This window comes from Neolamprologus multifasciatus, chromosome 14 (assembly GCF_963576455.1).
Source record: "Neolamprologus multifasciatus chromosome 14, fNeoMul1.2, whole genome shotgun sequence".
Lineage (NCBI taxonomy): Eukaryota > Metazoa > Chordata > Actinopteri > Cichliformes > Cichlidae > Neolamprologus > Neolamprologus multifasciatus.
Window position 1 is genome coordinate 34754746 of NC_140452.1, and position 288358 is coordinate 35043103.

Consider the following 288358-nt stretch of genomic DNA (forward strand, 5'->3'; position numbering starts at 1 on the left):
CTGGCCACATCAGGGGAACAGGATTTTTGAATTATTTTTCCATTTATCATCATTTATTTCGAGCATGTGTACATATACGCAAAATAGAGCATATACACAGGAAGGAAAATACAGTCCTGCAGTACAATAGGTGCTCGAAAAGGAGTTGGAAGAAGTAAAACTTATGTACTCCCCATCCGCTTCACGTGATGATTAAGTTGGTCCAAGCTGAAATACAAATAAACAACCCTGATCCTTGCTTTCACAGTTTACAACAGCAATTGACATCAGCAGATCACGTCTACTATGAAATCATCTCAAATTCTTAGAGTGAAGATTAACCTGATAACAAAAAGTTCAAAGTGCTCTGTACTTGTGTCTCGGTCAAAGGTCATTTGGTAAATGAGCACTTTACACAACTTGTGCATTCACACCCATTCGCACAAGCGCATTTTTCTAAGTGCTTTATAGCTAACATTCACACACATTCATACTCCGATGGATGCATCGGAGAGCAATTTGGGGTTAGTACTTGCCCAAGGATATTTTTAATGCAGACTAGGGAATCGAACCACCAACCTTCCGATCAGTAGATGACCTGCTCTACCACATTTGAGAGATGGGAACCACCACTCGATCTTTGATCATTTTGTTCATAGCTGGACTGGCCATCGGGCATTTGCCTGGTGGGCCGATGGGCCGATGGGTTTTGTTTGGGTTTTTTTTTTTTTTCCCGTAATGGTATAAACACTGAAAGGTGATGGATTGGCCAGATGCTGGGAGATGTGTAAATATAATTCAATTGTTTGGTGGTGGCTATTGCGGAGCTTCCACAGATTCAGTAACATTAGCAAGTGGTGGAGGCAAGCAGATGCAACACGCTGGCAGGTGGATGACGGAAAGGCAGGAGGAGCAGAGACCCGAGGCGGTGAACTGAACTTCAGGTAAGAAGTTATAACCTGCAGTCTATCTGGGTCAGATATAAACCAAGTTTAGGTGGAGTTTATTTTTGTTATGCTGACTTTTTTACAGTCAGTTACAATAACTCGTACTGCGTACTCGCTAGCATGACGGAGTTTCTATACAGCTGGGCGGGTGCTATGATGTTAACCTTGTTTTATCTTATTTTATTTATAAGGTTCGTTATTAGAGTTTCCAACCGTCCCGTAAAAAACGGAATCGTCTCGTATTCAGAAAATATTGCGTTTTTGGTATTGAGGTGAAAAGGAACACAGTTTGTCACGGACTTCAGCTACAATGAAAGACACAAAGCTTGAGTTATTCTGTGTTTTTGCTGCACAGCTGCCTCTTCTTCTTCTCTCATTCTGCCCCTCCCTCTCCTGTTTCTACTTCAATCATGAAACTGATCAATGATCAGCTGATCGGCTTTTCTCTCTTGTTTGTTTATCGCCCACTTTGCGCCAGAACGGGGAAACCGGCGGATGTCGCGCTAAACAACAGCAGCACGTTTAAGCTTGATCAGCTGTTGTTAGAATTTATTTAATATTAATTTCTAGGATCAGCTGATGTTTGCTGGAGCCACAGCTGCAAAAAAGCTGCTGGTCATGATGTCGGTTTGGTTATCTGGTGAGAGGGAAACATGAAGATGAAACCAGGAGATGTCCTTACTGAATCATCAGAGCTGAACAGGTGATGGAGAAACAGGTTTACCTTTTAGGTGACAGGAATGAGTTGAAGGGAAGTTATGAACTGTTTCTGAGAGACAAATAACACCAGGATCCTTTTCTATGTAGCTGACAGCAGGTAACGGTGCAGGGGCGGGTCTAGCAAAGTTTTGTCAGGGGGCCAGGTAGGGCATTAACAGGGAAAGGGGGGCACAAAGAAATACTTTTCTAAAATGTCTCACTTTTAACAAATAATTATCTGAATCTTACAACAAACATTTTCATCTGATGTAAAATGTATAGAAATTCATTATTGTACATAGTAATTTTTTTTAGGGTCCCATCATAATTTTTTTCAGAAGTAGCTTTATGGTTTTTCCTATAATACCTGGTGAGCCGGTCTCTAGTCAAAATGCCCGGGCCGATTTTTTGTCCCAGTCCAGCCCTGATTTTGTTAGAACGATAGTCTCCATCAAAGTGCATCATGTCAGCTTAAATTTCATTTATTATTAAGGTCAGCAGTTTCAGATGGTGATGCCACAGTGTGGCGGTTTACACATCTTCCCAACAAGCAAAGGATTGAAGCAGGAAGGGCACCTGGCATACAAATGTCCTCTGAACAGGGATGTTAAAAAATTTTCAGATGATAGATTAATGGTCATTTCACGCCTGACATGCCAACAAGTATTTTTTTAGATGACTTTGTGGCTTAGTCACAAACTATGGCAACTAAGTGGATGACAAATGTAGATAGTGCTTTCCCTAAAACTTTGATCAGTAATAAAAAAAGGTCATACTAAATGCTAATCTAATCTAAAGATCCAAATTTACAACCCATAGAACAATTGTGCAGTGTTTCATGGTGGACTGGAGAGCTTAAAGAAGGTGAAAGCAGATTAGAAAAAAACAAATCACTTTGGAGAAAAACAGGCAAGAAACTAGAGAAATAGAGAAGGGAGGTGATTGATGGGTGAGAAGTAGATTAGCTGCAGAATTAACCAGTTAACAATCAAGTCACACACTCTAACTGCAACTTAGATCTAGTGGTCAGACCTTCAAACAAAGTGTGTTTAATGTGCATCTTTGATGCCTGTATGTTCCTGCATGTTTTCTGTAGTGTGCCCATAGTATCCACTCCGTTTGTTTGTGTGTGTGTGTTAGTGGGAAGACTAATCGTATGTTGTGGTGAGAGTGCAGAGGGGTGTTCAAAGGCACACAGTCATTCTCCCAGGGGGAAAGAATGCTGTGGAATTTGTTTGCAGAAACAGAAAAACAACAACAGCAAGACAGAAATGCACAAATTTGTTACAAAGGAAGGAGGAAAAAAAAACAAACAAAAAAAAAACAAAAAACACGAGAACTAAAAGTAGAGAGCAAAGAAGTCGCTGCCACATCCAGAAGCTCTGTAAGTAGGTGCCGAAGCGAGCTGCACACCACAAAAAGGTAGAAAGTTAAAGACCAGCAGAGTTACGCCCCATTGTAATGTGATGCTAAATTAAACAGGGCCCTCACAGCTCTTCTGTTAAAACATGCCAGAAAAAGTCAGTGGCATCCGTTTTACAGCTTACTGCTATATCCAAAGAACTGTGTCTAACAGTGAGACACACACAGCTGGGTCTCAGTGACATAAACGCAGGTAAAATAACAACGAGTCAGAAGGTGTTTGTCTGTCTGCATGTGGGTTTACTTCTGCTGATGTGTGCTAGAGGGTTTATTTTAATAGCAGTGACTTCTCAGACTTAATCTTTCTCTTTTCTCTCCAGTGTCACATCACATTACACAATCCATCACACACACACACACACGATTGTAGCGCCCAGTCTTGCCTTTGCTACAGCAAAGCTCAATTACAGTTATGTACTGTGGATGTGGTTGTTCAAATGACTACAGGGGTGCTAAGGAATGACAAATTGAAGAAAGCAGCGACACGTTTTGTTTACTTAGCCCTGAATTTGACATCTAATGTTCCTTGACTAATCAGCAAAGAGGACTGTGCTTGCATAACACCTGTTCTTTGAGGGGAGCACATCTGAGAGACCGCATCAATATACTTTTAATCTGTGAAGTCTGACAAGTGTGTGAACAGCATGAAATATACCAAAAGGGCTGACACACTCTTACAAAAATGTCCATCTTTCACAATATTTAAATAGGATATTAGTCAGCCTTTACTCTAAAGCCAGCAGAAGCTACTGCACCACCAACATCACCAACAACAGTCGCCTCAAGGTGTTAGAATTGTATGGTATAGATTGGGTTCTAATCAAACCATCAGGTGCGCCCCTTTGAGCAAGCACTTGGTGACAAGTAGGGAGGAAAAACTCCGTTAACAAGAAGAAACCTCCAGAAGAATCAGGCTCAGGGAGGGGCAGCTATTTACCACAAAGAGAAGAACAAAAGACGATAGAGCGACAGGGGAGTAAACTATGGAGGAGGACACCCACCCCAACCGGCCATGGCAGATGACCACCACTCCCTGAGCCTTGTTTCTTCATGTTAAAGGGGGTTTTTCCTTCCCACTGTCACTAAGTGCGTGTCATGGGGTTTTCAAATGATTGTTGGGGTTTTCTCTGTATTATTGTAGGTTCTTTACTTTATAATATAAAGCGCATTGTTGTTGGTGTTACTAAAACTGACTTGAACAAATGACATGCACATCATGAGTGAAAAAAGAAGGAAACAACAATGGCAAAATTTTAAGAAAATAAAATAACAAAATCTTACAGGAATTTAACTTTCAAATTTAGACATCAGAATAAACCTCCTACTTGGATTTATCCCAGCTCATAATGGTTTTTATTGTCATTACTATTATAGTGATGATGACACTCATTTACTTTATGGAATTTTCCATCATTAACACACACATTGCCTATACCAGATGCAATTGTTGCATCTGGTTGATGCATTGTTATAATGTTCTAATATATGATGTTATAATGATCTGTTGTACATCTGTTGCCAAGCTTTTATTGTGGTGGCTGTTGAATTATTTTATTCGCCTGTTTCTGTTTGTTTTGTAATTAAAAAAATAAATAAATACAACAAAACAAAGAACAAATACCGATAGTTGCAGATAAAGGGTAACAAACTGTAAGACATAAAAAATATATCTAAATTATAACCTACTGGCCTTATCCTCTTTAACATGTTTGTATTCCATTATTGCAGTAATTTGTTTTAAATCATCAGCCAATCAGCATATAATGTGCCATGTCTAGTTAAAAAACTAATTAAAAACTCATTACACTGTGTAAAGCTATAAAACGAAAAAATCCAAATTAAAAGCCAGAAACATTATCGCTAAATTAAATAAATAAATTAAATTTTCTCTTCAATTTGTGCACAAAGAAGAGCCTGTTCTCCATGCATGTATGTAGCTTGTTGCTGGTTCTCCATGCATGTAATAAAGTCTTGAGCCCCCCCTCATTTCTTTACACTTTGCAAGGAAAATGAGAAACTTGTCCAGTGATTTACTGAGACATACAAACGAACATGGAAATACAGTGTACAAAGCAAAAAATACAGTTTATACAATTATCACTCTCCAAGTAGTTTTTAGGAACAGTTCTCAAGGCTTCTTGAAGGACATTCATGCCAACGTCCTTTGGATGTTGGCTGTTTAGTAAAATTCCATCTTGTAAATGATTCATCAATAATAAAAATAAGAATAAAGTAATAAAGTTACTTATCAAAAAGGGCTTGCCAACAACACAACACTAAAAGGCAATCAACAGGCAGAGATGAAAAGATTTAACAACTCAAGGACAATTTTTTCCAGTTTAAAAACACAGTGAGTGCACTTCAAAAACAAAATACAATGTTACTCTATGGATAAGCACAAACTTATTTCCATGTGTCCACTAATTAATAAATAAACTAATTTTACTTTAGGAAACATTTCTAGGAAAGCAAAATGCCGGAAAAATATGCTGGACACACAAAGTAGTGATGAAATACAAAAACAAACATAATACATAAAGCCGATTAACTCCTAACATTATAAATAATAAATTGTGACGTTCTGGGCTGATTGCAACACTGATGTTAAACAATCTGGCACCGTGTGAGACAAAAAAAAAAAAATTTCTTCATTTGATAAAAAGAAAAACAAACAAAAACAAAAAAACCTGTTTGAATACACAGTCTTCCACAGTCCTGACATTTCAAGAGGCTCAACTTCACTGGAGAAACTAACAGCAGTTTAAATGATCTAGATAACAATCCTTATCAACGCCTACACAGTTAATGTACTTTTTTTTTTAAACTCCTATATGCAAAATTAAAAGTGAAAGTCTGCAATTCAATCTTATCTTGTTTGTTTGATTTTAAAATGTACTGAGGAAGTGTACAGAGGAAAATCTGTGCCAAAGCAGAAGTTGACTCTTCACAGGGATACTGTTAGCTACATCATACACTGTCATCATAGACACAGTGCAGTAGCAAGGATTTGTTTGAAGGAAAGGGTTTGGTCAATATCAAAAAAAAAAACAAAAAAACAACAACAGTTTAGTATCCAATGTTAAAAGGTCAAACAGCCGGCACACAGTAAAACTTTGAAAGAAACCCTCGCATCAGCACCATATTATCAACAAGAACGGGCAAGTTACGCTCAGTCCCAGCGACCGGGAATGGTAGGGGGACAAAGAGAAAGAAAGTAAAGATGGGGACAGCCATGCGGAAAGTGAGAACAAACCCAGGCCCTCAAACACTTGAGACAGGACAGCAAAGTGGCTCGTTTGCATAAAATTTAATCTACTGTGTTCTGATTGGATGCGCAGAGCTGCACCCTCTTAGCAACAGTTTGCCTCTGCACAGCAACGGGATGAACAGCACGAGGTATAAAGAGTCATGGATGGTACAAATAAACAGATGGGCTGTGCACGAGTGCAGATGTGTTAATGTGTCCACGTCACACCTCCCTGCATGCCGTTGTCTAAAGAGCTGCATGTAAGCAAAAGGCCAAGTGCCTATTAGTGAGACGGTGTGTGTGCTAAGAGTTCTGTATAGCCTGCTGATAAACAACATTTGGTGCAACGAAGCACCTTCCATCGTCCCTTCCAATCTGTCAGCACAGGGACCGCTGTGTCTCAGCTGCCAAGAGCAGCGTTGATCAACTTCATCGGGGGCTAAACACCGCCAAGCGTCTGTTTAATTACACTCCATCTAACGGCAATTAGACATCAGGCAGCTGAGGGGGAAGAGTTACTGTAATTCTAGGCTTATGAACTGATTTTGTACAGTACGCAGATTTCACAAGCAACAAGCACACAGGAGTGTTGTGTTTGTGTGTGTGGCATTTACACAGTTACCTTGCAGTTGAGGCAGATAAATGTGTTAGTCTTGGTTTATTTTAAAGTGCACTAAAACGCAGGGCTATTAGAAGCACATTAGCGGCTTATCAGAAACATAGGAGACGTAAACCTTTTCAGAATCAATACTAACCATAAAGCAGCTGAGCTTGGTTTGATTCATGTTGAACAGTAAATTCTTTAAAGCAAACCTTCAGAAACACTGTCATGTCCAGGCTCTGCTGGTGCATGATTTACAATTTAATAAAGTCCCTATTTATCTTAAAATGGTCCTTTGAGAAAGCCCTCGGGTTAGCCTCTGTCTTGAATGGGTTGTTTTAGCTCTTCAAGGCCCCACTTCTAAGCCCGCTCTGTTCTGATTGGGCAGCTTTCGAAAGATGCCACAGGCTACAGAAAAAAAAAAAAAAAAAAAAAAACGGAAACAGATCAGCAATAGATGCAAAGAGGCTGTGATTTAGAACTTCTTAAGGCTGTTGACAGGCACAAGACAAGTAATAAAAGAAAGAAAATAACAAACAACAACAACATGATCTTACGGGCCTTCTTTTCTGTGCTTTCCATCTCTTTCAGCTCCTTCAGTAGATGCCAAACTTCATTGTGCACAGGTCATGAATGGCACCAACTTTGATGATCCCCTGGCTTTTCCTCCTTTGTCACATATATTAGCAAATACCTACAAGACTACTGACAGTCCCATGAGCTTCAGATGTACTTTGTGTTTAGCGGTAATGCTACAACCCGTTACTTTACCAGTTCCACTGGGAATACTTTTTACAGGAATAAGTATAATTTCTTACCTACATTTCTCTTTCTTTAAAACTCTCTAAAATTTATATAAATTGAAAACTTTAAGAACTAAAGCTGTAAATGGAAAGCAGAACTTAAAAAAAAAAAACAACAAAAAAAAAAAAAACCCAGCTGTGTGAGATGAACCCATACAAAATTCTTGAGGGTCAATATTCAACAATACTCCCAGACTCATCAATACAGTTTCTCTTTTCCTCCGGCCTGGACAAAGATTGTTAAACATGTCCAAAACCATCTCAACCTTGAGCTGTCCCTCTGATGTACTTATTTCTAATCCTGCCAATTCTGGTCACACCAAATCAAAATATTATCTTCACTTCTGCTACCTCCAGTTTGGCTTCCTGTCTTTTTTGCCCCCAGTACCACCAACTGCTGCATATCCTTTCCAGCTTACTCTTTATGACCTGCATGTTTAATTTGGCTAGATTTTATGTCAGATGCTCTTCCTGACGCAATCCTCACCATTTGTCTGGGCTTTGGATCAGCACCAGGAGTATACTGGCTTGTGGCTCCCTGTCACTGGGTTGTCATTCAAAGAAGGCAAAGGGCTTCAAAAAAACCCCAAAGAGAACAAATACTATTTTGACCATTTAAAACTTTGTGTGTTCCAAGTCAACACTGATGACTATAAATAACCCTAACTGAAAGACTGATAATGAGTTTAGGTGCAGCATTTAGATGAAGCACTTTCAAAAGCCAAAAATCTAACACTAGGCACTGGGGTAGTTAGGCCAAACAAGGTGAAGAAGTCTGGGATCTTTTTCATTACACAGAGTTGATGCATCAACAAGAATTCCTTTATCAAAAAGGTGTTTGAAGTAAAAGCAGCTCCAGGCATGGAAAATCTCCCAGCAAACAAACACACAGTCACACATAGTACTGATAGTGGACTGAACATCCGCTGATGTGTCAACGCTAAAAAAATAAATAAACAAAAAATCCAGCTAAGTCACTTTGAGGTGACTGAGTGCCATGATCCAATACCAAAGTCAGACTCCCCATTTGCTTGAACCCACCAAATTCAGACCGTGTCCGCCTAGTTGATGGTGATTCCTGGATAGCTCAGAGAAAGATTTATAGAACTCACTCAAAGGTGCACAGTTAACAGTTGTGTAGGGGTTAGGCTGGAGTCCCAAATAAATCAATAAAATTTCCAGCATATAAACCATCTAACCAATAATAAATCACAATGCACTTTGATATTTGCCCCTTAGATAACTAGTAATTTCCTTAGAGTTGATAAATACCCATTATATACCCATTATCTTGCCATCACCAGTGTATGAATGTGTGGATGACTGGATGTGTAAAGCGCTTTGGGGTCCTTAGTGACTAGTAAAGCGCTATACAAATACAGGCCATTTACCATTTTTACCATTAGAAATTGCTTAACAAAAAAAAAAAAAAACAACCCAACTACAATTTCTTATTTTATTGTATTGTATTAAACATGGTTGTGAAATGTTACAATTAATGCTCATCTTCTAGATTTTTGTTTTAGTTTTAAACTAACATTGCATTTTATAAATAAGCAGATTACATAGTTATTTACATCTAACAATGTTTCACCATTGTTAGATGTAAATAAGGTCATTGAGGTTCAACCTCAATTACACTTTAAAGGGAAACAACTTGTGCAATGCAAGTTGTGCACAACATTTGATTTAATCATTTATATCAGTTTTCCTATGAGAAACACTATCGCAAAAGCAAACAGAAGACTCATGGGACTCGTAATGTTTAACTTTAAATTCTTAATTTACCAGTGTTGTCATCATTTTTTCTGTTGTGTTTTGACTTCAGTTCCTGAACATGTGAGATAATGTTTCGAGGACACTGAAGGTTTAGCCGGCATAACAGACTCCTGTAGTGATTGTTTAAATGTAGGGTTGTTGTTCACCTATCACCTGTGTGGTGGATGGGTCACATGAAACACTTCTTTCCTTACTAATAATCCGTAAGATCTATTGCTGGGTTTTCTGATTTCTTTTTTTAAGTTTATAGTTGTATGTACTTAAAAATTACATTTTTTGTGACTTAACCTCCAAGTACCTCATGCTTAAACAAGTGAATGCACTGGAGCGTGCCTCTCTGAAGTTAACATAATGCTACAAACTGTCTAGGGAAAACAGTGCTTGGACACTGCAGCACAATCAAAATTATTGCAGCTGTGTGAGATGAACTTGTTATCCTATCTCCTTTGAAATTGTTGTTTTTTAGATGGGGACAAGGTCTGCAACCACTCGCAGTCAGTTCAAAGTGATTTCAGTGGATCAAGAAGGAAATAAAATAGCAATAAGTTGGATTGTCAGTCTGCAGTCATTGGTGATAACTGTGATAAACTAGTGAAAATCACAAATCAGAGTCTAGCCAGAACCTCACAAATTTGAAAAAGAAATTCAAAATGATATAGGTACTTGGCAAACACACTATCCAGAACAGAGCCAGCTGGAAACCAGCTGGATCAAGTCCCACAGTTGCAAAAGGCATGTAGATGAATTGCACTCATCAGTGCAGATTGCCAACACATTGCAGTCAATCTTTCTGCATTTATAAATTAGACAGCAATTATTTGCAACCTTAGGCCAATCTGACTCATCTGAGTTGGACCGCTATTGTTTGAAGACAGATCTCTCAAAAAACCGCCTTGAGGTCAAAAGTGATTGCCCGGAGGTTGAGGTTTTTGCACAGGGCAACCAGCTTGTCACCACAACTACTTTTAAATGCAATAACCAGACAACCACCAATTTTTCCTACTCACAAGAAGTCTGCTGTCCTATTTTTATTTCAATTTCACTGACCAATTACCATTTTTTATTTATTTATTTATTTATTTTTTAAACAAAGAGTCTGCAGATGTTTAAGGTAAAGCAAAAAGTGTTTTCTGAAAAACACAGCAATACGTTTCTCATATGACATCTTATACACTGGACTATGTTAGATTAATTTAGCAAAGTGATGAGACACTAAAGGTTTAAAGGGTAAGAATTACCAGAATTCTAACATAAGTTCAGACCGAAGGAGTTAATCTAGAGATGGGACAGGTAGTTATGATGTGAACTTATCATATCAAAGTATGCATTCCTTTCTACTTTGATTAGGAAGTCTTCACAAACTGAGAAAGTGTGAAATAAATATCTGTGGAGACACTCATATAAACAGAAATGCTTACATTTTTGCCCTTGAAAAGCATACGTGCTGATATGGGTGTAAACAGTAAACACTGGTTCTTTGGATGCAATCTGATGTTATAGGTCAAGAAAGTAAAAATGAGTTTTTACTGTGACATCCTCACATTTTATTTCTTCCTTCTTTTAAGATAAAGTAGTTTAATTACCCTTTACCACAAGCTACTATATGTATGTACACCATTTACTTTTGTTGCGTTCCAGTTGACTTGGATATTTTGTGAGCAAGGCCCATCATTCTGCTTTTGTGACTGACAGCGTTTTCAGACAGAATTTAACAGTCAAAGTAAGGAAACATTTAGCCATCTGCTACAGTTCCTAAAATGATCAATATTACAACAGTTAAAAAAAAAAAATGAATAGAATAGCCTTCAAACCAGTTTGGCAGACTTTTATAGTGGATGCCCTTTCTGAGACAACCTCCCAAAAAGATTTCCCTTGTCCCAGTCTAAAAATCAGGGATCTTTCACTTGTTAGGCACATGTGTAAACCAACATCCAACACCAAAATAGTACATAAAAGTACTAAAGAAGTGAATTCCTTCAGTGGACTGGTTTCAGTCATTATGCAAATGTACTGTTTATAAGATTGAGGAAACCTGCAGTCAGCTGAGACTGAAGAAGTCACTTGGATGAGCGACGAAACGTTTCTCCCACAAAGCGTTACGTCCAGATGAACAGAATCAACTTTTGGAGATTTACTTTCCTGGATGATTGAGAATGCATCAAGAAGCTAAACTAAATATTTCTACTACTGTTGAACAGTAGATTTTTTTTGCCACAACTTGCACTGCACAGTCTAAAGCACAGCATCACACACGATCTGTTGTGCTCCACATCATGCTGTGCACTCCCACTGTCCTTTATTACCACTTTATCGCCATTAAGTGCATTATCAGGTTACACCAAGTGACTGACAAAATCCATCCATTCTTTTCCTATTATCCATTTCAGGGTTGTGGGGGGCTGGAGCCCAGCTGTCTTAGGGCGAGATGCGGGATACACCCGGGACAGGTCACCAGTCTGACGCAGTGACTGACAAAATTGTACAGTTAATTTAAACATGATGAATTCCTCTCTTTTTTACCTGCACAGGTTTTAAAACATAACTAATTTTTAACAAGAAGAGCTCCAGCAGAGCAAACCTCTACCAAGACAGCTTCCTCTCTGGGCAGTATTTACTTTTAAGGGAATAATATTTTATTCTGTATTCATTTGTCATATTTTCTTTGTTCTTTTAAAGTGTACTTTAAGTTTGTAGTGCAGTAAAAATTAGATGCGGGTAGCATGACAGAGGTTTACTTTGATTACACAAATATGATGTAGGAGTCGGTCATGGATAATAGGTATTGATTGGGACAGGAATAACTTGAGCTTATTATATAATATTACACTACAGTATATTTCTCACTAAGTAGGCAGCTCATTCTCTCTCTTGACAATACTTTCTTTGAAGATATAACACATCTTGGGGTCATCTTGAAAGAAAGACAGATGTGAAATGTAAAAGAGAGATCACTGAGTTCACGTGGACACAAAACAACATTGTGATATTTAGAATCCCCATAGATCATTCCCTATATGCCCATATGTCGTCAGTACAAACAATAGCAGTCAGAAATATAGTTTTAAATAGTTCTGTATAGCATTATTATCCCTTTTACCTCTCCTTCAGGGTCAACAGCTTGATCTGAAGGTCAAAAGTCAAATGTTTCAAATAATATTTACATTTTTTTATACTGTACACACTATATGGTGACAATACTTATCCTTAGTCAGGTACTCAAACCACCTCAGCTGGCTCCTTTCAATGTGGAGGAGCAGCGGCTCTACTCTGAGCCCCTCCCAGATGGCTGAACTATCTCAACCCATCTCTAAGGGAGAGGCCAGCCACCCTTTGGAGGAAGCTCATTTCTGCCGCTTGTATCCGCGATCTCGTTCTTTCGGTCACTACCCACAGCTCGTGACCATAGGTGAGGGTAGGGAGATCCTAGATCGACCGGTAAATTGACAGCTTCGCTTTTACACTCAGCTCTCTCTTCACCACAACAGACCAGTACAGCATCCGCATCACTGCAGCCGCAGCACCAATCCATCTGTCGATCTCCTGCTGCCTTCTCCCATCACTTGTGAACAAGACCCCAATAACCCCTACCTCTGCAAGCCTGCACACACACAGACACTATTACAGGCCAGCACAGTTAAAAGGTATGTAGTGCAGCACCATAGCAAAACTCAAGGTTTCCTAATTGCTGTTGGCTAGAGAACTGTTCCTGTCATCTCATTACAGCCAGTTTCATACCACTCTTTGCAGTCAAGTGAATGTGCTTTGTGTTTTATATTTGTTATCCATTCTTTTTTCTTTTTCTTTTTTAAAATTGACATCACCTCGTTGAGAGTTTCTAATCAGCTCTGCTGAATCTCCCGTATTTGCCTAAGATCTGTTTTTGATCTCTTCTCTGATCCATATTTGTTAAGGACTCAAGAGAAGTAAGAAAAAAAACAATTGTGTGGCACTAATCACGAGACACGCCTCAACACTAAAAACTGCCTCATCCTTTTAATCTAATGGCCTATCGAGCTTAACCTTTCCCTCCCGCCATCTCTGGGTGATTAATAATCAACACAACCAGGCCTGCATGATCAATGCATCTTAGAACAAAGCGTAAGTCGCACAAACACATCCCAGCTTTTGTTTTACCTAAAAAGGCCCGGCCACCATTTGTCCCGGCCTGTGAAGTGATTGCCAAATGCACCGTTACTATGTGTGGTTTCGTCATTAACAGGTTTAAGAATTTTGCTTTTGTGAAACCATCCTCAAGAGCCCTTAACACCAAGAGGCAAATCCATTACAACTGTTTGTGAAAGAGTAAATACAGGTGGACACATCAGTTTATGAAAGTGAAAAGAAACTAAATGCTTGATCTCTTGTGACAGAAAGAAAACTTGTTAGAGGCTTTTGAAGCTTATCTGCAGTTAGAGCCAGCTTAGGTTATGCAAACAGCCCTTTCTGCACACAGTCAAAAGCAGGGGGTCAAGTAGCTATTGACCTGTCTGCAAAAAGAAAAAGAAAAAAAGAAGAAGAAGAAAAAACTTCACCCACAAGGCATAATGAAGCAGAGAGAGATCCAGTAAAGGGAAATTTCCACTATGAATGCTGGGAAGCAAGCTTCAAACAAAAAATTACCACAGCGAGGCAAAAGACACAAGGTTACAAATGATTCTGTGTCACAGCAAGACAAATGGACACAACCCACAGAGCCACCCCACAAACACAGGGAAATATGGACTCGCAAATTATGAAGTCTCCATATTTCTTTAGCTGACACTTTCACTTCCTCATCGTTTTCAAAAAAGCCTTCGGTCAGTATAATAATGGCAGCACATTCCCAATCAGAAGACCAAAATACGCCTGCCCGTAACTTCCCTTCCAATGAAACAGTCTGACTGAAATAAGGTTCCAGCGTTGCCTTTGTAGCATCCTGCATCACCATAGACGAGCGCAATCAGTGACCATCTTTAACTCTGAATTCGCTTGTTGTCCTATCACTCATATCTGAATTACTGAACATGCACGCCCAACAACCACACCGATACGGGTTCTGGAATAGCTGGTCGTAAGCCTCCACGCATACCATGTCACACTGTAATAGCAAGCCATCTAAGCCAGTGAGTGAGATAAAAGGGCAAAGGTGGTGATCAGCTGGCTGTCCACAATGTTAGGACTCTAACGTCTAACAATGCCACACCTTTATACACTACACAATTTACTCAGTCACTTAGTGGGGAAAGTTGCCCATTCAGTGCTGCAAATTCCACATTAAGAAAAGTTGAAAACTTTTTTCAACACTAGAATATCAGGGTGAGAAGCAGTGTCTTCCAGTCAGACTTTACCAGAATCAGTACAGGAGTGTACCCGTCAAACATTTTATAATAGGTCACGCTCCAATATGAACATCTTTGACACTCTACAGAAAATGTATCTTTAAAGTTTCCTGCTTTATATTAGTTTATAGTCAAGCCATCTCTGGATGGTAGCGCTGGATGGTAGCCAGCGCTACCCTTAGCTTTCATAGCCTCTAAGCCAAGCCTCTGCTGATTTCATTATTTTCATCTAATAGTAAAAATACATGATCCAATGTGTAGACGTCTCATTGTTAAATGGACAGTGACTTTTTTGGACAAAAAAAAAAAATTTGTAAAAAAGGGAACGTTTTGATAAAAACAGTGTTATTGGGAACATTTTTCTTTAGAAGAAGAAGAACTATTTTTCATCTGTTTTTTCTGGCCCCTGATTGTTCTTTGAAGACTTCGCAATCTTGAAAAGCAGAAAAAAAGTAAATAGACAACATATCTGATAGCACAGGGTTAAGGTTAGAAATATTTAAGTCTCAGGGGGTTCATTTTTTTTAAAAAAAATGAATAAATAACATACGTGTTAGCATCTTACAATTAACATAATGCAACGTGATGGAATCTCTTGTTGCCACCAACTCCCTTTAAAAACTCTAATTTAAACTCCAGATTGCAACAGAGACACTTTCCATTATGTCCTTTGTTCAGGGTTATTTTTGGAATCTTTATAGCTGCAGGAGACATTACAACACTTTATTAGCATTCCTCGTGACGAGTAAACCAACTGTTTTAGCGCCTCCAAGAAGCTCGCGTGTCGCGTGCACTCCGTGTTTGGCACCAGTGTGATCGTTCTGTTAATTATTACATGTTCGCACAGTTTTGCAAATAAATTGGAGCAACACCGACAAACAGGATTTCACTTTATTGCTTATGATAGCGGTCGCCACGGAAAATGTCATAAATATTAGCCTGTGACATCTGATAGGCTGCTCACACCACTGTACAAGACCTATTAAAACCTTATGTTTGAGCTAAAAAAAAATGGAAAAAACAAAACCCTTAAACTGCCATCAAACAGTTTTGTTACAACTTCTTGGAAGAAGTCTTTAACATTTACTCAGTTATTTATTCTCTTGCTCATTTCATAAATGATTTGCTAATGTTAACCTTGCAATTGACAGTTATGAAGGTCAAAAATATTACTTCTTGACTGAAGGTGTCATTTGCTGATAGTTCGTGCAACAAAAGATGTGCGTATGCTTACGTAACTTTATACACTAGATTCACACCGTGTACCATTCAAACGCGCAAATGTAACTTTATGTTCTTGAAACAGCAGAAAATCAGCTACACGCACAAACTGACGTGTTAGTCTGATGTTAGCCGACAATATGTTGAGGCTGCTTTTCTGCCAGTGTTTCTGTACAGCCAGCCTTTCAGCTTTCCTAACAGCCAAACTACACTGGCCTCTTTGAGCATCTACTGCCCACAACAAAACCCACACAACCACCACGACTGCCAATATTGCACAAAGACACCATGTTACTACAACCCACGGCGAGGGGATGGGGGCAGAGAGAGAACTCATTTATGATAAAAGAGGTTATTCGCACACTGGAGCTATTTTTATTTGATTCCATTTCACAATTTTTGTTCCTGTAGCAATCTTCTATATGCTGTGAAGTAAGCCGAGATTAACAAAGGAAGTAGTCTGAACACGTTTTTTCTTCCTCCTTCTTTCTTTCCGAGAGCTGAAGGAACGGGCACGAGACCCTGCCAGGGTGACAGAGCGTCCAGCGCTGAATCAGCGGGTCGCAAGTTGTGTAATCTCACACACAAACACACACACACACACACACAGACAGATTAGCAGAGGCAGGGTGGACAGAGCCGAGTGTGTCTGTGTGTGCGTGTTTGTGCAAAGAAACTTCAAGAAAAAAGAAACAGAGGCCCAAACAAGTGTTACAGTTGTGGCTCCTCTTAATTTAAAGCCTCAGTGCTGCTGAATGGATCCAGTTGGCCTATAAGACGAGTCTCTTCAAACAGCCAATTCTTTAGGCTTGACCAAAGTTTTGTTTTTGTCAGGGAAAGTTCAACCACACACACACGAGGGGGACTCTCGGCTTAAAGCCTGCCCTGTAACCATTCTGAGGGATGTGCTCAAATTTACCAATTAAAAGCCCTCACTTAGTCCTCTTATGGAGTGGGAACCTACAGGCCCTGATCTCTATTCATTTGAGGCTCTGTGGCATTAAAATGTGTGGGAGCCCCCTGCTGTTTAAATCAGGTCTAAAAGCAGTCATCCAAAGCTGCATGAAGACTTTCTATGACTTCTGACAACTGCTTGTGTAATGTGTAATAAAAAAAAAAAAAGCAAGATAAAGAAGATGGCCTACAATAACAATGGTGAGCCAGATGTGGGTGCTGCACACTTGCACAGCTGCCAGCTGCATCACAACCTGCTGTGCATGCACACAGCAGGTTGCTTCTGCACCCAAGCCGCTAATCAACGATGAATTGATCAATTGTCTGATGCTGGTGGTTGTATACACATCCAGAGCTCCTGACACTACCAGTAATCCATATGACATGTGCATGTTTACCCAAACTATCTAACAGGCATTTAATTTATTTGCCAAATGGCGCTTGCATTGTAGCAATTTAAATCTTGACAAAAAGCTGTCCAGCAAGATTCATTTACTTATTGGCAGTCAGATATGCATTGCAAAATTGACATTTAGCTAATAAAGCATCTAATAGTGCGGTTGCGTTCATCGGTTGGAAATGGATGCAGTATTGTTTGATGCAAACTGGTATAATTTGTATGCCGAATTAATAAACTCACTTACACATTAAAACTGCAATTAAGTAAGTAACTTTTTATATGGTATTATGACAATACAGACGAGTCTTACGGCCAGATTATTTTTTTTAACAGTGGAGTTTGGCTAAACTCTTGCGTGGCTGTTATCGGCTGCTACCTGTTGACAGAGCCAAATCCAGATGTTCGGACAAACACCTTTACTTCCAGAACTACAGCGACGCCGCAAGCCGGAGAAATTCAGTGTGTGATGTTCACCAGTTTAGGAATTAGCTCATGTTCATTCACAAGAATACATGACTTGCAATTAAAGAATTAAGGACACATTAGCAGGACACAGCAGGCTTCCGACACCGCAAACCTCGACCATTCACGTGAGTTCACCCGGAGGTTGAACTTCGTTTAAAAAGTGACAATTTATACTTAAAACTTATGTTTTATACCGCATACACACTCCACAAGAAATTTCCACAGTCACATAGGCACACCGTTGAATTCGGCACGTACATACTGCCCCACACTTCATTCATTTCTATTCCAGCTTTTGGCCACACTCGGCTCACACGTTGCTCTTTATCGTTGTCTCCAACAGTTTAACGAGCAAAAAGGGCACACGGTGGCTTCTCCGCCAACCCAAGAGAAGTGGACGCACTGTCGAACAAGGGAACAAAGTTCAGAGTGGTGACAAGCGCAGACTTACAAGAGTTTGTTCATATTGCAGCGCCCGCTGATCTGACCCGTCTCCTGCCATGGTTCAGCTCGCGGTTTTCAGGTCGCCAAAGGAAAAGCCGACAGCGCTATTGTTCTGTGTTCTCACTGATTAAAGCATTAGATTTACTGTAGTTTCTGTTAAGGAGTTCACAAACGGAACTCCAAGTAAAGACTGTGAACTGGTTACAGTAAGTTCCTTCATTTTATAGCCTCAAGTTCTCAACAAGATAGAAGGCTGAGGCGGAGCTTTTGGTTTGCTAGTTTAAGTGGGAGGTGTCAGTCAAGCCAGAAGGAACCTTTCGGTTGTTCACGGTTTTTCTTTTACCTTGAATCCTTTATTTTCTTTAGATAAAAATTAAAACCAAACCAAAACAGTCTAGTTTAGTATATATGCTTGTGTTGTTGTTGTTGTGTATGTAATCAGGGAATTCATTAAAGGTTAAATAATATGAGTAATTTTTTAATTAAAGCCTTCTGAGCTGGTCCAAGCTTCTTCAGGACCAAAAACCAAAGGACAATCAATCTAACCGTGTTCATAAGGAACGGTGCTGTAGTCATATGGTAGAGCTCCTAATGACTCCTCATCTCACAGCAAACATTTAGACTTATAACAGGAAGTGCACAGGTTAAAGTGTGCCCCACTGTGTCTGAATGCACAATAACAGAGCCCTGGGACTGAACAAAATGTGACAATTTTTAATGTTAGAAATAGAAATGTCTGCATTTTGGTGGGACAAAGCTCTTTTGAGTTCAGCTTTCAATTGTGCTCTGAAAAAATAACTCAGACAGATCTACGGTGTAGGAATGCACAATTTTATGCTCACAAATCACAATGGGCATTTTCCAAATTACTGAGGTTAAATCAGTGAATGACACAGGCTGCCTGAAACACAGTATGTGTGAAGTGTTCTCTTTGGTGTCATATCTCTTTACTAAATAGTGAAATCTATATCTCATTTTAGCTTTTTATTTCTGCATTAAGCTAGCTGCTAAAAAAACAACAACAATGCACCAGAAGCTCCAGTGATAGGACAGGTGTTCTACAAGGAATGCAATCTCTGAAATATCTCTGACACAGATGAATCCATCTTTTCTTTTTTTTTCTTTTTTTTTTTAAGTATGATTAATGCAAATTTTTCCCTGGCATGACCCAATCTTTAAAGGTTGCTTAAACCCTGATGTATCGCATCGCAGTGATGTCAGCTAAAGTTAAAACATTGTCAGGCTGTATTCTCATGTAATATGAACTGGAACCACATCGAGTCCAGAATTTGTACCTAATTCGCGTTACTGTTTAGCCTGTAGGTACAAGACCAGAGATGATGCAGTTTAGAAGCATTAGGTTAGGTAGAAATCGTCTGTTAGGAAGTAAATAATTTTAAAAGTACATAGAAGTATGTAATCCCGGTTGGGGTGGACAACTACACTTAATGTTTTTGGTAAAATGCTACAACCTTGTGGTGAAAGTTTCCATTTAATATTGTTTTCCATTTAAATGTATTTGATAAGGTAACTGAAAACCTCTGAAGATTTGTTTGGCCTCTAACCGCACTTTCAAAGAATTTGTGTTTAAGTGACTATCTGCAGATATAATTCATGGTGACCTAATGCAATCTATCTGATGGTTTTGCCACATATTTACTACAGTATTTGAGGCTTTAGTGAAGTATTATACCATAATTATACCAGCTGACCTGTCAATACTGACAACCAACAAGCTACACTGTGTGAAGTATTCATTAAAATTCCATGTGCCTTAATATACCCTGTTATGGTAGTCCATGTAGCTGATGCATTTCACTCTGTTTTAAGGGATGAAAGATATGACATTTTCACAAAGCTACACTTCCAGCGAGAGTAAAATTTGGAGCAGTTCATTAAAATCTCTAAGATTATGTAATCTAATCCTTTTTCCATTTTCTGATGCCAGGAGGAAGTGTAATTTTATTTTGCCATTGTTTTATACATAATATTTACAGACACAGCAAGCTAGTTTATTCAAATCTAATAACATTCTGTATATTTTCTTAGCATTTGTTACTTGCTAGCACAAATGCTAACATGCTAAAGTAGAAAACTAAAATGGTTCATATTATAAAAAAGAACAATTCCAAATGTTGCAAACATCAATATGTTGCCAGTGCAGACATGTTTGCATGCCAGGATGCTAGAACTTTAATTATGAAGCTGCATCAACACAAGGATGACAATGAGGGATTCACTCATCATGTATCACTTTGAAGGTGATGGTTAGTCTCTATTGGACATTCCAGCCTGTGGCTACCCAGGTAACCCTCTAATGTATTTGCTGGCAGGTTATCTGTGAGTCACCGGTATCGTGCTCTCTCATCAGCAGTCGCTCAAATACTTGTCTCAAAGTTTATCTTGGGACCCGTCAAATTTACATCGCCTTCTGTGTAGATGTAACCAATAGGACCATACCATTGGATTACCATTTTGAACCCACCAAGCTAGGCAACTTTGAGAGTTCAAATTACCGTTGACTTTTTCTTTTTCTTTTTTAAAACAATGAAACCAATTTTCTACCCCAATTCAGATTTATGTTTTATATTCCTTGGGGAGAGGAAACGTCTGTAACAGTTGTATGTTTTTTGTTTGTTTTTTTTCAATGTGGGAGACGTAATGAATGCTTGGAGACAGAGAATTTGGCTTTGGAGTAGATTCAAACCCAGCAATCACCTGCTTACCCCAGTGAGCAATAGCAGTGCCCGGGATGTTTGATTTTGTCTTTTTAGCTGGTGTTACCATGTTAGGATAAGAAAGCTTCTCTCAACAGATGGCACTCTCAAGCTGCGAGCTTTTTAGAAATTAGCGAATTTTGTTTAATTGTATGCTATACAGCAATGTTCTGAAGACAGTTAAACTTGTCAGGTAGTGATGTCCAGCAGGTGAACATGCAAGCTCCATGAACATGCACAGCTATGGATTCCAGCTGCGTTCATAGTTCTGCAAACTTTGACCCCCACAGAGTCGAGGTTTTCACTTCAATCAGCTGCATTTCGATGTCGCATTAACTGGCATTAACTCAGCCAGTTAATGCGAGACAAATCCAGCTGCTTATTAAAGCTTTCTGGTTTGATCAGAAAAGAAAACATTGGTCCATATGCCTGAAAGTCCTGAAAACACATTGTGAATTCTGTCTCGAGTCTACGGATGTAGCCGTGTATTTCCACGGTGCTGATGCTGCACTGAGCTCCTGAAGCATTTGAAGTGTTGGAATGTGGAAATTTCAACATCGCTTGCAAAAACTGCCAGCTAGCAACGTCCCTCTCACCGGTAGGCTAAGTTATTTTTAGCCAATTACAAGTTGAATCTGGTAGTTGGGGTTGTTAGCTAAGATACCGTCATTAAGAAGCAGCACAACTAATGTGTGTATGTCAGCTAATTTGCGATGTGCACCGCTGGCCCAGCCATTTATTTTTTAATGCACCTTCTCAGTTTAATTCACTGTGTGTCGTGCCCAGGGCTGGACTGGGACAAAAAAATGGGCCTAGGCACTTTGACCGGCCCACCAGGTATTATAGGGAAAGCCATAAAACCTTTGAATGAAAACAAATGCTGTTGTGACAGTGATGTAGAGTCTTGTTGGTATATGTATGATTTCTATGCATTTTACAACAGATAAAAACTTTGGTTGTAAGATTCAGATAATTATTTATTAAAAGCGAGACATTTTAAATGAGAATAAGTAAGAAAAGTATTTCTTTGTGCTCCCCTTTCCCTGTTAAGCTCACTCTCATTCGGTATCACTTGAACAAACCTTTTCATGTGCAGAGGTTAACCATTCTAAAGATATCAACTGCTATCCAGTTGAACAAAGATAACTCTTCCTGAGGTCAATAATGTGTTAGATTTAATTTGTCTTCAGAAACCTGATACTGAGAAACTCAGGTGTTTGATGTTCTTTTGCAGTGATGTGAAACAAATACTAGGAACCTATTCATAGCTGTCAGCAGGGAGTCCAACCTGAGATGAAACTCTACAAAAATACACACTTGAGCTCACTGCTGTTGGACAGAAGAGGTTAATCATTAGAATAGCACTGCTTTGTGTGAATCTTGTTTGAAAGCGACAACCTTTGTAGATTCAGCTCCTATCTTGTGGAGCTGCTGTTTTTAAGGTTACGCAAGGGTTCACATTCTTGAAACTCATGACTCACAATGGAAAATGACTGGAGGTATGTGATAAGCAGAAACACCAGCTGATCAACAGCAGTCGTCCATCTATTTTCTACCACTTATCCAGATCTGGGCAGTGATGGCACAAAACATTTATTGAGGGATCTATCTTCCCTACTACATCCTCCATCTCTAATCAGAGTGAACCGAGGTATTTCTAGGGCATCTGGAGTATAAGTAATGCCTCTGGGTCTCTGGCCTCTGCCTGGTTCACTTGTTGTATTTGAGAGCGTCCAGAATACTTTCACAAAGCAATGGTTGTATATAGAGATTGAAAAAGAAAATCAACCACTTGTGCAGTTATATTTGTCTAGTTGTCATCCAAAGTGCATGTTTGTTAGTAAGAGCTGAAAGGAGTCACAGGTCTGAAAATGGTGACAGCTGAAAAACAAAACTGGAGCCTTTAAAACAGCACGCCACGCACCAAAACGGAGGCTATGTCCCTTTTTTGTTATATTAATCTGTTTTGAGAGAGTTGGCTAAACTGTCATGAAATGCAGACTCTGACACAGATGGGTGAAATTGAAACGTATTGTACATTTCATGATTGCTTTTTAGGTTACATAGTCCAAAGGAACAACATCCAGCCGGAAAGAAGTCAAAGAGGCAGAATAAACTGAAACAAGGATAATAGGCAAACTCAAAACAAGAACAACAACAAACAAAGGATAACAAAACTAAAAGTGAGAATGAAAACTCACAGCAAAATTCCAAAAACTCCAAACACTGGGTCAAAGACCTATGACCATGACATAAATGATGAGGCAGCTAGTCTGAAATAATTTGCACATTGTTCTTAAGGAGACCACAAAGTTTATCAAGGTTTATTTTGTCATTAAAAGTATGCAAATTAAATATGTTACCCTCAAGAAGAGCAGTTTTTCTCTGATCACCATTATGCATCGTTCTCCAAATATTGCCCCTGTAGTACCTTGATGGAAATGCATTATTAAAACTTAGTGAAACTTGCTGAGTCACATTTTCCAGTTCAGAGATTTTACTGCCATGTACAGGTATATCATTTTACACAGAACAAGATTTGGGGCTAGGTCCAAATTCAGTCTAAACAGTGTATGTAGAATCTTGTCCAATGTCCATATTGTAGCTGGCTATCACGTATATATCTGAATAACTTTTCTTCATTTCTATTGTTGCTGACGAAAATGGAAATATAACTTTCAGTCTTTTATTGAGATATGTCTTTGACAGTGTTGGGGAGTAACGGAATACATGTACCGCCGTTACGTATTTAAAATACAAAATATGAGTAACTGTATTCCGTTACAGTTACCGTTTAAAAAGGTGGTATTTAGAATACAGTTACTTTGTTGAAATAAATGGATTACACGGCGGTACTTCCCTGTTTCATATTGTGGCGGGTCAGGACTGTTTGGGTTTTGTTTGACAGCTATGTTCTGTTGTTCCAGGCGGCAGCGTTACGGTTGCCATGGTTACAAGGTGACGCTCTCTCTCTCTGCGTGTTTCCTGGGTGAGAGAGCGCCTTTTTGTTGTTGTTGTGCTAAGCTAATAGGCAGAATGCTACAGGTATAGCTATAAAGAATGTAGCATCATAGGCAGTGTAGTCCGTGCTGCAGGGAGAATGGACTGCCATACCCGTTATGTGTCTGTGAGCGAGGGAGGGATAAAAAGGAAAAGTACGAGCTGTCATCAAGCAAAAACGGGAGCTGGAAGCATGTAAATATAATAATAACCACTGCAGCCAAGAAGAGTGTCTGACGAGCCCAGTTGTAAGTAAGCTATTAAGACTCGACTGTACACCATGTTCGTGTTTTCCTCTAAAAACAATAAGTTCCTTTGGAGCAGCCGTTCAACGCCTCTCTCGCAAGCAGAGTTGACCCAGACAACAAAGTAAAGCTAGTTTTCCGGCTACGAGCCCGACACAGAACCCACCGTATTAGCCAGAGGTCCCTTTACTACGGTTCGGAGCCGCGGACCTTCAGTAACAGTAATAAATCACAGCAATAGTACATTCATGTAGTTGTAAAAAACATGATAATATATTAAGTAATCCAAAGTATTCAGAATACGTTACTCTCATTGAGTAACGTAACGGACTACGTTACAGAATACTTTTCGGGGCATGTATTCTGTAATGGAATACATTTTAAAAGTAACCTTCCCAACACTGGTCTTTGAAAGATTTCAAGAATTCATCTTTTTTGTTTTTGCACTCTTTTTATTTGCCATTCTTCAACCACATTAAATAAAGCTGGCACTGCTGTTTCCGCTCTCTCTCTCTCAGTCTCTCTGTTTAGAACAACCTTATCTGAATATCCTCGTGTTCCTTTTGCCTTAGTCTAAATCAGGGGTAGGCAACCTTTCTGATGATGAGTGCCATCTAAAATTTCCTCAGCAGTCAATGTGCCGTATGATTGCATTAGCAATAAATTTAAAAACGCTCTATATTAACAGTTACACACTATATAGAACAACTTTATAGAATTATATTTGTTCACAGATGTTGGCAGCTATCAGTGAATGGTTATCATTTATTTTGAAACAAAAAAAAAATACACTATTTATCCATAACAAGAACAGCAAATGAACTGTACAACAGAAAATGCAAATGCTCTCCTCACAACAATGATAAGAAAAATAAACTGGGCCAATATGGCATGTTTGTTAATACAGAGATACACATGTTAATGTGATCTATCCTCTCCCACTCAGAGACACAGGTCTCCGAGTGTCCAGCATTCAGGCGGCTACCTGAGGACACTCTTCGTGTGTGAGAAAATCTGCTCACACAGATATGTAGAGCCAAATACTGTCAATAAGGCCTTTGCAATGTTCTGAAGACAGTTAAACTTGTCAGGTAGTGATGTCCAGCAGGTGAAAATGCAAGCTCCATGAACACGCACAGCTATGGATTCCAGCTGCGTTCATAGTTCTGCAAACTTTGACCCCCACAAAGTCAAGGTTTTCACTTCAATCAGCTGCATTTTGATGTCACATTAACTGGCATTAACTCAGCCAGTTAATGCGAGACAAATCCAGCTGCTCATTAAAGCTTTCTGGTTTGATCAGAAAAGAAAACATTGCAGAAAACATACGCCTGAAAGTCCTGAAAACACATTGTGAATTCTGTCTCGAGTCTACGGATGTAGCCGTGTATTTCCACGGTGCTGATGCTGCACTGAGCTCCTAAAGCATTTGAAGTGTTGGAATGTGGAAATTTCAACATCGCTTGCAAAAACTGCCAGCTAGCAACGTCCCTCTCACCGGTAGGCTAAGTTATTTTTAGCCAATTACAAGTTGAATCTGGTAGTTGGGGTTGTTAGCTAAGATACCGTCATTAAGAAGCAGCACAACTAATGTGTGTATGTCAGCTAATTTGCGATGTGCACCGCTGGCCCGGCCATTTATTTTTTAATGCACCTTCTCAGATTAATTCACTGTGTGTCGTGCCCAGGGCTGGACTGGGACAAAAAAATGGGCCTGGGCACTTTTACTAGAGACCGGCCCACCAGGTATTATAGGGAAAGCCATAAAGCCTTTGAATGAAAACAAACGCTGTTGTGACAGTGATGTGTACTGTCTTGTTGGTATATGTATGATTTCTATGCATTTTACATCAGATAAAAACTTTGGTTGTAAGATTCAGATAATAGGGGAGAGAATGAGAGAAGAAGAGGCAGCTAAAGACAAAGAATAACTCCAGCTTTGCGTCTTTTTTCCATTCTAGCTGAAGTCCGGGACAAACTGTGTTCCTTGTCAGCTCAATGCGAAATGCATAATATTTTCTCTGAATACGGGACGATTTCGTTTTTTACCGGACGGTTGGCAATTCTACTAACTAACCTTATGAATAAAATAAAGTTCACTATCAGTAACATCATAGCACCCACCCAGCTGTATAGCAACTCCGTCGTGCTAGCTAGAACGCAGTACGAGTTATTGTAACTGATTGTAAAAAGTCAGCACAACGAAAATAAACTACACCTAAACTTGGTTTATATCTGACCCAGATAGACTGCAGGTCATAACTTCTTACCTGAAGTTCAGTTCACCTGATACTCGGACCGGCGGCCGCCTCCGGTCTCTCCTCCTCCTGCCTCCACTTTCCCTCATTCACCTGCTGGCCTTTGTGGAAGCTCCGCCATAGCCACCACCAAACAACTGACTTATTTTTACACATCGGCCAGACGAAATAAACAATTTCATTGTTTATACCGTTACAAAAAAATAAAAATAAAAATCATAAAAATCATAAAAACGAAAAATCACCACAGGCATCGGTGATTTTGCCTGTGCAAGCTAGCTGGACAGATACAGTAACTGTCCAGCTAGCTTGCACTTGAGAGTAACTGTGCCTAGGACTTGATCTTCGTGCCTCCGAAAGCAACGACCTGCAATGACCTGCAATTCCAAGTTCTAAAACACGATGTCCAATCCATTATCGGACTAAAGGACAGTTTTCTAATGAAACTGGTTAGTTTCAGCAAGGAAGTCTACCATGTGGACACAGATCAGGATGAGACACTGGCACAGAAAGTGTTTCATGAATACGCAGACCTGTTTAAAGATGAAGTGGGTGACTTACTGTAACCTACTCAATGAAACTCACTCCAAACGTGTCACCTGTCGTCAACCCTCCAAGGTGCGTTCCTGTTCCCATGCAGAAAAGAGTTAAAGAGGAACCCCAAAGAATGCAGGCCTTGGGAGTAATTGAACCAGTGGAGGAGCCCACAGAATGGCTATCCAACATGGTCGCAACACACAAAAAGAATACCGATGATATTCGTATCTGCATTGAGCCAAAGGATCTGAACAAGTCACTAATACGACCTCACCATCCCATGCGAACTGTGGAGGAAGTAGCTGCTCATATGTCTGGAGCAACCATCTTCTCAGTCCTCCTCAGAGCTCCTTCTAGCAAATCAAACTAGATCCCGCCTCATCTCTTCTCACTACATTTGCAACACCTTTCGGCAGCTTCAAATTCGTGAGGGTGCCCTTTGGCATCAACAGCGCTTCTGAAGTCTTCCAGAGTGCCATGGAACAGATATTCATGGGATATCCATGCGCAGTGATTATGGACGACATCCTAGTGGGAGGCAAAGGAATAGAGGAGCATGACAAAAATTTGAAAAAAGTCCTGGAGCGGGCCAGACAAGTAAAACTCAGACTGAATCCAAAAAAGTTCAGACTTAAACAAGTGAGCTACGTGGGACACATATTCACTGACAAAGGACTAAAAGCAGATCCAACTAAAATTACCGCAATCAATGAAATGCCACCACCAGAGGACAAGACGTCTCTCCAGCGTTTCCTGGGAATGATCAATTACCTGGGCAAGTTCATCCCAAACTTAAGTGAACTGTCAGCACCACTTCGTCAGTTGCTTCACAAGGATGTGGTGTGGAGCTGAACTCAACATCAGCAGGATGCTTTCAACAAACTTAAAGCGTGCCTCACCAGCCCACCAGTACTTCAATACTATGACATGCAGAAAACAGCGACTCTCACATGTGATGCTTCCCAGCACGGTCTGGGAGCTGCATGCCTTCAGGACGACAAACCTGTGGCGTATGCATCAAGAACTTTAACTCCAACAGAGAGAAGGTACGCTCAGATAGAGAAGGAGTTACTAGCTGTAGTGTTCGCATGTTACAGGTTTTATGACTACATCTACGGAAAGCCAGTGGTGATTGAAACCGACCACCAGCCTTTGGTCACAATCCAAAACAAACCTTTCCACACAGTTCCGGCACGGCTACAGCGCATGATGCTACGATTACAAAAGTTCAACTTGACTCTTGTATACAAGAAAGGCCAACACCTTTCCATTGCAGACACACTCTCTTGCACACCAATGCTGGATGAGCAACCTCTAAAAGAAGAGGGGCGCGACTTCAAGGTAATGTCACTTCAGCTCGTCTCACGCCTACAAGAGCTTGCCGAACACACCTCTAAGGACGCTACTCTACAGACACTTGCTCGTTACATCCAGCAGGGATGGCCAAAACAAGTGAGTAGTGTATCAAACCATTCTTCAGCTACCACGATGAACTAATCATCGACAACAATGTCATTATGAAAGGCAACAGAACCATCATTCCAGCATCACTACATGACACCTATCTACAGGAACTACACAAGGGACATCCAGGCATGGAGTCTACAAAAAGGACAGCAAGGGACAGTGTGTTCTGGTTGACAATAAACTCTGACATTGAGAACAAAGTCAAATCATGCAGCATTTGCAACAGTCTAAAGCCTCACCAACAAAAACAACCCCTGAAACTACACCAAATTCCTGATCTTCCCTGGTCCATCACAGCCACAGACATATTCGAATGGGACAACCGCCACTACCTTGTGCTCGTGGATTTGTATTCTGGATGGTTTGAAATAGATAAACTTGAAAACCTAACATTTGCCTCAGTCATTAACAAACTTAAACGCCACTTCTCAGTACATGGGATACCACAGAAACTGTACTCAGACAATGGCACCCAGTTCACCAGCCAGACCTTTCGTGAGTTTGCCACACACAGGGGATTTGTACATGTCCGGAGTGCTAAAAGACTCCTTGAAACATCAAAAAGAGATGGAACTGATTTCTATTTGAACCAGCAAGCTGCTCAGTCCATTAACACCAAACCAGGTGGTGAGATTACAAACACAGAGAGGACATGACAAGATTGGAGTTGTAAGTAAGGTATGTGCTGAACCTCGCTGTTATGTAGTTGAGTCGGATGGAAAGGAATACAGGCGCAAAGACAACATCTTCTGCCTGTGAAGCTCGCTACAACACAAAATGAACTGGACACATCTCGACGAGCGGATGAAACTGAACCCAATAAAGCACAAACCAACAAACATGAAACAATTCAAGTTCAACTTGACCCACCACAACTTGGCACAAAACAGTCTGAACAAGTGATCACACCTACAAAATGCCAAGTACGCTCTGATGACAACTTGTACCGAACCAGATCTGGTAGAGTGTCTAAGCACACTGATGCTGTATTTTCTGTTTTGAAATGTGTTTTCTCTCATGTTATGTTGTTGCATATTTGTTGCATTTATGACAATGATTACTGTGAATTTCATTTGACATTTGAACCTTTATTTTTTGTGTAATCCATAACCTGATAAGTTCTTCCATTACAGTGGTGTTGTTTGATTTGGGTTTGCCTAAGAAGTGCAAAACTAAAAGAGAAAAAAAAAATGAAAAGAGGGATGTAGATAACAGTAATGTTATCCTTGTCTATACTGCCTGCCGTTGCTGCTGTTACGGAGGTTTCCAGCATATGTCGCTATGGTTCTAACTTGCCTATGACAGTACTTCCTGTTACGAGTGTACGAACGTTCATGTTGGCTGCTAATAAACGGCTGGCATACAGTTACAGCGGACTGATTATTATAAGCAAACCTACAACGACCAAGGCAGTGTGATGGCTTGGGTGTGCATGGCTCACAGTGGCACTGGGACACTAGTGTTTACTGATTGTCATGGTCCTGGACCATGTTGGCCCAGTATTCTTAGTTTTTGTGTGTTTTGTATTTTGTTCTTTATTTATGCCTTGGTTCCTAGGTTGTTTAGTTAAGATGTTCCTTATTTGGTTACCCCCTGTGTGCCCCTCTGTGTATCTGTGAATCCTTGTTTTCCCCTCCTTGTGTTTTATTCCATGTTTTCCCCAGCCCGTTATGTCCATGCTCTCTCTCCTCCTGTTTGAACCTCTGTGTACTTCCTGTTTTACTTTGACAGTCTCCCGTCAGTGCTGCATTTACTCCTGCCGTGTCTTGTTGTGATTATCAGTGTCACCTGTGTTCCCCGTGTGCTCCCACTTCCCTCATTAACCCTCTGTGTATTTATGTCTGCATCTCCCTCAGTTCTGTGTCGCGCCCTCCCTCATGACTGTGTGCCCCTCTGTGTGTTTCCTCGTGAGTCAGTTCCTTAGTACTTCCCAGTTTAGTTTCATATTATTTTGTATCGCCTTTATCCTCTGTCAGCAATAAAGCTGTATTTTGAGTTCAGTTTTCCTGTGAGTTTGCGTTTGGGTCCTCTCCTGCCTGCACACAGCCTGATCATGACAACTGATGATGTGACACAGGACAGAAGGTAATTAATTCTAAGGTGTTCAGAGACATACAGTCATAATACAGATGGACAATTACCCAAAACATACAGCCAAAGCAACCCAGGAGTTTATTAAAGCAAAAGAAAAAATTTTTTTTCCTTCAATGGTCAAGTCACCTGATCTTAACCCAGTTGAGCATGCATTTTACTTGTTGAAGACTAAACTTCAGACAGAAAGTCCCACAAACAAACAGCAACTGAAAGGTGCTGCAGTAAAGGCCTGGCAGAGCATTAAAAAGGAGGAAAACCAGCATCTGAGAGTTCAAGACTTCAGGCTTTCATTGCCAGCAAATGTTTTCAACCAAGTATTAGACATGAACATTTTATTTTCAGTTATTTAGTTTGTGCAATTACTTTAGATCCCTTGAAATGAAGGGATTGTGTTAAAAATAATTTAGTCCTCACATTTTCATGCAATCCTTTTGTTCAGCTCACTAAAAGTCTGCACTTTAACTGCATCTAAGTTGTTTCAAATTCATTGTGATAATTTACAGAACCAAATATTTATGGACTTAACTGTACATGTCTGCTATTCTAATTATCAACTTTGACATGTAGGAAAAGAAGAAATGGAAAGAATTTTTTGTTATTTGGAAGAAAAGTTGACCCCCAATGTCAACTGAGACCAAACCATAAGAGATGGAAAAATACTTGATGTTAGTCAAGTGCGAATACCAAACTCAAGGAATAAAATCTAAAGACAAATAAACAAAGGCTTAATGCCCTGTTTTTCCATTCTTTTTTCTCTTCTATTTAATGCACAAAACGTGTTTGTCACACCCATATTAACGTAAAAGCCATCACTCACAAGTGCTAATGCAAAAGCTCATGGCTATTATTTGACTGTGCGACAGCTTGTTTGCTGGAGGCATGTAAGTGTGACAGATTCGGCCGAGAAGCGGTAAACACACCTACAGAACACTGAATTAGAAAGCTGGCACCCAAGCATTTGAACAATTCGCTGGTAATTTCCTTTTTACGCAATTAATGTTTGTATGTGTTTGCGTGTTTTGAATGTAAGTTCTTGAATAATCATATTCTGTTAGAACACAAAGAAAGCTTCGAACACTGTGGCAGGAACACTCAGCGTCTCTGAGTCTAATGGTTAAACCAAATGCTGGCTAAATGCTCAGTGTCTTGCACAACAGAACTGGTCAGTGGGAGAAGCGGAGGCCTGAGTAGTGACAGGGCTAAAAAAAAATGAACTTTACACGTGAGAGACTCCCATAGGTGAACACCTTTTGTGACAGGAGGTGCTCAGTTGCGACGGCTCTGCCCTTCACCAGATTTCTCCTTTCCACACAGTCTGTGTCAATAAGACGAATCAGTTTGGTAGCAGGAAAAACCACCACATTTCACTCTTTCTCATTCCTCTTTTGACTTCTGTGAAAGACACACCTGGCATCCTCCAGCAGATCTGCTGCTCTCCATCTCCATAGCCTGCAAGTGCCTACTGTTATACATCTGTCATTGGAGTACAAGTGGGGTTTTCTGGTAGCTGGATCTTGGATTTTATTCTGCTTTATACCTCTACTTCACTGCTCCAGAATTTTATTCAGAAAAACTCTCAAACATCCACCAAGAAAACTTCATCTTATTGTATCATTAATGTTTATTTATAGTATATATCAATATTGATCATAATTAGCAACTTTATGATTGTAAATAGATTTTTTTTTTAACTTTTAAATGTAAATTTACCAGACATTTGTGAAGTGCGCTTCAAAGAGTCCGCTGTCTTTTTCTTTGAACGATGATAATTATAAAAATAAAATAAAACAAAGAGATAAAATTAGAAATATGAGATGTTTAATGTTTACAGTCCTACCTTAAAAAATCTTTTTTTTTCTTCTCTTAACTAATTGAAGCCTTTCATTGAACTACCAAATAAACAAATTGGTACCCTCTTTCTGGCTGCACTTCTGCTATAATTTTGTTTGTATTTAGCAAAATAAAAATGCAGACATACGTATAAACATTAGTTTTTGACTAATAGTGAAAATCGTTTCCTTTACCAACAACTCTCTCACTGAACTAACACAGCCAATCCCTCAACATGTTTGTACTCTCCGCTCATATTGCCTTCATATTAAATTATTTTTTGTTTTTTAAAGAACTTTTTTTAAACATTGCACACAACAACAAACCAATCCTCCCTAACAAAAGAAGTAACTTCAATGGCCAAATTGCTATCTATCTATCTATTAGGGGTGCAACGATACTCGTATCGATATTGAACCGTTCGATACAGTGCTTTTGGTTCGGTACGCATATGTATCGAACAATATAACATTTTAAATTTATTTTATCAACTTTTAAAAACAGTAAGACAGTATGTCAGATGTGCCACGCAATGCTCAATTACATGGTGGGAACTACTGCGTTAGCGCAGTTAGCTTTTTAACGTGTTGACGCTGTCCAGCCCCACGCACGGGGCGATCCGCGGTAGCTCGTTAACGGAGATTTGCCGTGTTGTGGCGTTAACGTCATTTCAGATTTACGCTGACAGCACTAGTGGGAACACAACGAATATGACTGCACATTTACTCCAACATCATCCTAGTGCAAAGACAAGTGGAAGCAGACAAAAACAACAAGCACGCATGCTACAAACTTTACCCGAGTCATTTAGACAGCCGTTAGCACATGATTCTCCTTATGGGGACCTGATATGTTTAATATGCTGCTGAGAATATAGCCCAGAAGAAGCGTATAGTATAGCTTTTATTTTGGAAAGAGCCATTTCTCTGTAATAAACTCTCTTTTTCAAAGATGAGTGATTTCTCAATCAGATAGATTTATTATTTTATCCCTTTGTTGTTTCAGCAACATTAAATTTAAAAACTGTACGTTTGAGTTAAAATATATATTTATAATTTTAATAAATGACAAATTAAAAAAGCATGAACATTTTTTTGTATCAAAAAAATATCGAACCGTGACACCAAAGTATTGAACCGAACCGTGAATTTTGTGTATCGTTGCACCCCTACTATCTATCTATACCTAATGTAAGTGAAGCACCAATAGTTTACTGTTAGTTTCAGCGTGTACACCTGACAGAAACATATGAAAAAATAAAGGAATAATGGAATTTATATCTGAACCCTTTTCATCAATAAATTGCGACAGCTATTCTTTACCTGTATTTCATAAGTAAAACCGTCATAAATCCTCTGTTTTAAACCACTGTATAAGTTTGTTAGCCTTTAAAAAGGTCATCACTTTTCTGAGTATTATTATCCCTTCAAGCTTTGTTCCGCTCTCACCCACGAGGATCTGATGTGCGGTAAACCAATTAAAAAGATTCTAAACACATGTCTCACAGCTGTGGATGCTGCTGCTTTCTTTTTATTTTGATTTATATCATGAACTTTTTTTTTAAAACAAAAATTTTTCATATTTCTGTGGCTTTTATTGTTGTATTTATTTTTGAATGGAGCATTTGCGTGCACACTTTCTTTTAAGTGTGATATTTCCACTTAAAACTTTATTATTCCTCTCCGCTGACCTTCTCTGACTTTAAAGGGCCATAATGCATCCTCCACCCCTTAATTTGTTTATTCTTGGTTTGAATGAGTGTGTTTGTGCATATACATATTGTGTGAGTGTAAGTGTGCTATAGTAGAGCCCATTTCATGCAAAGCTGCTCTCCGCTAGCATGTGATGCTGTTTGTCTCAGTCTTGACACTTTTATGTCTTTCTCTCTGTGTTAATAACCAGAGAAATCAAACTTGCGATCTTTGAGGCTTAGAGGACCTCCTTATCCTCCTCGCAGCATGTGCAGAACTCAAAAACATCCTGCAGCCATGTGTGGTTTCTCTTGGTGTATCTAAAAAGCTGCTCAAAGGACTGCCGGACAATAGATCATTTGCAACAATGGAGTGTGTTGTGTGTTGTTCTGTGGTTGCAACAATTAGGCTCATTCACACAGTGGTAACACTGCAACAGTGACCCCTTTTGTTGGCTTCACAGCGTACACATATAATTTAAATTCTGCATATCTAATGAACATCTGACTATATATAGGTTGTTCCATGTTCTGATTAATCTCTGAGAAAATCTTCACAAAATATGACAGAATGGTGCATATACTACATCTCTCCAGTCTGCTAAGGAACATCAAATTCTGGAGTTTGCATATTCTTTCCGGGTACTCCAGTTTAATTCCACAGTCCAAAGACATGCAATTAGTAGGGTTGGGTTAATTGACAATTCTAAATTTCCCATAAGTGTAAAGGCGTACATGAATTGTTGTCTGTCTCTCTGTGTTTGACCTGTGACTTGCAACCCAGGGTGTACCCAGTCCTATGGGAGTTAGGATAGGTTCCTGCCTCCCATGACTCTGAAACGAGTAAGTGGAAGAGGATGGATGGATGAATAAAACCTAATATTCAGTCTACTGATTAGCTAACTCCTAGTCCAAATGTTGGTTGGTGGTTCAATCCCAGTGGCTTCTGTCTCCAAGTGTTCTTTGAGCTACTGCAAGATACTGAACCTGAAACTCCCCCTGATACATTGATCTGAGTGTAAATATATGAGAATGGCAGACAAAACGTAGGTATAGCAAAAAAAAAATTCTTGTTTGAATATGTGTTTCTCTGGTAAATGAAACTTGTAGTAAAAACAACAAAGGGACAAAAAAAACTGTCCTCTTACATCCACGTGAAACTAGAAAACAATGTTTAGATTGCCGAAGCAATCAACAGCTTCTTAAAACTGAACCTGGGGATACAAAGGTTTGCATTTTACACACTTGGAAGGATATTGCATGTGGGCGTGCACCATTAACAATGTTAAAAAAAGTTTTTCTCAGTAGACAAGTGGTGGTTAATGTTTTTTTGTTCTTTAGATATGACACATATGATTCACCTAGCGATTCTCAACCCTCTACAACCTCACAGGTGATGGTCAGGTGCAATGTTCCCTCTAGTTTGTTTTTTGTTCATGACCTGTGTAGTATGTTAACACTATTGGAAATAAAAAAAAAATAACTTGAACTCCAATTTTGAAAACACAACTTTCTGTTTTATTTTTATTTTTTTTATAAAGCTCCGACTGAAAGCTCTGAGTCTGTGGTCTGGGAGAGAGTCCTGTAACTCTCTGTCTGCAAAATACAGTATATAATGACCAATGTTGGGCAATTAATTATATAGTTACTTCTTCAAAAAAGTAACTGAGCTATGCAAAAAACAAAGGTTTTTGCAGCTGTTTACCTAAAAATGCAGCCAAGGTGTTTTTTTAAATAAACATTTCAAACTATTTACAGAACAATCAGCTGTTCTGCATCAAATCTGATGCCACACAAATTATTTGTGCCACTCCAAAACATAATTTCTGCCCACTATGAGATAAAGGAGAACAACAGCCTGATACCTGCAGGCCTGACAACAGGAGATGTATCACTCCTGTAACACCTGTAACATTCAGCAGTCGCCTCATTGTTCTGACACACACAACAAAACTATTGACTACACTACACACTAACTACACAAGATTTGCGCTAAACGTTGCAAATCTCTCAGATCTCCATACACCGCTGTCACTCCTAAAACTTCCCTCTTCCTAAACTACTAAATGCCATGTTGCCATATCATTTTTGATTGGTCGACATGGTACTTTTTTCGACCAATAGGAAAGGGTGGGTTTTGTTTTTGCTCACAGGCAGAGAGTGTTTTTAAGCTCTTTCCTTATAAAACGCCGTTTTTATCGTTTCTTCCCGCAGCAAATATAAACAACGATAGTATTCAGGAAGAAAACCAAACATTGCAGATATTTTTATCATAACTCTGGTTTTACGTGGCCTATCAACACAATTTAAAAACTGGTATAAAGTCCACACTTTTTCCATCAATTGTTCCATCTGTCCTGCTCACATCTCCAATGGTTGTACACGTTGTCATTAATGTGGCTTCACTCCACATCAAACATGCCGCTTTGCTAGCTAAAACACCGGTGTCGGCACATAAAGACGCTGTCATAGCCTGTCAACGACGTTGATTAGCTGCGTATATACGAATGTGAATCGCATTATTGGCTGGACTATGGGATAAGGTGGCATCGTTCTAATCCCATACGGGAGCAGCCAGTCACTTACTGACTAACACTGTAAAACAGAATTGTTAAAGTTTTAATTTTAATTTCAATTCAGGTTAGATTTTTTTTTTTTGTGGGCAACGCAAGGGGAAAGGGGAATGTAACCTCTGTTTGTTTAAGGCCAAAAAGGGTCTTATTTAGGCTCAGGGAATCATCACTGTATTCAGTAAAACAGATGATATGTCTGGGCATGCTGGGAGTAATAAACACACTGTAAATATTGTGGAACACAATCCACAGTGACCTCTCTCTTTTTTATGGGTTTTTTACATACCTCTCCTTGTTTTCCCCTTTGGTCCTGTCATAATTACAATAATAATAATAATAGCTTATCTTAGAGTAAGCCTAGATTTTATCTCACCTATTGTGAGACCACTGTGGCTGTCATATGGAACACCACAATGCACACATAAACACATTTTTCTTTTGTTCTTCACCATTTGTATACACAGTAGTTTTTCACAGCTGCAACTTAATTACATCAACCAGGTTATGTGGTTGATTCAGCTTCTCTGTTTGTTTGTGGGACTAATCAAAAAGTTGCGGCTTGATTTATGTCAGATGAACAGTTGGGTGCTCTGGAGGTAAGTAATGTTAATACAGAGCTCAAAACAAAACATCTGTGTCATAGCAACATATTGTTGAATGTTATGGTTTCCCGATTTAACCACTGTGGATTTGTTTCACTGATTATTGACTTTAAGTCACTAAAACAAATAAAAACAGATCTTAACACTCATCATTTATAGAGTCAAAGAAGTCAAATATTCAAAGCAGAGAATGATCTAAATAAAACTGTCAAAAGCAGATATTGTTCTTGCTTTGACCAAAACTTTCAAATGTAAAGACTTACTGTCCGATTCAAATTTTTTATGTATTTACATTTTTCAAAATTATATACTTAAATATATAAAATTCATCAGTAAATACAGCTGGATAAAGTTTGGAAAGCATACTTGTCTAAATCTAAAAAAGAGCAGTAACCCTCACAAAAGGAAAGGTCGGAGTTGACAGCACAAATTATTCTATTAAATTTCTAAATTAGTCTTTTAATCATACTGAAATTGTTACATTAAATCTTAGGTTTCCCCTACCTGCCAAATCCCTTTTTAGCCCAGCCCATTAACACATGGATACTCTATGACAGAAATTAAAAAACAGTGAAGTAAACATGTAGAAACACAAGGATTCTGATTCTTAACTATTTCATTTATTTCTATATTTTGTTTTTATTCATTTTTTACTTTTTGTCTTCCATACATTCCAGAGTTATTATACAGTATATATAACTTATGATATAAGTTTGCACATTTCCAGGACATACAGAATGCTATAAGTCTATTTGTGTGACAGGACCCACGGGAGTCACACAACTCGAAATGAATAATTCAGAGTGTGTTCAGGCAGCAGCAGACTGACCATCTGCACAGCAAATCCAGCATGTCCAAATTAACACTGTCAGATTTGATTTCAACACTTTTAAAGTGTCTATATGGGTCCACACCAGAGAGTGTTAATTTAACTCTTTTTGGAGAGTTGGTATGTTAACTCTGATTTAGTGTTAAACACCAAATCTCTCTGGAGTTGATAATTTAACACTTGGTGTTAAGAGTTTATATATTAACTCTCAAAGAGTATTTTAGTTTAACTACGTAAGAGTTATCTTCTAATTAATTCTAAAAAGCGGGAATTTTACTGTTCTGAACTTCTAGAAATTTCTTTTGGAAATAAACATTTACTAAAAAGACGCACTGGTTTTTGAAAAACATTTATTCTGAACTGTGCACCACAATTTCAAAACATTTTCTGAAAGATGTAACAGTGTACATGTTCTCACTTTCATTAGAATTTCGTTTATCAAAAGGTCTGACATAGGTGAGCTGGTAAATGCAAATAACAGCATTCTCATCACTTATTTCAATAAATACAAAATACAATATGCATGTCCTTCATTCATCACTTTGTGGAACTTCAACGCACTTCTGCTCTCCCCCATATTCCATCTTCACAAGCATATCCTATGTGGAGATTGAATAAAAATTAGTTGACACTAATTAATGGCACAAATCAATTGAAGCACAGTAAAAAAAACAAACAAACAAAGGAATCCTTTTTGAGCCATTACTTGTGTAAAGTATTTTCCCAAAAGACAAGGACACAGACAACAGGTAATACTGAACTAAATGTAAAACCTCAACCTTTTTCATTTTTACCTAAACTGTGTGCACAAAACTCTGGAGGGATCTAAGTGCTAACATAGAACTCAGTCGGGACTCGGGACATCTGCTACTGCTGTTTGCTCGTTTTTTATGGGAAATCGTTTTCAGGCTTCAAGTAGCACCATTATATCAACATTTCACATTCTAGACATTGTTTTAAGTGTATTTGACCAAGAAATTTGACTGAAAATTCACATGCAAGCTTTTTTTCAAGGCTGTGGTATTTGCCGAAAACAATACCTTTCAGCTAGCTAAAACAGAATATTATGCTATCAGCGAGCAACACGGCTAATGCCTTCCACACAGCTTTGTCTCAACTCCAAAGAGCCACAGAAGTAAAAGCTAATAACAATAATTGAAACAATCTTTGAAAACATGACTTACCAAGCATGGCAAACAACTCAAATATGTAGAGCAAAATGTTCTGAAACGGCTTCACTTCAGCTTCGATTGGAGCCGTGCTGGGGGCGGAGTCTGTGAATTTACTCTATTGGTGTCATAGCCCCTGTAGGAGTTCAGAGTTAAGAGGTCAAGAGTTAATGTTTCCATTGTAACACCTCCAGATTTGAAATAGAAACACTCATTTTTAACACTCGATTTTAACTACTGTCATTTTACACCTCAGAGTTACATTAAAAGAATGTGACTCTACTTAGAGTAAAATTAACTCTAAGACTACTAACACCAAAACATTTAACACTTTTGAATTTGCTGTGTGGAGGTTCTGGAGAACAGCGAGCACCAGGAGGTCTGCTCGGTCCAATCAGCACTACATTAGGCCTGAATGAAACCACATTTGGTGTTACCTTTATAAAATATAACATTACTTATAACCAGGGCGGATCTAGAGAAATTCATAGGGTGGCATGAGGGTGGCAAAGAAATCAAATGGGGTGGCAAAATCAAAGCCTTTTTTTCCAAACACATATGCAGGTGGTGAAAAATTATGCACACATTTTGTGAACATATACAACTGTTTATCTAAAAATGCAGCCAATACACCTGCCATTTTTATTTTATTTTGCACAACCATTTAAAAATATTACTCTAACTAAAATGAGAGAACAATCAGGTCTCGCAATAGGATGCTCCACAAATTGTGTGTGCCAGTAAAAAAAAGTTTGTCCACCACAAGACAGAGGAGAACACCACAGGGATAAATCTGCTGGCCTGACAACAGGAGGTGCATCACTCCTTCATTAGTGCCCTCACTGACACACAAAACAAAACAGCGACTACAAAACAGACTAACTGCACAAGACAACACAACACACTAACTACATACTCCACACTAAATGTCAGAAATCTCCCACTTCTAAAAACTCGCTATCTCACTCGCTCGCTCTGTCTCGCTGCCGTTACCGTCACTCCCAAAACTTTCCCCTCTGTGTAAACAACCAAATCCCACGTGTTGACTTATTTTTTAATTGGTCAAAATGGTACATTTTCCCACCAATAGGAAAGAGGTGTCTTTTTTCCCCTTTCTTTACTGTTTTCTCACTGTATTTAGAAAATGCTTAACCCCCCCCCCCTCCCGCCCCCCAAAAAAACCGTGATGATAAATGTATATATGTATGTATATATATATAAACATTAGGGGTGCAACGATACTCGTATCGATATTGAACCGTTCGATACAGTGCTTTCGGTTCGGTACGCATATGTATCGCACAATACAAAATTTTTAATTTATTTTATCAACTTTCCTTCTGACGATGCTGTCTGTATTAAGCGCTCAGTGGATCTGCGCTCGACAGTGCAGCCTAGGCAGAGTAGTCAAACGAAGATTCACTGAGCGCAGGGCAAGCTAGCGAGACAGAAGTTAAGCTCGTTGCAACATGGCAAATTGAACCTCCCACACCCTCATTCAGATCTGGCGTTTGGAACTATTTTGGTTTTCATGTGAAGTATGACCCTGAAGGTAAGCGCGTCATGGACTAAAGTAAAACAGTATGTTGGATGTGCCAGCAATGCTCAATTACATTGGTGGGAACTAGTGTGTTAGCGCAGTTAACATGTTGGCCGTCCAGCCCCACGCACGGGGCGATCCGCGGTAGCTCGTTAACGGAGATTAGCCGTGTTGTGGCGTTAACATCATTTCAATGAGATTTACTCTGACAGCACTAGTGGGAACACAACAAATATGACTGCACATTTACACTGACATCATCCTAGTGCAAAGACAAGTGGAAGCAGACAAAACAACAAGCACGCATGCTACAAACTTTACCCGAGTCATTTAGACAGCCGTTAGCACATGATTCTCCTTATGGGGACCTGATATGTTTAATATGCCTCTGAGAATATAGCCCAGAAGAAGCGTATAGTATAGCTCTTATTTTAGAAAGAGCCATTTCTCTGTAATAAACTCTCTTTTCCAAAGATGAGTGATTCCTCAATCAGATACAGGGCTCGAAAAATCGCTAGCCCGACGTCCCGGGGCTAGCGATTTTTCCAGTCGGGCTACCAAAATCTATCTCTGCCCTGCCCGTCGGGCTATCGTAGGAAGGAAAAATATATGTTAATGCTTATGCATTCTTTTGGAAATGTAGCTGGGTAATTATGTCATTAGCATCGGTGAGCCACTGTCAATATGTGACATATTGAAATTGCGTTTGAATTTGCGCTTGTTTTTTGCTTTCACTTTGCAATCGCGCGAACTGTGTATAGAGAGCGACAGCACTGATTGGTGAGTGACGATAATTTGCGCACCAATTCCTCTGACATCGTCTTATCAATCGTTAGCTTACTATGCAAACATGACAAATGAAATCTCCCGCAGCAAGCTTAAACATGTGAGAGGTTGATCGCGCAGAGAATCGCTGAGCGTTATGTGAGTGTGTGTGTAAAAGCAGCAGGATATATATTTTAGTTCTGCTGAGCCAAATAAGACAGGTCAGGGTGAAGAAGTGACAGCCAAAGAAAAGCTTACCACAAAACGGAAAAGTTATGACAAATCAGACTATAAGGCAAAAAGAAAGTGCAGCTTTATGGTTTCATGGACAAAATAATTTCTGTGGCTGCAATATGACGAGCTAAATAACCAGGGCTGCACATAAGTGGTCCGCAGGTGCGCATTCGCTGTCAAAATAAAAAACGTGCACAAGATAAGAAGTTGCAACGTGTGTTTGCGTACATAAGATTTTCTGGAGGACAGACATTTGTTTAGAACTTTTAAAGATGTCGAAGAAGCTCCTTTAAGCAATTACTTTGGCGTTCCTCCACCTCCAAAGAAATGTCAGGAGTCCTGACCTGTCTTTGGCTCAGCAGAACTAAAATATATATCCTGCTGCTTTTACACAGGCACTCACATAACGCTCAGCGATTCTCTGCGCGATCAACCTCTCACATGTTTAAGCTTGCTGTGGGAGATTTCACTTGTCATGAAGATGTCACGTGAAGCCACGTTAATGACAACGTGTACAACCATTGGAGATGTGAGCAGGACAGACGGAACAATTGACGAAAAAAATGTGGACTTGTGGACTACCAGTTTTTAAATTGTGTTGATAGGCCACGTAAAACCAGAGTTGTGATAAAAATATGCAATGTTTGGTTTTCTTCCTGAATACTATCGTTGTTTATATTTACTGCGGGAAGAAACGGTAAAAACAGCGTTTTATACGGAAAACGCTTGAAAACACTCGGCCTGTGAGCAAAAACGAAACCAAAAATCCCCACCCTTTCCTATTGGTGGAAAAATGTACTGTGTCGACCAATCAAAACATGGCATTTGTTGTTTAGGGAGGGTGGAATTTTAGAAGTGACAGGGGTGTTTTGAGATGTGAGAGATTTGCCATGTTTAGCGCAAATCTTGTGTAGTTAGTGTGTAGTGTAGTCAATAGTTTTGTTGTGTGTGTCAGAACAATGAGGCGACTGCTGAATGTTACAGGTTTTACAGGAGTGATACAACTCCTGTTGTCAGGCCTGCAGGTATCAGGCTGTTGTTCTCCTTTATCTCATAGTGGGCAAAAATTATGTTTTGGAGTGGCACAAATAATTTGTGTGGCATCAGATTTGATGCAGAACAGCTGATTGTTCTGTAAATTTTTTGAAATGTTTATTTAAAAAAACACCTTGGCTGCATTTTTAGGCAAACAGCTGCAAAAAACTTTGTTGTTTGCAAAACTCAGTTACTTTTTTGAAGAAGTAACTATATAATTAATTGCCCAACATTGGTCATTATATACTATATTTTGCAGAGAGAGAGAGTTACAGGACTCTCTCCCAGACTACAGACTCATAATACAAGTCAGAGCTTTATAAAAAAGAAAGAAAGAAAGTTGTGTTTTCAAAATTGGAGTTCAAGTTTTTTTTTTTTTACTTCCAATAGTGTTAACATACTACACAGGTCATGGACGAGATTTTTTTTAAATTTTCATTATAAGTGGGCTAAAGCAGTTAATTAAAAGTAGTCTAACATAAATGCTGTAATTTGATTATTTTAATAAACCATGTAACTTGAATGGATTCGATGCTGGCGTGACCACAGTGCACACATCTGCTGTCGCTCAAGGTGGTCCGAGGGACCGCTCAGGGAGCTTGTGTGTTTGCTCAGACACATGAAAAATTAGAGAGAACATTGGTAATACGATGCAGTTAGCATTTATGTTCACTGTTAACTGTAACTACGCTCAAAGTGTTAATGCTATCTTATTTTAATAAACAACACTGTCATATGCGAAACTAGGGTGGCACTTGGGGTGGCAAGAGATCATTTTAGGGTGGCACTTGCCACCCCATGCCAGCCTTCTAGATCCGCCCCTACTTATAACATTTTTATTTTCTAAAACAGAACAATTCCTGTTTCACCAGCAAAAAACAATGAAGAAGCGCTTGTCAATTGAGGCAAATCCACAGTCTTTCCTTGGTTTTTAACTCATGAAAATCTATGAGCAGGCCATAGGACAGTCCTTGGTAACCTCTTTCGTAGAGATAGCGTGAGAAGCTTAATGTTTCAGAAGGGAATAGAATACGCTGCTAATCCTCCACATCAATAGGAACCAGTTGAGGTGGTTCAGGTGTAAAACTAGCTGGTTGTGTGCATCCCCACCCCTCTTACTTTAGTGTTCCCGGTCACAATGGACTGGTCAGTTTTAACAGCTCTTAAATTAACACAAAAAACATTTTTCACCACCAAATTCAGTTCAGTGGGTAGTTCAATGGGTCATTCAGTGGGTCTTTCATTTATTTGGTCATTCAGTGGGCCATTCAGGGGGTCAGAGGCCAAAGGGGGTGTGGGGGGATTGCCATTTCTTTACTATGGTGGAACATTATAGATGTAACAAAGTTGATTACTTAGAGGTCACCTTAGAAAAGCTGTAGGAGGTTCCCCTTGAAGAGATAAGTCTGAGCTTCTTTGCTAGATGCTCCTGCAAACTGAACCCAGGTAAGCATCAGAAAATGGATGGATGAATGGAAAAATCAATCAAATTCATTGATATAGACAAGGGCAATACAACAGTGATCCTCTTAGTTCTCTTTTTAGCTTTAGTTCTCTTATTTTCAGTTAGGTCCACACGTACACGGGTATTTTTGAAAACGGAGATTTTCCGTTTTCGTTTTAAAAAATTATACCGTCCACACGTAAACGCAGAAATGAAGGAAAACGCTGCTAGGAACATGCCAAAGCAACAGGTGGCAATATATTCCTAACCGTGTAGAAATGATGGCCAATCAGAAGTCTAGAAGCCTCGGTGGGAAATAGTAAACAAAGCTGGGGCATAGAAGCAGAACCGAGTCGTATGTGTGGAGGGACAGTAACTGTGTGTGCATATGTAAGCATTTAAACACTGCAGAGAGTACAATTAACAGTAACAGTATTGTAGAAATTCATTTCACTGAAACAATAACGTGGCGCACGGTGTGACGTCAAAAAAGGCGCACACCTTTGACACTGCGTTTTCTCCGTTTTTCTCGTCCACACGTAAATGCAAAAACTGAGTTTTCGGAAGTATCCACCCTGGCAGGCATTTTTAGAAATCTCAGTTTTCAGTGACTGAAAACGCCGTTTACGTGTGGATGAAAGGCGCAAACGCATAGAAAAATCTGTGTTTTCAAAAATACCCGGGTACGTGTGGACGTAGCCTGAGGCTCATTGTGGCTGAGTGTTTATGTAACTGCAAGACAAGAATAAAGATACTTAATCATAATGTAGACAGAGTTGGCACAAGTACTGACATTCTGTACTTAAATAGAAGTACAAATAGTACTGTTAAAAAGAAAGAAAAAGTTGGAAGTACTGATTCAACTAATTTACTCAAGATAAAGGAAAAAAAGTTGAAACTCTGAAATGTCAAAGTAAGAAAATAAAAAGTAGGTCTTTGGAGGACGTCTCTATTTTTGTGAAAGCTAACTAAGCCTTGTGCTATATTGACATAATGATGAAATAATATCAGTAGATGGGAATCCAAAAAAAGACAAGGAATGACTTAAAACACACAGACTAAATACACACAGGAGGCTAATGACGGAAGTTGGAACACATGAGGAAACAGCTAACACACAAGAACATAACGACATCACAAGGGGAGAGTAAGGGCCTGTCTCAATATGCATACTTGTGCGTACTTGCGTTCTCGTGATACATCATCAGTTGGAGACCAAGTACTGTTCCAATTCAAAGTAGGCATCAAGCCGAGAACCCGAAAAATTCCCGGATGTGTTCTCACTCCGCCTGTTTTATTGAGCATGCATCGGTGGTGACTTGTGTGTACTTGGTACAGCTAAATATCCCAGAATGCATTTCGTCCAAAACCCAAACGTGGCAATGGCTGAGGAGCGCAGCTAAAAACTTTTATTACTCTTTCTGGGTCACAAAATAAACTTTGAAGTTATTTTCAAGCGAGAATGTAGCTGTGTACGCTTCAAATATCTGCTCGATTTATCTAGATATTATATATTTCCAAATGTGCTCTGACGTTTTCGGAGACGTCTGTTACCCACCAGCTCCATAGCAGACCGGGAGGTCGAGGATCACTTGAGCCGGCGAGAACAGTGGCCTCCCGGCACATCGTTTTCAACCCCTCCGCGGTCTTTCGCTTCTCAGGTTAAACATGATATATAAGTCTCTTAGATGACTTCGAAATGTTAATGTTCAGTTTATTTCAGTGTTTTATTTGTTCCTGGCTGAGATATATTTCAATTCAGGAGGAGACATTTTCAAAAACAAAAACAAAAACAGCATGTTAATATGTGGAGATTCTGAAGGATGCTTCAAAATGATCAGATTATATTTTAAATATTTGTTCAGTTCTCTTCCAAACCCCAGCAGCTGTCTATTGTAGTTTTTGAGTGTCCACTAAAATAAAAATAAAAGCCTTCTAACATCTCACTTGTTTGTTTTTATTAAGGCATACATGTACATTATTTTTATTAATAGAGATTTCACTACTGAGGTTAAACACAATATATAAGTCACTTAGATCACTTCTAAATGTTAATGTTTGGTTTATTTCAGTGTTTTATTTGCTCCTGAGTAAATCGGTTTGGCTGAGATTAAAGTTAAGCTTCATGACATATTAATCACAGTTAAATCACAGCAGTAAAAACTCCGGACCCGTGACATCGTCAAGTACGCTGGTGTTCCAATTGTACAAATCTTAAGTCTGTGCTCGCGTTCTCGGCAAGTCCAGACTCGCAGAGAAAGCGAGTACAGACTTGCGTACTTGAGAATTGAGGAAGGCCTTAAAGCTAAACACATAGACAACAGGAACATAGGACCTCTTCAAAATAAAACAGGAAACATAATGAAACGCAGACATGACAACATGAACTTGACAACAAAAAATATGCAGACATGAAACACAAAGGACAAGGAAGATTATCAGAGGGATTGAAAACACAAGGGGAATCTAATAAACAAATGAACTTAGATAACCTAATGAACTTAAACATAACCCATAAACATCAAAATAAACTAAAACTCAAAACGTTGGGTCGAAAGACCCAGGATCGTGACACCTGCTGCTCTTTTTGGATGTACACACCTGAATTCAACCAGATATGTGCAGATGTTTCATGAGTTCCTGGCTAATTTCCATCCTCTGCACTTACAGTATACTATTTATGTTGCCTTTTTTTCTAGATGGTATAAAGTTGGTATGAAGGTGGAATTCATCAGCTAAAATCAGTATGAATCTCTGCTACACTTGATGTAACCTAACACTGACCATGAAACCACAGCCACTGTGCACCAGTCACACACTGTTCTTTACTTTAAACCCACCACAGTACAGCAAGCAAACCTGTTTATCCTGCACTAACTGCTTTTCATATAATCTTTAAATAAAACAGTCTACCTCAGTTTGTTTTGCAGCACATTTCAAAATATGAAAAAACATGTCACATGTACAGACCCAATATCTGATTTAAAAACATAAAGACTTACATGTAAGCTTTACATTTTCAGTTTATCAAGCACCACTGAGCATTCTTACCTTTAATTTTAAGCTCTCTTCTTTCTCTCCTTTACTGTCTGTATTATCATTCTCCATCTCTGAGTGAAGTTAGCACTCCTTGTTTTCTCTCCCTGTGAAATACATCAGCTGGATCTTTAGCTAGGAAGCTAGGTCCTTTATGTTCAGTCCTCTTCTGTGGGGCTACCTAGATGCTGAAGTACCATACCCTGTAACTTATGGACACCTGCAGTTAGTCTGGTGTTGTGCAAAAGCAAAAGTATTTGTACTTCGTTACTTCTCATCCCTAAAAGAAAATTTACATATGTATGACAAGTCCAACTTGTTCAGCAGGATTCCCAGTACTTCTTCTCTATGACTTATGAACTTGTCTATGACTAAAATGTGTATTCAAAGTACAAGTGTGTGACTCAATCCAGAAAGTATGCTATTAAGTGACCTTTTTTATTATTTTAAAATGATTCTTAAAATAATATCCCAAACAACTATCATAGTTTTTTTTCTCACTGTGATTGTGTTGTGTATGGAAAATCTGCACTTGAATTTAAATGTCAGAATCAGCTTGCAACTTTTGAAAAACGTCAATCTTCATGACATGGAAAACACCAATAATCTGAGTCTTAAACTATTTATTCTGCTTGCTTTCAACTCCACATTCTTATTCTTGGACTCCTATGGAATGGCTTTGTATGATTTAAGTTCACAATAATCCTTATGTATTCACTATCTAAAAACCAGGTAAGTCCATGCATTTCTGTTTAAGTCAACTTTCTTTTGGTTGGCTGTTCCTCATAAACAATAGGTTTGAATGGAATGTGGGCGGGGCTTTTGCCCTGAAAGCCAAAGGTGTGTTAGAGTCAGTCTAAGAGACCAATCCACTTCCTGTTAAACTCACTGCACAAAACTCAAAAGAGTGAAATGTAAAATGGCTAAAGCAATTCTTGATTACTGCTTTTACACAAAAATCCAACTGTTCTTTGTTTGTTTTTTGTTTCATTAGTGGATGAAGATACTGCACTGATAATATGTGGAATCCAAGTTATATAAAATTAATTTCATTATTTTTTACTAATATGCCAATTTGACCATAAAATGCTAGCATTACATCCTGGGAGTTCTCAGTTATATTAGAAGTTATCTGGTTGAGTTACTGAGATGGGTACACTAAGGGACGTATAATCTCAATGATATTATAAAAAAGCCAAGAGTAAAAAAAACACAAAAAACATTGTTGATTGGTGAGTCTAAATCCTGTGTGTTTGGCTCAAAGGAAGCACTTCTACATGCATTGAACTCTAAAAATGTATGTGAATCTTTGACCATTTTTAGTATGAGCACTATAAGAGCATACATATGACAGAAATTTGCGTTTTGAATTCACTTTCACAGGAAAGTTATGGATATAAATAAGCCTGAAAGACTTGGCATAGGTAATCTTTAAAGATTTCTTGTCCAGTAGGTTTTCAAATACAATTTCAAATGAGTTTCTGTAAACATAACAGAGATGGACCTTTGTTTATGGCTCCAACAAAGACTAAACTGATAAATATGCAGTTTGGCAGTGTAACAAAAGGCAGTTTGGTGAACGAGGCCCACTGTCTTTCCAGAAGATAAAATTATCACAGTGCTGTCTTTCTTTGTATCTCTCCATTAACCTTTGCTCTGTCATGCTCTCACTGACTAGCAATCATTCTCTGCAGACCCTCCCTAACATCATATACTGTGAATGCACATCCCAAGCCTCTTTTGTCTCAGTCACATTAGAGTGAGAATGGTACAGTGACCAGCTTGTGAGTAAAAAAACTGGTGGTTGCAAGGTGACTGCACTGATTTTTTTTGTCTGTGCTGTTGGAGACCACTTGTAAGAAGAAGACACTATCTGGTCATCTAGTTGAGCATGCCTCTGGGAGACCACTTTCAACTGCAAGGCAATTGCACAGTTCATCTGGTGGGTGACAACCTGTCTCCAAAGCCTGACTCAGACTGACTGCAATCACTCTCAGACAGATTGTCAGCATGTTGCAATCAATCAGAGTTATTCTGGGGCTTCGATGCTGGTCATATTCTGGTTATATTCATATATAAGCGGAAAGTTGCTGAGTACATCTATGTCATTTTGCAAATAAATGACTCCTGCAGCTCCTACGTCACTATTTCTGGAAGAATTCGGAATTTCTGTTTCATCTGTTTGATCAGATTTCTGAGTTTTGCCAAATGATCACAGTTAATTGCCGTATCATCACGAGCAAAAAGATTGCATGTACTTGTGCCCCCTTGCAATTGCCAATTTGATGTTTTATCACCATCTTACAGCACTAAAGTTACTTGGCAGACTGTGAGTAGTCACATTTCAAAGCCAACGGAAAATTTGGCATTTTGGCAATTTGTTTTCCCCAGTGCGACTCTAACCCTATCCTGAAACCAAGCACACTTAACATTAGTCACATTTTGCACACACACTAACTGCTTGAACACAGTTAGGTCTAATAATACAAGTTTTGTAGTTTTTGGCACCATTCATTACCACAGGGGTTTTAAAATATTTGAAAGATGTGATTGAAGTTTCAGTGTTCAATTATTTAGTTGTCTAAATCTACTGTTAGTAGCTCCTACTGCATTCATTAAGGCTATTGTCTTTTAAATGTGTTCTAATTATTTATATCATATTTGATTTTATATAAGTTTAAAACCTTGCGCTGTAACATTAGCCCATGGGCTCACAGTTTGGTGGACACCAAATACTTGAATGCTTTAGAAAAGAATTACCCCAAGGCTAACCAAAATTTTAATGGGTACATCGAACTTAGGAATTTTTATAGTGAGACATCCAAAATCATATTAATGACTAACCTCATTCTGGGGATTGGTCATCTTAGATGCTCCCTCGACTGAAGTGTGGCCTGTTTTCTGCATTTTTTCCCTGTTATACGATTGTATTTATCTCTGCCCATCAGGGATTCTCACATTAACTTTTGTTAAGTTAACGCTCATTCTCCATTTTTAAGGTTGTAATGTATTTATATTATCCTAGCAATAGCTCTGTAGCTAGCCGCCAGGTAGCATGCCACTATATGCCAGCTAGCTCAACTTCAGTAACCTCCCTAATATGCTATCAAATTTACTTACAGGTATAAATAAAGTAACCTTGGACCTACAAACATTGCTGTTTAATTTTCTGTTTTCATTTATGTCCGAAGTGATAGCAGAGCTGTCCATTTTTACTTTTTGGAAATCCCTGAGTCAGAACATGGTATATCATCTTTAGGCGAGCTAACTTCCTGCTCTTATCAAACTCCATTAAACTTCACTAATCCTCTTATTAATGAATATTTGAATATTAACTTTTTTGTAGCACCTGAACAACAGCCAAGATCATTTTCATTAAAGATGAAAGAAAAACTCCTCAAGATGGGTGGTGACCATTGTGGCCATTTAGAAGTCGGCCATCTTATGCCTGCTTCATCCCTGGGGGACAGGGCTATGGCTCTCTACATCCTCTTGCAGACCATTACATGGGGAAACCATTTGAATACAAGCGCGCCGATCCACACAGGTGTGCACACGGGTGTTCACTGTTCGTAGACTCAAATCACACCTTTCTTGGCTGCTACTTCAAAGCACATTGTGCGCTGTCTGTCCTGCGTGCTGCACAACAACATTCAATATTTAGTATTTACTGCTGTTTACACTTAGCTAGATTAATGCGATGGTGTTGTGTATAGTATGTTGCTTTGTTTTGTTTTTTTTGCTTGTTTTCTCTTCTTTTTCTCTCAACAGGTGATCCCGGAGATATTTTTTTTCTCCCTTTCTCACTGTCCCTCTCCCCTTCTGTTTTTCTTTTCCTTCCTCTTTCTTTCTCCCTTTCCTATCCCTCACTCATGTCTGTCCCGTCTGTAACAACTGAAAATAAAATAAAATAAATAATAAAAACAAAGGTCGATCAAATGGACCAATACGGCAATATGGCAATGCCATGATGATCCATTTAGCAAAATAAATCCACTGGGTATGCTTGTTGGTCTTCAGACAACAATTCTGACGGCTAAAGAACCAAATGGGACAGGCAAAAAAAAAAAAAAGGAGAGTCTTGGAGTTCCCACCGACGCGGGATCATTGTGTGAGACTCCACGAGAAGTGTGGAGCGCCAGACAGCAGCCAGCATGAGGAGTGCTGAAACACGGACTGTTCACGGAGAGACACGACACGGGAGTCAGGGGAAACCACGGGGATTTATTGTTGTTATTTCCACACACTGTAAATAAACGCACTGTTTATACACAGAGAAAAAAAAAAAAGAAGTCGGCCATCTTGGATACAACTTTTGTTTTTTCAATAGGAAGAGGGCCATGTGACACACACTTATTGGTAATGTCACAAGAAAAACAATGGTGTGCTTGGTTTCAACGTAACTTTCATGAGTTATTTACAAGTTTCTCTTTGTTCACAGCCATTGACATGTCAAAGAGGTTAACACGTGAGGAGCGGATCGAAATTCTGGTGAACGCAGTAACCGGGTCATTGCAGCAGATTTCAATGCAAGACACCCTACGAGACCACCCATCTCCCATGCTACAGTTAGCAAACTGCTTGCTAAGTTTCGTGAAACTGGTTTAGTGTTGGATTTGCCAAAATGTGGACGCAAGCAAACTGTCACTAATGAAGAAACATCAGTGGCTGTCCTAGCTTCATTCAGCAAGAGCCCACAGCGTAGCACTCGCCGCATGTCACTGGAGAGTGGAATTAGTCTAACATCTCTTCGGTGGATATTAGCTACTCACAAATGGCACCCTTACAAACTCCAGCTACTGCAGCATCTCAACGAGGATGACACAGATCGGTGCACAGAATTTGCAGAATGGGCAAAACAAAAATTGGAACAGGACCCTCAGTTCACGCAGAAGATTTTGTTCAGTGATGAGGCAAACTTTTATGTGAATGGTGAAGTTGACAAACAAAACCACCGCTATTGGTCTGACACTGACCCACATTGGATGGATCCCTCCAAGACTGCTGGAACAACAAAAGTGATGGTTTGGTGTGGTATATGGGGTACAACGATAGTGGGTCCATTTTTCATCAATGGAAACCTCAAGGCCACTGGATATTGTCAGGGTCCCTGTGCCTACCTGGTCGACTCAGTATGGCTACATATGTTTTTATTTTCATTCTTGTTCCTGCTCTCTCCCTTCCTCTCTCTCCCTCCTCCCTCTGCCTGGGCGGAGCTCACCTGTGGGCTCCTGCCCTTGGCCTACGCACCTGGTTGCAATCACGCACCTGTGGCTCATCACCTTAGAGTGTTCCAGCTCCTTTTTAAGATGGCAGCTCTGTGTTTCTCGTCGCTGGACTGTTGCCGACCCTCGCCAGTGTAACCCCAGCTCAGTTCACTCTAGAGTGTTTCTCAGCGATCTTCCTTTGTAATCCCTTCGTGTCTCTGTGTACAGATTCCCTGGACCAACCCCTGTGTTACCTGAGTGATCGAGTGTGCGAGGAGTGTGAAGAGGAGCGTGAGGCGTGGATGGAGTGTGTGTGTGGACTTTCTGCGTCTTTCCCCGTTTGTGTGTGGACCCCCGGAGCCTGGCTTTCCCCTCACCTTTGTAAATAGATCACCTGGTGTTGCTGTAATAAAGACTCTTGTGTTTTCAAAACTTAGAGCCTGCGCGTGAGTCCGTGCAGTCCCGTTGTGACAGATATTTGAAATTGCTACATGATGATGTGTTTCCCTCTTTATGCACTGAAGCTGGCACGTTCCCTGAGTTTTTCCAACAAGATGGTGCACCACCACATTATGGGTGCCAGGTCCGAGCATTCCTAGAAGAACAGTTTCCTGGAAAGTGGATTGGTCGTCGTGGGCCAGTTGAATGGCCCCCAAGGTCTCCCGATCTGACCCCCTTAGACTTTTATCTTTGGGGTCATCAGAAGGCAATTGTCTAGATACGAGAAGATGTGAAGATACGAGATGTGCAGCACCTGAAACTACGGATACTGGATGCCTGTGCTGGCATTTCTCCTGCGGTGTTGCTATCAGTGTGTGAAGAGTGGGAGAAGAGGGTTGCATTGACAATCCAACATAATGAGCAGCACATTGAACACATTTTATAAGTGGTCAGAAACTTGTAAATAACTCATGAAAGAATAAAGTTACGTTGAAACCAAGCACACCATTGTTTTTCTTGTGACGTTACCAATAAGTTTGATGTGTCACATGGCCCTCTTCCTATTGAAAAAACAAAAGTTGTCTCCAAGATGGCCGACTTCTAAATGGCCACCATGGTCACCACCCATCTTGAGGAGTTTGCCCCCTCACATATACTAATGTGCCACAAACAGGACTTTGATATCACCAACCATTCCCATGTTATTACGGTGTATCCGTAATAAATAAATAAAGTATAAATGGCCCACCCTGTAGATTCAGTTGTGATCTAAAGAAAAAAAAAAGGCTGAACCCTGGCATGCTAAGATTTATCTTTTGAGGTGAGACTGTAATGTGACCCTGTGACTCTGTGACTACATTAGCGTCGCTGCAGGGTGATTAAAGCGCACACACAAACTGCAATACACAGTGCAGGTAACAGTCTATCATCAGGACTATCACATGCATTGCCAAACGGTGTTATAAATAAATATCAGCCTGAGAGTATAAATGTGCACATGCAAATAAACACTCTAGAAAAACCAGTAAGCTTGGGGTAGGTTTTTTTTCTTTTTGCAGCCCTCACTGCAAACTCTACAACAAACACTTTTTGACTTCAGTTTCCTCCCTGGTATACAACAAAGCGCATAGCACCGTGAGGGTGCAGTCATATTTCAAGCTGTGAAAATGCTGGGAGTTGGACACTGGAGCCTTTTTGCTATTACATCTTCAGTTTTTCTTTATTTTTTTCCATTTGTTATTAGCACTGGTTCTATCCAACTGTCAAACTAACTTTTCTAGCTGCATATGAATGAGCTTCTTTTTTTTTTCTCTTTCTCCCATCAGCTGAGCTACATTGAATAAATCATCCCGCAAATCCCCTGGGCCAGACGGGCACACTGTCTAGGTTCACAAAGCACTCGTGATTCTCCTGTCACTAGCTTTGCAGGAAATGTGCAATGACAACTGGAGAGGAGAGGTAGCCTATTTTAAATGCAGTGTGTATAATTTTGCAAACAGTTTGCTTTGAGATTACAGACACTTCAGCAAGACAACTGTCAGAAACAGGTGATGATTTTTTTTTTTAAAGATCAGTCACTCTATAAGATACACTGTAAAAAATCTGTAAAATACTGGTAATGTTTTTTTGCCAAAATGTTATGTGTTTTTCTGCTGACTTTTTTTTTTTTTTTACATTTCTATCAACCTCAATACATATAATTCTGTAAATTTATTGTACAATTTCCCTACCGATTATGGATACTTTTGTGAATTCCAATATGGAAAAATTTCCTCATATAAAAACAGCAGATTATAGCATGCTTGTAGGGATTTTTTTTTTACAGTGTAATAAATTGCCTCCTAAAGTTTCTTAAACTCAAACACAATTGTATTGACACTCCATACTTCTCACACTGTGCTACTCTAAAGTCACACCATTATAAACGTCAGCTCTTTAAGATAAAAGGTCTGTTAATTTGGCTGCCTTCCATTGTGATCATCAGATTTATCAATGGCACCAGCTGTGACAAGCAGCTTGAAGAGGCTGTCAGGTTATTAAGAGCCTTATTAAGAGCCTTTAGTGCCTTTAGTGCCTAATTCAAGTCCAAAACAGAATAGCTGATGTGACATCATATATCTGCTTAGTGATCAGAGAACAAACAAGCATCTTGGTTTTGAGCTTCTGGGGAAGAAGGATTTCTTATCTAGTGTTGCATGCTTTGTTGTGTTGTAATGTTGAGTGTATTTTAGTGTTGCATGCTTTGTTGTGTTTTAATGTTGAGTGTATTTTAGTGTTGCATGCTTTTATTGTATTTATTGGAGCTTCTTCTTTTTTATTTTGTTTAGTTTTACATTCTTTTAATTATTCTTTCCCCTGGTCAGGATACATTTTATGCTGTAAATAAAGTATATATTTTATTAATTATTTTAACCAGATTTTACATGTCTTTCTGTTCCCGTGATCATCCCCTGCCGCTCTTCCCGTTTTAGAAGGGGTTCCCTTCTAACTTACACCCGTGACATTTTCAGGCATTTGAGTCTTGACCCAGAGCAGTTTTGATGTCCTAAAACTGTCCCGACCAGCCACTATAAGGGATCAGTTATCCTATTTTGAGGTGGGAAACCATTACATTTTTCTTTTTAATTGTTAAAAGCATTTCCCTCCTCTCTCTCCGTCCTCCCCCTCCCCCCCAATCTCTTCTTGTAACAGTCAGCAGTCAAATTTCTATACTTTTGAAAACCTGCAGTACGTTCAGGAAAAGGTTCAGTATTGTCTTACTGAAATAAGCAATACCATCTATAGAAGAGAAAAAAGAAACATCTGGATGACAGAGTGTGTTGCTACAAAATATGTATGTGTCATTCATTTTAAATGAGCCCTTTGCAGATGTGCTATCAATTCCATGTGCATTAGTGTGCACCATCATCACAGTGTGCTTATAAAAAGCTAGCGTCCCTCTCCTCTTTAGCTTGGAGGGCACAGCATCTATGCGTTCCAAAATGATTTTCAGATTTTCCACTTAATCTCAGTCCATTTTAAATTAGGTTATAGGTCCAAAGAAGGTATTTCTGGATCTTGTTTATGTATGTATTTTTCTCATATTTTAGAGTTTTGACTTGCCCATTTTTTTGTAATAAAAAACCCCCAATATATATTATTATAAACATATCAATATCCATCTTCCCTTAGGGGATTCTCTTTTTATACCCATATATGTCTTTGGTCCGATTTCACTTCAATATATGATTTAAATGATTTGAAAATCAACGTATCTTTTCCACAGCCTCACGCATTGTACACAGCCTCCCAACTTCTCAGGAGGCTGTGTGTAGTTTGGTTTCACTGCACGTGCTCTTTCTTTCTTTTCTGCAGCACGTCTATTTGTTTTGGGAGTTATCCCACTTAATCCATTTAATAATCAAACAGCTGAAAATCCTTGTCAGCAAAATCTACTTTATCTAAGTCACGTGCAAAGACAAAGAGTGGAACAAAGACTTGCATCTGCTATGACCTGCTGCTACTTTGAATATGTCTTGTCATTCTCTACACTAGTTTCATTTAGTGCTGTTCTGGTACAGTGAACAGCTGAGTGTTGAATTAGCAAATAAGAAAAGTGCGTAAAAGAGTGTATTCCTTGTATTTTGAAGCATCTACTCATGTCCATTCAATGGTGACCTTGTGCAAGCTGCCTGAGCTCTGCTGAGGTTAAAGGCGTTGAGATGATTCAATTAAAGGAAATAAAGATTCTCTGATCTATAAGAATGTGCGTGGGTCCAGGTGTGTTCGTGTGTGTGTGTCACTTTGCAAGAAAGAAGCAGGTATGACTGCATTGTGTGTGTATAGCATCTGCATTGTGTGCATGTCTACCTGAAAATGCTCTGCCTATGAAAGTAATGCTCTCCAGACAAAAAGAGCTTTATTTCTCAACAACACCCTCACTGATGTTTACAAGGAAGGTATTTGTATGCTGGGAGGTGGACTCATTGTTATCCCCATAAATTATTTTTCTTGGCTCTCAAAGCGACTCCATAGTAATGACTGTTACACCTGAGGACCCCCTAACTTACTTGCAGCCTCTGGATTGATGGAATAAGTATACATATGCCCAAAAAAGGAGACTCCCGGTCTTACACTACAGATTAAAACCATTCACAGTGAACAGGTTCACCTGAAAATAGGGTGATTCAGGAGTTGGCAGTTTTTAAAAATGAATCATCCTCCCTCAAATGTGGCAGCTGAGGCCATTTTTTCTGTACCTCTCATTTCTTTTCAGGGTTATAAGTAAGTTAGGGATATATATATATATATATATATATATATATATATATATATATGTGTGTGTGTGTATAAACTTCCAATTGATCTTTATCCCTGCAGAGATCAAACTAGAGAGCCTTTGATTGTGAACCTATGCCTGTCCAATTTTGGTGAGCCAATACAAACTAGCCTCACTTTCTTGGGTTTCTTTGGTCACCCAGTGCAATCTTCTGCTGCTGTAGCCCAGACAGAGTGGTCTGAAAGAATGATAGAAACAAAGGATTGACCTTATTGTGCTAATATCGAGCAGGTCAATACCAGTGCTGGTATCAATACTATTGATATCTGGATCAATCCACCCACCTCGACTGCATAGCTAAAGCAAGCCAATATAGCTAGCTGTAATCTTGATTTGAATAACAGGAGCTTGTTAGGCTTTCAGATTGTATTATGGCATTAAATGACTATGTATATACTTTCTCAGAAATCTAATATCAGCAAGGCCACAATGGAAATACACTAGTACAGTGGCCAAGGATGCTGACACCCCGACCCCCATCTCCTTTATAGGTAGTGTCCGTTTGCCCTTTGTCTGCCCCTCACTCTCAGTAACTCTTGCTTCCTGCCCTGGGGGTGGGGGTTGATTGTCCTCCTGTCCTGCACCCCAGTTCTTTGTTCCCATTCCAGGCCTATTTTCTATTTTGTATTCTTACACCCATTAACCGCAATATTATAATGTTGCAAGCAATCACAAACTATATTCTCTTTAACTCTGATGTATATTAAGGAATCTATTCTCAACAGTAGCAATGTAGAATTAAACCAATCTCAATTAAGCTCTTATTTCTAGACCCCAACCCGCCCCAAATAGATGAACTTCATTAAAACTGCCTTTCTGTCATGTGAAGGCTGTGTGCAGGCGGGAAAAGGACCCAAAATGCAGACTCACGGAAATAAAAGGTGAACTTAAATACAGCTTTAATGCTGGACAGCAAGATAGAAAACTGGCTGAATTAGAATACAAAATAAATTAACGCAGCAGGCTGGCAGAGAGAACACACACAGTACAATATGATGGTAGCCAAACCAACCAAAGGCTTAAATGCACAGAGGGAGCAATCAGGGAATGGGTAACAGGAGGGAAACACAGCTGGGGCTAATCAGGCCTAACGAAACAGGGGAAGCAAAACCAGATACATTAACATAAGGCATGACCCTTCAAAGTAAAACAAGAAACATAACACAGAGACGCAGACTTGACACGGGGATACAGCAACTATGGAACAGAACAGAAACCAGAAGGCACAACTCTGACAAAGAAACCAAAAGACTAGAAATGATAAATAAAGGCAAAAATCAAAGTACAATAATAATGAAAACTCAAAACGACCCAGGCACCCGAACACTTTCTGTTAGCAGAAGTAGCTGAAAACAAAACAGTCTGTCTGATCTCCTCTTCACTTCACGTGTTCGAGCACTTCATGATGCAGCACACTCTGGCTCACTCTTTAAGGCCATCAAAGTAGAAGCAAGATTCAAAGATCAATAATAAATACTGGGAGCAGTCCAACCCTCCCCCCACCACCACCACATTGCACCTTTCTGTCTTCCTGTCTCAACAAGACTCACACTATCCCTCGAGTGGTGAACTTTAAAGGAAAATCCAATGCACGTCCACTGACACACTCAGTCTTTATTTGCTGGTGGACAACTCTATTACAGTTGTGATATGTTGAAGTGAAAACTCCCTCCAGGCCTGCAGTGCAGACCTGCGGCTCTTTGCCAGCTCGGCTGATGCCTCACCTAATTGTTTCACATTTAAATGTCAACTACGGCGTTAATGGAATGTGTCTAAAGAGCCCGTGACTGAAGGGAAGTAAATGTTTTACAGAACCATGGAGAAAGCCAACATGCAGGGCAAGATTTATGGTTTCCTAATACAGAACTGGTCTCATTTCACAATTCAAGGAGCAACTCGATCACACTTACACAATGTGTTTAACCCCGTACATGTTTAAGGAATGTCCTTTTAACTTTAGTAATGTATTTTAGTTGGCAGTGAGCTTTGTGCCTGCCCGTTCTCAATACTGCCTCTCTGTCATTAGGCATTCGATACAAAGTGTCCAGCCATGGCAACAACGAAACAGTCTCACTACCAATTAGCCACAAACGGCATATAGGACACACAGGTTCAGTGCTAAAAGGGGTCTTCTAATCCAAACTCTGAACCTTTCCTAAGTTGTCATTGATACCTTATCTCACCCTTTGGTTATGTTAAGGCTTAAAGTAACCAAAGGGTGAGATAAAAGAATGTAGAATCCATTATACTCAAAGCCTAGAAAACTAGTGATTTATACTACTATCGATCCTTTCAGCATGCTTACACGGCAACAGTCTCATGGCATGGTATCACTTCTATTTTATCTATCCTATCTATAGATTCATCTGCAGATACATGAAGTGCGGTTTTGCAGGAAAAAGAAGGACGCAGGAAGACACTGGAGGTTAGAGGGGCTAGAGGAACTGGTAAGTTCATTCATCTTCCCAAGCAAAGACCACAGCTCAAGGAAATATTTTTTTTAATAATCTTGTGTTTGTGAGATGTTGAGCGAGTGTTATTAGCAGTTCAGTTGCTGTTTTGAATTTTGAATATGAATTTTGAATTTCAGTTGCTGTTTTTAAATCATAGTTTATGTTTAAAAAACAAACAAACAACAATGGTAAGAATCAGGTCAGGTCTTTTCTCACATGTTGCACACAGCAAGAGGTTCTTTTCATCAGATGTGTTCTCACTTTTGGAGATATTCAGCAGGTTTAAAAGACAGTGCTCACTGCTCACTGAGTAAAGCTTTTAGGAAGCAAAAGATACAATACCCACTTGCTAGCTACGGATTCAAAACTCTGTTACTTGTGCTGTTCTGATGCAGCTGCAACCGGAAATCACATTGCCTTTGTCCCAGACATCTGACACATTAAACACCACAGTCGAACGAAGCTGTGGCAACAGCAAGTGCAATGCAACTTATGTCCCAGTACTGGTACCCAGTATTGGTGAAAGTTCGGGGACGTCCACATCGCCACCATCTCCCACCCTTGCACTACAGTTTGAGCATGGAGATTTTGTGCATGTTAAACTTATTCACAGTTGGTTTTGATCTACACAAAGACAAAAATCTGAGTCCAAGACCAGGAATACAACTAATTTTTCCATATGGTAACAAAACAGACATTATCTGCCACCCCAGAAAACCCCAAACAGATTCTAAATGTAATCTACTTAGAAATTCAGATTTTTTTTAAGATATTGCAAAGGGCTGTATAATGTCTGAGGATCAAAATGGAATCAATCCAAATTGAATTTCATGAAAGGAAGGTCAAAATCAGCTTTGTATTTGCAGGTAGGAAGCAAAACAATCTCAGCAAGTCAGTGTGCAGAAATAGGATATTTAGGCGTATGTATTCGCCATTAAACTGAGTGCTGACACAGTTTTTGGAAAAAGTCACTTAACTGATGCCGTTTCTCAAGAAACAAAATGCAGGAGTAATAAATCACATTTCATGGTTTCTGTGTCTGTGAACATACATATAACACACACTTCTAGCGACACTACAATCACACAAAAGGATGTGTTGCACTTCTACAAACTATTACTCTGACCTCCTGTCAGTGAGCTGACAGCTGACAGGCTATGCAGTTTTCTGCAGACATACTAGAAAATTTGCATTTGAACTACTTGTTTTGATACATGTGCTGTCAGCACAGGACACCTCACATATTGTGCTAAATCTGGATGTCCATATTAGATCGCGGATATGATGAATGTTGATTCTGCTTCTGGAGGAAGGGAATTCTTCTTCCCCACTCTCACCAAATTATTCCTTTATTCCTTATTCCTTACAGGGATCGATACATTTTGAGAGGATTTTCGCTCTAATGTTGTAGGGTAATTACCTTACAATACAGAGTGAACTAGTGCTAGAAAACTTATAAAATGAATTGAATCAAACTACAGTTCGTATTTAAAAGAAACCATGTGATCAGGGCTCACCTGTATATTTCCCTGCAGACATTGCTGCGCCTATTTTGGGCTTCTTTGGGTACAGTTACACCACTGAGGGTCAGTCCTGGGCTGGACTTGATCTGAGTTACAGCTAGCACTGTGTGGAGTCGATCTAATCTCATTGTCGCAACAGATCTGACATCCATTCAGCGCGGACACATGGCATGAGCCACGTGAATCAGTGCCATCAGTTCAGGCTAAATGTGACAACATTTGGGCCACACCCGGAGTGCTACCTGGCTTTTGTCCGATACAACTTTTAACAAAGTATATTTAAACAACATTAGCAGGACCACAGAGGAAGAAGACTTGAATACCAAAGTTGTCATGTAAGCAGTTTCTTTCTACTTCAGTTTGCTTTTCATATAAACAAACGTACACGTTTCAATGATAACTTCATTCTCGAATCACATTAATTCAAAGGAATTTCGTACATAAAATGACACGAAATGTCTAATTTGAAGTCAAAACTCTCAGTAGCTCCTTATTTGAAATGTAAATAATGGCGCCAGATTCTGTTGTTAGTTCTTAAAAATGTCAGAATTCGTTCCAAGACCGAGAAACACCTCTGAGAAGTCCCACTTATGTGAGAGCTCTCACTTTTCCAACTTCTCCCACTGTCGCAGCATATTTAGCCGTGTAATCAGATGACTGATACACACTGAGATAAACTGGCAAACCGAATTAAAGAACGATTAGTGGAAGTTCCCAGATCGATCATATCTGAATGTGTGTGGGAAGCCCTGTAACACGGATGCTCTGGGCCCCCTGGTGGGACAATCCAGGTACAGCTGGTCCTTGTGTAACCACTCTGAAGTATTCATCACAGTTAAGTAGCGGGACCTGCGGAGAGTTCACGCTCTGCGCAACAGGAAGCGCTCCGCTTTGATTCCACTCGGACAAAACCAAAAAGGGCGACTGGTGGCCTCGGGCCCACTCAGAACTGTGTCAAGAGTCTCCGTATTTGGAGGCATGACTAAAACCACAAGGCGCACAAATTAAAAGAGTTTTTTCTCCCCTCTCTTTTCTTGAAAGGGTGAAGCACATGATCACTTCCCTATTAAAACAGATAATGTGTGAAGCGCTGTGGCCCTCGGAAAGGCCGTCTTGTGATTTGAGAGCTCGCAGCTGATGTGCAGATAGCATTATCTGTCCCGTGACAAGAAAAGGACGCGGGGGGGGGGGGGGGGGCGTGTGTGTGAGGGACAGTAGGAGGTAAGGAAGTTGAGGGAAAAAGCAAAAGATGCTTGGTAACACGCGCGCGCGCACATGCACGCAGTTACGCGTGCAAGGACACTCATCAGTCGCGCAGTGCGCAGGTTACTCACCGTCCTTCGTCGGGGCCCTGGGTGTCCCCCAGTGGAACCAGTGAAACCCCCGGCAGGCGTCCTGAAGCGGCGGTGAGCGGTCAGTCACCTGCTGCTCTCCATCTCTAGACCCTCCGAGCGCTGAGGGCAGAGGAGGAGGGGAGGAGGGGAAGGAAGAAGAGGAGGAGGGTGCTCGGGAGGAAAGAGGTCGAAAAATCCCGCAAGTTCAAAGGCAAAGTTTGATTCGAGGCAACAGTTTATCCTCCGCTGGAACTTGTCTGCTGCTGCTGCTGCAAAGATTCCAGGCTCCTGTCCGGATGCCGCCGTTTCAGGCTGCCGGGTGAAATCCTGTTGGCTGCAACAAACAGCCCCAACTTCCAAGACGCGTGTAAAAACTCCCTCCACCCAAAACACCCCCTCCCTGTTACCGTGTGAAGAGACGTCCTGATAAATGGAACAGCGTGCTCACCTGTCTGTTCAATAAACACGGAGCGCAGAGAGAGAGAGACAGAGAGAGAGAGAGATGCTCCTCACACATTCAACAGCCGCTCCTGTGTTGCAATGCGGGTGCTACTGCTGCCGTGGCAAAAAACAAAAAGAACAAAAAACAAAAACAAATCTCTCTCTCTAACACACACACACCAACACACACACACCCCTCCTCGGCTGCCCATGCAACCCCCAGATGTGCTGCCTCCAGCGCCCGGAGCTGACCAGGACAGACGGGGATGCGGCGAGCAGCGAGCGTGTGGAGGAGGGTGGAGGAGAGCTCACTGTTGGAGGAGGCATGGGAGCTGGATGAGAGAGCGCGATGGGGATACCTGAGGGAGATTTGGGTGAAATTAGGTGGCATGCAGACAAAGACGGGTGATCAGTAAAGTGGCGGAGGAGCATCTGTGCGTGCCGCGCGTCAGTGCGCCTTAACCGGCGTTCCTGCACACGTAGAGCTTTCATGGTCCTTTCATTTAAATCTAGAAGTAATCGAGTTCTTTGAATGAAAGAGCATGCGGTCTCTTATGCAATAAGTGATTCATTTAGGAAATTATTTTGTTATCTTGATATAGATAAGCTTGGGATTTGTTTCTGAGCATTCTTTCTGCTTCAATTTATGATTTAAATAATAAATCATAAATAAAATAAATTTAAATAAATCTTCATTTATACACACACACACACACACACATATATATCTATCTATCTATCTATCTATCTATATATATATATATATATATATATGTGTGTGTGTGTGTGTGTGTGTGTGTGTGTGTGTGTGTGTGTGTGTGTGTGTATGTGTGTATATGTAACCCCCTCCCAATTGGAAGAGATCAGTTGAGGGTAAGGGGAGAAAGACAGGACGTGTGTAAGTCTGTGTACGTGTGTGAGTGGGAAATCACATTTACATGCAAAAGATTTAGTGGCTGTATGAACACATAAGTCTTAATCATATTTTGGGAGTAAAAAAAGTGCAGACTCACTCCCGTCTGGGGCATTGTTGCTTTGCAGAGTAATGTTGGGGTTTCAAGTAATTCCTCTGCTTTTGTTTTGTTCTAATTGTGGAAGGTGAAATGCCTGCACCCTGCTCCCTTTGAAACAATCACTTATGTAGCTAGGTGTTGTTACAGTTTGGTAATTAGACTTTGTACAAATTTGTTACAAGGCTGTATAAAAAACCCCACCAGTTTGCCAAAATGCGTTTACTCTTTAGTAAATAATCTATTATTTGCTATTGTAAGCATTTAAACCCTCTGGAAATCTTTGTTTTGACTTGACTTTACAGCGCTGAACTTTTATGGTTTTAGGAGAACAGATAACAGTTACTGCTGGTGAAGTACATCATCGATTGCTGTTTGAGAAGCTGGAAAATCTTTGACCACTTCAGAAACCAATTTGGTTAAATGTCAGTATTTAGTGTTTCAATAAATTCACAAGATAAGTATGAGTTATGAGTGTGCAGTCCTCCTATTTCCCTCTTTACCACTTACATCAACTAAAATATTTTTTATAACTTTTTTCAGCCATCATCATTTACGTTATTCACTTCAATTTAGTTGTATTTATACAGCGCCAAATTACAACAACGCTTTATATTATAAGGTAAAGACCCTACAATAGAAACCTCCAGCAGAACCAGGCTCAGGGAGGGCCCGCCATCTGCCGCAACCAGTTTGGAGTCAGGCAAGGAAGACAGAACAAAGACACACCGTGAAAAACTAATAAATAAATAAATTCAGAGTGGTCTATAAACACATAGTTAGTGGAAAAAAACAGATCTGAACTGCTGATTGTTGCCAGCACTGTTTGTATCTCATTGTATGAGGTTACCGTGATGCATTCCAGCATTTGAAACCTCATTATTAACAACCACCCAAAAAAGCTTTATCAGGGCATATAACTCATATCTTCAGTCTTATTAAATCATTGTAAAAAAAAAAAAAAAAGCACTAATTTTACCATTTTTACAGCTTAACTTAATGGACAATGGTGCTGCAGGGAAATAGAATATCTGTAATTTTTGTTTGGAGCATAAAAACATACACAAAAGCTCCATAGGAGATTATTTCAGCAAGGCTTTTACACTTTTTAAAGGGATTTGGTCACATTAAAATGAACAGAAGAGTTTGATTCTGGATCCGTGGACCTTTTTATGTTATGAGGTTACGTTGGACTTGATACATATTAACTAAGGAAACAAATGTCAGTCCACTTTTGTATGCCACGACATATATTGCACAGATACTTGTCTTTTTATATTTCTGCGTATATTTATACCTATATCTCTATATTTATCTTTTTATCGTAATATTTATCTATCATAACTCAGTTTCAACACTCATTTTATATGAGTCCTTGTTGTTTGTTGTATATTTGCTGCTATGACAACCCAATTTCGCTCTGGGATTAATAAAGTTTTTCTGATTCTGAAATGTTTTTCTTACATCACATTATGTTGTTAATCCTGCATTGAAATAAGTGAAATCGTTGTTTCAGTAAAGTCATGCTATGTGTACATACTTCTCTTCTTACATGTATTAGTTTTTCATACATAAAACATTAGAAAACATACTGCTGAGAAGTGTCTGTTGTTCTTAGTGAAAAAGAAAAAAGCGAACCTTGAAGGGTTTCCAGAGTTTCGATTATCCAATTCTGATTTTCCTTTGCAGTCATGCGCAGAAAGTCTTTCCAGTTAAAACCTTCAATCTAATAGTATCTGGTCTGAGACATATCTGAAGTGTTTGACTGTAAAAGTAAAAGCTTATGAGACCCTTTTTTAATATCAGCACAGCACAGGGGTTTTATATTTCTAAATGTGACTCTCTGCTATGGGCCGCATGGGTGAAAATAAGCAGCAGAGTAATGGGAACAAAAAACAAGAGAAATATCATCCCAAAATAACTTAAAGTGCAGACTGAGCTACTTTTTTTTTACACAGAGAAATAATTCAGAGGTTCATGAGACATTTGTGTTGATATATTGCAATAAAAATGCATTTGTGTTTATAAGACAGGCAATCGTAAATTGCCTTTTTCAGGCCTAAAGAATTTCCAACGGAAAATGGTGTGTGGGCTGCTTTTATGTAGCTCGTCTGTAGCCTTATCGGCAAATCCAAGCACTTTAAAGCAGAAAAGCTCCTGCACCTCTAAGAGCCCCCCCCCCCCCCCCCCCCCCCTAAGAGTTAAAGATGCTATATATTAGATTTCCACATTAATAATTATTCTGACATTATTTTAAAAAACTTTAGCATATCAATAAATAAGACAAGACTGGCCTGCTCTTTTGGTATCAACCTACCCTTTTAATTTACTTTATCCACACAAACAAGAAAAATCAGGAAAAGCCCAGGATGATCCCGCTGTTATACCAGTGCCACATAATTCGAGTCCTTATTTAGACTTTTAGTTGTAGTTGAAGGGGTTTAACAAAAGTATTTTGTTAACAGTTTAGAAATTATATTTTTATACGTAGTTTTCAGAGGCTCAAAATGAGGCTAATTGGACAAGCTAACATAATTTTTAACGTAAGGATTGTTTTTATTATTTGGATGAAAATCCGTACCACTTACTGACTGCTTCAAAATCTAGAACCCACAGTATAACCAGATTCTGTCTTTCCTCCGCTGAGATGCTCTGCCAGGCCTTTAGGTTGTTTGCTTGTTTGTGGGTTTCTGCATTCAGTTGTGTATTTAATAAATGAAAAGCATGCTCTGTTGGGTTGAATCATGCTGTATTAATCTGAAGCACACATGAAGGCAAGCACACTCCAAATGTGCGGTTGTGAAAGTCTGCAGTATGAAGACAGCAAAATAAATAGTAAAATAAGCTTTTGGCTGTAGTGCAGGATTAGATGTCATTGAATCAATTCCTCAGCTAATCCAGTCTGTTTGCCTAAGTATCCTCGGGCAAAATACTTAAGCTCAAGTTGTGAGTGTGCATGAGGATGTTAGCTCTTAGACATAAAAAAAAACAAAGCGATTGTGTGATTGGATAAATGAGGCTTATAGTAAAAAGCAATTTAAGCACTCAGTTAGAGTAGAAGTGCTCCATATCAGCACCAGTCCATTTAAATGTTGGCAATGCCATGTGATGTAGTTCGACTAGAAAAGTTAACTAAACAACAGTGATGTAAGACAGCAGGGTTTAGCTAAGAAGACATATATAGTGAACTAAGCAGTATAGACAACTGTAATGTGAACATCTGACAAATAATGTTGACAATAACCGGGGTACTGGAATTCAAACCCATATACATGTGAGACATTATTTGTTTTGGAGCCTTTGACAATGTATGCCCGACTCTTTTTCCACAGCCCTTCTTCAGACACATAGCAGAAAGCAGAAAGAAGTCAATAAAGTAATTTGTAACACCACTGCATTGGCTCGCTGTGATCTCACTCAATTATCCCGTAGATCAGTGAGCCAGCTGCTTCACAACCCCAAAGCAGATTCATTTATGCACTGTAGAAGGCCTGCCTTGAAAAATGCACCAGGGCTGACGGGTATATGAGAATGTGAACTCTATAAGTCCCAATTAGAGCCTGATATCCCACACTGAGGTGTGTAAGGTTATGAGGTTACAATTAAGTGAACAGGAAGCTTACTTGCTTTGTTTTTCCTCAGCTCCTTTCTCATTTGCAGCACCTGAGACTGTCTTGCATAGATAGACTCACCTCACTGCTTTCCTTTAGCTTGTGGACTTTTTAGCAACTGTCTGCGTACTATAATTTCCAGGCTTATTTGCATATCCTTTTGAGACAATAATGAATAATATGGCCTTATATGGTAACAGCTGGTATGATACCTTTGTACCTTTTCAAAAATATAAGCTATTCACAATAAACAAAAACAATCTATATAACCATTTATGCAAATATAGTTAGTAACTGTATGCTTGAAGAACACCTGCAACATCTAGACAGTTGAATTGACAGAAGCTTGCATAGATCACATGTAGTCTACAGCAGAGTTATTCTCTGCTGGAGGGAGATATGGTATAATTTTCTCTGTCTGCATGCTTCGATAAGCACAGTGAAATACTAGACAATACCAGATAGAGTGCAGCACATTTGAACCTTTGGAAATGAACCGCTCAACTTGTAAGAGGTCTGTTATAACGTATTACAGGAGCTGGGAATGAGTATGTGTTTCAGGAAAAGCAACTGGCTCCCTTAGACTGTGTTTTCATCCACAATGGATGCGGCTTGTCCTGTGTTTGTGATAAAACTCATTGTGCTGTCAAAACTAGCCAAAAATCAGCCTAGAGTAGGAATCAAGTTTTGTTTTTGCAGTATCAGTACAATAAGACAAAATAAACAACTACAAGTGTATATTCAGCAACTCCAATATTATTTCTAATTGATGCTTAAAAACAATTGGTTTTTCTAATGTGCAATGTTACAGACAAAATAATATCCCAATGCAAAAATGAATCAAAGCAGCATTAATGTTGCATTATGTTATTTCTAGACATTTCCCTTTATTTTATTTTCCCTTTTATCTTTACAACGTACTTACCTTGGACTTAAATGCTGGTTGTCTTTCTTGCTAAACTGCTTTCCTAGTTAACGTGATTCAAGATACTAGCTTATGTATAATGTCAGATGGTGGTGACTTTGCCTAACCAAGTGAAAAGCATGCTCAATTCATTTTTGCTTTCATTCAACAATTTCAAATAGACAAAATGTGTCAAAAGTCAATTCTGTAGCCATGGAAACTAACCCCCCACCCCACCCCCAAAAGAAAATGTGATTACAAACCTATCTATCTGTCTCTCAGAAGGTGACTTAAGCCATAATCTTTAGCCATTGTATTTGGTTTTAAATGTTTCTTTTTATTCATAATTTGGTACTTGTAATATAATGGATGTTATGACTGATACAGTTTCAAATTTGTGGCTCATTGAGCAGTACAGAAAGTTATAGACAGAAGGTTATAAGTCTTATAGGCTTTAAAAAATACTTGGGACATCTATTCAACATCTAACAAAAAAAAACCCACAAAAAAACAAAACACAGCGATAATGCAAATCCATCTCTAACCACGTTGAAATAACCAATCCTGCTATTTTTATATCTGAAAATGTCAGCTGTTGTTTTGGCAAGAATAATGGAAAACACTCTTTGCTTTCCAGTCTAACCTCTGTGCTCGGGCTGAAGATAATGGCTGCAGACGCTGTAGGAGTAATGATAATCTGACTTTACCATATCTGGCCCTGCTGTCTCTGATGAGGGCACAACAGAGTTACAAGCTGCAATAAACCCCTGCAGGAAATAATGAATGATGCCATATCCAGCTGGCAATGGAAACATGCTGGGAGGTAGCACCATTATGTTCAATAACTGCTCTTCTTACTCGTAAACATCATTCTTCCATCAATATAAAAAACGGGAATTCCACGCAGGACCTGTGTCAAGCCTCTGTCTGTTCAGTTTGACATTAGATAAACAAATAAAAAAAGCGATTTTATATGTTAATTTCTTCCACAGTAATTTACTATTTATTAAGACATATCAGACAGGTTTACATTTCCGTACAGCCAGAGCTGCTTGTAGATTAAAACATAGATTTGGGGGAACTGAACAGCATGTGTACCTCAGTCTGTCGTACCTGTGGTTCTGCTTCCTGCACACAGAAAATAGAGAGAGTTAATCCAATCTGTAAACCGTATCCTCTGGCTATCTATCTACACACTTGTCAAAAATCACTGTTACAAGGTGACGCCTGTGCAGAGTGGCAGAAAATGAACTGCCAGCAGAAGGAGTTTTTTCCTCTGAGTACTGCTCAAAACTAAAGACCTGCATGATAGAGGAGCAATATTAGGATAAGGCATGGCATAACATAGCGAACTGTAAATAATGATACTAGGCAGAAGTGTTACGTGCCACAAGGTAAGGCAAGCGACTACTTGAGCCCCAGGCCAGTAAGGGGAAGCCTTGAGGCAAGCTACAGCAGGGGAAATGTGCAAAGCTTGTGTTGACAGTTGAAGAGACCTAACCTTGCTAAGGGGGCCCCAGCTGCCTCCACTCTCTTCCACTACAAAGGGCATTTATGATTAGGCTTAAAAGAAAATAACTGTTGCCCTTCTGGAAGAGGAAAAAGCAAGACAGTGGTGAGCAGAGCAGACATTAACGATTAAGAATATTGCTAAGTAATTACATGGTGCTAGTCTGTGATGTCACTCCCACCAGCATCACGTTATTCCTTTTGCTTGCGTTCACACTTAACATTGTTAACCAAGCTAGCACAGCTGCCTGGTATGTCCATGTCTGCTGGCTGTGATTTGAGGGAGTCGAGTGAGTGCAGCCAAGAGTCAAATCAGGACACCAGCAGTTGACATGTTAGGATAGCTAGCAGGCTGAAAAACTGTAGAAGTTGGAAGTTGCAGGATTAACACTTTATAACCAGTCAGTTTGAGCTTGGACATTGATACTGAAATAAACATGGTCTCTAGAGTGATGTTTTACCTGTTGTTTCATAGGAAACCTGTAATGGAGAGCAGGCATCCATGCACAGCTCTCTTCAGATCCTACCACAGAATTTCAGTCAGGTTCAGGTCTCGGCTATGACTGGGCCTTTGCAACATCTTAGTTTCTTTCTTCTTCAGCCATTCTGTTGTAAATTTGGAGATTAACTGGTATGCTTGGGATCATTGCCCTGTTGCACCACCCATTCTGGGAAAGCTTAAGTATTCTAGATAGCCTCTCCAATACTTTGGGATCCAGAGGAGTTCATGGTCAACTCAGTATCTGAAAGGTGCCCAAGCCCTGGGGCTGCAAAACAAATGTAAACGATCACTTTTCAGTCATAAGCTGTTTGTGCTGATATGCTGTTTTTGGTTTTCACCAAACGTGGTGCTGTCTATTATGGCCAGACATCTCCATTTTGGTCTTGTCTGTCCAAGCAACATTATTTCAGGAGTCTTCAGTTCAATTCAATTATATTCATATACAACAACAGTGACAACAGCTGCCTCAAGGCACTTAATACTGTAAGGTAAAGACCCTACAATAATACACACAGTAAATCTTGTGATTTGTTTGTTTGAAACTTTGCAAAGCCAAGCTGTTATCTTCTTTTTTAAGATAAAATGCTTTCTCTGAGAACCTTTTCCAACAAACTGTTGTTCAGGGTTTTGTAACTGTACCATTTTGCTATTTGCATTGCGTGCTGTCACTTTGCTGGGATGCCCCCCGCCCCCAAGAAGATTTTGGTTAAGACTCAGTTGTTAAGACTCACCTGACTCCTCCAGACCAGCAGAGTGCCAACTGTAAAGGTGTTCACACTTCAGGTAATCAAGTGCATTTGATTACCAGAACTTAGTTGCCGCTGCTTACTTTGTAATACCTATGGAGCCAGTAAGATGTACTTATGACACTGTGCTTTGCTTTGCTGTCATTTCACTTTCCCCAGCTAAATGAAAGAAACAATGAGCAGGGGCCTTTTAGGAAAAGATTATGGTTTGGGTCCAAGAGCAACTGGTCTCATTACTGAGATACTTACACATCTTTAAGACGCGAGAGGCTTTGACTACAAACAGCTGCATTTGACACCATCATATCATAATAAACTAAATATTAGTATAGATAGTAAATATAGCAATAGTACAGGGTGGGCCATTTATATGGATACACCATATTAACATGGGAATGGTTGGTGATATTAAAGTCCTGTTTGTGGCACATTAGTATATGTGAGGGGGCAAACTCCTCAAGGTGGGTGGTGACCATGGTGGCCATTTAGAAGTCGGCCATCTTGGATACAACTTTTGTTTTTTCAATAGGAAGAGGGCCATGTGACACATCAAACTTATTGGTAACGTCACAAGAAAAACAATGGTGTGCTTGGTTTCAACGTAACTTTATTCCATATAAATGGCCCACCCAGTATAGATAACCATCAGTTTAGCATTACGGTTATTATAAAATGTCACCCATAAAAACTCATTTAGAGTCATTCCATTAAATGAAAGACAGCAACATAGTTGTCATCATGACTCTCTAGTGCTCCCTTGTGAAACAGCTATTGTGCTGGTAATCAGTCCTCATCCATGAATAAAAGATGCCACATCTGCATTACTAATTACAGGCAAAGAAGTTAAATGCACACGGGGAGAATGAGAGGAGGTGGAAGAGGGGCTGTTTTCTATTGTAAAAAAATGCTAGTTTCTTGGAAGATATCCCCCCTTTTCTCAAACCTGAAAACACAAAACCCAATTTTTGAATACACACACAAAATATGCAAGACTTCTGGCATATCCAGTTTTTTCAATACAGTTTTTTCTCTGCTCAAGACCACAGCCAGCCAGCGTCAAAACAACGCTGAGCATTCATTTCACACTGAATCAAAAAACAAAAATGGAGAAAACAGTGCTTACAGTGTTTTCAGCAAACTTACCTTCAGAGAGTAGTATGTTCCCTTGCTACATGTCTGCACCTTCTTGCTCTGGAGAAATCAGAGGTTGACACTGTTGACTCTGTCAACAAACTGATGTTCTTCAACAATAGTTCAACAATATTCTGCGATTCACCAAAATTGCTGACACTGACGTCAGCAATGAAAGCCGGTTGCCGTTGTGATAACACAGGAATTACATTTCCTCCTCTCTGTGGTGACTACACAGACTCTTTGTTCTGTTTTCTTTGTTGTCATTTCATGAACAAGAACATGGTTCATCACAGGTGCTTAAAATTCACCCGAAACTATATTCTCATTCTTCTTCTTGTCTCTGTTTTACTGATTTGTAATGTGAGGTAGATTTAAGATTTTACCAGACTAATTACTGATTTGCTTATTGTCCCGAGGATACTGAGGACCTGGTTCAGAGATCAGAATTTAGAAATCAAGTGAAATTAAGTGAAAACCAACAACAATTATATTTCTATATAAAAACTACTGCAGATGAAATAACGTTTCTTGAAACATTAGATCATTTGGCATGCTTTAAATCTGTCTAGATGAAAAAGCCCTGCAAGAATCCGACTGACTGATGTAACCGCGGAAACATCAGACTCTACGTGCCGTGCATAAATCTCACCCTACGGCCACCCAAGAAGGAAATCCAGCAACCAATTACCTGTGAGTGGCAAATCTGAAGTTTGATCCCTCAGCACTCCAAATGTCTTAAGTGTTCTTGAGTTTGCACCTTTAATGTTTTCTTTCCAAGGCTATATCACAAATAAACGCTGAAGCGAACTTGACATGGAGCGAAGGAGCTGCTTGAAAAATACATTCATGATTCATGGTTACATACAATCACTGTATAGGTGCATTAATACGAACTGGAAGTACTTTGTTCTGTTGGCCCTGTTTTTACTGCATAAATGTGAATAACTTGTCTTCTCATATGTATTTATAGTTTTCAAGTGGCCACATCCGAGGCTGAAAAACGAAGCCAAATAATAATAATAATAATAATAATAATAATAATAATAATAATAATAATAATAATAATAATAATAATAATAATAATAAAAAGCTTCCTCTTATAATCACTTAAGGCAGGGCCAAACAGCAAGTGAGTCCTCACAAACTACAAGGTAAAATCCCCAACTTTACAGGCAGGGCTGTAACCTGGGTTTAAAAATGAGTGAGCCCCAGAATTTTTCAATCTTTCCCTGTATTTAAAGTGTAGCATCTGTGCTCCATTGAGCAGCAAGACAAGGCTACACTTAAAAAAAGACAAGATTAGAAATGCAATACAACTAAAACTAACTAAAAATTTTAAATTAATTTTGTATGGCTTTCCACTTTTGCAAGAGCAACTGTGTTTATAAAGATATGGAAGATCTATGTTAAGCTGAGCCTTAAGTCACAGTTTTCAATGTCATAAAGGTAGCTCCCTTTATACTTGGCTAGCTTATCATAGCAATTATGCTAAAAAAAAAATGAATTGACAAACTAAAGCTATGGGGCAGAGTCAGAGCTGAACACAGTGATAACCTGCAGAGTTCTAATGCGAAGCTGCCACATTAGAAAGAAACAGCAGCCCCAAGAGCATACTGAGTGGTAGTATAAATATATTAACATACTTCTTTTAAAGCCTGGGCTAAAGTTGGTAACCGCTTGATACCTGTTGTTTCTGAGTTGGATTTTTGGTTTTATCACATCAGCAATTGTGAAGAAAGCCTGGCGCTTTCTGTCCCAGAAATCGTGACCTTTGGGGAGGCTTGGAACAGATATGTGACAGATTAAGTTTTATTACAGTTTACCAGCAGGATGTGTAGAATGGTTATCAGCTGTAGATCAGCTGCCTGAACAAACACAGTGCTCACATAAATAGCACTGAAGTGCATCTCTTAATGTCCTTTAGTAATCTATGGCTTACAGATATAGATTTGTCATATACAATCACTTCTGTCATCCCCACTTCATGTTTGTTTGTCAAAAGGTACTACTCTTTCTGCTGTAATGGTGCTGCGAGGCCTCAAATCAAAGTCTTTTCAAAAGAAATCTTAGATTAATATGACATTTATACAGCAAACAGACATAACCTTGCAAAATCCAAAATACCAGCAAAGATCAGCTAACTGAGAGAGTCAGTTACCTTGTCAGTCATACTCAGAAGTTTTGTAAAGAGAGAAGGTCATAAAGCAAACTTTTGCCCACCTTAAAAAGGCTTTATACAGTTTCCTTGCCATATATAACTATAGATAGATAAATCATCAAGTGCTTCTTTTTCATCCTTAACCCCAGAGGGTGTTTCGTTGCTTGAGGCACAGTCTAAACACAAAGCTGAATTTCCAAAAGAATTATAGTCAAAATCCGTTTGATATGATAGTTTAGTTTCTGCACCTTTGTCTGCTTTTTCTTCAGATACAGCTGGACTCGCTTGTGTGTGGAGAGGGTGCCTGAAGGTTAGCTCTCACACACACAGAAAACATACAAAAAGAAAGTTTATTTTCTCTGCTGCAAGCCCTTGAGCGAGGCATTTACCCTTGAAAATGCAGAAGTGGAGCAGGTAGGCTGTGTGTTTTGTGAATAGCTTTACAGGGGCAGGACCGGACTCAGAAGTAGGGGTGGGTTTTTATAATCGATTTATCGATTAAAATCGATTCTGGCTTGGATAACGTAAAATCGATTCATTAAAATCCTGAATCGATTTTTTAATATAAATTTATTTTGCCCGAAATGCCAGAATCTCTGGGGAAATCTCACAAAATTTCAACAACCACCAAACAGCTAAGACAGTAAATGAGAGCAGGAACACGGATTCTGCACAAAGACTTAAACACACAGCGCAGCCCGCGGATCAGAATCAGTGAGATGTTGCCTTTCTCACAGTTGGGGCTGAAAGCCGACAGCTCGCTGATTCTGATCTGTCGGCGGGTCCGCGCTTTGTGTTCATGCCCTTTATGCGCTGATTCTAAAGCTGTTAGTTTGATCTCTCTCCAAACAATATTGACCGAACCAGCAGCAAAAGAAGATCCAAACTACAATTCACATAAACATCGTCATGTATTCACTCTTACTTTTACTGTTTTGCTTCAACCACGATGCACAGCTCTCTCTCTCGCTCTCCCCCTCTCTCTCTCTGTACTGTTTTCTGCATTATTCGCTTGCTTGTTATGCACAAGTCTACCGTTGTTTACAGCACTGTCCGCCGATGGGTTTTTTTTTTTTCGTTTTATATACTTCCGAAAAGAAAACCTAATTTCTGCCGTTCAATACTGAACAAATTTAAACTTTTTAGAATTATGCAAAATGCAAAACGCTTAGCCGTGTCTCTAATAAAACCGCTGTAACTTCAGAGGTAATGTTCATGTGTTGATTAATGGTTTTCTTTCGTTTTTGATGTACTGCAGAATATTTTTATAAAATCCCAGAACAGGAAAATCGCCTTCATGTTTTTCTGTGCTTTATCCTCAGCTACTTTGACACAAAGGCATCTGCTGTGATGCTCAGACCTTGGATAAAGTCTTGCATGTGTCAGCTTCCTTTTTATAGATACCAAAATATGTAACTGTACTGATCTGAATTATAATATTTCTGACTGTCAAAATTTCCCAGATTCAAATCGAAGTGAATCGAATCGAATCGAATCGAATTAAATCGAATCGTGGATCGAATCGATTCGGGACCTTGCGAATCGGAATTGAATCGATTCTAGAAATCAGTGACGATACCCAGCCCTACTCAGAAGGGTCTTTATGGTGTGAAAGGCTTCTGCTGTGGCAGTGAAGCAGGAACTATTTTATGAGGCTATATGAGGCTCATGAAATAGCCTTATATAGCTATGGCCGATTAAACAGTGTAAATCCCCATTTTAGGGCTGTGATTTAAAATGTCAGTTCAGCTGTTCACAGCAGAGGGCAGCAGTGGTAAAATATTGATGAGCCTTGCTCACACTATCTAGAGTCATTTCAGTGACCTGATAATCAGCCTTATGTGAATCTATTCCTAACACACCTTTCAAAGTACTACACATATTTAATCTTTCTAATTAAAAATGTCCAAATGGAACCTCTTTTGTCCAGCTTGTGCCATTACTTACAAACTCGCGCATGCATCAAATCTTCAGTGCACAAATTCTTATTAACTTCTTTAACAAATCAGAATCTGTCATAGATTTGAAGGAGAAATTCAGAAATTCATCCACAAATCGTGACGTAGTTGCTGCAGGAGAGAAAATCATGGAAATGGATTACTGGAGATGCCAAAGTTTAAAAAGATACCAAATCCAGGAAATGTGTAGACTGGCTTGTAAAATAACTAAACACTAAAGACACTTTTTTCACAGGCGATGTCACGGTTCTGGGTCCGTTCGACCCAGTATTTTGAATTCTGATGTTTTGGTTTATTTTTGAATGTTTGTTGTGTTTTTCGGGTCCTATGATTACTATTATTATTATTATTATTAGAATTCCATGTTTCTGTTTATTTGTGTTTCAGGATTTGTGTCTCATGTTTAGCATTGAGTTCCATGTGTTATATTCTGTCTCTCTCTCAGTGTTGTGTCTGCGTCTTTGTGTAGTGTTTTCTTGTTTCCTGTTTTATTGTGAAGGTCTGCGTCTCATGTGAGTGTGTTCACTTTACCTCCCTTGTCTCGTCACGTTAATTACTCCCAGCTGTGTCCCCCACCTGTGTGTAATCTCCCTGTGTTTCTCTGAGTGTCTTCTGTCATTGGCTGTATCCCAATTCAGGGTCTGCAGCCTTAAAGGCCGCATTTTAAGGCCGATTACGTCACCGCGACGTGACAAAGGCTGTCCCAATTCAAAGGCTGCTCGAAATGCGGCCCTCAAATGCGTCCTTAATTTCCCTGAATTTTAAGGACGTGGCGGTGTAGATTTCGTGGCCCAACATATCCCAGAATGCATAGCGCGGCGGTGGGTGTGGATAATTTTGCCGAAAAAAACGGAGGGTGAGGGGCGTAAACTTTAAGTAAGTACTGAATATCATGTCACTTATTTATGTGCAAATGTTTAATAACGAAGAACATGAAAACATTACTGTTGGCCACATGTCGCCAAAGTTATGTGACATAAGTGATGTTTGTACTAACTTGGTTTTACAGCCTTTACTTTAAAATATACGCAGTTCAATAGCTGAGCTTAATCTTACAGAGAATGATCAGAGCTCATCTAGAAACAAACAAGCAAATGAACAAGAGTTTCTTCTTCATTTCTGTCAAACAAAGCTGTATGAAACGTTTCCAGCTGTTAGTATCATGGTTGCTAGGCAATGGAGGCTAGACCGTCCCATTTCACAAGCCTCGCACTTCCGGCCTTAGCGATCTTTGAGTACGCGGCCCTTGAGGATCGTTGAGGCTGCGTACTTTAAGGCTGCAGACCCTGAATTGGGATACAATTCAATTTGGGATACCATTGTATCCACCTGTGTGGATCCATCTGTGTATCCACCATGCTTCATCTGTGTGTTCTACCTGCTGTCAACCGTCATTTACCTCCGTCCATCCTCCTTCGTGTTTATGTCCTGGTTTGTGTTCAGTAGTTTAGTTGTTCTCAGTTTAGGTAGTCTTCTGTCCCGTTTGCCTTTTCTCCATTTGCATTTTGTGTTCAATAAACCACCTCACCTTCACGAGTGCCTGCGACTGGATTCTCCTTTAATATTTCCACACGGCTCATCTCACTCGCCATGACAGGCGACATAATAACCAAAGTAGACAAGTGAGACTCTATTAAATTGTCACAGCCTTCAGAGCCAAGAACTAATACTTTGGAGAGAAAGTGGAATAATTTTCTATCATTTCTCAAAAACAGGGAAGTAAAAATATTTTTAGATTCATTTAATGCCTTGCTCAGTAATAAAGTTACATTTACATTTGATTCCATGTATTATGGAGTCAAATGTTTCCTGCTGTATTCACATTAGGGAAAACAGAGGTCCACGGTAGAGATAATATTAATGAAAAGGGTTGCTTCGTAAACAGAAGCCAGGTCTGTGATCTGTCGCATTCACTTCCTGTCACCACATAATGGATATAAAATGGCAATAAGGCAGTCAGTCTGCTATCAGTCTGAGTGAATGGGGTCAAGTTGGCAGTTACATGCAATCTGTTTGTGATAATGTAGTGAATAACTGTAAAAATGTAGCAACACTGTAAATCTGTTGTTGAGTCCATAAACAGAAATTCACACTATAGCTACTTAAATTCAGAGACACCTGTTGTCACCAGAGACTCGTCAGACGAGTTGTGCTAATGGAAACAGACCCACTCAGATTGTTTGTGTTGGCAGTCTCTCTGTGTAACTGAGTAACTGAAATATAAAAAAACAAATAATTATGGAAAAGGTGCTTAGTGTAAACAAGATGTATGCAAGCAAGTTTCATTTGACCAGGTTCCATTAAATGTATCATTTTACTTATATAACAAGATTACACAGAAACGTTAGGTGTGATCAGTTACTTAAAGTCAATATTTTGGGCATAAATATTTTATTGGGTTACAATAAAAATCTTATTAGGTATTTTGGGTCACAGTGTAGTATAAACATACACCCATTCATAACATTTTACACATGGTCAAAAATCATAGGAAATAATTAGTTATATAAATCTAGTTTTACTGGTTGCTTGTGTATGTGTGAGCGATTTTTGTTTTTCCTTGATGAGCAACAATAACAAAAATTGATTCATAAGTGCAGCTGTATTCCTTATTCCTTTCCCCCTGTTATAATCTGTCTCCTGTGTATTAATGAAAAGTTGTAATATTGTTATTACTGATAAGTTGCACCGTCAGCTTTTTTTCACAGCTTTCTTTCCAGGCTTCAAATAGACTGTATTGCAGAAACACATTCCAACAGGCTTTTAACACTAACCTGCTGCACATTGCTTTCCCTCTCACACAAACTCAGCTGCTGTGTTGCCTTTAGTCTGTATTGTGTTGAACCTTTTCATACTTTTACTCATAGTATACTTTTATCTTCCTCTTGCACACTTATCTTGACTGGATATCACACTTAAAAACAAGCACACTTATCCGTGTTTGTGATCGGCAGTAGCGGTTTTTGATACGGGCGACACGGGCGGTTGCGAGGTGCGCCTGCTGCTTGCCGCAGTGGGAGGAGAGGGCGGGGCGGCGGGGGATTCTCTGGCTGGCTGGAGCAGCATCTAATAACCAACTCGCAAAATGAAACAAAATAAAAACAAAACTGCAAACACGAAAACACCAGACATTATAATAAAGACTTATAATTTGCACCGATGTTTTTTCGAAATTCTATACGCGAAAAGTGAGCGCGAGAGCCCTCGGTGCGCCTGCTCGGTGCTGAAGTCAAAGTAAACTTTGTCATCTCCGCTACATACAGTCCAGTATATAGAGAGACGAGACGACAAGGCTCCAGTTACAGAAGAGTAAGAAAATAAATATACACTTTAGGACTAGGGGTAAAGGGATCAATAACAATTTACATTTTATAATTTACAGCTTGCTGATTTAAAGTCTCACACACAACCCGTTGAAAGGGGAGGCGGGCCGGCCGCTTCCAAATAGAGCACATTTCATTCATAATGATGTAAATCCAAGCCCATTATGTATTCATGATTTGAATCCTGGGTTGTGTGAAATCCCATAAATACACCTTAGACAAAGTGAATCTGTGAACTAAGGTGTAGGTCTGTTAGGTTATGTTGTGGTGACTCTCGAGTTGGGGGATTTGTGTTCATACTGGAGTGCAAAATTAAAACCAATGGAAGATGGACAAGAAAAGTTCAAAACCATCAGGTCCTCAGTTTAGAAAAAATTGAAAAGAAGAGGAGGAGAAACGAGCAAAAGATACAGGTAAGCAGATGTATCATTGGATAATGGCAGGTCATCCTGAAACAATCAGAATCAGAATGCTTTATTAATCCCTAAGGAAATAATGTGGATTACAGTTGCTCCAAAAAGAAATGGTAAAAATAGTAACAGTAACAGACTAAACTCCAAACAATACATTATGTTACAGATTTTAATATTAATTAGTCATTGTCAATTGTTGATTTGTCCTGTTCTCATTGTATGACAAATTATGATGGCTGTTTGGTAGCCGTTTGCATACAATGCATACTCTCTCCCTCTTCGTGTGTGTGTGTGTGTCTCTGGTGAAATTCAGTATGGTTTCGACAACAGTTTTATGTTAATGCATAATCCTTGATATGTTTTATGTGTGTGTGTGTGTGTGGGGGGGGGGGGGGCAGAGGGAGTGTTCCCCCAGGGAGCCAAACAGGCTAGGACCGCCACTGCTGATCGATCATGTTTCCAATGCCATCCATATTACAGGAACGTGCAGGAGAAACTCTTACCGAGCTCAGCCTGACTGCAGATGTTTGGTGAAGTGAATCCAGACAACAGAACGATAACCTGGGTATTCTGAACTGAGTATGACAAATAGCCATAAAAGAGCATTCGGTTTCTGTCCATGGACATCACGCTCAGCATAACTATGAACTGAATGTATTTCAAAGAGGAACATTTTGTGTCTGCAGCACGTATGCTTTGGGGACTCTTTGAAGAGAAAATGTGGAAAAAAGTGGAAACACTCATATTTTAACCAAAGCTATGGTGGCTCTGAGAGATCAAACAGAGCAATGTAAGAAAACACCAGCAAGTAAACGCTGCAAAAAAAAAGGCTCACAAAACACAACATGAGTGATTTAGGGGAGACAATAACATGATATGTAAACAACTGATAGTAAAGCTATATCAACAAAATTATTATGCAATTTAAAAAAATTTAATGTATCTTGTTCACGTCATCAGTGAATCCCTGCTTCATTTCAGTGCATCTCAGTGCGATCGGTCATGTGTTTGGGTTTTTGTCACTTTTGCAACTGTTTCGTCGTTGCTCCCAAAGAGTTTTATTTAACTCCCATTCTGTTTTGTGTGCTTTTGCAGTTTCTTTATATTTGCTGGTGTTTTCTTACGCTGCAGTGCATTTGACCTCTCTGGGCCACCGTACAAACCCCTGTGGATTCACGTCCCGGAAGATGTTGAATGCTCCATTTGTGTAGAGAAACATGAATAGATTGTACGTTGTGACTGCTTCATGACTATCAAGAGACAATATTGCAGCTTTATTACCAACAATGCAGGTTTGCTGTAGAATTAAATATATTTATTATAAATAATTGAGCTGTCATTATGTTTCAAGCAAACTATTGTCTTCAGGGACATCTTATGAGTCATTGTTCTTTCAAGTCATTAAGACTATTCAAATGGAGACAAGCAGTCACTGAGTCATTTGGTGTCATTGTGTGCACCACAGTGAATGTGGACAAAAGAAAGAGAAAGAAAATCATTTCTGAGAAGGGGCAAAGTAAAGACTGCACGAGTACTCGCTTGATGTTCCTGTGCCCATAACTGCTAATGATTCAATCACATGAACACTGACCCCAGATCAGATGGGGCAGTTTAAATAGCATTTAATAGTCCCATCTTTTTTTAAAAGAAAATATGTGTAATCAGTATGCATGTGTGTATGTGTGTGTGTGTGCGTGACAGATGAGACCATCGGGTGGCTGCAGCACCTGTGTTCACACTATAGCTCTGCTGTTAGTACATAACAAATGTGGCCACGTGTGTGTGCCTCTGATCTATGTGCAGTGTGCTCTCTCTTGTCGTGATGTCCTTTGTATTTTTTTCAAAACCCGCTGAGGTTTGGTTTTGCTGACGCGTTATTGTCAGTGCATAAAAATGAAAAACTGCCACCCAGACTTACAGATGCTAAGATGTGTTTGTCTCTCCCTCCTGCTGTCGCAGGCTGGCACTCGTGTTTAATCTGGTTTGTCTGCTCGGTGTGAAAGACAAATAGAAATGAATAACCTGGGTCACACCAACACAACACTCCCACCTACTCTTCATCTCGTTTCACTCCTTTCTTTTCTTCAAATTAGCTTCTCTCACACCTTCCTCCTCACACGTCCTTAAGGGCTGCACTCATGACACCTTCACCGTTATTCTTACTTTGTTTTTATTTATTGAATTCAGTTACGCCGTTTTTTCCTCTAACGAGATGTAGTGCCAAGGTTGAACAATATCTGTGAAGTCAGAACTTAAACACCTCCCTAATTACACCTCCATGTCCATATTTTAAAATCATGCTATGTTAAAAAATGTACTCCAACTTAACAAAGGCTAAATTTTTACATTTGACCAAATTAGAGTTACGGGGGGGCTGGAGCCTATCTCAGCTACTGCAGGGTAAGAGGCAGGCAACACCCTGGACAGGTCACCAGTCACAGGGCTCACACACACAGAGAGAACCATTCACACCCATGGGTAATTTAGAATCCCCAGTTATAAACTGGCAGCTTGCACATCTGGAAAGGCTCCATTATTGCAGAAAGGTAAACACAGGCTTTAGAGCAACATATGCTCTCATCCAGACAACAACGTTTTGAGAGAAGGCCTTGCATATTGCAGCAAGACAATGTTAAACCACACACTGCATCTGTTACAACACCTTTGAAAGCATTTGGTGCTTTATGAGACTAAAAGTACAATGAAGAAAGCCCCGGACTGTGGAGCAGCTACAATCCTCTATCAGACGACAATGGGACAACTCTTCTCATGTCCAGAGACGTTTACAGACTGATGATAAAGGAGAAAGAGTACACAGTGATAAACATGAGCCCGTCCCAACTTTTATGAGATGTTTTGCTGCCATCAAATTCAAAATGAGTGAATATTTTTCATGAAATAGAAAAATGTCTCAGTTCAAACATTTGATATGTTTTGTGTGGTCTATGTGGACAAAACAGGGGTTTATGGGGTTTGCAAATCCCTGCATTCTGTTTTGTTTACTTTTTGATGTGATTTACATTTTGCACAGCATTCCAGCTTTATTGGAATTGGAACAAGCGAGGCTCATGTGAGGTTATCCATAGGTCTTTCCCCAGGGTAACTGCAATTTCTGCGTTAGCTCTATTTTACACTGCTGCACAGAGGTACTTGCTGTACTGAATTGTTGACTTCCGAATGAGTAGCATTTGGAGGAAGAGAATTAAGCGGATGTGTGGACCTCTCGTGTCCACCTGTAGGTTTTCTGTGTGAGCTTACCTTGCTCTCCTCACGTGCAGATGCTTTTTGTGATGTCATTATGGACTGTTGTCTCTCTGTTGTCTCTCTAGTACAAACTCTGAAATCATGTCATACCACAGGATTTTACATACTAGAGCAGGTTTATTGTTCTCTAAAATCAGGAAAGAAAGATCTTAAATCATATCTCATAATAGATAGACACTCTTAACAGCTTTGTGTCTCTGTGTTAGCAGTTTTGGAGACTATGTTCTTCTTGGTGTGTCAGCAGTTAAGTTAAGGAAGATTTAGGTTGAGTTTTTTTCTAGTTCTGGGTCCAGCCAAGTGAAACCAAAGCAAATTGAGTCTGAAAAAAAAAAGAAGAAAAAAGAGTGCTGCTTCAAGTAGAGTTGAGTTTGATTCAGCTGGAAATATGAAGTGAGCATGAACTGAGCTGCTTTTGTGCTTATCAGCAGAATGAACCAGCAGGTAACAAAGAATGAGAGAAGAAAACAGATGTTCACCATATGAACATCTGCCAGCAGGTGAAGGCTCCATCGCAATGGGAGCTTTTTGTCGGTGAGGAAAAGTTGCCTGTTTTCATGTGTGGACAACATTTCACATGAATGAGTCACAAGTTTGAAAGTCATCAGTCAAACTAGCTGCAGAAATAGGACCTCATGCACACATGTACACTGGATAAAGGTTTGTTCTGTTCTGTTTAGTAACCAGGCTTTGAAAATGCTGAGGACGCTGAGGAGACCAGTGAAATCATTCGCTCCCCCCCAGAGCTCAGCCTTTACCCCGCATTCTCTTCCATAGCTATTCAAGCTCACACAGGGAGAAAAAAAATTCTTTCTCACTTTTTGGAAAAGAGCAAGACACCAGCGTTAAATGGACACGTTTGACAGAGCAAAGTGAGGAAGAATTGACCTTTTATTCTTCCACAAACTGCTAAAAGTTTTATGAACACATTCAGAGTTCACAGTGAACAAAAACCTTTCTCTGGTCTACGAGCTGAAATCAACAATTGGCAGAACAGATCTGAGATCCAGGCTCTGAGAAACACAATGGAAGAGGCTGTCTATGTGAGGAACACAGTCACAGATGAAGTGCATGCTTAGTGTCAAAAATGGAACTCAGTATCTCAAATAACATTCACAGTGTCATTTTTTCAATTATTATAAGGACCTCCATAACTTAATTTGCAACCTTTTATTCAATAGGTTGGAAAGTGTAATGCAATGTTATTAACATTAGGTCTGAGGAAATACCATCAGTAGTCTAATCGTCAGATCACAGGACATTTTGAAAGTGAGCTGGCAGTGGCTCATCTGAATCTTGTGTATTCAGTAGTCTCTTTGTAGTGTTTGCATGTTCTCCCTGTGATACTAGCTTTCCTCGCACAGTTCAAGACATACACCTTGGCTGGAAACTCTTTAAAAATGCATTTTTCCAAAACATTTGTCTTACTGATGGTAAATAAAGTGAATGAACTAAACTAAATGAATCAACCACTAGATGGTGACAAACACTGTGATTGTACACATCTGCACACTGGTCTGTGCCCACATCAGACATGACTGAAACCTTCAGTGGGCTGGTTTCAGTCATTATGCAAATGTATTGTTTATAAGATTGGGGAAACCTGCAGTCAGCTGAGACTGAAGAAGTCACTTGGATGAGTGACGAAACGTTTTCCCCACTGAAAACACTACGTCCAGATGAACAGAATCAACCTTTGGACACACACTGCTTCAGGTTTACAGGAAATCACCTCAAGGCAGCAGCGAATCTAGAAAATTATACATGGGGTATTAAAAGTAGCTGTACATAATGATTATACTACAAATAAACACTTGTTACACCCAAAGTATGCAAAAGGACATCTCTGATCTCAAAGAACATCAAACTTTCGAGCATACTCTGGATTCCCTCTGTCAGCTAGGAACAGGAAACTAAAGTGAATTGTTACAGTGAGGCATAACAACATGAAAGCATGGAGCCCTCCTGCCTTGAATCAGGTTCAGACTGCTGCTGCTGTGCTGGTGTGAGGGATATTTTCTTGGCATACTTTGGGCCCCTTTGTACCAAATGAGCAAGTTAAAACACCACAGCCTTCCTGACTAGCCTTATGACCACAGTGTATCATCTTCTTATGGCTGCTTTTAGTAGGATAACCTCCCATGCCACAAAGCTCAAAGCATCTCACATTGATTTCTTGAACATCATAAAGGATACTCTGTACTCAGATGGCCTTCACAGTCACCAAATAGAGCACCTTTAGGATGTAGTAGAACGGGAGATTCATATTATGGATGTCAGCCAACAATTCCTCCAGCAACTGTGTGATGCTGTCATGTAAATATGGACCAAAATCTCTGAGAAATGTTTCCAGCACCTTATTGAATTTGTGCCATGAAGAAGCAGATGTCCAACCCAGTACCAACAAGGTGTACCTAATAAAGTTACTGAGTGTATATACAATATAGTTCTTACTAATATTACTGCTTCAATTACTGTTATAATTATAACGATTAATTCAACAACTGTAACAAAATAATTTGTCCAATACGGGATTAAAATAAGTTGTTATACTGGAATATAACACAGTGAGACATTCTGCTTTCCTTTTTCCTTCGTGCCCGTGCTGAGTCAGCACACATACAAGGAAGGTTTGCTCTTCTCTTTTCTTTCGTGTTTGCCTGGGTCAAGATGTTATAAATGGGAAACAAGTGTAAGATGAACTGGAATTTCTCTTGAAATGAACATCCCAGCTGAGGCTATTTTAAACATCCACGCTGAGTGGTTTCCACTGTTACTTTAATGGCCTCAGGTCAGAAACTATCACTCATCTGTAATATGAGAGAATGGTTAATATGCTTTTTATGATGCATCTTTATCTATTTAGGGCTCAAAATCTGTAAGGGAACAGTACAATCAGATCTGGTTTTGAATGAATGACAGAAATTCAAAGCAGCGGGTCATCTATGTTCTATTTAAGCACAGAGGAGAAAAAAGGGACCAGAGTCCAGGTTATTTGGAATGTATGGGTTTATGAGTAATCAAAAGGATGATAACTCATCCCAGAAATAGTTAGATGTTTCCCATCTGCGACAGACGAAACAGCTATAACACAGCAAGGCTTAAAAAACGATCTGGAAAAATGGATGTTTGTCATTTCTGTTAGAAAATCATATTCACACATGGCCTTACTATGCGTGCAGGTGCAGGAATCACACACCTCTCATATGTGTGATCACAGGCTACCACAGGATACTTAACCTTTGACTTCCACTATCCCTACTCTCTGACAAACACAGACTGGCAAATATAGTGGAGGTGGACAGGTGTGTGGTCAATCAGCTGTTTTCAGCACACACCTCTGGTGTATTAATGTGCTTTATCCAGCAGAGTGCAGCAGCAGATTTCTATGTGAGTGAGTGTGTGTGTGTGTGTGTGTGTGTGTGTGTGTGTGTGTGTGTGTGTAATGGAAAGAATTCTGTATGCCCTTTGGCAGTGTCTGCACTCCTGATTCAGGAGTTTCGTACATGTGTACATCTGTGAAAATATATTTATGTTCCGGTCTGTCTGCGCTCTGCCTGTGTGTCTTTTCATTGTGAGGTACGTATGGGACAAAACATTACACAGCACATGTGGTGAGTGATGTGGAAAACAACCAGGGGAAGGAAAAAAGAAAGAACCGATGGAGCAAAAGGAAAAATATAAAAGGGAATATGAGAAACAGGAAATTAAATGACAGAAATGGGAGGTCAGAGGAGAAAGAGAAAGCAAAATCTAAGGATGAAGTCAAATCACTCATGTCTGTCACTCCCACTCCACAGCTCCAACACTGGGAGAGGAACGTGCCGGGAAACTCAGAGAGGAAAGCAGCATAAAAATCCTGCCGACCTTAAATGACAAGTGACGATGTATAAATGATGAAAAACCAGAGGGATTATCAGCCCGCTTCTACCAACAAACATCTTTTTTAATTTTTTTTCACACTGTTCAATAAATACAAAATGTAAACAAGCTTCATATTCATAAACAACAAAGACAACGGGCATCATGAGATCTGACTGAAATTCAAAACAGGAAGAAGAAGAACCAGGAGGTGTTTCAGACCTCTTGCTGTCGAGCGGCACTGATCCATACGTGAGCGACACCGGGTGGAACCACAACAATGAAAGCAGCAGACTGTGGCAGGCAATTTTCAAACCCTGCCAACTTCACTGTCTTGTACATCTTGTATTGCTTATTATTTATATGCTTTACAGGTAAAAAAAAAAAAAAAAGAAACACTTGCACGCGCACACATTCACACTGATTTAAGCTGTGCTTCACAAAGAAGCTCTGTCAGTCAAATACAACTAGCTCTCTCAATATTACCAACATTTAAAAGTCCAGCTGGATTTCTGAACACTGAACAGCGTTATCTGTTTACACCGTTTGTCCATTTTTTGTTGAACTGCTTCCAAAAAAAAATTACAATTAAAAATCCAACACATGATCAAGGCACGAAAATGAAGGCAGCATATAAGTAAATGCTGGTGGGTCTTTTCCGCAGTTCACTTATTGAGTCTTTTATTTCCATTTTACAGGCCCGCTGTGTCCACTTTGCCTCGTTACAATCCTGAAGCTGATACAGGGTGGGTGTCAGGGGAGGGGAGGGAGGGAGGAAGGAAGACCTCACAGAGCAGCTCTGGCTTTTTGTCCGTCTTGGACGAATAAGGGAGGCTCAGGGATCAGTGGTGTCTCCAGGTTTGTCTTTTGTCTGAAGCCTTCATCACCATGTCATCTTCTTTGTCATCTATAGATAAAAACAAAATGTGCTGAGCACCCACGAAACAGGAAGTTGTGCTTTTACACTAACACTGTGCAGAAACAGCTTCTAAGTACAACGTTTTTAACCCGGCGAGAAGCAAATTCTTTCAGTGCAGATATTTACATGTAATTAATAGCTATTTACACTCATCACTGATTTTTTATTACATATAAAGCGACCTCTTAAAAGGTCAAGAGAGTGTGCTTACCGAGACATTCGGGGCAGCAGGAGCCCTCTGTGCGGGTGATGTCGGTGCAAGTCAGTAGTGGACATTGTTTCCTCTGACACTTGGTCACACCATGCTGTGGAGAAAAAAGAAGGATTCGTGAAAATAAGCAACATGTGGCAGTAAAGGTTGTTTGTTTCCTCTGATAATATTAGATATACCTGCTGTATTTTCTAGCTGTAAACTCAACACTGAATAAATGCATTAATTGGGTCTCCTTTTTGATGATTTTTTCAGATTATCTGGCTTTTCAACTACTAAGCACTATTTTCACTACCCACTCTAGCTAACAGAGGTAGCTAACTCCATAAGCTAGAATGAGTACGTAGGTTACAAAGTTTTTATTAGAGATCTTAAATGAAACCAGCTGTTGCCTACTGGAGCTGGAAATATAGTGAGAGTTGACCAAACAGATTAACCAATACAGCGAGCTGAGAGGCACTTTAAATACTGAACAGCAAAACTGGGGGATGACTCAACATACACACACACAGCACACATGCACAGCACATTCACATTACTGGCTTCAGTTCCTTATCAGATCTTGTATTCAGTTATCGTGAATACATTTAGTCTGAACTCTCTGGAAACTATGATTCATTTCCTTAGTTATATAATGAAAATATCATCTATCATCCATTAAGCATCAGAAAAAACATTAATAATATAAAAGTAACATTTTGGTAAAGTAAGAGAATTTCCTCTTGTGTCATATTTACTTACATCACACCAGCAGTTGATGCACTTCATCTCCCCGAAGAGTGGCACCCAGGGATGCCAGCTGTCGCTGTTGTGGTAGTAGTTCTTGCCAAATTTGCAGTATCTGGGGCTGTCTGCTTGCATCATGTCACTGTGCTCCAGGGCTGCAGTGGTCCTCTCCTCCTGGGGGCACACCTTGCAGCAGTCGGTGGGGTGACGTCTCACTGGGTGACTGCAGGTCAGCATTGGACATGTCACCTTCTCACAGTGAACCTCTCCTGTAGATCCCTATGGATAAAACACAGCCAACAGCAGGAGGTCAGCAGCAATTTTTAACTTCAGCAGCTGACTGATTGCTTTTTCCACATAAATAGTTTGGACATATCCCAAGAAAGAACTGATGAGAAATGTATTAAGGCTTCACTTTCTTTGGACTCTAATACAAAACAAATGACCCATTAAGAGCCAGAAAGTAAAGCCAGACAGATGTGAGGAGATTTATTGATATGTATTTACCTTGCAACTGCACACGGCACATTTAATGTAGCCAAAAGGAGGAACAAAGGGGTGCCATGTGGTCCCAGGGGCATGCATCTTCTGGTCTCCTTCGAAGTAACAACCTGACAGAGAGAAAGGGTTACTGAGGACAGTCAGTAAGAAAATCCCTGAAGGAAAAAAATGCAGCACCGAGACATGCAGAAATAAAGGCAAAATAAAAATGAAAGAAGACCTGTTACACGTTTTATTTTTTACATATGCTGTTATGGTAGTTTATCTTATACACTCGTGTATGTACAACCCAGAGCCTTTAAATGATCATTTTGGTCTGACTTTTGGTTTAGTAAGAGCAGATATCCTCAATATGATCTTAATGTGATCATCTCTGGCACATAGCTCTGGCGAAAACTGCAGAATCCCCACCCACCTGTTGCTCTAATCTGTTTTATGAGGAGCAGCCAATCAGAAAAAAAGCTGACTGAAAAAAAGAGGAGGAACAGAGCTAAAATGACTTTCACTCAGCAAATAATCTGAGGAGCTTCGTCAAGGCCCAGTATTCTTTCAACTCACGCAGAAGTACTGAAGTAAAGATTAAGAAAAAATTATAGGAGATGGCAAAAAAAGTTAAAGAATGAGAAAGAAAGAAGAGCTGAGTTATAGACAGGAGAAGTGGTTCCTACCTTCAGGATGTTCATCAACCCTCTCTGGAACTTTCACGTCCTCGAGCTCCTTCCTCTCTGTACAGGAAAAAGGAAATGGAGGAATTAGTTTGAAGCTTTATGATTGCTGTGGGAATAAAATAGATCCACAAAAAGCAGTATGAAACCTGACGCTGAACTAAAAACGGGCTAACTCACCATCACAGATGGGGCAGCATTTGCCCTCCGGTTTAATGGTTCTGGAGCAGGTCAACGCCGGGCAGATGACTGGATCACAGATCACTGTTCGCTTCTACAGAAAAAAGCCCACAAAGATTTGACGTGAATTTTACATGACCTGCTTTTTAAATGTTTTAACATTCTATTCAAATGATTCATTTAAACATCAAAAAAACAATTTTTTTGTGTTTCTGGTGCTAACCTGGCAGATGCAGGAGAAGCACTTGTCATAGTTGGGCGTCCAGCTGGAACCATGAGGGTAGTGCTGGTTCTCAAAGAAGCAGGTATGGGGGTCTTTTTTTAGCTCCTCGGGGTCCTTTGACAGAAAGTCTTCCAACTCCTCCTCCTCCTCCTCTGCCTCGCTCCTGGTCCCAAACTCGCAGTTGTTCGGCACGTGGACCTGGTGAGAGAGAATGTGTGAGGAAAAGAAAGGAAGCGACAGATGGACATGGAGGCCATGAAAGAAAAAGAAGAAGGGGGGGGGGGGGGGGTAACAAGAAAGATGAAAAAAAAGAAAACAGCAGAAAGCAAAGTTAGGGCAAGAGTGATCTGTTGCACAGCTGAGCTTGAGGAGACTCACAAAACCAGTGTCAAGTCATCTAGTTAATTGTTCTTAAATGGAGCATTTTTGTGCTCCTGAGCAGATGGCTGTTTATGTGTTGGACCTGTTTCCTATTAAAACAGCTGGATACTTCTGTTCCACGTGTGTGAGAGAGATCACTCTTCTTAGTTCAACTGTTAAACAACATATTGTTCAACAACTACACCTGCAATGCTGCAGCTAGCTTTGCAAGCAGCTGTGGGCTATGGCTGTGTTGTTTTGTGTAGGCTAGTAGGCACTAAGCGGGCAATCATGCAACCTCGCAAACACAAGGCTTCTTTAGATTGCTAAAAGAAGCTCCCGTTTGCACACATCCAAAATTACACTTCTAAATGTGAAAATCATAGTGGTTCATCTTTTATATATGACCTGAGATTGAAGTGCCTGTTTAAAAAAAAAACAAACAAACACAAATTGAGCACACCAAAGTTGTACATACCCGTCCTCGTATTTCTCCTCTCGGGTTGAGCTTGGTGCTGACCTGGATGAAGGCTGTTCCCTGGTCCAGATGTTTCAGTAATTCAACACTGATGTCCTTTAACACTCCCTGAGCCTTGAGGAGACCAAAAGACAAAAACATTGAGTGGCCTTCTTTACTCCAAATACACTGATGTGCGTAAGGACACATTTATTGTGTACACTGATGTACCTTTGAGCCATAGAAGCCAGTGAGCAGCCTCATGTGGGTGCTATCATCTAGCTCTCCGATCTCAGCCAGTCCGTGGAGGCGGGCGTTCACCGTCAGGTCGTCAGTTGGGCTGAGGCCTGCAACAAGTATCTCATAATGCAGGTGGCAGTATTTGTCCACTGACACCCAGGCGTGGCCAGAAGCACCTGTTCTTACTGGTGGGGACACAAAGTGGCCAGCTAGAGGGGTGGGCAACTCTGGAGGAAGAAGAAGGAAGCAGTTCAGAATATTTGCATGCATATTGGCATGGTTTTTTACATTAATTTCACAATCTTAATCAATGTATACCATGTCTAGGTGCCTCTAGGCCACTATAAGGGAGTGCCTTGATCTGCCCCCGCAGCTCCCCCTCCTGGCTCTGTGCTGTTGCGACATTGATGAAGAGCTCATTCTGCAGCAGCATGTGGATGTGTCGGGCCTCCAGGCGGCTCCAGCTGCCTATCGCCTGCCCCGTGGCCTTGCTGAACTCTGGCGTTAAATCGCACAGGATGGAGCGCTTGTTTCTCCTACGTGGCTTCAACTCGATGGTGAGGCTGACGACATCGCTGGTGAGCCCTGTGACCTGAACCTGAAGAAGAGGAGAGAGAAAGGTTGAAGTCTAATCACTGTCAGAGTTGATGTTTTATTCTAAGGGTGGGGGTTACTGCTGATCTCTCTGTGTTTATGCTTTCCATGTATACATGGAAACATACAGGGTGGGGAGGCCCCAGAACAGAGTCACACTAAACCACATGGAAATAATAATCCTATTTTGACTAAAGTAACTTGACAGAAATGCAGCTGGACCTCTTGCAACACTCAAATAAAATTTGAGTCAAATCCAGTCAAAATATGTATTGCAAGACACATTTGTGAACAACAACAACCCTGCAAAAGTGAGCAGACTCATACCTGGTACTGCAGCGTTCCATTATCATGGAGGTTGAAGATAGCAGATCCCACACCTCCCGTCTTCCCCGGGATCAATGCATCACTGCTGGACATCACACTCTGAATAGCTGAGCCAGAGAAAGACAGATTCATATCAGAAATCCACTTCAGAGCACATTCCTGCTCACACTACTTATCTAAAATCAGCCACGTTGACGCCCCTCTCTTTAATGTACAGCCTGACGCCATGCGAGATGATGTAATGATTTCTGTCACATTCAAGTTTTCTGAGAATAAAAAATATTACAGCCACATACCCATGATTTTATCCATTTACTGAAAAAGAGTCACTGAGAGGGCAGATTAAATTGGACAACTAGTCAGGAGGCGTGTCTGCTTGTGTGGCACTCAGGCCAAATACGTATATGTTAGCACACGTGCACACACACACACGTGCATACAATAACCCACCCAAGATTTAAGCTTCAAAATGAGGTAACCTTAGCTGAATGCAGAAGGCTTAAAAGAGTGGGCTGAGAGGACAGAAGGGAATGAGTAAGAGAGGAGAAAAAACGTCTGAAAATGACACAGACAGAAAGAAGCCAGAGAGGAGGAAAGATGCCAAGGACGACAGCAGATGATGGGATAGAGAAATGAAGGGAGAGAGAGTGGGAATGAGAGTGGGAAAAAGTGGGAAGGAGGGGGGGATTGGGTTTGAATTCTTCAGACATAATATCAAGCTGTTAATCACAGGACTGGAACACTGGCAGGGAAACCCACGTCCTGCAGACTGTGACCTTGGCAGTGCAACTGTGTGAGTGACTATGTGTGTGTAAATATGTTACAAACCAGCATCTTCATACATATGTGTCTGTGTATTACAATAAATGTTTCACGCTAATGTGAAATGTCCAAATATGCATTGCACTGAAAGTATGCACTGTGTGCATGCTTTAACTGTTTCAGACGATTAAGCTGTCCACAACATTCCTCCAGCCACACACACACACACACACACACACACACACACACACACATGCAAACAGTCTTGGTGGGCCACCAAGTCAAACAGAAGGTCTGTAAACATGGTTTTCCCCCAGCGATAAGACTTGAAAGAACCCAGACAGAAAAAAAGTATTTATAGAGGTGAATGACAAAAACAGTCCACAGATGACGAGCAGCAAACCAACAAACATGTTCTCAGCAGCCTCATTGTCTGGTGCCTTAACACTGCTGGTGACATGTAGGCGAGGATGGGCCGATTGCAGTAAATACTTACTGTCACAAGATTTTCTGCCTGTGATGAAACCTGAGATTTGCCTGGGATCCTGACCCTCGGCGGCCACAGTGATCTCTAGCTGACCGCGAGATAACCAGAACAGCTCACGACTGTTCAGATCTGTCAGCACCTCTGCAAAGTCCGGATCCTGCGCACATTGAAAAGTACGAAAAGTTAAATGTGGATAAATATAAAACCATTTTCCTCTTAAAACAAATGCCTTTTCAAATGCTAGCAATAAAAATGTCACATTATGCCATTTTGGATGTTGTCGACAGGATGTTGGTACAACACTGGCATGTTACCAGAGTAACAAAACCTCAACCAGTTTAAACCAGTTTCCAGCTAAAATAAAAAAAAGTTTCTTCATTTTGGGACAATTAAAATGTGATCTGCAGCACAGAGAGCAAAAACAAAAGCCGAAAGACAGTGAAATTGGCTTGAGATAAAATAAATAGGGCAGTCAGAAAGGAATCACAAAGTCAGAACGCATTAACGCACAAATGGCTTTCTTACAGAAAGAACACAGCTTTAAAATTGCCCCCACTCATACATGCACACTTAAAACTTGAGGCAAAAAATATGGCTTGAATTGCCTTAAAAAGTCTCATACTGAGAGAAATTAGATTTAATGCAGGCTGACCGGTCTCCAAGAAGACGTTGAAAAATGTTGGATTAATAGGACAGATGCACACGAGTGTTGGAGAAATGTTACTTTTATGACCTGTGGGGCCGCAGTTCAATATAAATACACATGCACCATAAATCCGCACAGCGAGGGGCTAAAACAGAGTGGGAATGGCGGGGGGAGGGGGGGGGGGGATGAATGGACACAATTATGAGAGAGGAGGAAATGTGTTGTACAAATAAAGCCAATTATCTTCATCATCATTGCCAGGCTAGAAATAGTGTATGAGATGTAATTCATAGTTTTGCGTGTATTTTTCATGGACAGTCTCTCAGAGAAAGAGAGGCGCATCGGCCCTTCACGCAATTCCTGGGAGAATTAAAAACAGGCCCGCCTTTCATCACTCCTCCTCCTCCTCCTCCCTCCATCCATCTCAGCCCCGCAGACCACTAACCACTGACATGTGTGAGGAGTGTGTACGCAGTGCATCCTCTTTACCTCCCTCCTACCCTCCCCTCTTTTCGTCTCCCAGACGTCTCACATCTGTCTCATGCAAAACTACTTGCTAACTTTCTCCCCTCTAGTTTCCTCTCCATCCAGTTTTTTTTTTTAGTCATGTCTTTTCTGTGATCAGAGCAGCGGCAGTGGCAACATAACTAGGATGTGGTGACAAAACCACATCCATCTCTGAGAGAAGGAGGCGTGGGATGTTCTGTGTCCTAAGTTTTTTAGTGAAAACAACACTGCTCCTCCCCCAGTCACCTTTTAACTTTTAGTCTGTCTCAGATATAAATACATCTATTTTACTTTACCCAAAGTGCCCACTTATTTTACTTGGTGATGGATTGAACAACATCTATGGCTCTTTTTGGGTACAAAATATCATACCTGTCAACATTTTTCAAAATCTGGCGTTTTATTCAGTTCTTTTTCATTTAATTTTCAGCATCATACCCAAATATTTTGTGAAACTGTGACATTAAACTAAAAATTTCCCCTCAATATGCACAGTGACTACCTGTCACTTACGGATGGATGCATTATTTAAAAATAACATTTTTAAATAATTTCCCAGAAGAAACATGAAGAAGAAGTGAGTCTTAAACAGGAGTGTTGCGAAGTGTGAAATGGTGGCTACATCAAGCTTATTGCCCCTGGGTACTCACATGAGACGTGATGTTGGCTCGGATCTCTCTCAGGATGTGCTGCCGGTACAACAGCTGGACTCGGACGGGCACCAAAACGGGGTCTGAGAAGAGACAGAGTTGTCTCAGTGTCACTTTTTTACATTCCTTGACTTTCATATTAAAGCATCTACATTTATAGAAAGATTTCAAGTGAACTTCCTCCTCCCTCTCACCTCTATCTCTGTGTTGGATGAGGCCCTGCAGGATGAGGATGAAATGGAGGTTGTTCTCAGTGTCACTCAGCGTCAACATAGCAATGCCTCCCATGGCTGAATTCTCTTCCTCTGACGTCAGTATTGAACTGAATGTCTCTGTATGTAACACATGTGCACATTAGATCTGCATTCTCTTACAGGACTTGTAAACAAAGCCGGCACATTTTAGCTACATTAATCCAAGCGAAGCCTTTTAAGATTACATGAAAATATACACGGCTCCGCTGCTTTGTAAATATTGAGCTTCTTGTGTACTGTGACACAAAGACAAAGGCGTACACATGTCTCAAAAAAAATGAGCCATTGGAGAGCTACAGCATCCCACATGGATACACACCAGCAAACAGTGCTCTGTGTTTGATGATCCTTCCCTCCACTTCGTCTCGTTGGCCTGTGGACGTGGACATACTGATGTGCATCTGCTCAGACTGCAGCTGTCGCAGTAGAGGCTCAGCCACGTTCTTCCATACTCCACAGATCTACACACACAGAAGCAGGTAGGTGCTTAAAAGATGGAAATCATTTTATACTTCTTCAGGATAGCATGCATGTGGCAAAAACACATATCAGACACCACAGGCACATCTGTTGAATACATCCAACCATTGTACTCTCAATCCTGGGCTGCAAAGCTTCAACATAAAACCTCTCCCTGAGAGCAGAGGGAAGAAATGTGGCGTTGTGCCTGTGCCTCATAACTCAAGAGTTCAGGGGTAATCTCCATTTTAATTAGCGATGTTCTCTGTCCCCCTGCTAAGCAGTGATGTAACATGTGAAAAATCCTCTCTTTCCCAAAAGTTTTGCTTAAGCAAAACCCCCTTCCTTTTCTCATGCCAGAGTGTTTTCTCTAAGGTCCTCTGGCGCTTGACGCTGCCATTTATCTAAAAATAATAACAGGCCCAATTTCTGGGACCTGCATTTAGGGGGCTCCTGCCTCACTGAGCAGGCAGTTCAGGTCTGAAATGGAATGTGGAGATGTGTGTGTTTTGATGGGAAATGATGCTTAGTGAGAAGAGTCAGACCTCGAGGAGCATGTGGACATGCATGCACAGTTACTACTGTTACATCAACATATCAGTTTACTGATTTATCTGGATAATGCTAGCCTGCTATTAACCTTAAAAACCTGAACGGCCACGTGTTGATGCTAACCGCAATCAGGCCGATTCTGTCATGTTTAAAAATGGGCAATGGAACAGAGAAGAAGTGTCACCGCATGTGTATTTGGCTTTCAGCGAGTGTGTTTATTGTTTATTATTGCAGAGTGAGTTATGAGTGAAGAAGTGGCAGGGTGAGTGCTCATTACACCGGTGCTTAGTTTCCCTTTCTGTCCAGGAGCACTCACGCACATGTAACAGGGTGTGAGGAGATGATTTTCTATTCTTACCATGTCGGAGTCTCCCTTGGGGACTCTGTACTCGAAAGCAGGGGTCCCATCTGAGTCCAGGAAGACAATCTTAGTGGGATGGCCCATTCTGGAAAGCCAGAGGGAAATGTAAGCGAAATGCAGGCAGAAAAGTTGACAAACTTTTAATTTATTGAAAATAAATATCTTTTTTTTGCCAATTCCAGTTTTATATTCTATTATACTGACTGCTACTCAAAAAACAAAGTTTGTTTTTCCAAAAAATAAAAATATATTAACACAGGAGGTTTGTTTGGAATAAGCTGGAAAGGAGCTGGAATAGTTAGCAACAGGCACTGATATTAGTGGACCTGATCTTTAAAAAAAAGAACAGAACGACATCTGAAGAGAAGCAAAGAGTCTCACCTCTGGTACGTGATGGAAAAGGTCAGGCTGCTTCTGGTCAGAGTAAAGCGAACTCTGGCAACTCCACTGGAGCTGGGCAGCCACGAGTCCTTCAGTCCTGTCAGCACTGCTACAAAGTCTGCACCACAACAGAATGTTTCATGAGCTGTAGTGTTTTATTCAGGCTCTGTGTCATGTGTGTTCAGGACAATTCTGTCTATTTGTAGCAGGTGCTCCACACGTACCTGTGCGGCTCTCCCCAGGCCCCACGTCCTCAGAGCTCAGGTAGGATCTATCATTGTATGACTTCTGGAGTTCCTCCTCTCGCTCTTTGCTCTTTCGGCGGAAATATTCAAAGGTGTTCAGCACAGAGTCAATCTGTTTTTTACCACCTATAAAAGAAAAAACCTGTAAATTACTATCAAATAGTGTATAAGCAAATAGAGATTTTCCCAAACTACTGTATTGAAATGTACTCTGGCTATACACTGTAAATGTAAGCAATGACCTTGTGTAATTTCAATGATAATATAAACATGTAAATTTGAAAAAAGTTTAAATGAAGAATTAAGGTAGAATGAAGTTATCTGTACTCTTTGCCTGCATTTATTTCATTTGTACTTTTTCTCACGGGAATAAGTTCAGTTAGGTTATGTTTAGTCTTCTTGTGGATGTGTAATGTGGTTTCCACTGTTTGTGTGGCTAAGAACACTCTAAAGGGTTAGCCAATAACACATGAATAGGACACATGCATGGGAAGAAAAATAAGATGTTTGTCTCTTAACACATAATATAAATCCTGTGTATAATAAGCGTGCAAAAGTTTAAAAAAAAAGTTAAATGGAGTTTTTTTTTTAATTTGATATACTAGAATTGGTATATTCTTTTGGAGGCAATGAGTCTGCATATTTTTTAAGTAAAGTCAACGTGTCAAAATCGGACAGTGTGTGACTTATCCCACAGCAGTAACTACAAAAGTAAGAAAATGATGTAAATAAACATGTGGTGTAACTTAACTAAATACGAATAAGAAACATTAACTTAAGGTGTTTATTTTGACTTGTGAAATGCTTCAGGATGATAAGTCATATGAACAGCACACAGCACGCCAGAGTAAAAGAGCTCTTATTTGAGCCACAAGTTCTTGCATAAGTGAAGCCAAGTCATCAAACTCTGGGAAAAAAAACCCAACTGCTATTAACTACTTTTATGGTACTGAGATTTCTTTCAGCATCTGCCTTTGAAACAGTGTCAGTACCTGGCAAGATAAACAGCATAAAGACAAACATTTGAAAACACATTGTGCCAAAGTCTGGTTCACACATGACAATAAAACACTGGCTTCTGTGTTTTAAGAACGGATGGAGTGCGAAGCAAGTGGATAAAAGGGATCGGACAGTGACAAATCTAGGCTGATCATGGCAGGTAGAAATTAATTCCAGAAGAATGAGCAGAGACGGGAGGAAACAAATGAGGCAGAATACGTCAGACGCCACTTATTTCTTGTTTCTCAGCACAAGGTTGTCTCTTGCAGCAGAGGAGTTTAAGGAGAATTGGAAGCGACACTGGCATGCGATCCTAACAATGACCTGCTGTTTCACACAAACTCTCCTGATGCTATGTGTGGCCTTCGCTGCTTTGCACACACACACACAGAGACAAAAAGTGACACATGAAGCCCTGCTCATTCAGCCAAATACAGCCTCTTTGATATGTTCTTGAGAAAGCAAACCACACACTGCCTCTTACTCACTCAAACGCTATTTTACCAAGGCTTTTTTTCCCCTGAGGAACTCAACTGGACTGTCTGCTGTGTGATTCACACACACACACACACACCACCTAAAACTCATCTCCAATCTCATAATTCCACTGCTCTACTGGGCACGCTTAAGCCCTTCTGGGCAGCATCACTCTCACTTCTCCCCAGTTGGTCCTCAGGTGCTCACACACACACACTAATACACCCACCATTTTCCAACACTTACATAAATATACCAGGTGCAAGGTTGCCAAAGCTAAGACAAACACACTCAACCTTTTCCTTAAAGCTTGACCACAACAGACACGCACACACATATATAAACACACAGTGTCTCCACAGTGTTTTACCTTTACTTTCCATTCCATTACCACACATGCCATGGAGAAAAACACCCATGGAGAATAACACTGTAGCATGAAGGCCCACCCTTTGTGTGTGTGCGTGCGTGTGTGACCATGTGTAAAGCAGCTCTGACTCCCTAATAGGGTGAGACTGTGTGCGCAGCAGTGTGCAGACAAGGTAAGTGACTATGTGAGAATGAGGCTAAATAGGTGGGTGGTGCTTTCAGCTGAGACTGATTAGAGAAAATGTCCATTTGATGCGGCTGAATGGAAAATCAATTGACTCGCTCATTGTATTCAGCAGCTGTTCAGACGGCGAACAAGCTTACCCAAGGAGGGAAGAAAAACAACAACAACCAAGGAAAAGTTATAGAGAGGAAGAAGAAAAAGAAAGAAATAGAAGTTGAAAAAATTGCTCTTGTGACAAAAGGGGGGAAACAACTGCTCTCTCCACATACAGTTTGTTTACTGAATTAAGAATGTTCATGCTTGTTTATTCAGCTGCCTGTTTTTCGTGTGTTTAGGACAACTAGAATGGCGTGACATCTACAAAAGCTGAGAGCAGCATTTGAGCTGAGAGGATGATTACCTTGAAGACAGGTTTTGCAGCAGTGCCCCGCCAGCTGGACGGGATTGTCGCAGTCCAGGGTCGGACAGTCCTGTTTTGTGTTTTTGCAGTTTACCTTTCCCGACACCTTACCACGGCGACTCTTTTGCTGCCAGAGAAAAATAAAAACAAACACACACACATTAGTCAGCTCATCTGGAGTTACAGCTCACTGCAGGGAAAAAAAGTCAAACACAACATGTGGAGTGAGATCACACTAAGCCAAAACTTACAGGTTCACAGTGGCACTGGACACAGGGCATGATGCCAAAGGGCTCCCCCAGGTCTGGGTGCCACTTCTCCTCCAAGGGATAAGAGCGACCTCCAAATGAGCATCCTGCAACACAAACGGTGTTGATTACACACAGCAAACATTAGGCGATTACAACCTCATTTCTTTGGCTCTTTCCAAAATAAAGAACTTGATTAGAAAAGCAAAACAATATGCTTAAAAAAATGTTTTTCTTTTTGAGATATGCCAAAATTAATTAGGGAACACAACAACAACAAAAAAACTTAAAAAAAAAAAACATTTTAAAAGATAAGCTGAACTTTCTGATATTTAGAGTTTTCCTACTATGTTCTGTCATAAGCTCATATTAAACATGGGCAACATTTTCAAGGCCGAGTATAAGGCAAATAAGGATTATTTTGAACGGAATATCATGCAAAGCTATTCTAGTAAGTTATAATAAAAAAAATTAAAACATTTAAAAATAAAAAAACACACAACTTAAAAAATAAGGATAATACTCCACTTTAATAGCAAGAAAAAGAAAAAACTCATTTTTATGACAAACCACAGATCAGACCACGAGTGCCATTTGCATACTTAAAAACAAATAAATCCCACACATGAGCTCACTGCCCAGACTTGCTGGAAGCTACCAAAACTCCCTGGATGCCTCAAATTTTGGAACTCGAGCTTTGCATCCTGTCTGACCTAAATGATCCAGAGAGAAGTTCCACTCAAACTTTTATCAGAGAAACCCAGATTCCCCAGAAACACACACACATCTTAATTAATTCAGTGGGCATATTATAAAGATTATACAGTATACTGAACTTCTAGTGAAAAGGATTTTTACAGTACATGATGGGTTCAGTCTACTTTGAAATGAAAGTGAACAATGGGCTGCAACTCTTCCCATATTTTGCCCAAAGTGGATGCGAAGGAACTCCAACACTCTTGCAGAACATGTGAGCCTTTCACTTTAAACCCAGTGTGCTGGAGCAGAGTCACGGCTATAAAATACACATCCATGTCCTAATATGTAGGGACGGGGCTGTATATTGATGTTACAGGGGATAAAAATAGCTTTCAGTGTTGTTATTACTAGGCTGCACTCATAATTAAGTGTTTGTCACGCCGAGTTACCGCAGGAGTATTATAATTATTTTTGGTTAGGGTGACTGTATGTGGTGTGTGCACACACAAACTTGATGTTACCCTGGCCAGCTTCACTCGAGCTGATGGCTCTCCCCCGCTCACGGCTACCAAGCTGGTTCGCATTATTCTTTCATTAAAGTTACTGCACACTTTAAACAGTCCAGTCGAGTTAAAGGGAGAGCCAAGCGGAGAGCCTCGCCACTCCGCGCTGTGCTCAAATAGAGAAGGAGGCTCTGAGGAGCCAGCGCTTGTAATGGAAAGTCGATTGATTAGAGTTTCCAACATGAAATTACACGTTATAACGGGTTTTTTTAACGTGGAGTTCCCGCTGCTCTGAGCTCCAGAGTAGTTACCTTATAAAAACCGCGGCGAGCTTTTGTACGAAGGGGCTTTCACACATGAATCAAAAGACATCGACTGCGGTTATGACTCACATGTTTGCCGCTGGTTTACACATGAAGCAACCTGGAACCGAGAGGAAACTAGAAAAAACGACTGTGTACTGCTGCAGCGGAAAAAACTAACTTTTAAATGTCGAGATTTAACGGTCTTTAAATGTTAGCTAGCTCCGCTATCGGCGCTGCTGTCGCGTGCACAGCTAGAGGGGTGAACTGGGGTCATAACCCCACACCCATGAAACAACTCAGGGAAAAATAGACATTTTAACAGTAAGTACTTTTATACCAAATTATGCACATATTTTTAATACAGTCTTCATATAAAAAAGAAATAATTAATAACAAAAGTTTTAAAACAAACAAAACTTTTAAATTGTTAATTAGCTGCTGCTCAGTGCTGCCCCCTGGGTCACAAACTGTTTACACAGCAGGGGTTATCTGATTTGGAAGCCTGAAACTGATGCTAACAAATGCAGCTTAGGTAGTCAACTTCTTCAGAGGCTTTCAAAGCGTGCGGCCATTTTTATAGCTATTGTTGGTATAAAAAAAACAAACGAGTATACTCCAGCTGCCAGCTCAAGGCTGCAACACCGCTTTTCTGACGTGGCTTTTCCAAAAACAACATACCTGATGTTCCTTTGAAGGGCAGCGGTTCTCTCTCGGGCTGGATGGGCAGAGAGGGAGACTTGAGCCGTGAGGCCGCTCCTCCGTGCAGCCACCACGCGCAGCTCAGCGCGCAAAGCAAGAAGTGGAGTGCGCAGGGAAGCAGCATCACAAACCTCCGCAAAGGACTCCCTTCAAAAACTCCCGAGAAACCGGCTTCTTTAAACCGAGAATTACAGTAATGAGAGGGAATAAAAAAGTTTCCCCCTTATAACAAAACGTCCTTTGTCGTTAGCTGTGAACGTCCGCTGTTGAGAATCATCCGAGTTTCGGCCAGACAAAAAGTTTTCCGTGAGCAGGGCAGTCTTTCCTCGGTACCAGCGGTCTCTTCGCAGCCTTGTCTCGTTTGATTTTATAGGCTGCTTCCCTGACAGCTCCAAACAGCCGGGAGGAGGAGGAAGGGGGAAGATGAAGGGTGGGCCGGGTGATGGGTGAGGGGGTGGATGATGGACAGGGCAATCGACACCCCTATCAACTCAATACGCGGTCGAAACGACGGGGCAGTTACAGCAGTGTGTTTCAACACACATATCTGAGATGAGGTGACGGCATAAATATCTTTCCTGTCATTGAATTAGCTTGGTAAATATTTTTTTTCTGGTTGTTGTTAAAATAAAATAGCTTCTCTGCAACACCCCCCTGCTATTTTTTTCATGTTGCATGTTTGATGTTGAGGTTATAAAGGACCGTGGGTGCTTTTAATAAAGTTTAATACGCTGCTGCTTCGATATTAAAAGGTGCCAGGTATAATTGTTTTTTGGTGTGCCAATCCCGTGGGAGTTTGCGCAGTTTCGATAGTGGCATGCTGCTCTCTTGATTTAGTTCTTGTGTAATTGAATCAGTATTGGTGTTATTTAGCGGTGATTATCCATTTATCTGTCCGTTTCCCCAACTTTAATCATTTGGCCTTTGCGCACATTAAAGCGCTGTGCCGTAAGATAAAGTCTAATCTGCTCACCGCGATGAGCGGCACGCTTTCAGCCATCTGACGCCCACGGACATGAGCCACGAGCTCTGGGGAGAAAGTGGGAATCTCCAGCTCATGTACAGTAAGGAATGTGTAAGTGTCCGCTGCTTTCTGTTCCCTTATTTTTTCAAGTGCGTTTGGCGCTGAGACCTAAGTGACTTAACAGAAACAAATGAAGATAGTTGGAATACCTCATGGCAAATTTCTCCTGGCCCTTCTGCAGACATCTGTGCCCCCCTCCCGCGCAGTTTCCCTTTGGCTTGTCTCGAAGCCATGCCTGCTTGAGCGATTCCACTTAAAATCACATGTATTTTAAAATAAAAATTATTCATTTGTGGATGTGTTGGGGGCTATTTAACATAAAGTCTTTAAAAAAATTCACCACATCAACAACAAGTAAATTTTATTAGGGACTATTTAGCCCTGGGAAATATCCCCATCAAACACAAGTAGCGGTTAACAGTCCAGTTCCTCACTGTGGTCCCTACAGAGGGGAGCCCAAAACAAACTGGTCAGGTTTACATTACAATCGTGCTGCTTGGTTTATACCACAGGGTTCAGGAAAGGTCAGGCTTTGTCAGAATGTTACCAAGCTTTCTGTATTCACAGTTCACCTGGTAGTTTGTGTCTCATTTTGCTCTTCTTTCCTACACACCCCACTGATGCACAGCAGCATTGTGCACTCCGCTGTATATTATGTACCTCCTCCTATACCACAAATCGACTGCAAGGGCCATTAATATTACCACCTCCATATTAAATCGTTGCGCAAAATGTGCTAAATCTATATGGCTTCGCTGGTAGATGTGTTTTCGCCTCTACGCACCATTTCAAACTCCTCCGTGGATTACTTTGTCCACACATAGGCTAGAAAATGCATTAATATTGATAGCTCTATTAAACCGTTACATTAAAAAAGCGCCAGTTTCATTCATTCCGTGCCAAAGGCGCAGGCAAGGTGTTATTTTTTTATACATGTGTCACATTACATGGCCTTTAGGAGCCACTTCCACCCGAGTGTGAGGATTTACGCGGCTTCCCCCATCGCAACTGCCCAACCCTCTTTCACCTCAGCAATGGGACTCAATGATGGGCTATTTGCTCTTCGTGATAGGGTGATAAGCGACTCTTTTCTTCTGCGCTGCAAAGTGATTAATTAAGCAGACGGGATGGCAAATCGTCTACATAAAAAAACCCGCAGTGTACAGCCCCCCCTAGCATACTGACAGCGGGTTTTGTGTATTGGAGGTGTCCTGCGCTTAAAAATCAGTCTGGCACCTCAGTTTCATAGTACTTAAAAATATAGCACGACATTTCTCTGGGGTCTCGCCGTCATTCTTTTCGACCATCAACCAAAAGATCGCAAATACACATTTAAGTTTCAAGGTGTCCGCTCTGCTCTGAGCGGAACTTTTGTTTTGATGGTTTGTAAGGCTGGCGCGGGGAACGCTGATCGAATAGTTTAATCCTTCGGTGAGTTAAATCAGTCCTCACCTGCAGTATTTTATTTTATTTTCATCAGGGGAAAATCGTCATATTTCCTAACTAAAATCGGACTTTTAGGTTCAGAAATAAAAGCAAATGATTAAATAAAGTCATAATTCGTGTATGTTCTATCAAGAGACACATTTGGAAAAAATAAACCTGAGCATGTTTATAATGACTTATTTATGACCTGTTGCTGATAACTCGCAAAGATTCGATCGCATTGTAAATCTTTTTTTAACGAGTGTATCTTGGCCTCAGATCCTTGGATTCCCCTCCACTGCAGGGTCGTATAATGGTCATTATTCGGTATTGATTACAGATTGTTTCCTGGATAAAAAACAATGGTCTTGGATTGATCACTGTCCCTCATTAATCTTTAAGGCAGGAGATGAGCGGACTGGAAAGGAGAGGCTAAAAAGTCTTAAATCATCTCTAATTTCCCACGAAAGATTACAGCCCAGAAAAAATCGATTAACCGTGGATATGGATGCTGGCAGCTCTGTGCGGTTATGATCAGGATATAATTAAAAGCAGACACGGTGCTCTCTCTCTCTTTTATTAAGATTCCCGCACCGCTGTCCGGGGAGCTTTCTCAGAAGAGTGCGCAATAACCTGATATGAAACACTGCTGGCACGGAACGGCCGTGGATGTTTTTTACGTGACACCATTACGAGGACATTATTAAAAGTTCTCAGCGAGCCTGCAGCGCGCGCCTGGGTTTGCGAGGGAGGGTGGTCAAGGGTGGGTATCGGCTGTCAATCACGCATAATAAAGGTTTACCCATGAATACACTCATGGATACTTTCCTCTGTGACGGAGAGCAAATCGCTGTGTATTTGTTCTCTTTTTCACGCCAGACGACCACAGCTTCATCCTACCCCCACCTCCACATCCAGACTCAGAGCGCTCACTCACGGGGAGGGGGGGGGGGGGGTCATCCTGTTTACTGCTCGGAGTGAGCGAAGGTGTGATATCAGTCAGCCCTGGATGCCCCGCTCATGCACCCCCCTTTCAGTCACCACCTGTTCCCAGACTCGATGTGCCTCCACGCGCTCACATTGAGAGGCGTCGGTTTCAGAATTATTCTGTTTAGAGTCGTACACTCTGCGTGACCTTCCCTTTTTTGCCGCCATGCATCTCAAGACCCCAATTATTTCTGACTCATGTTTAGATACACGGCCCCGGTTGTAATTGCGCGTTTCCCTTTTGGAATCCAGCGTCGTTTTAGGTTTCTATCAAGGGCAGACATCTGAAAAAGAGGTAGCTTACTTCGAGGTGCTGGAAACCGCCATCAGCGTCATCAATAACGTCATCTATCTATCTATCTATCTATCTATCTATCTATCTATCTATCTATCTATCTATCTATCTATCTATCTATCTATCTATCTATCTATCTATCTATCGTGTTTTTAAAAATGTGCTCTGAATATGGTAAATTAAGACGCACACCATGTTTTCGCCCCTGCCACTGTTATGTTGTTGCTGATAATAATAAGAGGCTGTAAAGCTAATTGTGTACTGATGCCGGTAGCGGAAAAGGGGAGGGAGGTGGCGGGCGAGTGGGGAGTCAAATGGGCCTTTGCTCAGTCAGTATGTGAATGTGCAAATGGAAGAAGACGTCTTGCAGAGTGGGTGTTTATTCATACAAACTGAATCAATTTGCAGACACAGTCGAAACTGAGGAGAAAGGAGCGCTGCTCCTGTCTTCTCACCGTCTCCTATTGTGGATCGGGGAGGAGGCGTGACCATAATTACTGCAGGCAATTAGCGAGCATAGGCTATGTCCAAATGCAGTGGAGGTGAGTGTGTGTGTGGGGAGGCTGCTCGGTTTGTTTTGACACCTCCGGGAGAAGACCTGTGTAGTTACAGGGGACGTTACCAGCGTTTAGTTTATCACCAGGAGAATGTAGTTTGTGCGTGTGTGGAGTAACAGATGATTATTAGTGGAGAGTCTACAAAGTTATGCTGAAATTATAAAAAGCTCTTCCTATTTCCAGCCAGCAAAATCCCCGACACTGACCTGTGCACGGAGGTGATTAGGATGTGATTTTCAGTGATCAAAATACTTATCAGTGAGTAATTGTACTAAAATGTAGGTACAATAGAACGATGAGCTAAGACTTAAAGGAAACAACAACGATTCCTTTTTATTGTAAGCAGTGGTCATTCGGGGCTAATTCCGAATAAGAATGCTTTGTTAATTCCAGAGTGAAATCAATGAGAAATACTTTAGAAGATATTGAAAACAAATTATACTCTAAGTATTTATGCAATAAGCAAATTTACACAGTGTTTAGGTTAGCGTTTAGGTTGTCTGTCTGCAATAGCACTGAGCTTTATACATACATAGAAGTAACTTAAACATGACCTGCAAAGACTCAATTAGAAGTATAGGTCTGAATTTAATTACTCGGGTATTCAAGACATGATATGGTTGTGTTTGTCAGTCAGCACAAACTCTATTCAAGAGACTTAATTTGCTTAAAATCTGCTACTATTTCAACCCAGTATTGCAGAGACCTGACAAAGCTGGCAAGCTAAACTCAGCAGAATTCAGTTCAATTCAATTTTATTTCCAGAGTGCCAAATCACAACAGCTGTCACCTCAGGGTCCTTCATTCTGTAAGGCAAAATCCTAAAATGATAAAGAGAAAACCCCAACAATCAGATGACCCACCCATGAGCAAGCACTTGACAACAGTGGAAAGGAAAAACAGGAAGAAAACGCCAACAGAATCAGGCTGAGGGAGTGGAGTCCATCTGCTGGTTGGGGGTAGATGGCATAGTATTGTTAAAGAAAGATTTAATAATTATATGTAGTGCGGTACTTTAAAGTCTGGGTATTTCAATAGTTAGTATGTTTCTTCTTAGGTTATTTTCCTGTGTTATATGCATTAGTCTGTCATGTTTTTCAAAATATCACTCTGCAGAGTAAAGGTGTATAGATAGATCCACAGACTCTGAAAGATCAGGTCAAGAATAAAGATAATGGCAGCTAGGTGCACTTTTGGGGGGCCTCTTTGAACAAGAAGACCATTCAAAGTAGCTACTTCACATGAAGCAAAAGACAAAAAGTGAACAAACACAAAATAACCAAAAGAAAATATAAATAAGTATAAAACATAATGAGATCGTAGAATAGAGAAGACGTGTTTGATTTAATAGGTGAATAAAAAAATCAACTGAAAGCATGCAACTGAAATGCTCAATTATAATTATCTCAAGCACTTGCAGTACTTGAGCAAAAGGGGGGAAAAGAAAGTCCAGCATCTTGCTGTGCAGTTCATGTTCAGAGAGCCAGAATGCGACAGACGTTGCCAAATGTGCACACATGGCACGACACGTTATCCATCCTTCCTGGCAGACTCCCTTCCCGCCCTCCACGCTCAGATTCCCTTTGAAATCTGCATCACTCCGGTCTCATTTCTGTTTACAAGGCTCAAATTGCTTCCACACACTTTATTTGTAAAAGTCGATAGATGTGCAGAGGGGAGAGAGAAGGAGAGAGCGAGCTGTGCCAAAAGCGGTCACGGCACATGCATTTTTTACTCACGCGGTAAATACCTCCACCGTTAAACATCAACACGCAGTCATCCTGATGAGTGGTCCGAGAGGCGACAGTCTAACAAGCTTCTCCTGACTCATCAGTTATTACCGAGTCTGACCCGCCGCTTAACTGATTTCGTGCTTGCATGAAATGAATGATGCTCAATGGAAAGTTGGCCCGAGTTCCACTGCTTCTCCTCCTCCTCTTCAAAAGTGCCCCTGAAGAACTTCTGCTGGTTGATGCTTGTTTTAATTGCAAGGATTTTTCTTTTTCAATGACATTCACTGTTTGGGTGGTCTGACTGAACATTGGAAGACAATGGAATAGGAAAGAAAAGGCAAACAATCGCTGAAGACAGGCAGGGAGGAGAGGATGGTACAGGAGGGAGTTGCGCAAAAGGCTTTATTGCTTAGTCACAAGTCAAGTGGTCAAGAATGAATGTGAATATCAGCCGAGCCAAGAATAAATAGTCCTCGGCACCAGTGGTTCTTCTAGCGGGGCTTGGAGCCCTGAAGATTGAGGAGAAAATGAAGGAAAGTTTATGCTTTCATTATTTTCTTTGCCAGAGAATCACAAAATGAATCTTTCCCAAACTTACAAGTCCAGAAGTGTTTGGAACAAAAAAAATAAACAAAAAAGAAAAAACGAAAAAAGGGAGGTGCAAAGAAAGGAATAAAAACATAAAAAAAACCCAAAACAAAATATTACAGATTTGACAAATAAAATGGCAAAAACAGTGCCACTTTCATTGTATACTATGCAAAATATAGTATGTTATTAGTGTGGTGAGGCCATTAGTGAAACCAAGTGGAGCCAGAGACCTAACAAAGCATGAAATGTCCAAAAAACACAACTTTAAGTTTTTTTGTTGTTTTTTTTAATCTGCAGATTAAAATGAATTTAAACACCAATAACAAAGAAATGAGCAAATAGCTGTTTCTGTTCAAAGAATGAACACTGTTATGGCTCAGAATGGTTTCACACTGACGTATGTAACATGGCCAGCTAGTATCATCGTTTAGCCTTCCCTCTTTCTTAAGTATTTTAAGCTGTTTTTAAACTGTTCTTATAATACTTTTCTGCAGCACAGGCTTGGGTCTTGTTGGATGCAGATTCACAGATTGTTACTAATATTTTTGCTTTATTCTTGTGTCAAGTCAGATACTTTCTGGCCTGGCAGAGGTAGGAAGTGAAAGATTTCAAAGAGTATGAAAAAAAAGTGTGAGATTTGTCTAAAGACCCAGAACAATTGTCAGGACACAATGACTTGGCCAAGTCAAGAATTGTAGATTTAAAGAAAACAATTACTGGAACCCTGCAAAGGAATGGATCGTGACGATTAAGACCAAAAAAAAAATTCTACTTCTACAGAAAAGATTAAATGAAACTAGAGATCTTTGGCCACAGAAACACTGCTTAAAAAGATCTGAGACATACAACCCAAAGAACAGTGTGCCCCACAGTGAAGCATGGTGGTGGGAGTATGCTGCAGTATGTCCAGAAGTGGGAATCACACTAAGGTGGATGAATCATGAATATATAAAAGGATATGTGAAGATTTCAGGAGAAAACCTAAAGCACTCAGCAACGAAACTGGGTCTAGGTCACTGGGCACAAATCAGGATTGTCCAACATGTGTTGAGGTCTCCCAGATAACTTCTAAACCAGCTAAAGATACTAAGGACAGATTCAAATGAATAATTTTTATTTTTGAATGTAGTTTTTCCATTCTGGAGAAGGATTTGTCTGCAAATAGGGAGGAAAAAATAAAATGAGCCACCAAGTTGGTCATATATCCAGTAAGAAGCCTTTGTCCAATCAGATGTCTAGAAATGCTGATCAAGTGTCCAAATATGCTCCTATCAAGACAACACACTTCTTTAGGGATTTGCTAGAGATATGAAACCTCAGTGAAATTTTAATAACCAGATTATGAGTTCAATTTCAGTCCCCTGTCAACAGTTTTCAGACATATCTGAAAATTATGGTGTATGAGGTCAAACGCTGGTTTCTTTATTTGTTTTTGCTGTTGTTGCAGTAATACAAGTGGTCACTGAAAGAAGCTAGAACGAGTAGGAGATAAAAACTGCATGGGTAAAATCAAGAAAGAAATACAATAAAAATGCTTCAAAAGTGTGCAAACGTCTTGATGCATGCTCAATCATCCAGGTAAGTAAATCTCCAAAAGTTGATTCTGTTCCAGATGAACAGAATCAACTTTTGGAAAAGCGTGCAAAGTTTCCTCAAAATAAGGTTTAAAAAGTGTTTGTCCCATGCCTTACAGTAAAATAATTGTGAATCTTGATGACATTACCTTGGGACCCAATCACGCTATGAGGAATCTTGGAGTCGTTTTTGACCAGCATACGTACTTCAATGCTCATATTAAACAAATCTGTAGGACTGTTTTCTTCCATTTGCACAATATCTCTAAAATTAAACATATCCTGTCTCAGAGTTATGCCAAAAAAACTAGCCCATGCATTTATTGCTTCTAAGCTGTATTCTTGTAATTCATTATCCCCAGGATGTAGGGGAGACCGGGGATAGTTGTAATGTGGGTCAGTTGTAACACTTCCAATATCTCCAATCGGTGCTAAGTTTCAAATGATGTGACTCATCCTGTGCATGCCCAATTCAGTTCTGCTATCACATGTGAAAAATCAGCACATTTTGTCAAACACAGACAATTTAACACGAAAAAAGTAATTTGTATGCCAAAAAGTACGTTTTTCTACTTTATTTCAATTTCTAATAGCATTATCTGCTTTGCAGTTAAACTCATCAAACTTAAATTATGTTATTTGTATGTCTATGGGGATATATTCTGTGTAGGTCTTTAGTGCTAATGTTTTAGCCGTTGGCTGTAATGTTAGCTAGTTCATAGCTATAGGAGTCTGGGTCAGTTGTAACAGCAACAGTCTGGGTTAGTTGTAACAATAATGCAGATGTTACAACTTACCACACTATTACTTTAACTCATATTAAGCAAGTTGGGGCAACGACATCAGCAGAGAGGTTCACTGGTCGCTTTTGTATATGCAGTTAATGCCATTGGCAACACAATTCCTCCACTGTTTGTGTTCCCACACATACATTATGCAGACCACTGTGTCAGAGATGGACCAGTAGGAAGTATTGGTAGTGGAAATAAATCCGGATGGGTGCAAGAAACAGATTTCCTCATCTTTCTGAAGCACTTTGCAAACCACACCAAGGTAAGCCATGATAAAAAGTAATGGAATTGCGATGCTGGTGAACAACTACATTTTTTCAGTTTCATTGTTATGTTCAAAATTGGTGCAAGAGTTGTAGGTTATAATGCCCACTGAGCCAATGAGGCCAAACTCAAGGAAGACCAACCAAAATTAATGAAATATTCAGTTGCAGAAAATCCCATAATTTGTCTTTTTTGGGGGGTTGGAATATGTTCAAAAGCTAGATTTCTGCATTCTGTCACACACACACACATAGTTACATAAATGGCTCTAAGTGCATTCATGTATTGAATAAACAAAGATTACATGTTAATGTTTTGTCAGTACCCTTATTTCATTGTGTTACATTTCACCCCAGGATATGTTACAACTAACCCAGACTATGGGGTTAATAGTAACATTTCACTCTTTGTGTTTGAGACCATACCATGCAATGGGTAATTGTGCTGCAGAGAAAATAGCTGCACTATTTAATAGCCGAGACATGTAAATACTTTGCATTACATTTTGAATCCACTACCTTAAAAGAGCTCCAATTTACAGACAGAAATGTCAAAAATGTTACAACTATCCCCGGTCTCCCCTACTAAAAAATCCTTGATTGCTGATGTTTTCTCTGTATTATTGTGGGATCTTTACCTTACAATATGAAGCGCCTTGAGGTGACAGCTGTTGTGATTTGGCGCTATGTAAATCAAACTAAACTGAATTGAATCTTTACTGTGCACATGTATCAGCGGAGAGGCGAGACAGATGCCATCTGTGCTATTTCTACAATAAATTTGTCTTCCAAATTTATGTGTGTGCCACATCTGTCTTATAATATCTCAGACAGCTTAACATGCACATCCAGATATTTGCAAACAAAATAACTGTGATTTCAGCGACTGCACAACACAAATAGAAACCACTTTATTGTGAACGCTGAGCCGGCACAGCACATATAGTAGTCATTAGACCTGTGAATGCAGTAATTGTGTAATTAATATAAAGTATTTTATAGCTAGGCTTTTAGTTCAAAAGACGTTCCAGTAAAGTTTGGTTTTCATTAAAAAAAATGCAGTAAACATTCCTCAGTGTGTGCTCTGTGTGAGAAGACTTTATGCATTTGTCTTAAAGTCTTGTCAGGTTTTAATGAAGATTTGACACTGTAATTACATAGTGTTGAATAAAGATTGTTTTCATTTAATTGATTTCCCTGTTTGATTCTTCCTAAAGTTCAATGAGTAAATTGGCAATGTAAAAAAGTATGCCATTCTATTAATATACTGTGGTTTCACTGTGTACACACTTTGCTGCCTTAAAAATATGGTCTGAGCCATTTGATCCATTAGGATTTCTTGGAAGTGAAAGCAGATGGGAATCACTCTCTGAGCTCATTCCTTTTTGTCCAGTCCATCACCTGCTGTCTTTAATTCATGCATGCTGTTTTGTCTTTTCCCTCTCTGCTCTTTTAAAGTCTTTAGAGGCCCTATGGGTTTCAAAGGGTCAGAAAGGGGCATGCTTACTGTCCTATCAAAGACAGGCTGCAGGATAAGCGTAGTATACCACCTGTCCTTGGTGCTCTGTGTCAACACTGCCGGTGTCGCTGTACTCATGCATCATCATCTCAACCCCCCGCTACTTGTACAGTGTTTCTTCCTATGCACGCAAACACGCAAACACACACACACACACACACACACACACACACACACACACACACACACACACACCTTGAAATCCAAGACTAACTGAGCAAATGCTCCGAGTTAGTGCTTCTGCTCTCACACACACACAAACAAATGTGCGCACTATGAGCACAGGACCCCTACTGTCTGACAACCATCACACAGAGACAAATCAAGGAGTCCTGCTGCTAAAAACCCACCCTTTCCTCACACGTCACATCACAGAGGACTCTTTCTGGCCCAAGACAAATCTGTGGGGGTTGTTTAGCTGAGAAAAAGGTTGTCTCCTGGTGAGAAAGTCAATTGTAGGTCCGGGGGTCACGCAGGGAGTGGAGAGACACTTCCAAAAGTCTGTGAAGATTAAAAATTAGCCTTTCAAATGACAGCTAAAGTTAAAACTACACAGGTCATCTGTGGGAGGTTTTTTTTTATCCTTCCATTGAAGAGAAGGTTTCACAAGCTCTTCTTATTAGGGTTCAGTTTCCTGTCCTGCTTTCCCTGACTGAAAGGTCCCAGGAACCCCCATGTCTGGAAAGGAAGCCAAGGTGGAGCATGATGATCCAAAACTGGACACCAGACCTGAGTCTGAGTCAGAAAGTGCCAGCTTCTCAAACTTCTGGATCACTTTCCTAACCGACTGAAAGGGAACCTCTTGGCGCCACTCACTTCTGCTGTTTCCATGAGGCTCCCTGTAGGTTGAGCTCTTACTAAGAAATACATAAACAGGTGGGGGTAGGCCACAGCGCAGTCTCAGTCTGCCCTGGCCCAGGCCCAGGGCTGGGACCACTCCAGCAGTGCTGAAACGTGTTGGCAGTGTGGTGAGATGCTCCTGGGTTAGAGGGTTGTGGAAGCTTAGGGTCCCTCCTCCAATGTTTAGGAAGACCCCAATGGTTTTGATCTGAGGTGGGATGGTACAAAGTTGCTCACAGTTCCCATCATACACTGCCCAAAAAGTCAAACTGTGCCTCTCAAGCCACCAGCCATTAGAACCATCCACTGAGATCACACCTGAGGGAGACAGAAAAGTTTCAGTTTTCTCTGCACTTTTATGGATTTGGTTATGCATTAAAATGGTCTTTAACAATTCCTGGCTCTGGGATAACACTTTGGCCAACGCTCAAATATCTCAATAGCCATTCAATTGATTTTTACAATATTTTATTTATTTATTCTCCTAAGACGATGCATCTGTTTGACTTTGGTGGCTTTCTTACTTTTCCTCTTGCACCACCATGAGGTTGACATTTGTAGTGTTTATAGACACTATCAGATCATTAGTTCACATTGCTCAATACTTTTATAACGAGTCAGCTTAATTAATGTTATTCCCATCTGTGTGGCTAAGTTAATATAATGTAACTAAAATAAGCTGACAACTGTACAATGATTTAGGGTTGAAGTAAATAGCTTAAGGAATAAATGGTAAATGGACTTGTTCTTATATAGCGCTTTTCTACTCTGTCTGAGCACTCAAAGCGCTTTATACAACTAATTCATTCACCCAATCACACCCATTCACACAAGCACTTTTTTCTGACCTAAGTGCTAAGTAATCTACCATTCATACACATTCACACTCCGATGGATGCATCGGAGAGCAACGCGGGGCTTGCCCAAGGATATTTGGCATGCAGACTGGAGCAGCCTGGGATCGAACCACCGACCTTCTGGTTAGTGGCTGACCTGCTCTGCCACCTGAGCTACAGCCACCCCTATCAAATGCTACTGTAAACTGTAGGCATTTCATTGTGTGTTTGTTATTTTTGCTTAGTGGAAATTGTTGCTCTTATTTGTCTGTGATGTAGTCTGGATGCTGAAGATTTTATATCTTAAGTGGAAAACTTTAATTTTTTTGTGTGGTTTATTTTTTGTTGGGCAACATGGTGGTGTGGTGGTTACCATTGTGTCACAGCAAGAAGGTCCTGGTTGAAATCCACTGGCCACCTGGGATCTCCCAGTGTGGAACTTGTATGTCCTCACTAGGGATGCACCGATACCGGTATCGGGTATCGGCCTCGATACCACATTTTCTAAAGTACTCGTACTCGTTAAAAGTCCCCGATACCGGGGACCGATACCACGGTCTGAGACCTGTCTATGTTTGAGTGGCATGTAAGGGCTTAATCACAGGCGCCGAGTGCCCGCACCCAAGCCCCGAGTGCCCGCCCCCAGGCCCCGGCTGCAGCTCAGAGCTGAGAGAAGGGCAGGCGAGACAAGTCAGCCGTGTGGAACTATTTCAAAGTGAAGAAGACTCGAAAACAAAGACAAACTGCAAATTGTGCTCAGCGAAATTGTCCAGAGGAGGCTCAAAAGGTAGGGCATTTAACACAAGTAATTTAATCAAGCACCAAAATCCCAACACGACAACGAGTACAAAGAGTTTACCCACACTTATTTACCCACGCTTATTAGCACAGAGGAGCATAGCTGATGCTATAGCAGTGGGACGGAAAATAGTTGGGCATTTTAAATGTTCCGCCTTAGCCTACTCCCGCCTCGAGGACATTCAAGGACAGCTCAACCAGCCAATAAAGAGACTGCAGCAGGACGTACAGACGCGCTGGAACAGCACGTATTACATGCTCCAGTCCCTCATTGAGCAAAAGCGAGGGCTGGGCGTGTATGTGTCCGAGCATGAACTCCCTGACTATCTCACCGCTCACCAATGGGCTCTTATGGAGACGACTGTTGCCATCCTCGCCCCCTTTGAGGAACTAACTAAAAAAGTGAGCAGCTACGACACACTAGCCTCTGATGTCATCCCAGCTGTGACTGTGCTAGTGAGACTTCTAAACAGAGAAACAGACGAGTAAATACCTCTCACCCCATGTAGCAGTGTGGAAAGTGAAAGGCTTTTTAGCTCAGTGTCACACATTATAGACTTTTTCTCTCCATTAAGTGAGTCATCTTAGACTTGATGTTAATACCTACCTCAGTTGCACTGACTGCCACAGTTCTATGTTGGTGGATGTTGTTAGTTTATTCAAATATTGTGCACTAAATAGCAAAGATGTTTATTAATGCCCCTTGTGTTGTCCAAAGTGGCAGAGTTTACAATAAACTGAAAACAATATTTGAGTTGCACTGTCACTGTTTAAATTTTTTTTCATAATTATTTATTCTGTAATATGTTGCATACAACATGCTTTTCATTTTAAATAAATGTTCTTAATTCCAAACTAGTCCCTTGTTTTTTGTTTTTTTGTTAAATTATAGGACTAAAGCTGTTACCTGTAAATTTAAATCATGTTTTTATTAAGTACTCGGTATCGGTATCGGCGAGTACTGAAATGCAAGAACTCGTACTCGTTTCCAAAAAAGTGGTATCGGTGCATCCCTAGTCCTCACTGTGCCTGGTTATTTCTGAATACTCGAGCTTCCTCCAACAGTCCAAAGATGTGCATGTTAGACTAACTGGTGATTCTAAATGAGCTGGAGGTGTGAATGGTTGTCTGTCTCTCTGTGTTAGCCCTGTGACAGATTGGGAGCATGTCCAGTGTGTACCCTGCCTCTTACCCTATAATAGCAGGGATAAGCTCCAGCCCTGCCTTAATCTTGGATCGGTTGAATAAAAAAAGATCCATTGATGTTTGTTTAGAAAAACACCAACAAGGAAACCTCAGTTACTCACATCAGTGCCGTTGAATGTGATTTTAACCACTAGAAAGCACCTGATCTGTCACACACACATATATGCACAAACACAAATCCAGATGTCTTGATGCATGTTCAATCATCCAGGTAAGTAAGTCGCAAAAGGTTGATTCTGTTCATCTGGACGTAGCGTTTTCAGTGAGAGAAATGTTTTGTCACTCATCCAGGTGACTGCCTCAGCTGACTGCAGGTTTCCCCAACCTTATAAAGAGTACATTGCACAATGACTGAAATTAGCACCACTGAATGAACAATAGGCTGTGAAGTCAGTTCCTTGATCATTAATATGTACATTCTCATGACCATTTATTAACCACTACTGATCAAAGACCATTGATTATTGATCAAAGACCACTGATGGCTGCAATCACAGCATTTTAAGATGGTGAAAGATGTACCCTTAGGCCCCCTCCTCAATTCAGACATGGTCTTTCCCTTTTCACGTAAACAGCCTCCTTGACTTTGCACTCAAACCAGCGTTCCTCCGTGTCCAGAATGTGCACATCTTCATTATTGAAAGAGTTTCCCCTGGCCTGTAAGTGTAAATAGACAGCAGAGTCATGGCCTGATGAGTTAGTTCTTCTGTGTTGTGCCATCCGCTTTGGCAAAGGTTGTTTAGTTTCCCTGATGTATAAATCCTGGCAATCCTCCTGGCACTTAGCAGTGTACACTATATCACTCTGTGTCTTAGGGTTTAAAAGCCACAGAGACTTGGTGTTTAGAAAAAAATGGGTCTCAACTGTTCCGATACTCCTGACACATGTAGGATCACTACAGGTTTTTGCTTAGGCAGCAGTTGTCCTTCTCTCCTGGATACGCTGGAGCTTTCTTCAGGTGCCTTCCCATCTTGTCCAGCTGGGAAAACCTCAGGGCCTTCTTTATGTGATGTTTTTCGGCTTCCCTGGCCGCTGTGTCTGTGATCCCCACAGACAACCTGGATAGTTAGAAACCCTGGTTTGAGCGGGGAGTCAAGGAGGCCATTGACGTGAAAAGGGAATGACCATTTCTGAATCCTGGCCCTGGATAAGTGGAAGAAGAGGGATGGATGGAAGGATTTAATGGTAACAGATAGTATAGCCCTTAGGAGACTTCCAGGATGCCTCTGAGGGGAGGTATTTTGGGCATGTCCTATTGGGACGAGGTCTTGAGGTAGACCCACTGGAGAGATTATATCTCTCAGCTGGACATGGTGTTCCCCTGGATTAACTGAGGAGGTGGCTGGGGAGAGGGAGGTCTGAGCTTCTCTGCTTCACCCATGACTGGGCTAAAGGTAAGTGGAAGAAAAAGAATGGATGGATGGATGGAGTAAAGCCCACACTAACCCCTAATCTAAACATCATGGCCATGTTGTGAAACCTCAAGCTGAGTATTGTTTGTCTTGGCCATCTTGATGTTTGGAAAGCAGATGTGTTGAGCAAGGGGTGGATCTGACCGAAGAATGATGGACACCATACATTCTTGCCAGTCACACAGTAAAACATATCCTGTTTTCTTGCCCCTTTTTAACTGGGGAGACCATTATTGACCAAATAAGCTTCATGTTGTATTCCATAAGATTTGAATTTAGTGACTGACAAATAAACTCATTACACTAGAGTTTACTGAGGTCAAACTGAAAAGACAATAAAGGCTGTTTTAATATAAACTTGTGTCTAAAGACACTTCTTGTTCTAAATGGAAGACTTGTCCTCTGTTGGCCATTTAAAAGAATGCAGATTTAACGTTTGGCTGTCTTCTCAGTTCTCCATTGTTATCAACCTGCTTGTACAGCACAGAAGAAAAGAGGAGGGAAGCTGTAATGCTACTGATTTAGACACTGTGTGTGTCTTCCTATGTGTGCCATGGATAATTAAGTTGTTGTCATATTTTAGAGGACCAAAGACCTATTGAAGGAAAGAAAGACCACCTGACATCTACTCCTATTTCTGTTATCATAGTGCCAGTCTGACATTCAGGCAGAAGATGGTGAGATGGTTCTCCAAGATGCTTGGAATAAATGTGCTTACAAATTGTGTGCAAATGTAGATTGCAAATGAGGCCTTTCTGGCATGTAAGGTTTTTTTCCTTCTGTTAAACATTATTTTACACTACAATTTTAGTGCCAAAGACATTTGTACACAGTGTTGCATAACCAATTGCCAATTGTCTGTCAATGAACTGAGAAAATGCTGGCATTGTGAGGTATGAAGTGAGTTGATTACATCTCCATGTGTTTGTGTTTGCAGGTGTGTTTGAGTGTATGCAGGTTCATGTGAGCAGAGATCTGAACAAACCCTGTCTTGCTGACTAATAGTGAGGATTTCTGGAAGCATTAAGCATGCTGGCATTAAACCAAGCAAAACAAACTCAAAAGACTTTTTACCGATCTTGTAGATGAAGCTATTACACACTTCCACCTCCCAGTAGTACTGCCCCTGTGCAATTACTACATCAGCACGAATATGATGGAGAGTCCCTGGGTCAGAGGTCATCACTGGCCTTCTGATTTTGCCTTCTGGAGCTGGTACAGGGGGATTCTCTTCGTGGTAGGTGACAGTTAAAGAGGAGTCGGAAAGACGGAGAGATGGTGGGGCAGTTGAAGCATCAAGATGATCCAGAGCAAAATGCAGTCCTAAAATAGGACAGAGCAGAGCAGAGCAAGCACAGTATGTAAACACACACACCTCTCTCTCTATATATATATGTATATATATATATATATATATATATATATATATATATACATGATTACCTACCAAAGACAGAAGCCTCCATTTCCTCCTCCCGTAGATCTACAGCACCATCCACTGGTGTTATCGTGGAACTGGCAACACTGGAATCTGGGTCAAAAGAGGGAAATGTGTAGGTTACCTTATAAGAATCTTTTGGGTTGTTGCTTGAAAGTGAGGTTGCTATACTTACAGTATAAACTGGTCTGACCTGTTACTTTACTGCTGTCCTCCTAAATGTGGCGATGTGTGGTGAGAAACAATGAAATACAGAAGAAAAAAGCCAGAGACATTAGTCATACAGCATAATAATCCATTTATTTATTTGCACAATCAAACTTTCCAAGACTCTCTGACATCTCTCTTATTTAATCCCAGAACCCATCTGAGATTCAGGATGAAGCATTATTTATCAAATAAATATGCCAGAAAAACCAAACACATTTTATTTGCAGCAGAGGTTGTTGGATTGGATTGTTAAGTAATAACATAATGATCCTATTAATAATGACCATAATGACCCAAGTTTTTAAAAAAACTTGCAATGTTTTATTAATGAAAAGGACATCTTGGATAAAATTTCAATATGGATACTGGTCTTAGAATTAAAACCTTTTCATTACAAGAATTTTTGTACTTGTTATTAATCTCTGTCTCTCTTCCACAGCATGTCTTTATCTTGTTTTCCTTCTCTCACCCCAACCGGTCGCAGCAGATGGACACCTCTCCCTGAACCTGGTTCTGCAGGAGGCTTCTTCCTGTTATAAGGGAGTTTTTCCTTCCCACTGTCACCAAAGTGCTTGCTCATAGGAGGTCATTTGATTGTTGCGTTTTTCTCTGTATGTATTATTACATTATTACTACTTATTACTCCTATTATTACATATTATTATTATTATTTGGTGCTATATAAAATTGAATTGAATTCAATTCAATTGAAGAAATTGAAACTGAACAGCAACATATTATTGCTGAAACTTCCCCTTGTCTGAACATTTGTCCATTTTCATTGCCTTTTTAATCATAGTGCCTTAAAAAACCCTATCTGCCCCCTTATTGATTTGGGCTTTTTTTTCTTTTGTATATATGTCACACTTGAATGTCTCAGATCATCAAAAAATATTGTACAAAGGTAACCTGAGTAAATATATAATATAATATATAAGCATTTTTCACTGATAAGTAAATACAAAATCATCATTTATAAACTGCATTTTATGTTTACTCCTGTACAGGAATGCCTCAAACACTGTAGGGGTATAAAATTCTCCTAAATCACAATTAAGTTAGTAATTGTGGCATTAAACCATTAAACCTCACCAGTTAAAACCTGACTGGTCTGTATTCAAAATATAGATCTGTTTATTGCTAGTACATATATATGTAAAATGTTGATGACTCCACCTTTTTTCAAAGATGTTCTCCCTCCTTCTCCAACCTCACCCAATCTGTGCATCTTAGGTGACAGATGACAGGTGGGTAGTCGCTTCTCCTGACTCTTGACTTCAAGCCATTGCTATTAAAGCTTTTTCACATGACTGTAGTAGTTCTAGTTCCCAGTCTGTTGCTCCATCTGATTCATCTTTTCGGTTGTACCTGTTTGTTTTTAAGTAAATATCATGAAATATGTTTTAATTTACTCTGCATCAGTCAAACACTTTAGTCTAACTAGTGTCAATGTTGTTGAATGAATGGATAAGGGGATTGAAAGGGGTTTCATAAAATCAGTCTTGCTGTTTTTATATTTGCCTTCATCAGTGGCACTAGTAATAGTTTAATTACATTTCAAAAAGGTTACCAAAGGGGATTTATTTGACTGTAACATAATACATACAAAATGAACCCATAAGAACCCACGGTGTCACCTTTACACATTGAGGAAAGTTCCTGTTAAATTTTCAACGTTGACTTGCTCGTAGTTTTCCTGACACTGGACCTTTTATGGGACATTGAGTATTTTATTTGGGGTAGTGTTTATTGTCTATGAAACAAAATATCTAATGCCCCATAAAAGGTCCAGTGTAATGTAACAAAGCAATAAACAAAACAACAAAATACAAAAAAAGATTTAAAAATGTGCTTATCACTTCCCACAAATATGATACACAAAAAGGGTTGAAACAGCAGGCAGCACTTAGAATTGGAGATTATGTATCAGAATTTCGGGAGCAGGACCACGCCTCCAAACACGCTCCCTCCGTCTGTCATCTATATAGGTTCCCCTAGTTCTGCAAGCTGATCATTCTTGTTTACGTGCCCCACCCTCCCTCCCTCCCTCCCTCCTTCTTCTCCATTCGTCAACTTCTTCAATTCTATTTAGTACACGGGGATCTGCCAGGCCGGGGAGCCATTGCCAGTCCCCTTCGAGGCCTTCCCCAAACCGCAGCTCAATTCATGTCAAAGCATTCACTTTTACCTACTAAAACACTGTCAAACTTAAAATGAGGACATGGGCCCAGCTAGTGAAATAATAGATTTGAAGAAGTGTGCATGAAGAGGAGAACATGGAACAGCTTTATCAAGTAATAGGCTATAGCTCTGTTAAAGGCACTAACTAAATAATAAATAAATACATAAATTCTACTGTAAAAACATTTCTTTAAAAGAAAAACCCTGTAATTTTAGTAGGCCGAATCTGATCTACACAACTGGCGTCTGATCTTGTCATAGCTATGTAAAGCTTTCAATATGTCACAAATACAACAACAACTAATAACAGTGACGTGAGCAAAGTTGCCAAATCTTAGGTCCAGAAAAGCTTTTGCCGTTTGTATTTGTTAATTTATGTCAACAGATATTTTTTAGAGCCTGAGTAACATTAGCTTGAATACTTTAAACAGAATATGTTTTGACAGTAGTGCCAGTGTGACACTCAGCACTGCATGCTAACACATGCACTTGCTGTTGTGCTTATGGGAGCCTGGCTAGGCTCACAGTTTTCACATCAAGCCCATGCCTGAATGGGTAATTATCTCAACAGGAAAAAAAAGCTACAAGGTATCTTTTGATTTTGAAAACTAAAGCAGTGATATGTGGAGTAGCCAGACTAAGCTAGCTTAGTTAACAAAAAAAGTACATACAATATTATGTAGATGTTTATTGATATTCATTACTTACTTGCTGGCCTTGATGTGCCATAAGAAGGCAAACAGTATAGATGTTAACTTTAGGTACACATTAAATAAGCGGTAACCTGAATTCTAGGCATGCTGGCAAGTGTATTTTGTTTTCTCTTGAAACACTCAGACTTGTTTCCATAGGTTTCAAGTGTTTCTGTGCTAAGCCAAGCAATGCTGTTTTGGCTTTTAGTGTACCTTGGACGTATTAATAATCTTTTAATTTAATTAATCTAAATCTATCTATCGAGAGACACATGTTCGATTACGAGTTTTTGGCTACTAGTGTTGTGCAGGTTTTGGTATTGATCCAGTGCCAAGTAAATACAAGTTCAGTATTGGTGATACTGATAATTTTAACTTATGTAAGGAAGAGTAGTGTGTCAAGATTTATGAATGACTGATGAATCATCATTAGTTTGCCAATTATAAACACATTCTAGGGACCATTAAATACCGGTGAATGTACTTTGTACCATACTTTGTTAATGCAACAAATTCCACCTTTCAGCTTTTTATCAGTTTTTTGAAGACCTGAAATGTAAATTTGTCTGTCTTTGAAACACTTCAAATACATAATGATAAAATAGAAATAAATAAATAAATAAGACAGAATATGTTTCTGTTCATAAATAAATATAATAATTTATATCATTTGTAGAATTTAATCTACAAATGATACAATATAAAGGTAATCAGTCTGTTAAAATGACAACTATGATGACCAATAATGCGTGAGTACAGAGTCAGTCTCTGTGCTGGGGTTCTACAGCTGCCTGAGGGATATCTTTCCTCCTCTTCGTTTCTTTTGCTTTTCCTTCGAGGAAAAAACTTTTTTGTGTGCTCCTTCATATCTTTATATAAGTTAATAATGGTTGAGGGACCAGCAGAAAATTTCCTTCCATCTGCTGCGCTTTCTTACTGCAGCCTACATGTTGCTACTCAGAGCCGCTGAGTCACATGACCGCAGGACAAATAAACACACCAGAACAGGAAAGAGGGTGACAAAACAAAATGTGCAAGCATCGGTCCTCTCGTGCAGAGAACTGGTGATTGCACAGACATCTAGTGCTGTGTGATACTGCAGATTTTGGTACTGATCTGATACCAAGTAAATTCTGAACACATTTTATTTAACACTGCAAAATTATGAGTTTTACTTTCCACAATAATGACACCTTGCAGCTTTTCATGTATTTTGAAACTGGGTTTTCTAGGGACTGAAATGTAAATATGTCTGTCTCTAAAGCACTTAGGGTCAGCTTGCTGTTTAAATGCTCTATATGGTATAAATAAAATAGCCGTGACAGGCAACACAAAAAAAGATCAGACATTTTTGATAGGGCATGTTAGAGCTGTTAGAGGTTTTTTCATAAAAAAAAATAAAGAAAGAACTTTGAAAATCAAATCAAAGTATTGATCCTATCCCTCTAGTATGAATCTTATACCAATTCAGCATTGCTATCAATACAGTTGGATAGATTTTAATTGGATAATTGGTTTTGCTTGACTGGTGTTTCAAAAGCAGTGATGCTGTGAGACTGGTCATTGTGTGTTTCGGGGGTTAAGGGAGTCTCAGCACCAACTGACAGACTCTTCTGGCTTTATCTGTTTGTTTTTTATTAGCGCTGTCACATTACAATTCATAATAATGGTGGTCAACAAAATCCCAACAATATTATTGCAATACAATTGTAAAATCTGGAAAGGTATAATAGCTAATAAGTTTTAAAGATATTAGGTATGGTCTGTACTAACTGCACAAAAGCTTACAAAAACAACAGTTATATAATCAAGTCATGATCTGGGTTATAAATGGTTATTGTCAGTGCAGCATTATCTTACCAACAGTAATAAATCCCTAGCCTACCTAGACCACATTGTGTTTAAGTGGAAATGCCAGAATTTCCCTAAAGGACATCTGACCTGCACATGTGGCGGGTGATCCTCAGGTGAGGCCTCTTTGTTGACATGATTAGATCTCATGCTGGGATGTTTTGGGAGGCAAGATATGGCAGATGACCAGGTCAAGCACGGCAGCTCCACAGGATGCCGACAACAGGGGCACCGCACAGAGCACATGGGTTGACGGCGTAGCCTCGCTCCCTCTCCAGCTGTTACACACTGACCACACATGGTGTGAGAGCATGGCAGGATCAGAGTGATGTCGTAGTCTTGTTTACAAGCTGGACAGTGGGGGAACTGCTGCAAACAATCTGTGTCTTTGTCCTCATCCTCTCCCCTTCTGCATCTTCCCACAGTCAACTCCTTGCTCGTTATTTCAGAAGAACAGTGTTTCATTGCTATTTAGGTGTTCTGTCTAAATGCAATGTCATTGTAGATACACTACATCAAATTTTTGTTTGAAATCCACAACTGTCTGACTGTATGTACACAGCCATCGTCTTCACAAGGCATCAGTCAGTAGAAGCAGCATTCGAAATCCATTCTTCCAAACAAAAGAGACCACGCGTGCAACATCTGTTTATAAAGATGTCCTTTTAGCAAACCACAGAAATGTTCGAATGGGAAGTGGTATCCTCTTGTGGCCTTTCACAAAGTGAAACTGCAGAATAGGAGGAGCCCAGCTGAATAGATGTATTCTTGTTGCGGTGTCCAGTATGCCTCCCAGCTGGTTATGAAGGGGTGAAACAAGTGGAATGACCAAGCAGATAAAATATGGAAAGACAGAGAGACAGACAAAGAGAGAGAGAGGGAGTAGGAGAATATGATTAGTGGGGAGCAGGAAAGAGGAGGCCAGCCTTTTGAAAGGTACTTATTGCCTGGCGTTGCCATGGTTATGGCTCTTCCTGCAGAGACTCACAGCTGCAAGATAATGCACCAAAAAACCCCACTTGTGCATGCAGGCACACACACACACACACACACACACACACACACACACACGTGCACAAAAGCTTGCAAAAACAACAGTGATATAATCAAGTCATGATCTGGGATATTATTTGATATTAAGATTGTGTTATTGTTTTTCAACAATAATTAATGATGACAATGTGTGTGATAAAAACATCTTAGACAAGCATGAACAGACTTCTGTGATCAGTGTGATTATCTGTTTTGGCAAGGTCCCCGGTATTCCTCCTGGGAATTCCTGTGAACCACGATCACATGGTCGCAGTATTGCTTAACATAATACCAGAGAAGTTTGTCACAGCTTGTAATCTCAAAGGGCTCACACAAATGTATGAATTTGTGAATGTAGCATGGGAGAGATAGGATTCAGAAGTGGGTTGGACTAAGGAAATTTTTTTCATATTCAGAGAAGGGTTCGGGGGGCTAGTGACATATGGGTATTTTCTGTCTTTGTGGAGCAGTCAAGATATACAGGAAAGTGGGGACATAGAGAAGGGAAAGGGCTGTAGGTCAGACCCGATCCCAGGCTGTTACGCATCAGGCAAGTGGCACATGTTCCCTCACTCACCCGCTGAGGTAATTGGCGCTCAAGAGGAGTTATTTGATTGCTCCAGTGAGCCAAATTCATACATTTTGAAAATACTACACCATCTGTCCATGGTATCCCAGCTACCATGGGGTGAGAGGCAGGGTAGAGACAGACAACAGACAACAGACAACCATTCACACTCACATTCACGCCTATGCGTGGTATGGTGGTAGAATCCAACTCAGGACCTGCTGATACCAATATATTGCGAAATAGTACCCAAGTTCACGTGTAGACTTGTTGTCATCCCGTGAGACTTTCAGCTATTGTACTTGTCCTTGCTGATATTTCTTTCAACAAACTCCACCTTCTTTCTTAATGACTCACTTTCTCAACTGCTATGTGAAACAGTGAGCCTGGAGTACCTGAAAAGAATGCTCCCAAAGCACAGGTAGCGCACCTGAGGACCTGAAGGTTCAAACCAGATATTCCCTTTAAAAGAACTGTCTAACAATGCCTCATGAAAATAGGGCACATCCATACAAAAACATTGACAAAATATTTAACTACATATATTTAGTTTATTTGAGAAAATACATTTATGTCTTGCTGTCTATTACACTCTACATGTGTGACTGCAGTGACAATTAAATGACCTGAGTAGTGTGCAAAAAATATTTTTGCATTTTGCTCACCATATAGAGATCACTCGGGAGAGGCGAGTAGTGAGTAGCTTTCACTGCTGAATTTTCTTGTCTGTGTTTCCAGTGTAATGGTTTACACAATCATTTAATAAACAAAAGATTCACAGCAGGAGACACAAATCCCTTGGGGTTGTGTAAGGAAAGGCATATGGTGTAAAAAAACCAATCAAAGATGGGGAGTGGAGTTTCTTGTTGTGGTGACCTCGTGTGATTATGGGAGCTGCTGAAAGTAGCTTGCTGTATTTTCCCTTGCAGGAAACATTCAAAGAATGCCACTTGAATGTAAAGTGCATTCATGGGGAAACCTCAGCTTGCTTGCTTGACCCATATAGCATGCATGTCTGTTCTGGAGAAGGTATCCTCCAATGGTTTCATCACTTTTATTTTGGTATCTTTTCTTTCTATGATGGTGATCCAAAACAAACTGGATTCCTCTATGAGCAATGAACATGGCTTGACCATTACTGGATGTGCCATTAGCAGCAGTTGAAACAATGTTGTTGTCACACAAGCCTGTGCTTAGTCTAGCCTAGTGCCTTATGACCCAAAACAGAGCACTATAAGAGCGAAATTAACTACAGTATTTCATTATGAGTTCCATATGTCTGCATCATGGTGTCATAACTGGTTACTATAGTCTGGGTCTATGTGGTGCCTCTCTGGTCTTATTTGCACTGAGGAACCAGAGTCAAATATTAACTTCGGGCTAAGTCAAATACACAGACTTCTTTCTCTAAAAGCTCACAGCTAGGGTTGGGTATCGTTTAGGTTTTATCCGATACCAAACCGGTACTTTTGAAACGGTGCCCTTGCTTAAACGGTGCTCGAACCGGTGCTTAAAGAATGGAGAACACACACTTTGTCCAAAAACCTCCCATATTTAGCTGTTTTTTTGTAAAAAGATAACAATGTTAGCCTTTTCTGCAGCTATAGGGCATATATGGTATCACTCTTGGCTGGAAGCAGTGCTTAAACAATGGAAAAAACCCAGAAACTTTATCCAAAAACCTCTCATGTTTAGCTGTTTTCCACTTTTTCTTTGGTCATTTTAGCCTTTTTGGCCAGGGTGAAGGGAGTATCTGCCATCAAACAAGAAGACAGCCTCATGTAACTACAACGGTGTTTGCTAGTTCACCTTACGTGAATTAATTTCATAACATGGTTAGCCTACTCAACGTAAATTACACACGAACAACATTAAGCAACTCACCCAGAGAAGAACGGCTGCTGCTGCCATCATCATCCGTCATCATTTCTGCTACACTGGCAGGGCTAGGGGCCAGGACTCTAATCTTTGGGTTTTTGGGGGATGTTGCTAACTCCGGGTCCGATAACAGGCACCACACCCACAGTAGATGTGCACGGTGTGAGGTCTAGCAGCAAGCTATCAAATACGGTCCATTTCTCGGCTTTAAAAACCCCCTGCTATGCGTCACCAGGTGTTTCATCAGATTCGAGGTGTTACCTCCTTTGCACGGTATCACCTTAAAACACTTGTTGTAGGCTGCTGAGTTTGCATCTTTTGCTGTGGAGTACAACCAGACTTGGGCATTTTTAATCTGTAGCTCTGCTCTAAAAGAACGTACGTACCTGGGCCCGCCTACTATCCTTGGAAAGGTAAAAGGATTGGCTAGAATTCAAAGTGTGTGACATCTCAGGGAAATAAAGCACCGAAATGTGCACTGCTTTTCGGTCTGGTTACCACCGTTTATGTTACCACCGGTACCCATCCCTACTCACAGCAAGGCCACAAGCCCCTCTCAATACACGCTTTATTGTGGTGAACAAGTGAAAGAGAAAATAGCTGAAAGGAATCTTGATGCCAGTATTTCTGGGACTCTGCTTGAGCTTTGTAGACTGAAAAGAGACTATATGATTAATACGAAATGATTTCTGAACATCTGCCCCAATTTTTATGGCAACAAAAAGAAGAAGAATGGAGGTTGAGGAACCATAGTTAAGGAAACCATGCGTCCAGAAGCGGGTTATGGCGCATAGCAGTAAGTATGCTGCTTGTACTCGCAGAGAAGAGGAGGAGATAAAGCGACAGTGTGACTCATAGTTACTGTCCCGATTCGCGATGTTGAGAACCAAAACAAAATACCAGAGGCCCAGAAGGATGCAATCAAACAGATGAGTTTATTGAACACACGCGTGGGAAGATATACACTGCAAAACATCAGATGTAGATCTCCGCCCAAAAATACATTTCAGATTGCTTTTATAATGTCAGGGTTAACGCCCCTTGTTGCGTTTTACAAGAACATAATTTGTATCTTAAGAACATTATTTGCATCTTTTACAGACAATGATCATTTTTAAGAGCTAAATGCAGACACCGAAGTTCCCCTCTCTAGCATCTTCAGGCCCTGAAGGTCCCCATGGACTTGTCCTCCTCTTTGGCCCATCTTCTGTCACCTGTTACTAAGCAAGCTCAAATGTAACAAGAAGCTGAATACATTCAGGCCTTCACTCAAGCCTGTTTCTAGATTATATGTATTATATGTATTTTGTAGGCATGTATGCAGTTTTAACCTTCTCTAGCTCTAAGTCACTTACACCATGGATTGTCCGGACATTGCGCCGAACGAGGCTTACAACCTTTAATTAATTGACCGAGCTTCAACTCTTTAATAAGCACAAAATGCAATGTGTATAAAATGGTTATAGCTGCACCTGTAATAAGAATGTTAATGTAATGCCAACAGCTTCAATAAATGCTTTAATGAAATGATGATTAATTTGATTATGACTTAATGCAAAGTTAATTAATGCAATGGTAATAATGATAAGTATGAGTAACAGTAAAATATTTTCCTCATCTCCACATTTGCTCTCTTGACACCGTTTGTTGTGTCACTCCTCGGCCCACTCGGCCACCTCCACGCCCATCAGTGGCATGATAGCCACCGAACTCACCGATTCAGAGTTCACGGCCCTGGTTATTACCTTCTCCAGCAGTCCTCTGGCACAAGGAATGAAACAACAACCACAAGTGACCAAAATTCCCAAGAAACAGGCAACAGAAAGCATTACAGACATAACAAACCCCCTCCATTGTCCAAACACGGATGTCATCCAGCTCTCCAGCAGGTTGTCGATTCCTGAGTGTTCATGCATAGTTTTAGACAGAGTTTTCAGCCCTTCCAGGGCTCGAGTTACTGAGCCATCTGGGGCAGTGTTGTTGGGGATAAAGGTACAACACATGTCTCCGAATATGGCACACCCCCTTTCTCCGCCAACAACATTTCGAGGGCCATTCGATTTTGCACTCCCATCAGCGAGGTCGGACCCAACTGTTCCGCAAACCCTTCCATGGCGTCTCTGGTTAGGTTACATCAGTGGTTCCCAAACATTTTTTTGCTAGGCCCCCCTTTGTTTTACAAGAAAAATGTTCACCCCCCCCCCCTCCACGCACGCGCGCGCACACACACACACACACACACATCCTCCAACCACACACACCCATATTTTGCTCCACTGCGGTTTATTTCACACCTCAAACATTTAGTAAGCAATTAAGCAAATACAAGTAATCTGCAATAAATGACAGGTAGTAAGGAAATAAACTACTAACTCTTTTACGCTACGTCCACACCTACACGGGTATTTTTGAAAACGCAGCTGTTTCGTCCACACGTAAACGGCGTTTTGAATCACCGAAAACTGAGATTTTTTAAAACTCCTTTTTTGCGTTTACGTGTGGACGAGGAATACAGAGTTCGTCACGCTACGTCAAAGGTATGTGCCTTATTTCACGTCACGCTTTGCGCCACGTTATTGTTTACAGGAGATGAACTGCAGAATGGCAGATAGAGACAAAATACCGTTTCTGTTAATCTGACTTTCTTCAAGTTTTACACGCTTACATATACACACGCAGTTACTGTCCCTCCATTTAGAAAGGCAGAGGCGTCACCGTGTGATTATTTTACGTGTAGTTGTTTTTTTCCCTGTGTAATAATATTCAACATTGCAATCAAATCAAAAAATGCCTCTCTGTGCAAAATGGGTTTAAAAACATAAACAACTGTGGGATACTGTTTGTCCGTGATTTGAACCGAGGAAACAAATCGTGGCAGGATCAGTCTGATATTATTTGTATCCCGCTGTAACTTTACTGTATAAAGAGCTAACATCTCCGAAATGTCAGGAGTAGTTAGTCATTACAACAAGTGTTTGTGAACTAAAAATCAAGAATGTGGGATACTGTTTGTCCGTGATTTGAACAGCCCAACGCGTGCTCCCGACAAAGGGAAAACCAATTCTGCAGGGGAGACCTACCTTGGCACTTGTGCAGGTGACACCAAAGGGAAGGTTTGCTTCACCATATTTTCTAGTCTTTGGCTTAGAATGAAGTTGGTTTGGAAACATATTCAGCTATGCTTCATCTCCTGCTTTGCGTTTCTGTAGGCGCCCCGTGCTAGCAGTGTCCAAGCGTTTTGTCCCCCCCCCTTTCATACTTTCAAATCCTGAAGCTACTTGGTCTGCTAGTTTATACTCATTTGGAACTCCCCTGCGCACTCCTATTGAGTCAATCCAGGTGGGTGAATTCAATCTGGGGTCATAAGCATGTGCCCCCTGGGTCCCTCTCTTTGCCAAAATGTGTCTCTTACGTCTGGCAGCTAAAGTGCGTGTTTTGTGTTGTGTTATGGCTTTTACCTGGTTTCCGATCAGCGTGAGTGGAGCTCCCAGCCGTACCATAGCACATGTCCCTTCACTCCCCAGAGGAACCCGAACCAAAAGAGTGTTGTGTCCACAGTAATAATACAACCCACTTCTAGCCTATGTTCCAATCAGAGTATTCGGGTCACTTACATTGTTTGTGGTTCTTCCCGTGAGTGTGACAGCACACCAGCTTGGGTCAATTTCTCCCAATTTGTACTTTACCTCATCCGTTGAAAACTTAAAACATGTATAGTTGCCTTGTCTTGGCAAAAATGGTCCCACTGTTGTCTGCTTTGGGATCGGAGGAAAAAGACTAGACAACAGAGTGCAGTTGCCAGTACTCACTGCACTTTTAGTCAGCCGCAGCATACAGTCGCAGCCCCACTTGTCCTCTGAATACAAGAAGATACACGATACAAGGTCTGGCTGAAGCACAGGCAACACAATCAGATATGTTGTTCTTTAGCATTTTGAGCCACCCAGTCCAGCTGTAGGTTGCTATCACTGAAACCAGTGGCACGCTCAATTAGTTCCTGAGGCTTCAACCTAGTGTAATCCACCGTCAGGCCTGGTCTCCCTTTTGGTTCTGGCTTCTCTTGGGCTGCAGATAACGACCCGTTCCCCAATTGCCCCGTTGTGTTTGTTACCGAAGTTATTGTTTTGTCAATTGTGTTTGACACACAATTGAACACAATTTGAATCAACAAACTCCACCTTCTTTCTTAATGACTCACTTTCTCAACTGCTATGTGAAACAGTGAGCCTGGAGTACCTGAAAAGAATGCTCCCAAAGCACAGGTAGCGCACCTGAGGACCTGAAGGTTCAAACCAGATATTCCCTTTAAAAGAACTGTCTAAAAATGCCTCATGAAAATAGGGCACATCCATACAAAAACATTGACAAAATATTTAACTACATATATTTAGTTTATTTGAGAAAATACGTTTATGTCTTGCTGTCTATTACACTCTACATGTGTGACTGCAGTGACAATTAAATGACCTGAGTAGTGTGCAAAAAATATTTTTGCATTTTGCTCACCATATAGAGATCACTCGGGAGAGGCGAGTAGTGAGTAGCTTTCACTGCTGAATTTTCTTGTCTGTGTTTCCAGTGTAATGGTTTACACAATCATTTAATAAACAAAAGATTCACAGCAGGAGACACAAATCCCTTGGGGTTGTGTAAGGAAAGGCATATGGTGTAAAAAAACCAATCAAAGATGGGGAGTGGAGTTTCTTGTTGTGGTGACCTCGTGTGATTATGGGAGCTGCTGAAAGTAGCTTGCTGTATTTTCCCTTGCAGGAAACATTCAAAGAATGCCACTTGAATGTAAAGTGCATTCATGGGGAAACCTCAGCTTGCTTGCTTGACCCATATAGCATGCATGTCTGTTCTGGAGAAGGTCTCCTCCAATGGTTTCATCACTTTTATTTTGGTATCTTTTCTTTCTATGATGGTGATCCAAAACAAACTGGATTCCTCTATGAGCAATGAACATTACTGGATGTGCCAATAGCAGCAGTTGAAACAATGTTGTTGTCACACAAGCCTGTGCTTAGTCTAGCCTAGTGCCTTATGACCCAAAACAGAGCACTATAAGAGCGAAATTAACTACAGTATTTCATTATGAGTTCCATATGTCTGCATCATGGTGTCATAACTGGTTGCTATAGTCTGGGTCTATGTGGTGCCTCTCTGGTCTTATTTGCACTGAGGAACCAGAGTCAAATATTAACTTCGGGCTAAGTCAAATACACAGACTTCTTTCTCTAAAAGCTCACAGCAAAGCCACAAGCCCCTCTCAATACACGCTTTATTGTGGTGAACAAGTGAAAGAGAAAATAGCTGAAAGGAATCTTGATGCCAGTATTTCTGGGACTCTGCTTGAGCTTTGTAGACTGAAAAGAGACTATATGATTAATACGAAATGATTTCTGAACATCTGCCCCAATTTTTATGGCAACAAAAAGAAGAAGAATGGCGGTTGAGGAACCATAGTTAAGGAAACCATGCGTCCAGAAGCGGGTTATGGCGCATAGCAGTAAGTATGCTGCTTGTACTCGCAGAGAAGAGGAGGAGATAAAGCGACAGTGTGACTCATAGTTACTTAGAGTGGTGTATAAATGTGTTTTATGTCAAACATGGTGTGGTAGAGTCTCGGCCCTGATTTTTTTTTTAGGACTCCTGCCCTGATGTATTTCTCCAGAACCTGAGAATTTCATGCTCTTTCTTCGGAACAGTGATTCATGACATCATTGTGACTTATATAATCAGCAAGAAAAAAAGAAAGCTAAATGAAGATACTTGGTGCTTTCACACTTTTACTCACCCCATCCTAACTTTCACACCTAACATAAACATATGCGAGTAGAACACATGAATGGAAATGGGTGTAAGGATTGTAAAGACGAAACCTATGGGCGGTATTTGGCAGAATCAGACAGCGACGCATAAATGGGCGGGCTATGCTGCATGCTGCTTACTTCACTGAACATTCTGCGTCAATGTGGATAAAAGAGGGGAGGAGATATAATGAAACAAACACAGATAGGTTAAATTGTGTCTGCTGTTGCATGAATGAGGTAGATGGCTCGTCAGTCATCTCCATTGTGTGCTCCTCCAGGACTTCTGCTGCTGCTGCTGCTGACAGGAATGATTTTTACCCACCGACCTGAAGTTCATGCAACATCACTGTCTTTGCAGTTTTGCAAAAAATGTGTTAGGGATGAACTGATGAATAGATTTAAAAAGCAGGTGAGGAAATGCATTCTATCAATCTACCAAAGTAACATGAAAACAATGTAAATGTGGGGATGCTGATAAGCAGTTTTTAAACGTACACATTTTAGGAGGCACAATTATAACATTTATTTATATTTATTTTGAATTTTTATTGAAAATGCTTGACTCTTTTTGTTTAACAAAGTGAGTCATTTTCATGAATGCATGGATAATGTGCTGTTGTTGATGTACTCAGGTACTCAAGTGCAGCGTCTCAGAGAAGCTGCCCTCTTCAGTACGGCTATGTACCGCAATACAACCCGCAGAATGGAATAATAAAACTGTAAGTACAGCCGAAGTATGTTTAGCAAAAACAGTTTGTCAACAAATATAAGAGTAGGCTACCAGACATCCTAGTCTCAGTAAATGTATGCGTCAGTGGCCACTGACCAAGTCTCATTTTATTTTGTCTGCAAGTGTACTGTATAACATCAGTTATTTCTTACTTTTAAACCTTTTTTTCAGTTTTTCAGTTAGTTAACTGCAAAAAGCTTCATCAAGACTACAGAAGACAATTAAACAAAGCAGCATTCTTGTCTTCTGTTCAAACAGCAATTTCTACTTTGTTAAAAAGTTCAGTAACAGCTTGTGTTTTTAAAGGCTGCCTCAAGGGCTTAGAAGAGGTTTAGAAGAGGTATAATGTAAATAGTGGTTCACAGTCAGTTGTGTCACATGCACAAAACTAGATAGAAAAAGTTCTGGCACATACTCCACAGACTTCCATGGAAGTAATATAATCCCACTACGTTGCACTTGCCAAAATCTGCTGCTCATCCGGTCTGACAGCATTGTCAGTGTTGTTACTGGTAACTACAATAGATTTTAACTGTATATACACTCTGCCCTGACTCTGCCCATAGATTTATAGATATATTTGAAAATCTGCAAAACAACGAGCAACGAAGTGACATGTTTAAGGACATCAAGCAGCAATTCTGTGAAGTGTGTATTTTAAGTTATAGTCTATCACTGGTAGGGATGGGTATTGATAAGATTTTCACGATTCCGATTCCCTTTTCGATTCTGTTTAACGATTTGATCCTTTATCGATTCTTTTTTAAAAAGGAGAACACTAAGGTCGATTAGCTTAGAACTTTGTTTTATATCTTCTCTTTGAACAAGATAGAAATTCAGGAGTAACATGGCCTTACAAAACCAACAGTGAGATCTTAAGAGATCCAACCTATGGCTCTTCAATGGGGTGTCACAGGGTCCCCAGGAAATAAATTGTAAATGTAAAATAATAAAAGAAATATTCTGTATTCTGTAGCAATTACACAAGAATATCCAGTAATGTCCCTGCCTACAATTAAACACATTCACTTACTGAAAATCATCTGCTGTGGCAAATGGGTGAAAACCTTTGACCACAAACTTAGTCACTGCTCGGTGACATTCGTCTATCCTGGCCTGAAAGGAGACGCTACCGGTAAACTGCAGTGAGAACTGCCAGCATCTGAGCCAGCCAGACTCTGTCTCTCTCATCATGGTCACCTAAACGCACAGTAATGGCAGGTTTTGTAATAAGGCAGATTGCGCTAACATAATATGCACTGTTAGTTGATTATTTACCTGCCGTATTAACGGGAGAGGACGTGCAAACGTTACCGCTGCTGCTGGGTTGAGATTCACGAGTCCGGAGTGGAATTAAAAAAACACGACATTCATTTAAGGTCATCGTGTGTTTTGTGAGCAAATGCTTTTGCATATTCGTAGTGTTTCCTCCCTTAAATGAAATATCTACTTTGCAAGTATTGCAAGTTGCCCTGTTGTCATCCGTTCTCGTAAAGTATAACCAAACTTTTGAGCGTTTGAGCCGCTTAGGCGCCGTGTTTCCTGCCAGGTAAATGACGCTCCGCAACGTGGTGACGTCATTCGGGGCGACTGGAATTGATAAGGGAATCGTTTGCAAAAATGGCAAACAATTCCAAGGATTTGAAACAGTGGGAACCGGTTCTCAACAAGAACCGTTTTTTGATACCCATCCCTAATCACTGGTCCTATCTGTGCACTGTGCATTGTAAGACTAGCAGTACTGTAGCCCAACTGCATCAATAGGTAGGCACCTGGGAGGCCCAGTCATGTCTCCTTGCACAAGCCCCTGCAAACACTGCTAACAATAAGAATGCGGACGTGCTGACAATTTGTTCTAAACACAAAACACACCTGATTGTTGGAATTAATATTAGGTCTGCAGATATATTGCTAAATATCAAAAGTGATTAAAAGTAAAATGCTTTAATAAAAAAAATCATTCCAAAGTTCACATTGCCAACATTAAGATGCTGGCGTGCATGATGCTGCAGGCCTTTAGTAAGCACATATTGCCCAATCTGAACTTCACTGTGGGAATGACAGGAAGTAATAACACGCATTAAGTGGACAGATAAACCTGAAAGAAGGTGGCACTGCAAATTTATAAGGCATGATATTTTTCCAGCATTACTGAAATGATTGTTTTAATGATTTTTTCTGTTTAATATTTTGATTTGTAAAACTAAGGCTGCAACATTACGACTCAGGCTTCAAACGATCTTTCATTTTGCTGATTCCAGTATAAGTTTCACATACAAAGCTTTACTATTTTCCCCTAAAAACAGGTCATCTGGATGTCAGCATATGTTGATATGCTCTATTTGTATTGTTGAACATTAATGGGACCACGATACCGTCACGTATGTTGGGATTGTAACCGATAACAAAGTTGTAATCGCTTTTGTGTTTGTGTTTGGTTTTTTTTCAAGCTCCAGGAAAAGCATGCTGAAGTACTGGCATCCCTCCAAATGTTACACGACGGATTAGAGCAGGCTAAAACAAATCAGAGCTGCTTGGTTGACCTGCGTGCTATTGTCCGCAATTATCTGATACTTGTCAAGAATAACGTTCAGGTAATGCATCATAACACTACTTTTCCTAAACGTTGTGCAAATGTTTAAGGCGATAAAAGTCAAATAAGGACCTGCACCTTCTTGAATCTATGCCACAAAGAATTAAGTCAGGGAGAAAAAGGGCGTCCAACCTGGTACTAGTAAGGAACAAATGAAGTGGCCAGTGAGTGTAGGCTGTGTATATTGTATATATATATATTGTATATTGTGGGTATTTGTTACAAATACAGAGAATTCAAACTACTTGACAACATATACCCTTGGAAAAGACAGAGAAAAAACAGGAATATTTAGAGAATGAGTACAAAGGGGACACCATGTAAAAAAACATACTTGACTAAAATACTTGAAAAAAAATACTTGACTTCATCTAATTAATTGAAGAAACGCACTTGTTTCATGTAACACCTGAGGTGCCCTTGGTGTTGCTTTTATGATTAATGAGACCCAATGAAACCATCTTTAATTTTTCAACATACTGCGTCTTATAGATGACATAAATTTTACATATAGATTTGGACACATGCATGCTATCAGCAGCCTTTATATAGAAATGTTTGTAGTGACAAAAAAAAAAGCCAATGAATGCTTAACTGAGTTCTTCTTACTTACAGAGTGGTCTGGTGACAGCGTCTCCTTCAGTAGTGCAGCACTGCTCAAATGAAACCACACTGAAAAAAGTGCTGGATGGCTCCAAACAGCTACTCAAAGGAAAACTTGAGCTCTTTGCTAAGGAGTGTCCACAAGGTTCACTTAGTAAAAGGAAGGAAGATGTGAATGAAGTACGCTGAGAGGACCCAGGAAGAAAAGACTGGGAGTTGGAACATTGTGACATTTGCATTGAATGGAAGGATGTTTAAAGGTAACAATCTGAGAGTGCTCTGAGTGTAAATGGAAGATGTAAACCTCACATGGAGGAAATGCTTCTGCAGAAATGTTTCCAAAAGGCAACAAGAACCGTTTTTAAAGACTCTAATTGTACAAGTGAAAGAGAAACCTACATCGGTGCATGGAGCCAAGTGCTAGCATAAAGCCTAATAACATGCTCAAAATCCCCGTGATAACAAGCTGGAACTGACCAGGTATCATTTTTTATACACTGCTTTGCATTTGAAGAAGAACACACAGCTACTAAGGCTGCCTTTAGTTCTGCAGATATTTAATCCTAAATCACAATAGTGGATAAATTGAAGTTTGGACCTCATGCTGGCATGAGAAAATGTTTAGGGATCACTGCAGTCAATATGCTCAGCTCATTCAACTAAGTTGGGAAATGTGAGAGTGTACTCAAGTTTGGAGCCAAGTAACTGACACATCAACGGATTGCCATGCACATTGCCACGCATGACTAATATTAAGACATTCCATTCACCTTGAATCACTTGGATTTAAGTGAAGGAGCCGACAGTGACTGATAGTAGAGTTGATAGTGGTGGTGGCAGTGTGCTTTAGATCTAAAAGCCCACTGTTTGTATTTACAAAGATATATTGCGCAACCAACTGTGCCAGGAAAATTCAAATTGGCTTTTAAGATGAGGAAATCTGACTAAAGTGCTATTTACTCTCCTGGCTTTACATCAGACAGCCCACAGATGAACCATGCAAGGGAATCTGTGTAATGACTAGCTACCTACACTAGTGCTAAAAATGAACAAAGTCTGTGTGTGTGCTCATACTTGTTATGGCAAAGTGCAACAGAAACTGTGACTGTAGCACCCTCTGTAGGTATGAGGTTGCATTAATCGTATTGTGTGCCAATATGCATCAGATATTGTTCATCACCGTCACCACCTGTGGATGGCTCCCAACTCTGTGTACTTGGCCTGGAGTGCAAGGAATCAATTAAGTTTATGAGAATTTTGTATTCTACAACAAAAGTGATCATAATGACTGCACTCATGTCTCATGTTAATAAATAACAGATGGATGTGTATGGATGCAGAGAGTATGTGTTATTCTGCCTTATTTCTATATATTCTGCACAAAAAGTATGTATGTGTTTGCTTATTTAAAACATGTAAAAGTGTGGCTCAGTTTATATATATGTATACGCTAGCCAATTATTGCTGAATGATTGCAGTGCCCATCAAAGACTTTGCTAGAGACACTCTGTTTTTTGTTATTTATTTATTGTGGAGGACTTTGGACTGTCTATGGCAGCAGTTGGACCACTCTGTATTATGTGGATCACTTTAATTATTGATATTAAATGAACTTTTAAAACATAAAAAAGCTATAAAATGTAATAGCTTTTTAAAAAAATTACATTTTAAAATTACAGTGTAAAAATTTTAAAGAAGCATGATTGATCTGTGTTTATCAATGTTCAGTGTGCCTTCGGCAATTTCACAAAATAATAAAGTATATAATAATAACAATAAGCCTGCATTTAGTATGTTTTCTGTCATAATTTCAAGTTTAGAATGGTAACTTTGTATTGTAACAGTGTAAGACCTTGAAGGTATCCAGGTTCACAAGCGTAATAACTGGCTAACCTGATGCAGCAGGTGGCCGGAAGAATGGACTGCTGTGATTGGCCCAGCCAACCTGGTCATATGACCAAAGGCAACAGGCAGGAACCAAGGGGCGCTGGAAAATCAGAAAATCAAGACGCTGCACTGAAAACACAGGACAAAACCGGAAGCTGTGCACATTGCCTACAAAACAAAACATTTGTATAGTCGTCTGTGCTGGCATTAAAAAAAAAATCACGTTGGTCTTCATATGACACGCACACATACGAAAACCACACGGTAGCTCTTCATACACCTACCTTCCGTTTGCATCCGGGGTAGTTAGGCATAATTACATTACGTTGCCTTTCCGATGTGTTCTACTGTGGCAGTTTTAACCGGAAATCACCGCTATTAGGACAAAATGACATTCCCGTGTCACATGATATTCTTCTATATAGTTGTACGAGATGTTACGATACAACAGTCGCTTGATGTGGCATTTAACAGAATTATAACGCTATAGGAAAGGCCTACTCGTTTTAAAATGTAGGTTTAACACGCATTTGTATTTTATTTATTTTTTTAAATTACTAACATAACCACTGCTTTGCTATGTAGGTAGGTAAAGTTGATTCTTTTTGATGAGGACTCGCCACTGATACACTTGCTTCGGTTTTTGAAACGGTTGGAATACGCTCGAAGATATTCCACGAACCGGGCAGACTTCAAGAGTTAAACTCTGGTGTCTGATCGCTCAAATTTATCCGGGACACTTTTTTTTAATGAAGTTTTGAAATCTAGTCCGGGAGCAAGTTTCACCATGACAGAGCGGACTCCTCTCCTCCACTACCGCCTCTCTACCAGCGTCAATGAATCCGAGCTGCGGTCACAGGCGGGCAGCCAGGCCCCGGTTCATAACCCGGGCAGCCAAGGGCGGAGGGCTGCCCAGCAGAAGCAACAGAAGAAACTCTCCACCTTCTTCGGTGTAGTCATCCCTACCTTGCTATCGATGTTCAGCGTGGTAGTCTTTCTCAGAATAGGTGAGTGCTCATTTAGACGGACGTGCGCTAATCACCTGTTTGGTAAGAGCGATGCCAAACTCTTTAGAGATTTTTAAAGTTGTGCACTTTTCAGCAAAGTTGAGGGTGTATGTCTCGACTGTGACACCCCCCCCCCCCCTTTTTTTTTTTTTTTTTAACTTTCACGTTAAATCCCGTTATGTTCCGTTACTTGTCACTGTCACATGTCACTTTCGTGACATTCCGGCTTTGCAGTACAGGTGTGACAGCCTATGTCCATTACCTGTATGCACGGCATTCATTCATTGATATCACGAGGAGGCACATCTATAGCTTTTTTTTTTTAATATTCAAACCCTAAACTGTCTCACATAGTTTTTCATATAACCTGCCTCTGTGGATGAATGAAGTAAGAGAGATTTTCCCACCTCACTGATGTACAGCCTTTGCTTATTTGCTAAAAGGAGCTTTAGATAGCCAGGAATTTCATGTTATACAAAAGTGAGTAGATGTAAAAATTTCCCTCAGTGTTGTTAAATGAGGGAAGGTGTAACTGAGTGTTCTGCTCCGATTAAAATCCTACAGGTTGTACTTGTTTGTGGACCAGTTGAGACGATGGATTTCTCTATATATATCCATGAAACTACCAAAGAATTTTGCCCTTACAGTTAAGACTAGATTCTAGTGAAGATCACAGTGGGCCACAAATCTATTTAGCCCTTAGTCACGAGAGGAAAAACTATTGCTACTAGGGAGAAGGACTCCCCCCCCCCTTTTTTTTAAGCAGAGAGGAAAATGACAGAAGGATGCAAAAGAAGGAGAAATGATCTCCAAATATTAAACGACAGATATCATCTGCGGTCAATCTCATCGGAGGTTTGCTAACACCTCCTACCATACTCAATAATGCTAAAACAACATATTTGACAAATATGAAAAATAGACTATACTATATTAAGTTAGGAGCACTCTGAGGTCATCCACTGTTTACCTTGCTATGAAAATAAGCAGATATTTATCATTTAATGCACTTTCCCCTATTTCTGTGTTTAAAGCATTAAAAGAGGTCACATCTAACTTCACCTTCTCTTTTCTCTCATCACAACCCCTCATATCTGGGCATTGCTGCTTGTGTTAGTTGTTTTCCCCACCCCACCACCGCCACTGTCCCCCTCCCTCAGTCTCGTGAGACGTCAGCTGCTGTGCAGGGAGGATTCCTAAAACACACACACACAGGGAAAACACAGTGTTGTGTCTGTTTTCAGACTCCTTGCACAGGAACTGTTAGGGGTTTCATTGTGGATGTGAAATTACTATTTTATCAGTCTTGACAACTGGCGCAGATAAGGATGAAGACTTTGACTAAAATATGCCCTACTGACAAGATAATAGTGACAAGAAAGTAAAGCTGCATTCATTAACCGTGCCTGCTGCATTCTTAAAGAGATTGTAGGTCTGGTCCTTGGAGATCATGTGAGATCCACAGCAGTACTGGTCACAGTGTGTGAAACCATGGTGCTTTTAATGCCTCTCAAAGGTTACAGCTTTACTAGTGATAATGTGGTAAATGTGTGTCTAGCATGGTGTAAAGTGAGCTTAATATCTTGTCCCAAATGTATTTAGATGCACATTCATTCGCTTTTGAATATCAGAAATTTTAGTTATACTTATTGTTGTGTAAAAACTCTAGTTTTCCTCAGAATATCTTTCTGTCAGGAACCATTCCAACCACAGATGCTATTGTGAGAAGTGGGAATTTTCTTCCAACATGTGATTCCAGTTTCGCTTTCACTGAGGTTGGAATGTTTTGATGAGTCATTTTTTGCCGAAGACAGAGCTGCTTTCATTTTTCATTTCCTGAAGGAGTTTTGCAGATGTGTTCATCATACAGTTGAAGCAAGCATGCATTTGTTTCTGCAGTACAAAAGGCCATTTTTAAGATGGTTCCGCTGCTTGTTTGGGGGAATTATCATGTTACTCTAAATGCTCACATTTTCGATACCACATTGGTGGTGTCACCAGTGCAACACCACATTGGTAACTTCTGCTTTCAGACAGTTGAGCACAGGATTAGTGGCTCAGTGAGGGAAGTTCAGGTTTAAAAGTATTTTTCAAAGATGGTTCACTTCTTCCTGGGGTTCATCTCCAAGCAAAGAGAATTTTGTCTACTGGCTTTACAAAAGACAAAAAAAATAAATAAAACTGAAGTCTTTGTTTTTTATAGTCTGGGTAATATTTCTCAGTGTCACTCCCTACCTTGGATGACTGATAACTGACCCAAAGCAACACATTAGGAATATGAGCCACACCTCGATTTCAACCAGCAAGTCAAGAGTTTAGGTCAGACTTTCTATGTACAGATTACAGATGTTACCAACATCTGAACAATTCTCGACAGTTACTTAAGTACGTATCTGCGCCCTCATTTCTTCCCACATTGAGTATTTAAACTCACCGTGTTGCCTGCGTATAGCTGCACACAGCTGAAAGGGTACTTACTTTCACTGGCTTCCTGTTTACTGCAGAATTCAACTTAAGGTTTTATTAATTACTTTGAAATCACTACATGGTATGGTTCTGCGTGATATTGCAGAATTTTTATACCCTTATGCCACCCCCACCCATACAGACTGACCTTTGTATGAATTTTTATAAAAAACTTTTCATCTTGCCCTCATTAATTTATCTGTTTTTTTCCTTGCATGCTCGTAATTTATGGGTTTTCTGATTCAGGTGCCGCAGGGTAAATTAAACCATGTCTGAGAAAGAGATCCTAGATTTTTCTAAGTCTCTAATGTTTCTAGTGCTTCATCTCACCATGTTTGTGCTTTCTGACTAGGACTTGCAGTGGGACAGGCTGGGCTCTACCAGGCTATTGCCATGTATGTTGTGGCCTACATCATCATCTGTATGACCGTGCTGTCTGTCTGCGCCATCTCCACCAATGGAGCCCTTGATGCCGGGGGAGCTTATTGTATCCTCTTAAAACACACACACAGAGAAACGCCATCTGCATACAACTGTAACAGTGCCAGTGGTGCAGGCACTGAAAGAACCAACACTAGTTAAACAAATATAATCTGTATGTTGGTGCAGTTCAAGACTTGTCAGTGACATTGAATGGACCTAGGGTTGGCGATTATCTGTACTAAAGACACCTTTAAAGTATCATGTTTATTTTGGGTCCTGACCAATAGAACCATTATAACCACATTTATACTAAAATGTGCAAATAAGCCAGGATTACATTTTAAGTATTTTTGCTTGAAGTTAACTGTGAAAGAATAACACTGTACATTTTGATTCATTTGTAGTATCTGGGCAACTTAACAAAGCCTTCTAGCAATTTTGCTTTTCCAATTCCAATTCGGATTTTCTCTCATTTTATTTGAGCCATGACCCTAGATGAGGCACTGACTTGCGAGGATAAAACTTGGGAGGATCCAGCCTTCCAACCATGACCATGTCCACGGTTCTAAATGGTGCATTTCCAAGATTATTCAAAATTCCTCTTAGCCTAGCTTCAACAACTCTTTCCTACATCTTCATAGCATGGCTTATCAACTTTATCCTGCATCTGCTACAGCTCTGCCCTTCACCTGTTCACCCTACATATCTGTATATCTCCATTTCTCAGGCATTCTCTCACTTTCCTCGATTGTGTGAAACAACCTGGTAAAAAGTCCACTGCCCTCTCTCCTAAACATTTCCATACCTGCACAGCTATGTTATCTGAACCACCTGCCTTTCCACTTTTCATCCTCTTCATAGCAGCCCTTACTACCTCCTAACTAATCCTCTGCACTTCCTAATTCATCTTTTTTCCATCCATCCTCTTCTCTCTCTCTATTTCTTGGTTCATCAGCTCCTCAGAGTACTCCTTCCATCTTCTCAATGCACACTTTTCACTTGTTGAAATGCCCTCTGTCCTTAATCACTCTAACGCATGTCCTTTTCAGATTAGTCTCTGTCTGTCTAGCCAATCATTGCAAGTCTTTTGATCTTATCTTGGTGTCACTATAAATTCACCGTAAGCCTTTTCCTTTGTCTTTGCCACTTCTTGCCTTTGCTGTATATCTAGCCTCCCAGTATTCCTGTCTACTTTCTTTTTACGGCTTTTTGTTTAAATGTTGTTAGAAGTGGGTGTTAACAGCCAGTATGCCTCGGTTTAAAAGGAACACAATCCACTTACCAGCACTCCCAAAACTTACTAAGTGGTCTTTGGACAGCTTGCTGCCTATTTTAAGACATAAGTCTTTATGCTAAGCTAAGCTAATATAAACCAAAAAAACTACAAGGGAGGTAATGATATTGCCTGAAACTATTAGACTACTATCCGTAGAGAAATGCACATACATGTGAATGAATAAAACAAGTGTGCTTTGCCTTAACGGCACTCAGACATGATCAGCCGAGCACTGGGACCAGAGTTTGGTGGCAGCATCGGCATCATGTTCTTCCTGGCTAATGTGTGCGGCAGTGCTCTGATGGTGCTCGGTCTGGTTGAAGCCATCTTGTCCACATTTGGAGTCCCTGAAGGTAACTTTCACTTTCATAGTTTGTCTCATTAGCATAATTGTGTACTTTTGTTTGAAAAACTCACATTAAGATTGGGAGTGGTGTATTTAAGCTTTCTTAACATTATTAAAATGGGTCTCTCATTTCATCCTTCTAGCTGGGAATGTAGCCACTTCTCACTACCAGGTTCTTCCATCTGGCTACTGGTGGTCTCTGCTTTATGGCACTGGGATTGCCCTACTGTGCCTGCTGGTGTGCCTGGTGGGAGCCCACATTTATGCCAAAACCACCTTCCTCATCTTTGTGATTGTTATTGTTGTCCTGATCACTGTCTTCATCAGCTTCTTCGCCGTGCACCCTCAATCTATCACGCTTCCTGACCTGAAGCCCAATGCGACGGGCCCCACCACAGCCAATTTTACAGGCTTCAAGTTGGAGACACTGCTTGGGAACGTATGGGGTAAGTTAGAGGACTGCTGGGTCAAAAAGTATAAAAAAAAAATAGACCACCATGTTGGTATGAGCAATAAGTGTCTTTTATGCTCTTCTGTATGTTTACTTCTTGTGTACATTGTGCATAATACCCATACACTCCCTATAAAGCCACCATGATGTCAAATATTGGTTGGCCCATGTCCCTAAGAGATCTACTGGCAGCTTCAAAGCGATGCATAATCAGCAAATTGCTTCCACTGTGTATTCGGCTTAAGTGATTTTTTTTTCTTCTTCTTTTTTCTTCATTCCAAAATCTCGGAAAATGAAATGCAGCATGTTAATAAGTGAGCTTCAGACATGCTGGTCGGCAGGTTTTGTTACCTTTGGACTGATTTGACTCTATTCCCTGCAATCTCAGCCAAACATGTGAAGGTGTAAACACCAACCAGCGGAAGTCGCTGTTGTGGAGAAAATGGTGTCATTCTTCTGACAGTGGCTGCTTTCCTAAAAGCACATTAATCTTTTTTTTTCATTTCACTGCTGACTGAAAAGGAAAGCTTCGTAATTAGAGGTTATACATGTGTCCAGGATCTTAATATTCACAGAAGCCAAACCAAGCGCTCCTCTGTGTTTGCACTGCCTTACTGTAAAGCACATGATTTGTGAGCTAATTGCTCTAACTCAGGCATGCACACGTGGCAGCTATTAAACACACATCTTTGGATAATCCCTGTTTTCAGTATGAGGACGCACATGCACACACACACACACACACACACACACACACACACACACACACACACACACACACACACACACAAATGCTTGTAAAATAAAAGGTTGTGCTAGGATTTGACTGAAAATTGTGAATACTGACAACCATCCAGAGAGAAGGAGATTTTGTATAAATCCTGGTGTTCTGCAGCAAAACGTTTGACTTTTTATTCCATCAGTGACAACATCAGTACTGAGCTTTTATTTGTTGTGTATCTCCCTGAAAAGGGACCCCGTCATGTTCATTTCCAAGCGGCAAGGTTTTATTTATGGAGCCTACTATAGTGGCTTTGCGTGCCTCACAGTTGAAAATAGTGCATCACTTTCTTATCCTGGGCCTTGGTTCAGCAGCTCAGTTGATTGCCTCCTTTCTGCTTAAGACCTTTACACACCAAACATGTTAAATCTGTGCAAATAATTTGTGCATTAGAAATATTTTTTAGACTTGCCTATTAATGCAGCCATTCACACCGACTACATGATGTCGCTGGATGAATTTGCAGCGTTTATTTTTTCGAACCAAGCTTGAAATCATTGCTTGATGTGAACTTCATTTTCTTTCACGGTTCATTTTTTTTTTAGAATGAATGCTTTCGGTGTGTATATCCGTTACATGACAAGTTTGCATCCCAAAAATTTGGAATTTTGTGTTATTTTTCACACGTGCTTGCTGTGCAATGGCTGTTGCATTTCTGCCCCTTGCAGACAGAAGTTTTAAGCAGCAGATGCGTGCTCACATTGAGCACAGACCAAATAAGTGCTATCCGCTCTCACTGAGATTATACAGATCAAAGGCCAGGAAACCATTGGCACTGAGCTTTTATATCACTGAACGGTGATCACAAGTCTGTCTTGTTCTTAGATAGGATGTGCACTCCCAATTGTTTTGTCTGATACAAATAGAGAAGACAGAGAATGGATGTCTCACAGATTGGAGCTGCAGAATTGAATTTTCCCAAATAAATCATGTGATAGATTTGATGGCGCTCTGCAAACAGCAGAGAAGCGTTACAAAGGATTGCTTTCTCTAATGCACCAAAACATGATGGAGCTGGATGGGCAGGCAGGTGCAGCAGACTGAAGTTTTCTTTGAAGAGTGGTGGTGTCGATAAAAGCATTGACTCCAGGGCTGTATCTGTTCATATGTCTTCCTGCAGCTGATTACACTGTAGATTACACAACGCAAACCACGATGACCTTCGCCACCGTGTTCGCCGTCATGTTCAACGGCTGCACGGGGATCATGGCCGGCTCCAACATGTCAGGTAAGTGAACAGATGTTGTGTATGTGCCGCCTGGTTACCTGTGTCAGAACATACACCATAAAACCTGCATTATCCATCAGGTGACCTGAAGAATCCCAGCTACTCCATTCCCCGGGGCACCATCACAGCCGTAATCTTCACCTTCATCGTCTACATCATGCTCAGCGTGCTGGTCGCCTGCACCTGCGATCGGTCAGTAAAAAAAGTTGGTCTGAAATTATAACTTTTGAATGGAATCTCAACCTGATTCTAACAAGATATGAGGTCGTTTGGTAATGTTCCTGTAGTGCCAGTGAAAATGTAGTTTATTACCACAAAATGAATTTTCTGGAATTGTCATGGCAGCTCACACTGAAACAGGCAAACTCAAATCTTTCTAGCTTGATATGGACCCCGTGAGGCCACAGTCACCTCTACCAGCCCTTTAAACACGCCCTCTGCATCACAGTGTTACTATTAGAGAAAAGTGCTCGCGGACGTTTACAGTTCCAAGTTGCAGATCAGGCTACAGCAGCCTTCATGAGATACACAATTCATATCCACCTGGACTGTGTTGGATGGAAGCAGGTGAAAAGATAGTTCTACATGTTTAAGCATGTTTAGGTCGAGTGCTCAAAGAGTTTAGTTGGCTTTTATCCATGAAGGTTTTGATTGAACTTGGGCTGGCTGTAGCTGAGGAGGAGCTACTAATTGGAAGGTTTGGGGTTTGATCCCCTGCTGCTCCAGTCTGCATGTCAAAGTATCCCTGATACCATGTGGTGTTCACTGATTTGCTCTCTGATACATTCATCGAAGTGTGAATGTTGGATAGAAAGCTCCCGCATAGGATAAAAGCCTGTGTGAATGGGAGACTGAGGTTTTTAGTATATAGTGCTTTGAGTTGTCAAGTAGAGTAGAAAAACACTATACAACAACCACTCTATCTACCATTAAAATGCTTTACCAGTAAACATGTGACAGTGTTTTTTCTTGTTCCCTGCATGTTATGACTGAGAATCTGTGGCAGGTACTTGTGATCAGTTAGGAACATTTAAAGACGTGTTTTAAATCAAAGCCAACTCTGTCCTGAGTAGTAACCACAAACAGTATAAAGAATGTTGGTGAAGCGTCGTCGCTTTTTGCAACCAGAGGTATTGCATTTTTAGTTTAGTAAATCCCATCAAGGCTCTGGTAAAGGAACCTCTCATTCATGTAGCTCTGTTGTCTTAAAATATTGGATCAGCAATTATCAGAGAGCTGTAAACACACAGCAACTTTACATTTGTTCTCGACCCTGGTGGCTTTGTATAAGAATGAATTAAGGTTGCATGAATACCAACAGCAGCAATTCTATGGTACTAACCAGTATGGTGTTTTTTTTTACCAGTTTCACACAGTGCCTCAGTACTCATCCCTAAGTGTAACAGCCCAGTGTTCACAGAGCCGTTCATATTGCTGAAATCTTTGAGTTCAAATGCAGTGCTGTAGTAGTGGACACAGCACATTTTCCCTTCAGCGATGAAATCCAATACTCATAAGGTGTCAGATAATGCAGAGAGGGTTCATTTTCTGCTTCACCACGCAGAATTGGAGCATCAGAGGAGGCCGATTTCAAAACCGTTCATTCCAGCGAGATGTTATCAATACCAGGTGTCAGTTAATCAAGCCAACTATTGTAATGGAAACACATTTGGGATTCTCATATCTTTTATATGTTGTTCAGTATGTTTGCTCTAGTGACTGATATTACTATATAATGGATCAAGCATGATTTATTTATAAAAGTAAAAGCATCATTAAATCCAGGTATGTTGTTAAGAGTGAAATGTTTTCATTTCATACTTAAGGTTAGATACATTAAGTTCTTGATGTAGCAATTGCCACTTGCTTTTCTCTGGTTATCTGTCCTTCGTCTTCCTCACTCTAAATGTCTCGTTCTATCTGCCTTTTGCTGAAAGTCAGAGTTCAGAATTGATGCAGCTTTAAAGTGAATGTTGCCAAGGTGCTAAACTGACATGACAGGGCTATAAAAGAGCATCGGAGATCAATACTGCCACCATTTACTCTGCTGCTGCGCCCTCCCTGTATCTGCCTACATACACATATACTTGGTGATAAGAAGTTTCTTAACACACTTTCTCTACATCTGCACTGTTGAATGTGTTTTTCTAGAATCACAAATGTTCATATATCCTTTTCATGATGTAGCTATTTAAATGCACACATATTATGTGTTGTATTATAACAAAGGTAACCTTGTGTTTATCACTAGCGAAGGCCATTCTCACATGACTCGTATCGGGGATGAAAACTAATATGTGGGTGGTGACGTATTCTCTGATCTAAATGTGTATGTGTACACAGTAGGAATACACATTGATTGTATACTGAATGAACACTGAATACTAGCTGAAAGTAATAAAGAAATGAAACGGATAGCTCACTGAGTTTTTGTAAGTGGCTAATATTTAATAGGGAAGTAAGAAAACTGCTAATCCATTAGTGTACATCCTTTTTTTGTTTGGTTTTTTCTTACTGCTCATCTGTTTCTGGGCTGTGGGGGGAACAGTATGAGGAGAGAGCCCAGACCTCCCTCTCCCCAGCCTACACCTGGAGCTCATAGAGTTACACTGAAACTGAAACTCTTAAACATGTCCCGGGGTTTCTTCGGGCATGTCCAACTGGGAGGACCCACCTACGGGACCCCAGTTGGAAATGTCTTAAACATTTCCCCCAAGAAGAACCCAGGAGGTGTCCTGGTCCAATGCCTGAGCTATCCGAACTGACTCCTTTTGATGTGGAAGAGTGGTGATTTTACACTGACTAACTTGTACCCGAGTACTCTCAGAGTTGCCAATTCTCATTCCCGCCACTTCATTACAATGTAAAGTTTTTAGACTACTGTGGTAAATCTTAGAACGTGTGACGTAACCTGTGTAAGTGGCGATGTTAATTACCAAAACTAAAAGTGAAGACTAAATCCTCAAAATAATTAAATGTAAGTAAATTGTTAAAAGTTGTTTGCTTAATTGACAAACAGGAAGAGCAAGCCAGTTAGAGCAAGCTATAACTCTGATTGAAGGTAAAACGTTTAAAAGGGGTCATCAAAAACTTTTCAAACCATTAGCCAAAAGAAAATCAGTTGTTCAATACAAAATAACTGATGTGCAAAAAAACCTCCATGATGTTATAAAATGAATAAAGAACAATTAAAACAATTAGATTTGTATGAATTGGTCACACAGGGCTGTCAGGTGTGTTCAAACCAAAATGTTAGTTACTCCTAACCTAGCCTTGTACGACGAACGATGCTTATCAGTCAGTGATGCACTTGTTTGCACTTGTTTGCACTTGTTTGCACTTGTTTGCACTTGTTCTTAGAAACCTGGTCATACGACTTATTTCTTCACTGTACAGAGGAAGTGCAAAGGATTCCTATTAAAGGACAGTAAAAGGAACAGATGAGTGAGACAGAAAGTGAATCATAAACTTATTTGCAGAACCGTGCAACCTGTCCAACAAGGAAGGAGACATCGGCACACGTGGTGTAGGGTTTTGTACAGCAGGTTTCATGCCTGGTAAATCATTTCTTTCATTTTTGTTAGTTTGCTTGGGATCATTTGGTTTATTGAGGTTAATGTGAAGCCATTTCCTAGAACTGCTGGTATTTCTGTTCCTCCTTGTGTAGTTCAGGTATCTGACTTTGAGATTTTTGACTTTAAATGTGTTTAATTGTGGAAAACATGGAAAAGGATGGTTGCTAATTTTAACTTTAAACCAGTCGCATACTTTGGCATGTTGGCTTTTCTCATCCTATTGAAAGAAGTAGGTTTTTTCATGTTGTAGTCTTTTGCCTGTAAGAAGATAGCTGGAATTCACTGTTTGTACTTTCCACAATTTATGCAATAGTCTGTGCAATCTGTGGTGTGGGGTGGGGGAGTGAATCACCAGACCAATGTTTTGTGCAAACTCTTAAGACTGTATTAATTTGCTCACTAGTTGCTACCATCAGCTAATTAGTGTGCTTGTGGTGGCAGGGGACACTGAACAGTCCATTTTAAGATTCAGCTTTCATTTTCTCATGGTGCAAACAGGAGCTTATAGGCATTACCTACTTGTAAGTAGTGAGCTGCCTTGTACATCATCTCCCGCTTGCAGAAAAAAAATCCATTTATTTTAAACCTTCACTGCTATTTCTGCTACATTAAGCTGGCTCACTCCTTGAAAAATATTACCAACAATACCTGAAGTGCATCATAAAGTTTATTGAATTTCTGCAAGGAAATTGCTGGAAGACCAATATTTATCACACTGCGAGAATTCAAGTAACATCTATTTTTCAAGTGCAAATGGTTCCAGAAATGAGGGAAAAAAAAACTGCCATCCATTATGAATGCAGGTCTCATACACCTATTCAGAGTGTACACTTGGTGAAAACTACCCCCAGATGTTGTGATGTAACTACAATAACTATGTCTTCATTTTATGGTTTAAAAACAAAACAAAAACAAAACAGGCTGATTATTATCAAGATACCAAAAATCCTCACGAGTAATTATTCACGTCAAGTAAAAGTCCGTTACACTTGTTTTTTGTCTGGCTAGCCAAATTGTCCTGATCTGAAATATATTTGCTTCAATTATCAAACACTTGATAACACTTTGTTAATAAATTATGAATTTTTAGTTGATTAAATTTGAGTTAATTGTTGCAGAAAAATTTAATAAAGATTAACAATTAAACAATTAAAAATAGTTTTTTAATCTATGAACATTATCTGGATGGTTATTATGATGGTGCAGGTATTTATTAAACTTTGTAGATTGTCAATAGGTAGTTTAGCTTAGTGCATATATAGACTTCATTTGGATGGATAATGTAATGCTGGATCTCAGGGATGTCAGAGTAGAATTTGAATTTTTCTTTTACTCTTACTTTGAGTGTAATTGAGTGTTTAAATAAAGTCAACCCTTTTTATAATGTTAACATGAAACACCAAATATGCAATAAAATAAATAATAATTCAAATTTTTTAATAAGAACTTTTTCAGGTTCAGATGCAGTAATTAAAATTGAAAAATGTCAATTTAAGAAAAACTCATAAATATTTCCAAGAATTAGTTGTAGTTCTGTTATTTAGATCACTCATTGTTTATGGGTAATAGCTACAATAAAGGTGGGCTGAAACTGATTACTCTATGCTACCAGGGAGATGAAGGTTGATGTTTGGCAGCAGATGAAATTGGCACTAATATGGCCAGGTTACTTTTCTTTGAACTTCTCCAATGTCTGTCCATAAAAGCAAAAACAGCACACCCTCCGCCTGTTGTTCCACAAGTTGTCCAAAGTGTGGCAGTGACGCTCTCTCTACAAACTGCAGCTCTTCTTTGAAAGATTTCGCCTGACAGACCAACCTTGACACAAAGCTCTTCTTCTAAATTGCTACCCTCTGCAAATTGTAGCTCTCCATCATAGCTTTTAAAAGCAAAGCAGTTAAGATTGTGAGTATTTAAAAGTAAATGTTAGGGAGGTGAGAGAAGGGCTGTTGAAAATGTTTCCTTATAGCTGTGTCTGTGTGTGCGCCGCTCTTGCAGCATCTCTCTTGTCTTAGGTGTGAGCGATCGTCAGCGTGTGCTCATTATAACGAGGGATAAGATCATTCACCGTGGCGCTGACAGCTTCAGATGGTTCAGGCTCGGTTTTAACATGAACTAATGTATGATGTGCTTCAGCTAGCTGAACTTTTCTGTTATGAGCTGTAGGTGGAGGGCTCACAGATTCTTTTTTCTTTTTTCCTTCCATCTGTTACTTCCATGCAGAGAAAGTAACTGAGTTGGATTTTTATTTTAAGTATAAATCAGAATGGACTTTTGAAGTTTGATGGATTCAGTTATTATAGTTTAGCAATGACACATCATTATAAAATATTTCAAAATATAAAAGAGTGCGAAGGCCTTCACTGAAAGATTGACTTTTCATATGTACTTTTTAAGAGCACATTTTGTCCTTTGCAGCTATTAGCACTACAAAGAAAATGAAGCCTATTTGGATGGAAAAACTGTCCAACTGGTTTCCAGGTCACCATTAATCGAGCGGCTGCATTTTGTCTGTTTTGAGATTATCGCTGATGATATGCCACTATGGTAAGAGGGGCTGCAGATGATGGCGATGTAGTCTGAGGGGATAGGAGATAAAGGGGAATCTATTAACCTCATGTGACCAGCCAGCCAGCCATGACAGATTGCCCTGTCGCTACTTTATCAAGCTCTTTTGGTAATGTGTGTGTGGATAATGAAATGCATGACAACGCAATGTGCTTTTCCAAGCTGATGATGATGGTTATTATTATTATTGTTATTATTATTATTATTGGGCTGAGTCTTAACAGGTTAAAGTGGTCTAGTCGGGGTTTCTGTCTTTGCTTGATTGATGTCTTTGTGTTTGTGTGAGCGCAGCACAGTGCATCAGTGACCTGTGGGCTAATCCGCCCTATGCTATAGAAGCTTTTGTATTAATAACCGACTTTATAATTATATTAATTTGAATCTGCTGGGCCTCCTTTTGTGGTGCTATCTCTGACATGCAGCTTTGTAAATGCATGCGCAATCCGTACACCCCCTGAAGTGCCTCTCCCTCTCATCTAGCTCCTCTGTTGTCCCCTCTACTCTCTCGCTCACACTCACGCTCACACACACAGTGTCTAATTCCCCTCACTTTTCTAGAAAACACATCTTTCTTCACAGAGCTTAACACTTTTTTCCATTGGCTATTCTTCCAAACACTTCGCTGTTTGTCTGCGCTCTCTTGTCTTCTCCCACGCACTGCCAATTTCCATTCTACTGCCTTCCTATCCATATTTTAACCGTCCCTCCCCTAGCTCAGATTACCTTTCATGCTTGTGTTTACTTTTTTAATTATTCAATATCATCTCCTCTGTTGATTCTGCACCTTCTGTGTAGATCAACTCCTACAACTCAACTTTTTTGTTTTTTAAGAATTGAAGGGTTTTTTTACTGTCTCCCACTAAATGACTGTGGCCTAAGGGTGGGCCACAAGCTATTAAGATAGAGTTTGCAAAAGCAATGATCAGAGAATTACACAGCTCTCCATTTGAATATTGGCACCCAAGCAAACCAGCGTGCTACACATGCAATTTCAAATTTGTGCTTAAAGCCAGCACGTGTAGGATTTCAGAGTTTCGGCTTAGGTGTCCCACAGTGGAAGTATCAAGAAGACAGACACGATTTAGCCAAGGTACTCAGAGTGGTCAAGCAGAATTTCTGTTTGACAAAAGTTGTCTAAATAGTTGCTTTTGGATTGTGTCATGACATGGGGAGGGGATATCTTGAAATGGCATTTCAGGCAGGTGCATGAGGCCTATCCAATCAGAAGAAGTTGGCTTAAAGGGAGGGGATTTATTTAAGTGGATGAACTGAGGGTTTACACACAGTATTACTGTAGGATTAACAAAGTAACCTCAAATTATGCAAGCATGCTCATTTAGAGTCCAAGATCACATATACAGAGATGGAAACAGAACTGAGGGAGCTCAAACGAACCTAATCAAATGAGAAAGTGGGGAACATAGAGGTCTAGTCTTACCAAACAGGACATGATGCATGTTGTGGTACATAGAGAAAATCATGCCTTTGAACTTCAAAACATCTAAAAACCATAAAAAGAGAGGTACATTTATAGAACTGTAAAGACAGTATGATGTTGGCATTATGCATTTACGGCACACTAAAAGTCCAAAATGGAAAGCTACAGAAGAATTTCATCTGATCTGACTCTTGATTGCAGTTTCTTTTTTCCAGCTTTGGGCAAAACAGTCACTTTTTAATATTTAAAAAAAGATACAAAGTCTCTGTAGTAAATATCAGTCATTTAGCTAATGGTAAGGTTTTTATGTTTTGTTTTTTAATGTTTGCCAAAATATCTGAGCTGTCTTGTATCTCATTCTGTTGATGCAAAAGTAAAAAGACTAGAAACTGGAATATAAAACCATTAAAGACCACAAAAACTACACTCATACTTCCTAGGCCCCCTCTTTGTGGCGGCGTTGCAAAGTTAAAGTATACATGAGCTTACATATTCTTATTTCTGTAGTCTATTAACTTTTGTGTGATGATTCTTGTGCTTGTTTCCTTTGCTCTCTGGCCTTCTCTTCCTCATTGTCCAGTGTGTAGTCACTTCCTTATGCTCTTATCCTCACTCACCTCCTTCTCCCCATCCCTTTCTCCTGGTGCTATCACCCCACAGCAGCATTCTTGGCTTCCATTTCCAGTTTCTCTCTCCTCCCTGTCTATCATTCATTCATCCGTCCACACAGCTGCACTCCCTCCTTTTGTTAGTCACCTCCTATCTCTCTGCCGCAGAGATTCCAGTCACTTTCGCCCACTCTCTCTTCTTTTTCTCGCTGCCGTCCCAGTTTTTGAGGAGGTGGTAACAATGACGGCGGCACAGGCCAAGTTTTCGACAACATGTCCTCTCGGGATAAAAAGCTACAGCAATGGGAAGGAGAGACACAGGAGTAAAGGGCTTTAGACAGAAGAGAGAAAGGGAGGATTTGGGTCACAGAGAGGTGTGGACACTGGGCTTTTCATTTAAAATGGTTTGGCAGGCATATGTGTTGTCCGTGATGGATATGAGGAAGCTCATTATAATTGATGGATAGCTCACCTGTTGTCTGTGGGATGCACTAAACTTGAATTATAAATAATAATAATAATAGTTTTCTTTTACTTACACCATGGTACAAGTACAGAGGTGAAATATGGACTTTTATGCTAATATAGGATTTTATCTCATCTACTCAAAGTCTATATTTCACCTCTGTAACTTGTATCTTGCTGTAAGTAAAAGTACATTTTCACTCCAATAAACTGTTTAAGCTCATTTGTGCTAATAGAAACAATAGAGTTGTTCTGGAGCTTCCAGGGTTTGTTTGAAATTGTATCTGTAAATTTCTGCTCATATTAGAATTCATAATGAAAAGAAACAGAACTGATTTCTTTATTTTTAGCTAAATTTCTATAGGCCATTGTATTGACTTTTTGAAGCAATTACAAGCAGCCCGACTTAAAAATTGTTACCAACATGTAAACAGCAAAAGCTGCAGTTCCTCAAGTGGCTCCTTGAGGTTAACTCCCAAAGTGAGTCTCATTAACATAGATTCCCATTTGAACTGCACAACTTTATAGTAGAAACAAGTCTGGTACGAATTCCAGTTTTGGTTAGGGCCAGGGTAGGCCAGCTGGGTTCCCTAGAGGTCATAAGGTTAACAAGGTTAACTGTTACCTTGAGTGAAAAGTTGCTGCCAACACAGGTAGCTAAATGAAATGGCTGTCTGTTAGGTGTCACCTTAGTTAATTTGAAAAAACTGGACCTCAATACCATGTTTGTGGTGTGTGGCATTTTAATGCAAATGTCTGATGAATGAATTGGCTGTTTGTGTGATTAATTGTACTAAATGTATATAGTACCATGCAAAAAGTTGTTTGCTTCTGTTATTTTGATGTATTCCTAAAATAGTAACACTGTCAGCTCTCTGTGTCTAGGCATTTCACTCATATAGTCACTGGATGCACCCTCAAGCTTACTGGTATGATTAGAAGCTACCAAGCTGTTCACCCAGTCCTCTTGTCCATAAATGGTTACTTCTGGCTCCCCAAAAAGATGTAGATGGCAATGCCCCAAATTTTAAATTCAAGGCCACTAATTGCTCATTTGCCTTCATTGTTGGGGAACAGCAAAGTTTTGCAACTAACTGAAACAGGCCCACTCTGTAGCATCTCCTTTTGTAAAAGCATAATTCCCTGTCTGGGTGTAACCACATCACAAACTGTTCAGTGAGTTTATTTAATGCACATCACTTCAAAATGTTAATTATTCACTGGAGTCTTTTGGAATCCTAAGAAAAAGGCTTTCCCCTCGCCATGAACCCCACATCAGTCGTGCTTTGTTAAAAGCATCAGTTGCAAATGATCGAGTAATAAAAACAAGACGCTGGAAATTGGAAGTTGGTGCAAAGAATGACCGAATAAAAAAAAACTGAAAATTGGAAATGGAAAATGAAGAGCTGCTGCAAAAACAAGATGACAATGTTGGAGGGGAAAGGATTTGATAAACATTTTATAAAAGAAGATGACGGTTCCTGAAAAGGCTAAGATGTGCCGAGAACGTGTGAAGGGTTGGGAAGAAAGGGAAGGCAGGCGACTGAGGAATTGATAAGGAAAAAAGCGATGGAGGTTGTGTGTGTGTGTGTGTGTGTGTGTGTTTGTGCACGCAGAGGCCTTGTTAGATATTGATCCCATTTAATAATCCTTAACCACAGTCTACTCCCCTGCGGGCACTTAACCATCCTCCCCATCTCTTGCTGACTCTCACGGCCCCTCTCTTCCTCCCTTTATACTTTGTGTTCCTCTCCTTCTCCTCGGCTGTTGCTTTGTCTCTGTGCATCTCTTTCTCGCTCCTCGTGTCTCTTGGCTGTGCTGTAAAAGTAAATTTAAGGTCAAGATGAAGGGAGGTTGAAGACCAACAGTAAATCCCATCTGTAAACGGTAATATTTTAATAGAAAGTCAGGGTTAAAAATGGCAGTACATGTGGATTTTGAAAGAAGTAATTATTTAGATGTTACTGCTGTTGAATGAAGGATGCTAGAAATTAAAAATCAGGATTTCTCCATTGCTCCTGCTAATCAGTCTCTCATGTAGGTTTTGCTTTGTTGAAAGCAACAATTAACTCAATTTTGTTCCTGACTGAAGTGAAAGATGTTGTGCAACACATGTGCTTAAAGATCCACTGAAGTAGGGACTTGAAGTTCACGGAAAAAGGTGGATCATCAGTAATGAGCTCAAGCTGCACAAGTCCAAGTAACATAAAAGCCTGACACCTTACTAGGTCATGTGGAGAAACCTAACAATTTTCTCCTTGGGCAACACTTGGCAAGACTGGAGAGAGAAAAACTTCTTTTAACAGAATGCTCATCTGACAGAACCAAGCCAGGGTGGCTGCTGACCCAGAGCAGTCAGGTCCCTTAGGTTAACTGCTTTGAGGATGAAGAAGGATAGAGCCGCTGCCTCACAATCTGCTCTTTTTCTGTACTTCTGTACTTACAAGTCGCTTCTGCTGAAGTGTCTTAGCTGAGTGAAACACACCAAATTGTTCACTTCTGGGAACATTACCATCAGAAATGAAAGCAAGTCATTGGGTCCCAAATTCCTGAAATGGCAGGAGTGTATGAATTTGAAGGTTGGAAAACAAAAATAAGTAGCTAAGATGTTAAAAACAGTACAAAAGTGAAATGATTGTCTGGGGAATAAGGTTAGACATAGCCGTTATACTTGAAGAGTTTCATATCCACTTTAAAGGTGTTTTTGACAGTGCAGGTCTTGGAATTTGTTTTTGCCTGAAAACAAATTAAATTAAATGTCTTTCTGAAATCTAAAGAAATAAATAATCATCACCTTTTGTCTTTAATTAAAAGTCTTAGCACTACATACCACCATCTCTGTTGCAAACTAAGAGAAGTGAATCTCTCTCCATCAATGTTACAGTGAGATTCTAAAGTGATGTGCAAAAGTCTTGAACCACCAGTTGTTTCTTTATATTTTGCTTCCAGGGATCCAAAGGAAAGGAGTAAACTGCACCAGTGTTGCAGCTACACATAAAACACAACTTGGCAAAGAACCAATTTAAAATAGGCGTGTTAGGCATGTTGTTACTAGCCCCTTTTTTGGAAAGAAAACACCCATGTAATTTCCTCCCGTTTCTTTACTTGAATCTGTGAAAACTGCCAAAGATAACAATTTTAAAGGGTATCCTGAAGAGCTATTAGCCCAAAATGTGTCATATCTCAGCACAGTGTGCAGTGTGTCCTTGAAACATTTGGGGAAACTGAACAGGTGGAGGACACTTAAGGCTCATCAGAAATGGTCTCAGTGGAAGAGCTGCAGTAAAGAAGTCATTCTTGCAGAAGAGAAACAAGAACAGGTTGATGTATGCCAAGTTATACAAGAACAGGACTCCATCACTGATGAATCCAAATTTGAAACTTTTGCTGCACATAATAGTTAGTTTCTACAGCCATCTAAAAAACATGGTGGAGGCTCTGCCATGTTTTGAATCCTGCATTTTCAGCCAAAATTGATGCAACTGTGAATGTGGAAAAAAAGAGTACCCTCAGACTTTAATGCACCCTGCAATGCGATCCAGAAAACATCTGATTGTCAACGGCTTCATTTTTTCCGCTTGGCAATGATCACAAACACAGTTCCAATACAATAAAAGCACAGCTGGATAGAAAAACACACAATTGAACACTATCAGCCATGGACTGACCTCCCCAGAGCCGAGACCTCAACATCATTGAAGCAGTGTGAGATCTTGTTTACAGAGAATATGACTGTGTTGGTTTTAGTCATTCAGGTCATGGTAGGCTTCCATGTCTGTTAAGATATAGTAGTCTTTACAGGCCATCAACAAACAGACATGTTGACACCATGTAGCACCAGGACCAGGTTATTCTTGCTCTGGACACGGAGGAAGTGCAGCTGCTTTTTGGGCCTTTTTCCCAGGGCATTTGTGTTGTGGTTCCAGGTGAGGTTAGCAGAGATATGGGGACACAGATTTCACTCATTCTCCATTTCTAGTGAGAGAGGAGTGGACCTGTGTGTGCCGCCTGAAGTCCATTATGAGTTCATTTGCTATAAGCACATTCAGGTTTTCTGAGCACCAGCGGGACAAGTTCTCTACGTGTCAGTTCCATCAGAGACGAGCTCAACCATGGTGGTGTCATTGGCATACTTGAACGCAGCCACTTTGTGGATCCGGTGCTGAGTGACAGTGGTGGGGGGAGAGGTGGGGGCTGAGTTGGAGTGATTGAGGCTGGTTGGCTATGTTTTTGATCCAGGAGCAGGTGTCAGAGGGGACCTGAAGGTGTTTCAGTTTGGTGGTGAGGAAGTCTGGACACTGAGCTAGTCCACAAAGAGCATTCTTGAATCACTTTTTCACACTGAGCCATATAGGTTTAGTGTTATCTTTGTCTAATATTTTAACGTGTTTGATGATGTGAAACATTTAAGTGTGACAAACACAAAAAAAGAGGAAATCAGGAAGGGGGCCACCACTTTTTTACACCACTGTACTGTGCCAACTATACCTACTTCCCATTTCCCTAACAGAACTTAAATAAGTTAGTGGTGAATCAAGATTTATTTCCACAGTACTGTGTATATTTTTTCTAATGCACCTTTGAATCTTATAGCGAGTGGAATGATTGACTTACAGGACCGTCATAGCTATATTTTAGACAAGCAAATGGCCACAAAATGGTGCAATGAGCATAAAAGTGATGTTAGCCATAAGCTAAAGCCATCTCAGTAACCAACTCTGATTTCATCTGAGTATGTATTGAACATTCTCGGGGATCATTAAACTAGATGATCCTCAGTGGTTACATTACTCCTGATGAGCGGTGACCTCGGCCTCTGACAGCAGCATACACAGCATTTGTGATAGCGATGCTGCACTCATATCATAATGCACCGTAACACACACACATGTACCCGCTCCTCATGTCAACTCATAATTTATCATCTCATTTGAAAAATCTCAGATAATTAATCCATAATGTTAGACTAAAGCACTGGTGAATTATCAGGAGCACAACACGTGAAATGATGGATTAAAAGATGAATGTGCATGAATACACAAATGAGGGCATGAATAAAAAATGGTAAACAAATAAGCTGAAGGATGGAGCGGACTGGGAGGAGTGAGAACAATCGACCAGCAATCTCTGTGGGCTCCTTTTAGTCATCGAGCTTTGTTTCCTCCTCTTTTCTAAATGAGTTCCTTTAATCTGTCACTCGCTCCCTTGTGCTTTTGTTCTCCTCTTTATTTCAGTGGCAGAGCTCATTTCAGCAGGGTGATCTGATCAATAATTACTATACAGGCTACACACACAGCAGTCACACAAAGATATACATATATAGTACTCCATAGGTAGCGAATACACAGCCTCAAAAGCAGTACAGACTTATTTATCCATCCATTGTCTATGCTAACCAGCACCCCCACCCATTCTAGGCCCCCACTGATCATATGTAGGCAGTTTATTAGAACTAAATTTTAACTGAATTGAATTAAATAGGATTTTTAGACTTGTCTATGGTGATCCTTGACTATAGCTATTTCTTTCATTGTTTTCACATTGATGGGATTTTTTTTGTCCAATTTGAACCAAATTCTTCACTATTTTTCTCCTTCTGTAACTTATAGTTATGTTCATTAGGGCTGCCACAAACGATTATTTTAAAAGTCAACTAGTCACCGATTATTTTGCAATTAGTCGACTAATCAGATCATGCATCCACTGGACGTAAAACGTACAGCTTATTGCACCAGCAGCATCTGCTCTTATATAACTACCATTAGCTTACAGCTTTAAGTGTTTAAGGTACGTGCTAACTAAAAATAAAGACAAGAAGATAGTTTATTAAATTTTAATGAAATCTGCAGATTGTTTCGGTGAAGTTTAATAAACTCAGCCGTCTGCTCCTTGTTATCTAAAATATAACAGGACACCAGAGTAAATTCTCAAGCATCTCACACTTCTGATAATCCGTTGTCTGCTTGAGGTTTATTCAGATGTGCAAAAACTAACTTTAATCTCAGCCAAACAGATTTACTCAGGAACCAATAAAATACTGAAAAAAGCCAAACAATAACATTTTCAGTTATCCAAGTGACTTATATATCATGTTTAACCGGAGTAGCAAAAAAAATCGTGGGTTTGAAAACGATTTGCCAGGAGTCCGGTGTTCTCACGGCTCTAGTTAGCCTTGCCCCCGGCTAACTATCGAGCTAGTGGGTAACAGACGTCTCCGAACACGTCGGAGCGCTTTTGAAAATATGTGGTGTCTTGATAAACTGAGCAGATATTTGAGGTTTACACAGCTACATTCTCGCCTGAAAATATGTTAAACGTTTATTTTGTGACCCAGAAAGAATAACAAGAGTAATATTAAAACTAAGTAGCTGCCGCCATTGTCGGAAACTGAGCAGGGCTGCGCTATGAACTCTGGGACACATCTTCTTCTTCTTCTTCGGGGGTTTAACGGCAGCTGGCATCCTTGTACATGCAGTGCTGCCATCTTCTGTTTCAGTCCGTTATTACACTCTTAAATCCTACTACTTATTCCTGCGTCTTTTGGGATCTTACAAAGCTTCAAACGCCGCGCCGACTATTAAACCAGTCGTCGACAATTTTGATAGTCGACGTAATCGTGACTAGTCGACTAATCGTGGCAGCCCTGATGTTCATAGTGTTTTTTTTCTTTACTCCTGCTGTACTTGATTACACTTGAAAACAAATCCACCATCACAGGTAGAGTCAGGCTGGCTGATGATGTAATGATTCAGCTTTTCAGGTGGCAAACTTCTTATAAATTTGATTCTGCTGTGATTCACACAGCAGTGTTGTGCTACTGGTCCTTAGATTAACCGTTGAGGTGTGGAAGTAAGAAGTCAGAATTGATTGCCGGAGGTTTCTTCCCATTATTTCCTCTTACTGTCACCAACACGCTTGCTCATAGATGGTCAGCTGATGGTTGCTTTTTTTTCTGTGTTATTGTAGCGTCTTTATCTTACATCCTAAAGTGCCTTTGAGGTAACTGTTGTTGTGATTTGGCGCTATATAAATAAAACGAAATAATATAAAACAAACATATTTGTAGTAAACTGTCAAACACAATGGAAAACTATCCAGTGTGTACCCACTGTCTGTGCTTCTCGTGGCTGCTTTTTCATAATTAGATGCTATCTTTGTGTCTATTTTGCATCATGGTATCTTTTTGGAGGAATGCATGCATGCTAGATGAATTCTCCCAGTCAGTTTCTCTCAGCAGCTAGAGAACTTTGTGTGCAAACACTAGTGGTCAACCATAAATTCTATTTAAGCAGTTCTAGATGCAGCAAACGGATGTAGGGCGTCAGGTTTTGTGGTCCCTGGATCTCATCTCTAGTTTTTGCAGGTGATGTGACTCTGTTGGTTTACCCTGTAGCTTGCACTGGGGTGGTTGGTCAGGGACCCTAAGTATGAACTTTTTATTAAGAACAAGTTATCATACTCCACCTTTCCTGTCCAGTCATCTGTTAATGATAGTGATGTAGGTTGTCAAAAGGTAGAATATGTCAACAAGCCCAACTCCACCCTTCAAAACGTAGCTGGTGTCTAGTTTTCCACTTTTTTCCTGCTGAGACATTCTGTCCCAGGACTATCCTGCTGCCAAGGTCGTACTGCTTAACAACTGCACCAAATTGCTGTCTTCCGCATGCATAAAAGTATGAATGCAAAATGCATTTGGTGCCATTCTATTATGAACCAACTCACACACACACACACACACACACACACACACACACACACACACACACACACACACACACACACACACACACACACACACAAACACCCCATTTGTCATCACTGTCATTTCACTGTGGCTTTGTTTTTGGGAGTCAGTTTGGAAATGTCAACCTTTTTGAGATTTATTTTGTTGCTGCCACACGTCAGAGAAATTAATAATCAGTCTATAAGTTCTGACCCAAATCATCAGTCACCTGTGTTACACATGAACGTGCATACACACACACACACGTGCCCACACATTATTTCCTCATCATGCATGCTTTTTCTTTTTTTTTTTTTTTTTTTTTTTTTTTTTTTTTTTTTTTTTTTTTTCGCCTGTCCCATTTGGTTCTTTAGCCGTCAGAATTGTTGTCTGAAGACCAACAAGGATACCCAATGGATTTATTTTGCCAAATGGATCATCATGGCATTGCCGTATTGGTCCATTTGATCGACCTTTGTTTTTATTATTTATTTTATTTTCAGTTGTTACAGACGGGACAGACATGAGTGAGGGATAGGAAAGGGAGAAAGAAAGAGGAAGGAAAAGAAAAACAGAAGGGGAGAGGGACAGTGAGAAAGGGGGGAAGAAAAAACATCTCCGGGATCACCTGTTGAGAGAAAAAGAATAGAAAACAAGCAAAAAAAAAAAAACAAAACAATGCAACATACTATACACAACACCATCGCATTAATCTAGCTAAGTGTAAACAGCAGTAAATACTAAATATTGAATGTTGTTGTGCAGCACGCAGGACAGACAGCGCACAATGTGCTTTGAAGTAGCAGCCAAGAAAGGTGTGATTTAAGTCTACGAACAGTGAACACCCGTGTGCACACCTGTGTGGATCGGCGCGCTTGTATTCAAATGGTTTCCCCATGTAATGGTCTGCTAGAGGATGTAGAGAGCCATAGCCCCGTCCCCCAGGGCATGAAGCAGGCATGGAGGAGATCCAGGCCCCAGACATCCAGAGGCCCCAGAGTGCAAGAGCCCAAGGAGGACCACCGGAGGGGCATCCGTGCCACCTTCATGGGAAGGGCTGAGGATCCCCAGATGAGGGGTCACCCAGTAGCCACCGGGCAGAAGCTAGAGGGGGCTGCACCGGCGTGCCCGCCGGCTCTGCCGGCAGCCAGCTGTGCCAGAGTGAACCGAGCCGCAGGCACAGAGGCCGGAGGCCCGAGGGCCCCCCGCGCCCCGGAAGAGGCCTGACCGAGCAGCAGGCGCCAGGCCCCGCCAAGTAGTCACCGGGAGTGAGCTGGTACATACCTGAGCGCCCAGCCCCGGACACCAAGAACCACCAACGCACCGACCCCTGAGGGCATCAGTCACCGGCAGGGAGTGTGGTGAGGGGAGATAGGCCTCCACACTTTGGAGGGCCTTGGAGTTCCCAGAGAGGTGAAGTCTAAGACCCGACCTGACATATAGACACAGACAAACAGGCACACACAGACACAGACATGCATTCCCACCCTCATGCACACATATACAAACACTTAGCACTCACCCAACGTAGGAATAAACCCGGACATGTAAATGGACATGTACACACAATCACACTCCCCAAACATACTCTATACCCCGGGTCCAGGTATCCTCACCCCCAGAGATGGAAACGGCACCCAGACCCAAGAGATGTTACCCTTCCCTCCGGGGTGGAGGCAAGCAGACCGCCCCAGGCTCCGCAGCAGCAGGGAGGCCAATCGGACAGCCAGCATCCCTTCCCAGCCCCCCCGCCCCGATGGCTAGCAGAGAACAGGGGTGTGTTAAGACCCCATACCTCCCTCCTCCCGCTCAAGTGTAGTGTTGCTGCGTGTTGCTCTAAAGTGTATTTAAAACAAGGGAGAGCATGGTGCTGCTGCCAGAGAGCAGCAGGTGTTAGCACGGCCCCTCCCGAGAACCCTCAATGTCTACATGGATTTAAAATTGAGAGGTGGGCACCGGCGCCAGAGGCAGGTTTGAATACACAGACCGTCTACTGGACGCCGTTAACGTGCCCACCCTCAAGGCCCTATATATATATATATGTGTGTGTTATGAGAGTGTAAGTAATGTGGATGTCTAAGTTGTGAGATAAAATTGAGGCACAGGTGGCCAGAAGAGGACAGAGGGGGGGGGAATGTCTCCCCTGCACCCTGGTGACACACCCGCACCCCAAAGCCCTACCTGTGTGGGTGGGTGTGGTGGAGCGTGAAGAGGGAGGCAGCCGGGGATGGGGAGGAAAAGAAGGGAGGGGAGGGTGTCCCTCCCTAGGGCCAGCTCCCCCGCTGACCCCAATATGCACCCCCGTCCTCTGGTATCCACCAAGGCAAGGGAGCCCAGGCCCATCCAGACCGGGGCCTACGGCAGCAACACCGCCAAGCCCCACAGGACCCGGGGCAGCCCACTCCACCCCACCGCAGAGGAAACTGTACCCACCCCAACATTCAATCATCTCCCAGACTACACAAGACACAGACACCCAGGTTAAGTTTATTCTCCACCTCTCCTATGTCTCTCCCCCACCTGCAGAGTGGACTCCTGCAAAGATGGAACAACCTCCCTGCCAGTTCAAGAGCCCCCCGGTTAGGCCGATGCACAAGAGGCCCCCTGCGCCAGGGCTGAGCCCCCGTGCACCCACCCGCCCACAACCTCGGCGACACACCGACGAGGACCGAAGCCCCCAAGGCCCAGCCAGAGCCCCAGCACGGAGGCGAAGCACCCCCGAACCCCAAACCCCCACGCCCGCCCCGGATCCACTCAGGGGCAGCCAGGCCACCAGGCCAGTAACCTACGTCCGCCAGCACAGACCATCCTCCAGCCCCGCTGCACGCGGCCACGAGGAGAACAACCTCTGAGAGCGACCAGAGCCACTAACCAGGTTATGAACACAACCCCCGGGTTAAGCCCTCCAGGGATAACGTCTCTAGGGGTCCTCCAGGTGCCCTAAGCCCATCCCAACCTCCACATCAACCACAATAGCCAAGGCGGGACCAAACCACGACCCCCCACCCCCGCTAGGTGATGGAGCCGATCAAAGGAGCCCAGAGGGATTGATCTAATGTGGTGGCAGAGGCTATATCGAGACTAATGTGATCTATTAGATAGTTTCTGTATTGGCTAGAATTAAGATTATTTTTATTTGCATGCATGCTTTTTCTGTGAAAATTACATGTGCACATTTGAGTATCAACCCAATGAACTTTTTTCCCGTTTTTCCTGTGTTATGAAAATGTCATGGAGTCTGATTAAAGCAATGGTTCATCAACTTTTCACTGCTGTGCTCACTCCACACCACATACAACCACACACAAACACAACTACACACACACGCGTGCCAAATAAACAAAGTAGTTGGCATTTCCTAATTTCGAGGGTGATGTTAACTTCACTGCAGAACCTTTTGTTTAGTTGATTTGTGGTAATGCAAAAAAACCTGCACTGACTGCGTCTCAGGCTCCATGTGAAATAATAGTGTTCTCAGGTCTGTGGATGGAGTGAACAATACTTAATAGGCCCATGATAATAAGTATTAAAATCAGCGGACCTGAAAGAAAACGTGATGGGACACTTAATTAGGAGAGAAAGATGGAGAAAAACAGATAGCGGACAGTGGTACATGTAGATATAAAATGAAGATGACTGAGCAAGAGAAGCAAGAAAAACCTCTTGAATGGGTTTAAAAACACCGTGATGAAAGGGATAGATGGACTGTGTGTGTGTGTGTGTGTGTGTGTGTGTGTGTGTGTGTGTGTGTGTGTGTGTGTGTGGGTATTAAGTTACAAAGAGAGACTGAGATGGATCAGGAAAAAGAGAGAAATTCTTTGCACTCTAATTCTCATCTCTCTTGCTGTGTTGTATTGAAAATAGGTGGGGGGGCTGGCCGTAATCATGCGCTCCCTACTGATTTTTTTTTTGTACTCTCTGATCTCTCTTTCTCCATGTCTAGAGCACAATCTTGCACGCACACACAAACACACGGTGTAGTGGGCCCGCTATTTCAGGATCTCATCATTAGGCACCCTGGCATTGTAATCATCACCTCCTCTTCAATCTTTTTCTTTTTCATTGGACATCAGCGCATTTTACACAAACAAGTTTGAAATGATAAATAACCCTTTGAATTACTTGATTTAGAGCTCCTGATATAAACAGAATACGATTAAAATGAAAGTCTCTGGCTTGATGGAAGATCATTCTTTTTTCGCACTAGGTTGTAGCAGGTTACCATTTTGTCTTCACACCAAAAGTCAGTGCAGGTCTGTTACAGGGCATCAAAATCATTTGAGATAAATAGTGAATTGGAGAGCAATATCTGGCCCTGTATGATTAACATCAGGGCTGTAACAGTTCTCCAAAATTATTAGTTTATTTACACCTTGATTTGAAGTAAAGTTCTGATTCATACTTGGATTTTTCTTCAGCTTCGATGAATATCAGAAAACATGAAAAAAAAAAAGACCACGGGTCAGTTCTCCTGATTGCCCGTTATAAATACCATAACACATAAATTAGCAAACAGATAGTATTGGCTAATAATCTCTGTTGGGGTGGGTTCTGTTACTCGGTTATCATCGTATACCAAGATGGAATTGTGTTAGGATTTTGCTGACATTTGTGTTACTATTTCAGAACTTGTAACTGACAAAAAATTGTTTTAAAGGTGTTAAGATTATGTTAAAGTTTCAATTTTGATATAAAAATTCTAATTTTGTCACAGCTGGGTTTTTTTTTTTTTCTCAAATATTTGCAATTGAGCTATAAAAACAATGGGACAAGTATTTAAAGCTACATTTTGTAATTACTCTTTGTAGAATTCCACATTTCACCACCAGAGGGAAGCATTTTACTGGTTGGTGTGTTGAATTGTTTGTCTGATGTGTACTGCTTCCTAACCTTTGGTATTTCCTTTTAACCCTTTTAGTTAACCTTTATAGGACCTACAGTTCAACTGAAGTGTGTTCTAAATGAAGTTGTGCCTACAAATGTTATGTCTTTCATTTCAGTGTTTTGCAGAGATGTGTCAATTACCAAGTGTATTTATCCAAAAATAGCAGCTCTGTTGTGTTGTCAGACTTTACTGTGGTGCAGATGTTCTGTCATTTGTTTAGGCGACAAACATAATGAGAAGTATCTGATGCATAATTATGCAGCTGTGGTATGTTTATGTAGTGTCAGAGATGTACCAAAAGCTGTCTGGAACTTGTTCATTAAAGAGTTCACAACTACAGAAAAGCAACAGCAAGTGGATATTTCACACACACAGTTTTTCTAGGACCAAGTTGTACTAAGATATACTCTGTTAATCTGAAAGGTTGGGAAAATTTCTGACAACTGTTTTGAAATTCCATGATGTTCCTGTCGACTTCTTTCCTAGTTTGTTAAATGGGAGGGGAAAATCATTCTAATTAATCAGCAACTCTAAAACATAGAAAGCACTAAGAAAGGAGTCAAAACTGAGCTCAATCTTTTTTTTAACCCCAAAAACTGTGCTTGAAAATGTTCAAGAAATCCTCAAGTTATCAACTTATCAACAGTGTTCAGTGCCATAAACCTCTCCCTAAAATCCCAGTGCTTTATTAAAGTACTTGTCCTATATAGTTTAATATTCACTCTGGTTCCTCCTATCTGTCAATTTTATTCTCCAAACCATTGCAGCCTTCTCCTTCAGAGGGATTACAGTTTCCTGAGAGACATCAATGTTTGGCACCCCTTCGTCCTCATCGGAGTTTATTCCTCCACGCTGTCTGCTGCCATGAGCAACCTCATCGGGGCCTCACGCGTCCTCTACGCCATGGCAAAGGATGACCTGTTTGGTAGGTGGCTCTGTTTTTTTTGTTTTTTGTTTTTTTTTCCAAGGGACGCAAAATCTCGACTGAAACCATTGTTAGATTTTTTTTTTAATTGCATTACTGACATTTCAGTCTTTAAAATATGCCAGGAACACAGATGTGATTTGTTATATGAAAATGCCACTGACAACAGAGAAAACATTGGTGTCTGTTTCATGGCAGTGCTGGCTGCCAGACAATCAGCTGTACCTACAGCTGCAGAGAGATAAACACTCTTTAAAAATCTTAAGATGATATCATTTAATCTTGACTGTAAAATTTATATTGCTTATAATAATAGCAGCAAGGCGATAAGATAGATTATAGTTGATGCAGGTGAAATAATCATCAATATCATCAGCTTTAATAACTAGAGCCATAATTACCCTTCAGCTGGAGGATTTTTAAAGCCTTATATAATCTGTTATTTTCATAGTATTTGTTAAAAATATTTTTAACATGTGTTTTATATATCCTGATTTCTTTTTTTGCATATTTGCCACCAGTTTCAGATCATCAAAAAAAGTCATATTAGATAACTTGAGTAAATTAAAAAATGTAGTTTTTAATGATGACTTCATGTATTAAGTGGAGAAAAACTATAGAAACCCAATTGGCCCTTTGAAGAAAAAAACAATCATCAGTCATGAATGAAGTGTGATTAACCATAGTGTTTTGAAAGCAGAGTTGTTTCACTAACCACACTCATGCCTAATTACTACCAGAAAATCATTTAAATGAAACCTATGTGACAAAATGAATTTGAATAAAAGAGCTCAAAAAGCAAAAACATCATGACACGATCTAACGAAACAGCTGAGAAACACAGTCATCGATCATTCTCAAAAGATGATCGATGACTGGGTTACTCCAGCAAGTACCAAAAATGAACACAAGGGCTCGTCTCATATTAGGCAAAAACATCTTGTTGATCCTCAGTGCTATGATGACATGGAACTATTTGGAAGGTTTGAGTCCTGTTACATCTGACATAAAACTAACACAACATTTCATGGAAGAACATCACACTAGCACTCACACATGTTAGTTGGTAGTGTGATGGTCTTGGACTGTTTTGCTGCTTTAGGCCTTTACTTATGAAACTGTGAGTTCTGCTCTCTGCCAGAAAATCAGGAAGGGGACAAATACTTTTGGCAGCACTGTAGTACGTGTTAGAACATAAGGTTCAGGAGACTTTTTTTTTTTATTCCTTCTTGATATATTTTTTTCCCAATTTAAATGAGTTTACTCATATTTTCCTCTAATATGTATTCCTATTCAGTGTGGTCCTCTACATGAGGCTCATCTATTAGATGATTGTGGAATATTCTTAACACGTTCACATTCACCTGCCGCAAGTGGAGGAGTTTAAGTATTTCGGGTTCTTGTTCTTGTAAAAGCTGTTCGTCTTGTTTCCTTGCTTGTCATTAATGGGAATAAGTTTCTAAACCAGCGGGGCCTGTGGAAGCGCAGACCCAACACATAGCTGTGTTTACATTTTCACATTTAAAAAAAGAGTGCGTAACAGAATTGTAAAGTATTTCAGAAATCAGCGGTGCTTATTTCTTTTCTTAAAAAAAAAAAAAAAACTCTGAAAAAACACAAACCCTCTGAGTCAAAGCCATTCCCATATCAAGCGAGTGCAGCGTTTGTGTGATTTCAATCACTTCTCTGTGTGAGTCGACGCTGCCTGCTGCTTTGTCGTTATTAATGACTCTGAGCAACTTCCTTATCCCGTCCTCTCCTTTTTTTTTGTTAAGTCTGTTGCAAATGGATTTGGCCCGTTTCTGTCTGTGCGTATAGCCGCACTTCTGTGCGTGTGTGTGTCAGGGGAGATAAATGGCCGTATTAGTCAGAGTTCCTCGATGAAGTGATCTGACGGAGCAGAGGCAGACGACTCTGGTACGAGTCTGTTCACTCACTGACACCCAAAGGGTTAATTTAAGTTAGATTAATCTCTTTAATTAAGAGTCAGTGACTGTGGAACCATAAATGTGTAGTGTGTGTGTGTGTGTGTGTGTAAAAGGGACAGTAGGATCATCACGTGTGTGTTGTTCTGGTTGTTGTCACTCATGCATGCTGCTCACTGCTTAACCTTGCCACTGTCCTATGCAAACTAAGTGATGGATGCGTCAATTTTTCCCAACACACACACACACTCTCACACACACACACACTCACACTCACACACACACACACACACACACACACACACGCACACACACACACACACACACTCAAAAGAAGTTCTTTGTTTTTCCTCCCTCTGTCCCACACCTCTTCCATTTCTTTCTCTTCTCTAACTTGCTAATCTCTAACTCCTTCACCTCTGCCCTGCCTCTCTTCATCCTTTCCATCTCCCTGCTCTGCCGCATTGATTTGACTTTAAAGTCGCGCTGATTTAATTCCAGTCCTTTACCATCTGTGAAATTTACTCTTAAACTCAGATCCCCCTCGACCGCCCGCCTCGTCCCTGCAGCACCCGTCTCTCCACCGCGTGAGCCTCGTTATTGTCTCCATAGTCTTTCACCAGTCTTACCTCTGTTGTGCTCAGCCACCACAGGGTTCAAAGCAAATACCATCATCGCCACGCGATGAAATGTCGTGCAAGCTATGAGACGTATGTAAATGTATGTAAATATCTTTCAATAGACCATACAGGCCTGTAAGTGACGCGTCGGGTTAGTTTGTCTCCCTCGCTGTCGCCTGCCCACTCGCTTTCCCTCTCTCTCGCTCTCCCTTTTCAAAGCAGACATTTAGTTAATTACATAAATTTTGTGCAAATGTCAGTAACGGTAGAAAATGCCATCCCCAGTGAAAATCAGATCTGTTCTGTGCACTTTACCATCATCGGTTATTATTTATATCTGTTGCTCTTGGAAAAAAATTAAAAATGGAAAGAAAGCAGTAACAGAACCTAGCGAGTCGGAGCGGGATTGGCAGTCGCTTCCAGGAGGGGTTTGTTTTTTAAATCTCATTCTGTGTTAATATCTCCCTACTTGAGTATAATGTTGAGAATTTAAAGAGTGACAAATTAGATCGTCAAAGGGACTTGGCTGTACTTTCAGTAATACATACCAGCAAAATCTTGTTTATGGTCATTGCCTCGACTGTTGCACATGCAGGCTGCGACAGCCGCACCTGCATTTCAATGTACTAATGGCTGCGCTACACACCCCAGGTTACGAAAAGCGAGAGGTACACAACCATACAAAGCGACACTAAAGCGTGGTGCACACCAGCAGTTATGACTTAGCTTTTCACGTCACTCACATTCATGAGGTCGAAAAATGGCACACATAAACTAAGCATTAGACCAAAGGCCTGCAACAGGCACAATGACTGACACCTGTGGGGTATACAGCGAAGGAAGTTCAATACGGCCAGGCTTTCTTTGGATCAGCTGCTGTGACAAAACCTGAAACCCAGTGAGGGATAATGGATATCACAACGTTAGTTATCCGCGTTTTCGGCTATCCAAGCTTTCTATTTCTTCCTCACATGAAAAGAGTCGTTTTGTGCACCATGTGACTCTTCTTCCACACAAAATAATCCCTGTCAGTTCTGCCTATGCCAGTCAGAGATGATGACCATGATAAAATGAAGTAGAGAAACAGTGTTTTTTAAGCTGTTATTTTTACTGCAGTAGTTCTGAAAAATCAAAACACAGATTAAAAATGACGAGTTTGCTCATAAGAAGCTGCGCATTAGTAACACAACTGAAACTATAAACTGGATATATTTAAACATCAAACGTTACTTTCATAGTCTACCAAAGGTGTGTAAATTGCTTTAGTTTGTCAGCACATCAAAATAAAATTAATTATTCGACTTATTAAACAGGTCTTCTTGGTGTGTGAATGTATGTAAAACATTCATACATTTTTGCATCACTTCCATTGACGTGTTGGGCTTCATTTGGTGGTGTTAGTAAGGTGTAACTCAACAAACTGCACATATAAACTGTGTCTCCTTAGCAGAGAATCTATACTGCAGAGAATCAGTGAAAACATGAAGCTTCCTGCTGGTTTTGAACTGAAACTTAATATAAATAAAACTCTGAACAGGTTATATGTTCATAGGCATAAGTTACCATGGCGATTTAGCCAGTTTAAAAAAAAAGGATCAATTTTTGTGACACTGAAAACTTGAAGCTCAACATAGCTTGGTAACCCAATAATTGTGATTCTCAGTACACCCCAGTGCTCTGCACTTGCTATTTAACTTCCCCAGATATCGACACTGTGTCAAGCTGTGTCCCCTTTTCTGCTTCTACGAGCACATTTAATAGATAACACTGTCTATTAAAACCGAGAAAGGCCATTCGTTACAATCTTTCACTGATTAAGCTGTTCTGTTGACACATGCTTTACTGATGTGAACATGGGAGACTGTTGTTACGGTGATGCTGCTGCTAAATATTTTAATACTAAGATTCAAAAGGTCACTCTCTTTATTGTTTTGTTTTTTTTCTCACGTCTGCAGGTAAGGCGCTGTGGCTGGCTAAGAAGACATCTCGCAGTGGCAACCCCTGGGTCTCAGTGCTGATCTCCTGGTTCCTAGTGCAGGTTAGTAGTGATAAGCAAATCAGTATCAGCAGATAAGTGCAACTTTATATCACGTCAAGCAGTACTGCTAAATAACTGTAAGTAAATGTTTTGTAATCAGTGTGGGCTGAGGAGAAAAGAGTCTAATGTTAGAGTTTGTCCCGTCAGCTTCATGTTTTGTACAAATCCAAATGAGGAAACGTGTTTTGAATAGCAAAATTAAAAGCAAAGAAATGCTGTGTCAAAAATAAGAGCTTCAGTGATCAAACGTCCAAATAAGACAACACTAGCCTTAGACTTGGCTTTCAATATTTCACTGACATCAGTAACATTCTTCTACGGGAGATAAAATCCTCAGTACATAAGGAAGGTAGAGAACCTTCAAACAAGCCAATATTATTTCTGTATAATTAATGCAAGGTTGGCAAGGCAGAGGGACAAAATCATCGGGAATTCCTGTTGTTTGGATTGTTCAGTGTTTTTCAAAGAAACTTTCCTCAGGCAAGAAGATCAGAAAGTCCTCTCTCCCTTCAAACTAAACGTATTCATTCACCAGTTCAGCCTGAGCAGTTTGATGTCTTTTTTTTTCTATCACTGCTCAATCTGCATCCACGCACACCTGTCATAGTGCTGCTTAAATTTGTGCATTTGCATTAAACAAATGGCACCTGAAGTCAGTTATTCTGTCGACTAATGCGTTCCAAAGGCGTGCTTCTGCATCACTAAAGTCTCTTTGGTTTAATAGCGTTCAGTGAATTTTCCAAAAAAGCACAACTTACTTACTTTAAGTAGTTTTACTGTGCTGATTGGTAGGTGAGGATGCTGAAATTTCCGTTCCTTCCCCGTCTTTTATTAATAACACTTTAAAATTTTTGATAGACAAAGAGATATAAATAAATAGAGAGACAGACAGACAGGCTGTGGGATTTGCAGAGGATATCAGCTGGAGGGAAAATGGATCAAGATGAAGTGCATCTCACTTTTGTAACATGGTTACAGACTGCTACCACAGAGGCAGAATCTGTCAGATATCTGACAGTTTATAATGTTATTCATAATTGCTGCAGGCATTTATGTCCCTTTAGATTAAAGTGGACCCATTATGTGTTTCTTTATTTTTCTGTCATATATACAGTATTTTGTTACAATGGTGGCTGTTTCAAATCGGGAGGCCAGTGGATGTAAATGTAATCCCTGTGAGCCAAAAGGTCAGGCTTCAGACTTCTCACTTCATTTCTCCAATCTAGGAAGAACATCTATCCCTCTGTTTGCTCATTTTTTTGCCACTTTTCTGGATCAGGGAGCACAAGTCTAAGCAGAGAGGCAGAGAGCTTTCCTCCCTCAGCTCTTTTGAGGGAGCTAGCGAAAAAGATGTAGTCCCTCCAGTGGGAGGGTCTGCCCCTGGGCCTCCTCCCAGTTGGACATGCCTGAAACACCTTGCATAGGAAGGACAAAGGAGGCAACCTAGTCAAATGCCTGAACCGCTCGAACCCCCTCCTTTCAGTGCGGAGGATAACGTCTCCACTCTGAGCTTCTCCTAAATGGCCGAGCTCATCGTCCTGTCTCTAAGGGAGTGGTGAGGGGAGGAATGTAGATCAACTGTTAAATGGACAGATTCACCTTCACTCTCTCTTCACCATCGCACATTGAGCCCATCTGTCGATCTGTCAATACAGCCCCCCCTCGTCACTTTCCTTTCTACTATCATTAGCATGGTGTTAGTCTTCAAACCAACAACTCACTGCACTTATAGTGCCACAGTTGTAAATAAAACACAACCACATTAGTATGTTGTAACATGCATACTTATTTCTTTATGCTGAAACATAAAAGCTATTTCAGACACGGTTACTCAGGAGACTACAATACGAAGCTCAAAGTGCAGCTGACAAACAGGTGGCAGGTGGTGGCTGCTGTTACATTTTGTCTTTCTTCACACTTGGACCAATCTATGACTGCATGGATGAACCTTTCTTCAGCCTGATGGGGCTCACATTGAGTCTTTGCGGTTAATTCTTACCGCACGCACCAATATCATACCAATAGCGTGGAAGTGTGCTTTTTAGGGCTTTGTTAATAAGCAGATGTTTAGTTCAAGTTAATCAAGATAATCAGGTGTAAAAGGCTGTCAAATGAATTCAAAACCTTTAAGTGGAATTAACATTATACAACTTAATCCATTCAATTCCTTTAAGCCTTCAGCTTCACAGTATAAAATACACAAACTATTTAGAACTGTCCAGGAATAAAAATAGGGAGGTGGAAACCATTCAGAAGCATTTTTGACAAGCAAAATTATAACTAAACAAGAGTAACTTATCATCTAATCGATTCACTTCCCATCTGGGTTCATTACTAGCAACAACCTGGTGTGTAGGTGATTAAAGTATAGAGGCAGCGCAAACCGAACAAGACTGAACAATATCAGAGCAGCTGAATGGAAAAAACTGGCACTTTTTTCCCACTCTGACCAAAAGACAGCACATAGTGTTTTTCTCTTCTATTGTGTCACCTAAGTGGAGGAAAGAAGCCAATTTAGACCAGGAGAAAATATTGGCAGAGGAGAGGAGGGTGGGGATAGAGATGAAGAGCAGGCGGAGGATCTTAGGAGCAAATAGGCCTGACTAAACCATCATTATCAGAGGTGAGTGTTAAAGGCTGAATGGCTTGTCATTATTTGCGCCCTCTCTTTTTCTCACTCGCTGTCCCCCTCTCGTCCCCTTCTCTTCATCTCCGGCACTCACCAGGAGCGGAGGAGGAGCAATTAGATGGAAATCGTTAGCTGCGTCGCCGCTGCTGCCATCATCAGAAATCATTGACTCCTGTCCTCTTTCTCTCTGCCTCTTCCTCCACCATTTGAATGATTCACTGATGACAAAAGTCTGATTGTAATCTTGCCTTAAACTCTCATGTGCTGCAGGATTGAAAAGGAAGGAGGAGGGAAGAGGGAGGCAGGGGCCTTGCTTTGATTTTTATTGGACTTCTAAGTAAAGGAGAAATGGTCGGGGAATGCAGGGAGACAAAAGTATAAATGGTTAAAGAGAAGATTGAAGAGCATAGGGTTGGATGGTGATCTGAAAATATAGGCTGCAACCCAAGAAAAATAAATGGTATGTATGTCACTTCCAAAGGACGTCAATAAACTTGACAAAAACAAAACAAGATGAACCAGACAAAGCCGCAACAGCCTGGCACTTCCTCCTTATGCTGGTCATCAACTTTGTCACACACTGCTGTGTGATGGCGTCCCACTCTTCAACCAGCATTTGTCATATGTCAACCAACATGGTTGTGTGGAACGCTCTGGCTATAACAGTACGCCCAAGCTGATCCATAGTTTTGATTCTACTATCCAGCACTAATCGGGCACTGATGTGTTGTTGGGACAACTTAAATTGTTGTTGTGGGATTCAGATCCAGCTTTCATCACTGTTGATGCTTGACTAGTCATTTTTACACTGCCGGTGATGTTTGTTAATGTTTGACCACAGTTTTAGGCCTAAGTTTTAGGCTTGTCCTACAGGCCAGGCGTTTGGTTTCAAATAATCTCAGTGGAATCTAAAATCTTGACAGATGTGAACATTTTTGATGACTCGTAGGCAGAAAACCAACCGCAGTGGCAGTGGCTGCCTCTGAAAGCAAACCAATTTGCCAGTCACAACCCTGATGGTAGAGAAACCTGACAACAGGTCACTTCAGTCAGCTCACTGGAACAATTCAGATGGATACAGACCTGTCGAGCCACCAGGTGTTCTCCAGCCGGTAATCGTGAATCTTGAGTTGGATATAAGAGGTGAGGGGGGCTATGTTATGGACATGGATGCAAATTTAATCTGAAATGACTGCTGATGGAATCCGTGTTATCATAAAACAGTTGTTTGAGTCTTTAACAGACGATAGGAGAAAGCAGAGCTCTGTACAACAAACATCTTTCCTCTTTGTTGGTGTAGAGGAACATTGCCTCCTTGCCTCTGTGATGTCTTTATTTTTGATGCACAGTTTGACTGATGTCAGTTATACTTTGCTCCCTGGTTACCTTACACACAAGGAAACTCCAGAGTTTGGGACCAGTACCGGTCCAATCATTTGACATTCTAGTCTGTATTTACGTTTTATAAATACTAATATAATAAATTGTACATGTCTTCATAGTCAAGTTCTTTTATAACCCTCTTGAATGAAAGGTGAAAGTCTTTAATTCTTGATTGTTTTAGTTCAAATTCACTGTGGTGTTGTACCGAATTGTCTCTGTCCTAACTGATGGACCCGGCTTTCTGCATCTGAACTCAAATACACACTCTAGAATGTGCTGTATGATTGTTACCTGTAATACTTAGCCATGTCTGGAAAAGCACAGTTCTGTAGTAAAAAGCATTATTCAGCTTTTTCCACTTTATTCTTTTTATTTAATAAAAACATGTGTGTGAGCCCTTACACTGCAAGGACCTGTGTGGCAATTAATGCACACTGCTCTCCAGTAAAAACAGTCTTTTAAATCAGCGCATAATAGCGGGATGGTGTGTGTATGCACACACAAACGCAACTCATTCACACTCAGTTGGTGTGCTGTCAGAGCGGTTGTACATGCAGGCCTGTGTCTGAGTTAATGGCTAATTAATGCTCTGGTAGAGCCAGCTCCCACGGGTGCACTGAAGAGACACCCACTGACTTTGACTGTCAGAGGTCAGCAGTGCTCCCTCACACACTTTCTCTTTTTCACTTGTCTTCCTCTCTCTTCTTTGTCTTCCCCCACTTCTCCAGCCTCACTGCTCCCTCGGTGCATCTGGTGACCTGTTCTCCCCGCCTGTCAATAATGTGACATCATTAATTTCAACTCCCCACCGTTACATTTTCTCCCCCCCTCTCTCTTCCTCGGTGTACATCTGCCTTATGGTGGCTGCTATCTCCCCTCCATACATACCAATGATATATCCTTGAGCTCATGAATATGTTCCCCAACTCTGGAGAAGTTTCTCAGTAGCAAATCATAAAACACACAATAAAAGGAGAGAGAGAGGCGGTGTTCTGTGTTTGTACAGTACAGCAGTTACCTCCTTGGTCTGTGCAATCAGCTCCTGCAGCTCACAAACACGTATAAAAAGCTCACTCCATGATGATGAAACAACTGCAGGAAATGTTTCATTCGGCACAGAAGAGCTAATGACGGTCTTTACCTGAAAGATTTACGTGTGCTGCTCCTCCACCAAAGTGAAGGTGAGGTGCTTGAGGAACGGAAGGTAGCAGTGGGGAAGATATCCATTTCTGACAATTTAGTCGTGTTCGCACCACAATTCAACAGAGATTGTTGCAAATGAGTGTAATTTACACACTGAATGAACAGCTAAGCTATGGTTTGTGTGATGGTGTTGTGAAAGTAGCACACATGTATTACTGTGACATTAGAGTTTTGTTCAAATGAATGATAGTTGAGCTGAGGGGGGGGGGGGGGGGTGATCATGTGTGTTTATTTTTAAAGTGTAGTTTCATGTCAAATACATCTGAGATATCTGCTTGTAATATTCTCTTGGATGTGGATACAGTTGATATTTACAACCATGAAGTGCAACATAGAATAAATTAAATAAATGTCACACATTGAGTGTTATTTTATAGTTTTGATGTCTTACATGTTGTTGCAAATAATAAAATAAAGAAATGGACAAGTAGTTTCCATCTTAAGAGTCTCAAAGTAGAATATGAGCCAGAACCTGAACCACTCCGTAGCTGTGCTACTAAAGGCTCAGATTGTTTGCCCCCCCCCACTCCTGTTGCTCAATGCTTCACTGCCCCAGTTGCCGTCGCAGACCCTGGTTCTGCAAAAGGTTTCTTCCTATTAAAAGGGCGTTTTTCTTTCCCACTCATGCCAAGGGCTGCTAAAAGGAGATCACTTCATTTTGGAGTCTTCTTTCTAATACTGTAGAGTGCTTAGCTTGCAATATATACTGCTGTAAGGTGGTTGTTGAAAAAATTCTCTTTATAACTAAAACTGAATTTAAGTGAATAAAAAGTTTGAAGCATTTACAGAAAGAGCAGGAAACCCTCAGAATTGAGTTTTCAGTTTAGCACAGTTGTCTGTGAAACTTTTAGCTACTTATAATTTAATAATGATTTGAATTTCTGATCTTAAACTTTGCTATCAGCATTTAGTGGCACATTTAGCAACTTGTAGTTTGAGACAAGCAAGTAAAGTGAGTATTAGTCTTATAATTGACACATTTTAACATTTACTCTTAGCAGCTCGTGGCCCAAAGTCAAGAACAACATAATTTGGTATAAAATTCAAATTGTGCTGTAGCTTTGTGCATATAACTTAGCCTTTTGCATTTCTGGTCTAAATGTAGGTTTTTCTTTTTAAATTAATTTTTGGTTAGATGCCTGAAATTATGACTGCTTTAGGCATTTTCACATTTTATTTTCCACCATTTAATAAATATGTAAATACCCCATTTTTGGCTTTTGTGTTTTAGGGAATAAGATGGCTAACAAATGTCTAAATGAGCGTTCATAAGTTGTCCGGGATATTCTACATCATCACATCTAACACAGAGATGACATGTGACAGTCATTCAAAAAATAATGTTTTTTCTTTCACAGCTTAATAGTAGTGTGTTAATTCTAGGTTCATTACAAGGTACTGGTAAAACGAGGGAGAAATATATATTTAAAAGAAGATGCATATGCAGCAACAGTCTAATACTCCTGTATCCAAAACGACCATTTCTAGTCCAAACATTAAGCTATGTCATTGTAATTTATTATGCTAAGTAAACTGTTGTCAGGTGAAACAGTCGAAGCTTTTACTGTCTTTATTCGTGACTTCCCCGTCCAAACATTACTCGCAGTGAATTGCATAGAGCCTTGTTCACACATTCTGATATCAGGGAACATGGCAGGGAGCAGGGCTTATAATGAGGTCATCATTTCCCTGCTCCATTAGAAGTCAACTAGTGCACCTCTGTAAGAAAGGGTGAGTCTCAGACATCTATGTGCTGTCATTATTATTAGATGTACGGCTCTCCTCCCGAATCGGCCACTGAGAATATAAAGTGCAAGCGGATGTGGCTGTTTTGTCACGTAGCTGCCATAGCTAGCATAGCTGCCTGTCTGAACAGCAGGCTTGATGCCATCTTAATTAAAACTCAACATTAGCCTCAGTAAGTGGCTCCCAAAGTGGAGCCAGATGACCACCTGTGGTCCTTCCAAGATCCCCAGAAAAATGTAGAACAGTTTAGTTTAACGGTGTCTTGCTCCCTAGATGCTAGTCTAATCTATCCTTTATGTCACCTCTTTGCCACAGTGGAGCCAGATAATCATATCTCACAGCAAAAAGGTTTCTTGGGACCAAAACTCAATTATCTAGGGATCCTTGGCTTGAAAATGTATGGAACCTCTGCCCTTGTTAAGACCTCACTTTAAAGCCTCTGAGACGTTTTAGCTCCAACAGTTCTCTGATTGCTGGTATTATTATTTTATATATTTATTTTTGGTTATTTTATATTTTTGGAAAATATCCAGCTAAGAGGCAAACGAAGCTCAGATGTATCAGAGCAGCTGATATGGCTTTAACTTCATATTTTAGATTTTTGGAAGTGAAAAGTTGTTAGGCGCTGGAGAAAAAAAAGTCATAAAAAAAGAATTAAAATGCACTGTTCTGACTGTAGAATGTAGTATTGCTCTAAATGCTAATCTCTTCTCTGTTTGTCTTCCCCCCTTCTTTCCCTGCTTCTTTGTTTCGGTCATTCTAGCTGGTCCTGTTTTCAGGGAAGCTCAACACCATCGCCAGCATTGTGACCATTTTCTTCCTGCTGGTGTACGCTGCTGTGGACTTGGCTTGCCTCGCCCTAGAATGGGCCTCGGCACCTAATTTCAGGTACACACACATGTAGACAGAGATTCTGTGCCATTATAAAGGCTTATGGCTTTCTTGCACATGTTCTCCATCACTTTTTCCTGACTCACTGAGCACACTGCGCTCCCCATTGTATTTTTTTCCCTCTGCTATTGTTTATGTATATGTGTATTTGGAGGTGGTTGTTTGCCAGCTGAATGCTGCTATAGTGACGGTGTACTAATTAAAAGACATAAAACTGGCCACTGCTTATAGCCCCATATTGGACAGGGACTGACAATAAAACTGTTTGTTTTTGTGGAGGCGCAGCCTGAACTGGATGCTCAAGCTACAGCGTGTGGAGATGCTTAGAGATTTAAATTTACAATGTTTGTGGTGTGTGTGTGTGTGTGTGAGAGAGAGAGAGAGAGAGTGTGTGTGTGCTGTGTTTGTATTCCTAGGATGCTTGCAGTGATTCTGATTTATAAAAGCTCCTGGAAACCATTCTCACATAACAGTAGCACAACTCTGTGTGTGTGTGTGTGTGTGTGTGTCTCAATGACATCATGACACAGCCAGGCATTTGATTCGATCTGCAACTTTTTATGACTCATTTCATATTTTCTTTGTGAGGTGTTGATGGTGTCACACAAAAAATCTCTTGGAAAATCCAATAACCTGTATTATTGTGTTTTTTTTGTTTTTTGTTTTAAAGATTCATACTTTCTCCGCTGGCTGTGAAATACATTTCCAACGTGTTAACTGCCACTGTTTTTATTTGTTATGGGGGAAATGGAACTGTTTAAAAAACCACACATCGCTTTATTGTTGTGACAGATTGCCTCCAGCGCTGCATTTGCCGTTATATATTCCTCCGCAGTGATAGTTGAAAATGAGGCGGAAGACATGTTAGAACACTTCTGCCCATATCAAGGACACATCAGTCAAGTGAAGCCGAAATTGGGATACAGCAGCAAACGTCAAACATATACTGTATGTGAGGAAAAACAAAGAGGTTGATAAGTAATTCTTGTAATATTGGATCTGGGCGCAGTGGGATTTATTCAGCTGTTCTCTGAACATTTAGGTGCACAATATGAGTGGATTAAACTGATGGCTGCATATTGGAGCTGAGCACCACAATTATACTCCTGGAGAGCAGTTTAGGCATTGAATTCGTCACTTAAGGACATTCACACAGAAGGAGAGCACTTGTAAGATGATGTTCTTCAACAACAGCTGCTTCTATTTTCGATATTGAATGGAACCATTTATTCGCAATAGAACTATTGATCGGGACTCGGTGAAGGTCGAAGATGAAGCGATGCCTGGGAAAATAACAGAGAAATATCATTAGGTGCCCCTTCAGTGAGTCTGTCTGTCCTGTGGATGAACTCCCAACTCCATTGTACTGCATTGCAATAACAGCAGCTATGCTAATTGTTGTTCTGTTTTGCAGTATTGGTTCACGTGGCGTAGCAACAAATGAAGCGGGCTTTCACTTACTGAAGCTCTTGTTTGTTCGACCCTGCAGCTTGCATTAAATCTTGTATCTCTAAAGCAGCAGAGATATAATCATCGCCAGCTGTTGTCCATGATGTTGGTGTTTGAGTGTGTCCGACTATAGTACAACATCCTCTAGGGAGACAGCTGAGCTGTAAGGATTGCCACAGACTTTATCAGGGGTATAAGCTAGCTAGAAGCTGGCTAGTTAACAAAATAATTGCATGGGGATTTTTCACAAATAAACTGATCAATAAAATAGAAATAAATTTTTACTTAACAGAGTTGCCAAATACTAATACAAAAAACTGATATGTGAGGAATCCCTCTGGTGATATTGTTTAGAGGCATGTGGCATGTTTTTTTCCAGCTTTTTCTTGCGTGCGTACAATGTGTATTTACTGCAATCACAACAGAATAAGTCCATATCTATAAAATACCTAAGAATGTGTTCATAACTGCTTTGAATAGACTGCTGTCCTGGCCCTTAAAGTGCAGAATTAACAGACCGTGTCTGTGAGAGAAGATTTTATTTGCCTGCATGTTGATGATTTTTCTGTAGGTCTCAGATAACTACAAAGAAGCAGCAGAAATATAGACAGATAGCAAGTGTCTTTAGTAACGTGTTTGACCTCCATCCAATGTGTTCATACTTGACAGTTTCCCATTTAGCAGATTAACTCAGTAGTGATGGGTCGTTCGCGAACGAAATGGCTCTTAGAGCCGACTCTTTGAAGTGAACGACGCGAGCCGGCGTGAGGTTTTTTTTCTTCTTTCTCTCACCCTCTCTCTCGCCCGTTTTTCCGCTAAACTCCGCACGCGAGGCCTGTACTTTGCGCTGGGCAGAGGGGGGAGGGGCGTTAGTTACACTCGCAGTAGCACAGGAACAGAGCCAGAGAGAAAGAGAGTGAGGGACAACGTCACATTAGAAAGGTATAGTAATCATCCACTATTTTCAGTTGCAGATGATAAAGGATTCAGAAAGTTTATTCATGCAGGCCCATATGACAGAGAATGTGCATCTTCTTTTTGTTTTAATATTTTAATTTATATTTAATTGTGTTGTGGTTTGCAGTGTTTTGTGTTGTTTCACGTTAAATTTGTTTAAAAGGAAAAAGCTGAAAATTTAAACAGTTAAAAGTTAAAATGTAAATAGTTGTTTTTTGTATTATATGATTTATTTATTACATTTTATGTGGAGTGAATAAATAAAGTATATTTATGGTGGCCCTTAGAGACAAAGCACGTATAAACTCAGAAGCACGTACAAACTCCAAAACACGTACAAACTCAGAATCACGTATAAAAGACAACAGAAGTGCTCCAGGATGCTAGGGTGCAGTGTTGAGCTTTTGTTACCTAGTGGTTACACAAGCCAGGAAGTATCAACAACCGGATTTGGTGTGTGGTAGTAACAGGTAAATGAACTTTTTTTTTTTAATTATTTGAATAAATATGAGTACTTGTCTATAAATACACAAACAATACACACATGCTTTCAATTGTGTAATTTAAGTGATCTGGGTAGCTCGGTTTTGGAAGTTCAGTTAACGCTAGAAATGTGTTTTGGAGTTTGTACGTGCTTTGTCTCTAGGGGCCATATATAAACATATATAAATAAAACCACTTTTTTTACATTAGTAATTCCTTTTCTGCATAATTAATGATAAATTAATTAAAGCAACAAAACAACCTGAAGAGCCGGTTCGGAGCCGAAAGAGCTGGCTCTTTTTAGTGAGCCGAGCCAAAAGAGCCGGATCTCTAAAAAGAGCCGGAAATCCCATCACTATAACTCAGCTGTTTTTAAAAATCTCAATCTGAAATCCCCATTTCTGAATATTACCTGATGAGTCAAATGAAGTCAGTATGGCACAGAAAGGTTTTAGAAAGCTTCACGGATATAAAAGCATATTAACATGAAAAAAGGCAAGAAATCCAAACAAAGATTTTATATAAAATGTACATAAACAGAAACCCTGAGAAACAGAGACATGAAGCGAAAGAGAGACAGAAGCAGAAAAATGCAGAGAAATAACAGAAGGCTGATCTGATACTGATGAAGAAACTGTGCATCTGCTCTGTAGCTGTCTGCTCACTGAAGCTAGCTGAAGCTCCTCCTCTTAGACTTGGTAATCGCGACTTAGTAAGAACATCAGTTAAAAATGCACCTTTGATAGCTTCTTGTAAGTATCATTCAAGTTTGCTTCCCCAATATTTTAAGTTTGGCTATATTCCAGAAAGATTAAAAAAAGCTACTTCCTCTTTTTATCTCTGGAAACTGCTGCACGACCAACAGTTCAGCATTGGAGGATCTAAGAGTGTGAGTCTGTGCATAAACATGACAGACTGTCAGAAATGTAGCGTGATCTGAGGCCATTTGAGGTTTATATTCTGTAGGATACTTAGAGGTCAGTGAAACTCTGTTAAAATGGAGCTGATGTCCTCTTTATTTTGGTAATAGCCTTACTACAGAGGTCTGAATAAGCTCCAGCAAAAGCTACTGAAGCTTTGGAAATTCACTCAAAAGCACGTCTTCTATGGGGGAAAGTTTTCACTTTGTAATTTGGCGGAAATGTTTCAAAGCTGCGATTCCTTCATCGGTATTCTTTCAAATTAGCAATGGCTAACTGCCACAGGAGTGCACTGTGGACACCAGTACACACTGTATACTTTAGTGAACAACGGGTTGCTCAAAAGTGAGTGTGAGAGAATAAGTAGCTTTGAGTGTGCCACACTCACCAAGTGTTTCCTCTGGTGCCCTCCATGTAGAGTGCTGTGTACTATCTGCTCATGCCTCGTTATCACTATGTGACCGCTGGCAAAGGCTACAGGACACAAAGTTAGCCTCAAAACTTTTCCCACTATCCCCTCTCTGTCGGCCGAGGGGACCAAGGCCTCCGGAGCTGATAAGATGATGTGTGCCCCCCCCGCCTCCCCCTCGCTGTTAATTCTGTTAGTTCACTGTTGCTGTGTCACTGGGCAAATTTGAACGCCAGTTGTTTATGTGTTTATTCGTTCAATTTTTTTTTGTCTTTCTCTGTGCTCTCTCTCTCTGTGCTCTCTGTCTGGCTCTCTCCCACATCTCTTTCCAGGCGAAAAGAATTAAAAGCCATTTAGCGCTGTCTCTCCCCCTGAGAACTACTGTGTAATTAGCATAACTAATTTAGCAGAAATATTTCCCTTTCCCTTAAATTTGCTGTTGCGTAGGGGAGGGAAGAGGGCTGCAATTATGATGTAGTGGAAAAGATGCCTGCTTGTTAAGTGTGTGTGTGTGTGTGTGTGTGTGTGTGTGTCTATATGTGTGCGCGCGTGCATGTGTCTGCACAGAGAGAGTTAAGGTATGCAATTTTAGAGCCTGGGTGTTTTTCTGACATCCCCATCACGCTTTCTGTTTTGTTTTTTTGTTTTTTCTGATCACTGATGTGTGAGTGCATGTGTGCGCTTGCTTGCATTCCCCTTTATTGGTGTGTGTCTGAAGCTTTATCTTTATTTATGCGTTTTTGTGGGAAGAGGCTTGTGTTGGCCGCAGCTTTATCAGCAATGGCCCCAGCTGCGTGGAGTGGTCCTGCTGCTGATGCTGCACAGGCACCAGCCACTTGGACTAGTGGCTTAAACGCGCATGAACACATGTGCATGTAAAACACACACACACACTGTATGGTAGGGTCACTGGCCAAGAATCAGGACTCGACTGTGTGCTCTGCATTGATGCCAAAGGGTGTTTATGGAAGGCATAGAACTCACAGATGCAGTGACCTTCAGTTAGACAAAAACAAACTTTTACCAGCTTGTTGCCATGTGATGCCCAAATTACAACTGTGTTCTCTTTAATCGTCTTTGTAATAACGTGTAAATTGACAAGCCATCAGCTCCAAAGACAAAAGCTGGGTCAGTCCTTTGTCCAAATATGAGTCAGCCTGTGTTATTAAATGAGATTGGGGTAGTGTAAAAATCCAGATGGAAGGTCTGGATGAATGAGAAAAAATAGGTTGTTAGAGAGTCATTATCTGTTAATGGAGGGATCTGACTTGGTGATGGTCCAATATAAAGTTGCCTTACAAAATTCAGTTTATTGTACGAGAATAAAGCATAATTTGAAGTAGATCTATATGTTTTATGTTATAAATCTGTATCAGAAAAAAGTGTGTAAGTTAATTACATTAAAGTTAGCAGGCTAACCCCTGCATGCTGCAGGTATCACTGTTAGAAAGAGACAGGGTGGCTGCTGTCAGCCTTCAGCAAATTACAAGATATCTGCCAAATTTTAGTCTGTTTTTAATTTAATTTATTGTGTTGAAAGCTGACCTGTACTAACCTTCTACTGTTTGCCCTTAAATTCTATGGCAACCATTTGTGGTTAAACTACATTTCAGGTGTTACAGAAAAGGAACACTGTCAGTTTTAAAGGAGACATGAAAAGTAAATGGTAAATGGACAGATTCTTATGTAGCGCTTTTCTAATCTCCTGGAGTACTCAAAGCGCTTTGTACAACACGCCCCATTCACACAAGCACCGTTTTCTATACTTGTCAGTGCTTTCAAACGAACACTCATGAACATTCATAGTCTGATGGATGCATCGGAGAGCCAGTGGGGATTAGTATCTTGCCCAAGGATATTTGGCATGCAGACTGGGGGAGAGCCAGGGATCGAACCACCAACCTTCCAATCAGCTGATGACCTGCTCTACATCCTGAGCTAGAGCCACCCCCTTCTCAGCTATAAAATTGTTAAATAGTATCTTAAAATAATCAACATTTAACTCTATGGCATGTGAAATGATACAGGAAGGATTTAATAAGGAGGGGAATTGAGGAGAAACCTCGAGTAAATATTGTTAATAAGTCAATAATGAATTAACAAATATTGCAGACTTTAAATGGAAGTGCCCATGTAATGCCTTTGATTTGTATATTTCAGAGCTGGTGGCATATTTTAAACTTTATTGTATTCTCAGTCTCATTTGAAAACCTCTTGATTCTTTTGCTTTGATGTAGTTACTTACTAAGGTGGTGGTGTTTTTTCTTGTTTGTTTGTTTGTTTGTTTTGTTTTTGCTTTGTTTGCCTTCTCTCACCCCAACCGGTCGCAGCAGATGGCCGCCCCTCCCTGAGCCGGGTTCTGCCGGAGGTTTCTTCCTGTTAAAAGGGAGTTTTTCCTTCCCACTGTTGCCAAAGTGCTTGCTCATAGGGGGTCATATGATTGTTGGGCTTTTCTCTCTGTATCTATGAAGCGCCTTGAGGCGACATTTGTTGTGATTTGGCGCTATATAAATGAAATTGAATTGAATTGAATTTTATTATTTGCTTCGAGCCCTGTGTACAGGAGCTGCATGCTAAAAGATCTTTTGTTAAAAGGGTTGGCGTAATAAGCAAATGCTTCAGCCAATACCTTTTGATTAGCCTTGTCTCATGCTTTCTTGCTTTGTGGTAAATCTTTGTTCTGTCTTCACTGAGATATTTGAATGCTAATCAATAAACATATCAATCCTAAATTTGGGTCCACAGAGGTGTAACAGGGGACACAATCACAAAGCATAAAAACACTATTTGCTGTTTTTCACTCTCAATTTCAAGTATGCTCTCTGAATCAACTTTCATAGCCATATATATCACAAGAAGAGCTCTTTCCCTGAACATTGTTCCCTGCACAGTGTTACATTTATCACACTCCCAGTGGAAATAATTGTTTAAACTTGTTTAACTTCTTCAAATGAAGGCTGGAAAAAATAACCCTTGCCACTTTTTGTGTTTCTCAGCTGAGGTCGAAGGATTCTTCTGATATGTGCCGAGAGTTACCAAATAAAATTCAGTTACATAATGACAATAAAGGATTCTTCTTCTTCTTCTTCTTCTTCTTCTTCTTCTTCTTGTTATTGTTATTAATGGATTCTAACTTGGCATATATGGCATATGAAAAGACACGGGGAGGAGCCAATGTAGGGGGGAATCAGTCGGAAACCTCAAGAGCAGTAAGACAAAGTTAGCATGGAAGTAACAACCACTGTAGTTCTTCTAGGTTTTGCTTGAGGCTGCGTTCAAAAGGAGGTTGATTCCGACTGACCTCCATCTTTACAGCTTGGTACAAAAAATAGTTTTTGCTACTGTGGATAGTGAGGTATCTTTAAAAAATGTTTTATAACCTGTGTCTATTTTTGCACACATGCAGTTTATGGATGCAGCTTGCCATTCAAGCTTGCTTGCATTAACTGTTAACTTAGCCATCCACCTTTTCAAGGTGCAAGGTACCTTCAAGCTTCAAAACAACAATATGGCAGCGGCTGAAACACTAATGATCAAGCTTCAAAATGTCCAAAACTAGTGGGTAACATAATGGCTACATCCATGTTTTTTCCTGTATATGGGCCGAATGGTACACACAATTCCCAGTACATGTTTTTTATTAATAGAAAAAATAGTTTCTACAATAGGAAATATTCAAAAATGTATGTTTGGTCATAAACCTTGGTGAAACAGCTGGGAAAAAAACACAAACCATGACAAAGTAATTCAGAAAGGTATATCTAAAACACTTTGCAATTGCCGGCAAACATGTGGAAAGTTTATTTGCTGGTTTGTGAGTCATGTTACCGTCTTGCTAGTGTCACTTGGTTTTATTTAACTTTGGCTCCCATACTATCCTAGGCTGATGAAACTCAGTATCAGTAAGCAGCTGTATAATCATATTTTTAAAATGCAAAGTGGATTTCCGAGCTGGATTTTAAATGCAAGAGGACCTGGGAGTTTGGTGAAAATCTGTGTGAAACCCGGCCTGTAATTGTTCCTTGGGTGGAGAGGGTGTAAAATTTCAGACATTGAAATTGCAGACAAAAGCAGGTAATAGGGAAACACCCCACCACCTCTGAAAATAAAATCCTGTCCGAGGGAGACTTCAGCGAACGATATATTGAGGTATACGCTTTGAAGTTTGATCCGTTTCATCTTGAGTTAGTATAGTTTTATCAAGTGCTCCAATTTTCGATAAAAGGCTGATGCTGTAATGTACAGTGAATAACCTTTTGCAAATTGCCATTCATATTCAGCGACTCTGGAGTTCATTCAATTTTTATCAAAGCTACAGAATCCCATCACCATTCAAATGCACTTCAGTATCAGTAAGTGAACACATCACACTTCATAATGCCGTGACACTCTGGCTCTGACTCTAAACCCCTTCAGTGGAATAGTAAGTGGTGCCTCCGCCTGTTGTTGGTTCACGCCATTATGCTCATTTCAGTACAAAGCCAGGTCTAGCCAAGCACTAGAAACCCATCTGCATAGCAGTTACCTATTTACAAAAGCATTATTGCATTATGATTTGAAGGCTCTCTCCTGTTTTACAAATAACTGTTGCTCTCTAATTGCAGAAACATGCAGGACTCCCACATGACTTGGATAGCTTGTGTCAGAATTAACTGGAGAGAAAATGATCTTATGTTACACATTTCAGCTTCCATGTTGCTTATTTAATTTATGTAAATTCATTCAAAAGTGATCACAATTAAGCTCATCAAGACGCTTTCAGACAACATTAAGGGGAGCTCCTCTGCTGAATGCTTCCTTTCAGTTAGTGATGATACTGATTCAGTATAGTCGATTTACAGATGTTTTTTAAACTGATATTGGTTCATACATGAACACCGTCACTTTGTATCGTACTTTGTGAAGTCAAGCCCAACATCACTAGTTTCTCTCGGCGGCCTTTTCAACCTGTGGAACCAAACTGTACATTAGGATATCTGCTCTTCCTGTACTCAAATTCAAACTGCATAATATCAGCCTGACCCAAAAGACTTGCTGATTCAGAACTGAGTATGGACGACAGGGACAGAAACTGATAGTGATTTGCTGTGAGATATGTCAGAGTGTAGGATTTCTTACAGAAAGGCAGAGGCCTGTAATATGAGGGGGGATTCAGAGCTTGTTGAGGTGACTTCAGCTTTAATCCTTGTTTTTCATCTTATTGAGGTGCATCGCAGTGGTAACTTGTGTTCTGGAGCAGGTTATGTATGGATTAAGAGATCAACATACCAAGCCTACCACCTAATGACCGATCAGTTCTCTGAAAGGTGACCTCACTATTCTTGAAAGATTCCATAGACCTTAATGTGCAGGCAGTAAGAAGATCTATAGGATTTACAGACCACCCTTTCTGGTTCTGAAGAACAACTGTATTCCTTGGTTGTTGTTGTTTTTTTTTTAGTCTTAAAATGCAACACCTAGGGCTTGTATTGGATGACCTTTTTGTATAAAGTTCATTTAACAGTTTTATACATAAAAGATCGTTTGGACTTCACATTGCATTAATTAATATAGCTGTTACTGCTAATTGTGTGGCGTGTTAGGAAGAGCAGCAGAGCTGATTTATACTGTTTGTCTGGTTCTTTACTCTTTTTTTAACCTTTTTACAGTTGCTGCTTATATTTCTAAAAGCAGTTAATAGAAGAACTGAGGTAATATAATCGATTGGAACTGTATGTTTATAGAGACTGTGAGATACTTCCAAGTAAATTAGCCGATAGTATTCAGCAATGACAGAAGTTATTTTTATGATAAGATAAAGCATTTTGGAATATGTTTAAAATAAAAGGTTACGGTCTAAATTTTTTCTGCTTATGCTATTATTGTTTAATTTGACAGGAAAACCAGAAGAGCTTGATCTGAAGTTCTAGATGTGTTTGTAGAGTACAAACAAATTCAGCTATGAAATATAGCTGAATCATAGATTTGTACACCAGTGTTGTCCAGTGTTTGCAGGAGATTGTCATTGGCTCCCCTTTGCTAGTGATATTAGGTTATGAAAGATGACAAGCTGCAATTGACTGGGAATATTTTGTGATAGGACTTCAGACTTGCTAATCGTGAACATGTAGAGACAAAAGATAAAATGGTGTGTTTTCTAATGAAGGTATTCAACAGCAGAAGAGAAAAACCTTAGTAGGACAGGACATACTATATTCCCTTCAAAGAAAATAGAAGAGATTTTAAGAAAAATAATGATGCAAAAAACTTATCCTGCCATGATTCTCTTGTTAAATTGCATGAAGAGTTTTCAGATAATATTCTGACTTCTGGTTGAACCTTTGCTCAGGTATCTCATATATCAAGCACTAAGAGGAAGCGGATGCAATTTACCAGGCTGATCCAATATCAAATGATCTAAGGTTTCTTAAGGTCAATCCAGTCCCCACTGGTGTTGTGCCAGTGTTGGGGTGCTGCATGACGTAACGTCTCAAACTCATTGACCTCTTACTTAAAGAATCTGGCATCTTCTTCTCGCCTCCCCTTGGGAGTGTATGTGAGGAAGGGTAACATTTCTGTCCCCACTGCTCCTCAATTATGACATGTCTTTTGGCTAAAGCCTGGCCCTCTCTCCCTCTCTCTCTCTCTGTCTTCATCATTTTGCATTTCTTAATGTCTCTGGGGATTTGTCTCTTGGGCGGCATTTTGCTGTGTCAGCTAAGTGACATCAGTTGCTTGAGAACAAGTGAGGCGGGGAGAAAGGGGAGCGTGCGAGGTGACTGTACGAGGGGACCGTCGTCGCTGATGGTAAAGGGGGGAGGCAGACCGGGTGGGCAAGCTTTTATCGTAATTACACCAACTCTTCGATGAGATGGAGAGAAGGATTAGATGAGACAATTGTGGGCAACGCTGATGCTGAAGTGATCAGGTCAAGAGGAAATAAAAGCAAAGTTTGAAGACAGAAGGCCTGTATGGTACAACACTGGGAACAAACTAGGAGGGAGCTGAAATATTAACCTCTTAAGCCCCAAGCCTACCTGATCTCCTGCTTTTTGCCCCCGTATCAGGGGGCGTTGGGGCTTAAGAGGTTAAGAAGATACCGTCCTCCACCAAGTTCAAGTGTTTTACTGTTTCGTCTTCAAAATGGAGACTTAACTTTCCCTAAAGTGTTAGTCATTAAGCTCTAATGAAACCAGCATTTTTGTAACTTAAACAGTTGCTAACCAGCCATCCATCAAATTCGGTGTGAGTTTCAGTTCCCTATGTTATTTCATTGCTCTTTTAAATGCTTCTGAGAATAGTATGTGTAGCTTTCCAGTGAATGAAGCCTTAGCTCGACTCTCCACTTAGTCCCTTTTTTTCTTATCCAAAAATGTCCAAAAAAAGGTACACAGTAACTGAATCCAGAATTATTGAAGGCTTACAAAGTTCAGTTAAAATGGATGCAGAGATTTAGAGGTCAAAAAACTGTGTGGCTCCACTCTGAACTCGCCTAACTCCCTGTCTCTGCCAGACTATCAAAATAAAAGTATACGTTTTAAGCACAAGAAATCAAACTACAAACTTATTCCATTATTCCTGATATGTTAACCTGTAAGTATTACTTCGAATATAATACAACACTAAGCAAGTCCAAGATTCTTCCGGCGCCGCTCCGAGTTGGCAGTATCAACACAGAGTCCTTTTTTCTTTTTTTATACCAAATTTCCCCTTGTGGGACAATTAAAGGATTATTCTATTCTATTCTATTCTAAGCTATAACTTTATAGTTTTAATCATTAACCCAAATTATGTTATATAAACTCCACAAACTGCATCTAGGCTCCTACAGTATGTTTTTGTAACTTCTTGTAAAAATGGTTCAGCAATTTGAATTTTAAGGAGCCAAAAGTAAACTTGTTAAGCAACTCAGCTGGTTTGACGTTGAGCGTTTCATTATTTCTGTTCTCACCAACCTGATGTGCACCTCATGACAAAAACCATAAACATCTTTCCCTAAAATTAGTTATGTCAAGTTATTTATTTACTCGCTTACCCTCTGCCCCTGGATCAGCTGTTTGGAGTGTTTCCAACGGAGAAGTTGCAAAGTTCTTTCTGGTGAACAAAACTGAAGGATGTTTCTTCCATCTGTTCTACTTCTGCTTTTTAAATTGTCATTTATCGGCTGTTGTAAATCCTGCTCATAAGTTGGGCTTATGTTACTAGTGTTCTAGTCACGAGTATTTCTGGCAAATAGGCTGGATCTATTGACTCAGTTACACAGTTAAAAACTGTCATTATTGAGCCAGTACTAAGAAAATTTTGCCTTAGCAATTTTTGGCTTTGAAAGTTTTCACTTTCAGGATTTTAATCTTAGACTTGCACACATTTCCCTTTGCCCCTTTGCCTTTAACAGCTTGACCAACAGAAAGACTAATGACTACCTCATGGCTGCTTCTTTCAGTTGAGCTCTGTGTTTCTCTTCTCTTTTAATTTAACTTTCTGGTGGGCTCACCCCCCTGCCCTTCTCTCCATACTTTAGCACTTCGCTGCATCGTTGTGTTCAGCAGTTGTTGCTTCTGTCTCTTACAAAGAGTTTAAATCTGTAAGTGAATCCAGGAAGGAAGCCCGCCGGTCATTTGAGCTTCTTTGTGTAATTACAGCTGGGACTATTTTAATGGCTGTTTATCCGCACAGCTTCAGTTATTGCAGGGAAATTGAGGTCAGTTACATGCTCCTCCAAAAATATGAGCATTTCCATCCTCTGTGCAGTTCCCAACTCCATGACCCTCCAACTCATTTCCACTTAAAACTAGCACAAAAATTCATGCAAGTATTTGTGGACGGAAGCCAGCTAATGTGTCCTTATGCATTCATGCATTCATATAAGAATTTATGCCCGATCACACAAACACTGAAAGGTCTAAAGCAGTAAGCAGCAGCAGCCTATTATCTATGTGTGCTGTTTGTTTTAATTGATCTTGTCACAGCATTAACGCCACATTAGTTTTGATGCTGCTGTGAAGTCACACATTAGGGAATGACTGTGATGTTTAATTATGGTTTGTCTAACAGTGAGAATGAGACATCACTTTTGGTTAAAAAAAAAACTTTAAAAAAACACTTTAGCAAAATTATGGCAGATATTAAGTTGGCATAATTTCTAAAATTATTCATTATGAGGTTTACTTAGCCAAGTAATTTAACCTGACTTAATTAAGGTAGTATAATCAAGGACAGATAATAGTATATTGTCCCCAAGTTAGAAATTTGCATCTCAAGCTGTTGGAGCATCAGGTAGGAACACAGAACCGAAGTAATGAGAGGCAGAAATGAAATGTTATGATGTCAAAAGCTAAGATAGTTGCATAAAGACCTTGGTGATAAACCCTAAGGAGCACAATTTATTCCCTGTAAATTTTGTGTAGTTGATTTCTTTAAAATTCATACTTTAAATGTTAGTGTTTTCCAAACAACTGGTAAGCATTCATGTATTTCATGTCTGTGAAAGTACAAAAGTCTCAGCAAGTGGGAATTCACGTGTCACTGAAATTCTCCAGTGAAACTCAGACAAATTAAATTCTTTTATGGCCGTAGCAGCTGTATAAAAGATTCCCTTAGCGGTGGTAAAAATGTGTCCAGTTTCCAGATGGCTCTTTCCCAGTTTTTATCTTCTTTGATACGATATATACTTAAAGAATCCATGGTAAGTAGCACAACTATACACTAGGCAAAGCAGAAGATCACAACAATTATCAAGCAGTCTGAGGCCTGAGATTTTACTTCACAGCATATACACTCGTCATTACACCTTGCCAGTAGCAGGTTTGAACCCCTTTTGCTTTCAGAACTCCCATAATTTATCATGGCACAGATTCAAGAAGGTACTGGACACACTCCTGAGAGATTTTGGATCATTTTGGTATGACTGGATCAGGCAGATGTCCACCACATCCTAAAAGTGCTCCTGTGGATTGACATTTGGTCACTGTGGAGGGTATTTGAATACAGTGATCTTATTTTCAAGTTTGAGATGATTTGAGCTTTATGATAAAATGTGATATTCTGCTGGAAGCAGCCATCAAAAGATGGTACACCGTGGTCATAAAGAGATAGAGATGGTCAGCAACAACATTCAGGTAGGCTGTGACATTTAAATGATGCTCAGTTCATACTAAGGAGCCCAAAGTGTCCCATGAAAATATCCCACCAGCCTGAACCATTGACACAGGGAAGGATGGATCCACTCTTTATTGTTGTTTATGAAAAATTACTTTTTTAATGTTCTGTTCTCTCTTTTTTTTTCTTTTTGCTTTTACAACTGAACACAGCATGCTTATACAGATTCAATTGTAAACAATTACTACAGTTAGCATATGTGGACTTGTAAGCATGGAGACGGAAAAACAAAATAAATGAAAAGTAAAATAACTGAGGAGGTAAAAGAAAGTAGAAAAAAATATATATATGTATATAACAATAATGAATAAATAAATAATTGTTCTCTACTTTTTGATGAGTCTGTGTGAATTATAGCCTCAGTTTCCTGTTCTTAGCTGACAGGAGTGACAGCTGGCGTGGTCTTCTGCTGCTGTAGCCCGTCTGCCTCAAGGTTTGACATGTTGTGCATTCAGAGATGCTCTTCTGCATGTCTTGGTTGTAACGAGTGGTTATTTGAGTTACTTTTGCCTTTCTATCAGCTTGAAGCAGCCTAACCATTCTTCTCTGACCTCTTGTATCAACACATTTTCACCCAGACAACTGCTGCTCACTGGATAGTTCCTCTTTTTCAGACCATTTTCTGTAAAAATCTTGACATGGCTATGGTAAATGGCCTGCATTTGTATAGCGCTTTTCTAGTCCATAAGGACCCCAAAGCGCTTCACACTACATTCAGTCATTCACACATTCACACACTGGCGATGGCAAGCTACATTGTAGCCACAGCTGCCCTGGGGCGCACTGACAGAGGCGAGGCTGCCGGACACAGGCGCCACCGGACCCTCTGACCACCACCAGTAGGCAAACATGGGGTCAGTATCTTGCCCAAGGATATTTGGCATGCAGCCAGGAGGCAGGCATGGTATCGAACCACCGACCTTCTGATTAGTGGCTGACCTGCTCTGCCACCTGAGCTACAGCCACCCAATGGCTATGTGGTGAAACCCCAGTAGATCAGCAGTTTCTGAAATACTGACTCAAATCACCTTTCTTCCCCATTCTGATGCTCGGTTTGAACTTCAGCAGCTTGTCTTCATCATGTGAACGTGTCTAAACGCATCCATTGGCTGTCATGTGATTGGCTGATTAGACATCCTTTAAAGTTTTTATTTAAGTATTAAAAGCATAGTTAGTGTCTGATTAAATCAGCAGTTAGCAGTTGCTAACTCTAAAATTAGCAACTGCTAATTGCTAATAAAAATTGACTGGAGAATGGGAGCAGTACTATTCTGGCTGAGAATGTAATTCTTTGCTCCTGCCAGACATTACTCATTCAGTAGGGCCTTCCCTTAGTTATCTTTCTCAGCCCAAGTACATGTACAGCCATGTCAGGAGAAGCTTCATTCCATTTCACCTGCTGTTTCACTAAACTCCTTGGTGGTTTGTTAAATCCTTCTCATTCTAAAGAACATTCTGACATTTTGGGAACTCTTTCTTCAGAGGTGTGAGACGGAAGCTGGTCACTAACAAACGGTTTGTCTGACTGTATCCTCTGAAGGAGTCCAATCAAACAGCGACGCACAAATGAACATGCTGTTTATTACATGGGATTCAGAATTTTACAGACATGTCAGACGGTCTGTTTGTGTTGCCCTTGTTTATAAAATGTCAATTTTAAAGTGTAAAGTAGGCATTCACAATGTCTTTTTTCATACATCAAATTTCACTCTGCGTATTTGCATTTTTAAAAAGCCTATTGATAGAAGTTATTGTGAAAGGGAGATTGGCAGTTTAAATCTGTACCCCTTACACAGCCAGAACTTTGTAGAGCTCACCCACCTTTATTTCAATGCAACTAAACTTTAAATACTCTGAAACAGTTTACTATCGTGTCTATAGTGTCTACTTATTTGTTGTGGTTGGTAATTTCAGAAAAACCTTATACCCTATAGTACCATCTGAACTTAGTTTAGATTATGTGAATGCATTCAGTGCAGACCAAGAACACTTGGTCTCCTTTTGAATGAACTTGGGAAACAAGTAAAAAGAAATAGGCGTAGAGCAGAGAGTTAAACTGCGTTTGTTTCCTGCAGGGTTTTTTCTCTCTCGTTTCTCAAGGCTTGATTTGAAAGCAAAGCAATATCCAATCTTTGGAATATTAGAAGAGTCAAAACCATTTAGTTAGTAAGAAAATAGCAATGAGTATTAAGTTGGAAAACAATTAAAAAAAAAAAAAAGCACAAATATCCCTCCAGTAGATTTAAAATGTCCTGATGTACAAATTGAATGACTTCAGAGGTTTGCAGTCTGTTTTTCTGGAGGGCTGGTGGGGGGGTGGCTAATATTCTAATGTGGTGCTCTCTTCACCACCCTTGTTTTCTCCCCAGGCCCACCTTTCGTTATTTCACCTGGCACACATGCATATTGGGCATCATCGGTTGCGCCATCATGATGTTCCTCATCAACGCCATCTACGCCTCGGCCAGCATCGCCTTCATGCTCCTGCTGCTTCTGCTGATTCACTACCTCAGTCCCACCTCCAGCTGGGGCTACATCAGCCAGGCTCTCATTTTCCACCAGGTCTGACACACACACACACACAAACACACACTCAGTATTGCCTTGTCATTACTATAGCAACTAAAATCTCATCCCCTCAGCTTTACAAGAGCCCGTACCTCTGCCAAGCAACCGTTCTATCAGGTTTATAGAGACACACAAACGAATACAAACACAGACAGTTCTCCGCTGCCTCTCCTCAGCCAATGATTTTGCATTTAGCAGACAAACACACACATTTTCCCCTCTCTCTTTTCTCACACATGCCGCCTTGTCATCCCTACAGCAGCTATCTGTCACCTTTATATCAGGCTTAGCAGACACACACACACACACACACATCTACATCTATTCCCCCGCAAAGCTCTTTACATTTATGACACTGATACACACAAACAGAGCTTTACATCATCCAGCTCCTCATGTCCTCTAGCGGGCCAGCCTGTTGCTCTCAAGGAGACAGCCCACCGTTGCCAGGACGGCCCACAGCCGAGTGGGGGAGTCATTGCCAAGGCTGCAGAGAGGGTGTCTGGCTTTGCCACTCGCTTGTCAGGAGGCAGAACATGATTACAACCACTTAACTTATTGCACTTTTCCTCCAAATCCTCACCACCCCCTTTTCCCATTTTCTTCTAGTATCATCTCCTCCCACTTCTGCAGTTTCTGTTACACAAGACACAACACTGAGGCAGCAGCTACTCTCAAGTAATTCAATTGGCCACTCTTGATAGCTCTGTTTACCAGAATGGTGGTGATAGGTACGGATGAGGGCTGAAGACTGGTTTATTTAAACTTAGCTGGTCAGTCATATTACTGCTTTGTCAGTAGTTGAATAATATTTAAAATGTATTTTAACATATCATCAGTCAATCTATGAATCTCTATTCCATTATTAAACACTCAATCTATGTGTAGTTATTATTCTAATAATTATGTAAAGGCCTTTGTTATAGTTTTTAATCCATATAATAGCTGCCATAGCTTTTTACCCCTCAGCTGTAAAAGGCTGATGGGCGGGCTGTTGGCGTTGACACCAGAGGTCATCAGTGTGATAATTTGAGAACCAGGTGATGTACGATTTTCAAATTAGTACCATAGGTACATTAATCTCAGTGACTTCAACTTCAAGGTTAAAGTTAGACGTCAAATTTTCTAAAACTCTGAACACAATAACTCAAACGAGGTGACAAAGGATTTTCATCCCACAGGTGAAGCTACTAGAAATCTTAGACATGTTCAAATGCCAAATCAAAATGTTCAAATCACTTTTCGGATCTGGCAACTACATCCACTTTTTGTTTACAGTCTTTGGCTGTAATTCATATTTTTAAAAACAGCTTGGCTGACAGTCAGTTAGAATGCCAGTGTTTTTGTTGTTGTGTTGTTATGTCATTATAAAATTAAGTGAACTGTTAAATCACAATGTGTTTGAACATTTATCCAGTGCAAAATTGATTTGACACTCTAGATAAACATTGCCATTGCGAATGGCATCTTTAATGCCAATAGGCTGCTGGCAAACAACGAGGCACATATATCAGTGCATCCGCACTTATTTCCAAATATCTAAAATGTAAGTCATAAACCCTTTGAATACTCATTTCACAAATGAGCCTCAGCTTGGCCCTCCGAGCTTTCAAACCTCCCCAGGCAAAGAGCGCAAATGATTATACTGATGGGCCCAGCAGAGGAGACCATACATGCACATTTACTGAGCTCATGCATACACTTGTCCAATGCTCTGCACCCTCGAGTAGTAACCAGTGTGGCGGTCTGCCAGCTGGGTGACATTGAAGCAAAGCAACAAAAACAAAACACAGCATTCTACAACGACAGCAACAGCAACAACAAAAAATCTCAATTGAAGATAACAAGCAGCTGACAACAGAGTTTAGGAAAGAAAGTGAGAGGAGAAAAAGACAAACTGAGGCACCAAAGCCTGATGGTATCATGGGAAGAGAAAGAAAGAAGCAGGAATATAAGGAGGGAGTGGGGTTGAGTGATTGAGAAACTAAGTGATGGATGAGACCGAAGCGACAGTGAAATGATGATAGTCTGATGGATGAGAAGATGGGAAAATGGAGAGATAAAGGAAGACAGATGATTAGATGAGTGGAGGCAGTTGGACGCTGCCTCTGGGACCATGTTTTTTGTGTGTGTGTTTTACAGCAAAAAAAACTAAAACAAGTGTGACAATCATGATATAATAATGCTGGTTGCATCCTCAAGTTTTGATTGATAGTCATGTACACACAAACATAAACTCAGCAGCTTGAGCTGAACTTGGATTGTTAAGACAGTTGTTATTGTCAGAGGCTTTTTCGAGGCCTTTTCAGGCTAAACCCCAGCTGCAGCACAAGAGTGATTATAGTCCATAAAATGAAGCACACCCTGAAAGTACTTTTAAGTGGAAGCAATTTTAACTATTTTTGGATAATCTCAAGTGAAGTTTTCCATTTGTCCGTTTTATAGTCACCCTGCAAGTGTCTCAATGTATTTAAAGCTTTATAAACTATTTTTTTCCTCCCGAACTTTCCATTTATACCAGGAACACCAATTTTAACCATAGACTGCAAATAAAAGCTACTGTTATGCCATCGATTGGCATTTTGAAACTTCTATAATAGCAGCAGTCGCTGTTGCCATGTCCGTTTTTCGGAGCCAGAATATTTGGACCAGAGGGTGGTGTGCTAAATAGAGATGTTCCTGGCAGCTAAACGGGGGAAAGAAATTAGACTAACCGACTAGTCTAAAATTAAATATCACTCAGATATGGGGACAGTGGCTCAGGGGGTTGGGAAGTGCATCTGTAACCGGAAGCTTGCCGGTTCGATCCCCGGGCTCTCTGTCCTTAAGCAAGACACTTTACCCTACCGTCTACTGGTCTTGGCCAGAGGGGCCGATGGCGCGATATGGCTTCTGTCAGTCTGCCCCAGGGCAGCTGTGGCTACAACTGTAGCTTGCCTCCGCCAGTGTGTGAATGTGAGAGTGAATGAATAGTGGAATTGTAAAGCACTTTGGGTGCCTTGCAAAGCGCTATATAAATGCAATCCATTATTATTATATCAAGCTGAATTTGAGAATCGATTAATGGAAAATGTCCAAATCAATCTAAACAAAGGCATTTGAAGCCATTAATCACATTCTTCAGTAATGAATCATACTGCTTAACTGAGCGGCACCTTGCGTTGCACATTATCAACATTGCACGTCGTATTTCAAACAAACAGTCTCTTTGTGAAATATGATATTTCTTTTTTTTGTGATCAACATTTTATTGATTTACAACAGGGTTGGAGGTGTACAGACATATACAGCACGACTGTAAACTGCAGTAGCAAATTGGTCACAAGGCATGGGGACAGGAAAGAAAAAACACACGGTTACAACCAGTTCTTGCCTCTTCCAGGAGATAACTCTGGATGAGAAGATTTTCCAAGCTTCGACAGTCGTGGGTCGAGCTTTATTTAATTTTGCTGTGGTATGTTCAAGATTAATGATACGGATAAGACATCGTATCCAGAATGATTCCATACAAATGTCAGGACTGAACCATTGCTTTGTAATTTTCTTCTTTGCGGATGTGAATCCGGCGAACAACATTTTGCATTGTGCTTGTTTTAAGAAGATTTCAGAGGTATCATTGAGGAGACAAAGACCAGGATTGGGGATATAAAACAACTTCCAGCACCTCAGATAACACAGAGTTCACAAAGACCCAAAAATTGGATATAACTGGACAGTCCTGTGACATGTGTAAGAACGTGCCTGATGACGAATCATTGCATATGTGACAGTGATATGACAGTGATGTGACAACTACTATCTAAAACAACAAAATGATAAATCATCCACCTGTTTTCTTCACCCATCTGGAGTTGGGTAACGGGGGCAGCAGCCTAAGCAGAGAACCCGAGACCTCACTCTTGTCAGTCCCCTACTCCAGCTTATCTGGAGGAACATCGAGGCATTCCCAGACCAGATGTAAGAATAGATGTAACCTCTCCAGCTTGTCCTCGGCTAGCCCCTGGCCTCCTCCCAGTAGGTCAACCCTGGCTAAAACATCTTAACCTTATGCCTCAACTGTCTCCTTTCAATGTGGAGGAGCAGCGGCTCTGCTCTGAACTTCTCTCGAATTATTGAATTCCTCTTTCGAGAAATCGCTCATTTCCCTGCAATCTGATTTCTCAGTGAGGCTCCATGTGGTGGCATATCGCTGCATAACATTTAGAACACAACAATTTAAAGTAATTCAGCATCAATTAAAATGATAGCAATCGGATTAAATGCCAATACATCTGGTACTGACTAGTGACAATAGCGTAGTCAACTGGTCGCATACATCCCTAGTTTTAAGTTATCCACTAATGTTGGCAAGATTGGTTTATTAGGTGCATCCATAACCTTGACAGGTTCAACATACATAGATGTGTATGTGCTAATTAGTGTTAAGTAAAAGATAATAAAATACTATAACTTCACTCACCAGAACTGAAGCACAAACATTTTTCATTTGTTGTACCGCACACCAGTCCATAATATTTGTCAGATAATTAGAGTACACCAGTCCTTCCTTCAGGCTTTGTTGGTGTCCAAATACATGTAAAGAAAATTCACCCACCTTATACTTTTTGAAGGTGATGATATCTGTACAGACCCATGTATTTCTTCCTTTCTTTCTTTTTTAAAAAAAATCAGAGTGTAATCATTTCTATTTAATGCTGTGAAGTTGGGCAGTGACTGGAATTTCTTTGCTTTTTCAGCCAGCCCCAATTGGTCAGTAGAGGAACAGCAGTCTTGTCACATTTTCCTTTTCAGCCCTGCTCATTGGATTTAACTAGGGCTGGGTATCATCACTGATTTCTAGAATCGATTCAATTCCGATTCACAGGGTCCCGAATCGATTCGATCCACGATTCGATTTAATTCGATTCGATTCGATTTAATTCGATTCGATTCACTTTGATTTGAATCTGGGAAATTTTGACAGTCAGAAATATTATAATTCAGATCAGTACATTTACATATTTTTGTATCTATAAAAAGGAAGCTGACACACCAAGACTTTATCAAAGGTGTGAGCATCACAGCAGAGGCCTTTGTGTCAAAGTAGCTGAGGATAAAACACAGAAAAACATGAAGGTGATTTTCCTGTTCTGGGATTTTATAAAAATTTTCTGCAGTAGATCAAAAAACGAAAGAAAACCATTAATCAACACATGAACATTACCTCTGAAGTTACAGCGGTTTTATTAGAGACAAGGCTGAGCGTTTTGCATTTTGCATAATTTTAAAAAGTTTAAATTTGTTCGGTATTGAACGGCAGAAATTAGGTTTTATTTTCGGAAGTATATAAAACGAAAAAAAAAAAACCGTCGGCCGACAGCGCTGTAAACAACGGTAGACTTGTGCGTAACAAGCAAGCGAATAATGCAGAAAACAGTACAGGGAGAGAGAGGGAGAGAGAGCACGCAAGAGAGCGAGCATGCGAGAGAGAGCTGTGCATCGTGGTCAAAGCAAAACAATAAAAGTCAGAGTGAATTCATGACTTTGTTTATGTGAAGCCTAGTTTGGATCTTCTTTTGCTGCTGGTTCGGTCAATATTGTTTGGAGAGAGATAAAACTAACAGCTTTAGAATCAGCGCATAAAGGGCGTGAACACAAAGCGCGGACCGCCGACAGATCAGAATCAGCGCGCTGTCGGCTTTCAGCCCCGACTGTGAGAAAGGCAACATCTCACTGATTCTGATCCGCGGTTGGGCTGTGTGTTTAAGTCTTTGTGCAGAATCCATGTTCCTGCTCTCATTTACTGTCTTAGCTGTTTGGTGGTTGTTGAAATTTTGTGAGATTTCACCAGAGATTCTGGCATTTCGGGCAAAATAAATTTATATTAAAAAATCGATTCAGGATTTTAATGAATCGATTTTACGTTATCCAAGCCAGAATCGATTTTAATCGATAAATCGATTATAAAAACCCACCCCTAGATTTAACACTCAAAGGTCCAAAAACTCTGAAGAAAAGCATGGAATTGCCCATTACCATTTTCTATCATAGAGATAAATTGGGCTGCGTAGGATGCAGCTTTAACATGTCATCAGAGTTAATGATCAATATGTAGTCAGCATTAATCATTGCTGTTTAGGCCTAATGTTTGGTTCTACTCAGCTGCATTTCCTTAATGGTACCTTGAGCCAATTTTATCAACGTGAATCCTGATGATGGCTGCATGATTGCTTGCATTGTAAAATATAATAATATATATAATATATATAATTCTAATTAGACTTGTAGTCAAGACCGCCTAATCCGAGACCAAGACAAGACCAAGACCAGAGGGTATCGAGACCAAGACAAGACCAAGACCAGAGGGTATCGAGACCAAGACAAGACCAAGACCAAGACCGAGACGAAGACAAGACCAAGACCGAGACGAAGACAAGACCAAGACCGAAACGAGACGAGACCAAGACCAAGACCAAGACCGAGACAAAAAAAGTCTTTAAACTGCAGCCAGATGCTGCTTCGTTTACGGGTCTCGGGCATATTTATGTGTTTTTGCTTTCGCACAGCCCTCCTCACCGCTGTCTACTGTCTCACTCACTCACTGAAAGGACTGACGCATGCTCCACTTGACTGTTGCGTCTCTCACCCTCTCTGTTTTTCACATAATGATATTATCCTATATCCTCGCATGTGATTGGCCACAATATGGAGGGATTGGAGCGTAGCTGAGCCACTGTGTGAGAGCTGAGCAGCCAAAGGAAATTAAGTGGGGGTAGAAATGACTGAAAGATTATTAGGCTCTGTTTTGAGCTTTGTTCAAAAAAGAATGACTTCATATGTATATATACAGTATATATATATATATATATAGTTTTTTAATTAAGCAGCAAGGCAGAACAAAGTCGGGCCTGTATCAAGACACAGGGACTAAACCCCAATTCAACCAGACCCAGAACTGATCCAGAATTAAAACAGGACTACAACAGTAACCAAGACAGAACCAGAATCAGAACTAGATGATAGCAGCACTAAAAATCATCTTAGACCTGCACTACACTTATTTTTTAATTCTACCAAAGTACACTATTTAGATTCTGAAAAGTTTATATAATTATTCAGCCTTGTTGAGCAAACAAGCCTGCATAACTTAATAAATATAGAATTTTAAAAGTAACAAACGCTATCTAAAAAGATACAATAGGTACGAGATACATGTTCTGATGAGTTTTTGGCAAACAACCATTTGACTAACTTGTGTGTCTCACCTGCTCTTGTTCCATCTCTGTTCTGTCGTCATTTTCGTCGTCTCTCTCCCTCTCTGTTCCTCTCTCTCCCTCTTTGTGCTGACAATCAAGCCAAACACAAATATACAGTGGAAACCAGATATTTACATACTCTTCAGATAAAAACACAAACACTTTTTAATTGTAACATCAAATCAGACTAAATGTTTCTTTTTTTAGATTGATAAATATAAAAAACATATTTGTTAACTTTAAGAGTAAAGAGAGAAACTGTCTGTATTTCTTAATTGTAAATGGCACCAAATTGTATTCAAAATTGAGCCACACTTATGGAGCTCCACAATTCTTTTCCAGAATTCTTTTCCAGGTGTTTTGGTTGACAGCTCTTGATTTTTCAAAGAAACTTTCCCATTTCAAAGAAACAGGCTCTGTGTTTTGCCTTATATGCATCCACAGCTGTGCCACCAATTTACCCACATGGACTCTACTAACCAATCAGAAGCTTCTTAAGCTCAGAATGGAATCATCTGGAGTTTTCTTAATTAATCTTAATTAACAATAAACTTAGTGTATATGTACTCCTACATTTGATGAAAGTGATTAAAATAGACAGCTCCCTCTTTTTATTCTGACATTTAACTAATTCAAAAGACATTACAACATTTATTTATCTAAAACAAAAGTTTACTCTAAATTGATGTTTAACAGTAAAAAAAAGGTTTTATGTTTTCTCCCTAAAGTGTATGTAAATATCTGGTTTCAACTGTGAATATACTGCTGTGTATTGAAATTCCTCTTGTTTTGCATAGATATACTGAACATACAACAACAACATACAAAGCATAATATATAAAATAACATCTACCTGAGTTTTTTCTTTGAAAGAAGCTCCTTATGTCCATTGTTGTGTTCATCAGTACACAACTGAAACCGATTTAGAGAGTTTGTTTAGCCGTGGAGGGTAACAACTGAAAATATGAGATGTAAGCTAAGACTCTCTAAACAAAATCAGCATTGTCGTTCGGCTTTTTATTTATCCATTTGTTGATTCACTTGAAGAGTAAGTAACGCAACCAAGTGATCAGTTTGATATCAATCTTTTGTGATACACCGTCATATTTACATTATTAGTTCAGTACGAATGATTTCCGTTGGTACCTGGTCAAACTTAAGCTCTCCTCTGCAGCAAACTCGCAGGCAGCAGCTTCTCCCCCCTCGCTCACATGGGTGCTGTGCTCAGTCGCCTAGTGCCAAAGCTCGGATCATACCAAAATCAGGGGGAATTTAGGACGGTGCGCTCTGTGCTTCGTGTGTTGTTTTTGTTTTATACAGTTGTCAGTCAGGCATCTAACAAACAAATTACACTCCAAAAAACCCCATGCTTCAGAAAAAATGACCCGGGCTTAAGCCCAGTAAGACACCCCCCGCTCCGCTGATGGTTGACTCCAAATCTCCCGAACACTTTGTCGATTTGAGAGCGCAAGACCGAGACAGCGAGACCAAGACCGAGACCAAGACAAAAGTCCGTCAAGACCAAGACCGAGACCAAGACAAAAGTCCGTCGAGACCAAGACCGAGACCAAGACAAAAGTCTGTCGAGACCAAGACGAGACCAAGACCACGTGAAAGTGGTCTCGAGACCGGTCTCGAGACCAAGACCGGTCTAACTCTAATTCTAATACACTCTGGCATTTACATACATTCATAAGCAGCAGCACATGGGCACATTTTTCACAGTAACAGTCTGAATGACACACATCTATACATGCATATAAACATCTTAACATATGTCTGACTATTCAATGGATGGATCTGGACTAGTGGTTATATAGCCTTTTTCTAGTTTTAGAGACCACTTCCACCATACATTTATAGAGTACTTTATTCTATACACTATAAATACTTTATCTACCTCTCATCCATGGAAACAAAACCATGGCGGTGTCTGGTACAGGGACATGTGTGGATCAGGCTTTAGTTGAACTGGGATCCCTGGTCCTGTGGGAACTTCATCACTGGTCACTGCTACAAGCTTTAGAACAGACCTTCCCAAAGTGTGGGGCCCCATTGCAGGGGGGGCGTGGCATGAAAAGGGGACACTGCTAGCACGGGGCTCCCACACAAACGCAAAGCAGGAGATGAAACATCGCTGAATATGTTTCCAAACCAACTTCATTCTAAGCCAAAGACTAGAAAATATGGTGAAGCATATCTTCCCTTTGGTTTCACCTGCACAGGCATTTTTTGAAAAATGTATTGAAAGTAATGTTGAATATTATTACACAGGAAAAAAACAAGTACATGTAAAATAATTACACAGTGACGCCTCTGCCTTTCTAAATGGAGGGACAGTAACTGCGTGTGTATATGTAAGCGTGTAAAACCTGAAGATAGAGACAAAATACTGTTAATCTGACTATCTGCCATTCTGCAATTCATCTCATGTAAACAATAAGGTGGCACACAGCGTGACGTGGAAAAAGGCACATACCTTTAACGTTAAAAAATTAGATTTAAAAAATCTCCGTTTTCGGTGAATCCAAACGCCGTTTACGTGTGGACGAAACAGCTGCGTTTTCAAAATCTCCCGTGTACGTGCAGACGCAGCGTATTTATTTTCTTACTACCTGCAGATTACTTGTATTTGCTTAATTGCTTACTAAATGTTTGAGGTGTGAAATAAACTGCAATGGAGCAAAATATGGGTGTGTGTGGTTGAAGGATGTGTTTGTGTGCGCATGCGCGAGGAGGGGGGGGGGGGGGGGGTATTTTTCTTGTAAAACAAAGGGGGGCCCAGCAAAAAAAGTTTGGGAACCACTGCTTTAGAAGAAAGCCGGCTTCTGTTGTTGAAGAAGTTGCTAAAAAATCTTTCTAAAGATAACTGCCTGTACAGATGGTAGAGGAATGAAATTCATAGTTTCTGAAACCTTCCTTAATGTACCTCATGCTAAATGTCAGGACCAATAAAAGTCAATTTTCCTTCCTGCCAAAAAAACAGACACAGAAAAGTGAGCAAAACACATATATTGGCAATTTCAGCTTGAAGTGTTGTTTTTTTCCCTGCACAATATCAAATATTATGGAAATTAACATTAAGTGAAAAAACTAAAATTTAGGTCATTGCAAGTTCAGTCACATCTGGATATTTATTTTGGTGGGACTCAAGTGGACTTGAGCATTAGACAGCTGCAGATACAACTCAGATTTAGTGAAAGTCAAACTAGAGGCTTGTGTGGAATGCAGGTTTAGTGACGTTCATGAGGTTAAAAACGCACAGATTCTCCAACAGCTCTGCTTACATGTCTCTCTTCAACCTTTAGGTGCGTAAGTATTTGCTAATGCTGGACGTGAGGAAGGACCACGTCAAGTTCTGGAGACCTCAGATCCTGCTCATGGTTTCCAACCCTCGCAGTAGCGTGGGCCTCATCACCTTCATCAACGACATCAAGAAGAGCGGCCTGTACGTGCTGGGACACGTCCAGCTCGGAGACCTCAGTAAGAACACCAAAGTTCGATTTAAACCTCGAGAAACTTTTTCATTTATTTAATCAGCTTCTTCTCCAGTGACTTTTGCATTAGGAGGATTCGAAGGCTTACTTCTGCACCATTTCTCATGTACACCCACTCAGTGTGAGAGAGAGACTGTTAATTATGAGCAAAATAAATATGGGATGCTGAGAAGATATTGTTTTTGGATGATTTTAACATGATTATGATATTTAAAAGCAGCAGAGGCAACAAAAAAATCTTCTTTCCCTGAGAACTTCAACTGTATTGCTATAAAATATATCAAATATACCACTATCCACTAAAGTCCTTTCATTTTGGTTCAGTTTAAAATGGCCAAATATGGAAAGTATATGAGTGAGAAATGCGCCTCTATGTTGGCAATGCACTCCAAAGTTCCAGACTGAGCAGTTCATTGTTTAATGGACCTGTTCAGAATGCTAACCCTTTCTCTTTGACATCGCCTCATCTGCTGCTGTCGAGGGAAGTAATCGCACGCACAAAGCTCTGGAGGCACCTCCTTTCTACACACTTGCAGATTTTCAAGGGGCAAGGTCATTGATTGTCTTTTTCTTTGTCTTCCGTGGGGTGTAAAGGGGTGGGGGAGATGATGGCAGACCGGGACTGGCCATGAATGAAGTGCTCCCAGTCCAAATCCTTTGTGTTTCACAGTGGAAAAAAATGATATGTTCATTAGCCGCTGAAGGGCCCTTCTCTCACTTGACGAGCCACTTGGTCTTGAGAAATATGATCGAGCTATTCATTCACATAATTACACTGAAGTGGAGTTTGTTGTTGAGGATTTGCACATTGCCCTGCTAATCTATTTTGAGTCTACCCATTTATACTTACAATTGTGCAGCAGCTGTTTGCCTTAAAGCTGAATGGAATACATGGCAGCTTCTAGCACAGTTCAAACAACCACAGGAAGCCTGTAGACGTGGCCTCTGGATGGCCCTCTACATACATGCTGATGCTTTTTTTGGGATGACTGATCACCTGCTCGCCTGTTTGTGCTTCCCTGTATCTTTCATTCTTTATCCAAGTCTGTCTACACTGTCATTTGCGCGTGCATCTTTCTGTTTCTTCCCTCTCCTCCATATCTCAGCATGCTCTCTTGCATCTCACTCACGCTCTGCCTCTAATTCCAGCTCTGTCAACTCACTTCTCCACTCTCTCCTTTTACTTTTTGGCTTTCCTGCTTCTGGGTCCATTTCCTACTCATTCTCTGAATCTTAGCACACTTCTGTTCAACTGTCAGATGTATTTCTAGTGCAATTCAACTTTATGTTTTTTTTCCAGAAACTTTGCCGTCTGACCCTCTGCAGGCCCAATATGAGTCCTGGTTGTCCCTGGTGGACCATCTAAATATCAAAGCCTTTGTCAACCTGACCTTAGCTGATTCTGTACGTCACGGTGTCCAACATCTCCTCTTCATTTCAGGACTTGGTCAGTACCACTATTAATAACGCACATTGTCCTTATTTGTTATTAAATTCAAAGGCAAGTATCAATATACTAATATGATTTTTGTTCCTTCCACGTACTTACATTTTGATTAAAGCCAATGCCTAATGAATGTTTTTACATTTACATTATATTATATTATTATTTAGACTGTTACCTGCTCTTCAACCAGTGGTTTGGTTACTATGTTTACTCAAAGTTTCAAGCATTGAACTAAACTGCCCAAACATCCAGAAGCAGACACGTTAACACCCTAAGATGATATGCTGTGTCGGTTATTGAGCTGCGATATCCAAACTGCTATTTGCACTTTTTATCTATGTGCCCAAAATGCACTTGATTTTAACTTCTTGTAGTTTCTATGTAAATGTGTTTATTTAACATGCCTGAAATGCACCGTAACCCTAATCCTGGACTGGCAGCATATCAAAAGAGTCACATTTGATCAAAAAGGTCTTTACAGAGCCACAAAACATACAGTACTGTGCAAAAGTCTTGAGTTACTTACTAGTTCTATATATTTTGCTTCCAAGGAGCCAGATTTTCTTGTTATTTTGTTCAAGTTGTCTTAAGTAATAGTTCTCCAGGCTTTCATAAGGTCTTTTAAAAATTTTCTTTGGCTATTGGTTGCTCTTTTGCTCACTTTCAGTCCAGGCCGTGTAACGGACATATTGTGAATCACTCTAAGTCTTCCACTCTCAACATTATAGGAAATGAATGATGGTAATAAAAGAAATAATTTGTGCCTTTCCTCTTCCCAGGTGGGATGCGTCCTAACACCCTTGTCCTGGGTTTCTATGATGACTGTCTTCCAAAAGACAAACTGATTGATCCGTCAATGTCGAGCACTCAGTCCACGGATTCCTCAGGTCCTTCTCAGGAGCCTGAGCAACCTCCTCTCTTCCACTTTGTATCCCTGCGGGGCTCTAGTAACAGACTGGACTATGGTGAATTTGGAGACGGAAAGGTTCTAGGGCCCCAGGAGTATGTAGCTATCATTGCTGATGCCATGAAGATGCTCAAGAACGTGGTACTAGCTCGATACTTCAACAACTTTGACAGAGCCCAGGTTCTCTCACCTCCCTCCTGCGCTCCCGGGAAGAGAGCTGTGTATGTGGATGTCTGGCCAGTCAACCTCCTACGCCCAGACAGCTGTAGCTATGTGGATACCTGCTCTCTATTCCTGCTGCAGCTGGCATGTATCCTTAACATGGTGCGGGACTGGCGCAAAGCTACACTGCGTCTCTTCCTGTGTGTTGAGGAGGGCCGAAGTGTGAGGGGCCCGGAGGAGAAGCTCAGCCAGCTGCTTAAGGAGTTGAGAATTAAGGCTCAGATCCACCCCGTGCCTTGGGATCAGCAGGTGGCACTACACTGGCAGCGTCAAGGCAACTGGGGGAAGAAACAGCTGGATGCTACTACGGAAGAGAAGAAGCTGCAACCTGAGGAGGAGCAGGATGAGGAGAATGAAGAAGATTACGTCAACAGCTTCCCAAGCAACGCCACACGTGTGTCAGATGACTACCTTTCAGCTGTCAACAAGCTGATCCTGGATCAGGCCCGGCCCCAACCCGCTGTGCGTTTCTTGTACTTGCCACGCCCCCCAGCTGACACCCGCCGCTATACTGCTTACCTGCGCCAGCTGGAGCTGCTGACTCAGGACCTTGGCCCTACGCTGCTCATCCACGGCGTAACACCAGTCATCACCACCGACCTTTGAAACGGCACACTCGATGAAGTGCGCTTCACACGCGGAGTTTTCGCGAATTCACTGAAGGTGCGTGGACCTCGGAGCTGCCTTTGTCTGACCTGTCCACCCAACAGTAGTTCAACAAAACACCTCGTCACTCACAGAGACCGTCTGCACTCCCTTGCACATTTTACACTGACGCAGAACAAAGTCGTCAGTTTCAACTTGACTGTCTACATATTTACCATTTCTTTATTTTATATGTGCACTCCAGTAAAAAGTCTAGTATTCCAATCAAGCCCCTGAAGGCACCATCATATTCCATTTATGGACCTCATTTCAATATAAGATGAGTACAATCAGATGATGATTGGATTTACCAAAATAATGTTTTCAGGGGAAAAGCAGGAGGTGAATGTTGAAAAAGTAGAGCCAGTCAATCAAAACCACAGTCAAACGGCACAATTGTTCTCACTTTTCACCAGTGTTACATTAATGAGCTAAATCGCTCGCAGCAGGCTCAGCTAGTTTTAAATTTCCCCTCTCCAGAGCTTCCTTCCCTGTTTTCTTACAATAATCATTCTATTTTAGTTTTTTATTTTTCCAGATCAAAAAGTGCCTTGCTAGTTAGGGAGCTGGAGTTGGACTGTTAGACCTTGACTCGTGAAATCTGCATCTTTTGCCTTTACAAATGAAACACCCGAACAATAACAATGGTGCTTGATGCCTTTAAGGTTTTATTCCAAACATCTTGCGTGTGGGATCTGAGAAACACACTCCACCTTTTATCCAAATACACTTTTGTCCCTCCACTGCCAAATAGCAGCCTTCCAACATTAATTTAACATGTTTACAATGCAAATCGTTACTGTGATTATCTATGTTTTATTGATATGCCATTTTTGGTACGGCCTTGTTGGCCAGGCTTAATTGAAGTAACTTCTTTGCCTTTTACCTAAACCATTTCTTTAGCGAGTCTATGTAGCTTTTGCTAAACTATATGGACAAATTTATGGGATATTTGTAACTGCTAGAGTACCAATATACATAGTGGGTCATCACTGTGTGACCCAGCATTCTGTGACAAATTGGATTTCCATTCTTTGGAAAATCCCTTTCTTTTCTGTAAAAATCTGAAGGCTAGGGGTCCGTAAATATTTCATGTAAAATAAATTAATTCACTTCAACTTACACTTGAAACTCTTTTTCACCCTGACTCCGACATGCCTGTGTGGTACTTGAAGAGAGGTTGGTGCTTGGTTTTGGACATGGCTTGAAATATTTGTTTGGGGGTTTTTTTTGCAGTTTTTGGAATGACACATTATTTCTCGACCAACTGGGTCCACTCTGTTGCTACAGTTGGGTTCCCTTTTGGACACTACAGCCCCCAACAAGCAACTGATTATAGAGTTCTTCTTTGTCCTGCAAAAAACAAACCTCACATGCTTTATTGAAAGAATGAAATGTTTAGGATTCGATATATACTTTTAAATTGAAATGGCAGATAAATAATAAAATGTTTGCATTATATGTCCTTTTTGTTTTGTTATACCTGCTCAGATTGTTTGCAAAAGCCAGATCAAACTTAACTACTTCTCCAAATGTCTGCACTTTGTTTCCTTCAGCCTTAGACCAGTTTATGCGTCTTTGAGAAGAGATCTGAGGGGGTTTTTGTGAGCGCTTGTTTGTGTGAGGTAAACTTTGGAAATAGGGCCTGAGATAGCTCGGCAGCTCAGACAGAGAGATTCTAGAGGGTGCCAGCCAGCCAAATTACTTTGTCCTACAGTCACCCTCGCTGCCAACCAGGCAGAAATGGATTCCATCTCCGTTCTGAGGTGAACAACAGATTGGAGAAATAAGCCCAAATAACCATCGATATCTGTTCAGGAGGAGGGAGGCTGACATTTATCACTGAGGAAAAGACGTGGGCTCTGAGAGGATTGAGTCTGTGTGTGTGCAGAGAAAAAAAGATCGCAACTTAGTTTTCTGATGTGCTTGTTTATTGGTTGCACCATTAATGGCAAGTAATTAGTCTTAAGAAAAATGCAATTTGTAAGTAGATCGAAACAAATACCAATCAGTATGAATCAAACAAACTGATATATAATCCAACATGAATCAAAAATACGAAGGCGTATGCTCTTACAATTTGCAGTTGAAAAGCAGTTTGATTAGATTTTCCCTTTATTTTTGCCGTAAATATACTATTAGTTTTACAATGAAATCATCCCATGTACAAATAATCCCTGAGAGCCAAAAGCTCAGACAGTTTCTGACTGTTGGTAAGAGAGGATATTCCTAATATGGTCATCTCAAGCACACTCCTCTAGCCTTAAGCACAGAAGCTCCATCCAGCTGTACAAACCTGTTCATGAGAAAGACCCAGTTAGAAGAACGCTGGCTTGAATCAGACATCAGGACGATTTTTGGGGTGGCTGTAGGTCAAGAGGTTGAGCAGGTCATCTGCTAATCAGAAGGTTTGTGGTTTCCTTCCTGACTGCTCCAATCTGCGTGCCCGCCAACATATTTGTGCAAGAAAAATGTGAACCTCAAGTCTGATGCATTCATCAGAGTGTGAATGTTAGATACAGAGCACTTTGGCTTAGAAAGTGCTTGTGTGAATAGGTGAATGAGGCATTTTGTATAAGTGTTCCGAGTGCTCAAATAGAGCAGAAAAGCACTGTATAAGAGCCAGTCTATTTGCTGTTTATCTCCTGTTTGATACACTGTGTTTAACAAGCTACTGAATGCCTAAATTCTCTTTATAATTAATAAAGTTTCTATCACTTGAATCTATCACTGCTTACGTTCATTCTCCATACACATGATTTAATGAAAGAAGAAAGTATAGACTAGCAAGTCAGAAATTTTGCTCATTAAAAGAAAAACTAACTATGTTTGGGAATGTTTTTCAGCTGCCTGAATGGATAGCATATGTTGTGTTTTAGACTCTACTCCATAATTCGTCTCCTTTAAATTATTATTATCACATTAGGAAACTGGCAGCGAGAAAAGGATGGCCTGTACATGCACTGCGTCTTGAAAACAAATGGTTAAAACATTTTCACAAACACATTTTTTGAATTTTGGCATGAAAAAAAATGTAAATGATGCCAAAAAAGCCAAAGCAACCATCAGTGAGATACAGAAATGTGCTGCGAATGAAATATTACTGTATACACAATGAGTAGCAACCCACACAAAAACATGTAACCCAATGAGCCACTTTTATAAACACTGGAAATGCAAATGTTATGAGTATGTATACATTTTTTTTTTATTATACACTTATTATTATTATTACTATGACCTTTTTAGATGCCTGTGTGTTTGCTTCAGTCTAAAACCTGCTCTGCCACGTGTGCAGCCCTGATCAGAGGAAACCTGTCACCTCTACAGTGTGTCAGAGCTCTAACCACTGGGGATCCCATCGGCACACACCACCGTACTTCATCACTTCTAATTTCTACAGCACTTTAAATTTCATCTCCCTCTCTACATCTCCAGATCCACTTAATTGTACATGACACACAGATTGCCAGAGTCATCAGATGGATCGGAGAGGGAGAGAGAAGACGGGAGGAGAGGAGGGAGGGGGGGGTGTCAAGTAGGATTTGGTCATGCTGACACCAAGATTCAATTACTAGTTAAGGTTTTCGGAGGCCAAACAGGCCGCTGGCTTTTCCTGCGAATCATGTTTGCATGCAAATGTGCAGAAAGTGCATCCTCACATTTTAAGATTTTAAATAGCTAAAGCTCTCACATTGATACAGCAGTCTCAGTGCATTTGAGATATCTTACATACTGAACGCGTGTTGTCCACTTTTAGTAGGATGATATTAGGATTGTTCAGTAAATGCTCAATATCTGCTGTTTTGATGATAACAATCCTTAAGGCCTGCACATCTCATGCAATAATAAAGTGAGGCTTAACATGTTACTTCTTCATGGCACAGCTCTATTTTCTAAGCAGCTATTAGCCAGTTTGCATTTCACTGGGTACTTTTCAATCACAGACTATGAACAAACAGTATTTTTCCAAAGCTTGACCTTCTGAGATATTGTTGCAGAAAATTTCATGTTTTTAATGTTTGATTTAAAAGACTTTCAAGGGAGAAAAACAATACCTTGTGAACTCACAGTTAGAAAAAAGGGGGCAAAAATTATAAATCTGGAAATATTAGACAGATGCCAGTAAAAATGTTATAATTGTTTTGGGGGGTTTTTGTGTGTGTGTGTGTCATCTTTCTGTTTTCTTCTTGTCTGCTCTTCCTCCAGTTTACTTGCTGCTTTACTTTTAGGGTTACTGTTTTCACTTTCGTCCTTTGTTCTTTTCCCCGCACTAGTATCTCATTGTATGTGACTGAGTTGACCTTATTTGCCAGCTCTCACTTGGGTGTATTTGGTATCAATTTGTCATTGTTTGGGGCAAATGAATAGTCCGTTTGTTTGGAAAAAATGAAAAGAGACCTGAAAAGAACAAGCAAAATATAAGAATGGTAAATGGCCTGCATTTGTATAGCACTTTTCTAGTCCCTAAGGACCCCAAAGCGCTTTACACAACCAGTCATCCACCCATTGGTGACGGCAAGCTACATTGTAGCCACAGCCACCCTGGGGAGCACTGACAGAGGCGAGGCTGCCGGACACTGGCGCCACCGGGCCCTCTGACCACCACCAGTAGGCAATGGGCAAAGTGTATTGCCCAAGGACACAACGATCTGTCTAAGCCAGAGCTCGAACCGGCAACCTTCCGATTACAAGGCGAACTCCCAACTCTTGAGCCACGATCGACCCAATGGGAAAATCTGAGAATTACATGAATAAATATATGTACACTATAAGAGTATATGCACATTACTGAATGTGTGAATGTATAAATATGTCTATGTGTGTGTGTGTGTGTGTATATGTGACAAATATATATATATATATATATATAATTTTTTTTAATTAAATAGAATAAATGACAAAATAAAATATACAGAGTTTGGCAGTTGGTAATATTGTGGCCCTGCCTTCTGACAGACCTTCAATCTCAAGGTGAAAGCACAAGTAATCTCTGAGTAAAAAGAAGTTAATAGATATTTAAGAATCAAAACTTAGTCAAAACCAAAAATAAATCTGATCAGTATGAGCTGTTGGCAAATAACCTAAACTTGAACTAGGGTTTAGGTGTGTTCCCGCTTACCCTGGCATTCACGCATTGAGCTGCAGACTCTCGTAACACATCCGAGTAGCTCTTCCCTAGACACATCAGAAGCCTCAGTACATGGATTATCCACATTGTCAAAGAATGAGGGGTATTCCCTGTACTGAACGCATAGGTCAGTTGCTATTTTGACAAATCTGAATGCACTGTGAAGTCACAATTTGAAGACAAGCAGGAAAACCCATAAAACAGTCCCCACTGTCTGCATCAGGAGTGAAGGCAGCAAATGGAGAAGGGCCTGTAACAATACACAAACTTGCAGAGTAGGCCCATACTAACTCCAAAAGCTTTAAACAGTAAAATAGGGCAAAATATAGGATTTAACATCTCAGGTAATAAACTGAATGGTGGCTTTATTAAATTAGAACATAGAGAAGGATGCAGACTCCTACTTGGACTTCTCTGAGGTGAGGAAAGGAAAATGGGGAAAAAAGCATTCATAAAGCATAGATTGCCACATTCTGGGGTCAATAGTAGGAACTTGTTTATAGGTGTAGGGAGGAAAGGGAGTGCAGGGTATGATTCTGTTTAAGACCATAGTAAAGGTCAGAGTAGTTGAAATAGCTCCGTGTACAACACTGCAATTGGCACATGTTGCTTTGGTAAAAAAACAAAATTAGTAAGGAACTGAACACTGTTGGAACATGAGTTGTCTTGTGATTGACAAAAGAGTCTGATGCTCTTCCATCTGAGCTACCCAGGCTCCAAAAGTCACACTTTTGTCATCTGGTCCACACATTTAAATATATATTTTTTCTGTTCTGTAAAAATGTGAACTTTTAACCTGTTATTTCACTGTATGTACTAGCGAGGATTTGCAGTTAGATATTATTAAATCATTATGTCAGACAAGATGGGAGTTAAGGCATACTTCTAACATGTCTATTTCTTGTGATTAGCAACTTAGTGTCTTTGAAGCTTTTAATAATGTTGTTATTGAGATGCAACAAGGTAGACTCTTGACACTTGCTGTCTTGAAATGTATTGAATGGACTACCCATTTGGGTCAAGTCCCTTTGCATAAAAGTGTAAAATAAAATAAAACTCAAAATAAAAAAATAAAACAGGAAAGACAAATGTTCTGTGGGGAGATGCTCACCAGGGCAATGAGGGTAAGACAGGGATGTGTGTAACTGGTAGGATTGATTTGCCTGATCTAAACACAACTGGCTTTCTCTCAGTGGACTACAGTGCCAACCGCTATGTTTGACCAAGATGTGCAATATAATTGGAAACTGCACCAAGACAACCCAGGTGGAAATGTTCTGGCAAGGATTTGCAGTTAGATTTTATTAAATCGTGATATCAGACAAGAGCCAACGCAACTATTTAATTCGACGGGGAGACATGCACTTAGCCCTAGGTTGTATTACATAGTTTGATGACCAACCCTACCAAGAGGTAGGCAGGTCAATCATTTAGTGAGTGTTCACCAGGAGCATCTGGATGAGTGCCTTCTACAAAGTCCAACTTAACTTGCTGGACTTTGCTAAGCTGCACCGTCTGTGTTTGGTTTTTGATGGGAATGATCCACTTTGTTGTAGGCTGTATTATGAAGTCCTACCAACAAACCTACCAAGGCGGTGATCAAAATGGCTTTGCCGAAACCCAGGCTTAAACTAGGGTCCTTCAGATCTTCAGTCTAACGCTCTCCCAACTGAGCTATTTCGGCATATTTTGAAACAGAATGGGTAAGACTGGGATAGGCATGATTGGGAGGATTGATTTGCCTGATCTAAACACAACTGGCCTGATCTAAACACCACTGGTTGTCTCTTATCTGGTCTTAAAGCTGACGTTATTAGCTGTTTCCGGGTCCAAACTCCACTTAAGGTCCCATAGTCAAATGAAAGCTGTGGCATCACTGAGAGTTACAAACTAAATTCTTTCATCTCTAATAAAATGATTAGTGTCTCTGCTCTACCAGGTGTAACAGTTAACTTTAACATCCAGCCATCCATGAAAACAGAATTTATGAAATTTAAAGGAGTTAGAAGTTAGCAAGGAGGTAGCTTGCTAGTTTCCACCCAAAGATAATATAGCATGTTCTGACTGAGGGATTTCTGAAAAAATTCAAATGTATAGTTCTGCTATTGCTTTTAACATAAATGAAGACAGAAAACTAAACAGTAATGACCTTTGAGGGGTTACTGAAGTTGGACTAGCTGGTGTATAATGATGTGCTACGTGGTGGTTAGCTACACAGCTATGGTTAGCATAATATAAACACATTAGCACAGTGAAGCTGGAGGATGAATGCTAACTTTTTTCCGCTCGATAAAAGTTAACATCAGGGTTCCCAATGGTTAGGGACAAATGCAGTTGCATGGTAGGATGCTGTAAACTGACCAAACTTCAATCAGGAGAACAACTGAGATAATCCATCCACAATAAGGTTAGTCATTCATTTATTGCTGCATGGGCTGGGCTGTAGTGATCAGTGTTGCAAACTTAGCAACTTTGTCGCTATATTTAGCGAGTTTTCAGACCCCCTTAGCAACTTTTATTCTAAAACCCGACTAGCGACAAATCTGGCGTTATTAGAGACTTATTTATGACGACTTTTTTTAGTTACACTTGCACAGGAACAAAGCAGGAGGGAGAGAGAGAGAAAGAGACAACGAGACATGGACAACAACATCACATTAGAAAGGTATAGTAATCATCCACAACTATTTTCAGTTGCGAATGATAATGGATTCAGAAATCCTTTATCAGTTTATTCATGCAGGCCCATATGACAGAGAATGTGCATCTTATTTTTGTTTTCATATTTTAATTTATATTTAATTGTGTTGTGGTTTGCAGTGTTTTGTGTTGTTTCACTTTAAATTTGTTTAAAAGGAAGAAGCTGAAAATTGAAATAGTTAAAAGTTGAATTGTGAATAGTTCGTTTTTGTATTATATGATTTATTTATTACATTTTATGTGGAGTGAATAAATAAAAGTATATTTACGGTGGCCCCTAGAGACAAAGCACGTACAAACTTCAAAACAACTAAAAACTCAGAAGCATGTAAAAATTCCAAAACACAACAGAAGTGCTCCAGGATGCTAGGGGCTGTGTTGAGCTTTTGTTACCTAGTGGCTACACAAGCCAGCAAGTACCAACGACTGGATTTGGTGTGTGGTAGTAACAAGTAAATGAACTTTTTTTTTTATTATTTGAATATATATGAGTGCTTGTGTATAAATACACAAACCATACAAGTATGCTTTCAATTGTGTAATTTAAGTGATCTAGGTAGCTGTGTTTTGTAGTTTGTACGTGCTTTGTCTCTAGGGGCCCCCGTAAATATTTCTATATATAAAACCACTTTCTTTTTTTACATTAGTAATTCCTTTTGTGCATAATTTTATATTATTGTTAATAATAAATTAAAACAACCAACAAAACAACCTGAAGAGCCGGTTCGGAGCCGACAGAGCTGGCTCTTTTTAGCGAGCTGAGCCAAAAGAGCTGGTTCTCTAAAAAGAGCCGGAAATCCCATCACTATTAGTGTCAGACCAATAGCGGTGGTTTTGTTTGTTAACTTCACCATTCACATAAAGGTTTGCCTCATCACTGAACAAAATCTTCTGCATGAACTGAGGGTCCTGTTCCAATTTTTGTTTTGCCCATTCTGCAAATTCTGTGAGCCGATCTGGGTCATCCTCGTTGAGATGCTGCAGTAGCTGGAGTTTGTAAGGGTGCCATTTGTGAGTAGCTAATATCACAAAACTTAGCAAGCAGTTTGCTAACTGTAGCAGGGGAGCTGGGTGGTCTCGTAGGGTGTCTTGCATTGAAATCTGCTGCAATGACCCGGTTACTGCGTTCACCAGATATCAACACAATTTCGATCCGCTCCTCACGTGTTAACCTCTTCGACATGTCAATGGCTGTGAAAGAAGGGAAACTCGTAAATAACTCATGAAAGAATAAAGTTACGTTGAAACCAAGCACACCATTGTTTTTCTTGTGACATTACCAATAAGTTTGATGTGTCACATGGCCCTCTTCCTATTGAAAAAACAAAAGTTGTATCCAAGATTTCCGACTTCTAAACGGCCACCATGGTCACCACCCATCTTGAGGAGTTTGCCCCCTCACATATACTAATGTGCCACAAGCAGGACTTTAATATCACCAACCATTCCCATGTTATTACGGTGTATCCATATAAATGGCCCACCCTGTATATTCGGTTTAAGATGTGAGCTCAGCCGGTCACCAACTGGTGGTGAGTTGAATCAAGGGGCGGGGCAGGATTCTTTATAGGTCTGGTGTGCTGGGATTATCTGGAGGAGGCCTCTGTCTTAGAGCTACAATTCCCACATTGTCATGCCACCTGAAGTCGATGGACTCAGCTACATATGATAATGGGGTCACAAAATTATCATGAACAACTGAGCTTTTCTATTAAGTTGGTGAGCGGTGAATGTTGGCCAAGACAAGGACAATGTTTGACATTACCCCCTGCCCGCTCCATGACGTGTAGCTCAGTCAGCGAGAGGCTGAGATTACCCAAATGCAACACTGAACAACACAAGAAATCCTGTCTGTGGCCCTCTCTCTTTAAAACTCCACCATCTAATGCAGTTTAGAGTAGAATACCAATCATATAAATTTAATCTAGTAGAGCTATTTCTTCTATTTTGTAGCTTTCAAGTATACGGTATTATTTAATTTAGTTAGGTCTGTTACTGACGTTGAAATATTTGGTGTCTGGTAAACCTTGAGCCGATGGGCAATAGTTATATTGTGAGGTTTTAAACACTGAGTTTTAAAATGTGCTTCAGATGAACAATGATATGAAAAAAACCCAGAGGCCTTCAGTGATGACTAACTATTTTTAGGGGCTTGTTCAGATTATATAGAACAAGATACATAGCATTAAAACACGTTTAAAAGACATCAGTCTTAAGGAATGCAGTATAGTTTGGACCCGTAAGTAGGATTCATACGTCATCACTTAACAACCAGATTGTCTTGGAGCAGCTGTAACAATATAATTTCTTTAGGGATTAATAAATTATTCTGATTCCACTTGCACTGTACCTGATTCGCTGAGACAGTGATGCAATGTGAAATGAAGTTTTCTTCACGCTTACTTGGTTGAAATATTTGAACTGAGTGTCCCTTTTAAAGTGTCTTCTCCCAAGAACTGTGCAGAACTGACTTTGCCTAAGCTTCAGGGAGTACATCTATGTAATTCTTGTCACAATAGACTGCAGGGCCATGCAGCGACAAATTTGACAAGGGGATGTTTGAGTAACAATATTATGGCAGTTTTTTTGTTTTTTTAGTTTAGTAAAAACACCAGTAATAATCTTTTAACAAACAACTGCTTTTATTTTATTTTTGCATTGAAGTACAACTGTGCCCCTTTATTATTTAAATTAATTTCAGTTAATATCTTTAACTGCTGCAAATGACTATGATAATTCATTCATAAAACAACCCCAACAATAGGATGTCAAATCCTCTCTATTATACACCATTTCATAATCAATTTGTTTCTAAATTGTTTCAAATGAGAGGTACAAAGCTACTTTGAGAAAAGGTTTGCTCACTTTTTTAAGAATGTTGTTTTTTAGAAGACAGTTTAAGTTTATTTATCCAAGGCAAAAGATTGCATCGTCAGGACCTGAATTTAAATCTCAACATTTATGACACAAGGCAGAATTGCTACAAACTGTGCTAACAGTGTAGCACAAGTACTGCTAACAGTATTGATCAAGTTACTTGAAAATAATAATTAGTTATTAATTACCGATTACTTCTCCAAGAAAGTAATCCAGTTACTTTAGTGATTACTTATTTTCAAAAAGTAGTTTCTTTATTGCTTAATTACTTTTTAAAAACATGATACACAACCTGAGTATGTAATAAAACAATAGACTTTTAGCCCAGTTCTATTTTTTCTTGCATAATCCATCATATAAAATTTTATTAGTTTTAATCTTTTAACTTTATGCACATTGCATCAAGCAAAAATGAAATTATATGCAACAGTCTTTGACTGGAAGAAATTTGTTTAACAACCTATTTTCTGCACATTCCAGCATATAAAATAAAATATTTTTTTGTGTTTACACTCACTCTTTCAAATTAGTGCAAGTAAAAGACAGCAAAAAATAAGTAAACTCAAACATTGAGCGGTACTGTTGCCCTTAAGTTTATTTTCACCTGTTTAGCAGGAGTGAGGCCCGTTGGAGGTTAGCCCGGTCCCGTAGCGGTCGTGTCAGTGGGGGGATCCGGGGCTTTCTTTGTGAATTTCACATTCCCATGGCATTAAACTTCTAATCTGCTTGCTCAGATTAGAAGTTTAATTTTTTGCAAGAAGTTTTCTTCCCATGCAGAGTGTACAGCCGACGCTAATGTTTTTGTCACTTTTTACAGAATCAAACTCAAAGTAATGTCAGTACTTCTAGGCTTTAAATACTGCACGGTCGTACTCTGTCCCGCACTCCATATTATCCATTGTTGATCTACACACATCTGTTGCTACCACGGACCATTGTCATGAGACACTTTCACAAACAAAATCACGGTTTAGTAATGCAGCGTGCTTACGGGAAAGTAACAGTAATCTAATAACTTGTTTTACAATAGTAATCCCTTACTTTATTCATTACTTGAAAAAAGTAATCGGAATATAGTAACACATTACTTTTAACACGTTACTGCCCATCTCTGATTGCTAATTGTGTTAATTCTACAAGTAATAGAGTGCATTAACATGACTAGTATTGAGATTTTATAAAAGGACTGGTTTAGAGAGAGAGAGAAACAGAGAGCACTTTTGTAAACTGATTTAACATTGTTGTTATTGTATTCTGATTTAACAGCACCTTATAATCAAGATTGCCTATCATCCACTCATGCATTCTTTTCCTAGCCCCTTTGAATCTTTACTGGCTAAATAATTAAAGAAATAAAAACACAAAGCAATGTTAATGCATTATTATCATGTTAACTTTGACAGCCCTAGCATCAAAACATAATTCCGCTATGGATATATTCTCGACATGGGGAAACATGATCAGATGATGGAGGTCAGCTGTTGGATAGCCAGATACCATCCGGTGATCTGGGTGTGTCATCCGTCATGTGATGGAGTCACTGCAGCGGAGCATGATCTGTACAGATGGTGAAAGGGCAGCTCAGGGGGTAATAATAACAAAGACAGTTGACCACCCACCAGATGGTCAGGCACTCCTTTTCCACCATACTGTACCTAGCCTCTGGATCTGACAGTTTCTTGCTGATATAAATGACTGGGTGGACGACCCCCTTACTTGCTGGGATAAAACAGCCCTCTATTCGAGGTGTCAGTCTGCAGAACAAAAGGGAGGAAATAGTTAGGAGAGTGAATTTGGGATTTCCCACAGCGAGCCCTCTTCACCTGCACGAGTGCTGCCTGGCACTGCTTTGTCCACTGGACCAGATGTGGGACACCCTTTCGGGTGAGATCAGTCAAGGGGCTGGTCAAGTTGGGCATGAACCGGTGGTTGTAACCAGGCAACCCCAAGAACTGCCTCACCTTTTTCGGTCTTTGGAGGCAGGTAGGATGCGATTGCTGCTGTCTTATTCATCTGTTTGCGCACCTGCCCTCCTCCCAAGTGGTACCCGAGATTCTGTGCCATCCAGCTGCACACTTCTTCGGGTTGGCTGTGAGCCCCTCCTGCCTTGGGGACTTCAGGACCATGGCCACCCGCTGCATATGCTCCACCCAGGTGTCACTGTGGATGATGACATCATCTAAGTAGGCTGAGTGTAAAAACCCAAGCAGTGCCTAACCAGTCAAGGAGCTTGTTGAGCTGGGGGCATTGGGTATTCGTCAAACTGTGACACCTCATTCACCTTGTGGTAGTCAACACAGAACCATATAGACCCATCTTTCTTCATGACAAGAACTATGGGGCTACAATAGGCACTGTGTGACTCTTCTTTTACTCCCATCCCATTTTGTTAAGAAAGAATTTCAGCCAATTCTCTCTGAGCAATTTGTCTCTTATGCTTATGCACTGAGACTTCAACCAGCTTAACTTTTTAAAAACAGAGTCACACACACACACACACACACACACACACACACACACACACACACACACACACACACACACACACACACACACACAAATTAACATAGTTTACAGTATCAGCAGTGTGTGTGCTGAGTCATGCTGTGATCCATGTTGTTCTTTTGAATATGTGTGATGCACTTGCAGAGCTACAGGTGGAGATGAGCATGCCTTATTCTCCTTCATGTTTGACCTTCTCTGTAGCATGATAGTCCTTCATTTCCACACACAGGTCAGTCAATATAAGGTGAATAAAGATGGCCGAATTTCATTACCTTTTCAATTTGTTGTCTCACCATGAGAGTCAGCTACCTTTGCAATGTTTGTTTTGCTGAGGGGAAAGATGGGGAGAAAAGAAAGAATTATGCTGAAAAAAATGGACGAAACTGAGGCCCTCACAGTGGTAGAAATGTTTACATAACTCAACTTTTTTGGAGAAATGCTTCAGAAAGAAGGCATTTGGACTGAGTAGGATGGATAGGACTCTCAGTCCTATTCATCAATGGCCTTTAACCAAGCTTAACATTGACATTACTTTCTGAGGCTCGTTCTGAGGTTGGAGTTAGATTAGGTGCCCTCGCTGTTTTTTTGGGATCACTTTGAGAAACCTGTGTGTCACTGAATCCATTATCCATTCTTGATTTGTTTTATCTTAGCCTTCTGCTTTTTTCATTTATACACTGTCCAGATATTTAGACAATTTCACCATTGCTTGTTTTATTGGATTTGTTTTTTCTTAATCACACCAAACCATAACAAACTAGCAGCACAGTTACTCAGTGATTAGAATGGTTTCCTCTCCACAAAAGAAAAAACAACAACAACAAAAAAGAACAACCTTTTGTATCATTTGGGAAATAATGAGGCCATAGAAATAGCAAGCAATCTTAGACTATATCCACATGCACACAGGGATTTAAAAAAATATATAGATATGAAACTGGAAATGCATGCCAAAGCAACCTGTTGCAATATAACTCTAACAGTTTAGAAATGATCAACGATCGGATGCTGACAAATAATATTGTGACTCACAGCCTGATGTCACAAAAGGAGACAAAAGGCACGCACCTTTAATGTAGCAAGACAAACATATTATGGTACTTCTTCAGATCTAAATGCAAAAAATTAAGTTTTTCAAAAGCTAAATTTTCAATTACCTAAACACTAAAAATACTCCATGTGGACAGAAAGCAGAAAGCTAGAGATACACCTAAACATGATGCTAGTCCATAAGCCTATTGCTACAGCAATTACTTATTTACATTGGGCAAGCAGAAATACATAACATTATGCAGTTTTCACAAATTTTAAGATGCAACACTTAGCAACGTGTACACTTAAAGGCAAAGTCTGTCTTAATTTACAAAATCACATAAAACCATTCTGTTGCTCCTTAACATGCAGTCCCACCACTGTGATTAAGTGCACTTCTAATCAGACTGTAGTTCTGTTTCCTTTCAAACCGTGTTATAGCATTGTTCACAAAGCTCAGAAATCACTCTGGTAATTAGGAATTACTGTCCAAAATTATATGAAGTGACCCGAGCTGTAATTAAGTGCAATTTTCATATAATCTAAGTATGCTATTTTTTTCATAACTTAAATTAAAATCAGTTATATTCTAGAACATTTTCAAGTATTGTAATCAAGGTTGAAATAAAGGCTCCGTAAAATATTTAACAAGTCTTAGCTCAAGCTGTTTTGAGAGTTGGAGTCCAGAAAGAATGTAAATAAACTCAAAACCAGTTCAAGGCCAAAAACGAAGGCACTAAATATTTTGTTTTGTCACACATGGTGGTCCTGACCCATATTAATTTGAGCCATTGCTGCTGCTGGAAGCTGGAGATACTACCGGACAAAAAGAAGAAGCTGATGATATCTTTGTGTCTGGATTTAAGCATAATGGTCATGATACAATTCCGTTGTCATGTCGTCAAACATGAAATGAAAACATTTCTCTGTGTAGTTTTCACAGAGTGCAAATTCCATTAGGTATGCATATAAGAATTGGAAAAAGATTTTATTGCCTTGTTCACTTGACCAAAATAATAAAGCATGTTTCTTTTTTGCATAACTCATATGAAAATAGCATAGTAGGTTATAACATGACCAAGACAGATTTATGTAACTGAAAACAAATTTTTTGACACTGTTTCCTTGGAAATATTATAATTTCCTGAGTGGATATTACAGTTTGATCGTCTCATAGTCCATTGAAGCTCAGGTTTGTAAGTAACTCACAACAGTGCAAATTTAATCATTCTCTATCCATTGAGCTCTAGTGAACCATTGATGTAAATGGTAAATGGACTGGTTCTTATATAGTGCTTTTCTACTCTTCTGAGCACTCAAAGCGCGTCTAATGTTGCCCATCAAACTGCTTAAACAGTGTTAAGAAAAAAGCACACCACTGCTCATTTTGTCTCCAGTAATCAAAGCTGTGGCCCAAATGAGGAACAAAAAGAGGTGAGAGACCTCATCTGCTCAGTTCTACTTCAGTCTTGCTGCTTGTCATTATCTTTCCTCCTCTTATTTCACCTTCTGTCACCTCGTACCTTCTCCCCTCTTTCATCCCTTTGCTCTACCCAGAGATGTAATCACATCTATTCAGTGATGAAGATTAAATTTTCCTCTCCCTCCACCTCCTCTTTCACCAATTCCTATTTGAGCCTGGTCAGATCTGGTTATCCTTTTGTCATCACGGGAACAAACAAATTATGTCTTCTTACACAGTCAGGACAAGAGCGATCACTTGAATGAAATAAGACAGAGAGCACAAGGAGTGAGGCGGGATGGCTGTGGCTCAGTGAAATTAGCACGGGAAATGGTTATGAGTGTTTGTCTTTGTGTGTGTTTACAGCAGTAATTAGTGTATTATGCTGTGAGTAAAATGCTCAGGCTAGCCATGCAGTGGAAATGGACAAGTAATGGAGTTACGCCAAAGTACACCCAATGGGTTCATTTAGCACACACAAACACACACGTAGTAGCAGGCGCATCCACTAAACACAGAAACCAAATGTCACAAAAGTTAATTGCAAGTGTTTATTTGAATGATCACTCTTGTGTGTCTTTAATCAGATAGCAGAAGTTGAAAGACGACTTGAAGTCATGCGTATGAGCAGGAATGTTGTTAGAAGTAGACCAAGAATTCTATAATAGTGAAGCCAGGGTCAATGAAAAGACCAACACTCTGACATTGTTAGGGCAGGGAACTAGTTCCTAATGAGGCCAATCAAGCCACAAATGGATGCACTAATGGCTCGTTAATGTACCAGGATAAAAAGGTCTCTCTAACCTTTGCTTCCTATTATATGTTTAAAAAAACAACAACAATAACACACAGACACACACTCTCAAAATACAGGTTTGAAAGCATCAAAATTAAGAAAAAACTTTATTTCTGGAAGGAACATTAGCAAAAGTTAATGATGTTTTATTATTAGAAGCCCTCACTAGTTAAGTTGTTAGAGGACACTAATATCACTAATATATATGTATACTCTGCTCTGTGGCCTCCATTTGTTGTATTGTTGCAAGTTTGAATTAAGTAAAGTCTAACTAAATGGTACCTCCACTGGTCTTTATCTAAACCACAGACAATCCCGATCCAAAGAACACTTAAAAAATGGCAAAAAAATCATATTTTGCATGGTCTGAGCTTAACAAGGTTCCAAATCGAGCTTCAACATGCAGCAAGAAGAAACGGGAGTGAGAAAAAACATTTGAGCACTCAATTTATTTGAAAACCATGCTTAAACTGAAACATGTGGTTTTACAGCTGAGCAAAAGTTTAAGACCACATGCCTTTAACCCTTTCTTGCATGAATTAGATTAGATTAGATAAAACTTTATTAATCCCTCGGGTAGGTTCCTCTGGGAAATTTGTTATGAATTATGACAATCTCAATCAGGATTTTTTTCTTAAGTATTTTTATTCATCTTTAGGCATGAAAAAAGATTTTTGAATTTCTAAGGAGTTAGAGAAATTTTGTGCACTTACACTGGCTGAAAAGTGGGTGGCAGGGTATGAAGTGACACATCAGTGTCCAATGTTGTGGTTTATGTGCAAGTATACCATCAACACTGACACAAATATAAGAAGACAGCCTTTAAATAGCAGTCCACTGTGGTGACAACTCTGCGTGAAAGGGTTAAAAGGCCAAATCTGTGCAAAAATGTGGATTCATTGAATGAATCCACATTTTCATTCAAAACTTTCCCTTTTTGAGGGACTTCTTCCAGGAGAATAACATCACTCTTTTGGACCATCCTGCACATTCCCCTGATCAATATCCAATTGAGAACCTTTGGGTATGGATAACAAGGGAAGTTTACAAAAATGGACTATAGTCCCACATAGTAGAAGCCCTTCATGGAGCCGTCTTCACCACTTCACCTCAACGAATTTTTGAAGTGATCAACAATAACGGTGGAGCTACTCATTACTGAGTTTATGTTTGGTACTTTGATTTCTGGGTTTTGTTTTGGTTTTTGGGGGCGCGGGGGGTGGGGTGGGGGTGGGGGTGGGGTGGTGTTACAGGGGATGATCAGCTGTAAACCAGCCTGTTTCAGTTTAAGTGCTGCATCCTTATAAAAATGTTCTCTCACTCCCATTTCTTCTTGTTGCATGTTGAAGCTCTACTTGGAACCTTGTTAAGATCCAACCATGCAAATTATGATTTTTTTTTGTCATTTTTCAAGTGTTCTTAAACGTTTGATCGGGACTGTATAAAAGATGAATGGCATATAAACAAATATATAAAAGATGACATCATGTGTCTCCTGCTGTTAGGCCAAAAGCTAAACCTCTTCACCCTCAGCTTTTAAAAACCAGATACTTCATAGCAAAAAGTGCAGAGTAACTTTTTCTTACATCAGTTTAGCTATGAGGAGGAATTACTAAGTATAAATCTTTTTTTTACATTAATGCTATCAGTCACAATCCTCCAAATGTTGGTTAATTTTATCTTTATAGTTGTAATTTTTTGGCATGAAATATTTTAATATAACGAATAAATCTTCTATTCTATCAGTGCTCTAAGTGCATAAGACCCAAGAGCAAAGAATATTATCAATTATCAAATTGTTAACCAGTAATATTTGGTTAGGTGGCTGCTAAAACTGGTGTGGCTGCTTTACAAGATTGTTATTAGTCTATCAAGTCTATTGTTTATCAATCAGTGTCACGGTTCCCCTGTCCTTGCTGGTTGACTCGCTGTTCTCTATAATTGTCTTGTCTCTCTCTCTCTCTCTCTCTCTCTCTCTCTCTCTCTCTCTCTCTCTCTCTCTCTCGCGTGTATGTGTGTATTCTGGTAAAAGTCTCCAAACCTTGAGTTATTGTTTCCACTTACCTGTGAGAGAGATACAAACCTGTGTTTTTCTGTGCTCAGGTTTGCCTGGAGAATCCCCTGTTGTGGATTGGTGAGCAGTTTTTATTTGGATTTGAGAGAGCATCTAGAAATTGTCATGAAGCTGTAGAGAGCCATTGTGGAGTCTGGATTGTCACAACTGTTTTGATAATTTTTTTAAATGTTATTATTCACTGTAAATACTTGTGATACTGTGCTCCCAGTCAAAGTACATTACTTGGAGCTCTGCCAGTCCTACCTGTAGTATTGTGTCCTACTTGTGTCCAGATCAGGACAGAATGATCCAGAGCATCAAGGTGGGGACAAGCCATTTTAAAGTTGATCCCAAATCTTTCCTTTTTATAGAGTTTATTAACATGGGCTCAAATCCAGATGTGACAGCTCACAGATGGTTCTCTCTTAGAGAAGGTAAGCAAAGTGTGGCAGATTTCTTCACAGACTTTTCGACATTGGCTACATAGACTTGGGCAATGGTAAATGGCCCGTATTTGTATAGCGCTTTACTTAGTCCCTATGGACCTCAAAGCGCTTTACACTACATTCAGTCATCCACCCATTCATTCACACACAGGTGATGGCAAGTAGCCTCAGCTGCCCTGGAGCACACTGACAGAGGCAAAGCTGCCGGACACTGGCGCTACCGGGCTCTCTGACCACCACCAGTAGGCAACGGGTGAAGTGTCTTGCCCAAGGACACAACGACCGAGACTGTCAGAGCTGGGGCTCGAACTGGCAACCTTCCGATTGCAAGACGAACTGCCAACTCTTGAGCCACGATCGCCCTAGGAAATCCTTCAACAGAGCCTTTTTGCATAGTCTTAATAATGAACTGAAATGGGAATTAGCAGCTAAAGACCTCACCACTTCCCTTGATTCACTAATTTCAATGTGTACTGGAATACATTATCATATGGAGGAGCACCGGCCGAGAAGGAACTACTCCCATAGTGCTCCGGTTACCAGGAAGTAAACCAGCAATTGAGGGAAATATTTCAGACAAGCAGCCTGTGCAGCTTGATCGGGCCCATCTAACTCTAGACACCAGACACAATTCAAACAAAACGCTGGTTTGTTTGAATTGTGGCACTAATGGCCATTTTGTCGCAGCATGTCCGATGAAGTTGGACACAACTTCCAAAAATTCATCCCTGCCATTCATGCGAAAATCTGTTTATGCCCAGACACAATCTATTGAAGTGGTGGCTGCAAAAATTAATTTACCACTTGTTCCACAGCCTCTATCTGTTTCAGCTATGAATGGTTCCAGTCTACCAGATATCCACAGACATTAACTCGAAACACTGACCTTCTCCAGCATCTGTGTAGAACAAATAAGTCTGTTTCTGTTCGAAGCTCCACACACCCCTTTAGTCCTTGTTCAACCCTGGCTCAGCTCCCACAACCCAAATATTCATTGGAGCAAAAACAGCATCTCCAGATGGAATTTAAACTGCCATCAATTATGTTTAAAATCTTCAGTATAGCATACTGCCAAGTGACCCGAAGCTCCTGATCTCTCATCTGTTTATCCCAACTTCTCCCAAGTCTTTAGCGAGGACCTTGCCTTCTGGACTCCACCTCAACGTCCTTATGAGTGCACTATAGATTTGTTACCTGGTCAAATCCTGAATGGGAAACGATCGAAAAATACATGACACAAACACGAAACCCATGTGTTTGGTTCTCCAACGCATCCTGGAAAACTGGCTCTACATCAAAAGTGAAAAATGTGAATTTCATGCAGAGTCAGTTTCATTCCCTGGTTTCATTGTGGAGAATGGACAATTAAAAGCAGACAGTAAAAATCAAAGCAGTTTTTGACTGGCCAGTTCCCACCGACAGACAGCAACTCCAGATGTTTCTAGTTTTTGCTAACTTTTAGCATAGATTTATCTTGGACTTAAGTAAAATTGCCTTGCCTTTAACAATTCAATTGAATTCTAACAAATCTCATCTCACCCAAGGTCTCGTTCCAGTGGACAGTTCTCCTCTTCAGACAGTACCTCTGAGGAAAAAACCCCAGATCTGATCTCCACCCTGTGTTATCTGCTCTTTGTTTTGGGAGATTGAGACCTTGGTCCGAAATGCCCAGAGGGAACCAGCTCTATGCACTCACAAAAGTCTGCTCCAAGGTAATCCACCGGGCTCATACAGCCAAGTTCATGTGTCATTCTGGTACCAAACAGAACATCTCTTTCCTACAATGTCTGTTCTGGTGGCCATCATTGGCCAAAGATGTTTGCACGTGCTTGCTTGTTCAGCTTGTACCCTGAATAAGCCGTCCAGCTGTTGAGACCCCTTCCTACGCCTGTTCACCCATGGCCCCATATTGTGTTTGGCCTTCCTCCCTCATCGGGTAATCAGTTATACTCAACATTAATAGGTTTTCAAGAGCTGCCCATTGTATCTCTACCAAAGCTTCGTTCTGCCCTAATACAGCTCAGTTACTCAACAAGCACTTCTTCAGGTCACATGGCACCCCTTCTGACATAGTCTTTGACTGTGGCTGACAGTTCACTTAATGCATCTGGAAAGAATTCTGTTCAGCAGAGAATTGGTTAGCCTGCTTTCTGGTTTCCACTTGCAGACAAATGGTCAAACCAAGTGTGCCAAAATTGAACTGGAGGCTGTTCTTTGCTGCATCGCTTCATCCAACCAATGAATCTCGAGTTCGCAGCTGGCATGGGCAAAATATTCCCATAATTCAGTGATGTTCTCTGAATTATGGTTTGGAAGTTATGAGGCTCCTCTGATTCCTGCAGTCAAAGGTGAGCTGTCTCAACTTCTTTCACTGTAGAGTTTGCACATTGTTACTGTTGTTGTTTAAATTTATAAATAAATCCTAAAATAACCAGGCCTAGTAGAATTACACCACATTGTGCCACCTTATTTGACAATATTTTCACTAACAATATGGAAAACAACATTATGAGCGGAATATTAATTAATGACATCAGTGATCACCTACCAGTTTTTGCAGTTTATGACACTAATTATAAGAAAAATCAGCATGAAGAACAACTGAGATACAGACGTGTAAGGACAGAAGAAACTATGAATGCACTTAAGAATGATCTATTAAATCAGGACTGGGACAATGTGTACAAAGAAACTGATATTGATATTGCATATGGCATATTTTTAAGAATATTCATGGAATTGTACGATAAAAACTGTCCAACAATAAAATACAACAGAAAGCACAAATATTCAGATAGACCATGGATCACTAAGGGTTTACAAAATGCATGTAAAAAGAAAAATACACTCTATAATTTAAAAATAATAAAAAATAATAATTCCTAAAACAACGAACAAAAGATGCTGAAAATAAATATAAAAAATACAAAAATAAGTTGACCAATATTATACGTGTATGTAGAAAGGAGTATTATAGTAAAATATTGAACAACAATAAACATATTATGAAGGGAATATGGGATGTTTTAAATGGTATCATTAAAAATAATTCTGGACAGCAAAGTTATCCTCAATACTTTATCGACAATGGCAATATTATGGAAAACACTGCTGATAAGGTCAACAGCTTTAATCATTATTTTGTAAATATTGGACCAAAACTGGCAGAACAAATTCCTGAGTCACTGCCATCAGTAGACTGTAGTGAATACCTGATTGATAGGAACCCTAACTCAATGTTCCTCACATCAGTGGAGGAAAAAGAAATAATTGACATTGTACACATGTGTAAATATAAAACATCAACTGATTGTAATGATATTGACATGAAAATTGTCAAGAAGGTCATTGAAGGAATTGTAGGACCTCTAACATATATTTGCAACTTATCATTTCAGACGGGAAAAGTGCCAAACAAAATGAAAATAGCTAAAGTTGTGCCGCTGTATAAAACTGGGGATAGACGCCACTTCACAAACTACAGGCCTGTTTCTTTACTACCACAATTCTCCAAAATCCTAGAAAACCTGTTTAATAAACGATTAGACAAATTCTTAGATAAATATAAATTACTCTCTGACATTCAATATGGATTCAGATCAAAAAGATCAACATCTCTGGCATTAATCGAATCAATTGAGGAGATTACGAATGCTATAGATCAGAAACAGTATGCAGCTGGAGTATTTCTGGATCTCAAGAAAGCATTCGACACAATCAATCATGACATATTAATTAATAAACTGGAACGGTACGGGATCAGGGGGGTTGTACTGCAATGGGTGAAAAATTATTTAAGTGACAGGAAACAATTTGTGAAGCTGGGTGTCCATTCCTCATCATGCTTGGACATTGCTTGTGGTGTTCCACAAGGCTCTGTACTGGGTCCAAAATTATTTATTATTTATATAAATGATATTTGTAAGGCATCTGATATATTAAAATTAGTATTATTTGCAGATGACACAAATATTTTTTGTTCTGGGGGGAATCTAAAGGAGCTGCTGGATACAATTACATCAGAAATGCGCAAAATTAAAAAATGGTTTAACAGGAACAAACTATCGCTAAATCTAAGTAAAACTAAAATAATCTTATTTGGGAATTCCCTTAGAAATGCACATGTGCAGATTCATATAGATGGTGTGGAAATTGAAAGAGTACTTGAACATAAGTTTCTTGGTGTGATTATAGATGATAAATTAAACTGGAAGTCTCATATAAATCATATACATAACAAAATTTCAAGAAGTGTCTCAATCTTGAGTAAAGTAAAACACATTCTGGACCACAAATCACTCCACATTCTCTATTGTTCCCTGATTGCACCGTATTTGAATTACTGTGCAGAGGTGTGGGGCAATACTTACAAATGTTCGCTATCATCAATCTTTATATTACAAAAAAGGGCCATAAGGATAATCCATAAAACCGGTTACAGAGATCATACAAATCCACTATTCTTAAAATCAAAAATTCTCAAATTCACAGATCTGGTTCATTTTCTCACTGCACAAATTATATATAAAGCAATAAATAACCTGCTTCCTGACAATATTCTAAAAATGTTTTCTAAAAGGGAACGGGGATACAATTTGAGGGGGGAATTAAATTTAAAACATCCTCGTATCCGTACAACATTAAAAAGTTTTTGCATCTCTGTGTGTGGAGTGAAACTGTGGAACAGACTAAGTAAAGATATAAAGCAATGTCCGAGCATGGCACAGTTTAAAAAGCGGTTTAAGGAGATGGTTTTTACAGGGTACAGGGAGGAGGTAGAGATTTGATAGGGTGTTCTTGTCTAATATTTTCATGTGTGTGCGGGTGCACGGGTATGTTGGTATGGGTATATATATATTTGTAGGTTGTGTATCCTTTGAGGTGTTAATGGGGTTATTGAAAATGTGTATATGTGCGTATGTGTAAATACGTATGTATGGATAGATAGAAACATATATGTATATATATTAAAAAAAAAAAAAAAAAAAAAAATACACATGACATATAATGTGATTGCAAGGAGGTATTTTGGTAGTCTATAATTTTACTAGATAGTGGAAAAGGGGTGGGATTAAATAAGCTCATGCTTCTTCCTGCTCCTTTTTGAACATAAAAGATATTTGTAGTTGTGGTTGCTCGTTTTCTTTTTGTTTTGCTTTGTTTATTTGTCTCTTTTAATTCTATGTTGTTGTACTTTTTTAACATGTTCAAAATAAAGATTCAATCAAATCAAATCAAATCAAATTTTCTTAGCGCTCTGTGTGTTTCCTCAAACGCACCGAAAGCTTTGATAGGCGAGACCTTTTTTCAGAAATTGGGAGGTAGTGTTTTAGCAAATCAGAAAAACGTCCACAGACTGCCATATTTTGAACTTTACTAAAAAAGAGAAACATGGCTGTCTGTGTTACAGCCAGGTGGCCAAAACCAGGTGAATGGACCCAAACGCAAAAACAGAACGGAGGCAAAAGGTTCAAACATGATAACAACACTTTTATTTAAAAAAAAAAAAAAAAAAAAAAAATATTACTCTGACACTCAGGTGATGGCTGTGAACTAAATCTTGAAAGTGAGCAATTCCATAAACACACGAGCTATGAAGTGAACACACGAGCTATGAGGACAACTCAGGGAGAGGATTGTGGCTCAGGCAGGGAAGGTCAGTGGCACTGGACCACAGAGAGAAATGTAAGTGATGGTGGCGATTGGTAAGGTAAGATAGTAAGCAGTAAGTAAACTGGAAGTGTTTCACATTTTTTGCAGGTGGAGGCTGAAGTGAGGGGAAGGCAGTCAAAGTTGTCCGGGTGAGCGTCCAGAAGCTGAGGGTCCAGAGGGAGTGTTTTCCGTGAATCCTTTGAGCATAGGCGGGGAGGCAGGCAGGTGAATGGGAATCCAACAGAGCTTGGCTGTGACAGTGATTACCAAAGTGGTGAGAATTGCTGAGAGTGGAATGGTAGACCGGAGAATTCCTGAAAACCACAGGGAGAAAAAACATCAGGTAAGCATATACCAAAAACTATGATGCATAGGTACAACTTGGTGGCCTCACACTAACGCAGGTTAGCAGAAGAGCTGGTGAAGACTCATTGAGAGCGCTGGTCTTAGGCAGCCCATATTGGCAACAGGTGGAGATCGTGACTGGAATGAGGTAGCTCCACCTAGGGATGGAAACTTCAGCTTCATGGAAAAACACAGCCACTCACCCAGACCATGACAATATGATTTATGATTTATTTTCAATAAACTTTCAGGTGCTTTCAACAAACTAATCCTAGATGTTGAAGCCCGTTTCTGGACTTGTTCTTTTAAAATTCCATTTGACTGTCTATTTTTCATGTGTACTGGGTTTTGCAGCAGCTTAGGTGGGCAAATCATCTTGAATAATGTTTTTTACACTAACCGAAATGTCATGTTTATCATGTGCACTGCCGTCATGACGTGCTGTGAACATCATTCAAAAGTTTGGGGTGCACACTCGCTGAAAGGAAGGCTGTCATCTCTCACCCCATTCAAATTTCATTCATGTCAGGACTCATTCAGCCCAAAATTTAGAAGTCACCGGGGTCACTTTCTCTTCACTAAAAATACAAAATTCATTCAAGAGAAATGATCGCTCGCCTTCTGCATATCAACCCTCGGCTAGAAACGGCCCAGTGTGTGGTTGATGGATGAAGTCATCGTTTGCTGAAAAATGCATGGTCTGAATATAGAAAAGCAGCTAAGGTTTGTTTGTCGAGGCAGCCAGAAACGCAGTGTCTCCTGACACTTTAACTGCTTAGTGTGTTTCTTGCCACCTCTGGAAAATAGTGCTGTTGTATAAAAGTTAATCGATCAGAACAGAGTTTATACTGGGAAGAAGAAGAAAAAGAATTGGACATATGCATAGAGAGGGGAAGGGAAAGAGATGGCAGTGAATGGGACACAGTGATCTGGCACGGCAAGCTGCAGAGCAGGAGGAAATGAAATAGGACATCTTCATTTAGTTTTAACATCTGCCTAACTCTGCATTGCAATCTGCTCTGCTCAGGCAGAAAGCAGCAGGCTCAGTCTCTCATACTAGCAGATGGATTTAGACTTTGAGACTCATATGTCTGGCAATATTCGCTGCCTCAGGTGAGATTTTAGAAGTTGGTATTGAATCAACCGTATCAAACTGGTCTCAGGATATGAAAAGTCGATGCCTAAATGGGATTTTCTTCTTTAATTAGCAGATCTCCCACCTGTATGTCTTCTGCCCGGAGGGCTGTGAATTGTGTATATTTCTCAATTAGCTGTCATGAAAAGAAGGAAAATGACAAAGTAAGAAAGAGATAACAGGAAGTGGGAAGTGACAGCAGACTGCTGTCACATTTGACTCCTGCACTGAATAACTGAGACCCAAAACACTCCTATCTACACTCTGTTGTTCTTGTTATTTAAAATGCGATTGTCCATGTTGACACTTTTATTTAGTTGATATTCTATTGTGGTAGCATTATAGGAAAGGTTGTGTTTGTGTATTTTACTTAACTGTCTATTATCTTTCCCAGGGTCCCAGATGTAACACATCCTGATGTTTATTTTTACACCCTTGCAGTACGACATGTCGTACTGCAAGGGTGTACAACCAGCTCATAATTTTCTGACGTACAATGTCTTGTATAGCATTTTGCCTCCTTTGCCAAGATTTTCCCTTCTGAAAAAACCTGCTTGACCATTAACTGGGTAAACACATGTCTCGTGACAATGACAACAGCAACAAAGAACATTTACCTGAAGCTTCATGGTGTTTGCTTTGCCTTGACTTGCCACCATTAAGTGATAACTTGGTACTCAGAATAGGTCTGTGGTTTCTCAGAGCTGTGCACAAGGTGACTTTTACATTGGTTGTCAGTCTCAACTAGTCTAATATGGATGTAAAACAATTATGTCTAAACCTACTAACCCAGTGAATAAAAAAACTAGCAAGTGAAAACCAAATCAAGTCCAAACCAAAGTGCAAAACACATAGCTCCCTGAGAAGAGATTACGAGTCTTTTGGTAACAAAGTTAGAATTTATGCCACTAACGCCCATCCTCTGTCATAAAGATGATTTCTCATTATGTCAGGCAGTGTCAGCTGTCTGACATAATGACACCTTGTCTTATCTCTAAGATGCCAACAATATCAGGGAAAGCATAGTGTGTTCTACAATTTATAGTTCATTGCAATTAAGGTTTCACAAATTATGTCAGGACAAGTGCAAAACAAAATACATACACCCCCACATACACTAAACTTAAAGCATTTTGATATCATTTGTCACGGTTCGGATGTATGGCAGGCAGAATGAAGAACCCCAAAAAAGGACTCAAGACAACAACTTTTTCCTGCTGGAAAAAACTAACATTAAATACAAAACTAAACGAAAAACAGGAAACAAGAAACTTTAACTAGAAAACAAACCAGGATCTGTAAACTTAGCTATAGCTGGAAACACAGGAGGAGAGCACAGCTGGGTGTAATTAGACCTAGCAAGACAAAGGAAGAGAAGCAGAATACAAAAACAGACTGTCAAAGTAAAACAGGGAGTTAACACAGAGACACAGACTTGAAATTGAGACAGAGGCATGAACCGTGGCACGGGGGGGGGGAGGCACAGAGTAGACATAACACAGACACAGGCTGAAACTAGAAGCTAAAGCAACAAAATATAACCTCAAGAGAACTAAATCCATGAATAACAAATAATCAAGAAATATAAATTAAATACAAAACACTGGGTCACACCCACAACCATGACATCATTAATGTTAATTTCAAATTCTTCTTAATATATATATTGAAGCTGTTGCAGTTAGGCTTCATTGGAAATTTTTGCAGCGTAGCTGTGTGGGAATTAAATTTCCCTGAATAGTGCTGGACAAGAAGGTAATTAATATTCAACTGTTGTAAAATCTGTCCCAACCACAAAAACTGAATGATCCACTAATCAATTAGTGCCACACACCACACAGATGCACAAATGGTCACTGTGGGCTTTCTGCCACCTGCCTGCTTTCAGTATGAGCACGGTGAGTGTCCTTGTAAAGAAAACACATAGGGGTTGGATTAATTCATGGTGAAAAATTTCAAATTTAATTGGTCCACTACCTGGTGGCTCAAGGAACATTAATAATGGGGATGTATTAAGTATCACATTGGGCTCATATGTCCCATGTTTATCCAGAAAGTCAGCACTCTTAGAGTTTTATCAAGCAATGGCAGAATTTCTCATTATAGAAGTATGGCCAACCAATTTCAGTGGGTGAAGAAGTACAGCTATGTGCTTTGATTCTCCAGCAGTCCAGCGTTGACTTTAAAAATAAATAAATGAATAAATAAATAAATAAAACAAGCAAACTACTCTGTATTTCTTTGTGCATCGTTAATCTTAAAAGATTTGTAAAATATTTTTACTAATCCTGTCTTTGCACTTTTTATTCTGCAAGCTCTCAGATTTTGCAATATATTTACCTTCATATGGGAACCCTCCATTACACTTTATAATCAGGATGTGAAGATCCCATCTTAAAATAAGGATCTATTTGCCATTTAATTATCAATAGCTCAAATAAAGACCTTGACAACCAGCAACATTTAGGAAGTGAAGGTAAGCTTATTGTAGCTCTTTGAGAACAGCCTAAGTTGTATGGCTTAATTTTTCTTTTAGACAGAGGCAGGAAATAAAAGGAGACAGCTTAGAAAAAAATGACAGAAATCACAGAACATCCTGGCAAATTGTGAAAATATGTTACTCCCCCAAGTCCCAGTGGCTGTCAGGGCCAAATATTTAGCTGTGAGGTGCAAATATTTACATGTATATTTACTAAATCATGTATCTACCTTAACTTTGATTGGTGTGAATGAGCTCTCAGCTCTCCACAGAGTAAATAACTGCAAGAGTGGAGAGAAGCTGTTGAGCTCTGCTGGATCTTTTGAAGTGATGAATGGCCAAACTTGCAAAGCCCAGGTTTACATGCTAGGGAAACAGGACAAAAGACACTGTGAAAGAGATCCAGAGATTCATAATAATTAATGATTAAATACAGGCTGGTGTATAAACACATAATAAGTGAAAAGAGGTGAGTGAAGACAAAACATTTAGTGCATCATGGGAAGCCAGCAGACTAGGCCTACTGAAGCATAAGGGGGATTCAGGGTCACAAGTAAACCAGCAGTCTAAGAGCAAACTGGTTTATTGGATTGATATAGTAGTACAGGATCTTTAAGATAAGATGGGGCATGATTATTCAAGACCTTTTATGTGAGGAGAATTAAAAAAAAAAAAAAAAAAAAAAATTCTGGACTTAACAGCGGGTGAATAAAGAGAAGCCAGTAGTGCTTCTACTCTGTCAGTACTCCCTGCAGCATTTTGAATCAACTGAAGCCATTCGTTTATGTTAGCTAACTAGCGACAGAATTGAAAACTCAGAGGAAAATAAGAACACTAATAGTAAAAATCAGTTTAAGAGGATCACTTTTGTGCTGTCCTTGACTGCAACAATGAATTAAGAAACCGAGGGTATACTGTCTATTTTCACTGTCTGGCTGTTTAGCAATAAGTGGCTGTTCACTGTTAGCTAGCCGCGTTCAAATGGGAATGTTAGCCATAATGTTTGAGTTTGTAAAGCACTTTATAAATATGAACAGTGTGGATGTTTTTAAGAGCAGGGCTCTCTAGCCATGATAGGTGTAGCGTTTCATGTCCCTTTTAAGGTTTTATTTGCCTCTAGAGACCTATTTCTTTGCAAACTCGTTTCATGGTCGTTTTGCTTTTTTGGATGTTTTGGTTTTTTTCTCATTTTTAATTATATTTGGGTTATTTTTCTGTGCTTTGTTTAGGTCTTTAGGTTCATTCCAGTTTAAGATGGGATTTGTGCTTCAACTTGTTGATTGGGTTTGTTCTTTTGTTCCTGTTTTCTTTATTTTATACGTTTTTCGGCAGTAACACTGTTTGAGTTTTATATTCTGTTTTTCCAAGCCCTGACTTTGGGTCCAATTTTGGATTACATGCAGCTGTACCTGGCAATTTGTGCCTTCAGTCCAAACTAATAGACCAAAGTTGGTGTTAAAAGTTAAAAGTTACCACTACACTATCACAGAAGTTAGACTTCCTTTTTGTCAACTCAAGTGAAAAATTAATTACTTAGAGCAGTTAGCCTTGAAACAAGTGTAATAACAGAGTGCATTTGGTGCCTGACAAGATTATCTTTAAATTTCAAAAAAGATTTAATCAACCTGAAATTAGATATTTAAGACTTTATGAAATTGTGCTTTTTTTGCAGTGTAGAGATTAACTGTGTGAGACTGGATGCTGTTAATGGAAAGCTCCCGCAAATAAAGTAATACATACTCTCGCTGTGTGGGTTTGTGTTTAGCGCGCTGCTGAAGTGTGTAATAAATCTCCAGAGCCAGACCAAGAACGAGAAGCAGTTGTAACTTACCTCTCCTGTCAACACACACACACACACACACACACACACACACACACACACACACACTGTCTGTCTGTCTATACAAGAAATGCACTTTATCAACTACACATCAGTAGTAACTCAGAATCTGCAGCTCACTTCCATCTCCCTTTCTGTGTATGTTTGTGTTTTGTTCCATACTTCAACCCGTGGGACGATTCAGACTAAAGTTATTTGGCTCCAACTGAGAGAGAAATGTGTCTATGTTGTATATGTGTGTATTGTAGGGAAGGAGAGGGAGGACAAGGAGGAAAATAAAACAACAGATAGGAAGAAAAAAAAACAAAGGCTCCACTCTGATTGAATCTGTTGAGGCGTGGCATTGAGATAGATCAGAAACAGTGGTGTGTGTGTGTGTGCAAGACACTTGATCTGGCCAAAAGTGGAGAAAGATGGAATTTTTCCTCTATTTCTAAAAGATGTCTGCCAGTATGTTTTTGTGTGAGTTTGTATTTGCTCATCTGTGTGCATTTTGCGAGTATGTGTTTGTGTGTGCATGATAAACACATTAGTGTGTGCATCAGCATTCATGCAGCCCAGTGTGCGTGATTAGATATTTACTCACTGCTGCAGTGGGTGATTAAGTGCAGTTTGAAGCGGTGGTTTTACGCTACACTGCCTCCTGGACTCTGCAGTCACCACAGCACACACAGGTAGAAAGAAAAGCACATAAGACCACTACCCCATTTCACATGTTATTTAGAGGACTTCAAGGTTTACTCCATTCATTATCTTAATAATTACTATTACTTTTCTAATAATAAATAATGATAAATACCCATTCTCTGAAGAAATATACATGCATCCATATTTTTGGTACATTTAATAATTACATTGATGCTTACAGTTATTCTCAGTGAGGTAATTTTGAGACTTGGTGTAAAGTGAAAAATGGAAATTACAGACATACTTTCTCATGCATGGTTTGGCTTCATCTTCTTTGTTGAAAAAGGGTTGAGCTTTCACACAGAGGGTGACATGCTGTCAGTTATGCTACCCAGAAGTGGAAATGTGCAAGGAAGAGTGCAGGTGTTTTTGTCTGTTAGTGCAGGTAATTACTCACAAGCACCTGCACTGATTTAATACGTTCATAATCCAGAGTTAAAGAGGGATTAGGCAGGTGAGGGAACCCTAAGTTCCAGTCTAACATTGCAGCATGATGAAATGAGTCACTTAGAAATAAGTCACACAATAACTTCTATTATGAGTTGTGAGCTCCAGCAGGTTTGTTTTCTTTGTGTTCAGAATATAATCATCTGACCTGTGCTGATTTTGAGGTTTACTGATCTTTATGCATTTAACCATCGGTTAACTCCATGAACAAATCACTCCCTGTTGTATTCCCTTTTACTGAGCACATTGCTACCAGCTCTTCGCATTTAGGCACACTTTAAGTGTTGCATAAACTTGCTGTTTACTGTTGTTTTCAAAAAGTTAAAATAAGATCATGATCTGGGCAACAATGCAACCTTTTAAACGCATGAAAATATTTAGTTAGAGAGTCCCTGTTTTGTTGCCATGGTAATGATTTCCTTTGGTATAAAAATGATGAGACTGGTACACGTTCAACGTGGATTTTGTCCTCTCTAAAAACATTAAGCTGTACAGCAGTTAGTACCAATGAACTACCTGTTCATTTTCTCTTTTTTCCATCTCCTACCTGGTGGTAGACAGGATAAACAGTGCAATAATTGCTAACCACTTAAAAAATGTGCATAGTTTTGCCGACTTTATTGTTATGGTGGGATCTGTGAGTAAAGCAAACATAGTTTCTAACAAAAACACAAAGCTCATTTAACACTCTACCTTCAAACATGTTTATACTGCAAACTCCAAAACGGCTGGTTATTTTCTTCTGGGCTTTTTTGTTTTGTGTTTTTTTGCAATGGAGGTAAACATCAGTCACTGTAGAAACAGCCACTGGATATCTTTCAGGGTTTTAAACAGATTCATGTATTCAGGACTTTGTTTAAAAAAAGGAAAAAGAAAAATGTGTGGAAATGGCAATGGCTTGTCATTTTAAAACCAGTTTATTTTCTCTGGTAACAGCTGTGTGTCTCACTAACAGATAAATCACGGCAAAGCATCTGAAGATATGAAACTCATCTACTCACTGAAATTACCAGCTTCAAAATGTCTCATTCAAGTGGGGGTCTCTCCTGCACTACAGTGTTAGTCCTGATGTGTTTACACATATACCCGGAGCCAGTTTTGATTGACAGGTGTGGCCTCTTCACTATTTTTGTGAAAACTAATACCAAAGCCCACCCTTGTAGTCCAGGAGGGTTAAATAAACCTTCTCACTTAACACTGGCGCACCAATTTCAAACCTCATTTTCCCATCCTTCTCTTCATCTTACTCTCTGCCCCTGTGGGTGTATGAGATTACTTCTTAGGGGCTGCTGAAATTCTAAAGCATGTCAGCATTTGTGTGATTCACAAGAGACATATTATGATGGATTTATAAGCCATTCACACATGTTGAAGCAATCAAGGAATTCCTCCTCCTGACTCATATTTTCTCATTTAATAATAAAAAAAAAGATAGAAGAGAGAGTGGGCAAGAAAAAGAATGAATGGAAATGAAAGAGATAAAGCTGAAGGATGAGACAGATGAAGAAAAGAAGAAAGAAAACCTGGACAGATTGAGAGTTGGAGGAAAAACAGTGGGAATGAAATGTAATGGACAGTTGCCAAAAACCCTTGTTATTTTTATTTTTTTTGTATTTTAGAAAAAGGAAGTATGGATGAAAAGACAATATAAGAAATGTGGAAAGCAGAGGAAAACAGGGGTGAATTGTGAACAATCATATGGGAAAGTTGTTTGACAGAGTGTGGGGAGGGAACGAAAGAGCACGATTTAATGTGGCGCATCTTTATGAGGTTGTAAGTCTTGTCTTTTTTTGGGGGGGATGAAAGTGATCTGTAGTTTATAGCTTACCCCCCACACCCTCCTCTTCCTTTCTTCTTCTTCCTTCATCATTCAGCTCCTCTGGCAAATTATATGGTAAAATACGTCTAGAAAATATAAAAAGGAACAATGTTTTTCCTTCCATGGTCAATATCTCAAATGTCATGTGTGCTTTTTTTTTGATACAATATTGGAAAATCAAACAATTCAGTGTTTGTCCCTGGGACCTTTCATCAAGGGCAACTTTAAAGTTCTCTGTTGAATATTAACAAGGCAGTGCCTCTGAATGCATTGACTCTTCTGTTGACTTTATTGAAAATGGACTTTATAGTTTAATATAACTTTATTGAAGAACTTGAGAAATTATCGCAGAGGTTTTGCATGATAGGCACAAATAGTCTTCAACAGTGAGAGGTAACTTATTATTGTCCCTGTTACATTACCAGATGTTTTTTTTAAGCCATGTTGTGTTTTAGCTGTGTTTCAAAAATATTGTGTTGAGCCACACTGGAGGATTTTTGTGCCCACCCATACCTTCTTATTACAACAAGTTATAAATGAAAATTTGCTTTATTATGTTAGTAAACAACAGAACCCGATTAATAGTGCACTCAGAAAAATAAAGCTGCCAACTGGAACCAAAAGTGGTTCTTTAGACTGATGCCATAGAAGAACCTTTTTTGGTGCCACAAAGAACCTTTCAAACAATGGTTCTTTGAAGAACCATTTCTTTCAGTGGTTCATTGAAGAACCATTAAAGGTGCCCCAAAGAACCATCAAGAAATGGTTCTTTGGGGCACCTTTAATGGTTTTTCAAAGAACCATTTTTAAAAAGGTCCTTCAAATGGTTCTTTAAAAAAAAACATTTTAAATCTTTCAAAATAAAATGTATCATAAATTGAATTTGAGTTGGGTAAAATAAATACGAGCACAGCATAGACATATATTAATGGTTTATTGTCATTTTGTAGTATACCAAAAGACAAAAAGCCATTTTAACCCTCAGCACAACATCACTACTAATACATGTCACATATTAGTGTTTTAAACAGTAATAATTAAATATATTTGCTATACTATAAATAAATATATATATATATAAATACTATATCTACAGATAACATGACAATTAATACATGTATTGTTTAATTAATAAAACATCAGAAAGTGATAAAACACATTAGAAAAAGCAATAGTTTCATAGCAGTAGATGCTTGCATGTTCAGTAAAAACATTTCAACAACAAGTTTATGATTAAGTGCTTTGTTAGTCCAGTTTAGGATACTGTCTCTGACGTATATATCATATCAAATATATGTCATATCAAAACAAGCCCACACCTGCAGTTGTTTCAGTTTTTCACTGGTGTTTCCTGTTAGCTGGTCAACCTCACTCAGGCGGACATCCATATCAGCCAACCAAACGACAAGTTCCTCCCTTTGTGCTGTCTCAGAGTGGTCTGAGACCACTCTGAGACAAGGAGCTGAAAGAGAGAGAAAAGAGTCAATTATAAAGAAGAGAGAAAAGTGAAACCCTCCTCAGAAGGTCTGACTCACATACCTGCAGTTGACCTGTGATGGACTCCAGTTTGGCGTTCATGTCATCCCTCGCCGATGCCAACAGCCGAGTCTGCAGGGTGCCCTGGAAGAGCTGAGTTAATGTTCGACTCCTCTTGGTCAGGCTCTCCAGCTGGATGAGCCGAGGTCTCCCCTCTCGCCGCTGCCTCTGAACACAGAAACACAAATTGCATCTGAGGCAGGAGGTGCAGATTTTTTTTTGCTATTCTTTTCTAAATCCAGGCTAGATCACGTGGAGGTATTTGGAAAACTTTTTTGGCCAGCGGACGACTGTTGTCTTGCAGAAAGTCAAATCAAACATATGCGATACACAATCAATTCACAAGAACACATAAAAAATAAGTCCAGTTCTTGCCTGATTTCAAGTAAAATCTGCATCAAAACAGGGTGACAGAAGTAAAACGAGTGTTTGCAGCAAATGTGAGCACAAAGCCTCACTTTGTACAAGCCTGCTATTAAAGTTCTCCTCTATGCAGACGACTTTCCTGTTTTCAAGGCACAACTTGGATCTGCTGTACGAATCTTATCGATACACGCTAAATGAAACAATAGTGTGCATGACTCCAGATTCTGATCCCTCATCCTAATATGGTCCCAACATAGCAACAGCAATAAAGCAAATGTTGAGGCTAGGGCTGGGCTATATAATACCGTTCACGGTAATACCGGTGTAATTTTGGGCAACGATAGGAAAATGACATATCGCGATAGAATATGGGTAAATTGCGCATGCGCTGTGCCTATGTTTACATACGCACATGGCGGCGACGCAGAATGAGAAGAGCGAAAGCGGATCGTTGAATGAAACGGATGAATCAGAATTGGTTTGTAAAAATGCTGCAACTTCAGTGGTGTGGAACTGGTTTAGCTTTTGTCCATCAGATACACAACAAAGCACTATTTTTGGTAGAGCATGCTAGCGTTACCGTATTGTTTGGAAAATACGGCACACTTAAAATCAATCCTTTGATTTTTCTGAAAGTCAACAGTGCCCCTTATAATCCCGTGTGCCTTATGTAGGAACTCTGGTTGTGTTTACTGACCTCGAAACGATCTTATGTGGTACACGGCGCTCGAAAATCTGTCAAATGTTTCAGTACAACTTTGCTAAGCTACGAAGCCGCACCGCTTGATGGATTGTCGGAGCATTACGGCTATCGTAGGCGGAGCCTCGCGGAGTGATACGTACTGTGCTTCAACATAATGTTACCGTATTGTGTGTGTATAACCTCTTTTTAAGTTTTGTGGATATTATACATGGTTATGCTGAGGATATGTGGGCCAGTTTCCACTGGAAATGCCTTTTGGTTAAACTGTCAGCAAAGAATTTGCATTTGCACTGTTACATTTTGATATAACTTTAATGCACATAAAAAACAGTTGCTTGTTTAAGTGAGAATACATTCATGGTTTTTTTGCACTAATAAAGTTGTGGAGTTGTAAAGTATTTTGTCTAGTGTCAATTATATTGTCAGTTATATCATTATCGCAAATTTTCAAATGTATATCGTGATAAATATTTTTGGTCATATCGCCCTGCTCTAGTTGAGGCTTCAAAATACAAAGTCCATAAACCAATGGCTGACATGGGTTTTATCATAAGGGTGATAAATATACAGATTTCAGTCTGTCTTAGAGATTTGATGTTCATTTACCTGCAGATGCCCTATATGTGCCTGCTCTGTGGTTTTCCACAACGTTTTGCACATCACTATTTAATACATGAAGTAAGTGAACTAAAACAAGTCATCTTTCTTTGTGAGAGGACCATATTAATGAAACAAACCTCAATGACATCATAGGGATCCCTAAAGATGCTCCTGCTGCTTTTCTTTCTCCTCATCCTAAGCTTCCTTCTCCTTGTCCTCACCTTTCATCCAATTGTAATTCAACCTAATTGTGTTTCTCCCCCTCCTCTTCCTCACTTTGTTGGAGCTGTGAACACAATTAATGTGAATCTGGATTAATTTGTGCAAACAAGAAAAATCTACAGCTTTTTGGTCAGAGGTGCTCTTGTGATTTAAGCCGGGTAGAGTAGATTTATGTGTTGATGCTTCAGCTCTGGCTGCTGAGTGATATTTACACCCTGGCTGGATTACAAACTTTAACCATGTGCTGAACTTTGGCCCAGCGTTGATACCTCTTGTTAGTATAACGACCTCTTCTTAGCTTGTATGTATGATGTATGATGGTGGATAAAGGAAATATACAAAGAAAAATTAACTATATTACAAAAGAACATCTATCTTGGAAACATCAAATGACCGGAGCCAACTTGTCAACTAGTCCGAAAATAAGTTATACAGGAACAGTCAAAGACACACCTTCTCATGTCACATTTCTATTCATTTCTATTCACATTTCTATATAATTAGATTAGACATTAAATAGCTATCTAATCTAATTATTCATTCAAAACACTTATGCATAGCTGTATTTTATACTGCTCATACAGAATTCAAAGTACAGGTTCATGTGAGTATTTGATGTACGGCTCAGATCTACAGAATTTCAGAGTTTCTAGAGCAGACACAGCTTTGGGCGCCATTTTAGTGACTTTAACAATATATTAAATTTTAATTTCGGTCTAGCTGAAATTAGATTATGTACGCAGCACGCAATTGAACCACATATTTTAGAAGCCAAAGGTTCAAATTAGCTGGGAGCACCTTCACTTAATTATAACAGTGGTTTTGTTAGGAAAACAGTTTCTGTATACCGGATACTAAATTGCGCTGACGTCAACGGCTAACGTATCTAGCTAATCGCTACTGTTAGCACAACATTAACAGCAAGCTACAATGACGAGTAACAAAAACAAAACAGTAATAAGGTTTTAATGAAAATGTTTTACTTTTCCAACAGTCCCAGAATCCAGAGCTTCAAAGTCCAGCAGGTACTGAAGACTGTTATCCGTTTCGCTGTCACCGTCCGTGAGAAAGAGTTTTTTTTCCCGAAAGGTCAAGGCCCGCCGCTCGCGCACTCTGTCTGCGCATGCGCATCCCAACGACTGACCCCCTCCGTCCGCTCCTGGGAGGTTATAGTATGACGTGTTCTGACGTCACTCTCTCTCTCTCTCCCCCTGTCATTTATTTGGCTCGAAACACATATTAACAAATTGCTCAGTGATGAACAACTACTCAGATCATTTACCTAAGCAGTGTGCTTTGTCAAAGCACCCCTGCCACCAGTATATTTTTAAGCAAATATTTCTAACCTTTATTTGAATATTCAGTTTCCTACCATCTAGATAGATAGGTGTGTGTGTGTGTCCATAGATATGTTTCCAGATTGTTTGTATAGTGCACTTTCTATACCGTGCTCTTTGTACAGTTTTTATTTAGCTGCTTTTGTTTTGCACTGTCCACTTTTTTGCAATGACAATGCAGATTTTCCACTTGTGGGACAAATAAATGCATGTGTGTGTGTGTGTGTGTGTGTGTGTGTGGACACTATGGTCATGTGTTCTCCTGGAGTGAAACTCTTAGCACAGTTCTCGTTGACGCGTGTCCAAATTTCGGAGATCGCCGCAAATTTGTCTGTTTTCACCCGTTCTGCCCGCGTGTCCCTGTCATCAAATCGAAGGTGTTGCATAATTGAAATGAATCTATCTCGGGGCATTGTCTCTTTGATTACTGGCACCAGAAATCCTTCTGACCAGCAATCCACAATGGCACCAACAGGACACATGATTGCTCTTACAAACAGGATTGAAATGAATGCCATCAGTTCATGAACTGACAAATTCCAGTCCGGCTCTGTTCTGCGGGCTTGATGTACCGTGCACTCTCTGATGGTCTGCAGCATTCCCAGGTCTAACAGGCAAAGGAAGCTTTGGAGCACACTTGTAATCTTACGTTGTCAGAAGATAAACAAATAGAGAATGGTAAATTTACATTAACCTCACTCTAAATGGGTTTATATAAATATCATATGTAATATGGCAATGAGGTGTGAATGTGTGTCTTTTATATTTGCAGGTCAGTCAATGTGTGGGATATTTTGTATAGATACGGCAGGCATTTCTGAAAGTTGTAACACAAAGGTTTGGCCTGACTTGGAGTGAGCAAATGCAAATGTGCCAGGCCTCAAGGATAATGGGTGGTTTGCACAACAAAAGCTGGAGGAGAAACTGTGCTGAGCTGACGACCTGTGAAAATCTCAGCAGGGGTGATTAACACCTCGGGACTTGCACCAGAAAATAAAAAAGCCAGTAATTCTAGGGGGTGTTGGGTTTAGGGAAGTTACGCAAATTTGCGCAGGTTAGTAAACCTAGTGTTAAAGAACCATTTGTAATAGCTGAAGAACCATCCACAAAATAAAAAGGTTCTTTGACGTATGATGCTTATTTAAAGAACCATGAAGACATCTGAAGAACCATTTAAGAACCATAATTTTTCTGAGTGTGAAGAGGAAATTTGTGAGGGTTGATCATTTTCTTGTGTGAAGAAAACCACAATTACCTAATATTGCAAATAACCTAACAACTAAAGAAAAGAAAAAACTCAACAAGAGCAAACTCTGGTACTTTTATCCTGTGTAAAAAAACCAAACAAACGACTACTTGAGATGCAAAACTAACATATAAAATGAAGATGCACTGGTCTGTGCAGGTTACTTACTAACAGAAGTTCAAACAATATAGTATTTCATACAGGTTCTAGGTTTGACCATAGTCATAACAGCATTTTACTCTTCATCTCGCTGCTTATGTATGTGTCTGTATGTGCATATACTGTTTCTGTGTGTTGAAATGTCATTTGATTTTATCGCTCATCAATCATCAGCTGCTGCATGGAGTGCCAGACCTACTAAAGCCAGTCCCATCAATCTTAATCATACTAATCAGAGAGGATGAAGGGCAGATTTATTGGAATAGATCCTTCCTTTTTTCCCCAGCTGAAACTGGCCACCCCAGAGATCATTGTCAGGGAAGACATATCCCTGATCTGATGTGGCAACTCTGGCCACAGATGTTTAGTACAAAGCAAATTTATTTCTAACCTGACAGCCCGAAAGCTTGGAAATATTTGAGGGGGCCATTATGATTTGTTTTAATTTTCTGCATATTTTCTACGACAAATACCTATAAAGTAATTGATCCATCTGTTTTTTATTAGCTGTAATCTCAGCGTTGTCAAAGGGCAAGAGAAACAGATTTACTCAGTTTTATGTATCACAAAGTCACAGTTTGAACTACTGTACCTATGCAGCTTTGTTTAGTGGCAAAGTGGAACCCTTTGCCAAAGTCTAACCCCAGTCAGCCAAGTGGAAGCTAAATCGGCTAGTCTTTTAGCATCAGTTCATATGTAAATTAGGTTGTTACTTGATAAGTGGGGGAGTGGGGGTGTGTGAATGAAAGCTGATTTCTAACTGCCAACTGCCTCTTTGTTAGTGTGAAGCTAAAAGCTGTGAACTTCCTTTACTGTTGAGGTCAATGAAATTGTCATCTTGCGGGGTTTACTAGGGTTCCATCACTACATGACTGCTGGTCAGCAAACCTGGGAAACCCACAGTATAACCCTAACCCTGCAATATATTACAAGTAAACCTCGCAAGTTTGGGATCAAGTTTTGGGTGGTATTGCTGATTTCTAACTGCCAACTGCCTCTTTGTTTGTGGGGGGTGGGGTGGGGGGGCTGCTAAAAGCTGTGAACTTCCTTTTGTGTTCGTCTTGATGCATTCTCAATCATCCAGGAAAATAAATCTCCAAAAGTCACCAACTTGGAGTGGTTAGTTTCCTGGGCCACAAGGAAACTTGTGTTTCAGTTTGCCATCTTAGGGAGAAATCAACACACATGGGTGTATTTCCTTTGTTGCTGAAATTTATTGATAAAAAAAGTACAAAAAAACCCCCAACCATTTGTACACATATTTACAAATAATAATAAAAAGTGAGTGAGTACATTTCAACATTTTCAGCAATCACTCACAATCCTGGCACTGCCATGGTATCTGTAGTCTGCATTTACCACACGTGTATCTGTAGCAGTGAACACATCGCACAGTGGCATGATTGTTCTTGCATTTGTGTTTGACCTGACACATGGCTCTTTTTCCAGGGCTAGGTGTGGAGGGTTGTGTCCGAAGCAACTGTTCTTTTCTTGCCTTCTTCCCAGCTACATGAGAGTGAGCCAACTCTCTTGCAAGCTCCACCAGGAAGTCCACCCGTCTTTCCTTCGTCCCGGTGCATGCTTGATACAGCACATGTGCATTCAGTGCTGCCATGTCAATCATGTTATAGAACACGGCAACTGGCCAGTGCCGTGTTCCTCTGCGGACAGTGTACTCCCGCACCATCTGGTCCATCACATCCACGCCACACTTTGTGGTGTTGTAAAGGGTGACAGTGTTTGGCTTCCTTTTGGTAGTGTTATCAGTCTGAACCACGCTGTGCATGCTGCTAAGAATATAGACTGTCTTCTTCTGTTTGGCCGCATACGCTGTCAGCGTGGCAGCAGAGGTTGAAAACACCTAAGAAAAAAGATAAATTGTTATTTCCATAGCACTTTTACACACAATGAAACACATAAACATAAAACCACAAAAGACCTGCAACATACCTGAGTGGTGTTTTCATTGCGATCTGTCTGTCTAGCGGATTGAGGAATTTCCCTGCAAATCTTGTTGACTGTGCCGAGGATGGTGGTTTTCCGTCTAAGAAGTTTTTGCGCAAGTGAAAGCGATGTGAAGAAATTGTCCGTGGTAACATTTCTGCCCTTGTCTAGGAATGGTTCCATCAGCCTCATCACTACATTTTCAGACAGTCTCTCCCCACTGGGACGATTGGGGTCCTTGCCAAGATATGGGAAGACATTGCAAATGTACTTGGATTTTAGGTCGCAAGCCACCCAAAACTTGATCCCAAACTTGTCCGGTTTAGTTGCAATATACTGAAGGAAACAGCACCGAGTCTTCGATGGGAAAAGGTGTTCATCAACGGTGATATGTAGACCAGGGTTGTAGCACATGGAAAGCATGTGTAGCACGTGTAGCACGTGACCATAGGAAATAACATGAAATGAAACTAACACTGATCAGACAGCTCTGAGTCCGAATACGGCTGAAGTTCTAGGTCTTCTCCATCCGAGTCACAAGGGTTGACTTCTTGCAGGATCATTTCCAAGGCCTGTTGAGTGGTGAGTCTTCTCTGAATTTTCTTTCCTTGGAGAGGAGGTCCGTACACCACAGAATTCTTCGGGGCAATGAAGGATTAGGCTAAGTGCAGTGAGATTTTATCATATATATATCCTTGAGGTCAAACCCACTGATGAGTGAAACCCACTGATCAAAGTCCACTGATCAATTATGTGAGGTCAGCACAATTATCAAAGACCAGTGGTCTGATTGACACCACAATGGACCACTGATCAATGGTCAACTGGACAACAATGGACCACTGATCAGTGGTCCACTGAAACACACAACCCTCCACCCCTGGTTGGGGTTTTTTGTTACTGTTTTTATCAATAAATCTCAGCAACAAAGGAAATACACCCATGTGTGTTGATTTCACCCTAAGATGGCAAACAGAAACACAAGTTTCCTTGTGGCTCAGGAAACTAACCACTCCAAGTGGCTCAGCACCACGCCCGCACCACGCCCGCCACCACGCCCGCCACCACGCCCTACCAGCCAAATGGCTGGTAGGCGGGTTTTAAACGTAGAAAAGCCAAATGGCTGCTCTCTGGGACTTCCAGTGTTAATAATATACAGATCAACCAGTGGACATCACACACATTGTTCCTGCTGAGAACTTATTTTGCCTTTAGTGAGTACTAGCAGCAAAATAATTAAATTTTGAGTCTAAACTCCAACACACACCTACTCCGGAGCAGGTTATGTGTTCATCATAACTTACCAAGGTGATATAGCAAAACTTAAACAGAGCTGCCTTTGTGAAAACTCTGACTTTAGCTTAGCATACATTGTTGCTTCATTGCGGGTTCGTATTACAACCCTCTGCAAACTGCCCAGTCTGAGCAAGGGTTATATTCCATTAACTCAACTTAGGTTGTCAATGGAAAATTGTACTTAGTAGTCAGTATAATCTTTTAATGATATAAGTTTGAATATGGTAGAATACTGCATGTAACCATTTGTGTTTATTGAAAGGATGTCTCATCCTAGGAAGTCTGTAACATTCCAGGGTGTTCTGGCTTTCACCCCCACATCCTAGGAGCATGGGAAAGTTCGTACCTTGTTTTATTGTTTTACGGTAGGATTAACGTAGTTATATCTGTTTCCAGTCTAAGTGGTTTTGGTTTGATGGACTTCCAGTCCAGCAGGTTTAGGGAAGTCACTTATGGGGTCACACTCTGACCACACACACACACCACACACACACCACACAAGCACCCACTGAAGTGTATAAATAAAGGACCAGGGCAAGTCCTCAGGGCCACTCTCTGAGACTCACTCTTGGGGTGTGAGTTCTGAGAGATGCCCTTGCTAGCAAGAAATTCTGTGTGTTTCTCCTCTCTGATTCTCTACTGAAGAAGTGTTTTAGAATATATCTCTTAACATAGGTAATGCTAATTATGCCATCATGGTCATCATGCTGTGTAACCTTAAACAGAGATGTTTAAAGCAGACATTGACAACTCCTCTTTCACCTGCACAGCTCAGTTTGAAAGCTTCGAGGACCACAGTGGGATGGAGAGGCTGAACACACTGCTGTTTACAGTGAGAAGTTGAATTTACAGGGAGTACTGTGTAGGGCTGGGACTGTCGAGGACAGTAGCTTGAGACACTTTTCAAGAAAAACATCAACAGCCTGTATTGCTTTGCAATGCCTATTCCAGAGGTTGTTTTTTTTTTTTTTGGCTCAGCATGAGTGTTAGTAGGCCAGAGCCAGGTGGGAGTTTATATTATTTATACACCTCACCATTCTGCCTTTCTGATACTTTATTCTAAAGTAGCAAGTATAAGAAAGAAATGATATTTAATTCATCTGGCTTAAAATTGCATCAAGAAGTCTATGGATACCAGTGAAGTTGGTTTGATCATCTATAGTAAGGGGGTTGAATGTTTATAATTCATAAAGGGCTGCAATCTGTCTCTCTGTCAAGAAGAGAGTTCACACATGAAAAGATGTCCCAGATATAGTGATATTTTAATTCACTTTATCTTATGGCCTCAAAGAGGTTTTTTTTTAATGTTCTATGATCTGATGTATCATCATTATTATTATCTTCTTTTATTATCATCTTCTATAAATTTCATCTTGCCCCTTGTACCTCATTCCCCACCATTAAAACCCACCGTTGTTACAGCAGAAACTGTATTTTTACTCGAGTAAAAACCTTTCTTTTTTTAAATAAAAACCTCTGGGATCTGCTGTCATTGCCGATAACCCCAACCCTCCCCTATATAATCCATGTAACTAACTAATTATTTACTCTAATAATAATTAAACAGTTTGATGCCTCTAGAACATGTTTTACAAAAAGAGTCAGTTTTCCATTTCTACAGAATAAATAAATACGGTAGGATAACTACCTTGGGCAACATCCAGCCCTTTGGTTATCCCTGATTGTTGAGCATAAGGTTGATAGGAAATAAGAATACTCACCAAATACTCACCGAACACTCATTAATAAACTCGTAATCTTACTGTTGTGATTTTGTGGGAAATCGAAATACAACTTTGTTACATTTATTTTAAAAGCAAATGCAAACTTTTCTTCAGTTTATCATTGTATGTGGGTCATTCCAATAATTCTGTGACATTTCAAGGTCTTAGCATTGTTAAAAAAGACAGGAAAAAAGTCTGATTTTCTATATTTCATTTCATTAAGCTCAGGATATTATGTTATAACAGTTTTGTCCAAAATATCATATATGACACAGGCCAAATGTGCTCGTTGCTACGGGACAATCTCATCTCAAATGTTTTGAATGTACAGTGACTTTCATATTTAAATTGTCTTATTGTCATGGTTGTGGCTGTGTGCAGGCAGGATGAGCGATCTGGGCGATCGTGGCTCAAGAGTTGGGAGTTCGCCTTGTAATCGGAAGGTTGCCAGTTCGAGCCCCGGCTTGGACAGTCTCGGTCGCTGTGTCCTTGGGCAAGACACTTCACCCGTTGTCTACTGGTGGTGGTCAGAGGGCCCGGTGGCACCAGTGTCCGGCAGCTTTGCCTCTGTCAGTGATCAGCTGAGGCTACAATGTAGCTTGCCATCACCTGTGTGTGAATGGGTGGATGACTGAATGTAGTGTAAAGTGCTTTGAGGTCCATAGGGACTAAGTAAAGCGCTATACAAATACAGGCCACGGGGAGAGCACAGACATAACGTGCTGGGGAAAACATGGAATAAAACACAAGGAGGGGAAACGAGGATTTACAGATACACAGAGTGCACACAGGGGGTAATCAAATAAGGAACATCTTAACAGAACAACCTAGAAACCAGGGCATAAATAAAGAACGAAACACAAAACACACGAAAACTAAGAATGCTGTGCCAACATGGCCCAGGATCATGACACTTATGGCTAAAATGTCCCTGTCTTTACTCTGCAAATGTATTTTTGAGAGGGTGTTAATAAACAAGGATTATCAAAGAAAACTCACGATTATTTTGAATCACGATGTAATTTCGTAAATGACATTTTAATCAAATTTTGTTAATTAAAAAAAAAATAATTCCATTTTAAATATTCCATGTTCCAGTTTCCATTTTATCATCCATTAATCGCTAAGATACTGTATGTATAATATTAGTTTTTAAAAAAAACCACACACAAGTTGAACAAGACATCACACCAGTAAACGCTTGCCCACCCAATTAATTTGATTTGGGTGGGCAAGCACTTATTTGATGAAAATAAATCCTTTCTAATATACCGCCCTTTCAACCTCATGTCCCAATCATCCTTAATTCACCTTATTTATGGAGGGAAAATCATTACAGCATAGTACTAGCAATATTTTGCCTTTAAAGCAACACCAAATATTGATAGTTTATTAAATCAACTAAACACACACACAGATACACACAAATATATATGTGTGTGTGTTTGTGTATCTATACTTAGAACTCCTCCTCTATGCTGTTATTCTTTACTCACTCAGTCTCCTCTTTTCAGCTCCCCCCCTCTCTCCTCTGTCTAATAAGGAGGGATCGGAGGGAGGAGTCAGTCTTCTCACTCCACTGAACCACACTCTCATTAAGGTGGAAAACACGCTGACATACACACACTCACACATACCATCACCATCACACTGTGGAGCTCAGTTATCCATTGCCTCTTTTTCTTTGCAGTCTGTATAATTTTGACCTTTTTCCCCCTTGAATTCTTCTGCTTTTCTTACTTCTGACCTTTTCATTTCTTTGTGAGTGTGTGATCACCTTTGTTTTTTGGCACTTCCTTTCTTTATTTGCTGACAAACATTCTCAGGTTTTACCCACTAAACAGCTTCCTTCTGCATTACTGCTGTTTTCTTCTTTTAGCCTTTTACTTTTCTCTTGTGTTATGTTGTCTAAATCATAAGTCTAGCCTGTTACTTGTTCAGATAAGTGAGTGACAAGTTCTTCAACATCTGTTTCATGTAAGCTCAGTGAGAACTGTAGGCTTAGCTGTAACTTTAGACTTGTCCCTTGAACCGTAAGTTCTAATAAAGTATTGTCAACAAAGAGATGACTCCAAGGTCTGCGTCAGATGCCTTGTACATCTACTGCAATAAATCACCATACTTTCTCCAAAACCTCCACCAGGTAACAGAGTTGACTCACAATTAATAGTTTCCTGATATAGCATGCAGTGTTACTAATGCATTGCAGTGTTTTTGGAGGAAGTCATAGACATGGATTAACAGTTGTTTTGTTGTTCTGTGGCATGACAGGGAGGTTGAACTTCAAACATATCTGCACACTGTCTATCTCTTAAAATCCCCGGGATCCATTTTAGAGACAAGATGAGAAACATATCAACAAGATTTTATCAAATAATAATAATTGGCCTACTAGAGTCTATTCTGTCTGGACCACTTTTGTTAAAACAAGATTGTGTTTTCCATCATCCATCCACTTTCTGATGCATATCTGGGACACAGGTCACACAGGCGACAGTAAGCAGAGAAACCCAGATCTTACCATCCCCAGTAACCTCTTCCAGTTCATCGACGGGGACACCAAGGCATTCCCAAGCCAGCCAAGAGATCTCTGCAGGGATTCTTGGGTCTTTCCACTCATAGAAAATGCCCTCACTGAGAAGGTGTACTAACTAAGGTAAATATTTCTTTTTGTCCTGAGATGTCATGTGATATGTTATGTTCTTTAACTCTTTATCACCCATGTAAAATTACAAAACACGTCTCATCTTTCAGGAACCATTTGAAATGGTTGAAGAGTTACAGTAATTTGAAGTGCACATAGCAAAATCTACATGGAGCTGATTTTGTTTTAACTTCAGACAGCAGTACCTTGTAAATGCTTTTTGCTCCTGTGATAGAGCAAATATCCCAATACAGCCCATCTTCTCCTTGCTCTGAAACCATTTCAATTTGGTCTCTATGGTAACACAGTTATGGTCATTCAAAGAAGGCTTGTACAATGGGCCAGCACCTGGTTAAAAAAAAGGGTTAACAAAAAAGGGTTAACAAAAAAAAGAAAAAATGCTGGAAAATATGAGGCAAAAGCACAGCATATCACCTAGAGGAGCTGCTGTCCATGCCATGGACACACATGCCATGAAGCTTCCATTATAAAGTTTTTGTGCTGATGTTAATACCAGAGAAGGTTTTGAACGCTGTGGTTATTGATTAATTATTTATTGCCTAATGATTTTTTAACCTCTTTAGCCTGTTTTAAGGGTACTGCTACATTAACACAAAGTAGATGGAACAATGAAGAAAAAAAGACCTTCAAGTTTTTCAAATTTGGCCTTAACAGCTAGAAGGTTAAAGCAGAAGTAGAAGAAGAAGAAGTAGAAGCTTAAACATAACTTGAAACTTGAAACATCATCAGATGTTTGAGTAAGTTGGTGATCCCAAAAACAACTCAAACCTGATTCTGGAAAGGATAAAGCAGGCTAACATGAAGGCCATCCTAAGAAAAATGAAAAAAAAAAAAAAAAAGTAACCTCATGTTCTATTTTGTTTCTTTCTCTCTAAAAACATGCAAAAATCATGATACAAATACAACAATTGGAAGAAAAAACAGCTTTACAAAGAGTTTTTTCCTATGCTAATGTTTACTGTAGATGTGGCCGTCACAGGTTGCTTCCGCTATGACCTTGGTGAAATCAATGTCAAAACAGCAGGAAACGTATGACTCCATAAAAAGACAGTTTTACTCTGCCCTGTAATTACTAACATTTATACCATATGTGAACATGGAGAACAGCAGAGTTGTTTCTCATGTTCACACCTGTCCAAGCATTTCTGCTAGTGTTTACTGTAGATGCAATCATCTGCTACACCTTGGTGAAAGGAATGCTAAAACAGCAGTAAATCCATGGGACTATCCAGTCCTGGGAAAACTGTTATACCGTGCCCTGTAATAACTTATCCAAAACAATTCAAAGGTTAAGAGGAGGTTGCAGACATGGTTTATGGATAAGCTACTTCAAATAATATGGTTTTAGTCTCTGAGTAACAGATGTAACTGGTCTGAGGTTTAAAAGAATAAAGAATAAAAGCTGCTTCGCTTTTCTTCCTCAAATTTTGGGATCACATAGAAAGCCTGTTCATATTGACTTGAGAATCCTGGATGTTTTATCTTTGCATATTTTAAAGACTGTAATAGGCTAATGTTGAACTTCTCTTTATGTGGTAGTGAAAATTCAGGTCAGAGTCCTCCTTGATTTTACTTTAAGATTTCTGGACTGGTTGAAGGATTTATGCATAATGCTTTTTAGATATCTCGCTCACTGATGAGATGATGTGATGATGTGTATTATTTGAGTGAATGTAGGGGGCCATAATCCTGACATGACACTGATTTGTTAGACTTCTGTGGCATAAATATGGTATAAAATATTATAATATCCCATAATCTGAGCAAGAAGCAGCATGTATTTGTTAAATAAGAGCATGGATCAAAGAGGAACTCCACATGCAAGTTTTCTTCAGATTTTCAGATTCAAATTTAAATTCATAATTACAAAGTGATAAAAGATAATCCCCATCTTGTAAATATGATCCGAAACAGTTTAATACAGTGCCAGAAATTTCATAAACTATTCCAGTTTGTCTATGATCAACTGTGCCAAATGCAGCAAAGAAAAACAGTAATACCAAAATAAAATATTGTTGATAACTTTAAGTAATTGCCTTGAGTTTTGCAGCACTTCTTTTGCTACACTCATTAGCAGTATTTATAACTTCACTGGGATATGCATGGTTAATGCTATTGCACCTGTTCTTAAGTGAGATTTCAGGTTGCAAGTAGTCTCTTGTTTGATTTCATTCTGGGTCTCACCTTATAGTGAACATAACATCAGACCTGGCCTGATGTACAGTGGTTCCTTGCTATAACGCGGTTCACCTTTTGCCGCCTCGCTGTTTTGCAGATTTTTTTGGTGCAATTTTGCATGCCTTTTTAAAAAAAAATTTTTTAACAGCGCATTGTGTGCTTCGTCCTGATTGGCTGTAGACCATTGTCCATCAATCACCTCCATGCCGTGTCTCCTGTACAGTACAGAGTGCGTTCAGCTTGTCAAATTTACATAAATCTTCGATCGCTAGCAGTGTGACTCTGAAGTGCTGTACTGTATGTTTGTAAGTTTGCTCCCCAACAAACACAACAATGTCAATGAAATGTTTTGCAACACCAAAGGCACCTGGAGTAGCACCCAGAAGGCAGAGGAAGATGCTAACCGTCACTCAAAAAGTTGGACTTCTGGATATACTAAAAGAAGGTAGAAGTTACCCTATTTTTCGGATTTTAAGGCGCATTAAGTGAAACAACCCATATGGAAAAGAAATAGAAAAAGCTTATAAAAGACTTGATGTGGCCTACTTCATATAGTGAATAATATAAGGCTTATATGGTTTACTCATGAAAGTGGCCACTTTCTCATTACTTTCATATATTGTTTTAGTAAGTATCCAAAACATACAAGTTTCATTTATATGATTTCATAAGATTCAAGGGATCTTATATCTGTTTTCACTCTTGTATGCTTTTCATACAAGTTTCACACAAGACAGATACAAACTTTATAAGATTTATATATATCTTTTCCAAATGGGAAAACAGTCAGATAAGTCAAACTTTACTCAACTCATTCTTCTTGCTTCCTCTACTTCCGTACCATTCATTCATTAATGTTGAATTCTCTCACAGCTGCTCTATTCCCACCTGAAAACAGAGTTTGATCTTTGGTTTCATTCTATAATACTGGACTTATTTTTCTACGAAGGTTTGAACTTTGATAGTGTTTAAACAAGAGAGAAAAGTGTGAAAATGTTCATGCCTGTCTAAGAAAAGTGTATAAAGTGTCTAGTGAGGGGTTTTAAAGCCTTAAAACATCCACAATGATTATAAAACATAAAGCTGGCTACTTTGCGGGTTTCACCTATCGTGGGTTATTTTTTGAACGTAACTCCCACGATAAACGAGGGACCACTGTACCAGTAGTTTGGATAATCGAGAAGAGCAGGAGCAGTTTCTGCAAGTGCCACAGGTCTTGCTTGGACTCGTTCATCTTATCATGGTGGTTAGATCACGAATAGGTTGTTTGATGCCTATTCATTAACGGCAAAATGTAACTCCCCAATAGTGTTAGCATTACCATTAGCCTGTGACTGTTCATTATTTTGTACAGCCGCTAGAACAGAATCAATAACCTCTCAAGTATATCTTTCAGTCTCTCAGTCTTCTTTTCAAGCTGAATAATTCCCTCAGCCAGTTTTACATAATCTGTACAGCTAAGAAATTTTGATGGTATCTGAGGCATAGCTTCAGTCCCTCAATGGGTGAAATCCCAAACTCCAACAGCTGAAACTGTTTGCTCCATTCAGTCACTAACAGTTGGAAAATTCCAAGTAAATTGAGCATAACATGAACAGAAATGATAGTAAAATCAGGTAGCGTTTACGTATGAAGCTGGAAAGGAATCAGAATGTCAGTAAAAAAGCAAGCATCAGATTTCAGGTTGTATGTTTGGGCATGTTCCTCTACTCTGCTCCATGTTGTCAGTAGAAGTAGGTGTCAGATGGAGGTCTATTTGTGTAGCTACATTTGCTTGTGATCGTAAATATTTGACCTTGTGCATCATTGGGTCAGCTGATTTAGACCAGACACAAGTACCCTGAAATGCCTAAAAGCCTCGCACTCACTGTGATCTAACAATGAAATTCTTACACTGCAACAGCAGCTTGTGTAATTGTAATGCTGTTTTTTAATATCACTGCAAACATCCACCTACAACTCACCTAAATAAACACTCTGGATATCAAATAGGAGCTTTAAGAAAAAAAAAAGAATCCAGGTCAAACATGAACAAATGAGAAAATTTCAAATATTACACTCAAAAGTACTTTGGTATGAAGTAATGGTGTTCTGTCAGGACAAGCAAGGCAAGCAGTATTTTCTTGCCAAATTTTAAAAATAGACATAAATTAAAACATACTAGTAAATCAATTTCTCTTTCCTTTCATCACAGACAGTGCCAGTGTTGGGAAGGTTACTTTTAAAATGTATTCCACTACAGATTACAGAATACATGCCACAAATTGTATTTTGTAACGTATTCCGTTACATTACTCAATGAGAGTAACGTATTATGAATACTTTGGATTACTTAATATATTGTCATGCTTTTTACAGCTACATGAATGTACTATTGCTGCGCGATTTATTTCTATTATTGAAGGCTACTTACCACCGAGCTAACATTGTTAGCTGGCGTTAGCTGAGGTTAGTTCATAGACCGCAGACTGTTAGACTTGATGGATAGCATTAACACCCTGCTAGGTGCAAATAATCATGTGCATTTCTGAAAGCAATACCAACTAGATTTTTAAATCTTAATATAAGTAACAGTAGAGTGGACACTAGGTAAGTGTCCACCCTACTGTTGCAGTGATTTCATATAGAAAACTAATTTCTGTATCAGTCACATGTTTTCTTTTTGTCTGCTTTTAGAACTGCACATGATTATTTGCACCTAGCAGGTTGTAATGCAGCCTTCAGTGATAGTAATAAATCACACAGCAATACAGTTGCTCATATTTTGTATTTTAAATATGTAACTCTGGTGCATGTATTCCGTAAAGCCCCAACACTGCACATGTGATTTTGGGCCTCAATGTTAAAACTTTCTGCATCCTATTGTTTTTTTTGTTTTTTTTTTTTCAAGCTTGAGGATAATAACTGTCAGGGTCCCTGTGCCTACCTGGTTGGCTCAGTATGGCTACATATGTTTTTATTTTCTTTTTTTGTTCCTGCTCTCTCCCTTCCCCTCTTTCCCTCCTCCCTCTGCCTGGGCGGAGCTCACCTGTGGGCTCCTGCCCTTGGCCCACGCACCTGGTCACGATCACGCACCTGTGGCTCATCACGAGAGTGTTCCAGCTCCTTTATAAGATGGCAGCTCTGTGTTTCTCGTCGCTGGACCGTTGCCAACCCTCGTCAGTGTAATCCCAGCTCAGTTACAGATTCCCTGGACCAACCCCTGAGTTACCTGAGTGATCGAGTGTGCGAGGAGTGGCGTGTGAAGAGGAGCGTGAGGAGTGGACGGAGTGTGTGTGTGACTTTCGGCGTCTTTCCCATTTGTGTGTGGACCCCCGGAGACCAGCTTTCCCCTCACCTTTGTAAATAGATCACCTGGTGTGTTGTAATAAAGACTCTTGTGTTTTCAAGACTGCGCGTGAGTCCGTTCAGTGCCGTTGTGACAAGAAAAGCTATCAGTTTATAAACCAGTTTTGGAAAGCAAGTTTAATTCAGGCCCAAACAGCTGTGCCCATAATTCAAGAAATTGAAGAGCCTGTTAATCTAATTGCACATACGCTTGTCTGATATCTCTCTCTCTAAGTTCTCAAAGTTATGTCTTAGCAATTAACATGCTAAACTAGATCATCCCCCAAATATTTTCTGGTCCATTAAAGAATAAAAAAATGAATACACTGTACCGAGCGAGACTTTTGTAGAATAAGTCAGGAGAATCAAGACATCAAATAATTCCCATCTCAAACAGTCATGTTAATGGTGCACTTCCTCAAAGACGAAATTGTATTAACAATGAAATGTAATTCATTATAATAACTGTAATGCAGGAAAAATCTATTGGAAGTCAAACAGTGAAAATGTATCTACGGTTTTATAAAGAGCCCCATGACTGTGTGCCCTCAACTATAACGACACATATGGTGCACATGAATGGAGCTTGTGTGCCTCATATGTAGAGCTACAAAAAATACAAACACAGAAGTGCACCTCACAGTTAGCAAACTGCCCGTGTGTGTGTGTGTGTGTAACACGGTATGTCTGTTGTCTCTGAATGTGTGTGAGCCAGTGCAATGTACCCTGTGTGCTGCTTTTTATGGACTCAATTTATCGTCTCTAGTCACCAAAGTGAATATTAATAGATTTATAGCTCTGGAAACTTTGCAATTCATCTAAACTATGAATGAGAAAGAGATCTGATCTGTCAGGAAAACAGAGTGAGTGAGTGCGTGAGAGGAAAGGGAGGTGATGGGCTGGCTAGAGAGGAGGAAAAAGAAGTAAAGAGCATTTCTAAAGATCTGGATTTGGTTTACTGAGCTTTACCCCGTGTGAGTCAAGATATTTAATCTGCAAGAAAACATATTGGTTATTTATATATAATTTCATATATGCATTTTAATACAGTAGATGTCATAAAAGTGCTACAACCAAACATATCATTTACCTTTCCATGCTGTGTTATTGGCAGCTTTGTTCATGCCTCTGTTGTCGTGCTGTTACAATTTAGCAAAGTTGTGCAAACCTCTCATTTCACGAATAGCGCTTAAATCCAAGAGTAAAGTAGGGTAAAGTTGATGATTAATGGTTTAGTAAAAAGCAGTTAGGTTTAGTGTGAGTAACGGAAAGTAAGTCATTATTATGTCCCTTATAGTGATGGAAATGGGCAGAAAAACCCGCAGTGTTGAGCTCATCACACACTAGGGATGACATATTCAAAAGACATTTATTTGAATACCAAAGGATGCAGTTGAACATGTTTTATTTGTGCCAAAAATCTGTTTTCATAGCCAACAGTTTTTAATGATTTGCACTGTGCAATAATGAGAAAATTGTGTGTTTGGTTAGTTTGATAATAGGGGTCCTTGTAAAGCTTTTCTTTTGCTTTTTGCCTTAGGTTCTCTTACCACTGCCTTGAATGTATCAAATAGTAGATCTTTGAGAATAACATTTTAGGTCATATTGGTTGCCTCAGACCCTGTTAAGCTTTGCACAAATAATACTGCAGTTTTTTGTTTCCACAACACTGCTCTGGCAATGAGAAATATATTAAAAACCTGGGTGCGTTCTTGAAAATCAAACCCAAATTTTGCCAGTAACATTCTACAATTGTAAGGTCGTATGATATAGCCTTGGGTGCTGTGGAAAAAAAACAGTTTCTGTCAACAGAGCAACAGAGCACAGGGTGGGCCATTTATATGGATACACCGTAATAAAATGGGAATGGTTGGTGATATCAAAGTCATATTTGTGGCACATTAGTATATGTGAGGGGGCAAACTCCTCAAGAATTGTGGTGACCATGGTGGCCATTTAGAAGTCGGCCATCTTGGATACAACTTTGTTTTTTTCAATAGGAAGAGGGCCATGTGACACATCAAACTTATTGGTAATGTCACAAGAAAAACAATGGTGTGCTTGGTTTCAACGTAACTTTAATCTTTCATGAGTTATTTACAAGTTTCTCTTTGTTCACAGCCATTGACATGTCGAAGAGGTTAACACGTGAGGAGTGGATCGAAATTGTGTTGATATCTGGTGAACGCAGTAACCGGGTAATTGCAGCAGATTTCAATGCAAGACACCCTACAAAACCACCCATCTCCCATGCTACAGTTAGCAAACTGCTTGCTAAGTTTCGTGAAACTGGTTCAGTGTTGGATTTGCCAAAATGTGGACGCAAGAAAACTGTCACTAATGAAGAAACATCAGTGGCTGTCCTAGCTTCATTCAGCAAGAGCCCACAGCGTAGCACTCGCCGCATGTCACTGGAGAGTGGCATTAGTCGAACATCCCTTCAGCGGATATTAGCTACTCACAAATGGCACCCTTACAAACTCCAGCTACTGCAGCATCTCAACGAGGATGACCCAGATCGGCGCACAGAATTTGCAGAATGGGCAAAACAAAAATTGGAACAGGACCCTCAGTTCACGCAGAAGATTTTGTTCAGTGATGTGTATAGCTGAGAAGTTTAGATAATAACTGTTTAGATAATGCTAACTGTTTAACAGGTGGCTTTGCAAGTGATTTAAGTATAAAGTATAATATACTGGGATAATTCAGCTAACAAGAAAATGGGCTCAAGACAAAATGTCTTCATGAGCTAAAGCTTAGAGTGACTCTTTATGGGGTCTTTCCATACAGCTGAATGTTGAACAAGATGGAGCTGTAGCTAACTGTGAATCAAAGCAGCCCTACCATGATTTGCACATACACTTAATTAGCACTGGACTTTAGGAAGACAGCATTAAATTAAAAACTTCCATTCTGGCTCCTTGGCTTTGATTACTTCACTTAAAACTGCTAGGTGCCCTTTAGTTTAATGGTCAATGTGTATATTTCACTACAGCAACATGGATGATTCAACTTGAGACATTCAGGGCATGTAAACCCGTATGTACACATATAAACACAAACAAAGATCTCAATAAATGACTGAAAGTGTTTGATTATTAATTAATTTTTTCAGTACCTTGACATGGGTAAAAATGGTTTGGCAAGAAAGTCACAATTATGATTGAATCAGTGTATTCAATCAATTTCCCAACTAGTTACAGACTAAACTCCAAATGCTTATATCTGCCCTCTCTGAGCAGTGTGTGTGTGTGTGTGTGTGTTTCCAAAAGCGAATAGAGGTTGGCCCATCATTAAAAAACCTGGGAGCACTTGCAGAAAAAGAGTATCGTGACAATTTATGTGTGCATGTGAATGTGTGTGTGCCAGAACTCTTTAAGTCCCATTAGCAGTGTTTTTTTTTAAATAGGGAATCTAATTGATTGAAGGTTGTTGGAAGGGTAATGCTGTTTTTAAACTGTGCCTCTTGCCTCTCCGTCTTAAAGGAATCCAATACTTTCAGCTGGCCCACTAAAAGCACAAATAAAAAACGATTAGTTTTGGCTAAGCTCTATGCCAGTGTTTTAAGAGTGGTGGGGGGCGGGTGGGTGGGTAAAAGATGAGAGGAACAGCGTTGAGAAAACATTAAAAATATATAGACATTTGAAGCTGTTTGGTTTGTCTTACAAAGCTGCTGGAGTATTACTACACTTTGATTGATTTGCCAATGTTTCTGTGAACATGGTTTATAGGAAGAATACACAAATTTCCATCCTATGATCTTCCACCTTTGCTTCCTTGATGCTGGCAGCAACAATGTCCCCCAACATTACAGTATATGGCTATAAACAAACATCTATAAACACACAGCAGGCAAATATTTACTGAAGGGAAGCTTTATGATTAGGTCGTGTGCTGTAAGTCATGCACTCTGCATCAGTTGATGATCAGGCAGAGATTTCACATTCATACCTGACACATGGCAGTCCATTTACAACACCACCATCTTTACATGGTCAATGGTACACTTATAATTTCATAGAATAACCTTAGTAAAGCTTAATATGCAAGTTGTTGGACTCTGGCATGAAGGCAGAGCACCAAGAGAGATATAGTGCTTTTTTTAAAATTTATACAACATGCCTCATTCTCCCATTTAACCAAGCATTTCTTTCTACACCTAAATGCTTTCTATCTAGCATCCATCCATCCATCCATTTACGTCCACGTATCCTTTTCAGGGTCATGGGGGGTGCTGGAACCTATCCCAGCTGTCATAGGGCGAAAGGCAGGGTACACCCTGGACAGGTCACCAGTCTGTCGCAGGGCTGACACACATTCGCACTCACATTCACTCCCGCATTCACACATATGGCCAATTTAGATTGATCAATTAACCTAGCCTCACTAAGTGCATGTCTTTGGACTGTGGGGGGAAGCTGGAGCTTTCTATCTAACATTCAGACACATTCATATTCTAATGAAAAAATTAGCAATCAACTTTGGGGTCAGTGTCTTCCCCAAGGATACTTAGACACAGAGAATGGGGCAGCTGGGATTGAACCAACAAGCTTGAAATTAATAGAAATGAATGTACACAGAAAGGCCACTGCTAACCTACATGTTCAAATCAGGAACCTTATTGCTGTAAGGAAACAGTACTAACAACAGCACCACTGTGTGCCCTAAATTCAGCTACAGTAAAACACAATCTAGAGAGTCAGACTTTTTGGAAATGACTGCACCATGCGTTAGTTTGGGGTCCGTTTCTTCCCCCGTCTTTCTCCCTCTATCGTGCCCTCAGGTGGAGAAGTGGGCAGGCTTTTTTGTGAATCTGCCAGTGGGTGGAGTCTCCTCCTTCCTGGTCTCATACACCTGCCATGTGTTACAGACTGGCAGGCGCAGCTGTTCTCTGACAGATTTTTGTCACCAGTATGGCGGTAAACTGATGTGTCTGAATTCTTGTGTGTCCCATACAGTGAAGCATTTTTCTCCTCTTTTTCCACATCCCTGCCCTAAAGCTCAAGCTGAAGTACCCAGCTGGAAATTCTCACGCTGTATGATTTTCCAGCCACACCTGCTCTGCTAACCCAGGTCAAACTGCTGAACAAAAAGCTAAAGACTTACCTGCAACTTATCTGATTCTCACTAGAATTCACTCAGCCCTCACTCAGTGACTCAGAAGTCACTCAGCCCTTTTTCTGGAAATCTTCAAGAAAGAATTCTGAAGTGTGTCACAATTGTTGTAGTTCTTAGTCACTCCTGGGTCACTGCTGTTCACCTGTTCTCTTCTTCTACAGAAACTTCAGTCCTGTTCCCGTCAGAAGACCCCACTGTCAAGTCATATCCCAGTTTTTCTGCTGTGGCTTCAGTAACCTGTTTAACAATTCACGTTTATTGGGGTGGCTGTAGCTCAGGTGGCAGAGCAGGTCAGCCACTAACCAGAAGGTCGGTGGTTCGATCCCAGGCTGCTCCAGTCTGCATGCCAAATATCCTTGGGCAAGATACTAACCCCGCGTTGCTCTCCGATGCATCCATCGGAGTGTGAATGTGTATGAATGGTAGATTACTTAGCACTTAGGTCAGAAAAAAGAAAAAATCAGAAAAAAGTGCTTGTGTGAATGGGTGTGATTGGGTGAATGAATTAGTTGTATAAAGCGCTTTGAGTGCTCAGACAGAGTAGAAAAGCGCTATATAAGAACAAGTCCATTTACCATTTACCTGCCAACAGCTGTTTGTCTGCACCTTGGGTCCAGATTGCACTAAACCATGACATAGAGGATTATAATATGATTACTAATCAGGCTTTACCACTCTGAACACTTGACATTATGACCATCTTAAAGAAATACAGCACGAATAGTAGAGATCTAGCTGTAAGTATATTCTCACATCTTTTCATATCTACTAGATAATGTCACAACGCCTTGTGGCAAAAATGCCTGACTATTTCATGTGTGCTGTTTGGTCCCTTTTATCTACATCCCTGCTGTTGTGACAAATGGTCCCTTGAGCTCCTTTTTTTTTTCAAGTGGGATTTCTGTCAGCCTGAAACCCTCAGAAACGCAACTCTTAATGCTACATGAGGTAAAGCCTTCTGTTTTTGAAGCCTGAAATTTTGCTTGTTGTCAAATTGAGCTCCCTTTAGTTCATGTGAAGCAGGAGTCTCGAACTCCAGGCCTCGAGGGCCAGTGTCCTGCAGGTCTTAGATCTTACCCTGGGTTAACACACCTGAATCAAATGATCAGTTCATTACCAGGCCTCTGGAGAACTTCAAGACATATTGAGCTGACATAATCAGCTGTGATGGATCAAGGGCATATCTAAAACCTGCAGGACACCGGCCCTCGAGGCCTGGAGTTGGAGATCCCTGAGTGAAGTTTATCCATGCATCCTTGTCCATGTATGCGTGAAATGAAGAGCTGTAGTCAACTGCTAATTATAGCTGAGTCATAGACAATAGACTAATAAAATACTAGATAGAGCTTCACGATCCATAAATGACGCACTTTATTGAATAGTCTTTATCATATATTGATCAGATGGGCTTTTTTTCAGCTGCTCCCTTATTAACATGAGGTCACCAGAGCGAATGGCTCTGCATATTTAATTTGGCAGATTTTTACACCAGATGTCCTTCCTGACACAATCCCCCTCCCAAGGGATTTGTGTCTGCTCCTGGTCTCAAATCAGTATCTGATACGGTTTCCAAAAGAGACTCAGGCACAGGCCAGGGTATTTCTTTAAGCGAAGAACAGTGCGTTTATTCACAGTGAACACAATCACCAAGTGGCTATATACAATCTGCAGGGGAAACGGGTCCGGGTTGCCAGGGTCCGTGGGAAACAGGGTTAGGGGAAAAGGTGCTCCACACGTTCTGTACAAAAGGCTCCTCCTCAGTCACTCCTCTCCGAATCCGGTTCCAAAAACGATATAAACACAAAAGGTCGGGTTAGCGGGATAATAACAAAGGGCTTTCCAGATACAGGTAGGCAGATACTCAAGTTTGACTGACGCTGATAGCTCAACGATCCAGCGAAGACTAGTGCTGACTCGCCATCTTAAGTAGTGCAGTAATCAGCTGGGATCAGCGGCCGGTGCGGTGATGAGACCAGGTGTGTGGGCTAGCAGCGGGAGCCCGCAATGAGCGTCGCCGCGGCGAGAGAGAGAGCGAGAGAGAGAGCAAACAAACCACAAACATATTGCCTAATAGAGGGTCGACCAGCAGGGCACAGGGACCATGACAGTATCAGTATCTAGTGTAAGAAACTAAACTTTGGAGCCGCATGTATTGATCTGATAATTCCTTTAAAAATGTTTTGAAGGCCACCACCAAAAGCAAAGACGAGGCCAAGCTGACAATGATCAGCTACAGCTGCCTTTGGACACCTACTAGCAGTAACACTTTCTGTTATGTTTAAGGCTTGCTACCTAGAACACAATGAGTGGGTATCACCAGTAATTAGTAATGGTGATTACTAGGGCTTCCCTTGGAAAAACCCACAACCTGTTACAGTTTTTCTCAATTGCTTAAACACATTTCTTGAAACTATGCCTCATATTCCTAAAACAGTAAACACAAATCCATAACCAGAGATGGGCAGTAACGTGTTACTGTAATCCGATTACTTTTTTCAAGTAACGAGTAAAGTAAGGGATTACTATTGCAAAAACGGTAATTAGATTACCGTTACTTTCCCGTAGGAACGCTGTGTTACTGCGTTACTGCGTTACTAAAACCGTGATTTTTTTGCTAGAATGTCTCATGACAGTGACGTAAGCAAGTGCGACGTCCGTGGCAACAGCTGTGTGCAGATCAACAATGGATAGTATATCGAGTGTGGGAGAGAGTATGAGTGTGCAGCGTTTAAAGCGTGGAAGTACTGACCTTACTTTGAGTTTGATTCCGTAAAAAGTGACAAAAACATTAGTGTCCGTTGTGCGTGGAAAGAAAACTTCTTTTTACAGCAAACCCTCCCCCCCCCTCCCAAACTTCCAAGCAAGCACAGAGTGCGCTACGACGTAATGGGATATTCACAGAGAAACTCGCGGATTCTTCCACTGACCGCTGTGGCACACCTGCACCAGGGTAAACCTCCGCCTACCCTACTCCTGATTTACAGGTGAACATAGAGCAAAAGGACAGCTAGTCCTTGACTTTATTTCATTGCAGCGCGATGAAAGCTGACGTTATCCCAAACAGCAACGTAGTGAGGCTGCTCTGGCTGTGCTGGTTCCCTGTAGTCCAGCTGGAACATATGTTGTCTTAGACCATCAAGAATAACAAGGAGAAGCACAGTGTTATGGGGTCCTAGAATGGCATGCTGGTGAAGTACCCCTCGTTGGCTGATGGCTGCACACAGAGTGACATTCCCTCCAAGCTGACCAGGGACATTTACAATAGCCCAATGGCCAATTATGTTCCTCCACCTCCACCTACTCCTCCTGGGTGTCCTAGACTTCATTCTCCTCCTCGACCTCTTCCTTTGCATGTCTTTGGATCCATTGTTTCAAACCTGAATGAGCTGACTTTGGCCCTTTTGTCTATCCATCAGAGTTTCTGATTGGTGTGTGATGCATTTTGACTCCTAGTGTTTCCACTTGGTTAACTGTGTGCTAATTGAGCTAAAGCTGTGCTGATGTGAGTTAATATTATTGACTACTAGTGCTTTCTAAGTGACCACATGGTGTCAGCACTGACAAATGAAGGGATTAGTGTGTAGAGTTGCAGTAACAGTTCACCACATCTGACTCCCGTGGTAAAGCAGGGGCATGGTGTTTATAGCTCAGGGAAATGGGTGTGCTTTTTTGGAAAGTGGCATTATAAAAACTGGGTTCACAAGATATTATAGGTTATAGTGTTTAAGCAATCGAGGAAAAACTCTAATCAAACAACATTGTTAGGGATATATATTGAGGTGCCAAACCTGGTCATTAAGAGTAGCACCAGGCTGTATACATGTTTTTTTATGCTGGCTATTGCTTTTGGAACCAGCCTCAAGTGGCCAGAGAAGGAACTGGCAGGGACACTGTTTTCATTGCCATTTGGATCTAACGTGCATATTAAAATATCCATACTTGTTGTAATTTCAACAAATCAAATTTGCAAAAACAGCTGTAATTTGATCTTTAGTCCAGCAGTTATGAATTATATAATACTGTATAATGTGAGACACTAAAAGGAGAGTTTCCCTGCCAGCCAATCTCAAGAGCTGCTGGAAAATGAAGAAAAGTTTTTAATTAAGAAAAAGCTCCAAGAAGGAGGCACAGGGCTAGGCAGTGACAGTCAGCTCTTAGAATAATTTTCATTGTCCATTAATCTGTCAATATTTTTATGATCAAAGGGGACATCTTCAAATACTCCATTTGTAATAGTATTAAACAAAGGGACTGTAAATCTCTACACTTTAGAAGCTGAAACTAACACATGTGACATACATAGACAGCATCAAACATTGTTTTTTTTGTGACTTTGTTATTTATGGTTCAGGTTGAAAAAGAAACCCCCAGTCCTTCTGTCAAATGAAACCCTTTTTGCTTCATGTAGAATCATCAGGCTAAAAGCAAAGCTTGTTATTCTTATTGTAGCAAAGATGACATTCTAGAAATGCAGGGCTTGTATTTAACAACAGCACATATGCTGAGGAGTCGGTTTGACTTGCAGTCATAGTGAGTGGGTAATGTGAAATAAAATGATGTTATTATAGCCATCTATGCTGTCATTATGACCTTTTTATTTTAACTTAAATATACTGCAGGTATGAATACTCTAAAACGATCCAAGCATATCTGGGTTTAGTCACACAGGAAAATGCCTGGAGGACTGTCAAGAAAATAATCACTCCTTAATATTCAACTCCTTAATGCTGTCTTTCTCATAAGTTGCATTTGGCTGTAGGTAATCTCTCTTCCAGAGAGTTCATTTAGGCTCATTCTAACCTCAAATCAACTGCAGAAATTAAACATTTACACCTGAATTGCATCCACATGGACTTTCTGGAGTGATATGAGCTCTGTGGTAGAACTTGACTTAAGCAGTCAAAGAAGTGCAGGAGACTGATGCTTTCCAGTGTAGCAAGTGATTTATTCACCATTTTGTGACCCAAACAATATTTACAAAGAAACAAATAAGAAACTCAACTCTATAATTAACTCAGTTCAAATAAACATAACTGAACTTAAATCAACGGAAATTAAGGTCAAACTGCACACAGCTACACTGACCTGAACCTTTCTCCTGAAACACCCGAGTTCTTCTGCTTAAATAGTCCACTTAATCAAACAATTTCTCCTCTGGACTATTCCATTCCGTAGGTAGGTAAGATGAACATGATTATATTCAAACCTCTACTACTCCTCTTTACTGGCAACATAAACTCTGTGGTGTAATCAATACATATTACAACAATAAATCTATTTCTTCATAAACCCTCTAAAATCAACTTTATTAAATTATAAGAGTTCTTCCCCTTCTGCACTTGGTCTCTTCCTGTGACCTCAGATGAACCCAGAAGCTATAAAGCAGGAAGTAAAACTACATTTCCTCCTTTTGTTTCTGGAAGACAGGTAGGTAAGGTAAGTTCTGAACAATACAAATTAACAGTTGAAATAAAGAACATGTTAACTTAACAAACTTGTAGGAATTGATTTAAACCAAGATGTTATATTATATAATCTGTAAAAGTGCAAAACATAAACAAACCCGGGATAGTAGATGTTTGAGTATTGCAGATTACATGTGAAATATGGTTAAATCAAAACAAGAATGTTAATTAAGAATATAGACAAATGGTCTTCTCACCCACTTTGTCACAAGCTCACTATAAATGATTTCATTAAATTAATGTTGTTAAAGTTGAGGGTGGATATTTATATGAAGAGGCAAGGGGCCCAAGTGATAGGAGGAGGCTACAGTGTTGATTCAAATATAGTTTTATATGCTCTAGTTTTTAAGAACCGCCTCTAAGAATGATTCATTTCTGCATTAGATATAATGTTTATTACCAACCTATAGCTGAACACAATGTCAGTGTTTGTTCTGTTTGTCAATATGAGTTATGTTACTGCTGAAAACTGGTTGGAAACAATGAATGGTCTACAATAAGACAAACGTTGAATTCAGATCAAGGCATGAAATAATTATGGCTTCTTGCTGGTTTAGCTCGCTGGGTTGAGCTGGTGACCCATTTCTGCAAGGCCAACACAGAGACCTGGGTTAGAATCCACTCTGAAGCCTTTTACTGCATGTATTTCTTTCAGCTTTCTAGTCTTTGTTCCTCTGTCTTAAAGGCTAAAAACCCCCCCAAAACAATTATGTCTTCTCAAAGCTGCTGGCGGGTATTAACCACAATGTTTTCTTTGGTAGTAATGTGTGGCATGCTTGATTACGGTATGTTGCTCCCAACTTATTTTTCAAAACAAGAAAACGTAGTGCCATTAACACTAAAAGACAGTTTGAGGAAAATGTTGACTGGCACATGGCACATGGCAAATGCTAAAATGAAATAATGTGACATCCTGGGATGAAAATATATCCGCAGTTCATGCATACAGACCCACCAACAGTAGGACAACTCTACCATTCATAAAAATGCAAGACTGATATGAAAAAAAGTTCAACTGCCAACCCAAAGGCAACCAGTGAATCTTGCTTTTATTCCCTCTGGAAACAGAAGCAGAACTGTTAGAAATGAAGTACGACAGATTTATGAACTGCATGTTTTGTGAAACGTATCATCAACAAAGCACTTAAAAAAAAAAAGGATGATGACTCTAATAGTAACACTTATGTAACTACAAAGTTGATTTTGATACATCAGTTAAGAATCACATAAGATATGGATGCTGGTTAGAATGGTAACATTATCTGGGTAGATTGCTAACAAGCACAGTTGAATTTATGAATGATTTCAAGAACTAACAAGAAAATCCAACCTGTCAGTTGGTCAGATCAACTCAGAGAAAGACTAAAGTCGATAGGATTCATCCTCAGCAACAACATGGATATCTGAGGCACGATGATCCTTCACATTGCTCTAGCAAAAAAAAAATCAAAAACAAACAAAAAAACAAAATGCCATGAGAGCAACAGTGGAAAAGTTGATCTGACAGTGAACATTCCTGGAAACATGTTGGTTGTGTGACTAAAAATATAGTTAAAGCTGGATATATATGACAAAGCGTTAAGAAGGGGATTTGTCAGAATGTATCATTTGGCATGCGGTTCCACTTTTATTCATGTCACCTTATTTAAAGTGCAAAAGATGCAAAAATGTTACAGATATAGCTTTCTATTTTGTATTTGTTGAAAAAAAAGAAAGACTGGAGAACATTATGGTCTGTCCTCTGAAAGAGAGAAGGAATAAATTGTGATTTTTTTTTTTAGGAACTGATAACACAGGACACTGTCACACAATATCCTTTTTTTTAATAAATAGTAGCCACTGCTAAGTTATTACCCAATAATGTTTTATATTGTTACTTTAGGTACCTGCACCTCTGAAATGTTTTCATAGATATTTGAAGATATAAATGTTATACCATCATGTAAAATATGCTTTGCTAAAACTTTAATCTACTGAAACATTAATTAAAAAGTGCACAAAAGCACTTGTGTAACATTATTCAGTAGTAACAAGATTTGTTAATCATCTGTCTCTCGGCCTCACATTTTGTGCCTCTGACAAAGTCATTTCTACTCACTGATGCCATAATGTCATTCAGGAGAGTTGCTTAGTCACTTATGATGTCATAATAGAAGCAGTGATTGATTTTTGCCATAGAGTCATAGATGCTGTAATTGGTCCCAAGAATAAATCTCCAAAGTGGGCTCATTAATTAAGACGAAGCGAAATGACTCAGCTAGAATTTAATGGCTTAGCAGATTAAGCCCCAAAGAACAGTTGAATACATTTTGAATACTTGAAGAGCATTGATTTATCTCAACTTCATATAGGTGACACATTTGCTGTTGTAGCAGTTTAAGTGTCTGACAAAAGAAACAAACACACTTAAATCATCTGAATTCTAAAAAGAGACTCCAGGGGCGGAGAGAGATTTTCTTAGAGTGGCACAGAAATCAACTAGGGTGGCAAAATCAAAACCATTTCTTTACACATATGTACATACGTTTTGTAATCTGCATTATATATTGTTATAAAGTAAATATACACATGTTTCATACAAACATAGTCTGTAACTTTTTTGTTTTCTTTAGCCCACATAATTAAACATTTCAAATACATGAAACATGAATTTTGATTTCATGTACTGTATGTAGCTCAATAAGTATAAAATCTAGAAAGCTACATGTCATGAGGTGGTTCGGTTACAAATACAAGTCTAACTTAAGTTTCACAATCTTTTTTTTTATTAGAAATAATCAAATTGTTACATGCTTAAACACACATACACAAAATGCCAGAAATCTGCACTGTCTTGAACAAATTTTTTTGCCAAAAACTGAAACCTAATTTTTCATGATTTACTGGATTAACCCTCTGGGATCCAGGGTGTAATAGGCCATTTTTCACTATTTTTGATTTTACCTTTATACTTCACCTTTAAAAACTATTTGGCCTTGTATCACCATTTTTAGCACAATCTCACAGTGGCGTGGGTGTGGTCTCTGGCCGGCTGCAGAGGAGGGGTGACGCCGGTGCAGCCGCATTCCCCAGCAGCTGCCCCAGCTGCCTCGGTCTGCTGCTCCGATTGCTGGCGAAGCAACGCCAGCTGGTGGTCCTGTGTGGCAGCCTGACGAGCCGCCATCGCCGCAATGTCCAACATCATCTGGCCCAAGATCTGCAGCGGTTGGGCGGGCGGCCGGGTGGGCGGCCGGGCGGGCGGCAGAGCCGCCGGGGGAGCAGGTGGAGCGGGCTGGGGATCGGACATCGCGCCAGGGTTTCGGCACTAGTGTAACGTTTGTCCTGTAAAGCATCCACGGGACACAGGTGTGGGGACAGCAATACCTTTATTAATACTGTGGTTTCAGGTTCTCTGGGACACAGTCACTCCCGCTCTCTGCTGTCACGTCCGCTCTTCCGCCTCCGACTGTCACTGAGAACATATTGTAACGGACTGGAGGTTCGCGGAGCACAGAGAGCGGGTGAGACAAACGACCGCGGATACGGCGAGAGAAGATGGCTTTGCATCCTCTCACCGTTCGGGTGGCTGACAGAGCTCGTTGGGGACTTCTACAGCGGCTGGGGGTGTGGAGAAAGACATGCCAACGTATAAAGGCACTTTCCACGCTTCCATGAAGACCCCCAGGTATGATGGCAAGGCACTCCAGACACTATTAGCTCACCCTAAATTCCTTCAAGAGGCCCTGGAGCTGGCTACAGAGAGAGAGTTACTGTGTTCTGGGACTGCTAAACCCCTGACTGAGCTGACCAGGCCACCGCAGACGGGGTCTACAGGAGGGACTGCACCGGGCGCCACAGAACCCACATGGGTGGAGGGATTGACCCAATTGGTGAGAGCTCACGCTACGTGGGGAACAAAGGCCGAGAAGAGGGCCGAGGGTCTGCTGGGGATGTGGACGGGCCGGATCACCTAGCCCGAGACTGTCCCCACGCCCGCCGGGATCAGGGAAACGACATGGGGTCTGCATAACCGGGACGATGCAGGACCCTGGGGCTGTGTCCCGACCTCCTGTTCCGGGAGGAACAACCCAGCTCAGGACCCACGGGGGTGCACAGTGCCCCTGCGGAGCTGTGGATGGACAGGTGGAGTGGCTTGTTTTGTTGGGCAGGACTTGGGTTGGCAGCTGCTGGTATGCTCCATTAGTTGTGAATGGACTATGCTGCTCAGCCCTGGTGGATACCGGGTCTTCAGCGACAGTTTTAAGACCTGATGTGGTGGGAAGGGGGGATCGCATCCTCCCTACCATGGTGAAGCTGCAGACTGTGACGGGAGAGACCTCATTCAACATGACATCAATACTGGAGATACACAGCCCATTCGGATGAGGCCTAGACACCAGACAGGCTGCAGCGGAGAGGGCTCTGCGAGAGATGCAGCGTGCTGGACACATTGAACCATCCACCAGCCCCTGGCCCTCCCCGGTTGTTATGGTTCCAAAGAAAGTGAAGGATGACTGGTGGTTCTGCGTAGATTCCCGGCTTTTGAATAAGGTGACTGACAGGGGATTTCTAAGAATCTCCCCACAGTTCTTCAGCTGAGACACCTGAGTTAGAAAACACAAACACTGCAGTCGTCTTTACTCGCAAGGGCAGTCACAGAGCGCTCGTCCTCGCAGGAGGACCTGCACCGCCCCGGGAGCTCACTGCATCACCCCTCCTCTGCAGCCGCCCAGAGACCACACCCACGCCACACTCACATGTCTGAATTTACAGCTATGTTTTTATTGACGTGCTGTATTAACACAATTGATCTAAAATCACACAAAAAGCAGAATCAGAATCAAAATACTTTGATAATCCTTAAGGAAATTATGTAAAAGATAAAAAAAATTTCATAACTTGAAACGCAAATATACATTGGAAATTTAAAAACCTATGTAGGGGAGACCGGGGATAGTTGTAACGTGGGTCAGTTGTAACACTTCCAATTTCTCCAATCAGGGCTAAGTTTCAAATGATGTGGTTCATCCTGTACTTGCCCAATTCAGTTCTTCTATCACATTAAAAAACACAGACAATTTAAGAAGAAAAAAAGTAACTTTTTTAACTTTTTTTTTAATTTTTACTTTATTTCAATGTTTAATAGCATTATCTGCTTTGCAGTTAAACTCATCAAACTTAAATCATGTTATTTGTATGTGTATGGGGATATATTCTGTGTAGATCTTTAGTGCTAATGTTTTAGCCGTTGGCTGTAATGTTAGCTAGTTCATGGCTATAGGAGTCTGGGTCATTTGTAACAGCAACAGTCTGGGTTAGTTGTAACAATAATGCAAATGTTACAACTTACCACACTATTACTTTAACTTATATTAAACAAGTTGGGGCAATGACATCAGCAGAGAGGTTCACTGGTCACCTTTGTATATTCGGTTAATGCCATTGGCAACACAATTCCTCCACTGTTTGTGTTCCCACGCATACGTTATGCAGACCACTTTGTCAGAGATGGGCCAGTAGGAAGTACTGGTAGTGGAAATAAATCAGGATGGACTGATTCTTATATAGCGCTTTTCTACTCTCCCGGAGTACTCAAAGCGCTGATCTGATGCTTCAGCTTCCACACTATATGTAAAAATGTCAGAATAAAAAAAACTATTCCCATTAGAGTGACAGAACCGTAGGAGTTTTTTTGTGTTCAGCTGACACTATCACTCACTTTTAGTAAACTGACTTAAAGTAAAATGACCTGGATAAACTTTCTTTCTATTTTTTAACAGCTCTCTGTATCTTTAGCATCATTATTACATCCATACAATATTGATTGTAAATAAGGTTAGCACGTTGTTAAAGCAGGCCATAATTTGAACTAAAAACATGAACACTAGGTCTGTGGATCAAAGTGAGAACACTGAAGTTTGAAGCAGGTTGTTCGAGCCCTGAAAGCTTTCTCTGCTCGACAGACGTCTGATTGTGATTAAAGGCCGGTTAGATTTCAGCTTTTATTGTCCTTTATTTTTTAATTTAAAGATTTAAAGATTTTAAAGATTACATTTAAAGATTATTTAAATGATCTTAGATCATTTAAATAATCTTATTTAAATGATCTAAGATCATTTAAATAAGATTTATGGCACATACACCAGATGTATCAGGCTAACTAACCACAACTGCACACCACTGACACCATCACCTGCGTGGCTTTGAATGATTCAATCATGCCGCCTCCTATAAACATGCAGGTCATACGGACTATGCTTCTAAATTGTCTTTCTTTGTAAGTATGGTGATCCTGTCCGATGGGTGCGAGAAACAGATTTCCTCATCTTTCTGGAGCACTATGCAAACCACACTAAGACGCCATGAAAAAAAGTAATTCTTCTCATGGATATCGCAATTGGTGCACAACTACATTTTTTCAGCTTCATTGTTATGTTCAAAAATTGGTGCAAGAGTTGCAGGTTAAAATGCCCACTGAGCCAATGAGGCCAAACTCAAGGAAGACCAACCAAAATTAATGAAATATTCAGTTGTTGAAAATTCCATAATTTGTCTTTTTTAAGGGGTTGGAATATGTTTAAAAGCTAGATTTATGCATTCTGTCACACACACACTTAGCTACATAACTAGTTCTAAGTGTGACAATGAGCACAAGGAGTTTACCCACGCTTCTAAACCAACACAACCCACGCTGCTTATGCTTACATCATCATCTTCGCCAGCTGCATATGTCGCGCACACGCTCCAACTGGCTGTTCACGAGGGCTTATTAGCACAGAGGAGCATAGCTGATGCTATAGCAGTGGGCCAGAAAATAGTTGGGCAATTTAAACATTCCGCCTTAGCCTACTCCCGCCTCGAGGACATTCACGGACAGCTCAACCAGCCAATAAAGAGACTGCAGCAGGACGTACAGACGCGCTGGAACAGCACGTATTACATGCTCCTGTCCCTCATTGAGCAAAAGCAAGTGCTGGGGGTGTCCGAGCACGAACTCCCTGACTATCTCACCGCTCACCAATGGGCTCTTATGGAGGCGACTGTTGCCATCCTCGCCCCCTTTGAGGAACTAACTAAAAAAGTGAGCAGCTACGACGCACTAGCCTCTGATGTCATCCCAGCTGTGGATGTGCTAGTGTGACTTCTAAACAGAGAAACAGACGAACAAATTTAAAATTAAATTTTGTTTTTTTATAATTATTTATTCTGTAATATGTTGCACACAACATGCTTTTCATTTTAAATAAATGTTCTTAATTCCAAACTAGTCCCTTGTTTGTTTGTTTTTGTTAAATTATAGGACTAAAGCTGTTACCTGTAAATTTAAATCATGTTTTTATTAAGTACTCGGTATCGGTATCGGTATCGGCGAGTACTGAAATGCAAGTACTCGTACTCATACTCGTTTTCAAGTTACAACTAACCCAGACTATGGGGTTAATTGTAACATTTCACTCTTTGTGTTTGAGACCATACCATGTAATGAGTAATTGTGCTGCAGAGAAAATAGCTTCACTTTTTAGTAGCAGAGACATGTAAATACTTTGCATTACATTTTGAATCCACTACCTTAAAAGAGCTCCAAGCTACAGACAGAAATGTCAAAAATGTTACAACTATCCCCGGTCTCCCCTACACATTTTGTTAGGTTATATTCAACTACCTAAAAATTTAGCCAATGCTTCAGGTGGGGTTTTTTTTGTACAACCATTTAAAACTGCTAAACCAATACAACTAAAATTAAAGAACAATCAGGTGTCACAGTAGGATGCCACACTAATTGTTTGTGCCACTTCAAAAAATAGGTTGTCCACAACGAGACAAAGGAGAACATCACAGGCCTGAAACCTGCAGGTCTAACAACAGGAGGTGTATTGCTCCTGCTTTCCACCTGGACGCATCCGTAGACCCCAGAGGTGCAATAATTTGCTCACCTTTTAGCACTCTTTTAGCACTCATTAACACTCAACGTGTTAATGCGATCTTGTTTTAATTAAAAAAAGTCCAACACAGATGGCATAAAAAAGTCTCCTATTTGTATTTGCAAAGAGCGGTAACAACATTGCGTTTAAGAGGTGGAAACTCAACTCACTCATTGCATATGTATTTCTGGGAATTCCTTTCTAAAGGTACAAAATACAGAGAGGGAATATTTAAATCCAGCATGCAAAGTGATTTACTAACATTTTACAATTTACTGCTAATTGCAACGATATTTAACACAGAAAAAAAGCATGCCTAGCAAAACATTCCAACAACAAAGTGAAGCTATACAGTAGTGCTGAAAAGATGAGGAATGTCTATAAGCATGTCTTCAGGTGTAATTCAATCATTTTTCAAAGAGAACAAAGGAGTTTAAGAAAAAGGAGAACGGCATCACAATGTGCACTGTGAAATAATGCAGTACACAGCAAATTCTCTCAAGTCATGAAATTTACAGTTTATGAATTCTGGCACATCCTTTGTTCTGATTAGGGCCTCAGAACACTGTTTATTTATAAAAGAGGCAGGACTGCTCAGTAAAAGCAGATGTGTGAAGAAGTATTTGCTCTTGTTGGAGAAAGTTTTCCATGCCAATCCATTGTGCAAAAGGAATTCAGGTTCTCGTGCATTAATAATCTGCTATTCAAATTTTATTCAGTGTAATGAATAAAATAAACAATGTCAGCTCTTCAGCTTCTTGAATACTCAATGGTTGCAGTGTAGCTCACTGACTTGTGAGAAGCAAGTTCATGTGGCTTAAAGTGGAACATTAATGTGTTTGTTTTAACCTAAAATTAGAAATGAAGCGTGTCGAGTGATGATTAAGTATGGTCATTACCTATGATAACTAACAGTGACCTCCTGTCACAGAGTCCTACCCAGAACAAAGGGTATGCTGAGAATGTTTCCCATAATTTCTTTCTACATGTGAATGCTACCATTTTAATGAAGACACAACTTTCATAAACAAATCTGAATGCAGAGAACCAAAGTCTTTTAGCTGTAAGCAGTGTGGAATGGGATATTTCAAGTCATTCAATCTTACAAATCCTAGTCTCTGTCTATGCTTTCAGACACCTGTTTCTAAGGCAAAAGTATGATCCTTTGTTGCTTACTGGGACTCTCTTTCCAGCCATTATCCCACTGAACACAAGAGTGAAAGACAGCTTTATGCCCTGGACTGAGCCCCCTGAGGATGTGCAGGGACTTAAAAGAAAACCAAAAGTCAGACTCTTCTTCTTCATCTAAGCTAGGGAATGCTTTGGTACAAGGTAGCTCCTGCTCTGTTAGGTGAAATACCTCATTCGCAGCCTAAAACATCCCTAGAAATACATTGATATGAGCATCAAAAATGTTGAAATGTTGCCCATCAATCACACAAATCACTACACCACTATGTACTGTGAGCTGCCACCTGTGGATCCTTTAGTGATTCCTTCTGTGATGGGAAAAGATGTTTCTCTCACTTCGCTTGCATGCAGAAAAAAGTTCAATACACAATGTCGATACATCTGATTTTAGATAAACTACAACACTCTTTAAAAAAAATATTGATGTGTAATATTACCTCTTTTTTTAAAAATATACAATATATACAAATATATATATTAGATGTTTTTAATATTTTTGGAAACATGATTTAAGCAATTCAAAGAGTGCATTTCTAACTCCACTTCATCCGTCATTCACTTTGTAAGCATATGACAACCTGTCTTTCTCTGGTTAGGTGTCTGATTTAGCCACGAGGTGTGTGTTTGATCATCAAACGTGGCAGCTGGCACCCAGAGGTGCTCCTGAAATCAGCTCTGCCTGGGGCTTCCTGTTAGCTCAGTGCTACGACAATACACAGTCCTCTCGTGAATGTGCCAGATCAAACAGAGCCTTTTGTTGTATGTTATTATGGGATGTAACATGTGAAGTGCATGAGAGCTGTCATTCGTGGCTTTGGACTGAAGCTTCAGAGGTGAGAACAGTATTTGAGTGAAAAGCAGCACGAGAACTTGGATTAAGTCAAAGTGAGTTTCTTCTTCTTAATGTCTGTTAATGAAATACATGACTGATCCTCAGGCCTGGTTTGTAACCTTTAGTACTTTTGTAATGTTTTTTTTTATTTTTGGTGGGGGGGCGGGTTGTAATTGCTACTACAGATCAAGTCAGACTGGTTTCAGAGTCTTACATATGTTGTTTGCAGCCTCAGGACATGCTGCAGTTGGTACCTGTGGTATTAAACAAACAAAAAGCATCAAACAAGTACCATTAAGTTTTCAGAATTCTGGCTTTGAAAATATCAGCAATGGTGACGTCCCCAAAATCTATGGTATGTCTAGTCCTATTGCAGCGTAACTAAGGGAGGATTCAGGGTCACCTGATCCAGCTCTAACTATATAAAGCTTTATGACAAAGGAAACTTTTAAGCCTAAGAGGGTGTCTCTCTCTGGGATCCAAACAGAGCTGGTTCCACAGAAAAGGAGCCTGAAAGGTGAAGGCTCTGCCTCTCGTTCTTTTTTTAAATACACTAGGATATTAGTATTAGTGTGATATCCAATCACAGTGCTTTCTAATTCTTATATATGCTTCCTCTGCTGCCTGTCCTTGATCAAATATTTACTTATTGTTGTAAAAAAACCCAAACATACAGTCCATAATGTGTCCAATACATCTGTTTCTACCACCGCTCGAGGAACGCAAACAAAATGCGAAACCTCTTGTGAAATATCTGCTAGAATGACCAACAAAACCAGGCAGAAAACTCAGTCCCACATTGGTGTCTAAAAAAAAAAAAGAGAATAGCCATTACTGAACTAGACAAAGTTTTATTCAAAGGGTAATTAAATCTTGATTATTTAAGTTGTTTCTATATTTTTATGAAGCAAATTAACATATTTATTCATTCATATTCCCCCACAGGACTTCCAGGGCCTTGTAGTATTTCATTGGGTGGCTGTAGCTCAGGTGGCAGAGCAGGTCAACCACTAATCAGAAGATTAACAACTAACATAGATAGTTGGGATGTCTCCAATACTGATATTTACAATAACTTTCAATGCCTTCAATCCTAAAATTCTGAAAACTTGATGGGTTTTTTTTGTTTTGTCTTATTTTGCTTTCAAATGCCACCGATACAGCAGGCCATATATGCACCAAGGCTGCAGTTTTTCCAGATGTGATAGGTGGCCTACAATTGTTCTAATACATCGCTACATGCAAAAAACAATGAAGAAAGATGTCCACAACAAATGCACAAGAACTTGATCAAT

General features: G+C 40.1%; 6 protein-coding genes and 1 non-coding gene across 12 annotated transcripts in view; 2 read left to right on the forward strand and 5 right to left on the reverse strand.

Annotated features, from left to right (window-relative positions):
* The window catches only part of LOC146504500 (chloride channel protein 2-like), a 217965-nt gene extending 154506 nt beyond the window's left edge, over positions 1-63459 (reverse strand). For 2 of the 4 annotated variants that reach the window (XM_085131421.1, XM_085131420.1), the window contains exon 1: positions 18287-18415. In XM_085131421.1, coding sequence (XP_084987547.1) covers positions 18287-18337 — 51 coding nt within the window. In that variant the 5' untranslated portion in view covers positions 18338-18415. Of the gene's footprint in view, positions 1-18286; positions 18416-47359; positions 50714-62620 lie in introns of those variants that run through there. The other 2 variants (XM_085131423.1, XM_085131419.1) reach the window with 2 other exon arrangements.
* Positions 63460-86419: 22960 nt separating this feature from the next.
* Positions 86420-103443, reverse strand: chrd (chordin). 2 transcript variants are annotated; one of them, XM_085130608.1, is made up of 21 exons: positions 103021-103443; positions 100839-100942; positions 100588-100714; positions 98138-98284; positions 97914-98031; positions 97530-97617; positions 96480-96621; positions 96101-96238; positions 95907-95989; positions 94113-94260; positions 92855-92961; positions 92252-92531; positions 91925-92160; positions 91715-91828; positions 90877-91074; positions 90654-90747; positions 90477-90533; positions 89815-89918; positions 89323-89586; positions 88582-88675; positions 86420-88358 (listed from the first exon to the last, which is right to left on the reverse strand). In XM_085130608.1, exons 1-21 carry the CDS (start codon positions 103163-103165, stop codon positions 88294-88296), a joined length of 2853 nt encoding a protein of 950 aa, XP_084986734.1. In that variant the 5' UTR covers positions 103166-103443; the 3' UTR covers positions 86420-88293. The 2 variants fall into 2 exon arrangements, with proteins under 2 accessions (XP_084986734.1, XP_084986735.1); XM_085130609.1 differs by lacking the exon at positions 103021-103443 and adding an exon at positions 102430-102983.
* Positions 103444-106903: 3460 nt separating this feature from the next.
* Positions 106904-126390, reverse strand: LOC146504502 (uncharacterized). 2 transcript variants are annotated; one of them, XM_085130611.1, is made up of 5 exons: positions 125355-126390; positions 120524-120545; positions 120340-120423; positions 119967-120215; positions 106904-114958 (listed from the first exon to the last, which is right to left on the reverse strand). In XM_085130611.1, exons 1-5 carry the CDS (start codon positions 125727-125729, stop codon positions 114420-114422), a joined length of 1269 nt encoding a protein of 422 aa, XP_084986737.1. In that variant the 5' UTR covers positions 125730-126390; the 3' UTR covers positions 106904-114419. The 2 variants fall into 2 exon arrangements, with proteins under 2 accessions (XP_084986737.1, XP_084986736.1); XM_085130610.1 differs by having other exon boundaries at positions 120506-120545.
* Positions 126391-133979: 7589 nt separating this feature from the next.
* Positions 133980-140508, forward strand: LOC146504503 (uncharacterized). The gene is made up of 5 exons (XM_085184808.1): positions 133980-134251; positions 134834-134964; positions 135188-135274; positions 137736-137879; positions 138494-140508. The coding sequence occupies exons 1-5, from the start codon at positions 134239-134241 to the stop codon at positions 138668-138670; spliced, it is 552 nt and encodes a 183-aa protein (XP_085040934.1). The 5' UTR covers positions 133980-134238; the 3' UTR covers positions 138671-140508.
* A 285-nt stretch (positions 140509-140793) lies between these two features.
* On the forward strand, positions 140794-215211 carry LOC146504504 (solute carrier family 12 member 9). The gene is made up of 13 exons (XM_085184807.1): positions 140794-141375; positions 144194-144328; positions 145756-145893; positions 146030-146332; positions 148239-148346; positions 148427-148538; positions 170376-170533; positions 175034-175116; positions 182841-182965; positions 199693-199885; positions 210435-210609; positions 211924-212070; positions 212850-215211. Exons 1-13 carry the CDS (start codon positions 141156-141158, stop codon positions 213803-213805), a joined length of 2853 nt encoding a protein of 950 aa, XP_085040933.1. The 5' UTR covers positions 140794-141155; the 3' UTR covers positions 213806-215211.
* Positions 215212-220586: 5375 nt separating this feature from the next.
* Positions 220587-220659, reverse strand: trnaf-gaa (transfer RNA phenylalanine (anticodon GAA)). The gene has a single exon. It is a non-coding gene; the product is annotated as a tRNA-Phe (tRNA).
* Positions 220660-248625: 27966 nt separating this feature from the next.
* On the reverse strand, positions 248626-251971 carry LOC146504506 (uncharacterized). The gene is made up of 3 exons (XM_085184403.1): positions 250596-251971; positions 248793-248957; positions 248626-248715 (listed from the first exon to the last, which is right to left on the reverse strand). Exons 1-3 carry the CDS (start codon positions 250650-250652, stop codon positions 248626-248628), a joined length of 312 nt encoding a protein of 103 aa, XP_085040529.1. The 5' UTR covers positions 250653-251971.
* Between the last annotated feature and the right edge of the window lie 36387 nt (positions 251972-288358).

What these genes read in the sequence shown, in the direction of transcription:
- LOC146504506 (XM_085184403.1), bottom strand. Translation starts at nt 250,652, where the DNA reads ATGAGGAGAAAGAAAAGCAGCAGGAGCATCTTTAGGGATCCCTATGAT. An exon ending in ATCCCTATGATGTCATTGAG is followed by an intron (nt 248,958 to 250,595) that starts GTTTGTTTCATT and finishes TTCTGTGTTCAG; the next exon opens with AGGCAGCGGCGAGAGGGGAG. An exon ending in CCATCACAGGTCAACTGCAG is followed by an intron (nt 248,716 to 248,792) that starts GTATGTGAGTCA and finishes TCTCTCTTTCAG; the next exon opens with CTCCTTGTCTCAGAGTGGTC.
- chrd (XM_085130608.1), bottom strand. Translation starts at nt 103,165, where the DNA reads ATGCTGCTTCCCTGCGCACTCCACTTCTTGCTTTGCGCGCTGAGCTGC. An exon ending in CATCCAACACAGAGATAGAG is followed by an intron (nt 95,990 to 96,100) that starts GTGAGAGGGAGG and finishes GTCTCTTCTCAG; the next exon opens with ACCCCGTTTTGGTGCCCGTC. An exon ending in CTGCTGCCCCGAATGTCTCG is followed by an intron (nt 88,359 to 88,581) that starts GTAAGCACACTC and finishes TTTTATCTATAG; the next exon opens with ATGACAAAGAAGATGACATG.
- LOC146504504 (XM_085184807.1), top strand. Translation starts at nt 141,156, where the DNA reads ATGACAGAGCGGACTCCTCTCCTCCACTACCGCCTCTCTACCAGCGTC. An exon ending in TGATGCCGGGGGAGCTTATT is followed by an intron (nt 144,329 to 145,755) that starts GTATCCTCTTAA and finishes AACGGCACTCAG; the next exon opens with ACATGATCAGCCGAGCACTG. An exon ending in GGCAAAGGATGACCTGTTTG is followed by an intron (nt 170,534 to 175,033) that starts GTAGGTGGCTCT and finishes TCACGTCTGCAG; the next exon opens with GTAAGGCGCTGTGGCTGGCT.
- LOC146504503 (XM_085184808.1), top strand. An exon ending in TGAATAGATTTAAAAAGCAG is followed by an intron (nt 134,965 to 135,187) that starts GTGAGGAAATGC and finishes TGATGTACTCAG; the next exon opens with GTACTCAAGTGCAGCGTCTC. An exon ending in TTGTCAAGAATAACGTTCAG is followed by an intron (nt 137,880 to 138,493) that starts GTAATGCATCAT and finishes TCTTACTTACAG; the next exon opens with AGTGGTCTGGTGACAGCGTC.
- LOC146504502 (XM_085130610.1), bottom strand. Translation starts at nt 125,729, where the DNA reads ATGAAACACTGTTCTTCTGAAATAACGAGCAAGGAGTTGACTGTGGGA. An exon ending in AGGTCAGACCAGTTTATACT is followed by an intron (nt 120,424 to 120,505) that starts GTAAGTATAGCA and finishes CTTTTGACCCAG; the next exon opens with ATTCCAGTGTTGCCAGTTCC. An exon ending in AATGGAGGCTTCTGTCTTTG is followed by an intron (nt 120,216 to 120,339) that starts GTAGGTAATCAT and finishes GTCCTATTTTAG; the next exon opens with GACTGCATTTTGCTCTGGAT.